The 252,665-nt window shown below is 42.2% G+C and overlaps 2 protein-coding genes and 1 pseudogene across 3 annotated transcripts; 1 reads left to right on the forward strand and 2 right to left on the reverse strand.

Moving 5' to 3' along the window:
* Window positions 1–4,177: 4,177 nt before the first annotated feature.
* Window positions 4,178–34,679, reverse strand: LOC135992289 (uncharacterized; annotated as a pseudogene).
* Window positions 34,680–38,139: 3,460 nt separating this feature from the next.
* Window positions 38,140–52,063, forward strand: PGPEP1L (pyroglutamyl-peptidase I like). Of its 2 annotated transcripts, XM_065641821.1 has the most exons (6): window positions 38,140–38,161; window positions 41,255–41,406; window positions 44,202–44,254; window positions 48,850–48,966; window positions 49,452–49,681; window positions 50,631–52,063. In XM_065641821.1, the coding sequence occupies exons 2-6, from the start codon at window positions 41,262–41,264 to the stop codon at window positions 50,797–50,799; spliced, it is 714 nt and encodes a 237-aa protein (XP_065497893.1). In that variant the 5' UTR covers window positions 38,140–38,161; window positions 41,255–41,261; the 3' UTR covers window positions 50,800–52,063. The 2 variants fall into 2 exon arrangements, with proteins under 2 accessions (XP_065497893.1, XP_065497892.1); XM_065641820.1 differs by lacking the exons at window positions 38,140–38,161; window positions 41,255–41,406 and adding an exon at window positions 41,516–41,615.
* Window positions 52,064–57,995: 5,932 nt separating this feature from the next.
* IGF1R (insulin like growth factor 1 receptor) lies at window positions 57,996–223,955 on the reverse strand. Its single transcript, XM_065641454.1, has 21 exons — window positions 223,435–223,955; window positions 195,074–195,619; window positions 98,457–98,769; window positions 95,750–95,895; window positions 93,924–94,068; window positions 88,330–88,544; window positions 86,487–86,613; window positions 85,456–85,694; window positions 84,825–84,992; window positions 84,424–84,628; window positions 80,125–80,411; window positions 78,744–78,880; window positions 78,250–78,409; window positions 77,078–77,183; window positions 75,776–75,846; window positions 74,256–74,485; window positions 73,851–73,961; window positions 72,919–73,078; window positions 70,508–70,637; window positions 65,899–66,033; window positions 57,996–60,006 (listed from the first exon to the last, which is right to left on the reverse strand). Exons 1-21 carry the CDS (start codon window positions 223,940–223,942, stop codon window positions 59,640–59,642), a joined length of 4,506 nt encoding a protein of 1,501 aa, XP_065497526.1. The 5' UTR covers window positions 223,943–223,955; the 3' UTR covers window positions 57,996–59,639.
* Between the last annotated feature and the right edge of the window lie 28,710 nt (window positions 223,956–252,665).

Consider the following 252,665-nt stretch of genomic DNA (forward strand, 5'->3'; position numbering starts at 1 on the left):
TTATACACAAACAACATAAACAGTGACTTGATCCTAATATAAAATGCCTCTGTCCACCAATAAACATGCAAGGCAAGAAATTCAGCTGCACCGTTTGCATGGAACAGCTTCCTTCCTGCTGTTCTGCCCGAGTCCCCAGAAATGTCAGCATAAAGAAAACTGGGAGAACACGGAGTCTTGATTTGGTCTTGATCTGGCTGGGTGGGCTCCGAAGCCGGGACCGCAGCACAGAACGCAAGAGCGTGCATGGCAGGGGCCGGTGCTGTCACAGCTCCCCCAGGAGACCCACGCCTGAAGAAAACAAACTGTTTTAATCGTTGTGTGGCAACCAAAATGTGCTGGGGAAACAACCCCTACAGCTCTTTGTTTTGCTTCTACTCATCTCTCTTTTTCCTTATTACTTGAAAAAAAAAATCTGATTTGTTTTCTCTGATGCATGTTCCCCTAACTAGGCTTAGGCTTCATTTAAGGCTCTCAGCCTGTTTTAGATGTCCATCCTGCAAAAAACTAAGCACAGTCAGATCAGCAGCTCAGGAGTGGGATAAAATAATTAGGACTGTAAAGACCTTGGCTTACTCATTCTAAAGGTGTCACACTCAAGCCCCTGTATAGGCGCAGGAAAAATCACAGTCCAGTTCAGAAAGCCCCTGTATATGCAAACCTTGGAATGCACTATATGCCAGCTTGGTTACATTTCCCTTTTCTCAGTAAGGATAAAACTAAACAGCAAAATCTGTCCTGTACTCTTTAGCCTCTCGAACTACTATAGGTATATAAATAAGCTGTATGAATCAATTATATGTGTGTGTATATATATAACTACGATTAGCTATATAAACCTATGGGTCAGCAGCAAAAAAAACACCTATAAGTTGTCTGTGATGGTCTCTCATATTTAAACCTCAGTACTTCACTAAAAAGAGAGAAGGCCACCAACAAAAAAGCAAGTCATAAAATTGCAAGTTAGTCACTACTTTACTTATCTGGTCCACATTTGACTGCCTGGCTTTACTGGTTTGAAAGTCTGCTTCAGGCACTGGAGAAACGGGGTGAATAGTTTGGCCCCAGAAAGAGATTAAAAAGAAAAAAAAAAAAAAAGCAGAGTTCCATGGCGATTTTAATTTAAACAACACATCAGAATAAGCCACCTGAATGCTACCTTCAACTCCTTTTGCCTTGTTTTTGCTAAGTAACCACACCAGGGCGCCCGATGACACTACCACAAAAGACTAAGGTGAACGACTGGAAAGGAAAGGTCTCTGGGTCTTTGTTAGCTTGGAAGTTCTGCTAAATAGCTAATCCATTCATCTCTTACGCCAGGAAAACCCATATCCCTTCCTTTCAGAAAATGCAGATACTTTGATCAATTCAGATAAAGAATTATAAGCAATCACTGGAAATTTATTTTAATTCTTGTCTAGTCTGCTTATTTTTTGCATTAGCTTTACATTTACATGCTGTGTGTGTATTACTGAACTACTTCAAAACAGCTCAATTCAGTGCCTGGTAGATTTAGCAACTAGTAGCAAATGATGTTAAATTATTTCTGTTCCTCCAGTCAGCCCCAGAAGAAAAATGTCTTTATGTTCCTGTTACTATTTGCTGTAAAAAAAATTCTCAATTTTTCGAACAATAAGAATTAATTCAGAATGAACGATTGCAGCTATGTGTGACATGCTAAAGAGTTTTATTTTTATAGATGTATGTATACATGCAGACAGAAATACATGTGTATATATATCTATGTGTCTTGGTGTCTGCGTATCTGTGCACATCCAAACTGAAGGATCAGTTGCAGTAAACGGCGTGCTGCAGTTTAGCTGTCCTGCCACTAGATGCAGCCACATAGCCTCGCAAAATTTAAAATTCTGACCTCAGGGTTATAGAAACCTTTTATGGAATATCTATGATTGCAGAATTCTTACAACATTAACAGTATTCAATCCTGAGTACTGGGGAAAAAATGTCATATGAGCAGAATTTTCAATATTTCTTCTCAGTTTTGTTCCAAAACATAGCATTGCAAATGTCAACGGGGATCTAAGAAATCACAGCTTGTCTTTTTGTCTTGTCTGTTTTCATGGTTGTTGCCGTAGATCCAGACTGGAGCTGATAATATTGAATTACGTTGTGTTTTGCTTTCTGCATAACTGAGCAAGCAGGAACAAAGCACTGTGTTCCCAAGATCTATGTTCCCTGAAGATCTAAATGACCGTGCGTGTTCAGAACAGGCAAGGATACAAGCCCAGTGCTTTCCATTCTATGCCACATCATTTTCCTCTGTCTCCCCACACCGCAACTCTGGAAACACAACTTTCGCTTTACGTGTATGGTAAGCAGCAGACGAGGTCTGGTGATAAAGGATTCCTGCACTCAGAAAATGTCTCTGCTTTATCTACTATTGACAGATAGCATGAAGCCCTGGACAATTCTCGTGTTATTTCCTCACCAAGTACCACACAGAGCTATGCAGGAGTAATGCTGCCTTTAGGACTAAGCAAAACCAGGGAAACTCCCCTAGTTTCAGCAGGTGTTATCTGTCCTGTGCTCTCCTTTGGTATTTCCCTGGGTGCTTAATATACACAGTACAGGGATAATACAAGGACGAGAACTACACAAGTAGATTTCATATTTAAAACAGATAAACATATTAGACACTGTCCTAAATACTCTTTTTACAGTGAGTTGATTTTGCACTGAAAAATGGATGAACTAAAGCCTGTTCAGCGCATTCAATGTAAAGTGATGCCCAGTGAGCTGTGCACCAGAGTGGAGAATGTAATTTAAAAAGCAGATTTTTATTATATATTTTAGTGCCAAATTCACTTCCTCTATCTCCCTTCCACTATAAAGACTACATCGCAATTCATAATCCATATGAATATATATAAACACACACATCCCATTTCTGGTTTATACTTTCCCTCTTTCTTTTTGTAGATATGTCTCATTTATGTGCAGAACTAGCCAAGGCACTTCCCAGGCCTCACATGTATTTTTTACTGACAGCCACTCTGGTGGAATTATATTTACCCATCTTTTGGGTCATTTCTCTTTGTTTGTTTGTTTTTGTAGAAGATTGCAAAAGAAGAAAGAAAAAAGTATACTCTCCTCCAGGATCTGCTTTCTGTTTGCTGATCTGATCACAGTTCTCTTCAATTGCCATTAATAAACTTGAACTTAGCAAGATGGATTAAAGGAAAGAGCAACACCAGTTTTTGTTGGTTTAAAGCAGGAGGAACATAAATATAACGGCTTCAGAGGAACCCAGCCTAGGGCTAAATTCTGACTTAACTCTCCTGTGGGGTGCTGCAGACAAGATGAAACACGATGTCTCAACTGAAGGTCCCCAAGCCAGTACAAAGCAGGACAGATGTGGGAAGGCATGGGAGCAATTTGCTCTGCAGCACTCCTCACTGCGCTTCCAGAACGAGACAATGTCTGTCCTTCTTTCGGAACCCCACGCTTATCACAGCTTGTGTGCACGCAGCTGAAGGGCCTGTCTGGATCGCCAAGCCGGCTGAACAGATTACATCAACGAGATCGCCACACCAATCGCCAAAAGGTATTCCTACTCTGTCGCTATCTTTTGTGAATTCGGTAGAAAATGCTCCCAGCGAGAAGGACTCACCCTGTAGGAGAGTACTCCGAATCTTCCAAAAGCCATAATGAAGATGCTTGTGTTTCCATCCAAGAATGGCATTGGCAGCAAATCGAAGCTAATTAAACACTCTGCCCATCGGCCATACAAATTTCTTCTTTGTAATGACTTCAGAGAAACAAACCCCTCTCTATAACCCAGATATTGTGTTGTGCAACGGGAATTTTTTGGGCTAATTTCTACCCTGCTGTAAGTGCACTGCAATGGGAGTTACAGACAGTTTATGCCAAGACTGTGCTTTGTTCACTACCTCTCAGATGGTCTGTAGTTCAATTTAATTACCTCATAATTTCTAAGAATTGTCCTGTTTACTGGGAAAAGACCAGTGAACTGGACTACACACTCAGTAGCTTCTCCATTTCCAAACAACAGAGAAACCACCTATATATTATCACTACCTAACCCTTGATTTTATTCCTTATCTTTATGTAACTAACATGGCCAAGTTCACACTGTTTATTTTAACTCATCCCCTGAAGGGGATGGCTCCATCTGAATTTTTAACCAGATATTCACTTACTGGCTCCAGTCTCCTGGTGCTTCTACCTCCCACAGTCACTTCTGCTCCTCGGGATAAGTCTGCAAGAACTCCTGGCAAACTGAGTAGGAGAAACCAAGGAGTAAAAGCATAAATGAGTGAAAAGTTCAGTGGAAGAGGGAGGGTATTTTAGCCCAGAAATTCTCTAAGACCTACTTTCATTAGTTCCTTTGGAAATCTTTTCTTCTCTCTTCTCATCTTCCTTTTTTTTTTTTTCCTCTCTTTTAGCTGGGGCTTATAGGAAAAGTCTACAGGGAATGACCTAAACAGGCATGAGTGAATGACTGTATACCATAAAGAGAGGAACTTTAGGAAAAAATATTGTCCTAAAGAAAACAGTTTTACAAATAATGTGAGCACAGATCTTTTCTGTAGATTTTACTAGCAAAACCAAAACTTCAACCTGAATGCAGAGAAGATATATAACTACTTAATGACCTTTTAAAAGTGCCAAATGTTCAAAGACAGTCAATATGAAACAAGTACTCATGTATGAGCAGAGCCCAGGTAGATGGCTTATTAAATCTAATTTTTTACAAATGCAGTATCTACAAGAGCATTATGTGGACAGCATAGGCTTGAGAACATCTTATGATTCTTTTCCCTCTGGTGTCAAGTAAAATTGGTAAGTCACTGTCTAGGGCAATGACACAGCTCTATTTCTAAGAGAGAGTAGGATAAGAATGCAAAAGACCAGGCAGGATGAGTTCATGCTTCTCATTGTCTTACTTAGGCATTGGCTTACCTTTCTACAGGAAATTCCAGATATCTCAAGAAAAGTAACCAACTGCACACAGACAACAGTTCAGTTCAGACAAGTGCACTGAACTCTTATACAGTTCAGAAAATCCTACCAAGACCACAATGAAACGTATACATTATACATAACCCTTGCCTAACATCTCCACATCAAGCGATTTACCTTGATACATGGCAGCAGAAATAGGGCAGCTGATCCCCAAGGCATCCTCAGCCATGAAAGACTGACAGAAATCATGCAGCATTTTCATCCCTAGGCCACCTCTTTCGTACTTTCTCCAGACAAATATAGTATCCAAAGTTGGCAGGAAGTAACATTGACTGGTTGTACCATCACATGGGCTCCCTGAAAGCAGACAGTAAAACATACATTCATTTGAAAACAGAACCGGTATTGCTGCACTAACTGCTGTGCGATTCCAGCCACAACTACTGCCTGACACCTTCCACAGGCTACGAGGACGACCCCAACAGAAGTGCATTTGCACAGTCAGTGTGACACTTGCAGGAGGAAAATTTGCACCACCAAACTCAGAGGAGCTGCTTAACATGCGGTTGACAGGTCTCACCATAATATTTTCCAGACTCTGATTCTTCATAATCAGACCATGTAGGTACCCAGGCAACATACACAAGAAAGTTCACTGAAAAGATATAACTAGGTTATAGCCAAGGAGGCCTAAATATTCTGAATGTGATCCCAGTGTATTCCTTTACCTTTGGCAGATCATCCCACAAACTCTTTTTATGAAATACACTGAACCACAAAACTCAGTTTGACCTAAATGCTCAGAAAGTTTAAGTTGCCTGATGCAGCTGGACAGTGGAGAAGGATTCCAGAGAAAACTCCCAATAATGTTTAAGCTAACAATTTCATAACAAGAACAGCGAGAGAAGAGAAGCTCTCTTAGCCCCTGCATACACTGCTGTTGTGCCTTCCCAAATGGTTTGATAACACTCTTAAGTATGAAACTTGACCGGCCCCATCATTTACACCTCCTTTCTGACTTCTACTGGTTAGAAAGTTAAACAACCCTTTTGCTGCATATTCAGTTTTTGATACCCTAGTTCAGTAAATTCCCTAGACAACTGTGCAAAAGACTATTTCTCTCTTTCAGGTGCTGTTATCTGTCAACACATAGCCAGGAGTCATCTTCAAACCTTCGTTGGTAGGGGGACCACACAAAGGTAAGTGCTGGGGTTGCTCCACCTGAAACTGGAACCAGATCCCTGAGTGCTCAGGCTTGCAGTGACTCCGGGCCAGAGGAAGGGAAGCCCATCGCTTGCCTCCTTCAGAAAACAGAGCTAGTCAGGCAGCCCCAACAATCCAGCACATAGCAGGGAGATGGATGACTTTCCAAAGAGGAAAAACCATGTCTGAGAAAGCACCGAGCAGAATCTAACCGACAGCTAAACTCACAGAGCAGTTTAGGTTCAACCTTACACCGCAGCACACAAAAGTCACACCTCTGTAGGAAGATGAGGCATTAATTAAGGCGTTTGGGTAAAAAGCCATAAATAACTGAGTTGTGCATTAAGAAAGTGCTGTAAGTGCTCCTTTGTAAGTCACTCGATTTCTACTGAGTGGTAATTTATCACGCATATACGTGCTTCTCGTTCATCGCTTGAACTACTATCGGTGTTAAACCACAGTTTTCACTCAGGGGTGGTCCTTGCTAATAAAAACAATTCAGTCACTTGATATCATGGGGACATGACATGATGCTCTACATGCAGACATAATACAGACTCATGTATAAGCCTCCAAACTATTAAAACTCAGTTCTCAGTGAAAATTGTAAAAAAAAATTTAGAACCAGGGGATTTATTTTGGAATAACCTATGGTAAACTCAAACGGGAGTCAAGCAAAAGTTGTTTAAGAACAGATATCCAGGGTGCAAAATTTTAATGTGCACCCTAAAAAACTTATGAGTCCTGTTAGCAATTCTCTGTACAACTTCCATACAGTGCAGAATACCACAAAACCAGAACTTCAAACTGTTTGACAGGATAAGCATTCAGCCCTGAAATGAATTAACCAACGTCAGTTCACCAAATACCTACATAGAGGATAAGGTCACCATAGAAACATCGCGCTGACTTCTTTTCATTTTTAGAAAATATTTATAAAAGTTTTATGCTGCTCCTCTCTGAGTACAAGGCAGTTTAAATAGAAATGGATGTACCAGCTTTTATAACAGAAAAAGATTACATTTTCTGACTTTGTTGCTTAAATTTCATTAAGACCTTCTTGGTTTTCTTTACCACACACTTGTGTGCCACCCAATCTAGTTTTCAGTGCCTTGAGATGGGAAACTTTCAGCACTTCACTAAAACCTATTTCACAGCTTCCCAAATCTCCTTATTGAAAGGCCATTCCTAAATTTCAGTATAAGGCTTTCACTTAATAGAGCCATTTTTTTCTTCATCACATCCCTATAGCTATCTCAAACTGAGAACTACCTCTGTTCCTTGAGCTGGTGTTTTGTACCTTTTGCTGATACTTGCCAGGCCTGACTTTGATTACTGTCTTTTCTATGATGCCAATTCAGTAGACCACGCATGACTATATTTAATTCTAGACCCTGATCTTTTAAGGCCATAGCTCTCCATATAGCAAGGATCCACATCACACATACTCAGCCATATAACAAGAGTACGTAGCTACAGAACTAATCCATTCACATCCAGGCTTGGTCTGTCCCTGCTTAATCGAAGTGCACTCTTAACTTCAAACACATGTTCAAGCACATTGTTGGAAGAGGATGCTTTGCGGTGCTGTTTATAACTTTTCAATATTTGTAACACATGATGGGTAGTTACTCTTTCTTCATGAGCCAAAAAACTGAGTATATCCCCAGTCCCATTGTTAGCTGCCAGCCCAACAGAGATGTTGGATCCCAGCTGTGTTGCACCATACATTCTAAAAAAGGGACAAACTCTTCCTCATGAAGTCAATAGCTTTAAGAATTCCTGCATGTTGCGAGTGTCCTTATAAGTTTATTATTATCTCATGTAGTCTGTCTCCTATAAATCCTGATGAGACTGCTGTGCAGCAATCCCAGGAGCTGAGTGATTTATGTCTGTGCTCCTAATTTTGTGTTGAGAAGACAACAAAAACTGGTAATGTCTAAAGGCACTGTAAATAAAGAAACCATGAAGCCATTCTTCACCTTGTCCCTGGGAAACATATTAGCAGAGTCATAGCCCACAGCCGCAGTGCAATAAAATAAACAAACAAACCAACCCTTGGAACAAAGGCCACTTTGTCTCTAGTTCCCATCCAACAGCAAAGAGGTTCCTATAAGCTGCTGGTGGCCCAGAGGTGACCACTGGGCTCTCCACATTTGGTTCGAAGCTTTGTTTCACTGCTGAAACGCACAAACAGGCTGAGTTTTGAGGTGAGGGAGGAGACAGGGAAAATCAGGGCGATGGAGATGGAAGTATTCATACAGTCTGCCCTTTGGAAGCCTTTGATCTGTTTGGTTAGGTCACGAGTGCCAAATGACCAACTTACGAGCCAGCAAAATGGTAAACAGATATTACAAGGGCAGGAAAGCAGACGGCCATTAGCATTCCCAAAGAGCCACAAACCAGAAAAGAAACAACAATCCAGTCCCCACATCCAACAGACCCGAACAAAACAAGGTTGTGCACACTGACTATTTCCCTGCAGAACAAGTTGGCTTTGGCACACGCGTGTTTGGACAGGCCTTCCGCAGGCTGAGCGCTTGTGCAAAGGGTGGGGAGTTATTTCTGCTGAACGGAGCCCAAGGTCAACCCATTGTGTGCGTTTGTATGTAAGAGGGGGAACAAAGGTTCTGGCTTCAATAAAATTAAATGAATTCATGTCTTGACTGGTATGTAGACATTTCATTTTTATTACAGCCAGAACTTTCAGTCTGCCTCAGAAACGCACATTAAAAATATTATTGCTAGAAAACAGGGAGAGAAAAGCAATTACCCAGCAAGATTCCACCTAATTGTCTGTCAGGTTAACTTCAATTCTGATTTTTTTTTTTTTAAGAAATATATGTAAGCAGTGAAAAATAAAAACCTATTTTCTTTTTAGGGATCTATTTCTAGGGAATACCACCCGGGCCACCAAAGTATTAAAAGAAATTTGCAAAGGCTTGTATGAAGAAAGGTGTGAAATGGATTTCAGCTGGGGTAGCCAGTTCCAACAACCATCCCTAAAGCTCTGCTTAGCCAGGGTTGCTTTTCTGCCTCCTTTATTTCAGCTTAGAGTTTTTGTTGTCAGGTGTTCCCAAAATGTGATTTGTGGAGAATCTCCAAAGAATGAATGAGAAGACAACCATGCATTCACTCCTGGTTCAACTGCATGTTTTACAGCCTTCTCAGAGGACTCGATTTTGTAAATGCTGGTTTGACTCAAGGCAGAGCGAACTCTGTCTTTCTCCACATTTTCACTCCTCAGGTTTGACAAAAGGTACACAGTGAGCTTGGGAAGGGACAAGATTGGGCAATCTGATTTCCTTCCTTTTTGTACCACAGACAGCTCGGTCCACAACTGGGCAGCTTCTATGTGTTAGAGAAACAGTAACACATATCAAGAAGAAAAAAAAAAAAAAAAAAGTCTTTTTTCTGTACATAAATAAGGAGGTTTGTTCTGATTTATTCTTAAAGGAACTAAGACACTCCTGGCTCACAGCATCCTCCAGCTTTCTTACTGATTTATTTGCATGATGAATCTTCTAAATTCTCCTGACATTTATGTGAATGTGGTAACAGTCCATTTTCAGTAATTACTAATCCTCAGTAAATAAAAAAGAAAAATTTTCAGGGAATTACATGGTCTCACAGCACAAAAAAAATAGTGTCGCTAACCATGGTCATTAAACTTCCATCACTTGACAAAACACATTATTTTTGAGGTTTTCACAAAGATTTGGAGCACACCAAGAAAAAAAATCCAAAAGAAATTCTTAAAAGAATATAAAACAGATCTCGAACCCAAAGCATCTCTATGAAGGCTTTCTTCAAAATATTTCAATTGCTGCAGGTTGCTTTCTGCATAGAAAGGCACATGGACAGGAAACTGTAATGTCCTGTTATACCTTTCAGTAGCTACATTCGGTGAGGTCTAACTCCTCAGCTGTCTAATATGGAAGTCACTGACATAGATAAAATGGGAGACATTCATCTTGGCACGTGACAAAGTGTCTTATCAGCCTCATTAGTGGCTTAGTACGTCTCATCAATCTTTAGTATACCCAGCGGTAAACGCTGCGTGCCTGTCATTGGACAGGAACAGGCACATACCAGAGAGGCTGGGGTGATGATCTGCGTAGTCATGAATAAATTTTGTTTCAATAAAGGTGTCTAATGCTCACGAAAAGTGATAGCCTTGAAGAACGAGTCTTCTGTTTATCTACACAACAGGTGCAGGATGGCCAGTGTCGATAGTTGCCAAACTGTCTCAATACCTTGACTTGCAGTTATGGCGTCTGTGAGCAAGGCAGGTGCTCAAGGCCACCTGTCCCTCTTCAGCTGACTATCAATAGAATCCGGTTAAGGATGTTCGTAAGATGAGTGGATGTGTGGAACTGGACCAAAATTACCAAGTTCACTTTGTACAGGCCATCTAGGAACCGGCAAATGGAAATGACTTCACAATATTGCCAAGACAGTTAATTGGAATCACTGAAAAATGGAAAAATTAGTTGGCATAATGACACACACCAAATCAGTAGCAAAGATAGAAGAGACACTCTCCTCCTTGGTGACCATTTCTAGGATTCACCCAAATGACTTATATCTGAAATAGCCGCACTCCATAGATCTGTTCTGGCTTATTTGGTTCCACTGAAGCATGTTTTTTACCGTACTGTAGATAATTCACAGATGAGAAATAGATTTGAATACAAGATCAGTGTGAAAGTCTCAATTACCTAGTGAAGAAAATAAAACTATAAAGAATGGCCAGGTAATTGCACAGTATGGAAATAAAGGGAACCAGAATCACATGGTGGGCATAGAGAAAAATAATTTCTTCCTATGATCGGAAGCTGTAACAGAGGTCCAGCACAATATAAAGTCATGTACTTAAAGCTGCTCCTACTAAAAGTTCTGACCAGGACAGTAAAGGAAAAAAAAACTTTCATTATTATTTAAAACAAAAAAGTTAAAAAAAAATGTAAAGCAACCATGTGAAGTACAACTTCTAAGAGAAGATATTTATCTTAGTCTTTTTCGGGCTTAATAAATCCATGGCTCTTCTAGAAAGCAGAGAGAAGAGGATCAGCTAGAGCACGGCTGGTATGAAATTGAAACCAAACAAGTTCAGAAACAGGAAGTATTTTCTAAATGCATACAGCAAATAGCAAAAAGTGACACAAACAACAAGTTTCAAGCTTCCCGAAAAGGCTTTGGCAAAAGACTGCAGTGATTTGTGACACAGGCCAAAAACTAACAAATAAAGCTGCCCAGAGAAAAAAAAAAATGCTGGCAACAAAAGACAGATGCTGACAAAGCTGGACTTGAAGAATTTGTGTTTTATGTGGACCTGGTTTAAAACCAAACTGTGACTCTCAACTTACTCAGAAACAGCTTCAACTTGGCTAATACTCCACCCATAACAGACTACTGTGCAAATTCATTTTACTGGAGCATGAATCATTACAGCCCATAGAAGTGTTTCTTTCCAAAAGCTTTGCTCAGAAATATTTATGGACTTAAAAGAAAACGTACTTTGGCAATTGAAGTGTTTGCCAATTACGAACAAGTTCATCAGCGTACTGACAGATATGTACAAGATCCCTCTACCACAGGCTGAGACACAATCCATCACTGATGGCACAGCAGCACCGGGATGTATGAGCTACAGCTCGGTGTGAGTAAGGATTTTGCACATCCCAAGGCAACAGAAGTGCAGAATGTATCTTTTTGCTGCTGGCCTTTGGGACTGTGTCAGACCTTCAGCCCATCCTCTGGACTCCACTGCAATCCACTGTGCGACTCCCACGCTGTTTCTTATTCTCCTCTTTTCGATAGATGGCTACTGATTGCTGACTTGAACTATACATTTACCTCCAAAGATACCAACTTCTCTATGTTTAAGCTGCTGGTATCAAGATGACACCCATGAATCTTAAACACAGACTGGTAACCAGCTCCTAAATGGGGCTATATGCTCAACTGCACACCTGGAGTTATTCTAATAAAGCCGTTTCCACTCTAGACTGGTTACTAGCAACCTATCTGCATTAATCCAAACTCTCTACTTAATAGAGGACCTTCACTAAAGCTCATATTGGTGCAAGTATCCCTTAAGAATAAAATATATTGTCTCTTTTCCATGCTAGTTAATCAATTAATGATGAAATCACTTAATCATCGTCCTTTAAACTGTATCACAACCGGACAAAGCATTCCAGGTCCCATATACACCTCCCTCTACACAACATGACCACTGCTCCGTGTGCACCCCAGGGTATTTATTGCCACTTCTTGCCACCCGCTGCTCCTGACATGCTGATTTTCCACTGTGAACTGTTCTCCTTTCCTCAGATCGCGTTCTCCCCAGGATGTCGTTCTCCATTCTGTGGGCAGGCCCCGCATTCTTTGTTCCTAGATGTACGACCTTCTACTTGGCTGCATTAAAGCGCCGTTTATTGGAATAAGCCTGTATCTCAGCTCATTCAGTGTAAGTGAAAATAGAGTTTGGAGCCCTCGTGTTTAAATGAAAGTAATACAGATGGCTTCCAAATTCTGGGGAGGTTTGCTCCCCAGATTAATTCTGCAAGAGATTTGATATAAAAATGTAAATGAGAGCCAGGATTATTTCCACTGAAAGATAAACAAAAGGATTACATTTCTAGCTATTAGGAACCAATGGATATCTCTCTCTAAAATGACCTTACCTTTCATCTTGATCAAGAAATAGGCAACGGCCTTGCCATTTCTCCACAGTATCTTGGCACACTCAGTGGCAGAGTGAGGTAGAAGGAATGCATCATCAGCTGAACTCCCTTCCAGCATTCCAAAAATAATGTAGTTCAGAACAAAGAGGACAACCTTTTCTTCAAATTCTGGACCTTAGAGAACAAACAAAAACAGACCAAAGAATAATGAAGCAGAGAATAGTATTTTGCATTTCATAAAAGGCTTCAAAATTAAAAGGGGCTGGGAAGGAGGAGGTCTGGGAACACGTACACCTAATTTGAGGAAAATAACTCATGAATTGGTTCAGATAGAATAACAAAAACAGTTTTTCCCAGTGTTCCACCCTCTATCCAGAAGGCATAGAATAATTTAGTTACAATTTGTAAAGCTTGACATTATCTCCTGTTGTCACAGGGAGGAATTCTAAAGCAGCTGGAAAAGAAGGATCTTGATTACAGTCCCAGCAAACAAGTCACAGAACTGGAAACAGGACCACGGCGTCCAATCCTACCCAAAAGCGAAATAAAGACGGGATTCCCTGTGTCATCCTGGTCACCCCTCCCCTACCGCAAAGAACTTTATTGGGCCAGGACCTTACTGAGGTGGACACTACACAAAACTGAGAACAAATACAGCCTTACAATGTAGGTGTAACACGAACAATTAGTTTTTATGCTGTGCTGCTCAGTAACCAATCAACCAGACATGAAGATGGAGGAATATAAAGGAACAAGATCATATTGGTCACCGATGCAGAAAGTGGTGCCAACAAGTTTTATATGAATGATGAAAAAGAAAATAAGAGTTTCCACAAATGATAGCAAATTACCTCTTAGCAATGAGCTAGAAGAGGCGAGATTTCTATTTTCAGATTTTTTTCATTCTCTGTTGATACAGCAAATGCTTGAAAGCCTGAAAGTCTGTGTTTCTGCCCCAAGTTCTATCTTGCAAGGATTTGTATCTCAAAATCTCTCCAGTTCGCTTACCCACAAAAAGCCTATTTAGTACTTTGAATAATTAAACTCTATGTATGGCAGATATTAGTGAAAGATGATAGAGGACCAGAACCATTAAGGACCAAAGCTGGACACAAAGGGTTGGGTAGGACACAGAACTGACTTAACAGCCTCATGGCAATACAAAGCTCATATGTAGTAGGTATCTGACTTCTTTGTTGAAAAAAGACCACACGCTACCCAAATCTCTCAAATTATGAAAAAGTAGTTGCATCCTACTCAGTTTATTTGAATTACAGATACAGAATCTATTAAGTAACAACAGTTTCATAAAAGGAACACAATATAAACATTATCAAAGGTAAAAAAAAAAAATCATAACTAGCTAGATAGGACATTGTTCCCAAGGGTAGCAATACCTCCCATCAGACAGTCGGTCAAGCAACACTAATGTGAAGAGTTATTGCTAATGCAGTAATTCAGTTTATCTGATTATTCCTTTAGTTGGCAGCCAGGGTAAAGTAGAAACAAACACTTAATAAATCCCATAGATGAATCATAAACTGCATGCAGAAAATTGTTTTGAGAGGGTTATGTGCATGTCACTCTGCAACGGGAGACATGTGAAGCACTTGGTGAGCCATGTAGCCCAGATCCCACAGGTTTAAAGCACAAGCTATAGGAGACCAGAGATAATTCCACAGGATTGTTCTGGCTGGGAACTTCCAGGGTAAAGGTGACTGTTGAAAATAGCATCCTTACTGAAATTAGCCCATCCTAGAAGGATCAGCCATCTTTACCACATCTTCAACAGGCCATCAACACTGGTTCACATAAACTGCCAAAACTACAAAAAGAAAATAACAGGGGAACACAATTCCTGCAAGTTAACACCAAGTTGGTTCTGAACCTTTCCACAAGCAGCCTCAGATCTGTTTCTCCCTCCAGCTGTCTCCAGTTTGATCTGCTCTGAGACAGCAGAACAACAATTGCATTTCAATTTCACCTCCATGTTCCTTGATATCCAATTTTCAGTACCGCATGAGGCATCAAGTGAAGGTAATTTTTCTCTGGAATTGATGTGACTTTGGTGTGACAAGCTGTGTGTCATATGAATAAAGCACTTCCCGCAAAATATCTGTTCAGTAAGTTTTAGTTTTAGTTGGGACAGAGAGAGCTACCTAGCTAAAGGTTATGTTTTTGAAGTTTCTTTCAGACTTTCCCCTGTCTACATACATATATATGCACATATTTGTACCCATGCAAGTCAAACACAAAAGTTTTCATATCAGTTTTATCAAACAGCTTTTCAGCTGCCTATGTGATTCGATTTCACTATATCTGTACCTTTGGAAAACAGACTCCTAAATCTCTGTATGGACAGGTATTCGCAGAAGTTCAAATGCACGCAGAGAGGTTTCTACCAACAAATGACAGATATAAGCACACAAAAGATACACTTTGCCTTGTGCAGTTGCTATGCAGAACTTACACCCCACTTCTTCCCATCCTTCCTGAACTTTTCACGTGTGCGGAAATAGGTATTTAAATCCTACTCGTACACGTTCATCTACAGAACCAATTGACTGCCGTTAGACTGACAAGAGAAAGACTGAAGCAGCAACAGGGACACTGGAATTGCTTCCAAGCAAGTTCAGAAGTAAAAGTTTTAACATGTGGTCATTTCAAAGGATACAGAATAGATTTGAAGGGCTTTGATTAGGTTTTAGAATAAAGCCAGAAATTTCATCATTTATGACGACCAATACATCAAGCAGCAAGCATTTCAGCAAAAAGAACTTTTATTATCCATATAGCGGTAACATCCACCTAAAGAAAGTACATGGCCACAACTTCAGGAGTGCTCAAGAACATCAATATCTTTACTATCTTTGAATAAGGTAGATAGCATACCCAGTTTTAGACAAAAAGATTATAATATAGGAAGTATGTTGCAGAGAACAGCATGGGGTTCCCAGCTCTTGACTCCTCAGAGAAGGCATTGCCCACTGGTTTTCTGTGCTACCCAGCCACGGACAAACAAGAAAGTTGAAAATCATCTACCAGCTACAGACAAATTTACACATAAGGAAGTCAAATGGCTCTACCAGGATTCATCATTTACCTGTTCTAGCCTCAGGTTACGCACGTCACTGATGCACTCAGGTTGGTTTCCCTTTTTGCTTCAGCCTCTACCAGCTCTCGCTGGCTTTAAGGCTGGAGATTCCACTTAGCTAACTTACATTTCAAATAAATTATTGAAGCATGTGCCAAAAAGCATTACACTTTCTGGGTTAACAATGAAGCAAGTATTGCACGCAAAGGCAGATGCCAGTTTATAGCACCAGATTCAATTCATTAACTATGATGCACTTACTTGCATAGGAGTTTCATACTCTTTCTGTGATGGATTCAATCTGTTCCCTCAATCCCTTCACTCTGCTTTCAAATGCAGCAGCCGCTGCTCCATTACACATCCACGGAACACGCGGCTGCAAAGGGCGCTGAGTCAGACAAAGGGGACGCAACGGGCCGAATTCTGACTTTAACAAGAGCTGCACAGAGGTCTGGCACCTAGTTCAGACACGTACAAGACACATAGTAAAGGTCAGAAAAGTTTTAAAAAGCTTTGAGGAAAATAAGATGCATAACCATGTTCTAAGGAGCTACTTTTATACAACATTTACTGTGCTGTTCAATAATTTAAATGTGTAGAAAGGAACACTAGTTGACATAGCAACTGTCGCTTCACATTACTTGAGCAACCTTATCTATATGGATGCTTTCCATGAAGGAAAAACATTTCTCCAGATTTCACATGAACATATGTATTTTGCTTTTTGTTATCATTTTTCAAGTCAACATCTGGTCTGCAGTTAAATCCATCCATGCTTCCCCATATTCTCATTTTCATTTTATAATCAACTTTGAGGAACACTATTTCAAATCCAAACATGTTTTGTGAGACCACATGTTCCTTCACTCTCCTTTCCCAGCCTTGTTCTTTCCAAGACATTCAGCTACATTCACCTGATCATAAGAGATCAAGTTTTTGCCAACAGTAAGTTGCACACATCGCCTGCACCCTGTGAATCATGATGCACATGATTACAACGATCTTGCAATTGCAAGACTTGATGTGCTTGATCTTGCAATTGCAAGACTAGATGAAGTGGATTAATTCCAATACATTTCAGTTCACAATTAAGGGAATACACACACACTCAGCTGGGTGGCTTGTCCTGTAAGCACTCGCTTGCTGAACCTCAGTACTTTTATCACTTGCAGTCAGGCAAACATATTCAGAGTGTTGCAAGGAGCTGAGAGCTTGTGAAGTACGCGATTCCATACTACTGTGGATATTCACAATACAGTACTGAAAAACACTGAAGCGAATTAGGCACTAAGCATAATGCAATTGTGATTATGAAATGTCTCCTTTTGCTAGGCAAAAATGGATTCCTTCCCAACCCAGGTCTGGATTATATTTTTACTTTCTAGGCTATACTGGCCAAATGTTCCCACACTGGTGTGCAACTATTCGAATGAAATGTGCACATCAGGAGTCTACACACAGAGTAGAGGAGAAAAATTAAAGCAACATCCGGCTTGGTACTTCTTTTTCCTAGGCCTTCATCTGAATTGCTGAAAAGCATCCCTCAGTCACAAATTAAATTAAAGGCAATATATGAGAGATGTCATTTGAGTTTGTTTAATGGAACAGGCTGCCCATGAAAGTGGTGGAGTCGCCATCCCTGGAGGTGTTTAAAAGGCATTTAGACATGGTTCTTAGGGACATGGGTTAGTGCTAGAGTTAGGTTACGGTTGGACTCGATGATCCCGAGGGTCTCTTCCAACTGAAATGATTCTATGGTTCTATTCTATGATTCTATAAGAATGTACCAGTTCTTCACCTTAGGCAAAATGCTCTTTACCTTTATTCTGGCAGTATTTCAGTTTTACAGCACACTTACAGAGGCTGCTTCTGCCAGGTTTCCACCTTGGAAGGAGAATGGTAAATTATCCCAACAAGTAGTCCCATCCAAATGAGCCTAGATCAGCTCTGCTAATGGAGCAAGCTCAGAGATCCTACATTAAACTGTGTTCTGCAATGCTGACGTACCCTGAATAGCTGTGTCCCCCAGTTCCCTATCTTTAGAATGGAATAAGAGCTTTTCCTTCTCTCTCCTAAGAGTCTTATCAAAATAAATACATCAAAGCTTGGGAGGCATGCAGATGCTGCAGCAGTGGCAGCCATTCAAATATCTAAGATACATATCTTTCCTGCAACCAATTACACTTTCTTCTACAATCTGAGTTTTACTCAATGATTTGTTGCAAATGTCTTGTGATAAATGTCCCATGGCATCTAACAGTTATTGTAAATTATTACATACAGCATACAGAAAATGCCACAATAGGGTATGTTTATTTAGTTTTATGAAGATGTTAATCACCCATGCTATGCTCGGTAAGCCCTTACAACACAATTTACATTCTCATAAAAATATCTGTACAGATATACTAACAGAACAGAACATTCGGTCCATCAAAAATAGATTAAAAATGCTCCCAACCAAGACCAAGTCCTTTGGAAAAGCTACCATATTCATTTTCTCTTAGAAATATGCAGGTCATTTCAGACCATGAGCTACACATCACTTCTGGACAACCCATCTGATCAAGATGATCAGACATAAATTTCACTGTTGGAATCAACCCCTCTTTAACCCATGTTCAAGAATTAAATGCCATCAAACTTTAAAGCTCTTCACGGGCAAACTTGTAGCTAGGCTGCTAAATTCAGTATTTTTCCAGAGCCTAAATTACTTGAATGTCAAACACAAATTATTACATTGACACAAATTGATTGATGATATTTTCCTTGCGAACTGTGGGAAAATAAGTCTATTACAGTGGATATTATTTCATAAGTATTATATACATCATTTTATCTATGCAATACTTAACCATTATAGCTGTAAACACACATGAAGCTGAAAGAGGAAATCCCATCACATATGAACATAAAATACACAAGGTATACAGCTTCCTCATTGAGATTAAGGTACTGCCCAGATGTGTGGTCCAAAGCACAGCACGTGAGGACAACCAGGAAATTTGCTTCTAAGTGCACTCCTGGTGTGAAGTAAAACTAAAATGCAGCACATGAGAAAGGGAAGAGATCAGCTACAGCAAGACCCTTTGCCTCTCCCATCTGGATGAAACTCAAATTCACAAGCAAAGTGTAAAGCTCGAGGGAGGAAAAAAAAAATCATGCAGTCTCTTTAATGTTTTAACTTTCTGCCCATGTCTTTAAGAAACAATGTCTGAGTTAACAAATACTGATTTTCTCTGAAGGAATTGGTTTTGAAACAATTTGATATGTTCACTGGTCAGAACAAAAGGTCATATAGGTAAGCAATCCGGATGGACTTGCCACATTAACACAGTCTGCTGACAATTCCAAATCTGCCGAACTGTGGGAAAAATATTTGGACAAAATACTTCAAATGTACATATCCATACGTATGCACACGTATATACACACACTTCAGCTGACTTTAGAGAATTAAAATTTATTAAAACTCATCTAAAGAAAAAAATCATATCAGTCAAATCTGATGTGTGTAGGAAGGCTGGCCACATGTTTATAGCATAAAAAATCCAGAAACAAAGAACCTCCAGTAAAATTCTTTAAATTACACTTTCAAAAGGAAATACTAAAAGCCAGATGATGTAGGCCTCACTTAAATAACTAGACATACTGATCTCTGTGAGACTATTTCTCTGACTATGGACTGGTGACTCAACCTGAAGATTTGCAAGGAGGTCACTGTAGTCAGTCTGTCTGCTGTTTATAATATATTAAGGTGTTTATTCTGCTAGGTTTAAGCTTTTAATGTAGATAGCTATCATATAATTTAGGCTCTAATATGTACTTGTTTGACTTGTTCCTGTGGGAAATCATTTTTCCTTGTGTATGTGTATCTCGTTAATACTTGTTTCTAATACTATTAGATCTTCTAACTGAAGATTTGTGCTAAATGCCCTGCTTTCACCTGCATTTATTTAATAATTCTCTATTTTTGCATTGTAGTTGTTATAGATCCCACTTGTGCAGCCTAAGCTATTGTAATGCTGTTTTCAACTACATTCCTTTGAACACGAGTCAGCAGGTACGCACAACTGTGTAGATGCTTCCCTCCTTTATTATCACACCAGTGCCTATCTCTCTTCAGAAAAATGTTAATGGAATATATAGTGTCAGGAAAGTAATTCTAGCCCAATAGTTTTAGAGGGACTGGAAAGTCTTGTAACTACACTTGTAACTTGGAAAGGTCTCTTGGAAAGGAGTCAAGTTCCCTGTTCATGACAGTGGTATCAAGACTCATTACTTATTTTATATTTGCAATTTTTCACATTCCATAGTCAAAACCACCTGCCTAAGAGAGTAACTAAGAAGAAATCAGGCTGTGTCTGAAGATACTGTGAGCCTGATAGCAGGAAGATAAAACGTAAATACAATTATTGATCAAATCTTAATAACCTTTTGACACTCCAAGCAGTGATTTATGAAATAGAAACACCAGTAAGCACATGCTAACTTCTACTGCCTGTAATGCAACTGGAGTGTAACCCTGTTGGGCTGTAACAGGACAACACCAGCACTACCAGCAGTGAGCAAGGCAAAGCTGGCGGAGGTTAAAGAATATCTCAGAAGCGCTGCCAAGTAAGCCAGATCTAACTCAATTCCTGAGCATGGGCTCACTCCAAATTTACCCCTCACACACCAGTAATGGAAATACGAGGCAAGTAAACTTAGGACAGAAGAAGACATCATAAAGCAAAAATAATATGAATAAGAACCAGTAAGATATAATACAATTTCGTATACGTATTTGCTCTTGTTTAAGGATTTCAGAATTCTATCCAATCCATAATGCATTTCACACCATCTTGAATTAGAAAAATACTACCCCATTGAACAAACTTAGAAAGAATAACAGATTTACCCAAGGTGATTTGTCAGCTACCAGCAGAGCTATGCACAGAACTTAAAAGCCCTGACCGTCAATCTTCCCTTCTGGTCAATAGCCCACCGACACAAATCCCTGTCAGGTAAACTGAACCCATTTCATACTCAAAACAAAACCCCAAATACTTAAATATATAAACCAGCAGACCATCTTAAAAGTAAAGAAAGTCCAGCTACTCAAATTTCAAGATATTTAGACCAATTCTAACCTGTCTCTTTATCCTTTAGACCAGTTAACAGCAACATTTTGCAAGTAGGATTATTTCAGTAGACAAGGACAAAACACACACGGGAACCTTCGGTTTAACCAAAAAACCAAACAAGCCCCGTAGCTGTTTGTACGGCAAAGCTCCCGAGAAGTACTTCTTGTATTAGATGCACCTATGTTTTAGTAACACACATTGTACAAGCTTAACACCCTCTCAATCCTGAACTGCAAGACACTGAAATATACATAATTTTCTAATATTATCCATACGTAATGTTAATTTAAAAGAAATCAAGCTACTTAAGTTAGTGAAGAACTTAATGCCGACTTACAATTAGTACATAACCTGACTTTAAACACTGCTACATGTAGACAAATGGTGTTATGAAAGACCAGACACATCAAATAAAAACAAATACAACTTCCACTTCTTACAGCATCGTCCAGCTGGGTACTTGTGGTGTTTTGCAAACAATGAATTAAGCCTTAGGGTACAGGGAGTATCAAAGCATTAGGGCAGCGCCTGGGCAGTTTATCTGTGAGGCACAGGGAGGGTAGATAATTGGCACAAGGTGGTTACGTTGCAGGCAAAGCTAAAACCAAAATGAAGCTCTCGAGCTCTCAGTCTTAGACTAAACTTCTAAATGACGCGACACATAAACAGAAAATTACTGTGCTCAAACAGCTCTATATGCATAGAGATGACGATTTCCATATGAATATTGCAAATGCTCTCATGTAAGTTTAGGTACAGGCAAAGAGCATGCATAATTTAGCACAGTATGTACTGTACTTTCAAAAATCTGGTCCATTGTGTATGTGTGGGTGTGCCTCTCCCTCTAATTGCACCCATTTGTCAGTTTGCTATGAAACTCAAATCAGTCATGTGACACATTTAATATTTCTTGGTGCATGAAAGGAGTAGTATGAATATGGATTATTCAAGATAACGACTTTAAGTTGAAACCAGTATTCACCAGTTTATGAGTGCCAGAATCCTGAGATCATCTCTGCAAAAACTGGACTCCTGGAAAAAACCTGAAAACTGCCTGAAATCTGTATTCAAGAGCTTCTCAAAATCTCAGTATGTTCTGGGCATTCAGTTGTTCTTTGCGTGCTTCAAATACAACAGCGTCGATCTCATTGTGGCACCTAGGAGCATTATTATACTGAAAAGGCCAGTATTATTTGCAATACTGCTACGATTGTCATTTTGTTCTATAAGGTAATGTGCACTTTCACAGGTGCTAACAACATCAGCGTGAGCCAAGCGTAGCTTTCTGCATACGAACACTGCCAGTGCGCTTCCACCCTGACCTGCAATAATCCTTGCTATTCGTGTACCAAATGCTTGACCAAAGACTATGCCATACCAAAAAGAACTCCTGTGACCCAAGCGAGTGGGCTGACAGCCACTTAACACTTGCTAAATAATTATTCATGGTTGCCAGTCCTGCCACTTGAAACCTGCTTTAAATCAAAGGCACAGAGAAAAAAAAAAAAAAAGGCCTGGTAACTGCAGCCATTATTCAAACACCAAAATCCTCATCCTTCAGGTTGTAGGTATATAATAGAGATTGTTCACTCAGATGTTCACTGGGGATGGGGGCTTTACATTTAATTTATTTTTAATTACAAAATGTCAACATTCTTTGAGCTATTTATTATAGAGTATAAGGAAAAAATACAGCAAGAACATTACCATTACTTATGACCTTGACTAGCTGTCTGACTGCAGATTAGACTAGATCCAAACTAAATGAATGCAAAGAGAAATGTGTTGCTATGAGACTCAAATCAGTCATGTGATATATTTAAGGTCTGATGAGAACCCACAATATCAAGACAGTTCTGAATCAAAAGCCAGAAGTCCACCTTCAACTGATCTCGCTCTGTTTAGCTATTGCAGGGATTATTGCAATTTACCCTCCCTTCTAATGGAACAGCAAATGAGCCTCTAAAAGTACAACCAGGCACGAAAGGCTGAGGTAACAACACGGAAGCCCTAAACTGGGGGATTTTTGCATTTTCAGGTTTGTTTGTACTTAACTTTACACGGTCCACTAGAGGGCATTGAAAGAGTATTTAAAGGTAGTCACATTTCACGGCTCAAAGATGAAGCTGCCCACCTGAAACGGCATTTTTCTAGAAACTACTGCATATTATTTTACTAAATGGCAGAAAAGCCACCATGTTCCAAACATTTATTTCAACTAATCCTCTTCCTGGTATGACAGTAGAAGAACGGTTAGCCCAGTACACCTTTTATGACCTAGATAATGCCCAGACTGAAAGGTTTAATAGGTTAACTCAAGTCACAATTTTTAATAGGACTGCTCAGGCATCTCCAGCACATTCCCCAGGTGGCTCAGGAATGGACCATAAAGCACTGGCACCTACACTATTTATGCCATCTATCAATCACATCTGATCAGAATTGCTTTGAGAGAGCCCATATTCAACATTACCCACAGAAGTATTGGAAAGGATGGAAACAAAAGACGATACCTCTGTAAACTGCACAGCAGAGGCAGAATTCAGAGCTGCACCACAGCATAAATGTCTCTCCAATTCACTTTTGATGTGGACCAGTAAGGAGGCAGGTCAAGATGCAAAGTTCAGATCAGTACTTTAAACCCTCACCCACACTCAGAGGGTTTTAGGCTTGTAGTTTAAGCTTATCTCTCATTTGCAGCATGCAAACTATTTGAAATGATGCAGAACCTGCTGATCTTAAGAGATTTCTAATCCAGACACACCAGTTTACCCCTATTCACAGACAGAGTATGAGCACAACCAACAAATTAGTTCACAAGTATCTAACTTGCAGTATGAAAAACATCAGCCTACTACCTCTTCTCCTCCAGGGATCGAAAAACCAGCAGGAGTGGACGATGATTTCTTCAGGAGTTTTCGTAGTGTGTTTCAGCACCTATTTGCAGAACCTCTGGATCTCCTGCTAATGTATCTACCAAGTCAAGGCAACCTGTAGTTAAAACACAAGATATTTTCATTTTTTCAAATTAACTAAGAAACATGAGTTTTAAAACCTCAGTTCCCCTAGCAGCTGCTTGGTATAGCTGGGCCCTTATTGTTCACATTAGAGCCTTTGGTATAATCCTAGTCTAAAATAGTGAGGCTGGTAAAAGCCGTACTATATGTTATTTACCTCTCAACATGCAATTTTACAAAGTACAACCATGACAGCATCAAATCACATTTGTCTCCTTTCAATTCAACAAGCACAGTCCCAAATTTCTCCAGGTGTAAGTAAATTGCTTTAAAGCTGGAACAGCAAAAAAACCGCTTCAAAACACAGACTGAGTTTTAGTACTTTCCAAAAATATAACAGGAAAATAATTCCAAAGCTTCCACTCTTTCTTGGAAGACTGCCCCTTTATGGGTCAGTCCATGATCTGTTGTGTATCATTAGTTTTCTCCTTCTCTTTTTTGGGTAACTTCAACTGGGCACTTTCACAACAATGACATAAAAGTAAAAAAGTATTAAAATATTTACCTACATAAGAGTTATGGCTACCAAAATAGTAACCGTCCTCTTTTATGCAACATAACTTGTAATCCACATGACTCAATGCTGAAGGGCATTCATGTAAGGTATTTGCTAATTGTATGCAACAAAAATTACATACATCTGCTGCCTGTTACCTAAATGCAAAGTCCAACTTGGTGCTCATGAGGAACCCAGCAACCTCTTCCTCATACAACAGACCAGACTGATCGGTGGCTCATCGCCAGCTCAAGATAAGGAACATCAGAAGAAATGGTTTAGCAGGCTGAATAGTAAGGTACCAGTCTCCTATCACAGGAAGCAATTATTTCAATTTAGGGGGCTTTCAATCAACAAGCTACACCTGCAGGTGTAGCTACACTCTTGGAAGCCCCAAACTCAGGACAAAACGTTCTACCACACTGCTACAGGTGGAATCTTAGGTTTGAATCCTCCATTTTTAATCATGGTTTGCTCTCACGTGGCAGCTCCCATGACACGAAATAACAGCACTGATAGTAAGTGCAAAGTAAACGGCTGAGACAATGAACAGTTTTAAGAGGGCCATTGCAAGAACTGTCTGTATTAAGACTGAGAAACTATGAATCATAAAAGTATCATATTGGAAATGATAGCTTTCCATGTAAAAAAAGGAGTATGGGATTTGCACTGCCAGGTCAGACTATTCACCCACGGAGCCACCACCCTCCTGGCAGCGATCAGTATCTGATTCCTCTGCAAAAGGGTAAGAAACTAAAACTGATAATTCACCACCACCCAGCACTGCTTAAAATGCTTTAAACATTATTTCCCTGCCCTTTGCCAGCAATCAGCATACATCCTGAGGCTTGCCAGCAAAGCTGCGTACTCAGAATGCTGAACAGAAGCTGCTCTGTAAATGGTTTTCATAGTATGATTATATGTAACAAAATGGGAGAGAAAACAGCATTGCAACACTGGCAAGTTGAGTCACTTTATAAAATCCCAGCCGGTACTCAGCAGCAGCAGTTTTCTTCAGCAGCAGCCTGGCCCAGCGTACTGTGTGACACCACCGAGCAAAGAAGCCATATAAGGGAAAGAAGAAATTAAAGATGGTTATTAAAAACTTCAGTAATTTACTGAATTAAATTTACCAGTAAATTAATTCTTTGCAAAAGAGCAGCATGTAAGGCTTAAGTTTAGCATAAAGAAAACTATTGGCCATGCTAATAAACACTATTCACGAGAGCTGCTGCTCATAAGGCTACATCCTGCCATTGTTAAACCAAAGCAACTTAATAACCACAATCTTGCTTTCTCCTCACTGAACAAAACAACTAGTACCTTCAAAGTTACACTAATGTTCTAGTATATAATATGCTCATTTTCTAAAGTAGCAGTGACCATTTGAAGGATGAAGTAATGGCACATATTAAATAAGGAGGCATTACAGAAAACTTCTGATCAACTTTCTACTAATACAGATTTCCATGGAAGTCATTTTTGTTCTCTAAAAAAACCACTTCTGGACTTCCAGTTAACTTGTCTTTCCTGTGTAATACTCTGAAAACCCCCAGATGAGTCAGGAACACTCGAAGGAGAAATACAAAATTTCTTCATGAAGAAAACAAATCTGTTCCGGCTTCTGTATGTAAGGCAGAGGACAGGGGTAGATCGAGAGTGAGGTTCCTCTAGTGACACTATGGAGCAGAAGTCTAACTTTAGATACCCTGGAGTGTCCTCCAGAAGTCAGTTTTGCTAAGCCTGGCTTTTGTGATCGTCCCCCCAAAACTTGGACACACATGCACATACTACTAACACTGCTCAGCTGCCATAGGCAGGAGAAAAATCAGTAGTTTGTTGGGTTTTTTTTTACAATAACTAATATGTTTCCCAGTTTTCCACAGTACAAAGTGAAGAAACTATATTCGCCCTCCTGTATTTGTCCCTTTTATGCTTTTTTGTATACAGAAAAAACAAAACAAAACAAACAACCTGCAAATTCTAACTGTAACTATTGTTATTAGGCACTTGACTACAACAATAATTATTGCTGGCTAACAGGATGTTATAAATGTTCCAAAATCAATTGCAAAACAATTTGTTAACTTTGCTTTAAAAGAAAAGCAGCGCAGTTCTCGTGTGAGTGCTTCAGTCTGAGGCCCCTATCAGCATCTTGAGATATAAAAACCAGCATGTTCCAAGGACAGTCTTTTAACTTAATCTGAATTACAGGATTTCATTCGAAGTTGATCTTACCTAGCAGCAACAAACAGCACGTTGTGGCAGCCAGTCTGCTCCAGGTCAGCGAGTTCTTTGGAACGGGCGATGTGCACAAAGGGTTACTGACCATCGGGGGAGGAGGGAGAGCAGGGGGGTGAGTCATAAAAAGGGGGCCCCTTGCTGCAGCCACAGAGGAGGGACCATAAACCATAAGGAGGGTGAATTCAGAACGGGAGGCCTCCTGCACCGGAGGGATTCCCGACATCCGCTGCCATCTCCAGTAGCCAAAGCTGGTAAACAAGGTCAAGACACCATCTGGGCGGATTCTACAGCAGCAGCGACAGGGAAGGGTTTACAGACAGGTACCGGACTTTGTCTTTTACAGGTCACCAGCATTCAGGGCCAAGGAGAAGGATGTGGATGCATTTCCACTGAAAAAAAATCTCATCTAGAGATAAATAAATGAGAAATCTGAATGGGCATATTTCCATTTTGAGCATAGAGATGGGATTTTAAAGCAAAAAACTAACATTGCTTCTGTTTCTCCTCTCTTTTGTTTCCATGGAGCAGTCTGGGCCACATTCTCAAGCAAGGATTTGTAAGCGCATCTCCTCTCACTCTAGTGATCTGTCATCGATTTGCACTAAGAATCTGATTTTTAAAGTGAAAAGCTACAGCTAAAACCAGCTATACAGACAAGCAGGCACTGCCCATATAACACAGTCATCTTTATGAGATACTACCCTCCAGCATCCATAGTACCTCAGCCTAAAAATCGCACAACTCTGACAATAAGGCATAAACCAAGGCCCCTGTTTCAGTCTTGATCTTGATCAGCTTTTTCTAAACCCACTGCTATTCCACCCCTGATTTCTCCAGGATATAGAGCTGTGGTTTTGTGAAGTGGACAAATATCTTTCTTGAGAGGTAGAAGTCAGACAAAGTTCACTTCAGTTATGATCCAAAAAGATCAATATGTGGGAATCCAGATAAAGCTGATAAACATGCTTATGTTCTGTGTCAGGTAGACAAATAACAAATGCAATCACAAAATTGAAGACAATATTCTACCTTGAACTAGAAATTAATTTCTGTAGACTAGAGATAGACCCCCATCATTACAGATTCAGCAAGAATTTCATTCTGTCAGCTAAAGTAAGCAGGAAATATTTTTCCAGGGGCAAAAGAATTTATTCTCAATACAACAGAAAACACATGGTGCACACACTTGTATGTGAAATTCCACAAGTGAAACTACAGACGGCTGTAATGCCCAAGGGTAAATTACATACTTCAGTATAATCAGATATTCTGAAAATTCTTTTTCATGATCCTTCTATATCCTCTGCAGCTAAACGCTGTGCCACAACAGAAATAATTTAACTGGAATATATATAACCACAGACTTGTCTCATTAATATAATGCTACAGCAATTCAAATCACTATTATATTCCTCAAGCTCTTTTTCACTAGACTAGTCACTTTAGTACCTACATATTAGTTTTAGTATTTTGTCATTATCTAACAAATCAGTTATAACTTGGGACAATCAACTCTGTTTCTGTAATTTGTTTTAAATAGTCATTTACGTTTCAAATTGGTATTAATTGCCAACATACTTAAGTCTTTTTTGAGCATGATCCCAATACATGATTTATTAAACAAGAGATTTGCTTTAATTTTGAAGAATTTTCTGTTCCTGCATTCACGTGTATCTTATTAATGCTGTTTCCTTAAGCCAACGAGCTGGTGATGCACGTATTTCAGACTAGATGCACCACTGGGTTGATTAAGATGCATTAAGATATTGCTGGTACTCCCAGGGAAGACTTACTTGTTGAAAAGCCCATTTCAGAAATCTGTAAGGGCATTTAGAATGCAGCCAGATCGTAAAGCAAAATACATCAACCTCACTGTAGATGAAGCATGAAAAGTGTTATGTCTGAAGGGAATTAATCATTTATCCTACAACTACTTTTTCGTGTTCTACAAACACAGAGAATGATACCACACGTATCCATTACGAATTGTATATTTGCAGAAGAGCCATCAGTCACCACAGGATTCGTATCTGGACTGTGCATCTTTGTATGTTTGTACAAACGTGTGTATACTTTTACACGTAAAAGTATAAAAAATACATGTGAGTTCTAGTGGTGCAGAAACAAGATAGATAAAAAGAACCTAACATTTCTAACTTTCAAGTGTCATTATTATTTATTTGGGTTTGCCATTTCTAATGCTTGCAATAGCAGCACTGGTTTCATTTACTGGCTTTACTGTTGGCTTTATTTTCATGCCAATATATTTCACAATAAAAAAAAAAAAACTTCAGCGGATTCTAAGTGTTTCTGACAATATTATGAGGGGGGCTTTTTTGTCCAAGAAGTATTTTCCTTTTTTTCTTTTAATTAGAAAACACTTTGCAATATGAGACAAACATATGTGCAGCAACACAAAAAGACTGTCTATCATGTCAATACTGAGGAGGGAATCTTCTTGTAATCAAACCAGGCAACTGAGAGCAGAACTCCTAAGATTTATTCTTAACATAGGTGTGTTTTGTGACCCCCAACAAATCACTTCATCTTCTGTCTCTTATCAGTTAAGTGCATGTCTTATCTACCGCTTCCGAAGTGTCTGACGTTTTCCTTATCAGTCCCTCTGAAGTCATAACATAAAAAGACAACGAATTCGTGTAACATATATTGTTCTTTCTTCTCCTGTAGACTGCCACTGCCCCAATATGCGTCTAGGATCTAAGGATAATTTTTTTGCCCTTCTAAATTGTGCACATAGAACAAAAGTGGTTTCCATTACCCTCTCGCAGGATTGGGAGCTCTGTGTTGAACAGCAGCGCTTAACATCAATTGTTCTCTATTCCATCCATTGAGCTTGAACAGCTCAATGCATGCGGTTATCATCAGACAACCATATTTGTTCAACCTTCTCGAGGAAGGAAGAGGTCTCTGGCACGTTCCCGGGAGTACATGCAGAACCTGACTCTCACGTCCTGAATTTCATCGAGCAAGTACACGTCAAAACCCCAAGTTTTAGCGTAAGCGAAACTTCGGTATCATGACAATGTGTGGTGGCAATGGAGCTCGTGGGTAAACGCCGTGGTGTGCTACCTGTCCAACGCGGCAAGGCAGCTCTTAACCACATGCTGTACAGCATAAAGGAAAACAAAGTTCTTCTCCACTGCATTGCATTTCACCATTACTAATAGAGCAATCAGTTTTGGAACATAAAAGGACAAAAGAAAAATGCACTGATGTTAACAGGTTTCTATGTTTCAGTCCAAAAATGCCATTTGTATATTACTTCTCTATCACAATTCAAATGGCAAGAAAGGCCTCAGAAGACAAGAAGTTTCTCTCTGTAAAAAACTTCCTGCCATGGAATCAATAAATGAAGGCAGAAGGGAAATAAATAATCCTAATCCCATTGCCAATTAAGAAACCAAACATTAAATAGATGAGTTCAGCTGTAGGTATACATGTCATTACTGCAAATTCTCTCACTCAGATGGAGGGCAGACCAAACGTTAGGCATCCCAAATGCAGGATGCTATCACATTACCCATCCCATTCCCACTATCACATTTTACTACTGATTTCAGAAAAGGGAAGAAAAAAGCTTTAAGTATACACATCTATTTAGCAGAACATAGATGAGCAAAGGCAGAGACTAGACAAGCCTAACTCTGAAAAATGTGAAACACCTTCAATTTCTACTCACTTTAATGAGCTCTAAAGGCCCTCAGAACCTTGTACGACCAGGTCTATACGGCCATGTGCTAGTTATTTTCCAAAACTTAAAAGTAATCTGCAATTTACGAAATAGAAAAAAAAATAAGCAAAGGAATTTAAAAATTCATTTAATTATTTAGCTCTTTTTGGAAAAATACTTAGATGAAACCACATTATTTAAAATGTTTTCAAATCTAGAAAAGCAAGTGCATATTGGAAGGATCCCATACTGGCATTTAGCACTTCTAATGTCACTACGACCAAACTGAAAGTTCCAGCAAACAGGTTCCAACTCTGTTTTTCCTAAAACGCATCTTTAGCAGTGTTACACTTACAAAAATAAAGCCACACCCAGCTCACAGATAAATAAAAATACATCTGTGTAAACACACTACCCCTGTCCTATTATACATAGAACACACATCTGGACTGGCATGTTTCACACAAAGTTCTAACCTAATGTAATTGAAAAAAGCTGAGGTATTATGGCTCAAACCCAGACTTTATCAATAACAACTGGAGCTTGCTGTTAAACCATGGAAGTGCTACCAGCTGTAACTATGACATATCAGGAACTCATACTTCTGCACATTTAACTCTCTTTTTCACAGAGCTTAGATGTAAAAAAGAAAGAGGGAGGTTACAGAATAACTCAGAGAAGATATAGTCCCCAAAAAAAGGGACATTCAGGATTGTAATTAATTGAGGCTTTAGGATTCGTGTTCGCATTGGGTTTTCCTTATGGAAATAATATTGTTTCAGTGGGACTACTGCTAATACCTCTGAACCTATGAACACCAGAACTGAGTTCCTAATATTTATTGTTTTCCATACAACCATGAAATGGGCAGAAACGTTCCTGGAAAAGAATAACTTCAACTACTAAAGGCAGTGGTACGGATTCTCTTGCATAAGTAAGGAAAAAAAAAAATCTAAATTTGTCAACTCAATCATTTGTCTACCTCCTAAACAAAATAAAACATAAAACCATACAAGTGTTCGAGAATTGCTATGTCCATCTCAGGGGCTTTTTCCAGCACAGTGATGTCAGTGGTACATCTCACTTCATCGTACCCATAGCCAAAATAGCTATGCCAGCAGAAGTTCACAGTCCAGGCCTGACCTCAAATTAGAGCCTGACTCTCAAAATCTAAGCAGAGAAGAAATGGGAGGCCCTAAATGACACCAAAGTGAAGTATTTTCATTATTCAAAAGGGTTGGTTTGAAAGGAAAATAACAGAAAAGATTCCGTGAACAACAGCAGAGCTTTTACGAATCACAAGTTCAAATGTAGATAGCTTTTATTCAATCCTTTACAACAATGGAAGACAGAAAGGGTGATGCATTGGGCAAAAGGCATCCCGTAACTTAAGGAAAAAGAGGAAGACAATGTCTCCCATTGCGATAAACAAGGAATAGTGAAATTGCAGGAAATGACAACTGAGTTTGGCAAATGGCATTGCATGAACATGATTTCATCCCGTGGGGAAAAGCCAGCCAGACTGCCAGTTAGGACAGCTTCAGAAAGCAGACATTTTAAGATCAATGAGCATTTGAAATTATTACTGTCGCAACCTGGCACCAGGGCTGGGGTTTAAGTACCACATCAAATACATTTTCCTGTTACTACCATCGCTCAAAGCGGGTGTGGGGAACATAAGGCCACATTACACACGGCCCTTATCTTCATGTCACACAAACTATGGCAGTACGTGCGGCATACCAAGAGTACCTGAAAGCTCTGGCTTGCTATCAGAAAGGACGATGTTCCTCAAACAAATGATGTGACGATGAAAATATAAGACACCTGTCTAGATTTTCAGGAATACTAGTTTCAGAGACCACATAATTCAAGTTGCAAATGCTTTACATCTGACAAGTCTACTGCTCCCACCAGTAGAGTGCATAAGTCTGCCTAAGAAAGCCCAGCAGCCTTTCCCCAAATTACCTGCAAGGAGCAATTTGTACAGCCAGACTAATCTCAAAATAAAGCAATTAATTTGAGAAAAAGAAGGAAAGAAACAAACAAAAAAATCCCTTCCCCCAGTAATTTCCACTACGCTAAATTCATTATGTGGCTGCAAATTAATACATCACCTGCACTAGCTATGACAAGCCTCTTAGCCTGTCTCAGAACTTGCTTTCATAAACAGCTGCAAGTAGTGGAAGAAATATGTAAACATCTCTCTTGTTTCTCTGTGCCATTGTGTCAGCTATTCTACATGCCTTTGAAGGTGCTCCAAAATCAGCATGGCTCTACTTTTCCCTTTTTCTCCTTTTGGGAGGAGGAAGAAGCAGAGAAGGAAGGACAGGCTGGCAACAGAGGGCTGACTGTGCTTGCTGTGCCCTTGACAGTAAGGCTGAGATTGTTTAAATTCAGTTTACACAGGCTCTTCTGTAAGGACAAAAGAAACCACTGCTGGTGGTTAAAAATGCAAAAGGTTTTGATTGTAATGGCTTGACAATCAGCCAAAGATATGACTGGGGGGAAAAACACAGCAAGGCAGCTATGACCAGAATGGAAGAAACAAGGAAAAACACATGGCTTGACTTCAGAGCAGAAAATTGACTTAGGCTTTGCATAAATGACAGCATACCTCCAAGCTTGCCTGATCCACAGTCTGCCTGGAATGAGAACATGTAGTCTAAAAGCAGAGCCTATTAAAAGGCATAATGTTTCTGAACGGCATCTGTTACGTACTAATAAGCATTACTTAAAGGACACAGGCCTTAAATTGCTACCAAACGTGCACTTATCTGAAACTGCTGCAAGGCAATCATTACAAAAATGTCACATGACACCATGGGAATTTGAATAATAGAAAATGTTTTTATTTAGTTTGGCTTGAAATCATTACGCAGAAAAAATATGGAGGCACTTTCTGAGGTTTTGAAACTGTGCAACTTCACAGGAACGAAACACTAGCAAGAATTACATCAGCGGAGCCATTTGCCATCTGTTGTCAGTAATACTATAAAGACCAGCCACCAGACAGCAGTTTCAAAGGTTACAAACACAACATTTTTAAGCGTCCCCAGACCTCTCAGTAACTGAGCAGGACACAGCACTTCAGACGTGTGCGACCTGAGGGTCTGCCAATCATTTTGCAAAGACAACACACCAGAACTGTGAATTGCCACAAGAAGTGTTTGGGAGCCTCGCAGTACGCAACCATTATACAATATGGAAAATACATAGCAGCTTGTTCTACGTAGGTTCTTGTAACATACTCACAACCATAATGCCTGCACACCTCCCACTTGCAAATTTAAACCAGCTAGACTTTCTCTTGTGTTGTTTGTTTTCTCATACTTTTCCCCCAAGGGAAGGAGCATATTCACTGCAATGCTATTATGGAAAGGGACTCAGGTTTGTTTGCTGGGTTTTGGATGATATTTTTTTCTTTGAGGGAAGTAGTTAGAATTTTGTTTCCTGTTTTCTCTCCCTCTCTTTCTAGACCATAACTACATATTCATGTTGAAGAAAGCAATGGTTCAGTAACCTGCCTTACCTGTGGCACGGAAAGTGAGGATAGGATCCACTCTTAGATACACACCCTCCTCAGCCTGAGTAAAATTCCACCTCTTCCATATGAGATTTTAGTTCTACTGAAGGAGTGTGGTGTTGATCAGGCTCAGAGCTCTGAGTACCTTTTCTAAAAGTGGCGGCCATGTTCATGATACCCTCTACACTACCTGAATTTTGTGGTTCCACCTTCCAGGCTGCTGACCTCCTGCCTGTAAACTGATTAACGTGGATTTCATGGAGGGCAGGGAGAGACAGATGGAAATTTAAGGCTTCATTAGTGCAACTGTTGAACTAGACCTACAAGTTTCTCAGTGGTAACTACTTCTCAGGCTCCAGAGTCATACATACACTGTTACTCATTGAATGTCCTTACTAATTTTGCTGTTAGACGGTTAACACCTACAAATTTGACTTCCAGTGTTCTAAAATGAAAAAGAACTTGCGACCAGTCTCAATTTAAAACAGGAACCTCGAGTTCTAGGTCAACAGCTGGCCTGCTTCTCAACAGTAAGGTTCGCCTAGGAACTATAAAAGGGCTTAGAAACCTGGAAGTGTAAACAACCTTGTCCTGTGAAAAAACAGTTACAGGAACAGAGCTCAAGAATATGTAGTTGTAGCATCTCAATTACAGCACCACATAAACTGAACAGCACCATTTGCAGAAGAAGAGCTAATGGCTGACTCCAATACACTCTTGAAGTGTGGGGTATACCCAGCCTCTTGCCAATTGTTCCTTAACTATTTTAAACATAGGTATTTGCAACTAAATAATGAAGCCAAAACTCAGACGATATCTAAAAAGAATAGCAGCTGTCCCAAAACAGGAAGGGGATGGAAGAACAACTATTTTAAACACTCAATTTGAGAGTAATGAACAAGTCAGGGAGAAAATGCAGACATTAACTGAAATGCCCAACAGTACAATGTTTGCTTGGACATGAAAACCCAAGTCCCACTCATCTATTTTATTTAAAAACATCAGCGGAACTGAACGTTTTCCAAAAAACCCAATAGCATTATTACAAATGTTTGACTTTCGTAAGTGACTGATAGGAGGGAGAAAATAGAGCGATCTGACTACGGCACATTTAGCGATGAGCAGCTAGAGGAACTAATGAACAACATCATTATTTTACTGAAGGGGATAAAGTAGGTGCTTTAGATAAATGGCAGCAACTTAAAATGCGTTTCAGAAGATAAATTCACTTTCTCTCCATTTACCTGCTAGCGTGACAAATTAAGAAAGAAGAGCATAAAAACGGAGCAGGAGGGAACACAGTGCAAAAGCTAACTGAGGTGAGGCAACGGGCCCTGCTCCAAACAAGTGCGTGAACAGAGATTCTTGGAAGTGCTCCTAGTCAAATACAAACCAGGAACACTACACACGCCAGACGCCCTTGGAAATCCATGGAGAGGCATGTGCAGAAGATCCACCTGTCCTGAAATCAGCTCCCTTACCAAGCACTAGGAGCGTTGCCATTTGGGAAATAACAAAACGTCTGTTCGTGTCGAAGTGGAGCGAGTCCATCTCATATTAAATGGCCGAAATCTCTCTGTTGGCCTCTGCCGAGCAAGGCAGCTCTTTGTCTACTGTCAGAAACACCAGTAAATTAACTTCTGCTGAAAGGAAATGAAAGGTGAGTGGCTTTTCTTCCCCAAAAATTCATCGTTAGAGACCACGTGTTTCTTGTTCTATAGTCATCTCAAACACAAAACAAAGTATTTACTGAACACTTTTTGTAGAAAAGGTAAATATTCTGCAGTATGGAAAGCCTTTTATATCTCATCTCCACACCAAAATAATCCAGCTAATTATTATTCTGTGGTCAAGAAGCAGTGTGTTTACTGTTCCATTTGTCCCTGTTAAACCATGCTTCTTTTGCTAAACCCATATTTTTGCTCAGTTTGGGTAAACACTTGCTGATGCTCCCTGAGACTCAGCCTTAAAGATCGCAGTATTTTTACACAGCATTCCTTCTGCTCTTCAGTAGTTCTGAAGCCATTAAAGTCCCGAAGTCACACACCTGTGCTCTGCGAGCTCTAAACACACACTGGAAACAGGCGTTTGGCAACGAGCCTTTACCAGCATCACCTGCCAAACCAAAAACTGAGAGAAATCATCGGGCCAGTTCCTCTCTGCTTCAGGACAGGTTTGTCCCAGCCTAAAAACCTGGAAAAGTTACCTGTGTGCTCGGGAAAAGCACGAAGAGCCCTGTTAACGGCCTGCTCTGGCTGACCCTGCCTTGCGCGGGGGGTTTCGGGCGGGACCGCGTCCCCCCGGGCGATCCCTGCGGGCAGGCCGCTGGGAGCACGGCAACGGCCACGACCGCAGGCCACTGAACAAAGTTTTCCTGGAAAAGCCCTTGTGTTTTGCGGCGTTTCGGCCGCTTCTGGAAAGCCTCGGCCGCGGTGCGGCGGGGAGCACCCGCCCCTTCACAGCGGCGGTGCCGGGGGAAAGGGGGAGCACCCGCCGCGGGCTCCTCACAGGAGGGGCGGGCTGGCGCCGGCGGCTCCCCCGGCCCGCCCGGGCGGGCGGTGCGTCAGCCAGGCACCGCGGCCAGGCCCTGCGGGCGGGCAGCCGGCCCGGCGGGCGGGCGACAGGGAGGGAGGCGCAGCCAGCGCGGGGAGAGACGGGCCAGGGGCCGGCGTCAGGAGGCCAGGCCGCCGGGGAGCTCCCGAGCGCTCTCCCTCTCCTCTTACCAGCGGCGGCTCTTCCTCCTCCCTCAGCCTCCATCACTTCCTCGGAGGCGGGATGCGAACGCCCCGCGTTGTGGGGCGGCCCCGTCCCGCGGGGGTGGGAGCTGGGGCTCGGCTGACAGAAAAAACGGCCGTCGGAAGGCGGGGATGGCGGCTGGGGAAACAAAAGGCCGGGGGAGGTGATGGTAAACAGTCTGGCGAAGTTTGTGTAGAGGCGGGGGAAGTCTGGCGGGGTGGCCGCCGGCTGAGGGGGAGCGCCTCGTCCTCCGCCATTACGGCAAGTGCCAGCCCAGGGCCGCGTCTCCACTTGTGCAACTCCAAACGCAAGTTCCAAATTCTTCGTTTATAAGGCCCAGAATGACAAGCCACAGAGCTAACGCCAGCTTCTTTAAACTCAAGTGGCTGAGGCAGAAGGTTTACGAGGGAAAGCAGGCACAAAAATGACATTTTTATAGCATTCTTCAGGCATGTACTGCAGCGATTCTTGCCAATGTGAAAGGCTTTTGGAAAAGCTGGGCGAGCAGCCTGCTGTTCGTTACTACAAACGGTAAAACTGAGGTACAGAGATTGAAATGAACACGCAGTTGTCAAAATTAGAAAGCAGAATCCAGGTGTTGACTCCTGGGAACCTTCCTACCCTGAGCATATGATCACTTAATTATTTCTCAAATAGCAGACCAAATATCAAAGGTGTGAAAAGTACATGGAAACAACAGTACATTTGCAAAGAAACAGACTCACCTTTGTGCGCAGACCATCCAGGGACACAGCTGTGACCTGAGGACAAGGTTTCAAAACAGCATCCTGAGCACTTCACATTATTAATACTTTATTGCCTCGCAGTACAGTGACCAGAAACTCCCTGCAGTTGCTCCTCCTTTCAAATGGTTTAAAACACATACTAAAGTAGCTTTGTATTTTCTTTCCTCAACAGGAGAAAGCGACTTCAGCCCATAAAAGCAGCTGTCACACAACCATGCTTCACAGAGCATCAGCAGATTTCAGCACATTCTCGTGATCGCTTGAAGCTCTTTTGTACCTTCCACCTCTCCTCGTGTCACACTCATCCCAGAGCTTTGCTTGTGCCATGGTCCACGGCCTAATTTGATGCAGCGCTGCCATGAGTTTTACTGAGAAAACTGTTAAGCTATGAGAAAGTACATGAGCTAAAGCCACGAAAGACAAAAGGGTAAAGTCACAGAAGCACTGCTGTTGGGATGACAGTAGTTAGCTGGTGAAAGATTCAAGAGAAAAGATGCGGAAGGAAAGAAAAAGCAGAAAATGTGACGATAACTCAGTAGTGCTGAGCATCAGCCCATACCTACAAATGGCAGAGACCAACTTTCCCCAGCACACTGGAAACTTCCTGGCCAGCTAAGACACATCGGTTTTCTTATCAGGAGTGGTAAGCGTATTACTGTTTAGCCTAGTAATCTGTAAGTCCTAGCTGCCTATTTTGCATATTAGCTGATAAAGAATTAATTAAATTATGTGGATCCTGCTACAGAGTCTCTTTGTGTGTGGTAAATGATGCCTGAGCAAAAACAACCCATTGATCGTGAGTTGCCTGCTCTCCTGCTGACGTACTTTCTCCCTGCATTAAGCTATTATAAACAATTAAAAATAAGTCTGTCCATACACAGCAGTTAATTTTTGCTAATACTGCAGGATGATCAGAACTGAAATTATAATAGCCACCCAATATCTTGGCTACATTTAAATTACATACAATTTCAATTTTTTCCATTCAATTTTTCCATTATTGCTCAGCACTGGATGTGCATGAATGGTATCAACTGCATTTTTCCATTTGCCATTTCTATGGAGTTCGTTACAGAAGAGGCACTCACCCACAGCGAACAGTGAGCTTTACATTGAAATGTTTGTGTCCTCTCTTTTTGTGACATTGGATTCCATCTACCTAAAGACCAGCTTCAGTCTTTCCTGAGGATCATTTGTTTTTATTAGAATGGAAAAGAAATACAGAGTGTTAGATCCTAAAATTTCTATTTAAAGTCCCATTATAGTTTAATGTTAAATAGCATAACAGCTTGACTTCTCCCTCCTCTCATTAAATGTTGGAACAGCTGAGATAAAAATTAGAATATATTAAACACTTCCACTTAACAGTTTAAAACATTGGTCAGAGCCTGCCAATAACAAGAAATAAAAAATCTGTATGTAAGTAATAATAGAAGAGATAAAAATTAAAGAGCTGTTGCTAAATGAATGGCCATATTCAGTTCTTGTTACCATCAGTACTAAAAAGCTATTCGAGCAGTTCTGCAATGTGGTCAGAATGCATTTGCAGAAAATTTATCTTTCTCTTACTCAGCAGCTCAAATACTTTTTAAATGTATCAGACAATTGTACAGAAAAATATTCAAGGTGATAACCAGGGCTTTCATAGTTCCGCTTCCATTTCTTCTTTACCTTAAGATGAGTGTCGTGCCAATCACATTTGTGTACAGCAAGAACAACAACCAGTGTTTAGCTGAGTCAGCTGTGTCTGTGACTTGCCTTCACATATCCAGGGCTTGGTTTCTTAACTATGGATGGGGAGATTAATTTGCACAGACCTAAAATATCCAGTAACTCGGGTATGTATTGTTATGGGCCCATATACCCATGAGTGCTGACATTAAAGTTACAAACATACTTTCACAAAAATTTCATGTGCATGCATTATTCCTCCAAGAACACTGCAATGCACGAAAGCTTGGGAACAGAAGAAATTGATTAAATCAGTGCAAAAATGGATTTCAGTGCACTTTTCAGATGCCTGGTTTGTTCAAAACAGCAGCATTCCTCCCACATTTGCACAAGCGTATAATAACACTGGAAAGGTCTCAGAATCTTTACTAGCAAATCAGCACAACTCTGCTTATAGAAGGGGACTAACTTAACTGATGGGTCATTAAAAAGTATCTTGGGGAGGTTTTCCCCCAAAATTTCTATCAGCTTCTTCATAAAGAATTAGTGAAATCATCTTCTTTGCTCTGTATTTTTTTCTACTCTCTTTTGCCAGTTGTGAAAACTTTGAAAACTAAGTACTACAGCCCAGATAGTATCAGTTGTTTCACAGGGCATGTGTCTAATAGACTTAATGCCTACGCTATGCAAGAATAGCTAATGAATACCTAGTATTTTACGGCACTCAAGCAATACCCTTCATATTTTTCCATAAAGCAGCTATAATGTCCCAAACAAAACACATAATTTCTCATGCAGGAAATTAATTAAGCAACTATAGGCCTTAAATCTTGCTTTATTCATTGCATATGCTTTGTTCATTAGACCACCCTGTACAAGATATACCTTTTTTTTCAAGCACAAATTAGAAATAACTATGAGAAGACTGGTATGTCACCATCCTGTTCACTATCATAGGAACAGTTTTACTAACTGGTCACAAAGGAAAATTCATTGATAAAAATCTTAATTGACATAGACTAGAATTTCAGATGTAATTCACTGATATCAGTGGCAGATTTTGCCTTGGTTAAAGCTGCAGGGAGTTCTGTGTTTACTATGTTAGCTGCTTCTTCAGTCTCAGTGGCTAGCAAAAGTTAGTTTTGCAAGTTATATTAGTCAGGGGAAAAAATGGATGGTGGAATTAGGGTATTTTTATTTAAAAGAGTTTTATTTTTTAAAAAAATTTCTTGTAAAATAATTTAAAAGAACAACTTTCTTTCTGTCTCAGCACAGGAGGATTTAAAGACACAGCTCATAGCTCCAAACCTCATTCAGTCACCATCCAATCCAAGAGATTTCTTCAGAGATTTTTTTTTCTTAATGTCTCACAATTACCAGCTCTCTTGAGATTATATAGTGGCTTTCTATTCTTAGCGTATTTCTCCCTCTCATGCATGCACACACATGCACTTCCTACTCAAAACAAGACCCAGCAAAACCCTCTGCCCACATCGTTATAATTCCCGAGAGAACTTTCATATGCTTTTGGTTTGGGCGGTGACAATGTGCATATGCTTTGATTTCAGGCTCCCCATTGGTTCTCATTCGTCAGTTTAATGAAGACACACCAGCTATTAAACTCGCCACTTTCGACAAGTTAGAACCCAGCTTCTAGAGTCCCTTTGACCTTGCAAGTTGGAGTGACATTTTTTTAACTTAACATGTTACCTGTTCAAGGATATTACCGAGTAAATGTTTTGGTTTAGCAAATGCACACATTTTCCTACTGGTGTTTTGTTTTAGAAGTGTAAGGTGCTTAGACTTTTTTATAAGGATAAGATAAAGTGTAAGATAAAGATCAAGATTAATAAACTAGGTAACTGCGATGAAGAGGAACAGCAGAGTTACCCCCGAGTTTTTTAAGTCAGTAAGAAAAAGTCTAAGAGCAGTGGAAATGGACAGATCCGTTTTTGTAGTTGCCATTCCTCATGATTGAAGTGAATTACAACAGTGCTAAAAATAGAATATCCACAGAGATATAAGATTGATTCCATTAATTTTCTGTTTGCTTGTACATAAACAGGTTTCTGATGAAAAATATTGCTGGATATTTTGAAAGAAGCTTCCTGAAGCCTTTCCCGTTGTTTCTAAATACCACTGCATGCCTGAAGGAAGGAAGACAGGCTTGGGGCAGTCCCAGTCAGCCAGTCAGACTTCTGTCTTTAATACAGAGAGGTAACAGTTTTTGCTTCGAAAGTTACATGAACCAGAAATCATCCCTGTCATGTGAATGCAGACACATGACAATTTGAAGAAAAAAAAGGTGAAGAATTTTGCCACAGATACGTGAATTATAATACTGTTTGGAACTGAAGGACAAGAAGATTTTATCTTCTGGAGCATAGATTTCATGGATTCAGATTCCAACACTGTGGTTGTAACTGGTAAGATTTTTATTTTATTCTTCCTTCGGCTAGAGATGGTATGCACACATGCATGATCTTTGTCGTAAACAGTTCCCTGGAGGGAAAAACAGTAGCAAGTGGTCATACTAACAATTCCAAATGGAAAATAACTTGCTGCTGTGCCTTCCTAGGAAAAATCAGATGCATGTCAGAGGAAACAGACTGCAGTCTGCCCTCTGTGCTGCCATCCAGTTTGGTTCGTTGTTCATTCTCTCCATGTTTTAATCTTTGTTGACATTCTCTCTGATCCAAACCACATCGCTCAAGGCAGTGCAGGCTAATATTAGATAAAGCTTACCCAAAAGGAGCTCTGAAGCAAGAAAACCAGGTTGCATCACAATGTCACATAGTCAGCGTCCAGAATTAGAGCAACACATGGCAAGTTTCAGGGTCTCAGTTTCATGGCAAGGTAAGGGAGATTTAAACAGGAGATGCTGCCTCATCACTGCTAAACTAGACCATTAAATTTTAAATATACCAAAGGAGCATGCCTGAACATGCAGCATGAGGGACCAAATTTGGAGTTTTCTCTTGCTGGCTATAACTGCTGCTGAATCACAGTAACAGAACCACCAGGTAGAGGCTTCTGAGCTTTAAAAGGTTAAAGCTGTTAAGGAACGCTGCCACTCGCTATTCCTCTTGTTGCCACCGGCTCATCAAAAGGCAGTCATTACGCATATCTTGACATGGGAGCCACTGGATAATTTTCCACTTCAGGTCATCTGAGGACATAGGAATGAGGCTGAAGCTTCATCAAAGAGATTCGCATCTCACTGTTTTCAATTAAACACTTTTTTAATAGCTGCAAGATGGGCAGAACTAGTTTGGCTTGCTCGAGACATAACTGCAGTTGAGCTGAATGGGAGTGCAGGAAAGAGCAAGAGGTATTTGCTAAGGTCTTAAAAGGCTGACAGTCTGGTTCTCTCCCATGATATTTATGGCCCATACCTGTGATGGGCATACTACTTAACACCTTATTAGTTTTTTCCTCCCCTTAGATAGCCATTTAGGTGCAGAAATCTACTTGTTCAAATAGTTTTAGACTAGCATGTCCTGTTAAAGACACAGGTGCATCTTTAAGCTATTACAGAGCTTATCACAGTATGCCTCTGTCGCATTTTCACCTGGCCATTATATAAATCTGCTGACAGTGAGCCCAGTTTATTATATAGTGCTTAATAATACTCAGCCAGTTAGCTCTCCAAGTTCTTGCAGGTATTTCAGTACGTTAAAACTCTTAGTAATTTCTTCTCATAGAACAATTTTATCCTAAGCAGTAGTTTCTTACAGCCACCACTGAGATGTATGTATTTCATTGTGAGCTGTTTAATAACTTTACTAAAACTCAACAGTTCTGCACACACAGGTACACAAACATTCACAACAACTACGGCTTCAAAATGGTGTTGGTGTCACCCTAATTTTGCTCTGAAAGCGGAGTGGAACTAGTGAGGTTTTATGTTCCCCGTTAATGTGAAATGGGTACTATTTCCCCTATTCCTTCCCCCAAGTGCAAACCCAAGCCTGGGAAAAAAAATTGTCAAAAACATTAACACCATCAGGCTTTTCATAATATTAAAAAGATTGAACAGTTATGAAATATGTATTAAAAAATTAAGAAATGCTTTAAGTTTAGCATTAATTAAGCTATCATAAGCCAGGATTTAGGCTTAATTGTCTCCAGATACAAGTACCTTTCACTGCAAAATAGCGATCATATGCTGTCAAGTTTTTATTTGTCCATTTAAGGATTTTTAAATATATAACAGTTATAGCATTAAAACCATTTCACAAACTTGTTTTCCTGCCACCCAGTATCTAAGATTTTGCAACAATCTGGATTGAGAAAAGTAATTGAGATTATTAAAGATAGTGGGAGTTTTCCATCAAACTTTTTCATGACAAAATGCCTGTCTATCTCAAAATTAGGTTTTGTCCTTTTTATTTTGAAGTCTTTCACGAAAGAGGATGCAGAAAATTAAATGTAGTACTTTGGATTCAAAGGGACCTTTTCCTGTTCCTCCTCTCTTTTCCTGCTGGGAAAAATGAAGGAAGAGATTTTTTCATTACTTGGGATTAAAAAAAAATACAAATTAAATAAAATTATACTCTTTCAAATATTTTCATTAAATATGCATATTTTCATATTCATGAGCTTTAACAATAAGAATGGTACATTGACTGTGACCTGGGAGTAGTTAACACCAGATCTTTAGTAGTGGTATTTCTATGGATGATGATCCTTGCCCCAAATCATCATTTACATGACATGTCCTGCTGGCTCCAGTACATTTACCAGCTGCAGTTAAGGCCATCTCAGAAGTAAACCTTGACTTGAGTGAAGACTGCAGGATTAGTTCTTATATCAGTGCATCTAAAAAATGAAAATACTGTTCCCTTAAGTGTTGTAAAGGCTCGGGTCCTATCTAAAAAACCTCAACCTCCATAACCAAAAACATGAAAAAAAAGAACAAATATATGTGTGTGTGTGTGTGTGCGCATGTCGGCACCTAATCTACAACTGCAGAGCAAGCACAGGTTAAAAGCACCTTTCTTTCTTTTCAGGTTTTGGTCCCTTTAGACAATATTTGGTTAACTCTAGCTGGGAAGCAGTGAAGGTAAGCATAAAAAAAAAAAAAAAGGGAGGGAGGTGTTTTATTTTATGGAGATGCCAATACAAACATTTTCAGGCTTTCGATTCCCTTCAAGAACGTTATTTCTCATGACTCGTTAAACAGAATTGTGCCTCATGGAGCAGACTCCCAACATGGAAGAAAGAGGATAATTAAGAAATGAAACAGTATTTTATTAGCAAGATTATTTTTTGTGCTATTTAAGCACTTTTTGAAATATTATTCCTGATTTTTAAAAAGGATATGTTTCATCCAGCATGCTTTCTCTGCAACTAATGCATATGCCACCAGTTATCTGAGAACCAAGCAAGCAAACACTCAAACTCATCTGCCAGAAAGTACTGAGCAGCCAGACCAGAGCTACTAAACAGGATTGCTCAGGCTTAATGCTTTGTAGCGTCATCCAGAACTGTCCTAATTACTACCTCAAAATTAACTGGGTTCTTATCGAAAGCCTGGATACCACAGCAGTGTCAGTGATGATGTAACGCTGGTACATGTCATCTTCAGAGTTCATATCCCCAAAGGGTCTTCACATCTAAAGCATCAGATATCCTGGAAAAATACATGTAACAGGAGTCCTGGGGTCTTAATTCTCCAAGCATAGCCTTGTCTTCCTCCCTTTTGAAATGGAGTCTTTGCCAAGAAGCAATGGCTTCACTTTTGTGAGCAATACTTGCTCTTACGCACAACTACTTCCTTAAGGTCCTCGTTACCAGCTTCGCTGTACGATGCTGTTGCACTCGGCCTTGTAGATGGGATTGGCTGTTTTCCTGAACCTCTTTGCTTGCTGTGGGAAGGGTCAGAGACTGAGCCAGTGAACACACAGCCCACTCCAGTAGTTGCATCCCTTTTATGCCCTCATTGGGCACTCAGGAAAATGGTTGCGTGATATTGTTTCTCTTACAAATTAATTATTTACTACTAACTTTTTGGTGAATAAGCCAATTCCATTTTCTGAAATCCTCAGGAACCAGATGATAAATGTTAATAAAACTCTCTAAATCTCTATTTCTGTTGGTTTAGAAAGAGTATTTATTCTGAATTCTTGGGTTAATTATTGATACTATGTAGCAGTGCCCTGTCCCGCATTGCCTGTTTTATAATATGAAAATACAATTTTCCAAGAAGGTGAGGAGTACCCTGTTGGTTTTGCATGAACTCAAGTTCTCACCAAGGCACCAGACGACTCACACCGAAGGCAGCCAGCAGCTTTGCACCCATGGAGTTCTCATCCCTCAGCAAGTCCTCCCCGAGCATTCAGGGAAAAGGATAGTAAAGGATAGTCAAATGGATCTGCAAGTACAGGTGAACCTGTCAATTCAGGGTCACTGAGACAAGCTTCAGAGCTTTTATAGACACTGTCACGTGGCCCAACATGGTCGTCTAGCAGTAGAAAGACAGCTTCTCTTTTAGAAACCTGTCTCACTAAGTTTTTCATGGTTCTCATAACTCCATTCACCTGAAACACCCTCCTAAAATATGCACGAAAGCTCCACCAGCAGCACTCTTAACTCTGGAAGAGCAGGACATTCTTTCTAAAGGAAAACACCACCAATGCTTACTCCGCATTTGCTGACGGATGACACTGAGTTACCATGATGTTACTTCAGCACCACACGGGACCCTCAGAATCCCAGATCCCCTGAATTATTTATTCCATATTACAGACTGATGGTCCCACTTAATAACCCTTGATTGGACCCTATTTCTGTGTCCTCTTCCAGAAACTCCCATCTGGCACTTCGCAGCTATATAACCTATCGGGGTGGGCTACCACCAGGGTCAAAGTCCCCAGTTAATAGGGCACGAATGTCAGTTGAGTGACAACATTCATAGTAATTAAACTGTTAGCGCAAAGAACAGGTCACATTTCCAACTGCTTCTGGGAAGTATGTTTGCTATCGGGAGATGAGGATCAGATCTCTGAGGGCAGTTTTTCATCCTGCCACTGACCACGCGGTCTTTGGAAATTTGTCATTTAATCTCTCTCTCTCTCTCTCTCTGCTTTAGTTTCATCATCTGTGAAACTAAAATGACATTGCCATTTAGTTCCTTCATTTCTGTTCTGGAACTTACTTACATCCTTAAGGCTTTAAAAAGGTTTCTGCAAGATTAAAAGCAAACAAACACCCACCGAACAACAAAAATTTGTTTGCAACATACTTGAAGACTGACTGGGTAAACTGATAACTTCTGGTTTTCCTTCTGCACCAACACAAGCCTTTTGAATGAGGTTCAAAAAATTAACACACATAGCCCCCTGCCCCTCTCCTCCCCTCCTGGCAACCCAAATCAGTGAAAGCTAAGGCAAACTCAGTGACAATTTCTAGAGTTTTCTAAAAGTTCAAGATGCTTCTAACAGCCAGTGTGACACTCGACCACCGCATCTGAGCTCAGCCGTTCTGTGCAAATCCCTTTAGGGCACGCTGTGTAACAACATGGGCCACAACTCCAGCAGACTGGGACTGTGACCACAACTCACCCACCACTCTAGGTCGTCAGCTGATAATGCTGGATTTCATTTTCCCAAGAGAGAATCTTCGTGCTTTCTTTTGAACCACTTTTCCCACAAAAAAAGTTCTCCAAAGCTTTTGTCCTCCTTTTAAGTTTCCTTTGCTGTTTCAACTACAAAAGACGGGCACTTGTTTACTGAATTAACTCACCAGTGTGAGCTCTAGTTTCCAGACACCGTCATGCTCCTCTAACCATCTTCAGTTGCTCACCTTAAATGCAAAAATGGTTTTGGTTAAAGCTTGGCTAAGACAAGGAACAACTTTTTTTGTTCCACGTTTGCACAACATCTGGTGCAATGGGGTATAAGCCCATAGTTAGGATTCTTAGACAACAAAGTAATACGCATTATTGACAACACGCTGAAATTGCTCAGGACATAGCGAACTATCTTCCTTTGACACAAATTCTCAGCCCTTTGCTGTTGGCCAGCATCTGGTTTTGTCCTGCACTAAAGAATTTCTGTGTTTCTTCCATCACAAATGGTGAGAACAGAACATCAATCCAGAGAGCACAAGAGAAGAACAGCCTGACAATTTACTTTGGGTGTCCACATTCTGTACCAAAGTTACGGGTAGTTGAGTCCTCTAAGCTTTACAGTTACAAAGGAAGAATCTCATTAAATCTTAAAATTAAAGATGCTTTAGAAAAGAAAATGCTAATTGCGAACCAGCTAGGGTTTTCTTTTTTGGAAGCTCAGACACAGTACAGCATTCTTAAGTAAGATGATGCAATGGTCTCTCAAAGAATGTCAGCGCCCAGAGGAAAAAAGGCTGGCAGTGTTCTCTAAATGTGTTTACTTCCCTGCAGGCATTGTTTCCTTGCTTGTGTCAAATAGTTTATTGAGCACAGCTAATCAATGTTTCCGCTGACAAGAAAATTGGAACAGTTTATATAGGAAGCCAGTGTTGAAGGGCAAATTTCCCAGTTAGCACAGCTTAGAGCTGTGGGCCTCATCTGCACAAGTATCCTTAGTGAGAAATGAAAGCTTGAGAAGACAATGACATTTCATAAAAAGTTGCAGGTTTCTTGGGTTAATCAGATACCTCTGCTGCTGACATTTTGCCTGTGTCCCCCTTAATAACTTCACCTGTACCCTCCTCTGGCAGTGGTCTGCTCAAATGCAACAGCATTTTCAACCACTATTTTACTTTTCTGGGACAAGGCTTCCTCCCTCAGATGTGTTCCTTTCACATGCTGCCATTGCAGCAGCTTGCCTTCTACCAAGATGCTTACACCTTGTTCATTAGCCTTATTACACTGACAAAACAATTTCAAGTCATTTCCATGTGACATTTATTCTCCAGACCATCTTCCAACCATCTGGCCAAGCCACTGCTTTGAAGGAGGCCTTTGTTTCTGTCACCTCCATCCTGGGCATAATTTTGGTTTCCTTTGGGAAAAGGTCCCATGTGGGACTTGAGCTCTACGTAAATTACAGAGAAATAGCATCTCAATAAGTGACATTTCCTTTCCTAGAACATAATATTCTAGACCAAAAAAGAAATTAAACCCATTCTAAACATGACCTTCTTCATGTTGACAGTCACCTCCAGGAGAGCTTACCTGAACCAGTGCAAACAAGCAGATCGCGTGGCACTTGAGTGGACAGCTAATGTGAATTCTCCCTCATTTGTGTCTCTTCAGAATCGCAGGTTTATCTACTAAATGTTCAGAGGAACTCTTATCCATATTAAAAGATGCTTTCCAGCGTGGACCTTTTCTGAGAGATCCTGTATTTGATGCTTCCCCATGGACCAGTCACTGAGCTATAACAACTCCCACCCACTGGAGACTGAGCATCCCTTCGGAAAAACAACCGTGGCTCCACATGGATGTGACATTAGGAAGTTGGTTAATACATTTTAGTCTTTTTCAAATAAAAAAGGGAGAGCTACCACAAGACAGCTGAATCTCATTGCAGATCAATATTTAGGAACCACAGGCTTAGACAGCGCTACATTCTCTTTCAGATGTTTCCTCAGTTGGATCAGCCCGATTTCTTTATCGCAGTCTGAGAAATGCAATGCTTTCCAAGTCCATGGTGGGGTTTTTTATATACACAGGAGCTGTCCAAGAGAGGCCTTGGTGAAAACATCAATCTCCGTATCATGCAGCTGCCGGCGGTTTACCAAAAAGCAAAGGAGCAAGTCTTCAAGATATGGACAACTCTTCAGCCACTGGTGAGTAATCAGAAAGTTACACAATTTTTCCCCGTTGTTTATGAATATTATTATTCTGAGTGGAGCTTTAAAAAGTTCTCCAAAAGAGTATTGCACAATAGTGCAACAGACAACTCTGGAAAATGACTATTAAAACTGTGATAAAGGTTTCAAAGTGAAATTTGGTGCACACAATAATTAGCGTACTGTTTTAACCCTCTGCCATTTAAACAGCATAACCGCATGTGAACAAGGAAAAACCAAATCCACCATAAATTGCAAAAAAGGTATCACAGTCCTGAGCTGACTAGACACAACAAACTAAATGACAATTTTGTTCTCATTTCTAATCTCTTATCAAAGTTTTCTTCAGGCATGAGCTACAGCAAGACTCCCTGCCTTGAAGCTAGTATTTCACATAATGCTTGGCACTATTGCATTACATGTTTTTAAAAACCAAGTCTCATTTTTAATTTCCTGTTATTCACACTGGTGGGAAAAAACAGCTTACTGTTCACGTTGGGCTGGCTTCATCTGCCAAAGCGCTCATCATCCTCGAGCAGTGTGGGAAGAACAAAGGCTACCAAGAGATGGATGGTTGTGGTTTTCACCCAGAAGGTGGCTGTTGCATGCTAGATGGCCCGGAAAAGATTGAATCTACAATTAATATGAAGACTCTCTGGAAAAACATTTCAGTGGAACGGATTGATATCATCTTTTCCAGAGATGCGGGCAGGTAAACATCTCGGGGTCTCACATTAAAAGCACAAGGGACTCAGTTGACTCATTTAACCTTTAAGAATCTTTGCAGTGATTTTTCCACCAACCAAAGTCAATTTGAAGCAAAGTTTTCAGAGGAGTGCACGTACAAAATTGGGAGAAATTTCAGTTTTATGTGAAGCAGCCTTCATGAAAAACTACAGCCAGTAGATATTTTTCCATAGATTTGTAAATTCCAGAAGAAACAAGTTTCAACATAGCACACTCTGTGATTAACAACCCCAGTACACCTGAGCTATTAAGAGTCTGAAAGCAATACTGACTAGTAGCAGATTTTAATCTATTTTTCCCAACTGGGAGGGATACAAAATGTAAATACACACACTGAAGAACAGAGCAATTACAGGTACCTTTAGAATGATGTCTGTGATCTCATGATGCGTTTCAGTAGTACTGAAGCGGTTGTTTGTTAGTCTGTCTTTAGAAGGAAAACAAAGAACACAGAAAATGATCTCACTTTTAAAAAATAAAAATCATCTCATCTTGGTCCTTCATTTCAGGATTTGCACCTGCAAGTTAAAAGGTTGGGTGATAAAGAAGAGAACTTCCAGACAGTGAGACTGTATGACTTGCACAAAAACCTGTATTACGTGCTTGTAGCTCCGGTGGGCTGTGTTACCTTTCCCATCTCACACAGCTTAGAGAAGTCTAGAAAATAATGCACATCATCTTATTTTTTTATTTAAAGTTCCTTCTGGGTGGGTGTCTGAGAAACCAAATCATCAGATAAGGAATATTTGTTTCTCAAACATGGTTTATTTCAGCTTTTTCTTTATTCACCAAGCAAATATATTTTTAATAATTTCATATAACAGATCTGGCTTGGCTACTTAATATTTACATTTAATCCAAGTTTACTGTTCGTTAATGCAGTTTCTGGTTTTGTTTCATCCTTAATCCTGCAGGTATATCTGTGATTACACCTACTACACTTCTCTGTATTACGGCAATGGAAGAGCAGCTTTCATCCATGTGCCTCCATTATCCAACTCGGTAACAGCAGAGCTTCTAGGAAAAGCATTACAGACAATTATCTTAGAGATGTTAAAACAGTGTGGGGAAGAGGGAGAGTAGGATGGATCATATAAGAAAATATAAGGATTTCTTAGAATGCAATTCCTTACTCCTAACTAAAGCAACTTTAAAGGTTATTAAAAACCCCTACAAAAAGGATTTTATATTCAAGGTTATTTTCAGTGAAGTTTCCTTACAAAAACAAAACACCTGTTTAGATCTTGCTTTAGTGTAAAAACCTTGAGAGAAATAAAAGTTTGCCAGTCTGCACTGCTAAGGTTGCTTCAAATTCAAGAAAGCGTGAAACCGGACTTTAAACATTTTAGGTGCTTAAATCTAGTTCTGATGGGTGGGAAGACATTAAAAAAGACTTGCCGAACCAAGGTGGATGCTTGGAGCTGTCAGTTCAGCATTGGCTGGATATGACAGAGGTTCCCCTCAGCCCCTGTCCGAGTCCAGAGAGAGAGTTCGGCCATAGAAAGTGCCCACATCAAAAAAATAAATATGAGGGAAAACAACACACATGTAGGGATCCTGTTATGTTTTACAATTGTTGCTTAGTAACCTGCTCTAAATGCTGGTTTCCACATCAGAAATGGACTAAGAACCTAGAGTGACTTTAAAGGAAAGTAAACGAGCTGGAATCCATCTGGAACCGTAACGCTATCAATAATTTGGGTTTCAACTGCCGCAAACCACCAGTGACCGTCGTTCTCAGTGCCTGCGCCTGGAAAACAGCGCAGTCCTGCCACAGAGCACAGACAACGGGCTGTCAGCACGACAGGGACGTACGCGTCCAAACCAAACAGCTGACTGGTACATGGCGTTACTTACGAACAGGAATCGAATAAGATCCCAAATTGTAAAACTCTGGGAGCAACAGATCAGTTCAGGGCTTCCCCCTGCCAGGCCAGGCTCCTCCTCGGACAGGACTGCGCCAGGAAGGCCAGACACGGCCGAGTTTACAGCATTTCTCTTCAGCACACGGCAATGCCAGTGCACACTCTCCTCAGTTACCTTGCTAGTACCACAACAGACAAGGATGAGATAAAATGAGCAGGTATTTTCCAAAAATAAGTCACTAGAACAGGACAGCAGCAGCTTAATGTGGACAGCCGGTATTTCTCCAGAACCCCAATCCTCAAGCATCACGTCAGTAAAAAGGACAACAGACAAACCGAAGAGCATAGATGGCTATGAAGCTTTCGGCCACAAATGTGCCGTATTTCAGTCAACGCTTTGATGACAAGAGTCAGAGGAACTGGAAATGCCAAGATAATTCTATTTTTCTTGCCACTGTATTTTCCAATAACCATTAGAGAAAACCGATGACCACGTGCTGGGTGGGTGAATGCCTCCTTTACGCATTGCTGTAAGGGTAAATAAACAGGTTTTCTGCAAATAAATAAACAACAAACCAACCTTACCTTATTAAAGGGATCTACCTACTGCAAAACAAAACTCAAAGTCCCCTTGAAAAAGGGTCCACAAGCTCGGTGTCACTGGATGAAAACGCTGTTAACACAACGGCAGTACTGCCCTCTACCAAGATTTATTCAGAGTATTGCAATTAAATGCAGCCAAAAAGGGCAGAAGAAAAACAAAGATGATTTACTCCCAATTTTCTAACCTGTACTTGCTTTGCATAAGGAGCGACAAATTCAGAAACAGGCAAATGCATACAGAATTCTTTTATTTAACTTAAATCATGTAGTACTGAAACTACTAGAAAAAAGCAGAGTAAGAGAAACTAAAGGAGCCTTAGCTTCAGCCATTCAAAATAGACAAAGTTTCTTCTTTTCATAATGTAAAGAATCCCGAGTATATCGCAATAACAGGAATAAATTCTTACAACAGAATATACAAAAACATTTTGAAATTTTTTTTTAATCTACCGATTCATTTTAATATAAACACAGGAATTTCTTTAGGAATAATTTATACACAGGAAGTCTTTTTATGTAATAAATTGGCCATGTTATTGTTTAATTTTCTCTTAAAAAAATTTAAACAAGAAAACTTGGAAAATGTTGTATTTGCAACTGCATCCATTCCTTAGCACTTTCTAGTGTCGTTTTTGTCCCAGAGGTAGACAAACTCTGGCCAGTCCTTTCATCTCAAACCTCACTGGTTCAGAAAACAGAAGAGCCTATTATTAAGCATTATGTAAGTCATCAGAACCCTCAACAACGCGGTCAATCAAATTTGGGGGGAGCGAGGGGAAAGGGATCGTCAATATTCTTAAATAAAAATAAATAGAGATCCTGCCTTGCTCATTTCAACAAAGCTTTAAACGGTGCTCAACATCTTGAGAGGCTGCACACAAACTTTTATAGTGATCAGAAATCTGCAAATAGTTCCTCAACAGTTAATTATGAAAAGTGTCTACCCTCTTTCTCTCATGCAGTCACATCCTTGGAACCACACGGTCACCACGAAGTGGGTCCCGAGCACCCGCGTGGGCCTGGGTAGCAGCAAACCCCGTTCTGTTTCCCCGACCAGTGAGGTTCTGGTAATCCCTTCGTTACCTGCCCTGGACAGCAAAGTGAAATGACCAGTTACGATGATCCCACCCCAACCAGAGGGCTCTGGAAGACCAGGATACTGAAGATACAGAACACTTCCCCAACTTCTTTCCTCATTCGCTGTGTACTGGGACACAAAGCTTGGGCGGGTAGGGGGGATTGGACACATCAGAGATCCTTTTTGGCATGTTGTAAAGCTAGCTAGTGAACTGGTACCGTCAAAAACCTGATCACATACGGACACACCCATACGCAGACACAGAAAAGTGTCCTTAAATTATAGTTTAGGCATTTATAGACTACAAACATTTTATAAAATTATTCTATGTACTTACAAAATGCAGTGAAACATTTAATTAGTTCTTGTAAACCAGATCTTCGTCAACTGACTACCCGTAATCTACTGGACTTAAAGCCCTATTGAAAATGCTAATGGTTACTAATCAACAAAACGCATACAAAAAAAAAAGCGCACACACGCATATGCATACACACAAACTAGTGATAGTCTCAAGGTACTTGCAAAACAGACCAACTGTTAAGTTGAGCGATTCATACAGACCAAGCACAACAACACTTCAACTCCTGCTAATGAATTTACCGCCCCAGCTGCAAGTCCAGAGGTTTATTTACAAGTACCAGCGATCAGAATTGTGATACCTGAGCTCTGATGCTGTCCCACGTACCAGGCTCAGGAAACTACCTCAAAACTTCAACCAAGCCCCGTGTCTTCAAAAATACCCATTTCCGCGGCCTTTGTTTTCATGTGTCTCTACACAAACGCTTCCCAATTCTGATTTTCCTGGCTGCGCTCAAGTTCGGAGGCCGTTCAGCGCTTCTGAGCAACCCGTTTCTGAACTGAGGCATCTTCTGAAGCCCTCCTGCCTATTTGTAGTTCTGTATCTTCAGCACCCCTGGCCACTAGTGTTGTTTCTACACATCATGCTTAAATTCTTGTCTGCACAACTACTCATGGGTTAAGTTGCAATACCTGGCGTTCATCACTGGTTAGTAAGGAGCGGATCCCTTGCACCTTCCTCCACTGTTGTTCAGCCCAGTGATTAAATACACAATTGACAAACAAAATAACAGGAAACAAGTGTTACTTGTACTAATGGAATGAAAAGGGTTTAACTATATATATATCTATATTATAGATATACATCTGCAGATATCTATATGCATATATAGATATATATGTATGGAGTTACACCAACAACAGGAGTGTTGTTCACTTCGACTCGGACTGTACCCAACACCCCTCTGCAGTTCCCAGAGGACCTGACAGCAGTTCCATCTGGTGACCAGTCGTCCTGGGCAAACTGGGCTTTTGTTTTTAAAGACCAACAGGAGCATCAGTGTGAACGCACCTAGAATCAGACATCACTTAGAACCAGCTTTAAAGAGCAGCTTAAAAGGCATCACGCTGAGAAAGACTTTGGTGCACACAGGTTAGCCTCACACTTTCCATCACGCTCGGTTTCTGCGCCTACTTTACTGCTCGCCCAAAAAAGTGACTTATTTAGAACCAAGCAGCTGACGCTTCTGTGTTTACATAGGAGCCACATTCCTGTGCCACCAAACCACGTTCTGTGCCACCGAGCAGCTTTTAAACGTGCGTCAGGTGAGAACAACAGCCGAGCACCAAAATCAGAGCCGCCTGCTCCCTGCAGTGATGCCGATTTGTTATCCAGCTGCATTAAAACATCTTGGTACCATTTGTCAAAATGCTGGTTTTCAGGGCTGGGTGGGCTTTTGTTTTTAATTTATAAACAAAGTGGATTACTTTAACTTTATTCAAACACAGCTGAAGTTCTAAATAAATGTTCCATACCAGACAAGCCAGTGGTCTCAGGGAAGAACAACATTACAAACCATATTATGACTCTATCAAGCCAACATTAATTCTCAGTTGTTCACATGCACAAACAACTTGATTTACTGTCCAAGGGAAGGCTGCATGAAAAACCCATGTGAATAAAGCTATTCGAAATGCACAAAACACAACAAAAAAAAAGCTATGGAAACAAACAGAACAAAAAAGGAATTAAGCTTGAATTGCAAACACAGAACGCAATGGTATCATGAAGGTGGTTTGGTCCAGGAGAGCTGACGGTCATCACGCGTGTGGACGCGATGCCACGTGACTGTCTTCTACCGAAGTGCTTTTTGAAATGTTTATCGTGATGGGTGCTACGTCATTAGTGTTTCTTCCTAATGCATTTTAAAACCACCTACATACAATTATAAAAACCAGTAACTTGGACAGTTTTTAACAAAACCCTCCTAGCCAGCTGAAAGATCTGAGGATCTCCAGTTGTGGTAATCAATATGTGCAAGAGAGGGGAACAGTCACTGCACCAAAAGGTCACCGGAACCTAATAAAAAATGGAAAACCAAAACAACTGAGTAAAAACCTTAAATTTTGCTGGTTTCTGAGGGCTAGAGAGAAACGCTCCCTCCAAAGACAAACTCTGGAGTACTTAACCACAGCATTGTATATTCAAGAAGCCACGTACAACACCAAGCGCCACGTTGTTCAGATACCACAACCAACACCTGCACAAACAGCTGCCGGAGCTGGAAAATAGAGAACCATTATACAGCAAGTTGATGGTAAGCTCGTGTTAGTCCTGTGTGCTTGTAAACCAGTTACACGCTGTCAGAGGGCCATTAAAATTTGATGGCTGGTCCATCAAAATCCACAGTTATGAAGCATATAAATGGAGGAAGAAAAAGGAACTGGATTTTTACTGGCACATTAAAAGAAATCAATGTTAGTTTTGGGAAAAAAAAAAAAAAAAAAAAAAAAAAAAAAAAAAAAAAATCAGTGCTCTCATCAAACAGAAGCAGCAAAGATCCAAAGCTGTAAACTCAATGTAGTAGTATCATCAGGCAGCCTGTGACAGGTTTTTTCACTGTTTTTATTTTTGGTCAAGAAAGCAACACTATTGCTGTAGGAGCCAATTTATTTTTAGGTGCTGATTCAGCCAAATGTCTTTTTGGTGCTTGTGGCATCTGAGGGAAAACTGGCAGGAATGACTCAGTCCGTTCTACAGGAGAAACAGAAAGACCATTCCCTTTACTCTAGCAATTTTTCTGGACCTTCAAACATGGCAAACAATTTCTGTAACAGATTTCATCAAATACTCATAATCTGAAGTCCTTGTGTCAGGCCAACTACATCTGCGCTCATCTAAACACGCAGCATTTGGTGCTGACCTGAGAACTGCTGTGACAGCATGTTAAAAAGCTTTCGTGTTGCCTCAAAGAATGGTCACCCTACAGCAAACTACTCTTGGGTTTCTCCTTGCAAGAAATTGGAACCAAAAAAACTGGAGAAACTCCTTGGAACTGAGGCAAATATTGAGAAGTGATTCTTTGTGGCAGACAGTGACTGTTCCTCTCCAGAACCTAGAGCATGTGGTATATGGAGTGAGAGGTTACCAGTATCAACGGCATTTATTGGCTGCTGAGAAATGTGAGATGTATTTTTTTTTTATATACACACATATAAAAAAATAAGAGTGAGGTAGATAAATGTTTGAAAAAAAAAAAAATCAAAAACTGTCCCCCGTCATACTCAAAAACCCTTATCTCAGTATTTAAATTTATTATGGGGCATCTCTACAGTGATTTAAACTGATATCACAAAAATAAATAAAAAATCCTACATAGAATACCTTCTTAATTAACTTTTTTGTCTTTTTCATTTTTAAAAGGGAAAAATAACTATAGGACAGAGGCAAGAGAAGATAATGGGACTAAACTACACAAGCAAAAAGCACTACAAACTTTTTAAAATCTCCAGTCAAAACTAGCAATCAGTATATTTTAATTCTTTGTTCTTACTCGAAAGATTTAAACATTTCCATCCCAGAACCACCTCTTCACTGCCATCATTTGGTTGGATCAGTGCTGAGCAAAGGCTTGGACGCTGTAACTATAGATGAGCAACGGGTACGACTCCTTGGTCGGAGACTTTCTGCCAGCCCCTCCTTCCCCTCTCACCGAGGCTTCTGCAACTGCACAAACAAGCTCGCTCGGTTTCTTTTGTTCTGAGGTTTGGTCTGTGATTTAAGCAACAAGCTCGTGCTTGTCCAGGTTTCCATAGCTGCCACCACTGAGCTGTGCCAGCCAAGCCACTGGCCCCAGGTCCACGCTTCCACCCCAGCCCAGGGATGTGGCGTGGGGGGGTTGGTTATTTTTTATCAAACCAGGCGTGCAAAGTGCAGCCCAGGGCACCCTCCGTGAGGAAGGTGAAAAGCTGGGGTTCGGTGAAGCCAGATGTTCAACGCCCGGCACAACCCGCTGCAACTGGGACAGCTCTTGTTGACGGGGCTGAAGGGTTAGAATAGTCTTTTTAAAAATCAGTGACTCAAAAGCCTGGTGTCTGCTGTTGCACCCAACAAATAAAACAGATATATGTGTGTGAGAGACTGTGTGTGGGGATGGGTGGGTGGATGTGTGCCACGACCAAAACAAGCGGGGAGGGAAGGAGGGGTAGGACCCTTGTAGAACAATGAATATAAACACTGAACAAGAATGTACTAAATATTTAACCTTTTTTTTTTTTTCTGACCTGAGTTTGTATCATGCCTTGCACTGTAAGAGACTCACATGCTGTCTGGGCAGAGGTTAGTGGGAAGGAAGGAAAACCGGGGTTTAAAAACACCCCAGCACTGCTCGAGTATTTCTGTGCGGGGTGTCCCTTCTTTCTCCATGTCCCCCTCAAAAGCCCTGTAGCCCACACAGCCAAGATGTTGTAAAACAACTAATGAAAAAGGAAAAAAAAAAACCAAACCCAAAAAAAAAAGAAAAAAGAAAAAAAAAAAGAAGGAGGAAATGTATTTATAAAAAGGCATTAAACAGTTCATGGCAAATCATATAAAAGGTATCAGTTACTGGGAAGGAGGAAGTAGAAGTTACACACTATAGTACAAAGCATAAGAAAATTTGTTGAAGTGGGAGGGAAGGGAAGGAGGGCAGACCTGAAGGTTTTCATAGATTAAATCCACAAAGATAAAGAACAAAAAAAATAGCAGCTTTTTTCTGTACAGACATATAGATGAGTATCTGAACCGTAAAAAAGTTATAAAAGTGACAAAAAAGACAATGTGTATGCAAATGATCCATGGTCTAACATAGAACTGCAAGACCCTTTGAGAAGTCTTAATAAAGATAAAAGGTCAACAAAGCATCATATACTTGAATCCGGTTACTGCTTTTTTTTGTCTTCTCCAATTTATGTTTCTAGGTGTTTTTTCCTTGCAAGCCTGTGAAGGAAGGCAGGCTGCAACGATGGAGATCTCTGCCGGTTATTTTCATATTTTTCAGGTTTCATTTTTGGCGTGCAGTTGACTTTTTTTTGTACAAAATGCACGTTTATTTAGCTCACCACTGCCAGTTTTGTCCAGAATTCATTGGGATGGGGATAGGGGTGAAGGGAGGGCTGTTTCTTTACCCCATCCCTTTTATCTTCTCCATCACAAGAAAAAAATATAATCACATTTTGTCCAGTTTTGAAAAAAAGATCTAGTCAATTTAATTTTAATTTTTTTTCTTTTTTTTTTTAATACCAGTGTATGATTGAATAGAATGTATTGGTCAGGATCTCTTTTAAACGGAGCAGTTGATTACTGTGCTCCTTCCATGCCTACAAAAAAAAAAAAAAAGAAAAACAAACCCCAAAGAGTTCAGTTTTTTGGCAAAATTTGGCAGCGCTGAAACTTGTAACAACGTTGGATGAACGATGGCCCTTTTTTATTCTTTTACATGTTCCTAAAAAGATTAAAGAGCAATATTAAAAATCCAGTCTTCTTAATTTTTTTTATATTTTGTTTGTTTGTTTTTTGTTTTTAGAAAGACCTACAGTGTTAGGCAGGTGCTTGCAAGGGTACCTGGGAGCCACCTGGTCTGCGGTGTCTTTGATCGGATAAAAGTGCTGTACGGTCGAACTTGCACGCAGATATGTTTCCCATTATGAAGCAAAGAGAGAGACAGAAAGAGAAAGAAGAGAGAGGAGGGAGAGAGAGAGAGAGAGAGAGAGAGATCAGACCTCAAGTTTTCGGTTTCTAGTAAGCGTTAACATTAGAGTTTTAAAAGGCCAACTGTGTGCCCCATGAATGGAGTCCTTTACTGAAACAAACATCTGCTTGCATATTGAAAAAAGAAAAATACGGTAACTTGTTTACTGAAAAAAGGGTTCTCCCAAGTGCAGCTATGGCAGTTCTGAAGATCCACTGAGGTACAGTAGGCTTTTGAATATATTGTAACTTTCTTCCTTTCTTCCCCCAATGCATGTGTTTGTTGGGTTTTTTTTGTTTGTTTTTTTTTCTTTTCTGTGTTATTTCGGTGAGATTCTGGGTCTAAGGATCAGCAGGCCGAAGACTGGGGCAGCGGTAAGGCCCTCTCGTTCTTGCGTCCCCCGTTCATGTGTGCGTAGGGCTGTCTCTCCTCGAAGCTGGCCCGCAGGACCACCACGCCCGGGCCGTTCTCGGCTTTGTGTCCTGAGTGCTTGTCAGTGGGTTGGAGGGTGGAGGAGGGATCTAAAGGAATGCTCTCCATGTTTTCAGTCTCCAGGTCAAGCTCCTCTGTGTCCGGAGGCTTGTTCTCTTCACTGTAGAAGAAGGAGACCTCTTTGAACGCTGGGTCCAGCTCGTCTTTGATGCTACCGATGATCTCCAGGAAAGAGGGTCTCATCTTGGGGTTGTACTGCCAGCACATGCGCATCAGTTCGAACCTGGACAGGAAACACAGCGAAACCATTTACCGAGGTGTTTTACAAGCCCCGGCTGGAGCCCAACCAACCCTGACTGGATCAGACCACACGTTTTAGAAAATCATTCCATTCTGAGGGAAGATCTCGTGACACAATTTTCACAGGCCGACATCCCTGTGTCACATTTTGACCTTCTTTCTCATCACTGATTTACTTCCATAGCTCCCACCTCAACCTTCTCCACACGCACACTTGCCCATAAAACAGTCTTGTGGACACCTGACATCCAGAAGCATTTCACGTTTTTATGCTGACTTGGTATTTCTCTCTTTTCCTCCAAAATATCCTTTGCTTAGTCATACAGCTCCACAATAGTGTCTCTCAGAGTATCTTCTTCATACAACCAATCCCTACGCTACCAATATTGTCTTGGAAAAAATTAAAATAGCAAATACACACAAGGTAAAGCACTGGGTTTTTTCCCCCCTGAAAGAAGAAAATTGCATTAAAATTAATTGTAATCCCCCAAAGACATCTGCCAATCTCAAAGACATTCTCTAATCTTTTATTTTAATATGATGGTGTTTTCATTTATGGCCAGGGATGCATTAATATTTTATGGAGTGTGAGATCACCTGTTTAAGCACATCCATGATTAGATCTGTACAATGTCCCATGCTGGCAAAACAAAACCAACAAAATGAAACCGTAACACATACATAATGAAAACAGCATTTTCATGACGCAGCAGAATTGGATATTCCTGAGAGATCGCCCTGAGCTTTAAACACAAGAAAGGATTTCACTGTCTGTGAAGGTGGAATAGGGATGTCTTCTGTTAACACAGCACAAGTAATAGGACAAATTTAAATAAGAAAAGGAAGATTAGCATTAATTCTTTGAGCCAATCCTCTGCATAGACAGTACTCGGAGAAACAGGCTGTGTGTAGGAAGCCACCACTGGCCAAAACTACTACTGTCTGTGCTAGAATAAGAACGGATTTAAAAAAGAAAAAAAAACTTTCAGTTAAGAAAACATACTGGAAAATCCTTTACATCTCTGACTTACCTCCCAGCACTGTGCCCCACAGGCCCAGTGAGACCCTTTCCCCTCCCGGCTTCGTTCCCCCACCTCTGCCAGCCTTCCCAGCTCAGGTTAGCCGTCCCACCTAAACTTTTAGTTTTGATTCTATAAAACAACAATACCATCTTCCTAACTTTTGTAGATTTTCACAAAGTAAGCAAGCAACTCTGTTTTATACTTTAATTAGCTCCTGCTGCCTTATGCCCCTGGCGGCAGTTTACTAGATCTCTGCAGCAGTGTGTGGAGCGATTTTTAAAAAAATGTCACTCCTTTTTCGAATAGCACCTAAGCCCATCACAGATTAATGTCTTAATGTCTCCAGAGTCCCTGCTCTAGAGCAAACCTTTCAAGAGGACTGACGCGGAGCTGGAAAACCCTGGAGCCTGTTGCTGAGCATCGCTACACACAGCGGGGTCCGGGGTCTGGGAACCCCAGCCTGAAACACAACCAGAGCAAAGAAATCCCCTCCCGCAGAAACACGCTCCTCGGGAGGCACCGTTACATCTCCTCAAAGGGTTCAATGTTCGCAGCTACGTGAACCAGCAAAGAGAGGGAAAGCTGCTGTGTTTGGGATGCAAACACTGCTGAGAGCTCTTCAACCAAAACAAAAGCAATTTGAAGTGCGCTTAAAGTCACAAACATTCCTGTTAGAGCTTGGCTGGCACAACTCGGCATGAACACAAGTCAGCCACCTCGGCATGGCCTTGTGACACCCAAAAAGAAGCTGGTAAAACCAGTCTGCGCTGGGAGAACTCCCTGGGCACTCAGCGCTGTACTGTAACAGGCACGTAGACATAGAAACACAGCTAAACTATTGCTTGCTTTTGAGCCTTTAAGCAGCCTGTCATAGCGAAAGCGAAGCCAAACTATAAAACTGCACTATACCCTCACCCACAAACAAGGAGGAAAGCTTGAGACATAAATATATAAAATCCATTTCTGTTACTTCATCGCTGTTTCCTTTCCAGCTGACTGCTGCGGCCCTGAATAGAAGCGTTGGCTGGAGCCAAGAACACTGGATATTCGCTGGCGCTTCGCCCTGGGGCCTAAGGGCAGCACTAAGGAGATACCACAAGCAGCAGAGTAATGCATGTGACATCAGCACAAACAAGGACATGTGATGTTTCTTTTAAGCCATTCCAGATTTAAAAACCTTACAGAGTTCCCATAAAAGGATTAATTTTTTTTTTCTTTTTAACTGTGTGGGTTCAAAGACCTTGTTTACATTATCTTAACAAAAAAAAAAAAATCCTTTCCAGCAGACAATGGAAGAACTTACAGGCTGTTAATAGAACCTGAGCAGTTTAATAAAGTGTGTTCCTGACTGGTGGCAAGTGAGCTCAAGGAAGTCGCAGGCATCGTCATGAGATACAGGAGCAGCCGGTGTCTCCCTCATGCATCTTTTGCTCAAAGCACTGAGCAGAAACTGAGCAACTTTTTGCACTGAGACATTAAAATTAAAAAAAAGAAAATGGAAAATCACTACAGAAGCTGCGTCCCATTCGAGTGGGCATTTGTGCTTTACACTAGACTTGGTTTGGTGGGGAGAAGCGAAAGGACCCGGACTAGATGATCTCCAGAGGTCCCTTCCAGCCCCGACCGTTCTGTGAGTCTGTGACCTCTGCTGCTGATTCACCTCTGCCCAGCAGAGCCCGAACAAAGGGGAAATCAGCAACGCGTAAATAGTCCAGTCATCTACAACACATGTGGGGGGAAGCAATTTTGCTTCAAAACCAGAGTGGAATTCCAGCCTCCACAACTTTTACAAGCCCCATGGGAACGCACTGTCTGAGAGCTTCAGCTGTAACGAAGCTCCTTGCCACGCAGCCACCACCTGATGAACGCTGCCCTGACAATGCTGGTACATAAAACCAGAACTCATTACAAAGGACGAGGAGAAAAACAGCAAAGCTTCTCCTGGCACCATCTTCTTGAACCATCTGTCTTGTTGCATGGTTCTGTCTGTAAAATCATGCAAACTATGCCAAGAGGGTGCAGCATAAACAGAGCAGAGTCTCGTTTCGCCCTGTGCAAGAGTAAAACGTCTCCAGAAATACCGTCCCCTTTGTGCTTGGCCCTTTCACAGGGATTTACCACCTCTCTGAACCACAAGACAACCCCGGTGTAAAACCCCGCTTTGCACAAGCGTCTGATAGAACCAAGGTGCGGACAGAACCTCTCCAGTTCAAGTGTCCTTGCTCTCCGCGCCATCTGAAAGCCGCTGCCTCGCAGCTCCCGGGGGTTTGCAGAGCACAGCCGCCACCAGCATTGCTGGCATTGCGGCCGTAGGAGAGGTGGAACGTCCAGGACCCGCTCGCACCACGTAGCATTCACGCAGCGGGGGCGACGCGAGGCCCGTACGAAAACTCCTGCGCTGTGGCTGGGGCACGCACGGCTGTGTCAACGCTCGCATCAGCCGCAAGCTTAAAAATAGCAGATTCGGTGACAGTCGGAGCAACATTCTTGTCTCTGTTCTCATCTACGCTTCCCCACAGCAGTTCACCTCCTTCAACTTTCTAGAGGTTTCTGTACGCCAGTATACTCCCTTCTTACACAGAAAGGTCAATTTGTGTTCTGCTCATAATTCTAGTCATTTCCAAGTCAAACTAACTTAAAAGAAAAAAGTAGCTCTGCATTTGTAGAGAGATAGACAAGTGCGGTTCCTGGCTCCTTGCTTGCTTTCACCCAGCACCAAGCACAAGGAGTATATTGACTTTCCTGCAGCAGGTGGACTTCGCTTTCTGGACATCTTGTATCACAGACCAGTCTCCAGCAGTGAGAATTTGTGCTGTTTAAAAAACACCTTCGACAGGTACAGACATGACAAGAAACTGGTGTTTAAACAGAATCTTTTAGCAACCTGCAAAAAATGAGGACCCCGTGTTTTACCAAGGACTTGTGAGAGTGCAAACGGGATGGAAGACAGGGAAAGAGCAAAACCATTCACACACACACAAAAAACGCAGAGTAACACAAAATTGGTTCTTTGAATGCCAAATGTATGTTCACAGGACAAAGGTGAAGATTATTCCTGGAGCTCCCTACTGTTAGTGCTACAACAGCCTATTTGAATTCCAGCAGACTTGGGTGTCTGTCCTCCTACAAAGACAACACAAGCCGAAAGGGAGCTAAAGCAAGTCACAATAAACTTCCAAGGTCAATACATTCAAATTATTATTATTTTTTTTTCCATTTTGGACAGAGTCAGGATGTTTTATACACAACTGCATCACCAAAAAAAAAAGACAGCATCAAACTGGATGTGCTCAAGTTCCAAGTTCATCCCTGTTGCTTGTTCTGATGGAGAGAAGTGGCTAAATCCAAAGGAAGATTCTTTATTCCGCACCTCTGCAATGTCAGACTAACGTCTCGGTGGCCACAACTAATGTGCAAACAACTTCTTCATTAAAATCAGCACAAAAAAGGCCTGTGCTGTTACACACTGGTAAAAAGATTTGTTCTGCCAGACATGAACCAAGTCACCCCAGCTCACAAGGCGGTTGTCCTGACAGCGGATTCCCCAGGAGCAACACCCAGCGGGCAGAGGAGGAGGACGGAGAAGGGCCCGGGTGGGCTGCAGTAACGTGGAGCTTCTCGCTGTGACTCCCCTCTTGTCGCCCTGTTCATACCACACATAGCCCAGGTCAACGGGAAATTTCTGACGCTGAATCTCTTGCCGAGTTTGTTCTCACCGTTAGAGGTGTTTTGTTCCTACAGACTCGGGGAGCTGAGCCCTCCGCACCCCCTGCTCTTCCCCCATTTCTGCCCGCTCCCCCCTCCATCACGCAGCTCTGACCGTGTTCAACAACCTCCAGTCAATCCGACTGCCAGAAATTCTCCACAGCATCGTGGAAGGGAAAGAATGTGAAACTGAGGAATCACATGGCAGCTACACCTCCCCCTGCACACACCACCCACCCCCCTCAAACAACAAAACCCACTGCCTGTCATCTGAAACCAAAGCCAGCACTCCAGCCAAAAAAGCTCTTTTCCTAAGAATCCCAAGCAGCTGAGGCCCTTAAGTGATTGTATCCCTTCTGTGGGCCTCCAACAAATTTCAATAACTGCAAGACGCAGTATTTCCCTCCCAAAAGCCAGTTTGGGAAGTATATCAAAGTAATAAAGGCTGAACAACTGAGAGTGCTGTACACAAAAGCCAGCAGAAGTCTTTCAACAATGTAAAGCTACAAACTGAAGCCTGCTGCATCGCACACCCTCCTCTGCTGCAAGGCTTTGTATCGATTCTAGGGGTAGGCAAAGGTTTTTCTGCGTACGTACTTCTGTGCTTGCAGGAAAGAAAACTGTTAGCGGGGGAGATTTGTTTATCTTGATGTACTGAGCACTGTGACTGAAAGAGCAGATCCAATGCTGCTTCGGACAAAGGAACAATACATTCATTTATCTGGATGCTGAACTAGAAAGTAGAATTCCACAGAGTTTTTGCACAACACATTTCAGCTTATCCTAAGCTCTTCTTTGTCTTTACACTCAAGAAAATTGCTTTAAACAGGAGAGACAAGGTTTTGGCGCAAAGTCTTCTGCTGTAGCAAATGTCACTTATGAGCTTTTATTAAATCTAAGTTTATTCAGGAACACAAAGATTAGGGTTTGTTTCCTCATTAAATAGCCCAAAGTGAGATTCTGGCCACAAGCGAAGTTGTTTTCTGGTATGTCTGATTACTATAAAATACTAGATTGACAGAGACCGTTCAAGCGGCACCTCACATTAATCACCCTTTTAAAAACCCCTCCTGTGGCAGCCAGCGCAGACACTGAAGGGAGCAGAAGAATAAACCGTGCACTGAGAACAGCGGCTACTCGACACTTACAGCATGTCAGGACAATTGTCTGGTTTTTCCAGCAAACCTCCTTCCATCACGAAGCGGAGCACTTGTTCATTGGTCATGCCTTGGTACGGCTGCTCCGCTAACGTGGCGATCTCCCAAAGTACAACACCGAAAGACCTGGAAAACAAATCAGAACTTTAGAAAGCTGTGCAGTCTTTACAGGAGTATTTTTCTTAGATGATGCTGAGCAGCTAGGTGTCTATGGGTACTTCCTTTTACCAAAAAATTCCAGTTGCTAAAAAGTATGCAGCTATGGTGACAGTCACATCCTTCAGTGTAAGAGCCTTCAAACACCTCTAGTCAATGGAGAGAAACAGGCTCCCAGTTCCGAATGGCTTTTCAGAATGGCCTAAGAAAAGGCTGGTAGTACTACATCTCAATTTTTCACGCCATAATCTACGTGACTATGATTATTCAGTGGTCCAACACTGCCTGGTTACACCGGTTCGGTACAGGTCAATCAGTGAAAAAGCCACGAGCTCACTGCATTGACCAGAAGCCGCCTCACTCAGAAGAGGTTTAAGCTGTGAGCTCGCCTGGAGAATCAGCTCCTATCTCAATGCCTTTTCCCATGGCTCTGAGTTCAGACTTTAGGTGCCCCGAGAAGTGGGAAGAAGAGTGAAGAGGGGAAAAGGAAAGATACAGGTAAGGAAAAGAAAAAAAAAAATTACGAAAATCTGTTCCTATCTCCGTGCTTCCTGTACAGAGCACCACAGGCTGGACAGACATCTGATCACAGGAGTCTACAAAAAGATCCGCGTGTGGCCGGGTGAGGGGAATCAAACCTGCTAAGCAGGTAGAGAAGTTGCAGAGACTGGTTATTTAAAGTGGGCTTAACAACTACTCTCAAAGCCAAACAGATAGCAAGAAAAAAATCTGTACATTTAAAAAAATAAACTCCAAATCTCCACGTACCATCTCTCAGGTACCCTTGATGACAGCTGAGAAGGCAGTAAAAACTGTGAGCTCTCATTCCAGGGCAAGCGGCTTTTCATCAAAAATACTTGCGACACACCAATCCGATTTGAAAGCTGCATTTTCGCCTCGCCACTCCAGCAAGCGAGAGCCAGACGGCAACCGCACAGCAGCACCCCGGGCATCGCGCCTGCCTGGCCGCTAACAGCACACCCGCCAACCTCTGCTCCCCAGCAACAAACACGCTTCTTGGCTCCTAGCTTCCATTTATCCCTCTGCTTTGGGTTCTCCCACGTTCCGAGTCAAAGGTGCAAAGGTAGGATCGAGGCATTTGACGTAGAGCGGCAAGCAAGAAAACCAATTTTTGAAAAAGACATGGAAGAAACGTGAATGTTCTCCAGCTTCTGGAACCAAGACCCTAATTTGCTGCTTCAATAGCAAAACATTCAAGCCCCCAGGAGAAAGCTGGTTACCCTCCTTTTGCAACATATATGTAACATATATGTTCTTGAAACAGAGCTGCCAGCTCCTTCCAACTAACTACAAAGGACAGAAGTGAAAAAAAGAAGTCTGTCTAATAATAGGAATTGATTACTGCTGAAAAAAGATAAGCATAGTTATGTAATTGGGTAGTTTGGACGCAAGTATTGACACTTTCTAAAAATATCTCCATTTAAAATTAGTTTATTGAGCAGACATGGCTCAAATTGTCTGCCCCGCACTGAAGAGCCATCTACTTTTAGAGCTGCTGTGCAAAAAACCAAGAAAATCTAGATGATGCCTTCTCTTCTGCAGCTAAAATGCTGAGTCAAGCTTAGAGAAAAAAAAAAAAGCATAGTTTCAATAGGGTATTGTTGTGAAAACAGGAGTCCGGTATTATTAGCTGGTTATGGCAGAGTGGTTTTATCTTCCAGTTCTCCACTGTATCTGAATTGGTTTGCATCTGGAGCCAGAAGCCACAAACAGACTTGCAATTGTTTGCCTTTCAGGGGAGGGAGGGACAGTGGGTCAGCCCAACGTTTTGGTGCCTTTGAAGCTACTTTGATCACTGCAGGAATAATGAGAACAAGTCTTGCGTACCTACTAGTCCTATTATCATAAGAAATAAACTTATGTTGCTCCTTGAAGGCAACTACCAGCTCTGGAAGAATGCAAGATGCTGAAGACGTATTTACAGAAATACGCCCTCACCCTGAACAGTATTACATGAATTTTAAAATGTTCTCCTTTCCTAACTACAACAAAACCAGTCTTGTCTAATTACCTCATTCTTCAGTCTGAGGAGCAATAAAAGAATGAATTGCTAAAATAAAGCTCCACCCTTCAGAATCTCCAGACGCTCTTCTGCAGTTTGCCATTTCACCTTGCAGCTTATAAATCTCGGGCTCTGACCACTCGCACCGTTTTGTCTTTTTGACATTTTGGCTTTTAAAACTGATCTCGAAGAACACGGAACCAGATGTGACAAAGGCAGGAAAACCATTCTCAAACATCTTTTACAGTTTGATGAAAATGAATGGCCCCCAACACAGCCAAGCTATGTGGTTTTCATGAAGCAGCTTCAAAATCTGAACCAATACAAGGAGTCAGGTAATTTTTCCTGCCATGAAGAGACCTTCAATGATAGTGTCTGGTCTAAAAGTTATTGAGAAGTAAACCAGAACAATCCTTTTAGCCATAAGCAGATCAAGTAAATAGGCGGTACCTCATGACATTGATAAATCGAGCCCCACTGCGTTTGGAACTCGGATTTCAATCTCTGAATCTATAGCTGTGGATACATGAGGCAAACACAAACGTACAAGCGTTTGAAACAAACACCACATTCCTCACGTTGAACCAGCACTTTTGTACCTCAAGACAGTATAGTTATGTCAACTAAATTTCAGAATAAGTCACTTCTAACAACTAAGACGACAAACCACTCCAAGGAGGAACTGTCTGAAGTACAGATGAGCTGGGGACCTGCTCTCCATTCCGCAATTTTTTCCCCTCTATGCTTTCAAGTGAAAACCTGACAGATTTTACTCCTGCCCCTCCAAGTTTTCCAACCATATCATCAATAAGCTCCTTTCCTTCATGCGACTTCTGGCTGGGGTATTTTGCTCAGCCTGTCCTGCTGATAAACTGCAATACTATTTGCTCAACCCCGCTTTAGAGGGAATGACTGAGGAACGCCAAATATTTTAATGCTGAAGGTAGAACTCACATACTTACTGCAACAACTAAAACACTAATTTACTTCTGATGCTTAACCCGGCATCACATCTCTGAGGTTTTTTGGTTTGGATTTAAGTTATGTTTAAACAATAATGTCACTTAACAGTTACAGGTTAAAAGCAACAAGTGCCGTACGTCACCGAGGCCGAACACCTGATCTCTGTGGTCTGGTTTGGACACAACAGCTGGACTTAAAAGTTCCTGTTGTGTGGTAGGAACGGGCAGGTCTGCCAGCTCTTCGCTCCAGGCTCGTTCAGTTCTACATCTGGGGATTTTCTAGTGTTACATTCCAAATTTCTGTCTGCTTTGTGATGCTCTTACAAATCCCAAAATTCTTTTACTGCAGGGGAGAGTGCCAAAAGCGTGCCTGCGCTGTTCTGTTAGATAAAAGGCTGATAACAGGGCTTCCCCTTCAACCCAAAGTGGTTATTTTCACCTATTTCCGAGTATGAGAGTTACTGAATTCATAAATAAGTTACTAGCCATATGCAAAAAAATTTAACATTCTGGTGCTTTGCTTTTTTCTTGCTACACAATTCCTCTTACAAACCTTTCACTGACTCCAAAATCCTCAAGCTGTTTAAAGAAATTGCAGTTTACTACTAAAATATCATTCCTACTGACTTCTAGACATTTGGAGGCAATCAGCTGCCAATTCTGCAACAGATCAGAAGTAAAAACACCTTGTTAGGAAGGCAGAGAAACCATAAAAGACGGAGTGAAGGTTTTGCCAGTGCACATTCATCTTCTGCCAAGTCCTCCCTACCTATTTGCAAAAGTTTTTTTGGGGGGGTATGGGGGGGAATAGTTACAGACTATTATTTCTGAGAAGTGTATTTTGAGACTTCCTGAATGCCTTTATTAACATCACAGATACAGCAACTAGGCAACGTGCTTTGAAAGAAAATCCTATTTCTGCATCTTGCGGTATATAAAACAAGCAAAGAGAGCTCCAAATGGAGAAGGATTTACACGAGGGAGAACTCCCAAGAAAAAACCTGCTAGTGTACACAAACCATCTGCAGGAAAGTGGAGTTATTTACACAGAAGGTTTTGATAGAAAAGCAGGTCAGCACTATGAACCTTTCTATATTCTTGGCAACTTTTAATGCTTTTCTTGAAGGAGGGCAATTTGAAAAATGACAACTTGCTCTTCCACATGAAGGTAACGTTTTGCACTGCACAACTGACTTTACAACCCACAGCAGGAAACATGCCGCCACCTCCAGCTTTGGAAATCCATTTAATCCTGCTCTGAGAGCAGGATTGAGCATCACAAGTTCTTGGTTTTGCAATGGAAATATGAACTAGAAAGCAGAATGCTTCACAGTGGAAAAAGAGAGTTACCTTTGAAGTGACAGGAGAAGCAATATGCTTAGTTAAGATACCGACAACAAGAAAAGAGGCTAGAAAGAAGAGGGGCTAAAACCGTTTTTTAGAGCCCCTTTTTGGTTACCAGACGTCAGAGTGCGTTGTGAAGACTCCATCTTTCAGTGATTCCGGGGACATCCAGCGCACAGGCAGCAAACCTTTCCCTCCTTTCCGATAATAATCTGTCTCGTAGATATCCCTTGTCATGCCAAAATCTAGAAGGTATAAACGTTTTTAGTTTGCATGGTTCTATGACTGACATCTCCCTTTATTACAAACCACTGTAGCCAGCAGAGATCCAAAGTTTTTGTAAAGAATCTGCAATCTGTTACCATGACACTTTACTTTGCAGGCACTTTACCTGCTGCCTCAGGGCTGGTTCGCTTCCCTCCCCCAAAAACCAGGACAACTATACCACTGACTTCAGTGGATGAGAAGTCTGAATAATTTAAATAATTAATATGAAAAGATCCAGGATTTATATTCAAGTCTTGCAGTAAGCTAAGTCTTCTGAAGGTCATATAATTCACTAATCTGTTCTAAAATTCAATTATTTTCTTTTCTTTTTAAAGAGCTCCTTTAGTACTTAATACTATTGTCTTTAACTAAAGAATCTCACATGTTGAGGCAAATGCTTTTCTCTCTTTTTTTTTTTCCCCCTCTTTCCAAAGGTAATTTCCAATGCTTGTATAATATTCCATCTCAAATGGATTAGGCTATTCATTTATGACAAACACAGACCAATGTTAAAGACGTACTTTGGGTTATATGCATCTCCTTGGCTGTAAATACGTAAGCATTTACAGGATTCAGACCTAGCGATGCTCATCTCCTGATTGTAACTTGGACTTACTCCAGAATTTTTTCTTCCGCACACCAAACTGCTGGGTCTTGGACTAGCCTATTTAAACCAGTAACTATGTTTGCAGACACTAGCCAAAAAATTAACAAATCAGGTGGCATCAAATCTCTTAACTAATATGAAATGCTGCCTGCTAACACAGTGGACCCAGGGCAAAATCCACTTTATCAATACAGACCTGTAGTTGCCCTGTTTTTTTTTTTCCTGGGAAAAGTGAAGTGAAAAGAGGACAGAATTCCTCCAGTTCTCACAGGTGTTGTTACCAAGTCTATGGATGTCATTATAACCAGGCTGGGATAAGGGACCGACCACTGATCCTTCTTGTTCCTTGTCTGCTGGGGACACCGATGCCCTCGGTGATTGACTAAAAAGCCCATCTATGCAGCTATTCCATCACTCCCACACACCAGGGTGACTTTACCCTGGCTGAACAGAAAATTCTTTAAAAACGTAATGCAAACAAGAAACAGATACGCAACAAGTACAGGACAGTGTAGCATAAAGCCTCTCCTCCGAGATCTAAACAGTCTGAGCTGGCATGTCACTGCCAAGATGCTCTGAAACTGTTTCTACATGAAGGGATTTTCATACTGGTACATAGATGAGAGCAGTGTGCGGCATATTCCACAAAATGCTTTCGGGGTAACCATGTACCACGTTAAAGGGAAGAAATGCACCATCTTCAGTTCAAAGAACTGTAAAAATATGCTGGTGGGAGGATGAAGAGTAAGGAAACTGGAATGGGAAGGATTCAGGCTGACTTCCCCCAAACCTGCAGAAAATGCACAAAATCCTCCAAAGATCTTATTTCCTAATTAACTCATTCAAAATGAAATAATTTTTTCTTTCTCCCAAATGACAGGATTACTTACACAAATCATCAAAATAGCTGAGTTAAGCTCAGAGAAAAAGAATTAGTTTCCTACAGCAGCAGGCTGTTACTATACATGTTATTTTAATGTGCACAACTCAAAAACAGCCAAAAGCTTAAAACCATCCTCTCTGGAGAGAAGTCTGAAAAAACCTCTGACACTATTTTGGAAGGATGCTGAAGGAAAAACCCCACAAAAACAAAACCCAAAAAACTTGTGTTCTAACAGCAGAGTAGAGGAAAAGCCATTCTGTTGTCTGGAAAGCCAAACTCCAGTTCAGATTGGAAAGCATCCAAATGAATTCAAGCCTTACACTCCTCTTCCAAATCAGATATGCTTTAAAATAATCCTAAAATTCTTATTCTTTAATCAATAAAACAGGAGGTGGAATGATTTTTGCACATTGACAGAAAAGTGAATGACACGCCAGGGGTAACTACGCCATCCGCCCAGACGTCTGCAGCATCTGCACCTCAAATCACGGCTTCACCGGCTCTTTTTAAACCCACCCGCTGTACTGTTTCCTCACTGGAACAGCAGCAAGTAGAGATATTCCAAGAGTTTTCAACTCAATGTTGACTGCTCACAGGTCTTAAATCACAGCAAGCCTTCACAAGGAACATATTTCACTCTGCAGAGATTTAAACTAGCGCTAAGTTTTAAAAGGTCTTTCAAACACCTTTCAAAAAATTAAAATGCCTTCTAAGATGCTGATTTTTCAGGATGACGTTTTTCATTTGTGTCCAAGTCAAGAAAGCGCACCTCCAATTTTCACTGTGAAGTCTTCTGCCACCATGCAGTTTCTCGCAGCAAGATCTCTGTGAACAAATTTGTTGGCGTTGAGGTATGCCATCCCATCAGCAATCTCTCCTGCCATCTGAATCATCTTCTTCAGAGTTGGAGGTGCCTGGCCAGGATTATTCTGAGCAAGATTAAGAAGATACAACAGGTAAGAGGGGGGGGGAGGAAAAAAAAGGTAACTACTTCTACACCAAGCTGTAACTTTTATTTAAATAACAATATTTAAATAAAAGCCACGTTATCACAATTCAGCCTGAAATGATCCAGGCTAAACAGAAACTCGTGATTATGTACACAACACCATCTACTTAGTGGGAAAAATGGCCATATCAAGCTGGGTTACAAGCAGAACTCCCACAAAGCCCTTTTAGGCCATTCTACTTTAGGGAATACAAGCCAGAAAGTCTTTTTGGTATAAGGACATTATCTTACACCTATGGAGTTTCATATGTGGCAATTTTTGCTGTTAGACTGATAGCCTACATAGTAGAGTATGCATATTGGCTACGATATGAGATTTTTCCTTTCCAACAGAGGCAACAGGCAGGATATACAACGTGAAACCTAACACGCATGCTTCAGCTAGACAATTTTTTTATTAACATCTTGACGAAAAATTAGATTAGACAAGAGATTTCATTTGGATCTGGAAAACAGGGCTCAATAACACAAGAAGGGACCTGACCTATTCCATGCAGTACACGGGAGTGTTTGCAATAGCTACCTCACGAAAAAAGGTGTTGCAGATCACAGAGCAGCTCGTGTTTTGCTCTTAGAGCTTAAGGAGAAGGGCAAGGAAGGTTAATTGCCTGCTGCTTCCAACGTGACGCTGTTTCGCTCAGGCTGATTCTAACTGAAGAAATAAGAAAACCACCCAGCAGCTCATGACTCACCTCTGTGTCTGGCCTCAGTGATCTCAGGTAACTTTTGAGGTCCCCACGTGTCATCAGCTCCATGATAACCAGCGTAGGCTGGCCCTGAGAAACAACACCAAGCAGCCGAACCTGGAAGAGGGAAAACAAACGTTCAATTACAAGTACAGCTAACTGAACTGTAGTAATCCTTCATTCATGTCAGTATACAGCCCCAAACACCCATGAACCTGTGCGAAATGTCTGAAAGCAGATTTGCTTCCACTCTCTGACTCCTGTTTAACAACAGTATCATAAAGCTGTACAGAGCTGAAGTTAATATTCCAAGTTCCCACCTCGGTCAGTGAAGACATGCCCTGACCACCCTCACGCCAGAAAGCACGGGGGCTGTACGAATCACGACCTGGTTACACTTTCGTGACTTACCACATGGTGACAATTGAACTCCTTCATCACCGAGGCCTCGTTCAAGAACTCTATCCTCTCGCGCATGCTCGCAGACTCGTTGACAGTCTTGATGGCCACCCTGGTCTCCGGCTCGTCCTTCACCACTCCCTTGGCTATTCCCTCGTACACCATGCCAAAGGAGCCTTGCCCAAGCTCCCGGCACATGGTGATCTTCTCGCGGGGCACCTCCCATTCGTCTGGAACATACACTAAGGACAGAAAGAATGATGTTCCGTGATGTTCCACTTCTACAAGCGGTACAATATCTCACTGCTTTACGATACCAACTGCCCGGTTTTACTGTAAGCAACAGACACAACGCTGAGACCTCCCATGATGAGAGCCAACAGCCCATGGTCTTTTTCGTACAGAGACGCTTGACATACAAATAAATCTTAAAGAAACGCGTAGATGGACTTGAAGAGGCCTCACTACGGTACTGACATAATGGGATAGAAATAAGGAACCTCCAAGTACAAAATCAGGGCGGGAAGATGCTTGAATCAATTCTTTAGGTTTGAGCTTTTCCAGACAGCATCAAACACATTTGATCATCTGTATCAGTTTAGCGTCTGTTGTATTCTCTATTAACAGATTGATTTTATGAGTAGAGGGAACGAGACTCTCTGATCTAGTAGGCTCTTTGCATGAAATTATTCTGATCACTTGCACACACACTGTTGCACCAGTAGGGAAAAGAACTTGCTGCTGCTGCAAGTCTTTGATCTGAGGTGGAAGAGAGGTCTCCAGGGGTGACTGCCAGGACCGCCCCGGGCAAGATGACATCTGAGCAGCCACTGATGCTGCCGTCTGTCAGTCACCAACGGAGGGGACAGTTGCGTCACATGCTCTGGACAGGCGAAATGACGGGATGCAAAAATAGAGGATTATAGCATGAACATTGACAGACAGGGCTTATCTACACTCCAGATACTGAAAGAAACAATTATGGATTACATTAAACATCCGTGCTCAGTTTAACACAAAATTTCTGCATGTGATACGCCTGGAAGCCCACAAGATGGCTTTTCTCTTTCTCCAACTGTGGAAAGTTGTTGGAGAGTTTTACTGGGATGGGAAGCGAGGAGACAATATTGTTTTTTGTAAATGTTACTATTTCCCACACGACAAGTACACAGAGACAAGCAGTGGGTTTGCTCCAATAGGTCAGAATAGGGCAAACATGAGAGACAATGAACTGATGAATTATTTCATTCCAGTGAAAACATCACGATGAGTGGACGATAATCTGAAAGCGAAACTCATGCATCCAAATTTGCCTCAGCTGAATAAACTACAGGAAAGATTTAGAAAACTCCTCAGTTTCAACAGACAGGTGACACTTATGTATTATCAATGATGGACTCCATACCTACACTAATAAACCAAAGAGAGAACATGGCTTTACAACATCCCTTTTAGAGTTTCATACCTTTCGAAATCAGACACAAACAGAATAAACTGAAGCAAAAGCAACAGAAGTGCAAGGCCACACTTACCGTCTGAGGCACTGAAGTACTCGGGGTTCACAGAAGCGTAAAGTACTCCATTGCCCAGTCTGTCACTGTTCCTGTCAAAATATTGTTTCTTTTTTTTAATCTTTAAAACTAGGTAAATTTCAGACCACCTCTTCTACAGCCTTCCCACCATTTGCTCAATGACAGAATATTATTTACGGTATGTGAAGAGCTCTTCAGACAAAGGGGACAAACCAAGTTCTTACTCTGCCTCACATAATCAATGGGAAAACAGCCCAGAGTGGCCTTCGCAGGAAACCTGCAGTCTTGTCTAGACCAGATCAGCACCAAAAAAAGTATAAACACAAGGTACTTTTAGCTGCTGGGTAAACTCCTGTGGCTGAGAAGATACCTGAACATCATCTGCTCTACTGTGGGGGAGAGAGATCTAGCAAAGAACAAGGTTGTTTTTAATGGGGAATTCCATTCAACTATTTCATAAAGCTTTCCTGTTGTTTAATTTTAAACACACACACACCACTTCCCCCCTGCCCAGTTTTACTGGGGTGATTTTTGGAGTAAGACATTTATCCAGCACTGAGGGAGCTCTCGCAGGAGACTGGCTGTACGAGTGAGATTATCAGTCAGACCCTCAGAAAACTAAAGACAGAACATTCTTGTGGGCTGGAACAATGCTTTGAAGAAGGATGAGTTATCAGGCGCTCCAGCAAAGAGAACTCAAGGGAAGGCCACACAGGTGGTGTCCTTCACTAGATGCAAAGCCCTCTCTGGAGTGCTTGAGGAGAACTGGTACTACAGCCTCCACACAAATGAATTTGAGCTGGGAATAATGAAATACTCAATGAGCATAATTTATATGAGTGTAATGAAAAACCTCCCCTAGACTGCTCCGTCCAGGATCTAATTTTTAAAGCGGATGTAAAGACCTCCAAAAAACCTCTAGAATTTGCAAGAAATCAAATTAAGCTAAACTGAACAAAGTTTTCAGTATTTGTATTGATGCATATTTCAGTCAAAGCTTCTGATTATACAGGTTCAGTGTCTGCCACCATTGTCCCAGTGGGTATGTTCCTGACAACCCTTCCTCTTCCCTCTCAAACATGACCCTGTAATAAAAAGCCTCTTCATATCTCAAGCAGCAGCCAGATTCTTGCTGGTAACTCTAAACCACCTCCTTTTACACACCAACAAGACAGAATCTACTTTAGCTTCAAGTCCTCTAAATGCCATTTCCCTTTTTAATTTCTAACTTGCTCCACAGGCACAGATTGGAAAATCAACATTCCTCTCCTGCAGTTTTAGCCACAAGCATATACAACTCACCTCTTTTTGTTGAAGACGTACAGCATTATCAGTAACCCCCCAATGATGAGCAGGAAAGCAATAGGGAGCACAATTATCAAGTGCAGGAAGTTTCCATAGTTTGCTGCTGCAACCAACAAGAAAACAACTCTATCAGGGTTTCTATAAAATCCCCATTAACAAAGAAACATTCAAAACCTACTCAGTATATTTCTGTACAGGGGACAAATCAAAGTTCTCATTTTCTTGTCTGATGTGGAAAAAATGTACTCAGAAATACTCCCTCACTGAAGTTGAGTGGAACAAGAATACAGACAGTGAAAATCATTAATTTTGTACAGAACAGTGTCTGTCTTGGGTTCGTTTTCACAAGTTATGCTTAAGGACTTACATTCCTCAGTCAACAACATGCAATTGTTCACTTGCATATTCACCTCCTTTTTTCCACCATCTGTTCACCTTCCAATTGCTTACACTTATATTCAAAATATATACACACTGCACTCTACTTCAAGTTCTTCAAAGTCCAGCGATTAGAAAACAAAAAAAGAATAAAAGATGGAATTCCAGATTTCTGTGGCTACATCTGCTCTACAACTAAATACAAAGTTCTTGAGAGGTTCTCTGTGGACACTGTGGTGGGGTTCTTCCAAAATATGAATTATTCCCACTGTCAGGACCAGCATCACCCTTCGATCAGGATGTTATCTGTATCAAATGTCACTTGGAAGAGGTCATATAAAAAAAAAATCCTGATAGTTTAATAAAACCTGTCAGCCAAAAATCTAAACCAACTGTTTGTTTCTTGTATTATTTTGCAATTTAAAGCGGGTTTGCCTTATTGCCACTGGGTTTGTACAATACAACACTCCGTGCTGTTACAGCTAGCATGACGTTCCCGACAGAGCTGTAGCTCACAGAAAGCCACAGAAGCGTGTTCTACACACCCATCACCTGGTTGCATCTCTCATATTCATACAATGCAAGAAAAGGACCGTGCCTCAGATACACCTCCTGGTTGTCAAAAAATGCCAAAAAATGGAACAGAGGAGTTCCCAAAGCGTCAGCAAATAAGAGGAGCGTTCAGAGTACAGGAGAGAGGCTCGTATGCCCAGTTACACGTGTAAACGTCAGGAATTATTTAAAAGACAATAGTCTTCCACTTTGACACAGCCAACAAACATTTGTCTTACATTTGGGTTGCACATAGAAAGAGACTGGCTCGGTCCAGGACCCGTTTCCAGCTAACGAAGTGGCCTGAACTCTCGCAGAGTAGTTTCCAGGGTTCAGATGAGTTAGTTTAGCTCCTCCAAGCTTCTTGTATTCCTGTCTGGAAACACATTCCCGCTTCTCCTAGAAGAAAAAAGCGATTTACAGTTTGTGTTAATATCTTCACATTCCTTCGTTCTTGAGCAAACCATATGGCTGCAGGACAAGCTATGTTTTAGAACTAAAAGTCTCATCTGATGGGTTTTTCTTCAAACATCTTAAGGAGATATGTGGAATTCAAAAATTGTCAAAATAAACAAAACAAAGGAATGGCACGCTGGTCATTTGTGAGTGTCTGAAATCACAATTTCTATTATGGCCTGCAGCACCGCACAGAAGCATGTTAAGAAAGATCCCACTTTGTATGCAATTGAAGTTACAAGCAGTAACTTTTAACAGAGAACTGTCAGATCCTCACCTCTCCATGCTGCCCGTATTTGATTTCATACATGAGTATCAGCCCATTTGGATTTGCGGGCTCCGACCACTTCAGGTAGACGGTATTTTCTTCTTTTGCTTCCCATGCTACCGTTCCTGGAATGTTATCTGCTCCCTCTGTAAAATATTTACAAGTGATGTGAGAAGAACACCTATTACTGAAACTTAGGCAAGAACTGAGGAAAATAAAAGGTTCACACTATTCTTTAGGTGTCGAAGCATCTGCAGTAAGTGCTGTTCAAAGACCCAGAGCAAAACGCATTGGCCTTTCGGGGAGATTAGCAAAGTCCAAGTTTCTGATGGCCAGAAAACCAGCGCAGTGTAAACAGCTTCACCAGGTACGAGCGCTGCGTTAGTCGCTGTTCTCTCTGTGCCAGAGAACCTGTTTATCAGCGTCTGGTTCTTCCTTCCAAACTTTCCACGACACCGAAACGGCACAGACAGCTGTTCCCACCAAAGGGCTGGGAACACGCAGGGTCTGTCCCACCGACAGCCCTTTCCTAAAACATCCCGTCTTAGGAAATCTGTCGCAGTTTAAACGAGTATTATCAGCAGTACTCTGAATACTCCCTGATCAATCTATGTGTTTTATTCAAAATTTAACAAGAATATGAAGATCATTTCAGTTAAAGAAAAAAGGTCACTTTTTTTTCAAAAATACAGTTGTTAGGTTTAGAAGAAAACAGAATTGTTTAGCCTTTAATTTTCAGAGCCATGTGTTAAATATCTGGTAACACTTATTTCCTTTTCCCCGATCTCACAGAGTTCCTTATTTCCTCGAAATAAGCAATACTTTTTGCTTTTTTACTGACACAGCTGAGTTTGGATTATGATAGTCTTTCCTTCCAGAAACAAAACGAAATTGCTACCATTATGCGTCAAATATTCCCAGACATCTGCTGGAGTCAGAAGGAAGCTCTTTGCTGGATGCGTACGAGCCTACACTAAAATCATCTCTGTTCTTCCCAGAAGAAGCACAATCTGTAAAAGTCTCAAACATGGGTACTGCATTCGACGCTTCCTATCTGAAGGGCTGTAATGCCAACCCAGCCTGCCTGTGGCCGTCACCTGTAGGGCTGGGAAAGGGACTCTCTCAATTATATTATCTCGGTAGTCAATGCAAACACTTCTGTCTGTCTTTGGATCACAGACAGACTCGATACACATCCCTCAGTACACACAACAGACCAGTCAAAGACACTAAACTACCGTAACAAGGTTTTATATAGTTCCAATTTATTTTCTTGCATGGAATTTATTACACGTCCATGTTCTTCCAGGGTTTTTTGGAGGGCTTGTCCTCCCTGAGACTGATTTCTCCCCAGTAAATAAAACAACGCTTTATACTTGTGAGAGCATACCTGAAGGCATCGTTCTTGCAAAGACAAAGTTGGAAGCGCTACAACCGAGTGTGTCGGCTTCGTGGTTGCAGCTGTGGATATCAATGCGGTAAAGAGTAAAAGGCTGGAGATGGGAGATCACGGTTCTCTCCTTGCCATCCACTTTGGTCTCAAAAAACGGGTATTCCACCTCGCTCTCCTCTGCGTCAGAAACGTTGGCGAAGTGATCTGTCCCAGTCGCGTTCCTGTTCCGAGTGGCCAAAGTGGCGTTTGCGATCCGGAACACGTCCCTTCGCTTCCGATCGGGCCTGTGGAGCAAACACACAATTAGAGAAAAGGTCTCTCCAGAGAAACGTCACTTTTCCTCCAGCTCTGTGCAAAAAAACCCCCAGTAAAATAGGTAACTCTGCTATTAAAAAAACCTAAATAAACCGCAAAACAAGACAAAACTTTCTCTTAATCTGAACCTGCACATCCTATTACCCTCTCTCTTAGTCAGAAACAAATCAAAACCCTGAAGCTTCAAGATACACCTGTAAACCTCTGACCTCACACAATAAACCAAAGAGCGAAAATGGTTTCACTGTTTTTCAATAAGCATCCTAGATTTCTATCTAGTGACAGTAACGTTGGCGCTTAAAATAAAAGTGAGATGTTAGAGATTGAAAAATTGGGGGGAAAAAGCTGTTCTGAAGTTCGCTGGATTAGCAACACTGACTCTCAGTAGGCTTGACTTTCTTTTCAGCGGCAATAAAATTACAGAACTTTGAACGTATTGCAGTGAGAAAAGAAACCTTGGAAAGTAGCTGCAAACCATGAATGTTAACAACCACTAATGTACGGTGCTTTGTGTATCTCTACTTGTCTCAGCCAAACAAAAGCTCTGCAAAGGAACGATATTCCAGTGTGAGAAAACACAGTATTAATATCATGTACAGCAAAGAGTTAACCAACCAACTTCGCTTTGCCTTACAGGCATCTGCATGGAATTTATGCAGAGTGAAAAACTTGAGGATTTACAGCAACACTACTACTTTCTCAAGTCTAAGGAACTGTTGTAGAGGATGAGCCTGAGTACCAGTACAAGCGTCAATATGAAAATATTCTTAGAATTTGGCTGGTATTGGCAAACCAACACAACTGCTACACATGAGACTTGTCACTTGGTCTTGTGTCAGTGCAGCGGTGACCAAGGACAAAGGTAAAGTCTGACACATTTCTATCAGAAAGTGAGTTACAAATGGGGCGAATAAGGCTTCCCTCAAACACACAACAGGAAGAGAGATGACTCAAGAGGAGAAATTAATTTGCTGTCAACTACACCGTTTTGGTACATTCAGCCCCAGAACAGCCTGCTGCAGAGAGCCAAGAACAGCCTGACTTGGTTTTGAAATCTCCTGGCAGAGGTTGGATGAAATTTTTTTAGGCGTTTACTACAACATTTTCCAAGCTCCTTTTACTATATCTCGAGTAGTTGTTAAATAAATGAAGACATGGGGAAAAAAAAAAAATCTTCCTAAGTTACCAAGAAATTGTTTAAAGCAACATGCAAGTGAATGTTGTAACTTGTCAGTGGGGTGCAGGGGAATTTCACAGATGTAAGCACCTGCACCTCCTCTACATCGGGATTTATGGAAGCTACTAAAGCTATTCACCTTGCTTAGGATAAGTATTTATTTAATGCTTTAATTCAGTGGAAAGAGCAAACTTTTGAAGAGCTAAAAGCACACAGGATGCCCAGTACTGAACTGATGATCACAGATTTCGTGATAAAAGCAGTGAAAACAAAAAGTTCATTTTCAATTCACCACAAAAACACATGCCAAGACAAGAACCCCAAAACTATGACTTTATCTATCGCTGCTTTTATGGGAGACATGAAGTTCCAGCTCTTTGGTGGTATCAGCGTGGGGCACGGTGTGTGCGAAAAGAAACCCTGCGGTCCTACCTTGGCTTTGGGGAAAACGATAGAGAAAGCAACACAAAATTTGTTGGTGAAAACTACAGCCATACGAGGAAGAGAAAAAGACCTGCAGGGTAATCACAAGGCAAACATGATTAAAACATCAAGAGATTTGACACCATCACTTTTCTATCAGGCAGCTTCCTGCTTTCGTGAAAGGTGCAGATAAAGACAAAAAACAAGCATCCGAGGAAATAAGTCTAGAGATAAAAAGATGAAAAATCGCCTATTCTGTTAAAGGACAGGAAGGAAGAGAAATGCGAGAGAAAAATCAGAAAATAACGCTGTAAGAAATTAAATCAAATTGAAAATAAAATGCAGGAAAAAAAAGTGGGTCATTTAGCTTAAAAGCTAACTGTTCTCCTACGTTACGGCAATTTTCACGTTACTTCTCAGATACCTTCTACTACACACAGAGCCCATCTCATCCTGCTCATCAGAGAATCAGAACACTTGAAGAGTAACTCATCCTCCTCCTGTATCTCTTAGAGACAAACCATCCTCCCGTAGGCTGCAATCTGCCTCACCACTGCACAAACACCGACGGGTCAGCCGGAACCTGCACACACCAGCAGGCTTTTTAAACAACCCTAAAACCACCCCGTGAAGTATTTTCACGCTGTATTACATGCTGTATCTCTTTCATAATATCCTAGAGACAGGTAGAACACTGGAAACAAATACTACTATTGAGGTTCGCATTAATACATGAATTAAATTTCTCCCTTGGGAAAGAGAGAGGGAAAAAAATAGATATCAGCAAGTAATGAGCTGCTTAGATCTGTCCTGTGGAGATGTCTCAATAGCTCATAATCTTTAATTTCCCTGACATACAGTCGCTTTAAAGTTGCTTTGCTATGCAGCTCTTTCTGAGCATGGTACCTTATCTGCCCTCGCTGTTACAAAACACACCCTTATGGCAGTAAGTTAAGAAAAAAGGGAAACTGTCAAAGCTTTCAGGAAACTCTTTGTGAACTGGTCAGTTGATTTGTTACTGAGTTCAAGGTTCTGCGAGTTTCCTTGGGGAGGGCAGGAATGCAAGAAAATTTGAGAGAAGATAAACAACACATTTAAAATGACAAAGCTTTGGTGAAACATAAAAATTCCTTTGTAACAGACTTTCAAGTAGTTTAGACCTGACGCATGCCTTTCAAAACTCCTTGCTGTGCTATTTCATGAAGTCCCAAATCAGAACACATTGACAAGATTTCACGTTGCTCAGGAATTTCACCCTGGCCAGCCGCGGTGGCTGTTCGTTCTCTGCACCTCATCCTTGCAGCTGGTTCTCATCGTCAGCAGGGAAACGCTGCACAAGTCCAACCACAAATGCTCAATGTGATAAACGCAGCTCAGATACAACACTCCGTGCTTCCAAAGAGAGGCAGTATTTAGTTCTTCATGTTTTGGACAAAGCTAAGAAACCCTGCGCTTATCTCAGTCCCAACCCCAGACAAGTCAGTCCAACACATCCTTGAATAAAGATCCAAAAATCACAATGGAGAGTGATATAAACCAGTTTTAATGAGCAGTAATGCCACGCTTTAGAGTTCTCAAATACAGGACTTCACCATGGACTTCACCTGCCAACAGAAACAACGAGATAACACGCATAATTGAAGCGTGGTCATTTACAGACGGTAACATAACAGCTATACGTTGTGTGCGAGGCCCCAGGTTCCAATAATCTAAAGTAACAACAAGCTTACACGAAGGATAAATTGGAAACTCAAGCTTCAAAATCAGCAATTAATTCAGTAGTACCTACTCTATGTTGCAGCATAAAATTGTTACTACTCCACTGAATGTGTAAGCAGTAGCGTTTATCATGGAAGAGCAGGCGTATTTAATACTTTCTGCAGCACAGACCCAGGAAACCAACATGCCCTTTGCAATTAGTGCCGTGAGAAAGGAAAACCAGCTTCAATTCTGCGAGGTGACTCTGCCCTCAATTTCAAAGGCAAATAAATCTTCAGATTGGGAACACAAGCACTTAAATGGCTATTTAGGGAAAGATCACATCTGAAACCCTTTGGCTGCCACATGTTGCTCATCTCTGAAACCCTTAGAGACAAAGAGCTCCTCAAGTGACTCTTGACTCTGAAAAGAAACCATCACTAAAATCCTTGAATGATGTTGGTAAGAACTCTTACTGTTAGCTAAAATTGAGAAAGAGATGAAAATTAGTGAATAAGAGAAACTGCAAAGTAAGGCTGCAGACTGTCTCACAAAAGGAAAGGCAATTTTTATGTGTTTCAGGTGTTATCTCTGTCTGGTCTCAAGTCCAGGAAGCCTGAGCTCTAGGAGATGTTAAAAAATGAAATTATTAGCTCACTTGCAAAGAGAAAGCGTCCCATTACCTGGGGACAAAGATGGAGTTGTGAAGGAAGTTCTCGAAGACTTTGCGGTACTCTGCTTCCTCCTTCTCAGCTTGCTTTTCTGCCTCTGTCTTAGGACAAGCACAACAAGGTCCCTTTTCTCCCCCACAGCCCTCTGGCTTGGTGGGTTCAGTAGCTTCTTCTGTATCGATGGTCCCATCAGCGTATCTTCGAATTGGGACTTTATCTTAAAAGAAAAGAACAGAGGTGACTTGTTTCCTTCCTCTCCACATTATCAATACAGCTACAATCCATTCCCTTCTACTTGCTATTACTCACAGAAGAGTTGTGAATCATGGCAAAGGTTTTAGCTCTAATAAATAAAGTGCACTGCCAGGTAAGAGTCACAGGCGTTTCAACACAACCACGTTTCGTGTTCCTACCTTTGGAGCAGTAATTGTGTCTGTAAAGGTAACTGTCCTGAGGTTGCTGCTGCCATCGTACGATGTAGTATGAGAGGTTGCCGTTGGGAAGAGAGGGAGGGTTCCACTTCACGATCAGCTGGGATGAGGAGTTGGATGCTGAAATAACATCCAAAGGAATGGATGGCACTGGAAGGGAAAAAATGAAAGGAAGGTATTTAAATCTAGAGCATTCTAAAATGCATTTTGAACCAAGCTTTTGAAGTGAATCCCAATCTATATCCATACTACAAGAAAAAAAATCTATTTCAAAGCAAAGAATTCCTACTTATACTCCACTAACAACGGTTATTAAGAGTTCAACTACTATCACCTCTAGTCCCAATCTGAAACCATACTTAAATTTATCTTCACCGATAGAACTAAGTCTGAAATCCTAAATCTAAAAAGCTGCCACAGTCCCCAATGAAAATTATGTCTAAACAACCACAGAGTTTTAATTCAAATCTTAATGCTGCTTTCATAGTTACTGAAACTTTCTGGCATTATGCACATCATCTGCATATAATATCTGTATTAACAACAGAACATGCACCAAAATAAGCATAGCTGCAGTGCTATCAACCTCTTACCCAACAGCCCAGGATCTCACCTGCAGCATTGGTTCGTATATATACAATTTCACTTTTTGCTCCATGAATATGATGGTTTTCCATCATTGTGAGGGTAACAGCCTTGACATAAATGGCATATTGAGTCCAAGGTTTCAATCCTTGCAGTAGGATTCCAGGATTGTTCTCTTTGTTCGGTGGCAGATCAACGTCAACCATGTTCCAGCTATTGGAGCCACACGCATCTTGCCCATCATACTCCGTCACATTTTTGAATGGTCTGAAATATTAAAAGAAAAAAAAACAGTACAAAATACTTATCTTCTCCTAAAAATTGTCATATACTTATGAGAGTGCCTCACTTCAGTGTTGCTCAGTGAAACAAATACAGCTTACTTGTCTTCCATAGCAAAATAAAACAATAAAAATCCTATTTCCAAGCATCACAAAATTTTTTTTGTCTATTTTAAATCTGAGACACTACGAGGATGTGCAAAGGCACAGACACCTCCCAAGAAATGAGGATCCTCCAGCAACTGCCCCACTCCTTCATTATCAAGAGATACTAATGCAGAAAACTTCCCAAGTTAGATAGTCTAAATAACCCCAAACCGTGAGCAGACAAGTCATCAAGGTGACCTGGCAAACTCCTGATCTGTGATGCTCTCCAGTCAGTACTATGACTAGACAAGGAAGAGGTCTCGGTAAACACAATGACACGACCTACGGAGAGCTCCAAATCAGACCCCTGAGAACGACTAAGCCATCCATCTCATTTGATTTTTTTTTTTTTAATTTGAAACTTCCTGATGGATTTAGAATCCATTTGTAGGCTTCAGTCAAAACAATCCTCTTTTTAAAAGGGGCTTGCGCTCCACCGAGAAAAGAATTTGAACAAAAGTGGGACTTGAGGATGAAATATGTAAACTGGATTAGATGTGTGAACTGTGTGAAACAGAACCACCTGAAGGACTTTGCTGACTAACTTTTCTTGCTAATAAACCAACAGTGAGAACAGAACTGTCTCCTATCCTTGGACTGTCCCGATTAGGCTCTGACGACATCTACTTACGCTTCTTTGTAGTAAACAGTGAAGCTAATGAGATCTCGATAATCTGGAGGGCGATACCGTTCCCATGTTAGTTTAATCCGATTCTTGAGCGTAGTGTTGGAAACAAAACGCAGAATGTGGCTTTCACCTGCAATACAAAATGAAAGGATGTGACAGAGCCTCTCGTCACCTGTTAGTTTTTGCTGTTTCTTAGGTACCAGTTTTAGCTAATTAGCCTTTCCAGTAGTGCCCGTGACACCGCATTACACCAACAGCCTGTGTCTCTGCAGAGCTTTGTATTTCATCCTACCACATTCGTGTGCTTAAGGGTAAGCAGTGACATTGGCAATGATTTCAGAATGTGTTGGAGCTACTCTTTTGTTTTTTTCCCTGAAGTGGATTTTCTTTTAAAGCATCATCAGAAAGCTCTTGAAAACTACCTCGGACTCTCCCGGAGAGAGGAATGGAAGTCCTGTTTATTCACAAGACTGGCTTAGAAGCACTAAATTCATCATCCAACTGCAACGCACATGCAGAGCAGTAACTGTTCTCTGCGTTCTCACCTTCCAGGACAACTTTTGATGACTACAACTTGTTGTTCTGGACAACATGGAAAGGACAAAGTAGTTTACATTCCTACTCATGAGAGGCTGGACCAAGAACTCCAAAACTCAATTCATATACGGCGCAACCATCTGATGGCAGCAGCTTCCAGCTCCTCCTGTGAACAGAGCTGGATGGAAGCTCCAGCTTTGAGATGAATGACTTCTCACTACCAGCTCACTGAGCTTCCAACCCAAAACAAAACAGCATTTTAAAAACTTCATTCTCGCATGAAGAAATTGTGTTCCACGTGTCAACTGTGAGTTAGTTTCTAATGCTCCACAGAAGCCTCTGAAAATAAAGGGGTTTTCACCCTCATCTACACTGGCACTATTGGTGCTATGTTTTCTAAGGCGGTTTAGCTGTTGTTGATTCTTTTCCCCTTCTCGGAGTCAGAAAGCTTTCTGTAATGGTTTTTCAAAAGCAGGCAGCGGCTGGCACTGGGCTCGGTGGCAGAAAGGCCGGGCTGTGCGTCTGTAACCCCTCCAGCACTGCAGCCTTTGCTCTGCGCTACAACAAGGATCTGCACCCTTCGCGTCTCTGCACCCTGCCGAAAGAGACACCCAGAGCACGTGTGCCAGTTGTGTACACACCATCCAGAACAAGGGCACTGGACTCACACACAAGATCCAGTTCAATTTCCTCAGCTCCAAGAACACCACAAATAGACCAAAAAAAAAAAGGCGCTGTCAGTTGTAAGAGTTTGAGTACGAGGTCAAATTTGTAAGCATTCTGTCACCTTAACTCCTGGGTGAGAGACTGCTTTTAAATGTGTTGGTTACACCTGGAGACCTGATGTGAAGACCACCAAAAGAAAACTTTCCAGCAACTTTGATCATTGCAGAACCCAAAATTAAATGCAGAGACATGGAAATTTAGGAATACTCTAGAATACTAAAAAGTATTCTCAATTTGAAAGCAAATAATTTGAAAATAAAGCACAGAAAACTGAGTTTACAATGAATGTTTCTAGCAACAAGGTATAATATTTGGCAGGAGCAGAAAAGAAGCTTGAAGGTAACAGAAACAGTTTGGTTTGGCGCCTATGGAATTGTTATTCAGCAGCCTTAGTTTCAAGAAAGAGCAGATATCTGAGAAAACACCCAATAATGATGTACATTGGTGAAGGAAACAAACTGCTCCTTGCTGGACATACCCGTATTTCTCACTCCCCAGGTATGTTCTTATTGTTATATGCTGCTGCTGTCACAAAAAACATTATTTGGAAAGCAGTTGTCTTCATCAAATGGCTTTTACTCACAAGAGGCTCTCTCCCCATTGTTCCTTGGATTTATATCTCCTTTGCTCTGTCGGCCCTTGGTTCCTGAAACTTCCTCCATCCGGTAAATCTCAGAAACACACAGTTTAGGATTAAATGCAAAGTACATTTTCCCCTCCTTGATCGTCAAGTTATGATGGTTCCAGTCCCACAGCTGCTGAAGATTGTGGTTATCAAGCACATAGAAGGAATAATTCCTAGAGATAAATTTTTGAAGGAAAAACATTAGTTTTAATTCATGGCCAATTCCAACCAAGAATACCTTACTACAAGCAAACTTTAACAGACTGTGTTTCCTCTTAATGCTTTAAATGGGTGTTCAGCAGAGTAAAGGATTTTCTTTTCCCCCACAGAGCAAGTTTTCCCTGAATGCTCCCTTTGGTCAGAGCGCAGGGAAATAACCACAATACAGGACTCCAAGCTGACAGCACACCAGGTAAAGGCCACTCCAACACGTGTTTTAATAATTGTGTGGAAGCTGTTATCAGGAATAGAAATCCATATTCTACGAACAGCAGGTCTCTACACTGGATTTTCCATTTTGTGGCAAATGGCAGCAATAACCCTGCATACCTTATGGGAAGAAAAGCATGGCGCGGTTCTGATGGTAAAATAAAACTGAGAACACAGCTGCCTTGCTTACATTTACAAAAGCAACTATAGGAGCTTGCACAGTGAGGTTTCCTTGCCTCTCTGTCTTAGTTTACCTCTTGGCCCAATGAAGATTTCCTACATTGTGCTAAGTAGACACTAAATGTAAAGTTGTGTGTGTAAATCCTATTATATATCAAGAAGAAATTCATGGTATCGCTTGACTGGAAAAAAAACCACAGGTGCAACAAAAGCAAGACTATAGACTCTGCATCAGCAGCAAGACAATACCTGCAAAGACACTTACATTTTGGGATAGTAGGAACAGGAAGAAACAATTGGAAAATGAGTTAAAGGCCTGTGGAGCTGATGAACCCAAATCAAACCAACCTATCATGGCAGGATTTATTAAACTCTCCTGTGGGAAGTCCCACCAATGTTAAATACATCAACATGAAATCCATTATTAACATAATGAGGCCTCGTAACTTCTGCAAGCCATCGCTAAGCCCACGTCAGCGTAGTTAAACTGGGCTTTTACAAATCCTTTTAACTACAGTCAGAGTTTCTACAGGGTAACATGGCAGACAAACCATGGGGCTCATAGAAAGCCGACATGCTACTTATTTATGGTTTTCCTTCAACTCCTTCATTTAAAATTTAGCATCAATTCCTCTCTTACCCAACCTGAAGTGACAACTCTATATTCTGGTTGGAATTTGTGCAGACCACAGTTGCAGTTTCTTGTAACATAGCAAAATGCTGAGTGTATTTTCAGAAAAATGTGAAACACAAGGGGTTTCTCCCACTTCCAACTGTCCCGTAATTATTCGGGACTTGATGGCTAATGAAGTCGAGATACCTGGTGCCACTTCAGATGGATGCTGAGAAGAAAGTGCTCAGTTGACAAAGGAGCACATCCATGTTTGCGCTTTAAATGCTTCTTGCCAGGAGAGGACAAGGATGCTAAACTGCATGTGGGATTTCACAGACATCATCAAAAACTGTGTTTATTTGAGACACCCATTGCTCTGTTACAGATGCTAAAATCCCTGCAGCTCCCTGTGTATTGCTGAAAAGATGACACTTCGCCATACTCAGCTGTGTGATTAAGTGATGGCAACTAAGCTTTTCAGGAGAAAAAAAGAAAAAAGAAAGCTGGACTCGGATTGAACACAATAAAGAGACGTGTGGCTCCACGACTACAGAAACCATCTTAAATGTTTAATAACGGACCAGTCTGTCTCCTGCTCACAACTGTGGCAATTATGCTTTAGACACCAGAGAGAATTCTTGTATTAAAGCAATGTGCCTAAGCTTTCAAGAGTGTGAATAAAGGAGGCAAATCAAGCACACACAGGTACTTTACACGGCAACTGGGCCAGAGCTGGGAGTCACCGTCGCTCAGACGTTTAAGCCATCTGAGGCAACGCAAACAGGTCCTAAGGGTTTACATATATACACTGAGAGTATAAATGAGTGGAAGCTATTCCAGCGCCATTCAAAGCACCAGGGAAAACACGCTTGGAGGGCTTTATCCAGTCCCAGTGCCAGGGGAGGTGCAGCGCTGCATGGCTTGAACGGTGGAGCAGAGGGCGAGCAGAGTGCACTTAGGGCTTAGGTTATAAATAAAGTTATAAATAAAGATTATATCAGACTTCGGCTCTAACAGCTGTGGAAAAAATCAGGATGCCAAGGAAGATAGCGTGGAAAGAATAAGAGATTCACTGTAGGAAAACAAAGCACTGCCAGTCAAACCCTGGAGACAGTAACTAAGGGAATGAGTGGAGATCACGGCCTGAAGGACGGGCTGAACCTCTGAACAGGAGTAGGAGGCACATCTGGTCCCAGGCTTGCCATAAAAAGCCTCAAGGCGATCTGCATAACCCAAGCACACCCACAGGAGAGAATTCCCACTACGTGATGCGTATCCCCAAGTGCAGAGCACCCACAGCCACTTAATTATTGACTGCGTGCATAAAAAATCTGCTTCACGCTGTATCCGCACGCAATGCCACATCTGTGCACAGTCACCCATCAAGCAGTGAGGCAGAACACGAGATCCAAACCAAAAGGAGACGGGGTGATAGAAACGTCTCAACAAGCCTTCCATCACCCTTTATCCTCCTGCATAGTGTACAGGGCCTAAAAAGCTCCTGAAAGGGGTAACAACCAGGTAAGTACAGTGGTGATAAGAGAGTAAAGCATGATCCGTAAAGGCAAGGGACTTGCGCCGAGAAGGGAATGAGAACGGGCAGAGGACTGTGGCTGGAGCGGTGGATGAGCTGGCTGCAGGAGACAACCAGGCAGCAGAGGTTTAGGACAGACAGACTACCCTGGGACAAGACAAGCGACCCTGTGGGACAGCCGGAAGAGAAGATGTGGTGATTGTGGTCAAGAATTCACCTCCACAGGCAAATACATGGATAGGAAACTAGGGGCTTTTATACTAACCTGTGGATTTGGAAATAATGCACCTTATGAATACCGAAGCTCGGCGCTTTCTTGTCCCGTTCGAAAAGGTAAACTGAGGAGCCTCCTAAACCCCCACACAAACCCAGTGTATAAGCTCCCTAACTCACTTCTTTTTTCCAACAAGCCTGAGAGCTACTGATGCCCCTGCTTCAAAACAACATAGAAAACAGGGGGAGTTGTTTTGCTTTTATACAGACTGCCCCCAATCTGCTGCAGAAGTTGAAACACAACGGCAGCAGCCGGTCGGTACCAGAGGAGCAGCTCTGCCCCAGCCACCATCCTCACTCGCCCCTCAAGGCCACAAACGGTTCATTTTCCAGGTACCCAACCTGGAGATGCTTTGAGAAGTGCTGCCCACACGCCATCCATCAACACGGCAGCTGCGGCCGACGACAGCGAGGAACACGCAGCACCCCAGAGGACAGAGGAGTCTGGCAAAGCGAACACCAGACCAGGAATCAAAATCCTGCAACAGACACCGAGGTACGTCCAGCACTTCTCCATTTCAGTTTCCCTATTTGCAAAGAGAATTTTTTTTTCCTGCCGTGAGAGCACGTTCACTATGGACACGGTGTTCAAAAGAGGCAATGAATACTCTCAAAATAAACAAAGTCAATTCCCTCTGAACTTTCCATTCTCTGCGATAACTGAGGCAGGCACCAGCAACTGAATAAGGAAGAAAGAAATACTGAAGTACGGTTTTGTTAGTCCAGTTCAACAACAAAAAAAAAAAAGGTGGTGATGGGGTCAGTTGTGTAATGAACAACTATGACAAGGGATGTGAAGTTAACCTCCCCCTCGCTCCCCACGGCGATGGGGCATAAACAGCTATTGTTCAGCAGCCCAGTACTTCCCAGGTTAAGACCCCACTCCCTGTTGTTCAGAACTCTGCCAAAGTGATAGTTCAAGCTCGGTTCTTCCTTGCCAGGTGCCTGCTTCCATCTGAGTATTTTTGGAAATGTTATCTGGACTCTGGCAATGCCTAAATTATGCTTGATGTTTTCCAAGCAAAAAGACTGCCCCTGACCCACAGTATGTAACTGCAGTAATTTCCTAGCACGGGTGAATTTTAGCACAAGTAGCTCTTTACTATGGATCTATTTTACCTCCCCCATTCGGCCCCGTTTTCTTCTTCAAAGCTGCACCATTTACTTCTCTATTTGGGAATCGATTTAAAAGCCTGCCATTTCCCTTCGTATCAGCTCTGCATGCTGACATACAAGGTACCATAAACATAATTACTACTCGAAACATAAAGCCAAACTCAAATTATAAGCGAGCAAGGGAGAGACGAGAAGACAAATCAATAATTGGAGTATCTGTGAGAGCACACACCACATCGTAAGTGGGCTGAATGAGCCTCGTGCTCGGCAAAGTGACAAGCCTCTAGGATTTGCAACTAGAAACAAGCTTTTCCATAGAGCCGGTGTTCTTACTGAAAAGGACAGCGTGCTTTTGCAAGTGCAGGATGAAGAGCTGCCCTTTAACTCGCTCTGTCACACGGTGGAATTTTAAGCATTTAAGGCTGACCAAAGCCTGGCCTGAGAGAAAGAGGGAGGTTGTGAAGAGTCCCTCGTGCTGTAACTTTATCCTGTTGGGGCACATAAATCAGACACAAGCAACCTTTCCCATGACCCTCCCACTACCTATACTTAAATGATTTCTGAAAATTCTTCATTTAATAGTTCTGTCATTACTGAGGGAGACTTGTTTCTCCCAGATAATACTGGTTTAAACTTGGGATAGCTACTTGACTCGGGAAGAGAAAGAGAAAGGCTGTTTGCTGAAGGGCCATCACCACATCTCAGCACTGCAAGTTCTGCAGAGATAAAAACTTTTGTCATGGCTATCTCTTACCATCATAGGAAAACTGGAATTATATACAGCAAAAAGTATCCCACACTGTGTAATTATATACTTTACAAAAGCAATATAACCCACAGAAAACATTTCAGGGGATCCACTTTACTTTCCATGACCAGTCTTTTTTCTGCTCAATAGACAATCGCCTAATGTTAGCATTTCACAGAGTTGCAAAAAAATGCAACTTGCAAACAATATCATACTAGTTGGGTCACTTCCAGTTGCAGTCCCTGGTTAGGAAAGGTTCGGGTTCCCTTTCAAATGAAATTCTCCATAACACTCTGCTAAAAGCCAACAGTAAAGAACTGCAAGGAAATCCAATTGTTTCTGAAGATGCTCTTTTCTCAATGAAAACAAGAACAAATGAGGACACTTCATCAATGTAAAGAATCTCCCCAGAAAAACCTAAAGTGAAAAGCAGCAGCAAAGTTACGATACAAATGCTTTTAATATACTCAATTTAGTATGCTGATTTGGCCAGTAATCCAAATGAGCGATGACTGTGCAATGGTGTTCATTAGGAGAAAAACACTATATACTAGTGGAAGAGAAGATTCTACTAAATGGTACATGAATGTTTATTAGGAGACAATCTCTGTGGCTTTCTATTAAAGTGAAATTGCATTTATAAATATCTGAACACTTACCCGTCCACCTGCTCCTCTCCCAGAATATACCGCAGGTTCTTCAAGAAAGACAGGGAGACTAATGCATGGGAATGGCGAATCTTCACATACCCTGTTACTGTCTCAATCAGACCCATAAAATTCTCCAGTTCTGAGGCGATGTTATCTACAATAAGAAAAAAGTAATTTGATTATTACAGAATTCATAGCTTTAACTGCTATTCTGCTAAATGCAGTATTAGATCATTTAAAGAAAACATCTCTATTTGTTGCTTTTGAAAATGAGAGATGCTGGTATTCCTCACCCAGTAACAGATGTGGACAGATGGTTGAAGGGCAAAATAAAGCCACAGAGCAACACTGCAAAACCAGTCTTGCTTTTCCATACTGGCAAACCTGCTTTTTCCATGGACACTGCACTTTGAAGCCAGCACCAAATGTTGAGCCAGCATTCGGGCAGGGATGAAAAGATCCTTGTGTAAATGTTCGCATCCAGGAAACAGGAATTGCTCTTCGGCTACAGAGCAAAGCTCAGGCAGAAAGCTCCACTGGAAAATGGAGAATGAGACTGATGAAGAGGAGGTGGAGGTATGCTATCAGTCCTCTCTGGGGCATGATGCATTGCTTTCAGTGATCTAAAAAGCTTTGGCTACCAAAAGGAGAACTTTTAATGAAACAGCAAAGATAAAACGATAAGGATGTCCTCATTCCATGGAACATGTTCCATGTCGCTTGCTCAAGGTGATTTTCTATGATCTCCAGCGATCCCTGGCCCATGCTCGTTGCCTGGTGTCATTATCCTGTGAAGTTATACTGCAATTGTGAAGTTTTAAAACACTCAGGATGGGAGAAGCTGCAGTGGGGTTTGTTTGCTGCCATAAACAAACCAAAGTCCTAAGAGATGGCTGGGAAGCCAAATTACCAAATACCAGTGGTTGGTTCCCATACCAAACAAGCTGGAAGGAAGCAGATGCTCTTCAGCACTCTACAATAATACTTAAAAAATAAAAAGCCCCACACTTGCCCTAAGTAACTGGAACATCTCCCCATCAGGGAAGATTGTACCTGTAGCAGTGGGGTCCATGAGTGAAATCATCCACATGCTGCTGCTTCTGAACCCTGAAGTTTTCATTCAGCAGGATGAAGAGAATAAAATATATCTCAATCTTTCAACCTTATTCATGAAACCTAAAGGGACCTTCCATAGGGAGTTACATTTCCAATAAAAACTAACAGTGATTTTTAGTCTCCTTTTAAGAGCTCATCAACTGTCGACACTTCCCTGGCTGATGAATCACTGCTCTGACAAATTGAATCCAGAGCTTGTTCAAGACATGCGACAAAGATGGCCAGCTCACTACTGACGGCCATCCAGAGGCACAGTGCTGGGCTTTGTAAGAGCTCCCAGCCCTCTGGATTCCATGTTTTAGCAAAACACCACACCTTGCCTTAAAAAGTGAGGAAATGCAGTCTTACAGTGCCATGCCTTACTTGCAGATGAGTTATTTACCTACCCAGATGCAAGGATTTTCAACTTTTCCACCTTCTCAGGCCTTTATTATTCCTTTGGGACTACTGCTCATCTCGCTGCCTAATCCTAGTTCCCTGTCCTGCCAAAAAAGCTAAGAAAAATACCAGCTTTCACTGCCTTGTAACTTGTAGCTGACCACCTATTCCATCTGCGTGCTGGAGAATGGCGCTACAGTGGGCCAAATCGAACAGGAGCACTGGAAAGCAAACAGTTTGCTGAGTTTTTGATGTTCTTATCATTATGCTGACAGATAAAAGGAAAAAAAATATTAAAAGCAGCCTTTTCAGAGGTTCCTAAAGAGAGGGCAATCACTTACTTCCACGACGGATGTTAATCAGCAGATTTCCCTTGAGAATTGTGCACCCCTGCAACATTTGCGCTGACGTGACAGAGTCGATGGTCTTCGTTTTCCCGTCCTCACAAATTTTGGGGCAAGGCCCCTCACAAGGACTGCAGAACATGCTGGTAAGAAAGAAAGGGAGACCCAAAAATAAGCAATGACACACAAGTCTCGAGTCTACGGACCGCTTTCAGTTACATTTCAAAAGACAGTTCCCTCTAGAGCTTCGAGAAATCCTTCAAAGTAGAATGAAAGTCCCCGCACTTTGCAGAGGGCTGCAGGTAACTTGGCTCACTTGCCCCTGGACTCCAGAGATGCTGGAGCGTGGCAGCTCCCGTTTACAGCAACCCAGGAGTGAACGTAAGGACCCCATACCCACTGCCTGTCAGCTTCTGGCAGGCTTTGTGGTCCTTCCAAAGTGCAAGGCACTTCGGGTAAAACCCAGCGCCTTTGTATTTGTGCATTTGCTCTGAATTATACCCCAAAAGATCACCCTTCTCATTTATGCAGACATCCTCAGAGTGCTGTGAAGCTTCAGGCTAATCCAGGCCCAACCTCCAAAAATAGGCTAACGAGGAACAGGAGATGGGAAAATATTGTTCAAGCTCTTATAAAGTTGCCTGTCTCCGTGCCCTTAAATCCATATTTGAAGCTCAACACTAGGGAATTCCATACTCCTGGCTGTTTTAACTTGGGAAAGACAACTGTGGGAGCACATAGTCATGAGTGATGCGGAAAAAGCCAGCAGTGAATTCGTCACTATTTCTTATAGTTTAAGACATATTAAAGCAGCAAGTTTAAACAAAGAGAAGGATGCATCTTGATACAAGGCAAAACTAACTGGGAACTGGGAGAAACCGGCCAGAAATCTCAGCAGGTTCAAAATGGCAAGAGAACGGGCCCACCAGCGACTATAAAACTCCAAGACAGACACGGCCCTGAACTTGAGAGAAACTGGATTGTCAGAAGCGGGGAGGAAAAACCGAAGTGCTCTTCTTCTCCTGCTTCTTATACTCACAAGCATTCATCAGCATTTTTTTAGTGGCCAAACGCAAGGACAAGAACTCGGGCCAGCTCAGCCTTTGGCTACAGCAGCTTTTTAAAGGCTCCATGTTACACTGACTGCATGTTCATCTCAAAATTGAACGCAACATGCACACAGAACGTGTCCTCTGATCACTCCTCCTGGTAAATGTCTTTCATGAATTCAAGGTCATTTTTATTTTTCCATTTATTATAGCACTTTCTTTCATATTTCATTATTACTTATTTTACCTTATTGCTTTAAAGGGGAAAAATGAAAAAAACCAAACACAGCTCCAAAGACAAAGGCTTCTGATGACAACACTGATGAACACAGATTATCTATTCCTTTTAAAATAGATTGATCCAAACCTTCCTCTGCGGCTCAAAGAAACATGTAAATTGATAATAACAGTTTTTCATCCATAAACAAGAAAAGAAATCAGCTTCCTTTTCTTAGTAGTAAGCTCCTGTTTCAAAATCTTGTACTGTAACATGCCACGAACCACTAAAAGCTGCGGACACAAGCATTCGACTGAGCGTACAAAGAATGCTGGAAACACTTTCTGTTTGCAACTATTTGTTAACACCACCTCTGGGGAACACAACATTCACTGGCCTTGAGTTCCAGCCCCTTTCCATCTTTGCAGCAGCGCACACACTGAGATAAGATGCCCAGGCACTGCGGTGTGAGCGGTTCAAACCGCTGGTACCACAAGCTCAAGTAGACGAGAACGGGAACATTTCTCAGGTGAGTATCTGGATTCCGGCAGTGTGAAGTTGCTTACATCCCAATGTCAACCACAGACCGCCCTACTATTCGACTGAAGGGATGGATGACACACATGCACAGACACACCACTGCTGCAGGGATCATTGCAACCAGCTTTCCAAAAGATTCAGAGAACAACCACCAAATGCATCTTTTTAATATAGTACTGAAGCACTGTGAATTTTAGCATGCTGACTATCCTTTACTCAAAGTCTCTAGCTTCCTAGAGTCAGTAGGCAACTAAGGCTGTTTGCTTAAACCACTGGCAAAATAACAAAATCATAAGCATACATCACTCCAACTGTTGGAATTAAATAAGAGTAGGTGAGTGACAGTCCTGCAGGAAATTATTCTGTATAATATTGGCGGCTGCTGCATTATTTTTGTCACCATCTTCATGAGCGCTCCCTTCTAAAACACCATTTTTATTTTCTGGAATGAGTGAAAAAAGGGAAATAACATTAAATACACTAAATAATACGTGTCTGAAATGCAAACACACAGAATGCAAATAATCTATGAAGCAAGATAACTGCTACGGTTTGTTCTGTGCGATAATGGTCATTGGTCAAGCCCCAACCTTGTGTTCTTGGGCTTCCGTTTCCATTTTGTTACTGTCTACTCGGAGACCTGGTTCTGTGTTGAACTGGCCTCCTCAAGTCCTTCAGAAGCATCAGTGGCAACTGACAACGCACGGGACCGCACGCAATCAGACCCTTCAATGGTGAATTCGCCTAAGCAGGTATCATGGATGTCATTTAATTCCCCGTTGTATTAACGCATTCACATTTCTACCTAATGCAATCCACATTACAAGGCTGCCACACAACAGGAGGTGGAAAAACCCAAACGTGACAACACGGACGGGCCTCCCAGCAGCCGCGTTACCTTTGGCTCCCGTTGCGTATGAATCCGGAGGGGCATTCCGCCATGCACTCGTCGTTGTGGATCACGAACCTCTCGTATTCACTCGTTTCGGTGGCGGGGACTTTGGAGCAAAACTCTTTCGTGACGCAGCGCCAGCCCTCGAACTTGTACGTGTTGGGAGGGCAGGTGGGCATGCAGACGCCCTCGTAGTAGTAATTGCGGCAGGCGACGCACGCCGTGTTGTTGTCAGGCGCCGTGCAGCTCCCCAAGCACTCGGGATGGCAACACTCGTTTTGGTCTGTGCAGGCTCGCTTGCCGCACGAGCTGGGGCACACTGCAAGAGAGAAAGCAAGGAGCCATGAACAAGGGGTATGAAAGAGAGAGAACGGTGTTACGGGGAGCACACCGATCCGTACAGCCCTGTGCTTTCATTCCCTAGGCTCTAGAGTATCTCTGCAAAAGAAGGAACTCCTGTAAAACTGACAAACTCAACTCCGGTTTTCTCAGTTTTAGTCGCGTGAAAATACCTTTTTCTCAGATCAAATTTATAACATGAGCCAATTAAATAACATGGAAAACTGCTGAAAGCAAGGTCAGCATAAGGATAATGGAAATGGCCAAGTACCAGAACCTATTCCATACATTCCAGTAGAACCTACTAGAACCTATTCTATACATATAGTTCTAGTATTATGGTTAATTTTTTTTTTTTAATGTTGACCGACTGTCTTTCTAAGCATTTCTTATATTTTCTATTTGTACTTCAAATGGGTCTTCTGTTTTGTTTTGTTCGTTTGGGGTTTTTTAGTGTTGACTGATTGTCTAAGTATCTCTTCTATTTTCTGTTTGTACTTCAAATAGGTCTTTTACTGGCAAGAAAACAAGCTTCCTTTAAGCAACTCAATTACACTTGCACAATAAAGCACTGCTGTACTGGAGCACATGGTTAGGTTGACCCCCATGTAGCATCCCAGTGTTGCTTATATATGCAAAATGAGGTTTAACGAAGTACAGATGGTACACACCAAATACTGTGGAATCACAGAGCTACTATTTTCCTGTTAAGAGAGTAACAGAATTCTGCCTCATCCCCAAATTCTGGGTTCAGAGAACAAAATATGAATGGGAGAAAAAAAAAAAATGGGGCACAAATTTATGGAGACATTCGTTTTACGTTCAAGCATTTCAGCTTAGAAACACAAAGAGCAGAACCACCAGCAGACAATCTCGCCACCGTTACATCAAAAGAAGTGGCAGCATTATATTTATGTAACAACAACATTTTGATTAGTGCTGTATGGCCTTTTAGCCACGCAAGCTGTGTGCCAGAGGCTCTGTAAACAAAAACAGATAGGAAATCTGGTTTGCATTAAGTAACTGTTTTTCACTTTCTAACTTAGCTAAAACACACTACCAATAATAACAGCATAAAATAAAATTTCAGTAGTACAACTACAGGGGAGCCAAGGAAAGTACCACAAGACATTTAAACTGAAAGATGTAAGCAAAACCGACAAAACCAGCAAAGAAGTTAATATCCCAAAATGAACACGGGAGCTGCTGAGCCCAGCCTGTAGAGAAAGACAATATTTTAAGAAATTGTAAGAGTTCCACAAAAGTTTTGCATTGCAATTTCTCTTTCAGTTTGCAACTAGAGTGTTGTTTTAATGCAGGACTAAACGCTAAAAACTTGTCCCCATCCTCTTCCCATAATGAGATCTATGCTTTCCAGTATGTTTTCATAACATTATTGAGCAGAGCACCACAATTACAATGCAGGACAATAATTTAAAAAAAAAAAAAAAAAATCTGCTCATAGCTCTGCATCAGGGTCTAGACATCCTACATCAAATTTTCACTCTAAGCAGTCATTTTCTGCCAGCTTTAAGGTAGTATCCACCTTGAAAAGGACTGGTAAAACTGCCATCTGAGAATTTTGCATTTCTTATCAAAATCGTTCTAACACTGACCTTGCTTAATTTTATTCACTTTTTATTTTAAGCCCTTTGCCAGTTTATGCATCTGGACACCAAGCTGCATTCTCCTTATATAATTAAAGCTAAGGAAGATTTCTGAGGAGGAAATTCAGCCTGCAGATACTCCCCAAGTAACCTGGCAGCCTTACCAGTATCTCCCCTGTATCAGCAGGTGGATATGGAGCACCACAATATCTGCATCCACGTAGCCGGGGTACTAACACAACAAGTCTGCATTAGAGGTAGCTTGGATACACTGAACTGAACGCAGCAGGTCTGCTGGGTGAGAAGGTACTACTGAAGTTGCCCAAGAGCTCACCTGTCTTTTCTAATGAGAAAATAGTCATTACTTAACCCTGCAGCCCTTCCCTTGCACATCCCGCTATTCCAACCCACCCACGGTGCTGTCACGCCACCGCTCCAGACCCCTATGCTCATTTTTCCAGAGTGAAACCAGGCAGAAAAGTAGGAGGAGGGGGAAGACTACGAAAGCAAGGAGGTGGGAGCGCGGGGATGGCCGATGCCTGCCGAGGTAGCACAAATACCACGTGCAGGCCAAATTAAGAATATTTTTGCACAGCCAGTTACTTGTGAGACTACCAAGAGCAGGAATACAGAAGAAATCACTGCTAAATAATGCGTTGTGTAGATGCTGGATTTTTTTTTTTTCCTTGAAAAGGAAAAAACCATACGCACCTAACCCTCATACAAAAGTAAGTATGCAGGTGTGTATTCTTTTTTTGACAGTAACCTGCACCAGTGTAAAAGGAGTTGTCTGCCCAGATGCCACCTCAGTAAGGGATCACGAATTGCCTCTCACCTTGAGGTATACAGTAATACTTGCATTTGCGACTACTAAGGGATTTAAAAAAGAAAAAAAAAAAGAAAAGAAAAAATCAGTGTGTCTTGCTAGCAGATGGACTGCTGTTCTGAGTGGGTGCCAGATTTTGTGTGGTAGCTACATTTCCCGTTCAAAGCCCTACTAAGAAAAACCCAAAACATAACACATACCCCCCCATGCCTCCACGAAGTTCACTACTAAATGTATTGATTAACTGTAATGGGGGTTTTTTTTGTTGTTTTCATCTAGCAAATCTGCTAAAAACCAAATGCTGCTACGTTAAGTATTCAGACAAATATAGTAGAAAAAGACCCAGTTTATTTCATTCTTGGGAAAGACTTTTACATTCTCTTAATGTCTCTGCCATTCATGAACAGTCTGCTACATAAATAGGATTCCCTGCATCTCCTGGTAAATCTGCTGACTCTCGTCTACAGAAATATAAATTGAAGCACAGAAGGATACACAAGTTCCCATGGAAAAGGCAATCAGTGAAACAGATTTTCAAAACCGTAGTAAGTAATATTTTAATCACAACCATTTTAAGAAGAACTCTTGAATATTTTTTGAAGATAATTTTTTAAAAGCTCAGCAACCTTGTGTTTCGCTCAGTCCTATTTTTTGCTTGTTCTTGCTAACATTGGCATAGTTTTCAGCCTGGGGACAATACGGGTATCCTGTTTCTTTGAAGAGGGAGAACAACTACTTCTGTGTGTTAAGATATATTATGAACAACAAGAAGTCTTATCTGCCTTAGATGCCGGTTCCCTCAGATATCCCCATTACAAAAATCTTACCAAACAACACCGGCTGGCCTAAAATCCCCCCTGCCCTCCCAAACAGTGCTACTTGTGCTGCTAGATGTGTACCAAAACATTTAAAATGCAGGTTCCAAAATACTTTTGCCAAAAAAAATCCCTGAAATATGCTCAGTAACTTGTTGACTTTAGTCCGCAAGAACATTAGTGAGACAAATACAAGCAAACAGCGGGTTGACATTGGGGGACAGAATTTACCAGCCAGGTACAACACGGATCACGACGGCTGATGACCGTACACAACAAAACCCCCCAAACCACCGAACAAATCCTTGCTGACAAGCACAAGGGCAAAAAATGCTTAACTGCCATCACGTGGAGCTCCCAAGATAATGGAAAATTTCAGAGGCCTTGGAGTGCAGCCATGGGAGAAGGAAGACAAAGCAAGACGTGGAGAAGGGCAGACCCTGCAGCAGCTTCGCGACTTCATTAACGAGATGGTGGAGGCTTGACTAGACCAGAGTGTCTATTTACATTAAGCGGTGAAGGTACTGAATAATCATCTGGTCTTCAGAGAAGGACATTACAAGATTATCGGTAGCCACGAATCAAATTTACTGGAGCAAACCCAACAGCAGTATTTTCTTTGACCATCCATGCTTCACCTCCTCTCTGATTCCTTCAAATGAGAAGTTTTCCTTTTCAACAAAATTCACCAGGTTTTCCAAATACTATTAAGATACTATGATCACTCGCCAAAAGGGCAAAATATTTCATTTTAAGACGCCCACTTACCAAGCAAATCAGATTCAGACCTGACATACAGGAAGGAGATACCGTAAAACTACACGCAAAAATCTTACAAACAAGAGGAGCTCCTAGAGAATCTGACTCAGAGACCCATTTTTCTCAATTAAAATCCCCAAGATGCTAAACCAACACTGCAAACACAACACAAGGTTTGGGAAAGCCTCAAACACGACTCTCCAAAAAAAAAAAACAAGAAACAAATAATCTCTCTTTGTATTTACAGCGGTTCCTTTTGGACAGCTTGAGTTTGCCTGACGCCTCATCCCTCCTGCTCTTTGAAGCGCACACAAAGCTAAAGCTCGCTGCAAACGCATCCCGGCTATTGTACAGTTCGGACAGACAAAGCGTTCTTATCATCTCCGAGACGCCGTGACTTCAGCAACGCCGAAACAGCAAAATCAGGTGAATAAACAATGGGTCACAGGGAGTGCAGAGGCGGCCAGGAGAGGAAGAGTCCTGGCAAGCGGAGGCACCGGCCTCTGCCAAGGGTGGCACCGCGCCAGGCACATGCGGGCGAGCAAAAAGGTTGCCAAGTGTGGGATAAATATTTTTTTAAAGATTCTTTCTCTCCTTGTAAAATGATATTCGATCTTTTTTTTTTTTTTTTTTTTTTTTTTTTTAAATATACTGTTGCCGCCTCCTTCACATAAAATGATGTTTCGGAAAGGGGGGGAAAAAGCCTAGTTTTGGAAAGCAGAGGAGGAAGGGAGAGTTTTCTCCAAGCCAACTACCGAAAAAAAATTAGCTGTGTAAATTTATCCGCAAAGACAGGAAAAAAAAAAAATGGTAATTTTTGGAACGTTAATCCCTCTACATGACAGAAATTCTAAAATATTGCATTTTAATAGCCTGAACTTTGGTATGGGCTTTCAAACAGCTGATTTCAAATACTCAGGCAGGCTGTACAAGACTTGATTTCTTCTGCCCAGTATAATGTGAGAATAGAGAGACTGGAGAGACATTACTCAGAAAATCCAGTTCCAGTGATTCATGGCCGGGGCTGTAATCAAATAACTGCAGAATAAAGGCTGCAATAAGGAAAAACACATATTAAATCCATGCATTAACGTGTTCCGATCACAGAAATACGGGTAACGAGTCATCTCCAAATTGATGAGGTCACTTAGAGCAGCTGTATAAAACCTTTATAATGCTACAGAAACATATTAACAGGGGTATATTTTTTTGCGTTTTCTGTTTTCCCCCGGCACTCTAAAAGATTCACGTTCAGTGAAAATCCTGAAATAAAAAAAAAAAAAAGATGCCGTAACAAACTACTTTCTAGTAGTTAAGCCATAAAGCTTGGCAGGTTTTGAAATGAAATCCAGGATCCCAAAGGTTCAGCTCAACCCAGCACTGAGAGCAGGACTCGAAAGTGATCATCTCCTTCCCCCTTAAACCTCTAGCATGTACACAACAGTGCCCACCAGTGCGGTATTTGGATAAGTTTCTACAAACTTACCCCAATAAGCAGAAAGAGGGCATTAAGTCTACAGCCTGCAAGCTACATCCGACCGGACATCACTTCTCTAGCCTTCTGTTTCCACGTTTACATCCTAGTCACTACCAGCCCATTTTTATCTGGCAGACCTTTCCAAGGATCCTGAAATCATTTCAAAGTTGTTCTGTGAATTATTTTCTTCTTCCCACTGTACAAATCGAGCTGAAGTTTAACTACATCTGGTCGGCTTGCACACAAAGCTTTTCGGTCTCCTGTTTCTTGGTCTTTCAGTCCGTCACAGATGCTGTATGCCACATCCCCTAGGGTAAGGACCCAGAACCAAAAAAAAAACACCCAAAACTCAAAGGATTTGTCTGACTCAGCATCAGCCCACTAGGCTCAATCTTTACTAATATGAAATATTGATATTGATAAAGGAATGCGCTCTCACAGCCCCTTCCTCAGGATGTTATGGTTGAAAACCAATACCATGCTAAATGCCTGTATAGCCGGTCATGCAGCAGTTGGATCCAACTGTTCAGCTGAAGCATCTGTAGACAATTCCAGAGCAAAGGAGCAGAAGGAAGGAGCAGAGGCAGGTGAGCACAAAGCCCAGCACCACTCAGCACCCAGAGACTCTCGGATGCCACCAGATCCAGTAAAGTCTATCAAACAGAGAAGAAACATTCATCATTCAATTAAACAAACGCTTTGCTAGAACATATTGTTGTGGTGAGGTACTCGACACCCTCTAGTTTTACTCTTTCTTTTTTTTTTTTTGGTCAACATCGATATTTCCCCTTCCCTCCAGAAGAGTTTTAGAACCTACAACGTTTCAGAGCAGCACAGGTATCAGAAAAGTACAGCCCAAGGAGCCAGAGGCCCAGGACACGGTTTGTAATCCCCAAACACACAAACGCCTCAACGCAATATCCCCGTAGCAATCCTTCCCAGCTGAAAATAACAGTGCAGCCTATTAAAAATGATGATGAAAACAACCCAAAGCATATTTCAGTTGGATACACTGGAGTTTGATGACACCCCCCTCCCTCTTTTGGCCATCTCTCATTCATTCTTGACCCTACAAGTTGCCTCAAAACAGCTTTCAGGCTTCCCAGCTGTGATACATAACAACACGTGTGCTAAATCCGTTTTATTGAGAGTGACTAGAGGACCCCGGGACACTATTTGGCACTGTAAAACCTCCCATCCCTTCAGGTTTTCTGCAAGTGAAGCAATCAACCCTGCTAAAAGCTCCAGCAGCGTTACAGCTCCTCACATCACTCCGAAATTAGAGTAAATGGAAACCCAAGTGAAGAAAAGAACCACCTTAGCCCACAGTCAACAGGAACTGACAGTACAGTTACTCCATTTGCTGCTAAGTGCATAATACTAATGACCAGGAAGGTGCAAATAAACACGACTTATTGACAAACCCGGGCAGCACAAATTGCATTCTCTTCCAAAACAGTTTACGTTGCCCAGCACAACCCAGACTGGCACCATTGCAGCTGGCACTCGAGAGAAAGAGGAAAAAAACAAGCTCATTTTGTCCCTTCCACGCCAGCACGAATTCAGTACATAAACAAACCCGACTGAGGCGTATACACAAGCATCGAGCAGGCGTTCGGGCCAGTTGTACTCCATCTCCAACACTAGGCAAACAAATAGGTCGGGAATGTTTTAGCATCAGTGCTGCCCTGTTCTAGAAGCGTTTCCTCTGTGAAAAGGGAAATTTCCCCCTGGAAGACGCAAATCGCAAGAGCGACGCTGATGCCGGTGGGGGTGACGGCAGGAAAACGAGGGTCACCCCGCGGTGGGGAAAGCTGCTCCCCGACCTCTGCAACCACCCACCCCTCACGGTCACACGTTTGGTCACGTTTCTCAAGGGAAAAGTGAAGCTCCTGAACTCTTCAGGAGAAGAGAAGAGCTGCTGCAGAACAGCTCTGAAGCAAATTATCTTTTCACTCCAGATTACGAGCAACATATTGGGGTTTTGCTTGTTGTTGCTTAAAGCAAGGTTTAATCTGCTTGTCTTCCAAATGCTGCAAGTGTAAGGCAATCAGCTTCACGGGATTTAATTAATATAGTGCAAGCAAGGAGTGCTGGTCAGTCATGTCCTGGCAAAACCCCAGCTGGAGGAAGAGAACTATTCACATTCCAGATTTATTCGAAAGGAAGAAGACAGTTTGATTACATTATCACACTGGACTAAATTATGTAGTTCTCCTAATGCTGAAAGATAATGGCAGTTTAATCTTGGGGGAAAAAAAAGTCACTGGTTTGGAGGGATTCAACTCCCACTTTGTTTCGGGAAAGCCCTTTGCGTTTATGCATTAAGCACATCAACGGGCTTAACCATTCTGGCATAAGCAATGAAACATCATGCTCGCCTTAGAGGCAGACACCAACACCGCTCCAGTCGAAGGCTAATTGCTCTAAAAATGAAAAAAAAAAAAAAAAGTTTCAGTAAAAGCAATGTTTTTGCTCATCTCCAACTAGGATACGTGTGTCAACAACAAATAAAACACGTGTTGAGTTTTACATCGCTGCAAAAAATGAAAACTCAAGGGAACTGCCAGAAAGAGCAAGGACATTCAAACTGGTTTACTACACAGCAATTTCTTTCAAGCTATTCATCTGCTAGATAGTCCACTAAAAACACGATTAACATCTAGGCATTTAGGAACCTGACGAAAGAGAAGAATCACAACAGAAGGGCAACACAAGATGCGAGAATACTGATGGTTTGTAAAGTTGAGACACCTGGGTGCATTTGTTTTCAACTACAGTAAGTCTGGAAGCACGTCATCACGATATTTGCACATTGCAAGTGAAGGAATCCTCTTAAGATCAACATTGCTTCAAACAATATTAAGGCAATTATGTTCAAAGCGATTAAACAAAGTATTTCCTTCATGACTTCCAGAAATACAAGTGAGCGTAAGCAAATCTGACAGCAACCGAAGGTTGTGCTCTTGAGACTCACAACAAACAAAAGGTGAGCTCCTTCCTCAGTTTTAATAATCATGGAATAATTTTTTATTCTAAATCTTTCCTCTATTGTAAGCGTAGAGGGAATACAGAAGGTGCCAGAGTTTGTGGGACCCAAAAGCAGACTGGAAGACAGCACAGTAATCCATCTCTTAACGCACTTCAACAAATTTACAGGTAACATAGTCAGCAAAAATGATACAACCGCCTTGAAATCTGTATTAAAATTTGCTCCTTCTCGTACACCAGAATTGTGGATGGAAGTTTTCAGAGGGAAAAGGGAAAATACTGAGTATCTTTTCAGATGTGATGCAAATTGCTTTTTTAGCCTGTAAAGCAACCTAAATTGTCCAGACGTGAACTTTTAACTCCATCCTACATGGTTTGACCTCCAAAGAACAAGAGACAGAACTAGTTCAGTTCTCCAACACACTGATAAAATAAACTGAAGGAGGAAAACTCCACGTTTTACTATGCCGTCCCCCAGAAACTGCAAACGCACGTAACATACTCACGGGACACGTGGCACACACGGCACCGCCGGCCGTGGGGTCGAATACACAGTTAATACTTGGATGCGCGAGTTGTCTCTGCTTGTACACACGCACGTGCTTTTGAGGAATTCCTGTTAGTACGACTGGAAAAAAATAATAACGGCGTCGCCCTGGACTTTCTAAATCCTATCCCGTAGTAAGGATTTGTGATCAGATTAGGGAGCAGCAGACAGTTTTATTTATTTCTAGGAAGGACGGTCAAGGTGAGCTGTACGCTGGACTGGCGGGGCTGCAGCACAGGCAGCTCAGCGATGCTGCCGCCTGCTCCGAACACAGAGACGGCATCAGACGGCACTTGTTACAGAAAAAGGGGGATCCACGTTTTTGATGCTGGCACAAGTGGGAAGCACGCTGCTTCCCACTCAGTTTCTGCTACAGTTTGGCACGTTTGAGCTACACTTTTCCACTCCAGTACCTTTTTTTGTCATCTCAAGTCACATTCACATGAATATATAAATATGCAGATCCTTACGCACTGTGTATAGCAGATACTTACACGGATGGTCTCAAAAAAGAATATTCTCTTCACACACTAAAAAAATTATACAGAGTTATTTTAAATTCAGAACTGTTTGTATATTCCTTATAAGTTTATAAAACTCTCACTGTCCTCCCATGACTAACGAAACTGGAATTGAGAGAGTACTCTATATTTATAACTTGTCTGGTTGCTCATGCCTATGGCCCTATTTCCACCCTCCGTTACTGTACACAGAGCTATGTGAGGTATTGTGGGTTCCCAAACTTCACCGATTTCCTAACAAGGCAGGCCTGTGTCCTGGAGGAACAAGCTGGGGGCTGTTTCGCTCCAGCATTGGCCCAACGCGGAGGGAGAGGCCTCGAGCGCTGTGGTTTTGGCAGCTCTTCTTGAAACTGGTATTAGAGGCCATTTCTGTGCAATTACACGCCCAGCTGGCACTGGGCTGCATATCGATGGCACCGATACATCATCTACAGCCCAGGCCCGTTTACAGCCCAAACCCTACGGCTGTTGCTACACACTTGGCTTTATTTATTTTAGCACTTCGATGCTCAGCTGAGCAGCTCCGTCAGTCACCTACGTTACAGACACAGAAGTGCCAGGTAAATCCAAGCTTTTACAACAAAGTCTGACAGACTGTTATTCATTGGTCGCTCGAAACGAGACAAAATACTCGAACTTCATCCAAAAACCCCCTCGAGGCCACAGCGTGTTCAGCGATGCTGCCGCTCCGCAGAGAAAGAGGCTGTATCGGTATCTAAATGGAGGAAAATAAGGAGGACGATGGATTTTATACAAACGAGGGCCGAGTGACACTCACAATCCATATGAATGTCCTAAGGTCTGCCCAACAACCACACAACCACATCTCATCTTTTAAACAAAAAATTCATAAATCCCAGAAGGCGTCTAAGTCTTTGTCTTGATAGAGGTGCCTCATAATGGACGGATTTTTCCCATGTGCTGGGCACCCACGGGGCACAGAAACTGTTTCTAACGTGCAGATCCTATATATGCTCAATATAAAGAAAAATTTATACAAAAAGCAGAGGAAGAAAAAGATACGCAGGTTTTTTCTAATTCAAAATATGTTGTAGTGGCTGGGATTGGGATCTAAGTCCCATGAAGATTTCTTATGGTACTTGAGCTGTAATAAACCACAAAAATCAAGAAACCCACAACTCTTCCTATGGGGCTTTGCAGAGTCCAGAGACAGAAAAGCACTGAATGGTGCTGTCACATTGGGAATTAGGAGAATGCAGAAAGAGTACTGCCCAGCACTGAAGGGCAAAGGAAAACATTTTTCTCTTTCCATATAATTGCCTTGTATTCTGGTCTCCATGTAATGACTTGGGTAATTTCCACAAACCCCCTCAGTGCTGAGGAGTGAGAACATATTCAAGTTCAGGAGAATTTTTCTGGCGATCTACATGCTCCACATAGAAAAATGATCTGGGCTATGCTTAAACATATTAACCCTCAACACCCACTAACCAAAAAACATGAGCAGGAAAGCAGCAGCCAATGTGGCCAGATTTGTTTATCTGAACTGAGAAAGTTTTCCTCTATCAAAATAAATTTGTCTGTATAATATAAACACCTCCAGCTCCTTCCCTTTGATCCCAGGGAAAAAAAAAATAATCTGTACTTCCCACCCTCTAAACAATAATGCTACTGGTGTAATTGTCTTCTGTCACCTTGCATACCCGTAACACAAGACAAACTTTTAAAAGTTATTAAAAACTCCTCCTACTTAGCAAGAAGAAATATGATCTAAATTTATCCCAGGAAGCTAAAGTTCACTTCGAGGGAAGGATTTAAATATAGAATATTTTTTCTTCAATCAAAATTAGGCAGGAAAATTATTTTTAAAGTCTTTGAAGAACTAAATATAGCGAAGCTTAGTATTACCTTTTGAAATCATAAAAAACACAGGTTCCACATATTTATGCCACTAAAAAAATAGTCTATGTCATAGTAATTAAAGTATATATATTCTTCCACAAAAACATTCTGACTGACCCTTTTCTTCAGTTTTTTTATGTTAAAATTGCACTAACGCTTTTAATGTTAAAATTCCACTAAACATTTAATTTATTCTGCAGAGGGTTAATATTAGGTATAGGAGAAGATGCAGGTTCCCAAAACAAACAAGCACTCTACAATTCAGTAATGAAAATATTTATAGCTTCTTCATGCAGACTGAAGACTTCTCACAACCTCGTTTACCCTAGAAATTATTAGGTTTATAGGACACCTACAAATGGAAAATTTAATGAATTCTAAGTTTTATTTCTCAATAATAGTGCAGTAAATAAGATTGCAATTACACTTTTTCTCCAGTTATAGGTCTCCTCGAGCCAGTAACTGCAGATATCTTTGGTTATAGAGGTCAAATGGGTGAAAGCATCATCACGCTTGCCATTTTCAAACCTCTCATGATGATACGCTGCCTTTTTACCATCCAGAGGTGCATCCTCCTCGTTTTACTGCTCTATTCTGAACGTGCCAGCCATGCCATTCAATAAGTTCTCTGGGTATATATTTACAATACACAAAGCAAACAAAGAGCAAAATGTTTCTGGTTATGCCAGAGTTATCAATATCATCCCCAAAACACGCAATGCTGATGTTGAGAAGTGTTGTGACCATGACTTATTTATCACCTCTGGTCCAGGTTCAGACAGAACCTTAGCTGAAAAACAGTAAAGAGGAACCACCAAATAACAGGAGATCCTCCTTGTTGATGGTTACAAAACATGAAACAGGGAGGGGAAAAAAATAATTAGTGTTCCAGAATGTCCCCCCACACACACACACCCCGAAAATAAAAGCACTGAACTGGATGGGAATAAATAGCTCATTTTGCCTGCAGTCAAATACAGAGAAGTATCATTTAAATTGCAAATTACAGAGCAACAGATTTTTGCACAAAGTTCAAGGGGTTTTTTATGGTTTGTTTTTATGAATTAGGAATGACATGGGGAAAAAGTAAGGGGGCTGGACTAGCTAATACCCTTCATATATATTTCAGCTTAAATATTTCTCAGATTCAATTGATGCACTTTATCTAGGCACTGCGGCTTGTTAAAGGGATGACAGAACGTAAAGCAGCTTCTCAGAGATCATCCCTGAGGATGCAGCATCCGCTGGCGGCCACGCCGCTGCTGGAGGATTAACTGCTACAGGAGGATCCACAAACTGACTAATTCCTTCCTCCTCCCCACATCGTGTCCTTCCCCACAAGGGAAACTTTTAATCCATTTATACCTTTCCTGGGAAGTGCTTTTCAACCAATCGTTCCTTTGACAAACCTTACGCTTCCCTTTTCCAGGTTTTAAAGGGCTTGTTCCTACAAACATCAGCTTCTTAGCCTTGGTTCCTGCAAGTTAAACTTCATGAATGCTTAGTAACAGAAAAATGTATACTTCACATTTGTACAGTGCTTTTTAATCGGCAGTTCTCAAAATGCTTCGCAAAGCGTGAAATCTACATGGTTGTTTTTGATGCCCATTTTAAAGCAGGAGGGGAACCGATGCAGTAAAAAAAGTGGCAGGTTACTCAAAGCTACAGCAGAAGATTTAGGAACAGAAAAAGTTGTTTATCTCGATAGGCAAAAGACTCTGACACTACATGACAGTAATAATTTTCTTTTAAAATGTAACAAGCCCTAAATTATAGACTTCAGTGCAGGATTACAGACTGCTATTCAGAGGAACTGGGGTCCGCAGCCTAGTCTGAAATGCAAAATATCTTTGTGCTCTTTGTGACAAACGCAATGATACACAAATTCTACGGACTTTCAAGGGTGACAACCAGTGTCATCATCTCCAGCATGGAAAGAAGTGACGTTTGTGTGATGCAACAGTAGGGAGACAATGGCTTTAGGTGATACCTGACGGATTCATACAAGTCAGCACCACATCACTGAGCTGTAAGATTTAGCTGGAAGGAGTATGATATACTGCTTTAGTGAAGATGATGTAAAACAGAGTCTTGGGATTCTTACAAGAAAACGTACGCATGGTGTCTTTTCCAAAAGTTTCTATCTTTGATATTTTGACTCAAGGGCTTTTTGGGCTTTGGGGTTTTTTTAAGTAGTAAGCCAAATAGCTTTACGAATTATTTTTTAAACCATGTTGTTTCTTCTGGTTTGTTCTCCTCTTTTTTTTAATCACAGATGCAGATGGTGCTACCTGGGCAAATTTATGTGTCCACATCAGCGTAATCTTCAGATTAACTTCATGTCAACAGTTGTTTTTAAGATATATCACTGCCAAATTTGGCATTTGAGAAAGGAACAGGTTAATCTAATTCTGGTTTTCATGCTCTCTGGAGGGGGACGGTAGCCTCTTCCAATTTCAGACACGCACGACTCCCATCAGCTCAGTCCCACCCTTTTACCTCTGGTCCCCTTGTAACTCCACTGTTCCATGTCTGATCCAACCTCTGCTACACAACCAGTGCCAACCATGGCTGGATCTTCTCGGCCACCAGCAGCCACTGCCCTGCAGTCACTGGCAGATTTTCCTGCCTTACTCGACACGCTCCTGGGAAAGCCACACGATTTCACCACCCACGGCACAAATAAAGGAACCTGGAGTCTCCATGACCTGCCCACAGCTTGGGACATGGTCCGCACCATCCACATGCGAACCAGGGAGATCTCTCCTAACTGCCTTTCTTGAGATTAGCACATCTATCCGGCTTAAAAACTGTCATTTAGAGAATGACAACACCAGGTCAGTGTGTTTCTGAGCATCAAGTACCTCTGAGAAAAGATTACTTTAAAAGCATTCTGTGATTCTTGGTGCAACGAGTAACAAAAAAAAAAAAAAAAAAAAGAACAGCCTCAGCACAAATAACTTAATAGCAATGTCTCTGGAAACCAAAATCTTTTAAAATGTAGTTTGAAATCTGTCAAGCTAAACTTAAAAGAAACTGTCCACATCCACCAGCCCCTCGGCCCAGATTCTCATTCCCTTGGGTTCCACCTCACTCGCGCAGCAGCGTTCAGCTCCACTCACATCTGTCCCACCTCTGGATAGACCAGGGCAGCATCCTGTTCACTTTATCACCTCCCGCTGTACATGAGCTTTTCCCAGCTCCCCTGTTGGCCTAAATTGTCCTTCAGGAGCTTGTACACTCTGCAGTCTCTTCCTTGGGCTCTTAAATCACTCCTCAAGCCTCCTCTTTACCCCAGACTCCTAAAAATGCAACCTCGTGAGTTATTCCTTACAAACCATTAATGAATTATCACTGTGTACTTCCCAAACGTCAATACAGCCCACTGGCATCCCTATCAATAACCAGAAGCTACAAAGTTCATTCAAGTGCGCGCCTAGTTGCTGCTGGTTTAGATCAGGGTTAGCTCAATAAATCAGCAATGCTGACACACGTCCAACCAACTAAAGGATTGCCGAGCTCCAGTATCTAAAGATGAAGATTACAACTAAGAAGCATTCAGCTGTAAGTCTGATCTCATGATCTAAGCTACATTCTTAGCAAAGTACTGCAGCATATATTATTTTACGGACAGTACCCTACTCATTTATAATGTGCACACTGTAAATCAAAAGACTCAGAGAAACTGAGCTGTAATCGCATTTAGAGCTAAATGCTTTTGAAGTCCAATCATTCAAAATCAAGCGTTTGGAGACCGGTCCAAAGAATCATCTCGCATCTAGAGCGCTGCAGCTTCCACCGGGTACACAGTGGGTCTAAGGAACTACATGCCAGCAAACAGAAAAGAACTTTTTTTAATAAAACCCCTATTGGTTAAATGGGGGGGGGTGGAAAAATGCATTGAATGAAACTGAGATCTCAAGTGTATTTGTTATTTTATCTGCACCTTTACATCCCCTCACGTGGCAGTAAGTGCACAGTGCTTGCTCATGCTAACATATTTTTGTAAAGAAAACAGGCTGCATTGGAAGCACCTGCATTTAGAGGGGCTCCCTACAGGTTCAGTGACTCTTTGTGCATCCTAAACCCTGCAGCTGGGAGGGGGAAAAAAAAAAAAAGGGAAAAAAAAAAAGACGGGTTGTTTCATTCACCACTCATTCCAAAACATTCAAATCAGCACCAGCTCGGAAGGGAAATCCAATAAGGATAATGCTCCGGCTTCGGGGCCACGTGACGGTTGTTTGTGAGTCCGGAGCAGCGTCCCCCGCTGCGCCCCACGGGGACCCGCTCCCCAAGGGACAGGGACGGCCCCGCGCCCCCTCAAACCCAGGTGGATCTTCGCAAAAAAACATCTTCTCAAAACACCGCACGTGTACCAGCTCTATTAAACAGGACAGCATGTTTTCATGCTGTTAACATTTCAGCACATTTCTTGACTTCAGACTTAAAGGGAAGCAAAAGCAGCCATTCAAGGCACAGAAAAAACAGGCTTTTCAAAGCACACGTGCACAAAACAAAGCAAAATTTCAAGGCAGCTCTTACCATAACCTCAGTTTGATTCTGCAGGTATAGATTTCTCTCCATAAAAATCAATAAAAGATTATTTGAAGTCATTTGATTTCATTACCCTGTATCAAATCTCTGCTCTGAATGGAACATCTGAATCAATTTGTAAAGCTCCTACAGGCTATGCTGTTGTAGGCTTTCAAGTGTCTTTTCACTGCCTCTCTTACCACAAAGACAGCAAGATAGAAATCCCACATTGGAGGTTATTTGATATTTCTAAACGAGTACCAGCAGATTTTTTTTTTTTCCTCCTTTAGCCCTGACTCCTCACACTGATGTTTCAGGAGGAAAAACCAGCCACGAAGTGCACCGAACAGAGAGGCGGTTCGAAACTGCAGAAATCCGCTTCCTCAGGGGCGATTTCTTCCAGACACACTGAGCTGCGAGAGCTGTTTGTAAAAAGCACACAGGTTTTGTGTGTCTGAAAGATCCAAAGCACGCTCCTGCCTTTCCTGCCCTTTCCGAAGCCCCACGTGCTCTCAGAAACACACCGCAGTGGTGACTGAAGAACGAAAATGTTCTATTTCCAGCACTGGAAGAGGAAAACATGTTGAATTAAACAAAGACACGTGTGCACTGTGCACTCTTCATGCTGAGGCAATGCGGTTTCGCCACAAAAGCAACACATTGTGGATCATTTAATGCAGTAAAAAAAGATGGCATGGTGGATTTCTACGAAATGTTCTGAATCATAATGAGAGGCTTATTAAAAACTGAGCAGACGCACACAAAAGCGTTACGGCAATAGGGTTATTTTTGACATCTGTTTTAATCAATTTATTACAATATAAAAAACATGGGGTTTCAATCTCTGGACTTGTGTGATTCCACCCTGCCCTAAATTACGCCCCTTAAGTTAAATTGCTGCGCTTCGTAATCCAGGCGATGCATCCCGAACTCCGCATTCAGAAGGTTCCGGTCCCGTTTGTTTCCCATTTGCAACATCGGCAGTGAGTGGCAGGACACGGCACGGCCTCCCCCAAAACACCCCGAACCCTCCGAGTCCCCCCAGCTCCGGGCCCCAGAGCTGCTCCGGTAGGAACCTCTAACAAGTCTCCAGTTCCCCTTTCTTGCATCGCTGTCAAAATCAGGAGTGAAAAATGTGAAAAGTTTGCCTCTTTTGTATACAGACTGTTCCTGATGTGATCAGTACGAACAATTCGCAATTTTGAGGAGAAAAAAATTCAAATAAAAAAAATAAAAACAGGAGTTGAGCATCAGACTTCTAATCTTGTTAAATACTTCTTATAAAACCTATTACTGGTTTTTGTTTGGTTTTGGTTTTTGGTTGGTTGGTGCTTGGTTTGGTTTTCTTTGGTTTGCTTGTTTGTTTTGGTTTCGTGGAATTTGTTTTGTTTTTCTTTAGTTTAATATGGCTATTCCAGATTACAGTAAAACTGCTTTGTTTTACAGAATGCGGACACTTGCATTACCGGCTTGGCAAACTGATGCACGTAACACACCACCGGTACTCTAAATTGTGTATCGGCACATGTATTTACATTTCGGGGGAGGCAGGACTCCGTGGAACCATAGCGGGGGTTATTTGGGGTTTTTTGTATTCAGAATGAGAAAGTGAAAATGAATGCAAATCCCTCCTTTCTTGGCAGCAGGCAGCGCATTGTTAGCATCTCAGCCTACCAGCCCGAGCACTGCAGCTGCTGAGGATGAAATAAATAAGTAAGAGCCCAACCCTCACAGCAAAGCATTTCAAAGGACAAAAGGATATAAAAAGAAGAGCTGCAAAATAGAGATTTCAGTACAGCCACAAGTGCGATATCCTAAATTCCTACAAGTTACAGCCACTCTCAGGTTACTCCTTTTTTTCAAGCTCTTTACTGTAAGTGCTACTTATCAGTCATACGCTATCCACCCTTCATTTCCCACCCTGTTTTGATCTGCTGCAAATGCCACCCACCATCCATCAGCTCTCAGCTGTTATTTCACTGAAAACACATCCAACAAATCCGGAGATCCAGGTAGTAAATCCAGTGGGCTTTAGATGTACTCTTACTTTAAATGCGCTGAATAGTAATTTACACCAACGCTTTTTAGAGCCGATATTGTGATGATGGACTTCGGGGGTTTGGTTAAACCACTGAGCAGCCCAGGCCCCTGCGCAAGCCAGGGCTCCTGCTCCGGGCTAGAAAACGTCTAGGAGACCCAGATGGAAGCTACTCCAGTACTTTCCAAGTCTGCATTTATTTCACTTGGGTCTCATCAACTAGAAATGTAAACATCAGCTGGAAGAACGACGCGACTTTATCCAGGCCTGACGCAGCGAGGAAGCGACAGCCTGGGAGAGACAGGTCACGGCCTGGGGCCTGCGCAGAAGGGACCCGTTTCCAAAGGGAATTTAAGAACTCCTGCTCACTAAAACCCAAGTCTGCTGAAGGCTGAGCCTAAGGGGAAGGGCTGAGCCTCAGGGGAAGGGCCGAGCCTAAGGAGAAACCACAATACAGCCTGGGACACACCAACAGGAGCAGGAAAGCAGTGCTGGGCACAGGCACACGGGACAAATCCAAATTCAAAGCAAGTAGTTTATTAAACTGGTAGAAATTCAACAGCATAAGGCAGAAAATATTTTTTAATGCCTTTTTTTTTTTAAGTGGTACTGAATTAATGACTTCTCAAAAGTTTAAAAAAAAAAGTTTGGTTTTGAAACCATGATGATTAGGGTGATCACCTGGGATAGAAATGGTCTGTCCATCCTTGAAGAACATTGCGGAACAGGAATGGAGTAGCAATTATTCTCTAAAGAATTTTTACTGATTATTTTGAAAGCCAGAAATACAATTACAGACAAACGCTATTTGTGTCTCTTCACCACCAACACAAAGATGTGACACTCTACATACAGGCGTACAGTACACAAAAGCAGTGTTTTTCTTGTAAAAGAAGAAATTATGTACCTGTAATTTGCACTCAGAAGAGAGCTTTGAAAAAACAAGGTCACTAGATTAACCTCAGTGATTTAATACTGCTTGCAAAATTCACTAAGAAATATTAATTGCTATCCTAGCCACAGAGATCTTAACTTTGTAGAAGTTGAGCCTGATTTCTTATAAGTGATTTTATCAGATCCATAATACTCTGTACATTTGAAGAGGACTGCTACAAAATATATTAGTGCACAAGACAAAGGGATAAACACTAACGCAATTCTTCAGCTTCTTTCTAAAGACCTGTCAAGATCACCCATTAATAAATACATGAAGTAACTCTTCATATTCCGATTGCCACTCAAGGCAGCACATTCCACTTCTCACAGGAAAACATATTTCAAAAGCCATTGAGCAACCGGCACCCTGCACTACCCGTGATTTGCATTTAACTTAAAAAAATTAGTTAGGTACATCTGTTCTACAAACAAGCGCTACCATAACAGAGCGAGATTTCTCGATCCATGTGTCGCCTCCAGAATCCGCTGCTTCCCTTGCAGCACGTGCATCATTTACGCAACACAATGAAATTAATTTCAAATAAATAATTCCAGCAGAAACTCCACAGAAGCTTCACAGAAGGCAAATAGTTTTTTGAAAAGCAAATATTAGTTACGAAGTTAATCTTCGCTACAGAAGACTACTAGAAGCGTAAAACAGAAAAAAACCCAAACAAAACACCTTATTTCAGCACATATAGACAGAAAGGTGGTTAGCTGTAGGGTTTTGTAACTTAGATGGTCTAACGATATAAGCAAGGGATTTTTACAGTACAAAAATCTTTTATCAGATGCTGCTGGAGAAGAGCAGGGGGGGTGGCGGTGGAGTAAACTTTGGCGCATACACGTCTTTTTTCAGGTCTGATGCATCTGTTCTATTAAGGGACTTCACTACTACTGGTTTTCAACACAGTTTTTCTCTGGCCAGAAGATAATGCTTGTCCCATTTGACCCTACAACGGAGCAGACAGTAAAATATTTAGAAGACTTGGCAAAGCTGGTAACAAGCAGAAAGCGTTCAAAATGAGAGAGTGGAACTGAAACACCGGTAAACTACGTCAAATTACTGGAGGGGAGAGTACCCTGAAATACAGCAAAAAGTGACTATAATAATTCTAGTTTCCATCTCAGATAATTTAAATGATTAACAGCAAGTGTTAGCAAAAATGAATTAAGTCCTGCAACTAATTCAATTTTGTTGTATTTCCTTAGGGCGTCTGGATTTTTAAGCGTAGTACTCAAAGTCCTTTATGCTTCTATTGCAATACCCCATGACTTGTATTTTTACGCTTTGGCCTAAATATCTTAATTTTTCTTGTTGATCAGCATCTTCTCTGAAACTTTACTTCTGTCAGGACCTCCGCAGAGGTGCCTAAAGGATCCCACCACGCTCCGTGTGCTGCTGCAAATCATCGGTTGCACCCGTGCAAGTGTCTCTGCCGGTCATTACACCAAAGCTGGACACGTATGGCAGCCCAGGTCACCGGGACACCGACAGCAGACAAAACCACCAGGCCCTTCAGCCTCCCGATGGACAGAGAAATGCTTAAATCCCGTCCACCGCCATCCCCATTCCCTGCCAAAAAAGGGAGCGGGTTATAAATATCCCTGGCACTGAAGGGAAGGTATCTAAGCAGGCGATGAGCCCAGCAAAAGCCAGTGCGGTGTAACGGAGCACAGCGGCTCAGCGAGGAGCCCACGGGCAAGAGCGCCTGTTCCCACGCACGGCTCCGCTCCACACGTTCCCAGCAGCCTCAACGTAAATAATTCCCTCCCTGCTCCTCCATCACACCCCCTGCATGCACACCGAAGGGAAAACCTGATTCAGGTCATGGCAAAAGGTAGAAAAAACTCTTGTTTTAACATGACACTGCCACGCTTCCTTCGCCACTCTCCCCCCGATGCGGGGACAACCACCCCCCTGCAGAAAACCTGACGGCCAGGGAAAGTGAGATGTAAACAAGAACGCACAGATCGCCCCCGTGAACACAGCCAACCTGCACATCTGGGCAGCCCTGCCCGCCCCAATGACGGTACCAGTGAGCAAAGGAGCTGCCCCTCTATTCCACTGCCTCCCTCATCAGCCTGACAAGAGGTGACGCAGAAAATGGGGCTTTTGGCACACAAAGGAGCTCAGAAGAGCAGACCCTCCCTCCTGCACTCCACCCCTTCCTGCACCTTCCCTCACCTCCAAAACAGACCTTGGCCTTTTATAAAAGGTGGAAAAAACCCCACCAGAATAACCCACCCTACAGCAACCCCATGTTTTTCCCTACAGGGCGACTGAAACAGCTCCTGTATTAATGAGGGGAAACCAAATTTAGAAGAGGCTCAGCATCCAAATATAGGCTTAAACACACCTTTACTCCTGAAAAGGGTCTCACTGTTTCAGAGGAGAAGCGGACTGAACTCGCAGCACTGGGGATTCTCCTTGTCCGGCTGCAGGGCAGCATCCCGCATCCCACCGGCCCACGGGTACCATATCCATGGCTGGCATCTCGCCACCCCCATCAACAGCATCCCGCTGCCGCCAGCCCTGCACTGAGGTGGTATTTTGGCAGAAGCCAATAATCCTGTTCCCTGGGGAGCATCCCTGGGACTGGCCTGTTATTCCAGGCACAAAGTAGTAAACAACCTCCCCGGGGCTGGAGACAGAGGTAAACCCCAAAGATGGCATGTCCTCGCTCAGGCAAGCGTTATTATGGGACAAAAACAACATGGAGCTTCTGAGGCTGCACTAAAAAACTGTAAGGGAAAAGTTAAGAATGCTGCTCCTATAATTGGGGAAGGGGGGCGGGGAGGCGGCACAAAATCAAGGTCATATGTTTCTCCAGAAAGACTTTATGAATTTGTTTACAACGAACTATGTTCACGAACGATCTCAATTTCAGAAAATAATTTCACTTATTTTCTATGCAGGTAGATTCTTATAAACATCTTTCTCCCCCTTCTCCCTCCTTTTACAAACAGCATTTGCTTTTTTTCCAAGACCAGAAACAAAGCAGGGAGGGAAATCACCGATGTACTGAAACCAGCAGTGCTTTTTTTCCTACACATAAACATTCTAGCAAAACCAAGACTTGGTATCTAGCTTGATAACATACAGATGAAGGAAGAACATTCCCAACACAGCCACCCCACAGGGCAGGATTCTAAAATCTGTTTAAAATGGTATTTGACCACATTACGTCGCTATATTCACGTGATGTCACGCCCTGTTGCAAGACAGAAAATGTGCTGCTCAGACTAAGGCAGCTCTAACCAGGATGGGAGGATTAGTTTGGCCTCTTTCAAGAGAATAAATTATTGCTGAAGATGTTTACACAATGCAGCTTCACGAGGCTGAAAGGTGGCTTTGAGCAGCGGCGCGGGCCCCCGGACGAGGAATGCGAGGGCAGCCCCTGTGGGGAGACAGACCCAAACCCGGAGGCTCCATTTCAGCCTCCGTGTTTCACTTCAGGGGACTATTTTGGGGAGGCACAAGAGTTCTGTGTGTTGGTGCTGTACCGAGCTAGTTTTGAAAAACATTCGGTGTATTTTAGACGTGATGGTTCTCCGTATCATGTTTTAAAAGCAATTTGCATTGTAGGAAATGCTGAAAGAGAGAAAAGGAAAAAGCCTGCCAGTGGCAGCCTGCAGCATTAAAAAATATGTATCTCTCTCTCTAAAAATCACATCACCAGTAAAAAAGTTGTCCTCCTTTAGATCACTGCACAACTACACAAAGAAAAAAGGCCTTTGCTGTTCTGAAGTCAACAGCATCACGCAGAGTATCATATGGGAGCACAAATTTGGCGCCTCTCTATTCCACAGCTCTAAAAGAACACAGCATTTCCTCGTTTTTACACAGCTGTACACTACCACCACTGCCTACATATCACACATCAAGAAACACTAAATTAAACACAAATTTAAATGAAAGATCATTGACATTTTGTTTCCATCTTCTCAAAACAGAGAATAGCCAGACTCAACTCTTTTGTAACACTAAAAAGTTGTGTATTTTAAAAAAAGGAAGGGGGGGCTGGCGGGGAGGGGGAAAAGGGTGCTCCCAGGTTTGTGCCCAGCTCCTCACTGCCAATTCTTTTGTTGAAATACACAGTAGAAAACAGGGAGATACAGGGATTGTCAGGGTGCTGAGATTCAGAACAGAAGGGCTTACAAGGAGGACCAAGAAAACCTGCTGTAAAGTATCTGCAAAGTAGGAACTGAGCTCAACCCAGTGCCCACTTTAAAGTCTTGCCCATTAAATTCCTGATACAGCAAAGAGAAGAAAAACGCTGATTGACTTTAAGGCTGTGAAGAACCGACACTAACTCTCACAGCATCACTTGTGCTTAAAATTAGGAAGTAACTCGCAGATCTTGCCAAACGGAGCCCAAGCCCCCAGGCTCATGCCTCGAAGAGCAGGGACTCTCCATCTGGGATGCACAGGCTCCGGGGGAAAATTAAGTCTTAAGCATTAATTGTCTGTAGGCTTAGTGGAGTTTGCACTTCCACTATTTTGTGGGGGTTGTGTTTTGATTTTTTTAAGGAGGACAGTGCCACAAAGAAGGCTGAAGCTATTCCACACGTGGTACACAGAAACAACCGCACTGGGAAAGAAAAATCAGATGTCAGCATACCTTTTTTCAACACCTAGTAATAAAATATTTATAAATCATTCTCCTTTCCTCCCTCTCCCAATTTCCTTTGCTCTCCTGGACATATGTAGTCTCTCAAAACTTATTTCTTTCAGCTACTTAAACCTGACTTCAGACATCACCCGCTTCCCAGAGCCCAATGCTATTGGAACCACTGCCCAAACAGGTTCTTCCACAGGGACGCTTGGGAAAGCAGTGTGATAATTTCTGGGGATCAGACAGTGTGAGACACGCAGGTCCCTCGGGAGGAACGACACTCTATCAAGTAACAAAATACCTGCAAAGCAGAATAGTGCGCATCCAACTAATTGCAAGAAGGGCAGCAACACACAGCACCTGACTTTCTGGTGTACGGTTCCATTACACATCTCACACCAAGCGCTGTGGTCCCCTCCCTCATCCCCGCACTTCCTTCTTCCTCCCCTTAAAAAGGACGCGGAGTGGGGGGACAGAGCATGATTACTTTCCTTTTGGAAGAGGAAATCTTATTTTTTTTAAAAAATAAAAGATTCATCCAGCAAGAGAATGTTCTGAAATTATGGCAAATCAGAGGCAAGACATCTCTGGTCAACTCTGCAGTCCTTACCTCCCGTAAACAAAGAAACACCTCCATCGAGCATATGGATGATACACGTGCTGCTTGGAAGGGACAAGAGAGATGAGGTATCACCAGTTACACAAGCTGCACTTTACAAATCCCGTGTCAATTAAAAGATGTTGTGTATTCTGAAACTCCCACGCTCCTCATGCCTACACAACTTGTGTAGGCTTTATTGGCAGCAAAAGTAGCGGCATTTGGCCCAATAACTGAGAGGATGCTAAAGCTTAATTCAATCCTCTTCCCTGCACTCTGGGTGCAAACAAAACTAACAAGCAGAACAAGTCAAAGCTGGCCAAAAAAAATTTTCCAACTACCGCTACATCATTCGTGCACAACAAATGGTCCAGCATATTTTTTAATCACATAACAGAAAGCCACAGTGCCCAAGCCCAGCACAGTATCTCCTTATTTACCATCGTTGCATCCTCCTTTTGGGACCCAGAGGGGCAACCTCTCCAAAAATCCACACTAGTGAGGACACTTTGCATTGCAGGTACTGCAAACCACTAAAAAACTTTGTTGAAATAGTGGGAAAAGAAACCCCACTATAACACTGTAAATGTGTGGGTTGCTCACATCTCAAATACAGACTGCAACTCTGATCTCTTCACCTCTAAAAAATGATGGCATGAAATGGGAAAAGGAACAGAGAAGCACGACACAGACCCAGAACTATTCACATATGCATGAAAACAAAGACTATTTTTCAGTATTTCAGCCTGAAGGGAAAAAAAAAAAAAAGGAGAGAGAATTAAAAATCATAATTACTGTCAGAATAATTTCAAGTAAAATGCTTAAACCCACATTTAATCCTTAGATGTAACTGGACTGTAGCTGCACATTCCTTCTACCACTCAGAAATATTACAAGTGTACAGAAATTAGTTTTTCTTTTTACAAGCCTTTCTAAAACTCATTATTTTCTAGACTTAAGGTAAAAAACAAAACCATACCAGACTTCAGTTCAGTTCTGGTTTGTGTGCTTTAGGTTTTTTTTCTATGCCAGCTGTGACTAAAAATAAGAGGACAACAGGTCTCCCGGTAAGTGTTATCTCCAAGTGGTGTAAATTCCCATTACCACACAACTCCAGCTCCCAAGAGCTGACAACAAAGCTGTGAGGCAACACGTATGGTATGGAAGGCCCTGGAACTGTCGCATGGCTCATTTCAAATAAAAAGAATATATTTACGTAAATCAATATTCTTACAAGTCAGCCGTCTTCCTTACACTGGGTTTGATTTATTTGGGGAGCAGCATTATCACACAACCAGCAGGTAACGCTGAAATCGGGACGGCAGAACTCGCTGCTCTCCACAACAGTGGGTTTTTAACCGTACGCATCATTAACGGCGCGTCATCTTTCCCACTGTAAAACTTATCAGCATCATCTTTACTGTCTAATGGACGCCTAGATCCAAATGGCAATGCAGCCATCTCGATCCCTTTCCCCCACAAAAGCAGAATTAAAAGAATCCAACCCCAGCAGGTATGTCATTATATCAAGTAGCTTTTAATAATCCTGCACAATACTCAACAGCAGCATTTTGTTTTCTGTTTCCCGATATCAGCTGGAGTTGGATACCTTAAATAACAGGATCATAAAACGATTTTTTTCTACTGAAAGGTCTCTCAAATCTTAGCTTCACACGCTTTTACAAAACACTTAGAAGTTTAGTTCCATTATGGCTTTTTATCCTGCTACAGTTAAACTAAATATTCTCATTAAATAAGAACACATTCAATTATGAAATCTGCAATTTTAATTACGGTCTTCACTGTCAATCTACTCTTAAACTCGAACCAAGCCAAGACTGTTGTTTGTTCACGTTTGAGCAATGTTTTCATTTACCATGGATGTAAGGAGAATTAACTAATACCGCTTACACAGAGTCATAAATTGGTTTTTGATTCATGTTTAATCAAAACCAAACAAATGCATCTGTGGGAACCAAAACAAAACAAAAAATAAGTAGGGAGCAGAAAGCCCTATTCATAGGAATTTCTTCCATGGCGACTCTCTTTAGTTCTGGGTATCGACAGCAGATCCTTCCTCCTCTGCCGGTACGAGGATGCAGCACTGTTGACAGAGCACTTCAGAACGGACAGATAGTTTCCTCTGGGAAACGCTAATTTAAAACAAGATTATTTTGCTTAAATACCAACACTTCACAGCTGCAAACAAGGAGTAAACATATTCAATCTCAAACGCTCATAAAAAAAAAAAGCATCAATGCCAACCTTCCTGATTTCCGGCAGGCAAGCAGCTGTCAAGTTGAAGGTCAAGAAGACTCAGGTCCCTCCAGCTCTGTCACCCAACAGGGCCGCATGTGAAAACAGCATGAAAATCCCATGTCCCACTGCGGACGAGGTCACAGTTTAAATTAAAACTGAATATTCAAGTCTTCACAGCAGTACATGCGACTTCTCCATCAAGAGGCTCAAAGTATCGGGGGGAAACAGCATTTAGAAGCAGTCAGCATTCGAGATCAGTGCTGTGTAACAAATAAATACACAAGAAAAACTAACACTTCTGACTGTAATTGAGACAATAAAAGGGGTTATTTAACCTCAAAAGGAGATTCTCTCTTTCAAATCAGAAATATTTATACCAGTTGGTGGTGCGAGCACCTTGTCCGTGTGCCCTGGGGAGGATCCTAAAGCAATCCTGGGGTGTTTGGGGTGATCCAGAAGCACCAGGTGGCCACAAAGTTGGTAAGCAGCTCACAGTGAAGCGGCTCCTTCCTCTTCTGGATGGAGCCTGAGCGACACCTGGGTTAATCCACAGGATCTTTTCACCCCTTTCTCTATAGCTCATATTCACATAAGAGCCCAGAAAAGCAAATGGCACTGTTTTAAAATGTTCGCTCTCCAAGCCTCTTTTTGCCAAATGTAAATACACAGTAATTTTTTTCAACAATTAAGACCCCCCCAAAGGAAGACGGTATATTAAAAAAAAAGTGACAAGAACAATCTGAATTATAGATCTGTTAACACGTTATGGTAATGAGTACTTATTCTTTATCGCACATTAAAAGAAAATTCTTATTGTTCTGAATTATACAAAGGCTGGTGTAAAGAACAAGGATCTTTTGTCTCTTGCTGCCAGAAGAAACAGCATTTCCTGAGACCTGTTTCTGCCTTCAACAGTTTTGATTTTGGCTTTAGACAAATAACTGCATGTCCCCAGCTGGAGGGAAAAAAGTTCCCTTCTTCCCCTTGCCCAGATGCTCGCAGGAGAGCAGCATCACCATTTGTAATAACAGTGGGTTTCACCAGGACTAAACCTCTGTTCAGGTAAACAACAGCAGATTATTATACAGTTAATACTTGGTTTTGTTCATATTCCTCTTCCTCTTTTCCACCTCCACTTGGAGGCTCCGACTAGAATTACAGCCCAACAATAGCCCAATTGTCGCCCCCGGCAGCGACTTCCATCCAAACAATAGATCTTCCCTTTTTCTCGCCGCTCAAAGTAAAATTAATAAGGAAAAAAATTCTCTTGATTACAGGGCAAAGAAAAACACTTTCAAGGGGGAAAACAGAGACACCCATGCATATACCATGGCATTCTGAGCTTCCTTTGTACAGAAGAATTTGCGCTCCCTCTCCCAGGCTCCTTTGTATCCTGCAGCCGCTCCTGGGCAGGGGAAGCGATGGGAGGAAGGGTACGTGCTCCGGCATGAATGGCATTTCCTAAGAAATTCATTTTAACCACTCCACTGGGGTCCCTTCTTTAAGAAGTCTCACCTATTCTTACAAACAGAGGTGGAGCTGTGAGCCCCCTTCCTTTTGGCACCACAATAACCTGAAAGCGCATGTGCCTGCTCTCCAAAACGGAGCTCACAGGAATTTATGCTGTGAGGAGAAAAATCAGACTGGATTTACAAAGCAAACTTTTTTTTTTTGGTGGGAAAAGGGTATTTACATATAGGAACAAATACATTATATTTCCCACTCTCAGGATGAAAGAATACATGTCACTGCACCGCAAATATTTTGGTAACATGTGCCAAAAGCCAAAAATGAAGAGAGAAGGCCCTCCTTTCAAAACAGGAAAAAACCCTCCATCTACTACAGTCAGGGCTGCAAGTCCAGCATTGGGCTCATCATTTGCTTCCGTCTGCTAAGGAGCCCAACATTTATTTCAGAAACAAAGCAATAACAAACAGTCAAAGTTGCTTTCCAAAGAAGTTCTCAAGTATTTCAAGAATTTTCTTGTGCTCTGCCAAATACCAGGGCTCTACCACTGCAACCAGGGCAACATCTGTTGGTTGTGGGGTTACAAGAAGAGGAAACTGGATATTTTGTGATTTTGCAGTAACTGCAGAAGCTGCCCAATGTGAAATTCACATTGGTATTAATTTCAGCTTCTGCCTGCACAGTATTTACTCATGCAACAGCTAGTTTAAAGCTCTTTCCAAGGGCCTTTAAGTATTTGAGATTTGTCTCCACTAATCAAGGTTTATTCTCCTTTAGGTTTAAGTGCTTAGTAAATCACTGCTCTCAGCAGTTCAACTTCTTCCCACTAAAACCATTAAAAAAGGTTCTGTCATTTGGCTATTGCAACTGGGAACATTTACAAAAGCAGGTTTGATTTCTTACTGATTTACAATAAGAAAATCTTGTTGATTTTCAGTAAGAAACAAGAACATGCCCACCTCCACATAAGGGAACCTCCAAGAGTCACCTGGGGATCAGGCCAGAATTTTTTGGCACTGCTCAGGACTCATCTGCAGCTGAGCAGCTCTCAGGCAGCATCACAAATCCTGTTCGGCATCCTGCGCAGAATCCGAATCCTTCACAAGCTCTCGGGTAAACAGTGTCCAATGCCATAAACTCAACCAGATCGTGGGTAATGATATTCTAAGGGAAAACACAGCTTCTTATTTATAACAGATAATGTGACTGTAAGATATTAAATAACTGAAGAGAAAAACCTACCGCTTGTTGTTCCAGTCTTTTTGACCACTTACAATGCCACAACAGTCAGAGAAGGAAATCTGGAGAGATGAGGGAAGGGAGAGGCTCTTGCTTTGGATCTCTCACCTTGACAGGTCCCTGTACCGAATCAACCATCAATAATTACAAGACAGTCCCCATTTTGCACAGAAAAAAGTAACAGGGCTACAACAGCCCCAGTTTGCAACAGAAGCTCTACTTGGTGTCCGGAAAGTTTCACAAAACTACCCGAGTCTCTCAGTGCGAGAAGGGTGCCCTTGTACCACTTTCCAAGCAAGCTTTACTTGCTCTCTTCGAGCAGTTTCTCCAGCACTATGTAGATCCTGAAACTGTGATTTGGGTCCTAAATTTGAGGAAAGGATCCATTTTAAAGATGCCAAAGCCACATTCTACCAGTGACCAGCAGGTATACTCACTGTATAGGAATTCCGCAGTGTTTGTGAAAACTCCGCATCCACCAGAAAAACATTTTAACAGGCAGCGATGATGTTTTTTTGGAAAGAATCAACACTGACATTGTTACTTACACTCCTTGAGGAGGATTACTAACATTTCCTTGCTTCATTTCCTCTGGGGTTTATGTTTAAATACAAATATTTTGTTTATAGCTAACTGAGCACACATCCAGCTGATCTGTCTCCGAGCACTTCTGCAAGTTCACTCGGCAAAAACCTCCGGGCTGCCAAGGGCTGTTACGGGGCCGATAACCAGGGGACGTGCGGCTGCGGGAGCTGGACCATTGGAAAAGAAAACACGCCAGCTATGCTCCTTTCTCCAACAAGGCATTTATGAGGTGAAGATGTCACGCAGCAGTCCAATATCTGCAACAGCTTATAAATAACGTGCAGTTTGACACTTCTCTCATAGTAAAAAAGAAGAAAAAAATCCTACCAGCCTTTGTTTATGCAGGTAAATTTAAAATTAGCTTCAAACTCCGTTTTGTTTTATGGTTGTGACTAATCTTCCCCTCTGCCTGTCCTTTCCATATCTGTGGCTATAAAAGAACACATGAGAAAACATCCTACAGCTTCCTACAGCTTAAGCCCCACTGCCAGCCTCTCTAGCCTGCCAAGAAAGGAGCGTGCAGGTAAAATAAGTGCTATGGCTACACAGCACCTCTCAAATTCAGAATATTTGTCCATGAGAAAGGGATCTGGCTTGTAAGTCAGCCCTCTACCTTCTGGAGTAGATTGGAACTATTTATCTCCCAAACAGAAGTGTACAAAAAGTAGATTAAACTCAATTGCTCAGGTGGTTAGCTACGGTATCTGTGAAGAAGTTGTTCAAGTCTTTCAGAAGGCTGAGGCCATTTTAAGACCACCCATTCTCACTAATATCTACCATTCTACAGTCAAACAAAACAGATGGACTTTTCCTGCATATCTTTATAAAGGTGGTTTAGAAAAGGAATTTGAAGCATGAACATGGAGGGACTTGCCCAAGGTGTCCACAGAGTTCAGAGTCTTCCCAGTCCCCTACGTCCATTCCACAAAATCTCTATATGGAAACCATTTCAGGTCACTGGTGGAAGTCCCCAAAACCTGACTGTAAACCGCAAGTGGGCTGTGCCTTCAGCAGACAGGGTATCTTTACAGTTTCACCCAATCTTTTAGCTACTCTAAGCTCATGGAACATGTGGAAACAGAAAAAAACATGGAAAGGTAGAGCAGAGGAATCTGATTTATGACAAGCCTTGAGAAGCCTCAGTCTGGTTCTCACAAAAGGGAGAAACAACAGGAATAGACCATATCCTATTCTGTACAATACCATTAATATTCTGGAAGGTGGTACGGAAGGATTGCTTTTGAAACCGCTGAAAATAATTCTGAATATATTCTGAATTTTAACACGGAGGAAGAGGCGACCAGGAAACCCCGCACACCACCCGAGTCCCCACTCCTGAGCTTTGACTCACACTTCGCTGCGCTCACAACTCGGAGCAGTCTGCTGGGGTAGCTGCGATTCCTCACTCCGGTTCATTTCAGGACCCTAATTGTTTGGTTTGGCTCCAACGAGCAACCATGCTTATGAAAAACAGGTTAAGCTTTTGGCACCAAATTGTTTTCAAAAAAACCTCAGTCTTTGAAATGGTCCCTTCTTTAAAAAAATTGTTTTTCTACCTTTAGACCCTGCATTTTCTTTTCAGAGACACATTTCACCTCCACTTCCCACTCTAGTGGTGTCGCTTTTTGTGTTCCCATTAATAACTCATTTTCCGCAACAGCTCATAACCTGGTCTAAAAGATCGTGTTTGAACTAAGATGTAACACATGACATTTTGGAGAAATCTGAAGTTATTATTTCTAAATAAAAACAGAAGACACGCCTTCCCCACATGACTATTTGTGGATTTCAAATTTTTGTGGTATATTTGTATAAACAAGGTGGACTTGCCCACTGTAAGTACCTCTAACTGGAGGCCAGCCTTTACAATTTATCCCTTTATCGAAGAACCCCTCCTCATGCCTCATTGCATCCAGTGTATATTGCTCCTAAACACTGTAAAAGAGAGTTCTGCGAAACAAAAACCTCACCAGTCCAGAACTGGCCACAAGAGTTTACGCTCACATTTATTAAAGCCGATTTCATTCCACACTCAACAGCCTCTAATTAAAAAAGAAAAGTCAATTTTTCCACCAAAGAAAAGGTGCAAACAGAGCTTCAACACTGTGCCACACTAAGATCATAAGTGGCCTGATGTCATTTCTTGTCCATTTGAAATGGTTTTGGTCTCCAGCCTGATCACATCCAGGAAGAAATTTCCAATAGACTTAATGCCAATACAGCCACCCACTTTTAGGGTTATTGCTACACGTTACAAGGTTTAAAAACCACAAAATGTTCCAAAACGGCCTGGAGTGACTGCAAAGATGCTCTCTTGGGACAAAAAAAAAAAAAACCCTCCAATATTCTTCAGAGTCTATTTACCAGAGAAATAAACTGAATTAAAGCCGTCATCGTCCCTCTGCAGGCAAACATCTCAAAGGGCAACATCAGAATGAAATGCGGGCTAAAAAGTAGTACAGGGGTTCAAAAGAAGCTGCCTGTTTGTCATCTACATTGACGGACATGCTTTAATTTTCTATTTGCACAGCATGAACAGAATTAGAAGTATTTGGGGGGACAGGAAAAGGGAGATAGGGTATCAACAATCAGCATCTCACAGAAAACCAGTAAAGAACCTCCCCCCATCACCCAGTGGTAACAGGGAGCGCTCGGGTGCTTTTAAATAAGCACCAACCACAGATGTGAACCCTGACTGCATAAGCAGCATGTGCCCTGTCCTGTCTTTCTCACCGCGCTTTCCATCTGCTGTGAAGCCATCGGAACAGAACCTGAGACCACCGGGCTCCCTGCAGAGCATTCACCGCCTGGGGAAAGTCAAAGTTTAGCGAGAGCAGCCCAGTTATCCCGTGGCACTGAGCTGAGACACCGAGCGCCTGGGGACCGCTCAGCTGTGCCACTCGTGGAAACATCTGCAGAGCTGTCACCGCGGCTGCCAACCACGGAGAACTGCGACGGAGAGAACAAAAAGTAGAAATATACCCAAGCCCTTTTGGTAACTCTGTCTATCAATTTAAATTTAATATCAGCTTACTCAAAAGTGAAGTCTGACCTCAGAATGCAGCTTTGGTCAAATTACTGACATACAAAATGAAAGCTCATGCAGACTATGGAGACTCATGGAGACTATGATGGAAAGAGAAGCTGTACGATTTCAACTCCTACACTAGCATCAGCCAACATTTTCTAACCAAACGCCCACAGTTAGTTCCCCAGCTCCTTTATCTGGCCTCTTAAACAACAGCGGTTTGTGTTTTAAAGGCGAAAAATATCACCACCACCCCATTCTTCTACTGAAGCATCCTTGCTGGCAAAGAAGGGACTGCTCAAGGTGCAGCACACACGCTGAAGTTGGAAGGATGTCCAAGCCATGTGATGTTTCCCGAGTCTCATGCTTAACTCTCCTTCCAAAAATAGTTACAGGCATCCCACATGGGATCACACGGCAATCCCTCAAGGTGATCAAACATCTCTTGTATGTTCCACACAAAATCCAATGTAAACTAAAACAGGAAAGAAATTCCAATACCTGGACTGGAGAATATCATCTACCCCTGAAAACCTAAAACCATCAGTGTTCTCTGACATGACTTCTCTTTGTCCCAAATGCAGACAAAAGCTACAGCCTTCCTTCCTCCTCCTCTTCACAGTTAATTTGTTTTTATTTTTCTGTAAAAACATAAAGTAGCACTAGAAAAAGTAATATATTAATAGGACCCTGTCTATCCTCTAAGAGTAAGTTTTTGTTCTAGATCTATTTGCTCACATCTTTCTTCTCTGGCTGGTGCCAATGATGTTCTCACGCGGTGTAATTTGTTTGGTTTTGGGGTGGGTGGGTTTTTTTTTTTTTTTTTTTTAGATCTACCTCAAACTGTACATACACTCATTTGTTTTAAGTATCAGTAAGGGTGCCTCAGCTCTCTGGTTTGAAAACCTATTAAATTTCACTCAGAAATAATAAACAGCTCTTACAGCCTCCAACAGTTTGAACCACCACGATGCTCAGTTCAGCATCTGCTAAGTGGATAGGAAGAACCAGAAATAATGTAATGTAGAGGTTATCTATGGGATGTGCTAATGAAAAACAAGACTCAAATGTATAGCATGGAATAAATAAGAATGGTGTACCATAGACATCAGAAGTAAAAAACACTTATCCGACCCAGCAGACACAGGGCAGAACAGCAAATGCTGTAAAAAGAAAAAAAAAAAAAGAAAAAAAAAAGAAAAATAATCAGTTTGCCTGCTCATCGTGTGTTTCATGAAAGGGCTGCAAGAGCTCCCACACAACTCCACAGTCTTGGGAAACTTCTGAATCTCATGAACTGCAGGAGTGATGAACCGTGCTTTATGTGCACTTAACTTTCAAATAACAAACTTCAAAAGGTTTGATCCCCAGCACCTCCTGGGGGTGACAAAGGGACAACTGTGGAGAAGGGGCTCCTGTGCTGTGGGCACGGGGGTGCCAGGCCTGTGACATCACCCTGCAGACTGGCTGCCAGTGACATCATTTTGTTATTCAGCTTCATGTTTGCACTTCGGCTTCCCCCTTCCAGGGACCCCCGGACCTCACACGGCTCCAAGGCCAGAGGAGCGAGCGGCACGCCGGGCCCGGACCTGCCGCCCCCACCTCTCGCCTCTCCGTGGAGGTCGGTTTTCTGCGCTGGGGCAAGCGGACAGTGCTACGAGACTAACCAGGGGGCACAGGCTTAGAGCGAGGCACGGGGAGGTGAAGCAAAACCCTAAGAAATTTGCTGCAGGAAAAGACCTGGAGACAGGAAAATGGAAACCATACGCAGCGCAACAACAGATGCAGCTCATCACACCCACGCACGCACATGTAATTATACACGGACACACTACATGGATGAAAAGAGTGCGCGAGCAGGACCAATTCCTCAGAAGACTGCTCAAGAGCATCCATACTTTTGTTAAGGGATCTAACACAAAGCAGCATCGTCCCATTTACCCTCCGCGATGGCGACGCTGCCTTTGTTCCAACCCTGCGCGCCCCTTCTGAACTCGGGTGCCTGTAACCTGATACGAAAGAATGTTAATTTCTCAAGTGATTTTATAAAAGCACAGAATGAAAGTAACTTGATACTCTCCTCATCCTTGAAAAATATTATTTTACAGCACATACAACCATAGGAAAATATATCTGGTCCACAGCAATGTTTCAGAAATATAAACTCAAAAATGGGCTTCTCTGCCTCTGCGTACCTACTAAATCTTGTATTTTTCTATTTAGCGTGCACACACACGGATGTGTATGCATGCCTGTATACAAACGCATATATGCATGAATTATTCCTGTGCACATGAACACGGATCAATCAGGCAGAAGATCAGTTTCAATTTAGTACAAAAAACCACTGGTCAAAGCTGAGCTGGAGTTCACAATGTGGCATGGAGAGTAACTCATCTCAGACACAACATACTGTACTTGCCTGTTAATGTATCAAAACATATCTACAGTGCCCGCAATTTAAAAATGGTTTATGAGCATTTTACACAAAAATCAATTAAATGAATACAATCACGCTCACAAAACTAGTTCCCTCAAAGGGCGGCTGTTCTACAAATCCTGAGTCTCTGACCCATTCCCATGCCCAAAACCAGGCCAGCATCACACCATACAGGACTGTAACTTTCAGACAGGCTGGACTGCAATCTTAACGCATCCTCTGAAGAAAAGCTTTCAGAGAAAAGCTTCTTACGCATTAAACGCAGTACCGTAAGTCACTTCATAGATTCAAGCCAATGTAACTTCAGTTCTATCTAAATTCACAGCATCACTAGCCTAATCATTTTTACATGTTATGATGCCAGTATTCTTCTACATTAAAAGAGCATAAGTATTTCAAGACACTAAATCAATGTGTTTAGTTTTGTAAGTATCCCCAAAATCACTTTTAAAACCGTGCCTTAATAGTTTTAATATATACTGCTTCCTACCTTGGTACATTTTACCAAGGCAGTAATTCAGCCCTCCTTAGACACAAGGAAACTGAATGCTTTTATGTGCAAATGAAATAAAAATGCTATAAAACTGTTCTAGCTTCAACTTCTACACAGTAACAAGGAGAGGGAAAAAGACACTGCTGAAATTAAGCAAATACAGGAGTGAGATTTTCTTTTGTTTACATTGTGTGGTTTGGCATTCGGTATTTCATAGGGGTATTTTCCACCAACCACGATCTCAGGGATCAAAGTTTCCTTGCTGCCACGTGAAAAATGACTTGAAAAATGCAGAATCTGTTGCCAGCAACGCATGTCGATTGGGGTTAACAGGGGAAATCCCACATCCATCAGGAACACCACAGGTACAGTTTAGTCTGTCTGATCTGTAGCAGACACGGGACAGCTGCTGGAAGACAGATCTGTTCTTTGCTCCTATCACAAGGGAATAGGTCGTGCTTAGAGTGAGCCTTCTGGCTTGGCAAGCTTCTCCTGACGCCAGCAAAACAGGCTGCAATCGTTAAGCAGGACCTGAAACATAACAATCTCTTCATTTATCACACACCTTCCAGAATGCTCTGAAAATCCAAGCGATCCATTCTGCACAAAGCAAAGCAATTTCAGCACTCATGAGAGGGCACATTCGTCTCCCACGTGTCTCACCAAGAACATCCACCAGCATCCAACACTGCACCTGAGCATACCTTGCAGCAGGAAAATCGCCCTACAGTTTTCAGTGAGATGGCACTTCTTTAGCTCCTTTGGCAGAAGGAAAATTCGTACTCCCTAATCTGATAAAAAATTTCCAAAGAATTCCAAAGTTGAGTTGCCCTCACTCTGATTCCAAACCTTTCCTACCACCCACCACAGTTCACCATGAGCCTTCATAACACTCCCTCAACCAACAAATTAGAACTATCAGCCTAAAAATGATTCAAAGAGGAAGACCGGAGGAGTCACTGCTGCAAGAGGTCTCTTCCCTCTCGTGCCAGAAGCGAGAACACGCAAGACAAACCGTCATGAGACAGGTCCTATAGACACATCAAAGACAAGCAGCACAGAAGTTCCAAAATCCACCAGCTAAAACAAAGTGTATCTCCCCAAAGTACTCATAAAGGAAGCTCCCACAGTTTATGTAACGAAATACTACTGATGAGCATCAGTCTCAGGCAGATTTCTTTTGGAAATCATGTTAGAGAAGCCTATCAGTCATCTATAACAGAGTTTCTCAAGTTCAATTCAAACAAACCTAGAAGGATCACTTGGCCTTGAAGAAAGGTTCTGAGGTTTTGCACAGTACTGCCACAAAGCGAAAGGTGTTATAAGCATTCAGTATTTACTCATCACTTTTACTATTTTCTAGTTTAGTTTTCTTTCGCAAGCGTGTAAAGACTTTTAATTATTAGCATTACTTATAATCTGCACTCCTGATGCCTTCTGTCACCTGCAAAGAGGACCCTAGGCTGAGAAAAAGTGCTTCAAGTTACATCATGTATTTTGCACCTTGCCATCAAGATCATCTTCTTCGGGATGCTCCCCAGCTCCTTGCTTCTCTCGCTATGCCTACACTTCCAGGGGAAATGGAGGAAGATCTAACGTTTCCAAATGCTACTACTATAAAACATACTAGACCAAAGCGCAAAGGACAAGAACCAAATCCCTAGAAGGAGCTTGTGGGTATCTTTATTTACAACGCCGAATGAAGTTTTGTAGAATTGGGGAGTGTGTGTTTATTTTAATAGCAGGACTTTCGCTGCAGCACAGCGGGCACTCTCTGCTGTCCAGAAACATTCTGCAACGACTGGAGAGGAAGAACAAAAGGAAGAAATATTACTTCTAAACCAGAGGAGAGGTAAATTCAGCTTCCCCCACCCACCTTCCACAAAAACATCAAATATTTTCTTTCATAAATAATTGCAATAGGATGCCGCAGCCTTTTCCAAGCAAACAATAGCGGGATTGTGCTGTGTTTTGCCCCCGGCAGGGCCCAGGGAAGGGGGACACAAAGGCTGGCTTTCAGGGCTCGGGGCCGCATTGCTCCCTTCCTACTCCCAGCCTTCCATGGACTTTGAATCCATCCTGCCACCACCAACAAAAAAACACCAAAACAAACAAACAAAAGCTCATTATACAGCCCCGCAGGCCCTGCCGCAGGCCTCACACAGAGCAATGTTTCTCATTTCCCCAGAGGGGAGCCCTGTGTGACCATTCGGGAGACTGATTTGGGGCGCTGGTGACCCAGCCCAGCTGCCGGCCTGCACCCACTTCTGCACGTCGGCCCCATCTCGTTGCTCTCCCGGCTGAACAATGAGCCTGTTTTGAAGATAAAAGCTAAGGGCAGGCACTACAGGCCAGGCAGGGCTGTTCCGTGAATATTAAAACAATGAAAAGACCTTTTCTGCCTATAAGGTGTTTTTGAGTCACCTGTTTGAGTTGGGAAACCTGACAGCTGTAATTCTTGTACTGATTCACCTTCCTCCTTCACGTCAGGAATCAGAAAACAACCCACCCAAGCAGCATTACAGGAGCAGCAGCTCCCTCGTACCCAGCGCTCCTGCCCAAACTTCACATCCCAGGTACGCACATAGTGATGAACCCCAACCCCAGATATGGGTCCAGCTGTCCTGGGGCTCCATGCAAAATGCTTCTTCCAACAGATTATTTAGCTAGTTACCCCACCTCGTAGTTAGGCACATTCAAAAATTCTATCTATCTATCTCTGTCAGCTGCATCAGGAAGTATTCAGGCTGGGAAAAGACTAAGCCAGAGTAAGAGGAGTGTCCAACCCTGCCTGCCTGAAACATCCATTAATTCTACTTATTACCAGCAGCTGTACTAGTACCATCTCAGCACTGTAATTTCCCCAAAGCCAGATGTTTACCATAGTATAATATTTATATGTAACATAGTATATTATTCTGTATAAACTGAATACAATAACATTAAGTCAGCTATGGGACCAAATAGTCTGTTCTTTACAATAGGAGAAAGCAGAGAACACATGGCCAGCTGCAGGAGCAGATAGCTTCACGGTTTGCAATAAAACAGGTTATTTTGGTTTTTTGAAGTGCATCAAAAAGACTGCAATAATGCATCAGTGCAGAGAAATTGATCTGAACTACACTGCAAAACACCCACCATGCTAGGCATAAAGAAAACAACAGGTGCTAGCCACAGCAATGAACCCACATTTATGACAAATTTATGCAAAAGGCCTGCTTCAAAACTGGGGGGGGGGAAGAGTATAGAATAAAAATATATGACCAAAAAACTTTCCAATACACATCTACAGATGTGCTGGAAGTTTGGATGCCCATACCAAGTAAACCAACAGAGACTCAACCAAACTTCACTAAGGCATTAAAAAATAAAATAATGAAGTTCTCTATGAAAGCACATTTAGTTTCTAATATAAAATTTCATATCTCCTAAAAAATTTTTATCCAGAGACCCTAACTGTAATATTTAGATGCAAGGCACACCTTACAGCACCTCTATTCAGTACAGGGTTTCAAAATCCTTTAAATGAAAAGTTAAGTGTGTGCTATTCTTGACTAGTGGGAGTCTGCACTTTACAAGGCACCTTATCATGAGAACAGGCGCTCCCGAGATTCCCAAAGCCAATTTCTAAACCAAAAAGATTCAGATAAGTATCTGAGCATTTGCAATGCTTATCTACTAGCTGCTCTTCTGTTCCCTTCTGCCTTCATGTTTTGTAGACCTCAAAAAACAAATGTTTGCCTAAACTCTAAAGATAATTTAATGGTTATGCAAGTTAAAATTCCTCTACACTAGTCATTTAGAGGGAAACCTCCAGTGTTTCTTCTGGAGAAACTACGTCTCCCTGCTTTACATGTGGTGCAGCCATTTGACAATATCGACAAGCACCTCCTGCATATCTGTATGCCCAGTGTTCTCTCTATGCTTGCAGGCACAAATAGACACACACACACAAAAAAGTTATTTGCCTTTGTAACTTCACTTTTAGTTCAACTGTTTAAGAGTTAATTTCCTGGCATGCTTGATTTTTGTGATCTTGCAGGATGAGCTGCTCACCATAGCAAGGAGCTTCTCACCATCCTCAATCGAGCGCAGCCCCTTACGTGCCATTACCTGATACATTTATATTTCTCTCACGGTCCCTATACTTTTCCTGCCCATCACATTTCGCTTTACTAAACAACTCCCAATTTCCAATAGCAAGTATTTAGCCTAGGTTAGGACCATGTGCTTAGGCTTATCTGAATGTGGAAATCCCGTTCTGCAATGCAAGATAGCATTTTGTAATTACATAGCGAGATGCTCTCCTTCAGAGGCAGACACCTTGCTAATAAAAATACTCGGGGTGCAAAAGCAGAAAGACGGTGCAGCAGCTCCTGACCAACCCGCACTACAAGCTACTCGCTGTGCGAGCCTGGCAACCCAAGGTTGTTAAAATCATTTCAGACCCACAAATCCGGTGCCAGCTGGGAGAGGGCAGATCGCATGTTTAAGCTTTAGAACCAAGTGAGAAGGTAAGATACAGCAGCTTCTGCAAAACACCTCCTAATGACAGCCCACACAGCCACTGCAGAGGCCAAACATATCAGCTTCCCACTCAGCAAAGCTGCCAGAGCTCAACTCAAAGCACAATTTATATAAACAGAACAAACAGTATCATATTCAGCTATCGCTTCTGACTGCCTTCATTTGGAGAGCAAGTCAACTGAAGGATTTTGAATTACCTCAACAAAGGGGGGATGTCCTTTCCCACCCTCACAAACAGAACGATCTCTTACTCAGTTTTGAAACTTCAGTACTCAAAAGCAGCTCTGCAAACGTACGGACTTGCAGCATTTTGTGATAGTAGTTTCTTACCCTAAAAACAGAGCAAAGCAGATTAACTGAATGCTCTTCACATGGATTCTCCTTGCTTCCACACCCCAAATGTCACCTAACTTCATAAGTATCTCATTGCCTGTATTCCTCTTATTCATCCCTTATTCATTAGATCAGAAGACTTTACTAGAAGAATATTAAAACACTAATTGAGAAGCATTAGTATCATAAATTGAGAGCATCCTGCAAACTCCTGCTGCCCTTCTGAGTTCAAACTAAAGCCCTACAATAACTATATGGTATTATCTCACCAACTGGCACATTAAACAGAATAACGTGGTGACCACCACCTGGATGTTCTCAAGCATTGCATGTAGCAAGCACGCACTCTCAGGTTTTCTAAAATTTGAGATTGGGAAAGAAAAGTTTCTATGAGTATGAAAATAGGTTGCTTATACATTAGATGTTAGTCAGATGGAAAAGGTTGGTGCACCTAATCTTATTTATTTTTTACACTGAGGAAGGGACAAGCTTATGAAACTTCTCATTTCCAGTATTCACTCTTAAACTACATGGTATTACTGGAGTCGGCAAGTTAGATCACACTAGTCTTGCACCCAAAATACACAGAAAGATACCAGGACAAAATAAAGAAGGTGGTGCAAATAAAAACAAATGCTCCATGAATAAAGCATTACTTAAGAGCCAGCTTCCCCCCTCAGTACTTTCAAGAAATTTCTAAGAGGATTTGCAGAGTTAAAGATAAGGACCAGAAGAGAGATAACAGATGGCAACGGAAGGAAAACAGCATGTAATAGCTTGATACAGTACATTCAGTACTTCAGTACATTAGGAGAAATCCAGAGACAACATCCACACGCATGTTGCTTGGTTCCTTATTTACGAACAGTAGCATCATCAAGGGTTCGTCACATAATATTTAGTTTTTTATCTACCAGTCTCTGTTTTAGCATCAAGAAGCACATTATTCAGATCTCATCAACACAACCTCTATTCCTGGGCCCACACGGTTGTTAGTTCTAGAGGTGGAGGCGCCTTAGTAACTACTCTGAAAAACACAGTGCACAAAGGCAAAAAATAACAGCGTATCTTGATCCAGGCATCAGTATTACAGGACTACGGGGAAAAAAAAAAAAAAGAGGAAAAAAAAAAAAAGAACCGGTCTGAAACTTTATCTGGAGAGCTGAAACACGAAGATATTTTGCATCCACATGTCACGCATACCAACACACACACAAGTAAAGCTCCTGGTCGTGAACTGCGTGTGTCTGGATTGTGAAGGAAGGAGACATACAATGGAGAGAAAACTGCCATAAACTTGCTGAAAAATTAAATTCATTTCTTTCTAAACAAGCCTCCTTCAAGACCATGTTACAGGAGCAAATACCTAAACAGTACTGATAGACCACGTAAACTGTACAACCCAAGGCTGCCAAGGCATCTTGTACTGCCCTTCCCATGAGCCGCCTTCATAAAGTTTAGTCTGTCAGTGAAGTCAGGATGCTCAAATTATGATAAAAGACTCTCATCCCTGGCCATGAGATGTCAAGTCCCCAGTACACAGTTATGATGATTTGAGGAGGACAAACTGCAAGGTTATCATAGAGGGGGCCGGTTTTAACCAAGGCAAGTCACCCCAATGGTAAGTGATTACAGTTCTGACCCACGTCCAAACTTATCCTTTTGTTTGTGGAGAACACAGGGGCATGGAGACAAGTTACAGTAGGCTAAAAAACCAAAGTGAACAAGCAAACCAACCCAAACACCATCACCACACCAAAACAACAATTAAAAAACCCTCCAAACAAACACACACACACACATGTAAAAAAACCCTCAACCCCCCCCACAAGAAAATAAGACGCACTCCTACCAGCGACTACAACGTGATCTATGTCTGTATGATCAGAGCATACAGAAGCACCTACCATGAGAAGCCAAGCCAACACCTCCCTAACTGCACTTGTCCTTTCCAAGGTCATTTCAAAAAGCTCTCTAGGTTATCGGGTATAACCAGCTGCTCTACAAGATTTGCTCTTAAAAATATATGCATACATTTAAGGATCTGTGAGTACAATAGCAGTCATTTCTAGTGTTTATTATGTTTCTGTTCAACCAGCTGCACCCACACATGCAGCGCTTGGTAAAAAACACAGTTGTGTAGAAATCCCATTAAGAACAGCAGCTACATTTTTAATTAATTCCAAGGCAAAGATTCCGAAATACAAAAACAGAGAAGGGCTGTGTTTTGCTTTGGTGGTGGGTTTTGTCGGGTTTATGTTTGTCTGGTTGGTTTGGGTTTTGGTTTGGTTTTTTGTTTGTTTTAAAAAGTGCTCAAGGCAATTAAATTCCTGCAGTATCTTAGAATCAACTAAAATCCAGAACAATCCACAATAATATCACACGGTATCACCGTATTTATCAGCCCACTGCTGCTGAACCACAGATAAAACTTTCTGCCCCAGACATAAGTAAGTGAGGGCAAATTTACGTCACCCAGAAAAAAGCTCTGCAGCGAAAGAAATGGGAGAGACAAGCAAAGATGCAGATAACATGTTCTTTATGATCAAAACACCAAGCCGGTCTGGAAGCATTGCAGGGAGCGTATGCGCTGCAGGAAACAATTCACATGGAGATCACAGGGATGTTTCAAAACCACATGCAGCCAAGATGCAGGAGGACAGAGTTTGTTCTGAAATGTGTGAATTGAGAGCGGTATCCAAGGCACAATTTTAACCTGCAGCACGGTCACAGCTCCACGTACCTGTGCAGAACCCGCAGGCCGCCAGCCCTGGCCCTCTCCCTCTGGCTTCTCTCTGAAGAATAGGAATAGTCCATCAGTTTACCCCACGGACTCCTTCTCCATCTTTAGTTTTGTTATGTGCAAGCTGCTCAAATGGAAATCACCTAACAAGCACAGAATAGAGGCTTAGCTCATACTAGATATAAAGATTAGAAAATCCGGGATTTCCCCTATCTCCTTTCAGTCTTCATTTAGTCTACCATTGGCAAATTAATATAATTTCAAGAAAAGATAACCACAAAATAATATATACTTTCCACGTAACAAAAAATAACTAACAATTGTTATGGGTTTGTTTGTTTAATAATATATTAATGTGAGGAAACGACGAGGTATTTTCCTTCTTTGTTTCAGCTCAGTTTCACTAAATAGCTTATAAAACACCCCTAAAGAACATGTCTGAAGCTGCAAAGCCACAAACACATCCCTCCCCACTTCCCTTCCCAAAACCAGGTCCCTAATGGGCAAGTAGGTAAAATCTCGGAGAAGGAGAAAGGAGTTTTATTAGCAGAGGGCTCCGAATTGGAGGGCAACCACTGAACATGGCCTGGAGCTAAACCTGGCTGGGTAAGCGTGCCTGCCTTTGATCGGTGGAGCTCAGAGTCCGCTTATTTAACCTCCACAGGAAAAGCTCACTTATGTGGTGCAAGATGAGCTCTTTCCTACACTTTCTTCAACAGTTTTATAAAACTGGCAGGCTGACAGGCTCTGCACATTTCCAAATATTAAAAATAGCTAGGCAAGAATTTACAAGTAGCAGTATCGCTGACGACAACTCACAAACCATCTACCTCCCAAACGATTTTTTTTTTTCTCCCCCTGAGCCAGGTCTGCAAGAGATCACAAGTTCCAGCATCAAGGATATCTCCCGAACTAAACCAGATAAGCCAACAATCTCACAAAATATTTAAGAAGCACATACTCGGCTGAGCATCCTACCAACATAAATGATACAGAACTGCAGAGACAGACTGAGAAGGCCCTTCCAGAAAAGAAACCCAAAACATTCCAGTATCTTCCTTGTTTATGGAAAACTTCTGTAAAAACTGGCCCAAACAAACTCCCTGAAACATCTCAAACAGGATTTTCAGATGTCTGCATCACTTCGCCAAGGTCATATTAAACATATCTGCAGACTACACTGACATGGAAACAAAATGTTGATTTGGTTGGCTCTCAGGGAAAAAAAAATGCAAATAAGATTATATGCAGGCTGGGGTGGAAGAACATCCAAGTCTGCCTGGTTCTGCTGCTCAAAAGCTTTCTCTCTGCTGGGTCTTGAAGGTGTAACTCCTATGCCCACACTGTGCCCCAAGTACTTAATTCTTTACATGAAAACCGATTTCTGCACTATATTCCATTATCTGTGTATTGCTCTTCATCAAAAAACTAACATAATCTGCAGACATCTTTTGTAGCAACTTGAGGTCTCATTCCAGTTGCTGTTAGCCAGCCTTTGACAGCCCACAAGCCTCTCAAGTCATCTCGGCTTACTCATCCCTTAAGGCTTTTCTTCAGACAGAGACTTGTGTCTACATTAATGGATATGAATCACAAAGAGGCCCTTAACTCCAACACTAAAAAGGATACAGATCTTAGGGAACCAGATCACTTTTATATCACTGGAAGTTTATCACTGCTTACATTGGTACCACCAGAATGAAAAGTGGTCTGGCCAGATTTTGCTCTGGGGAGCTGAGCTCTGCTCAACTCCATCTGCCCAAACAAATGCTGGTGTTCCATCTTCCCCTCACTTCACAACAACAGCCATCAGCAATCAGAGCTTCAACCAACAGTTCGGCATGTGTCTCCAAAATGCCTACGCAGCTTAATTACTCCAGAATCATCATATTAACAGGAAAAAAACAAAACAAAACAAAAGAAACCCACAAGATGACCTTTCCCACCCACCCCAGGACAATTCATTCCCACTAGATGCAATTCCCAAAGGATCACACTAAAAAAAACAGGAAATTAGTTACTTCCCAACCTCTCCCATATCCTGGTCAAATAAGCCTTTTTGAGAGTCTGAGGTCACAGGCCAGCTTGGAGATCCCTACACTTCACTGAGATTTTCCTTATTGGAAGACCTGCCTGCCCTACGTCTGTTACGCACACCGGAATAAGGGCACTTTATCTCTTAGGAAATTACCATTTACTTAGCACAAGGTTAAGTGGATTAAATCCTAGCACATCCTCAGATGATCAAAATACCAACTTATTTGGAAATAGCAATCTATTTTTTTTTTAATTATTTTAATCTACTGTGCACTACTCTACTTAAGGATGATTAGAAAAGAGACCGGGCTGTTAGTGAGGAGGACAATGAGCAGCATCATCAACTTACCACTAACCAGCACGAAACATTTTCACTCTCCCAGCGCCGGCAAACAACCACTGCAGTGGAAGTGACCTGTAAAGCTCATCTAGGCTAGGAAAATGAACTCACAAATGGGGTATTTTCAGCCAATTATGGCAACTCTTATGAGGCTGGTTACAGAAAAATGCTGTGCTTTATATAGTAGAAGTGGAAAACGACTGATGATGTTTTGAGACTTCAAAAGACAGGAAGAACAACTGTTAACACCACAGCTTTACTGAGGCAAATTAAAACTGCAAGACAATACAAACTCGACCAAGCACATGCTGTTTAAATATTTTATGAAACTGCTGGCGTAGCTGTCTAAGCTGAGGAGATATTCTTGATGCTGGAACTTGCGATCTCTTGTGGAGCTGGCCTGGGTTTAAAAAAAAAATTAAAATCAAATTTGAGAAATAGGTGGTTTGTGAGGTGTCATCAGCAATATCACTGCTTGTAAACAACATTAAATATCTCAATTTTTAACTTGCATGCCTTAAACTAAAAAGGGATGCTGCACTGGCTTTAAAAAGCTTAATGTTTGTAATTAGGTTTCTAGTCCTAAACAGCCTCCACAGCTGTAACAACAGCTCAAACAAGCAGCTTTAACTGAGTTGCCCATCTCTTTGTGTTTTTGTTTCAATAGAGGCTCAATTATGCCCAGGACAATGGCCTGTCTCTTCATTTTGCTGTGAATAGGAAGCAAGGGTGCCATTGTCACCCGGCCTCAATTCAGTCACAACAAAGGGGTCTGAAGTGCCGAAAATAATGGGCTACCTAAATTAGCTGGAAGGAGGGAGGGAGGGAGCTCTGCCCTGGCCACAGTCCCCCTTCAACCAGCCGGCCCTGTGACCCAAACCAGGCTGATGCTTGCGGTGACAAGGGGCTGGTGACACAGGCCAGACGCAGAGCGCCGGGCGCTGAGGGGCTCAGGGATGAGGTGCCCAGTTCTACCCATGCTTCCTAACTGGGGTACCAGAGAAATGGAGTAGCTGTGCGGTTTGTTTCAAAGAAAAAGCAAAACTATGAGTCGTGACATTTAGCACACGGGTGGGCTACGGGGGGAAAGGGGAAGAGATGCAGGAAGGCAACAGCATGGAGGGAATGTAAATCACACAACAGATCCCATCAGAAAAAGGAGGAATGTATTTAAAAAAAAAAAAAAGAATATAGTATTATTAAAATACAGCGTCAATTACAGTGAGATTGCAAGGAGTGAATGAAACCCAGCAGCCTGCTGTTGGAGCTGGAATCCCCTCCTCCCCTTCTGCGGCCTCATTCACAAATGGCCGCCGGGAGCTCCAGCTGCAGCGCCGGCCTGCGCGCCTGCCCCGCGCCACGGCCACAGAACTCGCTTTAAGAAGGACTTCATTACTTTTCCATAGTCATCCACTCTTTCTCCCCGCTCTCAAACCTCCTCCTCAACCTGCAACGTGCAGGGTTGTTTACCAAGGGTGGCTTTCGGGCTGCCGCCCTGCGATGGAGGCGCAAGGGAAGGCGGGCAGGCCCTGCACCTCTCCTGCCCCTTCGTCCTCCCTCCATGCAGGGGCTTGCTAAGAAAATCATCTGTACGTGTGTGTGTATGGAGTAACAAGATTTCAAGAAGAAATTATCACCTCAAATTCCGCTAGCTTATTAAAAGCAATGAAAAAACCTTCCTGTGCATCCCCAGCTTACACACATGTATAGGTAACTCTGTCACTCCTTACATTAGTCTTAGTGTTATTTAGAGCTCAGAATTCCTTCAGAACATTTCAATTAGGCAGAACAACACTTGGAAGCGCCATAACAATATCAGTACTAATAAATCACGGGCAATACAGTATACTGTTCGTAGTTACAAAGGGGAATTTCCAAAATGTTAAAAAAAGAATAAATATGAAATTGAAATGTGCATAGGAGTAGGGAAGATGCAGGAGGGTGGGTAAAGAACCCACCTGTTACGCTCAGGACTTGCACAGATGTAGGAATGCTAAGCAAAATATTTATAAGCATTGCCCCAAAACTGAGTAAATACTGACAGATGGTAAAGGGGGCCAAGGCCTGACCAAAGACCTTATTTCATTATCAGGAAATAAATTAACTTATTGAAACTGTCACCATCAGAATGAGTTACTCATTTCTGATTCTCCTGCTAAACAAACCTAAATTCCTGCTGAACAATGAACAATTCTCCTGCTACACAATAAATCAGGAAGTTTTAATTCACTTCTTACAAAGCCATTTAATAACAGACTTATGTTTACAGCCAACTTTCCAAGAAGATAAGTAATTCCCTAAAGAAAGCAGCTCTTTATTCCAAAATTAGAATAATTTGACAATGTAAAAGATGACAAATAACATCTCTCTTCCGTTTTCCAAACCTCTAGAGAGGCCCCCTGCCCAACAGTACGCAAGTGAGAACAGGCTCATGACCAGCTCATGAGCAGGAAAATACAGCCTGCCCTGCTAACTTGCTCATTTTACACAGTGTAGGAAGAAAGGAAGGATCACATTTATACTAGTGGAAAAATCACCCAGATGTATTGCAGAACTAACCCAAGATTCCAGCTACATCTTTATCACTGAAACAATTTTCTCTCGAGACCAGGAAGGTGGGGCGGGAGGGGGAGAAGGAAGAAACAAAACCAAAAATGGCCTTGAACTTAGACAAGTTCAAACTCGAATCAAAGGGAATGAAGGTACAGATATTTCAGTGACAATGTTACAGAAAAATGCCCACAAAACATTATGAGATGGTGCAAGATCCTCAGCAGCAATCCGTCATCTTGCAGACATTTCAAAAGAAAACAGGGATTCCAAACTCCCAACCCGGCAACCATTACCACATCCTACCCATCTGCATGTCTCCCATTACCAAAAAGAGGCAGCAAAACTCCTCAGAGATCACTGTTTATTCCATATGTGTATCAATCAGCTCAGATTCACAAAAAAAGCCACTCAAAAAAATACAGGTCTTCCCTCACTCCCACCCCACCTCACCCCCCAGGTTCCATTCCCTCTTGTCACTTGTCTGCAAAAGCTTGTAGACAGTTTTTTACCCATAGCCATGTCCTCTGAAAAGTTATCAGATCCAAAGACAAACCACAGCTGGCATCTCTCCCCAAAGAAGTATTTGTAAAATATTTTGAGAGCTGCCTATGTAGGTCTGGAGCATACTTCCGGGGAGAGGTTCCCACTGGCGCTTGATGAAAACCATTTGCAACTCTTGTTCCCTGCAGGTCTGATCACCAAAGATTTTATACTCCCAAAGAAATGGTTGAACCCATAAGATCTGCAGGAGAATATTGCTTCATGAATAACTCCACCACCAATTTTCTGTGGGCGTGACTTCCATTTGCATTTGTGGAATTGTTTTAATTAAAACAGCACTAGCAAGGACAGAAAATTCTTCAAGCAGAACTGTAATGCTGAACTCTTGCATCCATCATCTGTGCCTCCTGCAGCACTTCAATAGCAAGAGATTAAAAAACCCAAGCACAATTTTCTAAGCAGAACACGATCCTATATCATTACTTTAAACAGAATAAAAGATAAATCAAGGGGTAGCTCCTGTTCAGCTGCTTTTTTGGCCTGATCTATCTGGACTAAAATTTGGCCAAGACACCAGTTAGACTTTCCCAATGCACAAGGCCACATGCCTTGAGCTAAGCTGTTGTGCACTGACCACATTTTAGTACCAACTGGAGTTAGTACTAATGTTTTTATTTATATAGATGTATGTATATACACACACAATATATGTACACTCTATACGTGTATATGTATGTACCTCAGCCCTGATTCAACGAACAAAGCAATGTCGCAATTTACAGAGCACCGCTTGTATGAGAAAAATTACAACACAATGATCAACCTTTTTCACAGCACTGGCTTGAAGCTTCTTTGTATACAAACCTCTGATCATTGCTGCGTAGCACAACTTCTTAGGAAGCAACCTAATAAGAAGGAAGTTGTTTGACTTTCCTTAAATTTTGTGCATCTGCCCTCAAGGTAAGTCCTTTGGCAGAGGTATTGTGAAAGTCTCTGGACAGCCTCAGAGCTAAGTAAAACAGCTCGTTCAGGTTAAAACAAACAAAAACAACCCCCCCAGACTTGGGAGCATCGTATCCTTTAAAGCTCTGCAATACTCCGCTCTTTAGTATCAAAAGCAGATCAAACTTTTCAGATAAACAACACGTTTGGTTGTTTTTGCAGCCTATAAATCACAGCTCTTCCTCTAGCTCATGAATCAGATCTTTTCAGTATGGAAAATATGACAATCTGAAAGAGTCATTCTCTATCTTAACCTCAATCCTCCACAACCTCAAGCAGCACAGAGATATGCTTTTAGTTCTAGAGGGTCTGAAGAATATCCATGTCACATGCACCCAAACATCATGAGCCACAAAATACTCCCCAACACCCTATAGCTAACTTAAAGCTTCTAGTACAAAAACCAGAAGCCACAAACTGCAAGTGCCAGTGATCATATCTCACAAGAGGAAACTTGGTCTCGAATCTCAGCAATCGACCAAGACCCAAGACAACATTTAGTGATGGAAGTAACTTGTTCACTTTCAACCAGAAACTCTAGAGGAGACAGCTTACTATTTAGTAGTCATCAAACATATTAATTTTGCATCCAGACAGAAAGCCCACATATTTTTCTATTTTTTTTTTCCTAGGGGTGTCAGCTCAAAGTCTCTTACACAGGCTGAGCACTGGCTTATAACCAGTGAAACAGCTTTTATACATTTCTCTTCCCCTTGAACATCATTATGTTCTTGCAATTTCATAATGATCGAAGTCCTCACAAAACAGCAAAACAAAATGACAAACAGGATATACATTTAGAACTCCAGTTGTGCTCACAAAACACAAAGTACCACTTACCTTTCATTTCAGATCAGTTTGTTCAAAAAGTAACCCCCACAGATCACATCACGTTCATTTCAGCAGGAAAAAAGATAAGATATACAAAAAATGCAGAGCAAATGAGTTTCCATCTCTGTCACAAAATAAGAGCAGGCTATTTCTGTTAGCAAAGATATAGCAACTAAAGACAAAGTAAAGAATCAACATTTCCTGTCACACTGGCGACAAACATTAGCATCGGCGGGTGTCCGGTTAGGAGCCAGGCTTCCCTGCAAAACACTAGAGAGTTCACATGCAAAAATCAAGCCACTGCCAGCTGCTGCTTCTGTCCTAACGCTGAACCCCTGAGCACAGTCCTCGAGTCGCAGCTGGAACAGGAATTTCACTCACCTCCATTTTATCTCAGCAACAGGTCACCCATTTTCTTGCTGCTGTGATATTCCTGTACTTCCAACCTTTTCACTTACCTGTCAGTTGACTCCGCATCACCTCTAGCTAATATTTCAACACTGTTCTGGTAATTGAGACTGCAGGTGTCACCAGTTACCTAAAGGCATCTGTGTGTGCCTCAGTTAAAAATTCACTGAAGTAGCCCAGTGCTTTCCACAGATGATACTGGAAAAGAGAAGCAGAACACCTTGCAGAGCACACATTTGTTTTCAAATGGAAAGAACTCAGGCCAACCGATGCTAGTTTCGACTTTCCTGGAGTCCTCAACGGGTATCAACAAGACTATTCACAAATTTAAGTGTAGTAGGTTATTAAAGCATTTGCTGAAGACAAACGTTTGCATATCAGTTTCTTTGGTTTTTAATCGAAGTTCTCAACTGAATGGTTTTGCTTTGTATGATGATGACAGGCCAAAACCAGCAGGGGAATTGGGTTCCTCTCTGTGTGTCACTTTTATAATAATGCTGGAGAGCTGCTTCATAATATAAGTACATTTACTTATCAACTTTCAGATGGTTTTTTGTGCTGTAAGATTCCTACAGGAACTCCCTAGTCATCCTTTTTTATTCTATTCCACCAGGCAGAAGATGCTCACTGCTGCCTCCCCAGTTATCCTCTGATTTTACCAAGTCCTCTTGCAGACTCTTTTTTTCACATTGAGCACAAGTCACCCAACACACCCCGCTCAGTTCGCAGACAGCTCACCCTGGCTGTACCTCCAGGAGGGAGATCCTACTACTGGGGTAATAATTAATTCTGCTGCGGCTCAGTACCTCAACTCGCTGCGGTAACAACACCTATCAAAACAGAAAACTCACCAGGGCACAGAACCTGTTCTCCTCCTCAGCTCAAGAATTACCCAATGCATACAATAGATTTTAGTAATTATCATAAACCAGTTTTACCCCAAACTGTCAGCTCTAGCAAGAGTACGTCCAAGGTGGAGGAACTTCCCCAAACTTATTTGGGCACGGTACTTGGCTGACTTGATTTGAAGCTGCTTTTCCCTTCAAAACATGCACGCCTACTCAGCAAACCGTAACCACAGCTGACTCAGAGGAGGAGGACAGGCTCCTCAGCTTTTTTTCTTCCTGTACAAGAGAAAAACAAGAGGGCACAACATTCACTGCCTCCCTCCTCCCTCCCAATCACAGCCAGCTCACACAGCGCTGGCTCATAAACAGAGCCCGGAGAAACCTCTTTCTGGGATACAAGCAACAACAAAACCTCTCATCTGATGGCAAACAAGCATCCTCAGTTCAAGCTTGGGGAGACTACAGGTTTAAAAAGCCGTGTGGAAAGCCGAATTCCATGTCGTTCCTCTCCCCCGATACACACAAAGGGCAGAAACTGGCCACCCTCTCCTTTCCCCCTTTCGAGGTGCCTCATGCCGACACGCTCCCGAGATGAGGTTGCAGCGCCTGGAGCAGCGTAAAACAGACACAGGGCCTCCAAAGGCAGGAGAAAGAGGCACCGAGTTACCCTCCCGAATCACTGCTTTTAAAAGCACACACTCCCTGTCTCCTCAGTGCTTCATCTGCTTCACCCCTTTTGTTGTTGCCGTTTGTTTTCACGACTGTGAGTATATAAAGAGCCAGCCTGCTATAACCACACCCTGAAATAAAAAAAATTCATAAGCACATACTGATTTGCTTGCATGCATGCATTTATGTGAAAAACACATCCTTGGCACATAAACATCCTCTGGTATGGGACAACACCACCTCTGCTCCAAGCAGACTTCTCAGTCGGCCCTTCCAGCTTCCCAGAAACACGGAACAAGAATCCGTCAAAGTGGCAGCTCCAGGGAGACATCACAAGCCTTTCAGAGGCAACACTCGCCCATCTTCATGCAAAAGAAACTCTGATGTCTCATAGAAGTGCAAGAAAGGAAAAAAAAAAATCATACCAGGAATACAATCACAGAAACCTGTTCTCCAAAACATTAAACAGACTTTCAGTCAACAACATAATTAACTTCCTTTCTAAGGAAACGAGACTGCAAACGAAGCACAGAACACAGCTTTTTCTGAGGATATGGAAGCGTTTCTGTGTACAAGATTTCCAAACACTCCTAAGATGACCACTTTTCATTTCAGAAAGGGGAAAGTGGAAACACAGACAGGACCTGCTACCGCATGACTTGAAGCCATCAAAACAAGCAGGAGCAAGGAACAGTTCCGCAGACTTGTCACTCACTCACTCCAATCCCAGGCATTAAACCAAACCGAAGTGCAAGAACAAGAATTCCAGGTGTTTCTTGAAATATTGATTTGACTCAGGGAAAGCACCTTGTGAAGTTCTGATGCTCCCATCACACCGGATTTGTTCCTCGGTGGAGCAGATCATTCTCTGCAATGCTGTACACCGGACACACAAGCTTTTGAACTGACCACCTCATGACAGGACCAATTTACAAAACGGAGTGGTGAAAACTTATTCACATGCAGTCTATAACTTTATACTTCTGCAGAGTCATGAGAAACTGACTTTTCCGAGCACTTCTGACTTTGCAGTGCTTTAAAATCCACACGGCAAGTACAGTAGAAGCGCGCTATTCCTGTATGGAGTGCAAAGCCAATTCAACTCCACTTGGCCACTCTTCTAAAGGATTCTTGGATTTTAATAACCACTGAAAAATGTACTGCTACTACTTACAGCTACACTTAGATCACTGTATAGAGAAGGGTGAGCAGCTCAGCTCCTCTGCTCAGGGACTACACAAGGATTTGCATCGAGGAACTTGTCTTTTTGCCCTTGCAACTCAATGAGACGCTGTCAGGCTGCGATAAAGCATCCATCTGGTCAGATACTAAGCTCCCAAGCCACAATAAATAACTTAATTCAGCAGCACAAGGTTGCATGTTATCACCAATGCACTATCTGAAGGATTTTCTTCCAAATTCTTAAATATGGTTAAGTTCTTTCAGCCAAAGCACAGTATCAGGGAAACTAGCTGATTTAAAAAGAAAAAAAAAATCCAACTTAATCAATTTGCCAATTACCAGTAAACATGTTCTCTGAAAGTATATTTCAGTTGAACAACCACCGCCAATGCTGCTATGGTTAAAAACTTGCATTATGAAACCTTTTTTAAGAAGTTCATTGCTTAGTCTCCCAGGAAAATTTTCAACCAAAAAATCCTTGTTTTAAAGATCTGTCATATAACTTACACCAAGTACAAGATAAGCTTTTGGAACAGCTTAAAGTTACGATGATACCATTTTACAGCTCATAAACTCAATGCAGAAGAGTAACCATATCTGACATTTGGAGAAGTAGATTAAAAGACAACAGCTCCTCCGAAGATGTCGCACCAGATAGAACAAGTCTTCTGAATTGAAAATGAAACAAATGAGCATCTCTACAGTACGCCTATGCCATATGCAGCTTTACTTCAAGCACTTATTTCTGCGTTCCTTGAGCACCTCCCTGATTTTGAGCAGAGCATCATTTTCCTTTGAATGAGACAGTCAACGTCGTCAGCATTTACTCAGCATTTACTGCCCTCCTGCACAATGGATTTCCCAGATGTTTAAGGCAGGAAGAGCTGTTGGGAGTTAATAGGACCTTCATGATACTCCTGAGCTGCTCATCATTATCAGCTCTGTTTCTGGCAGCAGCAGGTCCCCTCCAAGCAGACACTTGCAGCTGTTGGGTTTGCTGCTACTCAGTGATGCTGAGATTACGAACACAGCTCCAGTTCCCTCCCCTTCTCCCTCTCCAATTAATACAATACTACTAGGAAAAAAAAAAAAAAATTAACTGACAAACTGCCATCTACTGCCCTCCTCTTCCCCTCCTCTCCTGACACAAACTCTTACCTGTAAGGACTTCATGGAGTACTGAGAAAATGGTGTCATCACCAGATAATATATCAGACCACCTGCTAATTTCAGCTACAGAAAGAACTTGTTCATGGAAAAGGGAACAAACACAGAGCAACACAAGCTTTGAAAAACTCGTGTCTCCAAGACACGTGTTCAAGCTCAAGATTTTCAAAAGCCAAAGATGTGCACAGCTCGGGTCTCAGCCTTTCAAAGGCGCCTCTGTGTACAACAACAGACAGGAATCAGTAACTTGCCCAATAGGTAGGAAAAGCACATTGATCCTGTACCCAAAACACCAGCGCTGCTATCTGATTGCACATGAAACCACACACAGCCAATGTCTATGTAGCAAAATACAGGTTGCTTCTGTACTTTCAGTGATCCCTAAACTAAATTAAAAAGATAAATTAGACTGCTGATCGCTCTGGAAGGATGGCATTCCTAACCGAGGCTCATGTAAGGCTGGGCATGTGAAACGAAACTGCTGAAAACAAAGCAGCTTAGCGATGAAAGCCTTCCAGTCCTGCACTGCAAGTCAAGCCCTCACATTTCCCCCATATTTAGATGCATAAACGAGGCCAAACTGAAGTCAGTTTATCTTCACAAAGTCATAAAGGTTCTGTCTGCAGATGCATAAAAATGCGAAACTTAGGCCTGTGCTTCCTCTACAGCAGGGGAGAAAAACAGACACAACCGAAACCCACAAGTCTCCATTTCATCAGTTTTCTAACCCCAAACTCTCACTTCCACACAGCTGAATAGTTGCAGCAGATACACCCTACACATTACATACATACACCCTACACATTACATACTCCTCGTGTAGGAATGGCACCATTCAACGTGCCACACCGTTACCTGTTGCTGCCAAAACCGAGGACAGACTGTTTAAGTCATGAAGTTCAGGTCTTTGGAGTGGCAATAATAAATTATCTTTAAAAAATGGAAATCTTTACGATGTATTTTGTTACCTCTCATTGCACACTGAAAACAAAACCCTCCATAAAACAATTGTTTTGAATACAAGAACCATCAAGACTTCTCAGTAAGAAGTGAATGCTAATATTAAATAGCTTCCTTGGGGACTTTTCACTCTTATTCAAAATAAAAAGTTAAAATTTTAAGATGATTTCCTGCAGTCAGTTAGGCCAAAGATGCAGTTAACTGTCTGCGTTTCCCAAAGTAAGAGGTGTGGGAACTTGCGAGTTCGGTAATTCTTGAACTACTATCTAGATTCTTGTCAGTTGTGACAATACTTAAAAAAAAATTTATTCACAAGTAACAGACTGACTGTCCTGAAAATTTTTTCCACCTGCTACATTTTATTGCCCTTCACTTCAAAGCTCTGGAAATTCAGAGGCCTGAAATACACCGCAGTTAATAGCCTGCAATTAGATCTAAGAAGCTGGAAGTGCTGAGCCACCACTGCAAGTTAACTTCTACTCAGTTTTGGCTCTTCCGCCATCTGAAACAAAGTTCACATTTGTATTCTTAATTCACTGACTACATTTCCCTATTTTAAAGTAACAGAATTTATTTTTATTGTTAAAAATAACTACCATAAATCAGTTGGGAGTTGCAATTAAAACACCACTTAATTGTATGATAACTAGACAATAAGAAAAGCAGATGATACAGACTGCAATTAGCCACAGCAGAAAGAACATCTCTTGACTTTTTTTTCTCTTTTCTGAAGTAAGGATCCAGAAACAAACTACTTACAGAGCAACAAATGCATTATTATTTTATTCATAACACTGCATACACAGATCGTATACTTTGTAGTGGTCAGCAACACACAAATGGCAGCAATGAAACCAAAGATGAGGTTATTTTCAGTCTGCTGAGGGGAAAGCGCCGATCAAAAATCATCAGTGAATCTGCTAAATGCAACAGAGAATTCCAAAGTCTCAACAACTGGAAAAGCACTGGGGTTAAAGGCTGAAGAGCACAAATGCCAACTGCTCTTATAGCAGTGAGAGGGATCCCAAAGAGAGAAGTTTGCCTGGGACAGGAGGGAAAACCTTTCCCTGGACAGCAGAAGCTGAAATGGTTTCTACAAAACAGCTTATTAGGTAAATGCAAGGTCAGCTAGAAGTTACCACCTGCAGCACTGCTTTGCAATGGAAGGAAAGGATTTACCAATTCTGTGCTTGACCCCACTTGGAAGCATGTGCAAACAGCCTTATGGCCAGAGGTCTGGCAAAATTTACACCCTTCAATTTAACCTGTCTGCATGAGGAAAAAGACAACAAAACAAGAAAGGTAAAATGGAGCTACAGCAAAATGATGGATGAACCAACACCCCGTAACTGTGACTGGCCAGTCAAGTGGGTGGAGAAGAAAAAACTTCCCCCCCTCTTAGGAACAGGAAAAGCTGTTGTGCAGAGCAGTCATCAGGAAAGCGGGGAGGAAACGAGCAGGTTTATCTCGGCGAGCCCCCGAAGACCGTTCAGGAAGCACTCCAGGAAGCAATGAAAGGCTCCCCAGGCTGCCGGGCAGCCCCCGCGGCCAAGCCAGGCCTGGCAGGGACGGGCAGGGCCCAGGTGGGAGATCCGAAAACCCCTGCGCCCAGGGAGCAAGGAAGGGCTTGACCATGCGGGACGTGCCCTGTCCCCTCCCCAACAGACTGTAGTAGTAACGTGAGATGGTGCTTATTCCAACAGCAAGCAAAAGCTTTCGAAAGAGCGCACGGAACAATAATATTTTCTGTTGTATGCGTTTCAGAAGACTGCTATTGCCTTAAGGGAAACTCAATCCCACTGTTCAGGTAGCGCAGGGCTGGTGAGCCACCCAAACCCTCTGCTGGCCCCTCCAGCACCACTGACAAAAATGCACCGTTCGGATGACTAAAGCCATCAGGTATGTGTCCAGGCATTACCAACTGCTGCTCCAATGGCATCTGACACATTCAGAGACATTTACCGGGCTCTGGAAATGAAACAAACCAACCTTCTACTCGAAATGCAGAGCGCTGGGTTTTACACAGCCGTGTTTCAAGCGGAATCGAGACACCACTGAACGAGGCACAAAAGGCGAGGGGACGGTCTCAGCAGCTTTTTGTAGACAAAAGGGAGAACCTGCAACGCAGCTCTTTAAACCCAAGAAACACTAAGTAATTGCATAACGCCTGTATTTTTGAAACACTGAAGCCTATTTTCAGTATTATCTGTTAGTGATGTATACATACGCATCAATAATAAAGTAAAAGTTTATTAATAAATTTAGGAAGCCCAGAATGCAAAGCTACATACTAAAAGCAAGTCACCTACTCTTCGCAGATTTGTACAAAGCAAAAATCCTAGATACAAAAACCCAGTACCCTCTGACCAGCAAATTTGCTTCAGGCAAAACAGATGCTGTGCCCCTTCTCCAAGACCATCTCACAGAGGGGCTGCCGGACACTGGAGGGACTCCATTCCAAGGTTTAAGTTTACCTAACATAAGTGTCTTGGAGAGATGTGAAGACTTCTTGATTCACACCTTGTCGGGTGTTCCAAGAGGCTCTTCAAAACATACAGTGCTTCTAGAAGTCCAGAAACTGAAGAAATGGGGGTATGGATGTTTGCACAGCTTAGGACATGCTGCTTTCACTGGTCCCTTCAAGAGTTTCAAGTGAAATCATCATAGGAACAAAACCCTCCCAAGGCAAGAGCATGTTTAAGAGACAGGTGATTATTCATAATAAAATAAAATGCCTATGCCAGATAACAGCCACATAAAACTCATGCCACACACGCCAAGCAAGACTTTTGCAATAAATTTGTGAATAGATAAATGACATAACATTTTTAAAAATCACCCATTTTTGGTCTACCCTGGCAGTAAAGTAGTATCACAATATTGCTGCTTGTTCTGCCAGGATTTGAAGAAATTTACATTTAAAGGACAGCATATCACAATTAGTACAGATCAGCAACACCTGGAAGGCAAGTCCTGAGGTTCTTAGATAGCTGAATAAATGCACTACAGGCTCTGCTTCTAATACAGTCACAACACAAAGTACAATTTTGGGGGAAAACTCCAGATGTAAAAGCCTGTCGGGATTCTGTGCCGTCCACACAACCCAGCCCCTGAACGCTGGCACTTTACATCACTGCGTTACCAAACTGCCCAAAGCGCAAGTATTACTGTGAACCTCTCAAACCGCAGCTGAATCCCTCCTACTCCTTTCCTCTCTCTCCATCCTTCTCCAGAACGAGCTGAAAACGTTCTGTATGCCCAGGGAGGGTGCGGGAAGGTTTATATTCATCTCATGCATTAGCTTTTCACAAGCCCTGTTACAGGCTGTCCATATAGCAACGAAAATTCAGCCTTTAACCCAAACTCCTAGCAACATATTAAAATTCTGGTAGCAGCATCTTTGCTGCTTTAAAGACTACACAGGCTTTAAGAGTCAGTGGAAAAACGTATCTATGCATTGCAACCCAATACTTTTCTTCTATTCATACTCTCCAAATGTTTCCTGTAGTGGAAGATTTTAGTTTTGGCCAAGCAAAGAGGGGGAAAAGGTTTGCAAGACCTCAGCGAGAAAAACCAGCAGGCAGACCCGCAGACCACCAGATACCAAAATAAACCCTTGATAAACTCTACGTTTGTTCAACTGATTCATCAAGAGCAGAAGGAATTTGAGGAATACTTGCTTGACAGATCAAAATTCAAGTAAAATGATAACAGAAACATTTAACTGTTTACATTCACTTTGTTTTAAGCCCTTTTTAAAAAAACTGCTGTACATTAAGCAAATTGACTCATTTTGAGAAAACTCTGATTCCTCACCTTAACTCTTTTAATGGGGACCACGTTCTCCACCCATCCTGTAATTCCAACACCTTCACCTGACCGTCTCCTGCCTTTTCGCACTCAAAACACACTCTGTGTGTGCAGAAACTAAAACTGCGGCCGGTGAAACCTCCGTGGTTACTTCTCCACGCAGCTTCCTCCTGTTCTCAAGTTAGGAGGAGTCATCACAGCTCCAGAATGCACTTGGGGCAGCACGTCTGGTGGTTGTGTCAGAGGACAGCAAGTCTGGCATCCAGCTCCTATTTCCAGCGATGCCAAAGACTGTGACCTTGAACAAGTCGCTTCACTAGATGTTAAGGTACAGACTTCAATGTGGAAGGAGGATTTGTGATGCTTCCAAGTTTTAGATTCTCCTTTCAAAAGCAAGGGGTTATTCTGAAGAAAAGAAGTGCTTTCAAGTACTGGATTAATTGTACTGTAGATATTTTTTTTCTTAGCTCTGATTGATACATTATCCTAGGAAAATGAAAATACACAAGGTTCATTATTATAAAACACTGAATTCTTGTATGCCGGTGTTAAGAACAGTTGTTTGTAATTATTCACCTATTTTTAATGAATCATCACAACTGAACAGTTTCAAAACGCATTTTCTGTCTTTTCTTCATCACTTACTTTTTTCTGCTGCTTTTCAGCAAAGTTCAGTGTTCCTCTCCCCACTCCATAAAGTCACACTTCCCAGTTTCACTTTCCAGCTGCAAACGCGTTCCAGACCAGCGCTGCTGGGCTGGCCCCAGCCCTCCACCGAGGAGGACAGAAACCAACTATTTTTGATTAAAACAGAAAACATTCTTATTCATACCAGGCAATTCCACTGCCTTGTTTCTTTTCTTATTTTTTAAGTAAACACGACCTAAATTTGGGGCTAAAACTACATTGACAATGACCCTGTTGTAACAACAGCCTTTCAAGCGCTTTACAGTCCAGTGCCAGTTTAAAGTTTAGATTCTGGCCAACTCACCACTGGAGAAATAAATTAATGTTTCATTACGAAAATAAATTTAAATAAACTAATCTGGTTTGAACTCCACATCTTTATCAGGAACATGAAGCCAAACAAACATACTTTTTCCAGAAAAAGAACATCCATAAATCCAAAAGCAAACAGTAGGTTTCAATGAGGGAAAATTATTATTCAGCACCCCAGTTAACCACAAACCATCCCTGCTGTTCTGCTCTCAGCACAGCAGCCCAGAGGTGCTGCAGGGATCTGCTTCAGCCCCTTCACACTGCAGAGATTGGAGCTGTCAAAATTATTAGAAACAAGTTTAAAGATAGCTTATCCAACAGGCAATTTTATTATTATTCACAATTTCAATGTCTTTTTAACCACAAAAGTGCAGAAAACACTAGTCCTAAACACAGGGCTGTGATTACAAAGCCTCTGACAACATACAGAAGGAAAAGGCTGCCCTGTACTCGTGCGGATTCATCTGTCATTCCAGACAAGGTTACTTTATTCACAAAATTCACGTGGTGGGATGCAGCTTCACTCCAGGATTATTTTCTATTTCCAGGTAGCAAAGCTGTCCCCGAACAAACTGCACTATTTCACAGCTATCTATAGCACATACCAGGCAGCAAGTAATTTTAATCCCAAATCCTCTTCCCCCTTCAATATCCCCAAACTGACACCAACAGCGTTCAGAAAAAGCATCTCTGGCTGAGAAACTTTGATGAAACAGAGTCCTTGGACTAAAAAAAAAAAGGCACTAGATTATTCCCTGCACTAGAACATTAAACATATAGGCTTTGTCACAGTCTCTACTTTTGCTCCTGCTGTCAGCTAGGGCACACCTCCAAAAGCAATGCCCTTTGTTTGCATCTGGAAAACTTGAATCACTGAGCCCCGGAACCCAAACAGCTCTACATAAATATACAGTATTGCTGGTAACAAGTGGCAGCAGCAGCTCAATCGCAGGAAGCTGTTTTGGGGTGTTACCTTCCAAAACCTGTGACATCCCCGCAAGTGCCACATCTTCCTTTCTGACTTTTGTAGCACCTCACTCCCAGCAAATCTCCCAAAAGCAAAATAAGGTGTGGACAGATTTATTTGCCAAACTAAGTATCCGTAACTTGTTCCACATTCCCGAGCCCTGCTCAGAAAACATAACCTTCCTAACTGAGAAAATATATGCAAGAACATAAACCAACACAAAAAGCAGCCTCTAATTTTGGATACTCAGCTCATACTAAACTAATCAAGCCTATCAATCTATAAAAATTATTTCAGTCACTTCATCTTAACCAGAACTTACTACAAAAAAAACCTTTTTAAGTCATAAGTTTTCCCCAACTTAGTTGAAGCTTAATAGAGAGTATTGTTATTTTTTTAATTTAATAAGAGCATTTACAGAGCTGAGAGGTGCCCCAAGAACAAGACTGCCAGAATTAACTGCCAGAATTAAAGTGATGCCACTTATAGATTTTTTTTTTTTTTTTTTTAAGAGTTCTTCAACTACATTTTATTGACCAGCCAGTGAGTGCCAGTCTTCGTGCAGTTCAGCAATGGTCTATTTTCTGTATCAATGACTAAGAAATTTGAAAGTGAGAACTGAGCTTCACATCACAGGTTCTCACACTCCCACTGAGCAGCTACTACGAGTGAAAAACTGCAGAATCTCAGTATTACAGCACAAACTGGGGGGGGAGAGGAGAGGAGAAAACGTGAGGACAGACCACACACTACAAGCTCCTCTGTCCACAGCGTGGCAGAAGCTACACTGAAATCAATGCCACCAGCCTTAACCTGTGCTACCGGAATTATAGCTGAGTGGGCAGGACGATTTCTTTGGAGAGGGAAAGAGTATTAAAAATTTAAATTCTTCTCTAGTTTTCTCCTGGGACTCAAAAAAACCTCCAGTATTCTGAGAGGTTTCTAATAGCACTACCTTTAAGCCCAGTCTCATCCAAGCAGAATCTATTCTATTTCATGACTAACACAGACCAATAGAGAGATGCTCTAAGGGTGGCTGCATTTCAGTAACAAGAGCACAAATTTGGATCACTTTCTCCATTTTAAGCCATCTCCAGGCTCCCAGGTTACAATCAGAAAAAGTCTATTCCATGCACCTCGAATACCCATGGCGTTTTGTTTTGTTTGTTTAGCTGAAACAAAAAAGCACACTGACAGTCAATTTTTGTAGCTAAAATACTTAATGCATGGGCACTCATAAAAGTTTGAGTAGCAAGAATCCATTTACCTAAAGTTTACCTCTATATATACGCTGTCAAAAGTACATTCCTCACCTGGATTTCGGAAGGAAATTGCTAAAGGAAAATCTTAACAATGGGAAGTTTTTCCTTTTAATTCACAGCCCCTTTGCCTAGCCAGCACTAACTGAATGCAGACTTGGAGGCTTCACTCCAGGCAAAAAGGTCACATACAAACAGCTTAAGACCTCCAAACATTCAGAGCCACGGACCAGGTTTCAGCCCTTCCTCTCAATTCCTTGTGTTTCAAAGCAAATCATAACATTATCCCCTAAGTACTTTGAGTTTCCCAGGCTGTGTTTGTTAAAAAACAGAACACTGGAAAGAACTTTCTAGGGATTTTATCCCTGTACTCTGACTACCTCTGAATTAATAAAAACATTCTGTCTTCAGAAAGACTCCACTAGGAAGATTTTTACTGAATCAGAGGGACAAAATAACTGGAAAAGAAAAAATGGCTTTTCGTTCGATGACAAATAATTTGTGGGAAATGGAGATAATCTTTTTCCTTGTTCTTTGAAAAGTAAATCTGTATACATTGTGCAGTATACCAATCCTATAGGATTGAGTTGAATATAGAAGTCACCACTGAGATTATAGACTGATCTCTACAAAGCTCAAATCCTCCTCCTCTAAAGATATGATGGGGCAGAGAACCCTAACCTGGCTGCTACGGCCAGCATGCTGAAAAGTACAGAAACCTCAACTAATCTTGCCTGTTTGCTGGAAATTTGCACCCCCTGGGACAAACAGCAGTTTAATCTCCTACTCTTTCACTAAGGACAAGTCTTCCTACGACTACATGCAAAGGCCCTATTTCACATAGATTTAAACATTACCGCGACATTCTTGTGCCTTCCTGCCTCCAGGAAATCTGAGCAATTTGTAGAAAACATTCCTACTGTTTCCCTCCTCCTCCGTTACAACAAGTTGCTACAGCACTTGAACCAGTGCATTTAAGCGTATAGAAAAGATAGATGTTCCCAAGGATATCGAAATCATTTCTTCAAATGCAGTTAATGGCAGCGACGGAAGCCACAGCATCTTCCTCCTGCTGAGGTGACCTCCCCAGCTGCAAAGATGAGGGAGGATCTGCAAGGAGCCCCCCCAACCACTGCAGGAGCCTGAGCCAGCCCCGCTCTTCCAGCCCCTTCCGAGCTTTAACAAACCTGACTTTGCCTGGAGGAAGTCAGCACTCAAATTATTCCAGCAGCTCTTGAGAGGAGGTGGAGCAACTGCTGGCACAGGAGCAATAGAAAACAGCTGGGAACCAGCAAAGTCTCAACAAGCACAGGATGTAGATGGACAACAGCTAAATTCATTTACTGAAATGACTTAAGCTCTTTTGCAAGCTTTAGCGCTGGCCTCAGATATGCCAGACGATACTCCGGTCACTCAACCTCAAGCGTTCCAGGCAAGGGAGAAGCAAAACATTGAACATCCTCCTCTTTGGCATCCCCTTCCACCCGACCCCCAAAAACCCCTTCTCACAGACTCAAGGCAGGTTTAAGGTTTCTCCAAGGAAAAACAAAGAGTTGGCAATTCCCTCCATTCTACTTCCTAACAAGGACTTATTTAAAACCGTTAAAAAAAAAAAACATAAGGGAGAGGTAACTCATTATCTTGCTTAGCAAAGTCAGAAGTAGCCGATTTAGGCAGCTGAAATTTCCACTGATAGTTAACCCTGACTCCCACAGTGTTTGCAGAGAAACAATATCTGTGCCAGACAGCAGGAGCTGCAGAGGTAACCCAAGCCGGGTGTACAACCTGCCTTACCAAGAACTCCCTGCAGAAGCTGAGACAAATTTCCCCCAGCTCAGCTGCAACCTGTCATCCTGCTCACCAACACACCTACCTGACCCCCCTATTTTAACATCTGCAGGAAGCCTTAAAATGGCAGCTTCATTTTATAGATGTAACTGATTTGCAAACAAGCTGTGTACTGATTATAAAAGAGGCAACATGACACTAATAATCATACCTCCGTACGATTTAAAAGCTTCCAGTGTTAGAGTACTTGTTCTACGCTGCACAGTTCAAACTTTGAAATTCCCTCTCTAAAGCAGACTTGTGCTTGGGAAGCGTTATCCAGAAGATTACTCCTAGCTGGTATTTCAGTAACAGCAGCATTTTCACTACACTTATCTCCTACTTCTGCCTGACATGTCTTAACTAAATTTAACCCACTAATCCTAACACACCTGAGAGAGACAGCAGCAGCTAACACTATCGCTCCTACCTTAAACAGGAAAGCAACCGCCAAGTAAGATTACTCAGATTAAGCGATTGACTTGAGGTCACAGGAGGTACGTTGCCTACTCCAAATTTGAGCTCTGGACGTGCCGACTTCCAGCCCTGAGCTTGATCCAACAGACCGCTCTGGCTTTTTACAAGCTGCTGCAGCAACCGGCCGTCTCCTCTCCCGTCTCCTGTCTCGGCACCACCCCTGCTCACACAGACTTGCCTCTGCATTTCAGCACAGCAGATTTCGGGGCTGTGGCCTCCTCTGTTCCTATCCCTTGGGCCGACGCACGCTCTGATGAAGAGCCACACGGCTGCGCAGTCCCCTCGACACACACCACAGAAAGAACGCTGCGTAGACCCGCGCTAACGGGCTTTCCACAGCCACCGGGATTTCGTTTCTCCTTCTCAAAGAGGATTTTTTTCACGATGGACCCGCGACCCCTCGCTGGCGGCCTCCCTGTTCCACCAGCAGCCAAAGGACAGAAACCAGGAACCATCAGGGAGCCCAGTGAACGCCGCTTGAAGGAACGCACTGGAGCTTCCCCCAAGCAAGTTTTTTAAACCATTAGGAAAGAGAAGTATTGCCAACATCTTACAAGCACACCAGCTTGCAGCAGGAGGCCAGAATGGTGAAGTGAAACTACTTCTAGTATGCAAGGAGGAGGAAAGAGCTCGCAGTCCAGAGCAGCGCTCAGCATAACACGATCAAATCCATCAGCGTTCCCAGTCACCTTGGGAAAGACAAGAGGCCTTCATATCCACCATAGTATTTCAGCATACTGACCACTGCAACTAAAGGGCATCTGGGCATTGTGGGTTGACCAGAGAAGTCTCTGGTTAAGACCAGAAATGAAGTATAAGCAACAATTAAAACAGAGTAACATCAGATGTGATCAATGACTACAAGTCTGGAATTACTCAGCCCTGCAAACTGGGGTCTTCGAGGTGACAGAGGACAATTAAAATACAAAAGATTCACTAGATTAATCACCTTTCAGATGACATAAAAATATTTAAATTCATGTGCATATGACGTGTATATTTCTTTTCAAATACGCAAAACGAAGGTGCCTGCATATATAACACAAACCTCCCCTACACAGAGTATGGTACATCTGAAAACATGAACGTAAGAGTCTGTGGTGAAATCTGTAAGGTATGTCCAAGATTCTTCATACTTAGAAGGCTGCATCGGGCCTACAAATAGAAAATGCCGTGCGTTATAAGAGATGTGGGCTTTGCCTCTTGCCTGACAACGTTGTTGTTGCCTGTAGGGCTGTGGGGTGAGGGCTGTTCCTCAGCCACAGGTGCAGTTGGAGGGACACCCCGTTGTTCCAAGGGGGGACTGACCAGCACAACCACAGCACCTGATGACGCACCGATGTGCTGGAAGGGTCCCGTTGGACAAGACTCATAATGAAACCAGATTTTTAAAAGACCCTTCTTATTTCTGCTTGAACTCACAGGACTTTAAAACATCTCCTCAAGAGACAGACCATGTATGTTGTATTCCTAAACGAAAAGGCTATATATTTTACTCACTTTTCACCCTTTTCTCTCATCTCTCTTTCAATCTCTACCCTGCCAAAGCATCAAAATCACAGGAAAAGTAAGTCCTTAATACTGTGTTTCATCAAATAGTCATCTGCATAACAGCATCAAGCCAGATGCTTTTGAGATACTACGCTCTTTGCAAGTAATAATCCAAATTATTGAGATCGGTCATAATAATAAATCATGGCTCCAAAGTCACCAGAGAGATAAACGTTTCTCTCATCTTCCTTGTTCCCCTTTTACTTTTCACAGAACACTACAAGTATGGCATAAGAAAGATTTTTTTTTTCAAATCACTGATTTCAGCATTGTCTCATTTGTAGTTGCTATGGACGCAGTACTTTGTTCTACTCAGATGCTAATCGTTTGACTGTTAACTCTTACTTGACCCATGTATCCTAAGAACATGGAGCTGCTGGAAACCCTTACCTTTACACATAACGGAAGGCAGGACCACACAGGATTCAGCACTGATTCTGAAAATTCATGGTTCATCTTCAACAAGTTATGGTGGTGCAGACGCTCTTGGCGTAGCATTTTAAACATTAGAAAGGAGTACACTTCCAATATTAAAAATTCAAGGGCTTAACATTTTTCCACATAGCTTCAATTCAAATCTGCCAGAAGAAGCAAAGGGGAAAAAAAAATACAAACCGCTTTTCTCTTGCCTGATGCATCTTGGTCCAGCAGCTTCCTGCTGATTTCTGTAGTTAAATGTTTGACCCTTGCCAGGAATGGGACCCAAAGTGAAAAGAGTCATAGTTTGCCAAGTGAAGCAGAATCCACAAACAAGCATGTCACACTAGCTTCAGATTGTTTCCTTTGAGAGATTTAAGAGGGAGAAGGGAAGGAAGCCATATTGTGGTAAATCTGTGTATTCCTGTGAAACGTATTATTTACAAAACAGAAATTAATGCACAAAAAAATGTATCGGTGAAGAGAGGAAGGCGCCAAACTTACTCGCCAAAGCCCAGGATGTTTTTCATCTCACCTCCTTCCACTTCCACAAATGCACATTTGCTCCCCAACAAGCCTTGCGCTAGCTGTTCTTGTAGCGCATTTCCACCGCTGAATGCTGTCTAGCTAGAAAAATTTGCCACAGAAAAAATTCAGTTTCTCAAGGCATGAAAGAGGACATCTCTTCTGCGTGCACACACTGCTGAGTTGTACACGTCCACGTGCATTATTTATTATACATAACACTAGGAAATCTGTAACACTTACAAAGACCATTATGATGCCATTAAAGAGATTTCATGTTCAGCTTTCTAGGCATCTTGGGCACACAGCCATCGCTACAATAATTATTATATTTATCACTATGTAAACTAACTTTAATGCTTCATTAAGATAGAGAAAAATTATATCACTGAGGTCCCTGCAAGAGCCAGTAACATTCTCCTCAGTTACATGTACGTTGCCTATGTGCAACTACTTACTGCATCTACTGGACTGCTCAAGGAGATTTTTTGTTCTGATAAGACAACACAGCAACACATGCTAAAGAGTCCTGAGCTACCATGTATGGCCCGCAAAGGCATTTATAGGATAACTGTACACCACGGTATATAGTTTTAAGCTTAGGTGGTGCACTGTATAAAGGCCCCAACCTACAGGCACAGGTATTTTACTAACAAAAATCCTCGACAGGCATCTTTCAGGGTCATCCAAGAAGAACTGTCAGTGCTCTGAACACGTGCTGTGCACCCAGGGGAACAGAGGGCACCAGTTCTGGCCCCAATGGGTTAAAAATTAGCCCAATGGGCATAGAAAGCCACAGCTCGATGCTGCCTGTTTGACCCAACAGCCTGGCAGGCACAGGCAGCTATTGTGAACTGAACTGTCCCACGTTTGGGTCAGAAGGATCACTTCCAACACGGAAAACTACTGACGTGGGCTCCAACGTAAGCTATAAGCCTTGGAGAGATTTCAAACGTGTCTGGCACTGACGTGGTACTAATTGTTCAAAACTCTTAAGATCCACAGGAACAAAGAGCTGCCAGCAAAGCCTCACTCTCCCTTTTGAGTTTGTACCACTGGAGCCTTCAACACAGCGACATTTTCCAACAGAAAAACCAACCGGTGCGTTCTCTGTTCTCCCTCTCCCTCCCCTGCATATTCTGACGTACCTCGGAGAGCAGACTGAGCTCTTTGCTGGTGGATTTTCAAAACCACTTAACATGGGGTCTTTTTCATTCCTCACTGAGTGACAGGGACCGTCGCCAAACCCAGCGACAGGACACTGAGGCCATTCTCCACATGGGTTGTACCTCTTTTAATAAATTAATCAATTAAGGAAAAATAAAACCAAAGAAACAAACAAAAACGAAAAACCAAACAAACACATAGCTTCTGAAAAAATTATAAATGTGCTGCCTTTGGAATTTTATACGCTAAAAGGGGAGGTGATGAACAAAGCTATCAGAGGCAACCATCTGAATCACACCAACATCAGTTAACTGTTCTCTGCACTGACTAATACAATATATGTCAGCACAACCACCACAAGATACTGGATCTGCTTTAATTTACGTTAATGGTAGCAGCAGAAATGTTTAATGCGCTCATATACGACCACCAGAAAGGCATGTAGTCCAAAAGGCTCAACTCCTTTTTTTTTTTTTTTCCCCCAAGGGTTCTTACCTAAAAACTGTTATCCAGCTTCTAAAGGAGGATTCCAACAGCTACAGGGTCACTAAGAACTGCAGTAATTTCTATTTATGACCAGCAGTATTTGCTCTCAAAATAAAGTCCATGTGGCAAGATAAGAGAGAGTGGCCATCCAGATCAACTGGTCACTGAAGCCCTGTCAGTAGAGATACAGGTCATTTAGGAAACACGAGCACACAAGAGAAATGGGGATTTGCAGCGTGAGGAATTCCTGAGGAGTGACAGTTTTAAGCTTCTGAAGACAGGAAAAACAGGAGGGGCGATAAGTGCTGCAGCTCTTCCCTACTCGCACACAGTAAACACTTCTAACCAAGCCACGGTGATTAAGCTTTTCCAAGCTGACTACATTATCAGAGAGGGATGGGAAGATGCTTCCTGCCTCAAGTCAGCTGCCCTCATTACTGTCAGAGAGAAGAAAGGATCAACTTCAGCACATTTTGTAGCAGAGAGCATTATGCCACAGCACACCGAGCATCTACCCCAGTTGATAAAAATCCCAGATTTACTTCATTTCATTCTGCATGAAAAGACAACGGAGGGGTGTTTCTTTTCCAGAGGGAGGACAACGTAAATTTCAAGCACTTGATAAGCAAAGAGCTAAAGGACAACCTCACAAACTGACTTCACAGCCTGTTCTCCCGGCACAGAACACAGACCCAACTGCCGCGCAGGCCGCAGAACAAAAGCATCCCGGATTTGTGCATTTGGGCCTCTCGTGCATTTCCTTATCCAAACCCCAAATGGTATTTTACAGTCAAATACTGTTATTTACTGAGGAATGCAAGACCTAAAGAATAAGACCAAGATTTCATAAACATTCTTGCTTTCAAGGGCAGGATTAGAGGAGCGGCAGCATTATGGGTATTTCTACATCCTCCCCATCAGGAGAGGCACTCGGGGATCTGCACAGTAACTGAAATGCAGCCATCACAGCAGCATGCCACATGCACGAGCAGTGCATTTTTGTAAAAGGGAGAACATTGCCATGGAAAGAACCACTGCAATGTCGGCTACAGGCATGGGAGTCATGCAAGAAAGCAGTGTTTGGTTCTTATAAACAAGAAGAAAAATACATGCACTCAGGTCACAGGTAAAATAGTTACGTTTGGGGCTGAGAGCAGCACACAGAACAAGCTCATCATCTGCCCCGGGACAGAAAATTCCATGTGTCTCTGCTCTAAATCCAGCCATCTAGGTAAACTGCACCACTCTGTTTTCTAAGCAAAGTACATAATGCCAATACCATATGATTTTTTTCCATCCCTTACAGGAGAAACACTGGTAGCTTTAGAAAACTTTTCTTATTGGAATCTAAGCGTCTTCTAGCCTGACACCACAGGGATGGGGACATCAGGACGCACACATGCTACACAGCTCTCCAACTGCACAGCCTTCTTCAAGGTAAAAAAAAGTCACAGTGACCTGGAGTTACTGTGTATCTGCTGCTAACCACATAAGCATTTAAAAAGAAGATTTTAAAAGGTGATTATCAATGCTAAACTATCACTACACCCAACAGGGCTCCTGCTGGCTGCACTGTTAGTTCACTGTCACACTGAACTTTGATAGAGTGTCCCCCCTCGCCACCACACCGGTCTGTGATGCCGCAGAGCGGGGACATCCCTGACTTGGCATTTAATGACAGCTGCAGGATCCGAGACAGAAAGGAAGCCCAGAGTAATCAATAATTCATGGAATTATGTGAAAAAACTACTCTCGATCCGTAAATGCATGAGTGGGAAAGCAATTTGGTTCAATTCTTCATAAAAACACATCAGTAGATTAATTTAATTGGCGCACGGTCTAAGTCTATAAATCCAGGCTGGGGAAGGAAAGGTAGGACTTATAAGCAAGGCTTATTTCGTGGCTCACGTGGTGGCAGGAGCAGCAGCGCTGCGGCGTGGCAGCCGAAGCTTGGCCGATGCTCTCCACCTTCCCTCCTGGCCACGCGGCTCTGCCTGACACAGGAGACGCCTTCAACGTCCCCTGCGCCTGCAAGATGAAGTAAAGGTGCGACAGATCAGCTCTCGGCCCTGCGCAGCGGTTGTCTGCCTTGGCAATGTTCAGAGGAGCTTCTCAGTCCTGGGTGACTCCAGGAGATTACAAGGTTCACGTACAACAAGGCAAAGATCAGCAGTTGAGGCTGATCAAGCAGAAGAAACTCTGCTGCACAAAACACCACACGTTTCTGACCAAGCTGCACCCTTAAAACGTCCCAGAAGGTCACACATTCTGGCTTTATTAGTCTCATAAGTAAAAATAAACACTTTTCAGAGTGCTGCGCCTTTCATCTGCAGTGCCGGTAATGCTCAGTTCCTGAGCTTCTCCTAATGTACGACACCCGTGTCACAGTTCAGAAAGTCTGCAACTAGTTCTGTTTCACTGACAAGGCAAGTTGATCCTGATCTCAGAGATGCAGGACAAAGAAGAAAACAGAGCTCGTAACTGGAGTCTGTATTTATTGCCCTCTTTTTAATATGAAAATTAACCCAAAAAAGCCCCCAAAATGCAGTGTCTCCATGACAATCAAGTCAAAGTCAGTCCTATAAATGGCAGCCTGTTACCCTAACCCAGCCCACAGGCTGGACACTACTCTGAGCAGAAGGCAGCACACTACCCCCACATCCTACAATTACAGCCAGAACTCAAATTTATTTCTGGAACAAACTGAGACCACATTCCCCAAACAAATGGGGCACAACAGCTTCCAGTACTTCTACTTCTCTAGTTGCTATAATAATTTCTCAGAGTCAATAATTAACATGAGAGAAACCCCATATGAACTGAAGAAGTACAGAAACTCATTCCAGCAAGAACGTGGAGTCTCACACCAGTTGCCTCCCAGAAGTCAGGACTGCTTGTCGTTCAAAACCTTCACAGAAAACTTGGCAAACAAGTTTTATAAGCTTCACGAACTTCACCTAAGCAAAGAAAAAACAGCAAGGCTAGCGTGACTCGCTGGCTTCTCCCACCTGGCACAGCACTCAGAGAAATCAGCAATTGCAAGTCTGCCCGGAGCATTCCCTAGCTCTCAAATGACAAAGTACCGTAGGCAGAGCGCTGGCCTTTGGGAGAGCGAGTGGGAGGCACGCTCTTCATTTCAAATTTCATCACAGCTACTTGCAGAGCTTGCTTGTCCCATTTGCAAGCTGCCCAAACTGTGAAGCCACCCCCAAACTGCTGTGCCCACCTTGTGCTGGAGATGCCCCGAGGCGCTCCAAGACCTGTGAGTAATACCACGCGTGTTTCAGTTTGGGCTGTACAACACCGGGAAACCCACCCATCCTGAAGGCTGCAGAAGAACAACTACAGAAAGGCACAAGGAAAGCCTGAGTGAACCCCAACCAAACAGATTTTCCTTGCAAGTGGGGACTCGCTCTGTCTTTCAGCTCTGGCCGGCAGTAAATGTGACTGTACAGAGACGGACCAGGCGCAATCCATAGAGAAATACCTAAATCTGGAAAGGAGACAGAGTTAACTCTGCAAAGACTATTCCTGGGCAAGACGAGAGAGAAAGAAGCCAGAGCAGCTACAGTCAAGAGTTTAGATAGCAAACGATGGCCATGGCTGCACAACTGTTCTTGCAGCTTTCACTCTGGAGCCATGGCCCAAACTCAATGGCTTCTCCTGAACTGCCACCATGACCTACTTTCGTGCATCCCAGTAAAACTTGCATTCTATGATGCCACCAAAACCATCCTCATCCTTGTTACTACTTCCCCATCTATTTTACAACCAAACTAAGACATTAAGTGTTAGATGCTTAACAACCCACCACGTCCATGTCAGCACACAAAGTTTCTCACTTGGAGCAGTGACACCAAGTCTGCTACAGTTAAGTAAGAAATATGGGCAAGGAACTGGTACAGGACAGATTTCAGGAGGAAAAACAAAAAAACAAACCAAAAAAAAAAGTTTGCAAACGAAACACTAAATCCCAGATAATTCCCCCACAGCAGCAACTGAATGATTAAGAATGAATTCTCTCCTTTGTCACTGGTAACCAAAGTGCTGCATACATCAGTTGTAAAGAAAGCAAAAGAAACTTGCTTAGAATAAAGTAAAAAATTTCTTGTGCACTCTTTTTATAAACCCATCTGGGTCAATCTCCAGCAGAAACCAGCCCCCAAGGAACCATGCTAATTAGAAAGACACAAACAAAACTACACCAAAGAAGGACTTTATTTACTCTGATACTATGATAATAAATTTCATCTCCAGGGTGCACTGATCCTCAAACAAACATTATTTTCCTCACCTCCTCCACTGCTGCCACTCTGAAGTTTTTTTGTCAAACATTTTAGTGTCTTATATTCAACACACACTTTCTTTCAGCAGCAGACATCCACACATAGTTTGCATTTTTACACACGAGAATTTTCAGGAATCGGAATCAATTTATTCTTAGGCAAAAAGTAGAAGGCACTGTGAAATTGAGGTATCTCTGAAAATCACACACATCTACCAAGCTAGAAGATAGTCTGTCCTTCTTAAAAGTGATTACTTATGCTTATGACAGAGCCAAGAAAGCAGATTTTTTTTACTACAGTAAAATAGGAGAGAGATATTTCTTAACAAGATGAACAAAATCAGACATAGAAAAACATGGTGATTGTGTAAAAAAATTAAAGCCCTGGAGAATCCAATTATATTCAGGTATTGGTGTAGAGAAACTTTCTGTAGAAAGTCCTCTTTCTTGGAGCATTCTACTAGCTAGCATCACAGATGATTCTTCTGTAAAACCAACCTTCTCATGTTCTACCCTAAAAACAGTAAAATCCAGGCTCATCTCACACAAAACAGAGTTCCAGGCCAGGTGCCGCCAAGAAATCTCCTCATCACCCCCAGACAGTATCACCCTGTCCCCTTGGAGTCCCCGATCACTGCGTTATTCCAGACCACAGACTGAAACAGCCTCTAAAATAGCCAGGGTTGGTTCCACAAGAGCTTTGCAGATTACAACGCAGACCTAAAGCCACGTCTGACAACGTACAGGAAGCAGATGTAGTATCTGCCGTATCGGGAGACACGGCATCCCGCTGCTACATCCCTGACGGAACTGAAAGTAGGTTTAGCATGCTATGAGAGTTTCGCGAAGTGGAAAATGGTTTCACTTCACTTTTCATATCTAAACACTTTTAAGTCACGTTTCTTTAAAAAAAAGAAAAACAAATGTTGTTTCTATAACACTGTTGGGGCTAGAAGATGGCGCAATGCATTTTTTTTAGGGAGTGGAAGACACAAAAAAGAGGCCACTTCGGGTGGGTGCCAGGAGACAACAGACACCTCATGGACGGGCACATCCCATCAAGGGGATGACACTCACACCGAAGGTCTCCACTGAGTGACACACAGATCACCGGCAGCCCTTTGACATCTCTAAAAGTTACGGTTTTCCGACCCTGCTAGACAGGCCTTGAAAACCAACCTGCCTTTCCAGCACACCCACCAAGTACTGTAGGAGAACACGACGTGTGAAACTACACATCGTGAGCCTCCGGGTTCTGCCATTTCTCTGTCCCATCACATGTCAGACACTGCCCAAATCATTCCGCTAAAATACTTCAGTATTAAAAGAGATTTTTTTTTTTTTAACAATTATTATTGCTGAAAAATATGCCTTATTGGTTAAATGACAATGTAAAACATACTACTTCACTAACAAAATAATTAGCACTCAAAAAGGTCCCAAACACCCACAAAGCACGTCCCTCCGCTGCAGGCCTGAGAAACAGCAGAAATTGGTTTCTGTATCTGATTGTCAAGCATGTAGCAGTCAGGCTTTATCATAAAACCTGGCTTAAACCACCTCTGCTGTGCCCAGGGACCCCTGCGGCACCTTCACATGTGTCACTACAGCGTCTGCAGGGCAGCGCAGTGCTCTGCATCAGGAAACTTGATCCGGGTTAAAAATACAGTTTATTTTTTGAGACCAAGTTATTTTTAACGCCAACGGAGCTCTCTGCTCCCAGACACTGCTTGAGCCCATAAACAATTGTACCAGCACAGAGGTTGGTACAGGGCAAGGATGTATTTAAGCCAGCCATGCTACTGAGTGGGAATTAAAAAAAAAAAAAAAAAAAAAAAAGAGAGAGAGAGAAAAAAAGAAAAAAAAAGCCAAAACTGTTTCTGTATAGCTGTGCTTGGGATTGATGATTGGCATCTTCAAGGTATCTTCCTTTAATATCTATGAAATATCAATTTCATTGCCACTGCAGTAACCCTCATACAATTCTTGTATTCCCAGGCCCTACCAAGAGTCATCAGATGTTTTACCAGCCCCACACCCCTCTGAATATTCACTCTTCTTCCATGATCACTAACAACTGCAGCTCCATTCAAGACAAGATCCAGAGAATTCAAATTGGGACCCAAGCAGAAGAAAAAAAAAAAAAAAAAAGAAAGAAAAAACCACAAACAACACAAACACCCACACATCAAGACTTATTTCCAGCTCAGTACCTTTTAGTTTCCCTGCTGCCTCTTTCCCATTCGAAGGTTTTCTTCACAGTGGTCACAGCCAGAGGATTTTCTGTGGCTTTTTTCCTGAGTCTGCACCATGGATGAGAAACCCACCCCAGCCCCGCACCGGGAACCCTCAGCTCTTGTCCTCCCACCCAGCTATGGAGGAACAGCAGCTTCAGTGAAGAGGTAATGATGCAAGTATGGTCTTCAACTTGATACCTAATTTTAGTAGTCACAGGCGTCAAATATTTTCATTATTGTTTCAAACTTATACCAGTAGAGATATATGTCAGTAAGACCCCAAATCAACACTGAGTGCCACCCAGCAGCCTTTCTGGTAGAGATTGATTTGGCTTAAAGAAGCAAGTGTCGTCCTTTTGCAGGTGCTGATGTGGTACACACAAGGAAAGCACATTCCTTTTGTACTTACAAATAAGATTAGGTCACGATTCTTCAAATAGAGATGTAACACTACATGTCTTTACTTCTACAAACTCAACGTGCTTTGCCTTTTTTAATATTTCTGATCTTGTATGTCACTGCACAGGTGCTTATAAAGTAGATTTGCATGTAGCAAGAGAGGTTTGCATCTTCTTCTATTTCAGCATTTATTATAAATAAAGACAATGCCCAGATGAAGTTTTGTTACTTCCAACACAATCCCCAAAATTCCCGTCCAACACTGAGCAGTTGTGATCACAAACAGTGGCTGAATGCACACAGCCCTGCAATTGCACTGCAACCCAGCACAGAATTCGGGAATTTATCTTGTGGTGGGTGTGGCAAAGTTGAAAAAACAATGTCTTTAAAAAAAAAAAAAAGAAAAGAAAAGAAAAGAAACTGCTCCCAACTATAAGGATGAAACTTATTTGTGCACTTCAAGAAATTTTAAAGGCAGCCATGGGTAGATGAATCAGAAAAACTAACGTGGATTAGACTGGAAGCAACAAAAGACTCTTTTAGCTCAATAAATGCTTTTATGGTTACTTCAAAAAATTAGCAGGTTAAGTACAACTAATTTGTAAAATATTTAATTGTTTGAAAGAATGTATTGTTTTTGTGCAAACCCAAAATCCAACTACTTCACACATCTTCTACTTAAATGCATATAAGCATGGCTTTTTTTTCTTTTTACTTGCTTGACTTGAAATTACTTTTGAAAAAATAAAACAAACTTCACAGATACAATTTCAAGCGTTTCAGATTAGTCAATATGCAAAGGTAATCTCTGGCAGAACTTTAACAAGATCCTCACATAAAAGCACTCTCCAACATTAAATTGTCAGGTTTTATGCGATGTGGATAGTATTTTTTCCTGCGAAACTATCATTCTAATCCTAAATTCTTGTCTCAGAACATCACCCTGTAGTGCAGGGTTCAAATATTTAATAAAAAGATCATCTGATCTAAAAAAATGTTTATTAAGTGCTTTTCATTTCCAAACGCCCCAACAAGCTTTGCAAACAGCATCAGTGTTTTCACTCCCTTCTTGGGAGCAGCACAGCAGCTGCTCCAAAAGTGATTAATAGTACATCACGGTTAAGTCTACAAAGCCACAATGAACAGCACTGAATTGAAAAATCAAACATTAAATAGTTGCATACTCTGAACTACTTATACTTAAGCTTCTGTAATTCTAGGGAAAATGTACCTTTGCTAAGCGCTGATTCAAGCAGGGACGATCTCCACTGAACACTCTGTCAAAAAGATACCGTTTGGAATACGACAGTTCCTCCAGTACTAAGCTGCGGCATCAGTAATTAAAAATACAATACCAATTTCTATCAGTCGAGTTCTTCCAAAATTTAAGCTTTCTTTGAAGTTCTCTCCCAGCACTTACAGGCCTGACCCTCCTTTGCTTACAAGCTCTGACAAGGCGGCAGCCCAAGGCAGCGAGAACAGGAACACCAACGTGCCCACGGTGCTGTCGGATGCAAAACCGACACTCTCGGAATGCAAAAACGCTCAGCACACCGGTACTCACAAGCTTGGGAAACACTTTGCGTATTTTTAAAGGTTTACTGTTTTTGGCAGGAAGATGAGGGGAATTCGGTAGTCTTGCACACAGTTCTGCAAGCGTTGCCTAAATAATTTTGCGACCTTCATATCACTGGTGCGTGGAAATGGTAACATCACCCCACACAATTTAGAGGAAGGAGGAGCAACTAAAATAGTAAAATAGTTTCTTCCTTGCTATGCGGAGTTTTCCTTTCATCTAAGTCTCACCCAAAAAGCAAAACGAGCCAAATGAAATGAATAATTCACAGAACTGTGCCAGTAAGCCTCAAGTTGGCCCAGTTTTACTAAAACTTAACGGCTTTCAACCACCAGTCACCTCCAACCCCTTTTTTTTCCCTTCGGCATTTCCAGGAGAGCCTCCCACGTAAACAGGGACACGGAGGACTGCTAAATAAACTTTTGCAGGTCACAGCTCAATACTGCCCAGCCCCTGACTTCGGCAGAGCAGCCACGCCAAACCAAAGGGTTTAGTCCATGTGTGCCAGACAAGAAGAAAACACCAAGCTACAAGCAATCCTGATGCCTCATTTGCAAGCCACAGCAAAACAGGGAACTGTTGGCCACCTCTGAGCTGCAGAAAAATTAAAAAAGCCCATTGTTTCTTCACTTGTTTGGATTCACTTTCATCGCATTGATAAAAATTTTGGCGGCTGAACTGACGTGCTGCATGGCTAACGCAGGGTTTCTTTGTGAGTAAACTAAAGGATGGTGCTCAGACAGCGGATTATGAGCCACACAAAAGCCATGTGCTCTCCAGCCGTACAAACCCCAAACAGAGCAAAGACACCTCAGAGCGCTCCGGCCAACTCGCAGGGAAAAGAGCCTCTATAAACCAGGCATTATGAGTCTTGGAAAACACATTTGTTTCTACAAACGTAACCTGACCACATTTATCTTTCTCAGCCAATGCAATACAGAGATAACTCCCCGGAGGATTGATCTGAAAGACTCGAGCTTCTTCAGGATTAAAGTTCACTGTGTCTTTCTTCTGGTTTCAACAAATAAAATGCTCACTATCCACCCTCTTCTTCGTAAATCCTCAAATGTAGCAGGTGACCGAAGGAGCTAGAAAAACAAACTCATGCCACCTTCTCACATTAGGCCGCAGACTGTAGTTACACCTAAAACTGATGCACAAAGTTGTTTCAGTTTAAAAATCCACAGGTATAGCCAATTCAGGCAGGGAACGCACAGAAGGCCATGTCCTTGTTATTGCTGCTAAGCTGGCAAGGCACAACCTTCGAGCTGGATTACCCGACAAGCAGCATGTGATTCTCCTTCCGCGATTACTGTCTTAGGCACGTGAATCTGATCAAGTCACCTAAGTATTCTGTATTTCATTTTCCCCATACACGAGCACAAATTTCCTCCTGTCCCTCCAACAGCATTATCCCACAGCCGAATCACCATTTTTTCCCCGATGCATAGATGTAAGCCTCACTCATTCCAGTTGACTTTACCTTTTAAAGCCACACCGTATTTTCTGAGAAGGGATCCTACAGAAAGAACTCTGGTCACATTCACTCTCAGAAATGTCCATATTCCTGTGTCTTTCCAACATTCTCCCACCACAACATTCAAATTTCTGTATTTGCTATCCACAAACCAGTTATTCCCAAGGGAAGCTGTTCCATTTAAAACAAACAAAATCAAAATCCCCTCTCAATAAAACTTTTTGCTAGCTAAAGGCTTATTTTATTACAAGAAAAACTTTCCCAATTCTTCTACACCCCAAAGAATAGTCATGCTCCTAGAAGGCTACAAAAGGATGCCAGGTGACAGAAGCTGACTATAAAAATAATAATAATATCAGCGACACTTCCTTCTTGGAAGTAAAAATTGATATGCACCAAAACCTTATTCATAATATATTCCTGAGTGATACCTGGACCAAATGAATCTGCCCAAATTTGTCATTTCCTGTCAAATGGTGCTTTTTCTGCCCTGTCAACTGATGGCAGGTCAGACAGCAAGTCAGACACTGCAGAACTGTGGCATGGTTGGCATTTTTGTGAAATGACAAGAATCATTTGGCTCTTCCCCTCTGCAGGCTGCTCACTAACTACCACTTAAATAAACACTTTAGCTATAGAATTGACCTATTTTTCTGGGGGAAATATACGTTATTCCTTAACAACAGGACTCGGTCGGATAAAGATACTAAAAGGACGAACAGCTTTTACACCACTGTTAATCAAACTCAAGAGCCTGAGACATTTCAACTACAAATTCAAGAAACAAAGAAGAGGGTTCATTGGCGGGGGTGTGGTGTGTCTTTTTTGGCACTCATGGTGGGTGGCACTTTTTAAGCATCAACTCCCCCTCAAAATAAGGGGAAAAAGCAGTGTCAGGATGTGTACACATTGCAGGCTTCTTGGCAAATATCAGAGCAGCAGTTCATGTTCCCAAAGATATACCTGCACCAGCACTTTAGCAGATAATTGATTTCACCTTCGCATTCACCTTCACCATTCAGTTCTAGAGTCATATCGCTCACACACTTTTTATGCCTAACTGGATTGGGCCTGGAGATGAGAAAAGGGTCTGAAATTTGTCTCACTTTTAATGCAGACAGCATTAAGTAAAACAGATCATTTCCTAATAGAGAGGGATCATGAATGAATTATAAAATAAGATGCTTCACTTATTTCCAACCTTTTAGAAGAGCTAAGAATTTGATTCATACCCTCTTCATTCGAGCCGGTAACATTGGCCTCTCTTGCTGAGACTCATTTAAGAAAAAAAATTTTAAAATTTTTAAGTTATCCGGCCTTCCGGAGCAAATGTAGTTAGTTCACATAAGCCGCTTCCCCACCACTAGTGACAGAGCAATATGAATTAATATGATAAAGATTATGGTAATCAGAATATTATCTAAAAAGACTACTTTTGTTCCCTTACTTCAAAAAGCTTCATGTATTCTGTTCTTGCCTTAGGTATACGAGTAGATACATGAAAGAAAACAAGGAGTTAAAAAAATAACAGAGAAGCAGATATTCCTTCTTGTGGCTGTTTCCTTCCTCTGCAATACCTCAGCTCTTTAAAAGGTATACTGGAAAAAACATCAGTAAACTGTCCTGTTGGATCTTTATATTCGAGTGATGAATCTAAGTCTCTTTTGCTTAACGTGCTTTACATGTGCTTCCAAAAAAACTCCAGCACACCCAAACACATTTATCTTTCGGAAACAGCAAGCTGCACGGCAGTAATATAGTCCTGCATGTCACTGCTCCAGTGCAACATAAGAAAATAGAGTTAAATACTAACAAAAATTTATCAACAAGATTTCCAAGCGAGATGCTCATCAGTTCTTGGTGTTGTATTCAAAAGGCACCTGCAACCACTCACAAACATTACCTGGTGCACCACACCACTCACATTAAATAAGATTATCCTCCTTATTGGACAGATGGGACACTACAACTTTAGTGACTTTCCCATAAAGCAAGCATAGGACAGCGATATAAACTGAGCTCAATCTACCATCTTAAACTGCAAGACCATTTTAAATAACTACCCACACACAGAGCAGACTCAAATACATCATCCAGCATACAGGTAAAGACCTTCACAATTCAGACGCACAAGAACAAGTTCAGATTAACCTAAATACTCTGATATAATTCAACCTTTTTAACGACTGAAAAAGGGAACCAAAAAAAAAAATCAGTTTGCAGAGTAATTTTTATGTAGAGAACAATAGTAACAAATTACCTGGCTTCTCTTACTGGAGTAGTCACAACCATTTTAAACACTTAACTATGTAAATTTCTGTACACAGAAAACATAAAATATCAAACAAGCTGACATGTTTCAAAGCATTATCAACAGTGTTTAGCATATAAATTAACACAGACACAAAGTGTCTACAAACATTTATTTTTAAACTGTTAGGAACACAGTAAATTATCAGATATTAGGAAAAAATTCTTCACAGAAAGGGTTGTCGGGCACTGGAACAGGCTGCCCAGGGCAGTGGTGCAGTCACCATCCCTGGAGGGGTTTAAAAGGCGTTTAGATGAGGTTCTTAGGGACATATTCTATAAAATATTTTTCCTCTTTACTCACAGGAAAAATGCAAGAATATAGAGCATAAGGAGCATTACTCAGCATCTTCCTAAAACTAATTTAATACACATCAAGCGTGCTGGGACAAAGGGCTTCGATTTACAGAAAGGTATCTTTAACAAAAATAAAAGATGGCAAGGCAAGACTAGAAATTCATCATTTATGTCTATTCATGTCTTAATACCAGTGAGCTTCTGAAAGATGTAATGAGATAAAACTAAGTTATCCTTTGAAGAAAAATATACATTTTTTTTTCACAAGGTTCAAAATCAGTCACTCCAGCTCTCTGTGCTTTTGTTTTGGACACTTAAAAGCAGGGAGCATTATTTTCCTCCTTCCCAAAACAAAGCTTTCCCAATGAGGCAGGACCAAACAAGCTGGAGTCCCGAGTTCACTTCCATGGCACCCACAGGCACGCAGGGGAATCTGTTGTGCCAGTGCAGTTCTCAACAACATCGTTATCAGAGAAAGCACTGACATCCAACAATTAATAATCTACATCAAAACTGAAGTCTACATTCTCTCTCACCAGCACCTCCAAAACTCATTTGCAGTACGGACTGGTCCATGCTTTAACGAGACATATTAGAAAGTAATTAAATTTATTTTCTGGTTGATTTTTGGACTCAAAACGTGTCCCTAGGCTATAACCAGCAAGAGATTCTTCACTTAGAATTAAATTACTGGTTACTTTTCTGCACTCCTTGTTGGGGTTAAAGAAAAAGAAGTGCCTGGGGTTCCACAAGGCCTTTCTCCTGCCATAAAACAATCAGAGCTCCGTGGCCATTTTCCCACCCAAACAATAAAAGCAATAAACACTATTCAGACATTCCCAAACCTCATGGATTAACAAAAGAGGATGAAGGGCATTGGGGGGGAAAATGAGGTCTGACAACAACAAACCCTGGGGAATGCAGAGAGCTGGGGAGATTCCATCAACCCAATTACAGCCACGAGACCCCGCGCTCGGGGTGAAACTGCTCCCAGGGCCACAAAATTAGACGTGAGTTTACACAGAGGAGGAGCCTGCAACAATTCTCTGGTTTCACTCCTGATGGGATCGCTCCGCGCTGCTTCCAGCGCAGACCATCCACATCCAGACGCTGGTTTTGGAGCTTTCACCATGAACTGCAGTGAAATCACAGTGTACACCCACCGGTCGGCTCCAGCGGGAGTTGAATGGGACCCAATTCCATAGTTAAATTGGTTTTTATCCCCCAGCCATCTGCAGAAGTAGTTGCAGTAACAGAAGGCTCTACGCCTTCCGGACTTACGAAAAAGAAAAAAAGCAATGGAAAGGACCAACAAAACTCCTGCTGAAGTCAACCGGAAGATTAGCTTTAAGGTGCCTGTTTAAATAAATAAATCCAGTGTAATTGGACCATCTAGGAATTACTACTATAGATTAAGTAAGGCACTTTTTGTTGGCCTGCTCTAAACCAACCAATTTAAAAATCAATCAGATAAACGAATTGCATAAAAGTCTGGATATAAACAACCATGTCAAGTACATTGTCTGTCTTCAAGTAAATTATATTAATGAACTAAAATTGTTTGGTTGTTTTTCACACCATGAGACTGTTTACACTTGGCAGAATCCTCTGGCCTAGATTTTCAAATAGGACTACTGGTTTCAGGCACCTTACATTTGAGCTGTCGCATCACCCATTGGAGAGCTGTGGACCAGAACACTTCTGAAGATTAATAAAGTCAATCACTACATCTCACTGAAAAACTCAAATGTCACCACTTTTTTTTTTAATTTCCATATCCGGAAAGAGCTGAGCATCTCTCCCATGAAGTGTTCATAACACACAAGAGATAGTTAAAATGGGAATCCAAAACTATGTTACTGTATGACCGCAACGCTTCATAGAAAGAAAAAAAAAAAAAAAGGGGGGGGGGGCGGAAATCACACTGATGACACAAGGAATAGGAAATAAGAAATCAGTGGTAAGGCTGCAGCACAGTTCTGTCAATAACGAAGTTGATATATAGAAAAATCTTTCCCACAGATTGAAGAATGCCTTTAATTTTATCAATATTGTCCTAGGATGGAGCAAGACACAACATGATTCACACGGAAAAACTCAGCATTAATGGTTTGCAAATTGGCTTTGGCAGAACACCCAGAGAGTAAGAACATGACGGGAACAAGAGATGTTTCTGAAATGGAAGTTCAGTTGATGAGGACAGACCTCTGCAAACTCATCTCGGTCTGTGCTTTACCTGAAGCCACTGGTACAGGCACCACGGTGACACAAGCCACCAAATCATTTGTCCACCAAAGGCGCAGCCCAAACCAGCAGGCAAACAGAGGCGACCTTCCCAAAGATCGCTTGCACTCTTTGCGTTTTAGTAACATCTGCAAAGGCCTTTCACATCAGCTAACTGGACATCAAAATTTCCTTTGTTTTGACACAAAACAATAAGTTTGCCGGAGTGATATATCATTTTAAAGTTACCTGGCACTACAAAACACAACGGCTTGGAACCACTACTCTACAGGAGGCTTTCTAGAGCTCCAATTCACAAGCCACCGTGCTGAAGACAAATCAAACAGCCCCCTATAACGCATGCTACGAAGACCATCTGGCCCAGAACATTCTTCTCTACAATTACTATTCTCTTGCCTAGTCCAATACAATAGGTAGTGAGAAAACAGACTAAAACATGTCAATAGAGGTCTTCCAAAGGAAACACATAGAGAACAGACCCTCCGGAATACTCTCCTCACCTGGAGACAGGACTGCTACAGATGTAAGAGTCATTCAAGTACAGATAATGATTTATCTGGAAGTCATTTGGAGAAGCAATTCCCTCATATAATTAAGGCAGCTTGGCTCAGGAAGCACTGAGGCAAAAATCAAACAAACAAGTTTGCAACCACTGTCTAATTTCTATCCGTCGCTAGCGTTCAAAATAGAATGGCTTGCTAAACCAGAGTGCCTGGTCCCTGTTTAACTGGTTCATCATTTGCCTCTGGGTGTCCCATTAGCTCTCACATCTGCAGCAGCACAAACACCGTGTTTTTGTTATTTCTGCTAATCTTAATTTCCACATATTACACACAACAGTCTAAGTGTTCATTACTGCACCATACAGGTAGGTTAAACCACATCGGCTTCACAAGAATGGAAAAAAAATACCAGCACAAGAAAATACTTAACAACAAAATAAAGGAAGAGCTCAATACCTGCTTCACCTAATTTTAATCAAGAACACATTACTACAATTGCGTCTGTAGACTCCTCTATTGGTTACTGCAATCACTACACTTCTTCGCTTATTGTATCCTAGAAAGCTATTGCTTGCAGACTGTCTTGCCAGCAGTCTGATGATGAGATCTACCTTCTGTACGTGCTCCTGAGGTAATGCACTTGAAGGTCTCTCTCCAGATACTCCAAATGCTTCATGGCAGTGGCCCAAGCTACCCGAGAGACACCTCTGCTGTGACTGCAGCCTCCCACAGCAGCTGCACTTCACTAGACACTCACTGGGAACCAAGAAAAAAATAAATGTATCTTAAAAGCACAGAAAGCAGAACCGTCACATGAACTGACCAAAGACCTCATGGCTTCCAAACTAATACAGAAACATATTCCTTTGACTCTAGCTCTCCTGCAATTCCTTTTTCATCCCCACGACACACCCGCTCACCCACACAAACCAAAACAAGCCCAACACAAACCCTATAAATTTAATCAAGGAAGGAAGAGTAAGCATGAGATGTTTATTTCTATTTTTAAATACTTGGGAGGTGCTCCAATGCTCCCTGCCTAGATAGGTAACTATGTAGGTGCTCCAGAACAGTGAGATCCAGTGCACAATCTGGCACCAGCAGGCACATCCAAACAGCAAAACATCAGAGCAGCTCAAAAGACTATTAAGAAAGCTATTAAGAAAGGCTTTTGAAATAATTGTTTCCTCTAAGCCACGACAGACAGTAACTTGGGGTGTTGTTGCAGAAAAAGTACATATATATGCATGTACTCAAGCACACCAAAATAATGCTCTAAGCAGCACTATGGTTTACAGAGAACAAGACAGTCTCCTCCTTGTTCCCACAGTTCGTTTCTGCCTCCAGCAAAGTTGGTTGCCACTCTGGTTGCTCTCTCCCTCACCCAAATGGTTTGCGTAGCAGATTTGCTGAAACGTCAAGTTCTAACCAGGCCCTAATCCTGCTGACTTTTCTCGCAAAACTGCTGGAAAGGAATTCCTCCTGGCAGCTGCAGTGCCTCTGCTCATCAGCTTCCCAAGCAACAGCAGAACGAAATGGACGGGCACATCATCTCTGTGCTGCTGGAGAGAACAGCGGTAAGGACCAAGCAGGCAAAGGGAAGGTTCCTAGTTTCTCAAATGTGTTTTGGAAGGGGAGGACACAAAAGGCCAAGGTCTTAGAAGGAAGACAGGAACACGGCTTACGAGAACTCAGGCAAGTTACTGCCGCGCTTGCTGGTGTTGCTGGAACACAGGCGAGGAAGAAACTCCCCCTTTCCATCAGCCTTTACTAGCAAGATTTGGGGGTTGGGATGTTGTCATTTTAGGGTTTAGGGGTTTTTTTTTTTAACTCCTTCTTTAAGGCATTTTGTTTAACGAGGCATGGCACAGAGTTATTTGCACCAATTCCAGTGTCTCCTGGATACTAGAAGAATGAGTAGGATAACATTGCAAAATAGCTGTCCCCTTGCTCATGACATTCTTTGTCCAGACAGCACCCTCACATACAGGTCAGATCACGCAGCCCACTCAACACATACAGAAAAGCAAATGTTTTTACTTCTTGCTAAGCAATTTCCTTGAAGTAACTCTATTACAGATATTGTTTATTAATCATGCCTAATGTAAACAAAGTACATCTCTTGGAGGATCTGCACAGAGCTTTGCACCGTTTATGATGACTGGTAAGCCCTGTGCTGTTCAACAGTCATTTCCTCCTCCTCCCTCGTCCCAGGCCAGATACCATTTTAATAAATATTTAGTAAGTAGACAAGAAAAGCAAGAAAGCTTCACGGCTTGAAGTTTCCAGGTAGTACACGCATGCTGTAGAATCCATCTAACCGGGAAGCATGTGGACACTGCATCCAGAGCCCTAACAGCACACCACAGGTACAGCCCACAGATCTGAGCGTGATAACAACAGCGCCACGCTACAGCAATGCCAGCTCAGAGCAAAATGTCTCTTCTAGACCAGGCAGCCCTGTTCTCAAGTCACAAGAAGACAGAGAGGCTGGGACCTGCAACCACCACAAATTCCAGGGACCTCCCACTTCCACCAGGCACTGCCCTACCAAAAGATTTCCACTGCATTCCTCATCCCAAAAATGCCCTCTCTCTTACCTCCATTTCACCTAAAAAGATCATCTGCCATGTGCAAACAATTCTAACCATACCAAGACACTTCTATAGTGTAGAAAAGAATAAAATCTTTGCCTAGGAAGAATATTATTTTTTCCATCTGTAAGACATATTCCAATTACTTATATTCTCCTTTAAACAACTTGACCCTAAACCAGCCCTTGAATTTAACAAACTCTCTACAGCTGTTTTGCTGGAAGTGTTATTTGTTTTCCCTGCCATCACTCTCTTCATTTTCTGGAGCAAGGTATTACTGATTATTTGAATTCCTCTTCTACAGAAGAGAAATGGATGCACACAGACAAACAACTGCAACAAGTACATGAGGAAGAACGCTTCATCTCTGAATTAAGGATTTGCATACTGGATTTTATCTGTAACACCCACTGCAGTATTTTATCCCAGACTTTCAGATCACAAAAGACAGAGCAGACAGTGACTCACAGCAATTTCAGCTCTGCACACCGTGTTTCACGTGGACCAGTCAATTCTGATTCTGCCAAACAGCCCTCATCAGGCACTTAAAAAGTAAAGCATCTTCTCTAAGAGAGTTCCTATTCATGTGCTGCCTTCCTGAGGAAAGCTCCAGAGATGGAACTGAATTTAGTCAATGTTTCCCCTTTGTGTTATAATGATTTAAGGCACTAATTCTGAAACACCAGCCTTAGCGATAACCAGATTAAGACCTCCAAACTTGCTCCACTCCCAAACAGCAACAGCCTACCAAACGATAGCAGATGTCAATATCGACCAACTGGAGGCTGGGTTTTCCGTTAAATCCTAGACCACTCCTGAAAGAGGATTCCCTACAAAACAGCAGGAAAAAAATTTTTAAAAATAGCACTTGACAGCTCTGAATTTGTTTAGCAAGAAGTCACATCTCCTCCTCTGCAGGCTTTGGAGGCTGGAGACTGGCAACGCTCCTATCAGATCCTTTCGAATCCCTTAAACGGAAGACATAAGCCAAATAAAGGGTAATGCCACCCACAGAGACAGAGCTACGACTCTCACTGATCAACATAATGTGCCCACCAGAGAGAACGGCTGCAAGAGAGATTTTGGGGTGAAAGTCTGGGCAGGGTCACAGAAAAAGAGCTGAGCAGCTGGTTTCATTGTGAGAAGGGCCAATAGGTTTGGGGTTTGGTTTGGTGTTTTTCATGTCTTCCTCCCCGCCAACAGGGCTTTCTTTGAATTTGTTTGAGTAGCACGAAGCCTCCCAGACAAAGTGCCTCAGAATTAAGGCCATGCTTGTTCGAAATCTAGAGAGAAATCTTTAGACCGGTGCGCCAGACCAGTAATTAACAAAGCAAAAGACTTTCCCGCCTTTCTAACGCCACAAAAACTATTTCAACCACAGAACAAGGCCCTGTTTTTGTTGGGTTTGTTTCGTTTAGATTTTTTGTATTGTTTTGGGGTTTTTTTTACCTTTACACCCCTTCATCACACCCACCTATCGTGACCTATTCGAACCGCACTTAAAAGCTCGATTGGAGCGCTCAGTGATACATAACTTCCATTTTAGTGAAACAATCCATCTGCTCCATGTGACTCAGAGCCTGCTTTAAGAATGCAATACTGTTTAGGCCAACGGTTGCGCTGCACAAAGTGTTTTGTTCACATGCATTCCTTTGGGATGACAGAGCCTATCCACGGCCTGTAACGGTTGGGGCCTGTGGTTTTTTTTCCCCTCATCCGCTGAATGCTGCAGTGACTAAGCTGACAAAAATTCCTAGCCAATTATAAACCCACTTAAAGAGACAGGCAACCCCCCTGCAACCTTCTTTTGCCATCCTATACGGAAGTTTCTATACATAGAAAAACATCTCCTCCTCCCAAGGCCTGCACTGATATAAAAGACTTGCTCTGCGCGCTCAACACTTCAAACATGCTTCTTAAATGGCATCATTTCCCAAAACTATAACCTTTAATCATCCGTATATATCCCTCGCACATCAACCGGGGTGCGGGGAGAGAAACAGACCCCTCAAGTGAGTTAGGCCAGTAAAAAGTTAGAGAAGCCATTAGGGAAGGACGATGAGTATGCCGGGAAGAGATGAGTCTCAACAGCTATACAGCACTGTTTACTAAGAAGGGAACAGTTAAGCGCCTATAAACCCAATATGATGTTGCAACAAGGAAAAAACACATCAGGAAGGTCACACTGGTGTACAAACCAGAAGTTTGATCCACCTAAGAGCATAAGCTGAACTGTAACTAGCAACAAGGAGAACTTTGCGTTGCCTCTCAAATCGCTCTAAACGTGCAAATCAACAACCAAACTCCAGAAGACACCAGCCTTTCCAAGAGGGACCTTCAAGTCATGTGCTGAGTTCATTCTCGCCTACAATGTCAAGCACTACACAAATGCATTTAGTAATTAGCCAGGGCATCCAGTACTACGCTTTGGGCAGGTAACTACAAGTTCACTTTGCCCAGCAAGAAACAGTAAACAACAACAACAAAAATTGAGAGAATGGCATACAGTTTCTAGCTTTAAAAATCCAGGTTATGGGCACCTCAGACCCTCACCATTTTATGGCGGGCAAACTACTTGCTAAATCATTTTTAGCACTCGGCTGATAGCACATGCACATTCCATTCCAAACGCTGAAAATTTTGCTGGGGAGGGGGAGGAAGAGACAGTCATCAACTGAATCAGGCTGAGTTGAGCTCAGAAGAAAAAGGCTATTCAACCATCTGTATTAACACACTATTATCCGAGCATCTTTCTATTACAACTTAATTCTCAGAGCAATAAACAGACTTGAGAAGGAAATCACACTATTAGTGGGAAGGAAGGCTAAACAAAGGTTGTTTCATTAGTGTTTAACACTAAAAAAACTTGTTTGCCATATGAAAACAGTTTATGCAAATACTTAAGAATGATTCATTCCTACATCCATGTGTGTTTGGGGAAGGAAAAAAGGAAAATTCAGTGCTCACTTCCAAACCTCCTTCAGCCAATTTTGGCCAAATTCAACAGCAGATCAGTTATCACAAAAATATTTATTTCTATACATTCCATGAAAATGGACAGCTGGGTGGGGGACAGATCTTTTTAGAGCCTCTGCCAAGATAAAAGGACTCTGGCTCAAGTTCCCCCCTCATTAGACATCCACACACAAGCATGAGCAGAAATCCCCAGGAAAGCAAGTAACCCACTGCAAGCCAGACTCTTCATGAGGATGAGAGACACCGAGAGAGAACTGTGAAAAATGCTAGGTCAGGTTGAGTTTGCCTTGTCTCTGCAAAGTTTGCAAGAACACAACAAAAACAGCTTTCTTATGGTTTTGCACTTGACATCTCCCTGACATTTTCCCCCTCTAACACTGCTAGCTATTCCCCGCTTCCAGTTGTTCTGCAAACTCATCAGAAAATTAAAGTCATACATTATATGCAATTCACTATGCAATACAACTGTCTATTTTATAAACAAACGTGTCTGATATTTATCAATGGAGCCTGGAAGTCCAGGTTAAGTAGGTTAATCAAAGATTTGGTTCAAGCTTAGACGCATCTTTAATTTCATAGATTTAACATGGTACTGCTGCACAAGAAGGTGAAAGAAAAGGTAATTCTCTAAACAGCTGGTAACATCTACTGTATCATTCTGCAACACATGGATTTCCCCTCCTCATTATCCAAAACACCACCAAAAGAACTACATTTCTCCAATAGCATGGATGGTCACCAGAATATGGCTACACATCACCTGGTGAACATAAACACAGCTCTGGACCGACCAAGATAAAAACACGACCAAGCAAATGCAAAATACAATGATTTGTAAGGAGGAAAGTGTGTGTGTGTGTGCAAATGCAAGTAGAAAAGACAAAGTCTTTCTAAAAACCATAGGAACACTTCTAACTTTTTTATTCTTTATTCCAAAAAGTGGGGAAGAGGTCTGAATTTTTAAAAGGATTTTTAAAGGTGTTTTGGTTTTGGTTTGGTTTGTTTTTTTTAAATCTGTGGCAAAGTGTCATTGATGGACCTAGTTAATTGCTTCAAGTCTTTTAATACTGGAAAACGAAACTCCAGATTTCAAGTCCTCTCATAAACACTACACATCTCTGTGCCAAAAGAAACTAGGAAGCCAAGATGAGTATTTAACATTAGCACTTAGTTTTTGGTGGCTAGTGCAAGCTGCAGGATTCTTCCCAGGTTATGGCATTTTGCAACAGAACAAAGAAAAATGGTAAGCATATATTTGTTTAATTTTAGCCCTTTTCTCAGAATATAAACACTGGTACAGTAATTAACTGCAGATTGGCCTAAACTGCTCTGCGGCCATTCCAGCTTCCTAATTAAATATGCTCTCACAGCCATAATAAAAATTCTGGGAAACCTTTGGCTGAAGAACAGGCTTCTCAGGAGGAGAGCACAAGTCAGGAAAAAACTTCATTCAGAATGAAAACACTAACAGCATTTTTTTCACGTGTTCCAGATTTTTTTTAAACACAGTGACACCAACTGTGCCTTTTACAATTTTTTTTTTTTTTTTTTGGTCTACCCTTCTGCTTATTCCTTTCAGATGATGTTTATTTGCTGGAGAGTTTGTATACCAACCAAAGGCACAAACAACTTGCCCATTTCAAAATATCTTCAGGTTTATATGACACTTTTGGATTTAAAAACAAACAAAAAAGTAGGATTGACATTACATAGACTGGCTCACCTAACATTATACTACAACAAATTTGCCTGCTAGAAGAATAAAAATTTTAAAACATGTTGTCCTCTGCTGATATACACAATTTCTACTATGTTTCAGATTTAAGAAAAACACACCAAAAAAACCCCAAACAAAAACAAACAAAAAACTTAAAAGGAGGAAACCAAAAAAAAAAAAAGTATGCAGATGTAATTTAAAGCAAAATAAGCACAATCTGGTTCAGCACCTCTGGCTCCCAACTTCTTCCTCTCTCTCCATGTCTACACAGCTCACGTATGTTCGATATTTCAAAAGGACAGGCGAATATAATGAAGACTCCTCAGGAAGGAGGAAAAAAAAGGAGAGAAGGGAAACAGAAAAAAAAATCATCTCAGGACACTGTTTCCAGCACTACTCTGCTGAATCAACAGGGAGCAGATTCCCAGATGGCACCCGCTGTAAGCACGGCACAAGTCAATGAAGTTATGTCACACAATACCACTCAACTGCATTATCTTCTGAGCTCCGTGTAAACAAACAGGAGCAGACTCTGAATATTTGTGAGAATACATCATGTTACTGTCTCCATATGTTTAAACATTTTAGTAGAAGGTACATATGGACCGCTCTTCCCACCCACTGTCATTCTCTCCCTCCCGTTCCCCATTCCCATACACTGCATCTTCTCAGGCCACTGTCAAACCAATTCAGAAAGGAATAAGGATACATTTTCATTAAAAACATTTTGTGCTTAGCTGCCATCTGCTTCCTAATCAGCCTCCAAATCCTCACATGCCTTTTCTGTGCTCTTCAGTATCACACATTTGGAAGCTGAAAGGTTTCTTCTGTTGTATTGTGAAGCACAGCCTATGTGAGCTATTGTTTTTCATGTCAAATTCGCCTCTTTTGAAGCACCTGTACACCACAGATCTCATAGATGGATCACTGCTAGTTCTGCTATTACTTTCCCACATAAACAGTTTGCCTAGTTCACTTCTTATGGCCCCACCAAACACAGAATTGTCTTAGGAAGCTTTAGGTGGACCTTACAAAAAATTTTAAAAATTAAAATTAAAAAAAAAAAAAAAAAAAAAAAATCACAGAGGTTATGGCAGATGAGGGATCCTGAACTTCCAAGCAGGCTTTCAAGATTGTAATTTAAATTTGGTTTCTGCAGGCTCACAGCTGCCTAGTGACTAAGGCAGCAGACCTCAAAACTTAGTCACCAGCAGAAGGAATATAAAAATCAAGAAGTTTTCTTTACAGTACACCAACAGACAGGCAAAGCAAGTGTGTCTCTTTCAAGGTGTACAACAGGAACAGCTTTTCTGGTTCTCACATCAGCCACTGAGTAAGGCGCAGACAGCTTCCATAAATGTTTCTAGCAGTCAAAACTGCTAGGAAAAAAAAAAAAAGGCCATAATCTTACTTGTATGTCTGGACGCTCAGTTTTTATCTTTTCCATCTCTACCTGCGCCCCAAAGCACAACCACTGATGCAAACAACTTCAGTACTCTCCTTTTATCTTGACGGGCCTGCAAGCCAAGTGAAGTACAGCTGGCATTTGATGTGCCAGAAGAAAAGTAGGTGCAAGTCAGAGGGATGATGGATGGAGTGCCAGACCCAACACAGCCACAGCTCCAAAGGGAGCGAACTAGGGAGGCTGCTGCCTTGGGGCATTCGAAGGTAAAGGAATGTGCACTACACAGAAACCAGGGCAGCAAAACTGGCAGAGAAGCCACTGAAGCTTCACACCGAACCTTAAAAAAAAATAAATAAAATGAAAAAATTAAACTAACAGGTTCTTTGTGGTTTGTTCTGCTACAGAAATGTCAATGGATTATCCTCAGTCAAACACAGCATATCCTTCCCTCTCTCCTCTCTATGCTGTTCCTGCAGAAGTTATATCAAAGGAAGCAGGGGGTTCTTCCTTTGTTTGTGAGCAAGAAGGAAAAAAAACAACTTCCACTCAACGGCAAAACTAAACAGAAGCCAGGCTACTTAAAGTACTCACTGTTCCCACACAACATTTACCCACCAACTTGGTATCTTTCAGCACAAAACCTAAACAAGGACAAAAGAGATTTACTCAACACTCCTTCACAGATGCAGACCAAAGAAATTAAAAAGCATAAAAAAACCCTGAGTGATACGACATTTTCAGTTTAACATTACTGTGACGCAAAAGGAGAATGTCAGGGTTAAATTAGATACTACACTAGAAAAATATTCCCTGGAAAATAACATAGGTCTCCTATGTCTACTGGTAGGAAAATGAAGATTTAAACACTCCGAAGTCCTTGCTTCTATTCTTTTTCATGTCCTGTGTAATTCTGTATTGCAAGAGTCCTCTCCAGATCAGGAGTTCATTGCCGAAGTGTCCAAGCAATCTAGCAGGATACGCAGAACGCTTTCAAACAACTGCACTTGTTTTCCTTCAGAACAGGAGTACTTTTGAGGGGTTTTGTTGTTGGGCTTGTTTGTTTTTATGAATGGCTGGCAAATTTAAAGTCTTATTCCTTGAAGTCAGTGGCTTATCACAACAGATTAAGTAGGCCCAACTTTCGCACTTTATATTGCTTAGAACTTGATCATTTCTTTATACTCTCTGCATCCTAAGATACTCTAAACATACATTCTTCTTCTACAGCGTAACGCTCTTAACAAGCCTTTCAAGGCTCTTTTCCAATACTTGCTTTCTTCTTCACAACCTCCCATGAAAGAAAGATGAAAGCACATAGGAAAATAAAAACATTACCTACACCCTTGCCTTAAAAGCACTGCCACCACAGTATAACTATGACCTCATCTTATTTAAAGAGATCTCGTCTCATGTGCATTTGGGATCCAAATTATTTTAACATTCCCCTAGAAGTCAACAAGCTTTTCTTGCTTTTTTTGCCTACTCCAAATAGAGCACAAAACGGAAAGCACGTCAGTTGTTATATCTCATTAAGTAACACTCTAGTTACATCCATTCAAAGCACTGAAGGCAATAAGTTTGCAGAGGAATCACCTGGGTCATCCTCTGTGGAAAACAGAGTTATACTCTTTAACGAAGACATAAATTGGGCCTACAGAAACCTGACGACTCACAGCAACACATGGCGACAGAGCAGCACAGCCCACTCCCCTCACCTTGGACAAAAATCACAATGGCTCCCTGTGATCCTCACAATGGCTGAGGGATTTTGGACCAGATGACCTTCGGAGGTCCATTCAAATCCAAACTATTTTATGATTTTCCTCTCTTTAAGAACAAACTTTATTTCCTGTAAGAATTATTGATAAAAGCATAGCCCTACAAATGCCTTTTTTCAGAGATATTTTTGGCACGTGTCGACTGAAATTGCCCTACAAGGTACTTTAATTTCAGTTCTAATTGAACGTGCAGGCTTCACAAGCAACTGACGAGTCACTTGAGGAAAAAAAAAACAACGTTCCGAAATGAAGGTAACCTGAACACAGCCCTGTTCCCATGTTTTCTCACACTCTGGTGTTTCCTATAGTTAGAGCAGCTCTGGTCAAGACTGCAAATGGAATTTAGGAACTGTTCCTCCCAGTGACGAATGCTTGTAATTAAGCTCTGCTGATACCACGGGGTTCAGCTTTCGTAAAGTTACAGGATGAACTCAAAAAGCCTGCCATGTAATCATGTTATTTGAGTAAACTATGTATTTGTTTACTCTATTTTTAAAAAGTGAGAAGAGATCAGGTTTTGTTTTTGCGAATACTTGCTATCAGAAAGACATAAACCCTGTCATACCAGAGAAGAACAAAACCAGCAAGGGTAATTTCACAGAGAGTCAAGATACCTATTGACTCTTTGACACTATAGACTGGGGAAAAAAAACCAAAAAACAAAACACACACAACACCAAAAACCCCACGATTTCAGGAAAGAAGTTCTTAGGTACGGAATTTACCATTACAGGAATTTCTGAAGGTGCAAGCGAAGGGAAGCAAAGAACAAAGTCAAAGCAAGTCTAGTTCACAGTTCTAGTTCGGCAATGACTCCGGCACATGTAACATCACTCCGGCAAGGAGGAGGAGATGGCATCTGACAGCCGCCTCCTGCCAAACTCCTCCAGGGAGGTAAAGCTGCTTCCAGCTTTGCTACAATGGCTTTACTTCGACACTTACTTTGCATCTTTTCCATGGGGAAGTAACCCAGAATGTTTGTGGGGGTTTTGTTTTGGGGTTTGTTTAGTTGTTTGGTTTGTGTCTTGGTGCTTGTTTTTTTAATACTTTAATACTCTTTTTTTTTTTTAAATCAAGTGAGATGATCCTTTACTAGTTAGGGAGAAATCTATTTGTGTGGTACCTGGGTAACTCCTTATGTGGACTATGCACGACTAAAATAAAAGTTTAAGTTGCTAAACAGCTTAAAATAAACTCAAGGAATTGAACCTTTACTTTAGAAAGAAGTAACAAAACCACACAATCTCCTCAAATCTTACTTTTCTGGCAGTGGTTGGTGGTCCAGCAGCGGTAGTTGTACTCATTGTTAATAGAAGTCTTCTCACACAATGGCTTCTCTTCCATTGTTCCTGGACACAGGTCTCCACACTCCTTTGGAGGTTTATTCCCAACGATGTAGTTATTGGACACGGCATCTAGGATGAGAGACCAGTCCACCGTGGAGAGGTAACACAGGTCAGAGTTCTTCTCAATCCGTATGGCCCCGCGGGTTATGTTCCTCAGGTTGTGAAGCCCGATCTCTTTAAGATTTGTCATTTCAAAGATAACCAAGGCATAGTTGTAGAAGAGGTTCCTCCCACGAATGACTGTGAGGTTGGGGAAGAGATCGCTGAGGCTTTCCAAGCCGGCCACACGGAACAGCAGCAAATAGTCAGTGATGACAGTCAGCTTTGGGAAGCGAAAATTGCGGTAATCCTCTGCTTTAGAGATGAGCAGAATTTGAAGGAAACCCTCGATTACCGTACAGTTCTCCAGACGTTTCAGCTCATGGATATCATTGCGAATGTCAACGTTTGGCCCGCAAACTGAAAATGGTAAAAGGAGAAAGGGAAGTTAGTAAATAAGGCATTTTTAAGCCTTTCGAAATCGGAATGCAAGTAGGAGATTCTGCTGGCCATAACATTTTTAACTTCTTAATTAGGTCACAATTTTAAAATAGGAAATGAGTACTTGACGTACACTTACATTGGACATTCATCTCATTTAGCCTATCACTATAAACACTACCAGGACCAGCACAGAGACGCAAGCTATCTATATTATGCAGCAGACAGATAAATGTGGGGTTTTTATTATTGCTACCGAAAAGAGCTACATTAGACTGAGGAATACAAAGATAAACCGAATGCATTCGCACACTCTGCTTCAAATTACACCATGGCATGTGTGACCAGACCAGGGTTTCAGCCATATGACTTCAAATAAGTCAGGTAATATAGAGAGTGATCCACTGGTCCTTACGTCACTGACTTACCCCCGAAGCTCCTTAAAATACATGCACATAAAGCGGAACACTTCCCAGAAAATTACAACTTATTTCTCAAATCTCTTTCTTCCCAGGGTCACAAGCCAAACTAGCCCCAGTTCTTAAATGCTCATCTTGCAATACATCAGCAACAGAACCAAATCCTCGGAAAACTGCTCAGCTCTTCCCGCACTGAGAGTGGGATGAAAAGTGCTTGGACTAGTAGCTAATGCACTGAATTCCTGTTTGGATGTTCCAGTGAAACAAGTTTCCCTGACTTTTGGCACCAAGATACAAAAGTTTCTTGAGTTCTAAGAAACACAGGATAAACTTATTTACAAAAACACACAGCACCATAGCGAGGAATTTCCCTTGAAAACAGTGGACTGAACTCAATGTGCTCTCAAGAAAACAATGACCAAAAGGATTATTCCTTAATAAATCTATATATTAGGTCTTTCCATATTAGACACATACCACAATAAAAATTGTAAAGGGGCTGGAAGAAAAGTCTACTAATAATGTAATAACTAGACACATAAAACACACTTTGATGTAAAACAAAGAACTACGAGTGTTGGGAGTTGTTCTTGGAAACCCTCAGAGCTGGTCTTCTGTGGAAAACATGGAAAAAACATTCCCTGGGATAGCAAGTGACTTGTAAGCAACCAAAGTAAAATGTCAATTTATTTAAGCAACCCAAAACTTAAATAAACCCCGAGCAATTCAATTTTGTGGAAAGGTTCTCTTTTTATGCATGCAAGGCTTAATTATTTTAACAACATCTTTTCCTCAGACAATATAAAGGTCTAAACAAACACTGGAGCCAAAAAACTTGAATTCTAACCCAGACAAATTGTCCAGAGATTCAGAAATTGTGCTGACAATAGAAAGCAGTCATTCCATCCCACAACACTTATCTACGGCTAATAACTTAAGCTAACAAAGGATCCCGAACATGAGCATGCTAAAACCACAGCAACTCTAATACCCAACAAGGACTTAGAGATTTTTAAGTCTTTAAAAGACTAACGGACTTTCTTGTTACAGAGACAATATTAAAAAAAAACAAACACAAAACACACACACCACAACAGGGTGAGATCTTTGTTAAAAAAAAAAAAAAAAACAACAACACACACACCCACAAAAACACCCACAACACACACACACACAGATGTTTTCTACAAAAACTATTACCTAATCTTCCTTCTGTAAAGAGCCAAGCTGAAAACAGAGGCTGTTAAAATGTGACTTGTTGCACTAGAAGCAGTCATGGACAAGAAAGTTAATTCCCTATATTCTTAAAAACAAAACAAAAGAAAACCAACACCAAAACTAGTGTACCAACTGCAACAGTTGGCCATCATGGCCAGTGAGACACGAAATGCCTGTTTGAGTATATACTGACTACAGAACAAGGGCATATATATGTGTGTGTATATATGTGTGCGTGTGTGTATATATATATATATATATATGTTTTTTCATGTAATCCTTTTCAGGGCAGTGAGAAAACCGTGAGAAAAAGATGATGCATTGTGGTATAATTCATTTTTGTGAACAATGTGAACTTAAACAGAAATCTCTTTGAAAAAAATATTCCATCGGCTTTGATTGGAACAGTTTTTTCCAAATGTCAGTGTGGACCAAGGTGCTCGTCCTGTTTCATGTTTGGGTCTCTGCAGTTCTCATTATACGCTGAGTCAGTACATACTGACTACAGAACAAGACTGCCTGGAACACGGGTCAAGGCTTTAACTTCAGGAAAACACTAAAACAGGTGAATGTGTTGGTACCACCCAGCTTCAGAAGCCAGATGGGAGAGAGGGGATGTTAAAGAACGCCAAGATGGTAGGTTCTGATAAGAGATGTACTGGTCACATGCACAGAAGTGTGGGCTTCCCTCCTGAATCTGGAGGAAAGACAACTTCAACCCAGACTAAATTCCTTTAACAAGCTGGTAGCCAAGTCTTGCTCTCAACTTCTGAAGGTTTCTCCTGAAGGCCCCATCCCTCCGCCCGCCCTCAGGGGACAGTGCCCTCTGCCCAAATCACAGCCCGACAAGAACGTATTTACACATCAACTTTGGGCTTTTTTTTTTTTTAAAAAAAGGCAAGTTAGAACATACAGTGTTTTTCCAATTAAACTATTTTGGTTTCTGCCTCTACCTGCCGGCAGGACAAGGTGAACAGTATGGTTCCTGTTATGGCAAAGCAAAACCAGCAAAATTTATTTTACTGCCATAAAATTTTAGAAAGCCTAACTGCTCCAAGCCCTTTATTTTGTTAAAGAAATAAAACTTGCACTTGCACTGACATTTTGTAGGCACGGTTCCAGAGTGATGGGTTTAAAAACAGCTGAGTTACAATACCCTAAAGAACAATTTGTAAGAAAAATGGCAGCAACTGTTAACTAAAGCGTTATATATCTGTTCGTGCGTCTATTCTGAGGCTGGGCTTTAAAAAGTCGTATGGCTTTTAGCTTTATGTTTGTTTCAGCTTGAAAGTTACTTAATTTTAGGTACTTAATGCTTTTATAAATCAATGAGATTTCTAGAACTATACGGCAAAAGTACGTACTCACTTGCCGCAATTATGAAACATCACCCCCTTAATACAGAAAAGGAGAAACTCCAGTGGTCTCTAATGCTAGAAATGGATTACACATGAGCGTGCTGTTGACGTTTTTAAGAACTTATTAGTTCATGGAGTTATTTTTTTGCAGAATTCCATGCATATAATGAGAACTGCAGAGACCCAAACATGAAACAGGACGAGCACCTTGGTCCACACTGACATTTGGAAAAAACTGTTCCAATCAAAGCCGATGGAATATTTTTTTCAGAGAGATTTCTGTTTAAGTTCACATTGTTCACAAAAATGAATTATACCACAACGCATCATCTTTTTCTCACGTTTTTCTCACTGCCCTGAAAAGGATTACATGAAAAAACAAATTAATCAGAGCTCAAAGGCAACTACAATTTCCATTTGGCTGTGCTGTGTTTTCTTGGGATCCCATTTTAGAGAAAGCTTATATGGACTCGCAGTATAAACTGGTCTGTCAGACAGAATGAAGTGCACACAAAATGCTCTTTAGAGCATTTAACAGTTTTTGATATTTGATATCATGTGTTTATTGTGCTCACTAACAGAAACAGAAATGCAACATTTGTTTATTACCCTGCCTCAACAGTTTTGGGTCCTGGGTAGATTATAAACACCCAGGATAATTATCAGTCGGATTCATGCTGCTTTCATTCAGTCGCTTACAAATTTCCAAGCATTTTCTTAAACTGCCTATCATTTCTCAGGCTTATTCTAAACTAAGCACCTTATTCTAAGTGAGAAATTGAGTTCTTTAAAGAACCACTGGGCACACACAGATCGGGCAGGATAAAGCAGCTGTGTGTGACACAGGGCGCAGTGATCCAGTAGCTGCTTCTTGACCTTAACTGTGATTTGCTAGTGCTCATTTTGATCATAAAAAGCATTTTGATATGGAGAAGAGCCTTGACACCTCGAGAAACACCTGCTACTTAATCATCATCTATCATCAAATAATCATTGACTGCATGCAGCAGGTCTTTATTCTTTTTATATATCCACTAGCTATTTCAGGTCACTAGCTGCTCCTAAAAGGACTTGGCTGCTGCCCTTCAGTGTTTCGAAGGAACTGTTCTCTTTGAAAACTGGCATGCTACGAAACATAAATCAGCAGAAAGCCTGCTGGTCAACATCCAGGCTATAATACAACAACTGCTTGCTACAGCATGTCCTAGCTGTACGTATATGCATAGCAGTTAACTCATTATCAATACTACAGCGTTAGAGGGCAGGATTGACAGTTCACACAGTCACTGTTTTTAATAAGAATTCGTTTCCTGCAAGGAGCCGTTTCACTGTGGTGTAGCTCTTGCTTCCACATTTCGTATTCTTCGCATTTATTCCATTTAGAAGTTCTAAAGAAACACAACTGTTTATGCTCTTCTTTAAAAGTCCCACACATTTTAAGCCTTGCCTTTGGCCCTTGACATTTTTGGGTAACATTAAAAGGTTGTGCTACACTGAATGGTCTCAGTACCCTCTCAACCAGACAGAAGTCAAAGACAGATAAACCACCTGGCTCTCTCAAGACCAAAAAGTCTTAGACAAGGCAGCTCAAGTCACAAGTCAATCCAGCACAACCCTTTCTCAAGTCTAGGTAAGGCCTTTTCAACCAGACTTTCCCCAGCAACAGACACTTGCTCAGCCTGTGCACTCATCTGCATTTCTGCAGTGAGGATCAGGACAGACCGCTTGTCATTAACATCTAACCAGCGATCTCGAAATCAACTCCCGTTCACCTTTCTCCTGGTTTGGACACTCATGGCACCTTCCCAAAGCCAGTTACAATTTCCCTTTGTTTCTCCTCTCTCAACTTCAGTGAAAATTATTTCCTTTACTCCAGAGTAGAGACGCAAAGCTTTATCCTAGATGAAGAGTCTGGATACCTTCAGCTTCTCCATTTAAAATAAAAAATATCCCCTTACACTGGTTGCCGAAAGAAAACACTTGAAGGTGCAGAAATTGATGTAATTCCTTATTGTCTCCCTGCCCAGGGGTTAAAACGCCCATTCTGAGGACAAAGCCTGTGATCGACAAGGTTCAGAAGGTTTCTATTAACGAAGGGCATGAGGTTACTCAACTTCTCACCTACCCTGAAATTCTGTACAGTAGTAACAAGTACAGTACGTTACCATCAGCGTTGCACGATTTCCTAACACAAAGAAGGAACTACGAGGCTTAATACAAAAAACAATTGTGGCTAGTTCTACTTTTAGAGAGTAGGTCGCTCACATCACTGCAAGAAAACTACCTCACTTTGCCAATAATGGCTTTTTCTGAGCACGCCCCACTCCGATGAGAGGTCTGCTTTCCAGACAGGTCCTGCTGCTCTCCGGGCAGCTCAGAGCCCATTTCACTGACCACGGTCACGCTGCTCCCTCCAAAACTCTAACGAAACAGCCAGGACCGCGTCACCCCCTGTAACACCGGCTCAGAGCCCTGGGTCTTCTGGGAGATCAGCACGTCTTCCGAACAGTGTTGTTATTTATTCCCAACAGAGCCGCTTCCTTTTCATCATGTGTCCTTTCGTTTTAATCTGTGTCAGGTCCTTACTAAAAAAAAAATAAATAAATTAAAAGGGTCCAAAGCAGCTACTGAATGTGGCTGCAGTCCAGCAGCCCTCATCCAGATCCATCACGTGTGCCGTGCTTTTTAAGGCATCTCCAGAGTCACCATCCCTCTCATAACAACAAAGAACACGTTTATTGCATTGGGTGGATTTAGATCTGCATAATGTATAATGGCCTGCATACTGAAATGTTTGCTATATGTTGGAACAACTCGGAGGGGTTGTCTGGCACATTGGAAAAAAAAAAAAAGGCTCAAAAAAAATGCCTTGCAGACACCTGAAGGTTGAAGAACTTTGGCTTATGACAGCAACCTGATCTCCATGTTATCTGAAAAATGTGTTTGAATCAGGTTAAGAAAAAGGAACTAAATATATGATAAAGCCCATCAGCAGAATTCAAAGGACCCTCTTTTCTACATGAATACAATTGCTCAGAAGAGAAGCAGAAGGATACGTGGAAACAGACAGGTAATAGTCTGAAAGCGTTACGCCCATACAGATTATAAACAGCGAAAAGTAAAACTCGACCTGAACCTCTCTTCATTCTTACTGCTAAGTATTATGCTTGTTTTAAAACCATCAGGACTGTCACACAGCCCTGAAGAAGAAAAATCTAAGTGTTCTCATTCCATCATCGTTGAACGGAGAGGTACTGCAGCCCATGGTCTGGTCACAAGCCGAGTTTGTTCCTGTAGTTTCACTCCAAGTCTTGGAAGGCAAAGGTAGAAAGACTGAGAAGGAACAGATTAGCAACCACAATTTCCCTTTGAGCCCATGAAAAGTTTCAGTACAGTTGCAGCTTCAGTAGATGCAGAGAATAAAAAAATTACTACAGAATTCTAAGGATTCTTTAATTGCATACTATGCAAAGAAGAAATTAAATGTGGAGTTCACAGAAATCAGTGGTTGGAGAGATTGCTTATGACACTTTACATTAACACAGGATTCCACCACCCACTGAGCTCTTGGTTTTGCCTTCGTAGTGACACTATGAATGGAATATATATTTTAGTGTCTTTAATGTACTTACACAACCTCCCACAAAATTTCTGTAGTCTCTAAGCTCACCTATCCTGCATGTGTCACATCAATCACTAGATCTCTTTCCAGGGAAGCCAGCTTCTGTATTACCTCTTGGGATTCCAGAACCAGTAACAAGCAGGGAACTACATCTACACTACTTGATTCAAGCTGACTCCCTAACCACTGAACTATTCCTCTTCATCAAATATGCTACATAAACTGCTTTGCATCTACCAAGATTTTCTGAAGTTACATCTCTCTGCATGGAGGGGTGGAGAGAATAGATAAAAGCCACCCCACAATCCACAAAATATCAGCCATTTTAGCTTTTGTTAAGCAAGTCCATAATTGAATTTCAACTTCTGTAGTTCTAGCACTAGCACAACGCTGCCATCGTTGGTTTGCAGAACATGAAAGGGAATAGTCAAACCCAAACAAAAAACAACTGTTTCTATTTGAATCCAAGTCTGAAGAACATTCTTGTTTACACATCTAAGGCCTGGGAAGAGGGCTTGGGGTTTTTCTTCATTTAATTAGAAGTTTAGCTTTGGAGGACAAAGCTAGACCACTGTGATCTTCTAAACACTCAAGGGACTGGAGATTACATTGCAATGTAGCTTGACATTTCTGAGAAATATAGTCTATTACCATTAATTTACCTTGTGTCACTCATCACTCCTAACAACTTCTTACAGAACTCTTCCAGATCTGGAAGGAAAAAGTGGTGTCACAAGAGGCCAATCAAATTTCGCCCAAACACGTGAAAAAGGGACTGGATTTCCCTTATCCACACACATTCTCTTTGCCTCCCATAGCCCTTCGAAAAATACGCATATCCTACTTTAATTTTCTCTTTTACCACTCCACTAACTATATATTGCCAATCCAAGGGCCAGTATTACCAAGCTGACCAGAACAAAACATTCACAAAAATAACACACAGAAGGGCTACAACCCACATCACAAACTCAAACTGGCTCTGCCTTTTTGCTCTTGCAATTTCAGCTGTCATTGGCTAAAGATATCTCTGGCATTGCTGCTTTCCATGAACTTCCTCCAACTTCCCCATAAGTTTACACAAAAAAATTTTCAGAATAAATCACATTTCCGTCCTTCATCTCACTTGCTTTCTCTCTGCCAACATTCTACTTTGAATGTCAACAGGAACAGCAGCTTAGCAAAAAGGGAGCCAACAAAATGAACTGGATCCCTTTAATAATATTGATTGATGCCTTCTCTACACAGCTCACCACAGTGAGTGGGTCCAGATTTAGCCCAGCTCACGTGAAAGCATCCTCATGACAAAGTCATCCCCAAATTAATCCTCTCTCACCAACACTGCACTGACCCACATCTGTTACCTCCTTCCCCACTGCTGAAATAGCACAACGCGAGCCAGCGGCTCAGCTGGCGTGGACTTCTGCTCATCCTCGTGGGTACACAGGGCAAAAACAAAGGAAGGTATTGTAGAACCAGCAACATCCAAGTGGCCAAGCTTGCGTGATCACCCCAGAGCCCCTGGCTATCAAACCAAGTAAAAATAGCACTAAACTTTTCCCTCTGACCTGCAGTGCCCAGGTTATGGACAACCAAAGAGTAAGAAAAAAAGACAAAAAGCTAACAGAAAGATCAAACCTACAGTAAATTCTTCACCCATTAACGCCCAGTATGTGTCAAACCTTGAAAAAATCATTGTTTGAGCTTATGGTTAGAGCTGAAGGCTTGGACCTCTGGCCAGATGTTCCTGTGTATTTACAAGGAAGGGAAAGGCTATCTGAAGCACCAGCTGAATGCATCCCCAGAACAGAACCATAAACGACGCTGCAACACTTCAGAGTTACAGTACCGTCAAGTTTACCAGCTTAGGAGAAAATTGTCGACATCAAACAAAGAAAAAATGCAGAAGAAAGCAAGTAATGCCGAAATCACTAAAGATGAGCTCCATCTTCACAGGAAGAAAGACAGACTTCAAATCTCTGCACTCTTTCCTACCCTGCAGAATCACTTTCCTGACAGCACCATGAAATAGGAGCAATGCCATTCTATACAAAATATCTAACGCAGAAGTAAGTAGGTGGCGTGTTATGATCAATAACTATGAGAGTAAAGCATTTTTTAACTGCGATAATAAAGTTCTATGCCAGTAGCTTCAGTCTAATGTCTGCTGAAGCAAAAATGGAAAGCTGAAATTACAAGCTGTTTATAACACTGAATTTATGGTTCAGAATCTGTGATGACAATAGAGCTTAACAGAAATTGTCCCTCCTGGGGACTGTTCTTCTCCACCTTTAAAAAAAAATAGTTGTGTGCATTATTTTATTTATTTATTTTTAAAACAGTTGTCTACACATCCAAGTGACTCAGCAACTGGCTGACAGAAACCTATGGGATATACGCTTAAGGTAGCCGGGATAAGCAGCCAATTCTTCCAGAATGAAAATTCATCATGTGGCTGGGCCTGGCAATTCACATCCAGGGAGACTTTGCTGTGCTTTTAGCCGCCTGCTGAGCTGCCATCCTGCAGTAATCTAGGAAACCTGCCTATCTTTAGAATTTTGGGTGAATTTTTATTATTATTTTTAAAAATCGGCTGGCCGGCCAGGCCAGATCATTTAGGCTTTGTTAGAAGTAAATTGACGAAACAGTATCATAAAATCTGACTGCATCCACAATAGTCAGCAAAAGGATTTAATAGAGAGTCATTGGGAAGTTATACTTAGACACAGAGAAATGACAAATCTGATGCAATTACTCTTAACAATATGCAACACACAGCCCTACTATCCTGTGCTAACCATCTCTTATGTGATGAAATACAGAGATCTTACATTCTTTGGCCTTCCATAATAATGTTTCTGTGTTAACGAACTGAACTGAGACTTCCATTAACCCCATATTTGCACCTCAACAGAGATTTAAGATCATGTAAAAAATAATAATAATCATCATCATCATCTAATTGCACAGAAGAAAAAGATAGTTCTCTCAAACCTCATTTAACAGAACAGGGAGCCCTCCCACCCCTCCCTTCACAGGCAGCTACGCAGCTTAAAAAAATCACACAGGTCGTGCTGTAACCTGCTTTCTCAAGGCAGTTAAAACGTGACCAACTTGCAATCCCCAAAAAGAGCTCTAAAGGTATTAAATTACATATATGCCGGTGCTGTGGGGCTTTCCAGTCATGAGCTAACTACATTGAAAAAAAGAACCCTCCTCTTCAAGTACAAGGTAAAACACGTGAGTTGGCACCAGAGACAAGGTGACAAGTAGTTCAGGTCTTATCAACCAAAAACAGATGCACCAGAACACAATTTACCGCAAATATAAGCCAAAGTACCTACACCAGTAGGAGTTCTTACATGAACTCGCTTTTCTGGCCAATTGGATGGTTTTGATTTGCTTTTAGTATCACAAACATGGCCCAACCAAGGAAAGTGGCCTTTATACCAGAACAGCAGCATTCACATGGGGTATTTATTGTCTCAGAGGTATCACAGCACAAAAACCAAAAAGGAAAAAAATACATACGTAAAAACACATGCACCACACAACACCTCTGTGATACCAGTCACAGTGAAATGCACATACATGAGAAGCGACCAGATAAAGAGGGTTAAGTGTGGAAAACTAGAGCCCTTTTAGGCACAGTCAACTACCAGAACTCCAAGGCTTTCACTTCTCTGAAGACAAAGCAAAGCTTCCAATGCTCAGTATAGGATTTTCAACATTATCTACGCAGATCTGTTCAGCAATTAATTGATTTTTTTTTTTTTTGCTGTTCTACAGTGAAACATATGAGAACTGTAAGGCAAAGGAAGAATCTAATCTCCACTGCAAAAGATGTGCCACTACGGCCACCCCAAAAGAGCTCTTCTGCCTGTAGTTATGATTTACCTGCCCAAACGACATTAAGTCACAGCAACCAAACAGCTCCTGCCAACATAAACTGCACCTACGGGGCAGGTGTTCGATGGCATAGCTACGTTGGGTAACAGTGACACATATGCACTTCAACACAGCTATACTGCAAAGCTTTCAACTAAGTCTAATGTGAGAAAGAAATACATAAATTAACAGAACAGAGATGGGGGGGGTAAAAAAAGCGCATAGGTTAAAAGGATCTGAACAAGGAGGCACAAAACTCATCTTTTCCAACTGCTAGATTAAAGGCAAAATCCTCTGGGGAGCAGAGCTGATACAGGCCTTGGCCCGGCCTTCCTTGTCTGACAGCTGCACTGGCCTCCCGTTGCTGTTGTGAAAGAAAACCACGGTATTTGTGCAAGGCTAGCTGGTTCCACGTTAAGAAAACATATCTGAGCGGACTGTGCTTTGCCTTACCGCATGCCAGCTTCACAGAACCTCAGATTCAGAAACCAGGACTTCGTCTCCTTATTTCCTCCACAGTTAACCAGCAATTTAGGACACAAAGTCCTGAACTCATGAACTGCTCCCAGATCTGTGAAAGGTCACACAGTCTTTAATAGAGAATTTTCTAGTTCAGTTTGGAAGAGGCAGCCACCCAAAAAAGACAATTTGTGCAGGACAAGGAAGAAGAGAAAAAAAAAAAAAAAAAAAAAGTCCAAAGTAACACACAGGTCAGTGTTCCTCCTTAAAATGCAGCGCATGGAAGAGACTTTACTTAAAGTTTATGATGGAACAAACAAAGAATTAAAAAAAAAAAAAAAAGAGATACTCAGAAGTACTCAGAGGTAATCTTTGTTTCGGTGTGAAAATATAAACAGCCACGGTGGAGGAGGTGAGGTGAGCAAGAGACAAGAATGGGTCTTTGTGGAGACTATTAACTTATTAAAATGTCGTAACGAGAAGAGAGTAGCTAGTGAACTCGCAGAACAAGTGAGCTCCAGTCCTTAACCAGTCCAAAGGATGACACTTTATCTGAAAGGAAAGGCTGGTCAAAGGAAGTAATGAAGGAGATATCCATCAAAGAACAAAGAGCAGGTCTGAGCACAGACCCAGCAGCGAGATCGCACCAAAACTTCAAAAATGAAGCGGAAGACATCAGACTTGGTAATCCTGCTGCCAAGGTGCTATTTACCACATGACGATCAATGTTACAATACACACAGAGATATGTGTTTTTATCTCAACCTCTATTTGACCCAGTGGGAGCTACAGACACTTTCTCACACTAATTCGCATTCTTCAAAGAGAGTCAAGATGGAAAAAAAAAAAATGTTGGAAGCATTTCAGGTTCTGTGTCCTTTCAGCCCATTTCCATTTAATGGTACCAAAACTATCTTAAGAAGATAGTTCAGAACTGATTTTTGCTACTTGAACACCTGGTCACTGAAGCAAAATACTTGAGGATCACAAGAGGTTTTGTTCACGCAATAAACCAAACCCTGGTTGTGCTGTCAGTCCTTTCAAGTCATTGCCCTTCCTTCATTGCATCAAAAGCAAAGCATCTTTTAAAAATTCCTCTGAAAGGCCTGAACAAATGCCTAAACTTGCAAGATCTATTCTCTATAGCCTTGAGCAAGAGTGACAGGAAATAAAATTTTCTCCTCAATGGCTGCTTTTATGTCTAAAAAAAAAAAAAGAAAGAAAAAAAGAAAAGAAAAAAAGGCAATCAGTACTAGACCTATTACAAATTTGGAAGCTGCAGATCAGGAAACAAGGAAGGAGGGGAAGGCAACGGAGAGAGGAAGAACAGGTTTGATTTTCAGACAATCAACTTGAAGAATCCTTACTTCAGTGAACTGGTAAATAAGCAATTTCAGACGTATTAGACATCTTGTGTTACCTTCTGAAACATAACCAAGCTCAAGGGAAAAGGGTTAATTATATCCCTTGTGCTCCACAGTATTTCAGCAGGCTACACATTATGTTCTTCTGAAGGGCAACTTGTTCTTTTATTTATCGTTTAAAATACAATCATAAACACAAAGTGTCCAACACTAATGTAGCCATTACCAGTTTCACTAAAACAGAGAAATATGGGGCTGCAGGCTTTCTGCTGCTATAAAGAATTTTAACCTACTCTGTTTCTCTGACTTTTTTTCCCCCCCTCACTCTTTTCCGATACAGATCACAAAAACAACTCGGATATCTGACATACAGGAGAACATCCTGCTGATTAAGAAAAAACAAGAGCACATTACTCGAGAGGATACAAAGCACCACTTCCTAATGCATTCTACTTCATCAGCACAACGGGCTTCTTGTCTTTTCAAAGGGGAACTGGTCACATTGATTTTTCCAAAACACAAGTATTACAAAAATATTATGCATTTAATTGGTTTAACAAAGTGCTTTTGTACTGGGGCATATCAACATAGATGCTACAGACAAGGTGTAAGGTATCAAGGTGTGGCTTTAAGTATTCGAAGATTCTCTGCAAGCAACAGCTTTGAGAACTGCCCTGAGCACCCCTAATAAAGCTCTTTTACAGCCCCTGTAACCTTAGGACCCTAATGTGTCTTTTAAGTGTGGCAGCCCTTACTTCTGGATTCACAGCACCCTGAAGAAACACCACGCTGCTTTGAAAACTGGTGTCCTGTCCACGCTCCACCAAATTTCAACCATGCAACTCAGTGCTCCGTGTTTGCTCAACTTCTTCTAGAGGAAAATAAAGTTATTTACACCCTCACAGAGCAACTTATTTCTCTAGTTGTTTCCCTTGCAAAAGCCAGACTAACTGAATCAGCTTTTCTGAACATAAAACCCACACACCTAGCCTGTCAAGAAACCTCGAAGACTTTTTTTCCTGTTTTGTTTATAAATATGAAAACCAAGCTGTTCTCAGGCAGAAAGATCAAACCATTTCTTTTCCCCCTTCTCAGTTTTCTACAGTCCTAAATATGGCAACATTGGGAAAATCTTGCACACACTTTCCAAGGAAAAAGTGTATTTCTCCTTCTAGTTCTTTACTTCTTTTAGCACAGCGTATCAGAGCATATATGCACAACCAGTTTCAACAGTTCAAAGACCATCTGAATAATCGTAAAACAGAACACAGATTGTTATTTTGCCTTCCAAATTACCACTTCAAAAAAAACAAACCCTTTAAAATCAGAATTTTGTGACAGATGCAACAAACGGAGGAGAACAGACAGCCTTACCTCACACCTCCTCTTATTCCTCCAGGGAACTAAACTAAGTCGTCTCTTCCTAAAGTGATACTTCAAGCCTTCTTTATAGCTTGTTTCCAAATATAACTCAGAACAGTATATACCCTCCTTTTAATTTCTTCCAACAAATCCCCTTTTAGCACAATTTACTCTCACATATGCAATGTAGGCAGAGTCTAGTAATGTAACTTAATAGTTCCAAACAAAAAAAGCCTCTGAAGTTTTGCTAACAGGGCGGGGGGGGGGGGGGCGGTCAGGAGAAACATTTTTAAATCTTACCTGCACATCACCACAATGTTCACAATTACTGTCAAAAAGTTTAATCTTAAACTTCCGTCAGTAGCCACTTCAGAAACCTCTCCCCTCCACCTTGCTGAAGAGCATGTTTTCGTGCCCAGATTATCATTATTTCCAGGTAATTCAGCTGGCCAGACCATCCACTCTCTTCCAAGCCCCCCAGCTCAGACACACACCTGTTCTCACTGCAGACATTTCTATAGAACACCCAAGGCAACACTGAATTACTTTAGACAGAGTCACTTCCACATTCCACCCTCAAACTCCCCTCCAAGAAGTCATCAGTCACTCTTGGCTTTCACACTCCAGTAATTTTGGAATCAACAGGAAACAGAGATCAATTGTGATTTTACTAACTCAATAATGACTCATCACTCAACTCCCCTTAGCCTTCAAATTCAGCTGCGAAGAGACACGATAGCGAGGCCAAATTAAAAATAGCAAATCTGGCTTGCACACCATTAACACTCACTCGTCCATCAGATTTGCCGTGGATTGCAATATATTCAGGCGTTTCAAGAAATCATCACATTATGACCATCTTTCTTATCTCCCTGTCAGATTCTAAACACAGTTACAATTTGGCTTTCTTTGCTTAACCAGAAGAACAATCAAGAAATAAAACTTATTATATAAACCCGCTGTACCACATTCTATAACATCCATCACTCATTTTGAACATGCCTAAATAAGTTAACTCTGCTTACCAGTGCCCCCAGCTAGTGCCAACAAATCTTCTATTCTTTATATTATGAGAATACTCTCAAACCATCAGATTTCTTTCTGCTCACATAATCTCCAAGCCAAAAAAAAAAAAAAATTTTTAAAAAATCACATTTGCATGAAATTAGAAGTCAATAAAAACAATTATTTCATTTACAAAAATAGAAAATCATTTTATATAAACCACTTGAATGCATTCTTCTAAAAATAAACTTAATTACAAATCTCACATGAAATTGTAACAGCATATATTAGGGCAAATGCCTACTGCAATTTAAATAGAATAAAAATAGTAAGTATATAATTTACACAAAAAAAGTTTGGACTGGTGAATTTAGTCTTCAGTGCTCTCTTGGAGCCACCCTTCGTTGAAATGCTAGGACAACTTTTACACTCAACAGCTCCTTCAGTTCACTCAAATGGTACAGTTCAACGAGCAATTAATTCCAAATTAAAAGGGCTCCTGCACAGAAACCTGTGAAAGCAGTCAGTGGGCAAGATCTATTAGCTCTAAACTTCTGAGAAACAACGATAAACTATTTTTTCCTGTTGATGTTTATTTTTAAATCATGCCTGTTCATCATACTTGAAGTTTTAATTGTCTCAAAATTCAGAACTTCTGCATTTCAATTAAAATTCCATTTTCCATCCAAATAAAGAGATGACATAAATGAGAAGTAATATACCAGAAAATACATCATATATAAATTAAGGATCTGAGAAAATGTATCTAAGGCATCTAATTATCTACACAAACGAGTAGAAACGGCAAATGCTGTTCATTGGCAAAAAATCCTGCATTTTCCAGAAAGGTTGTATTTGTGAATGTGTTGTAACAGCTGTCAGCCAATAAAAAAATCCGGCTAAAAATATGCAAAATGAGATTAAAACTGCGTATTTAAAGCAAGTTCTTCCTGCATGCTGTTTTAAGTCACAAAAACCACTCACACCTCATCTCAATAAAAGAAAAAAAAATTATAATATGCTAGTAGCACTCTGAGGCCTTCATACTAAGGGAGAAATAAGCTTTGACGGACAAATCGGACCAAAATTCATGACACTTCCACCGGAAGGTTACAAAGCTATTAATACATAGAGCTGGAGTGCCCAGTGGAAGCATCAGAACGGGGAACAGCTGCATATTTCTGTCAGTGCGGTCGCTCCCAAAGAACGAGGAGAAGTCCTGCGGACCAAGCAGGCCGCATCACAGCCCGTCCTCGCAGGGAGGCCAAACCACAGAATCACACAATGGCTGGGGTTGGAAGGGACCTCTGGAGATCATCCAGTCCAACCCACCTGCTACAGCAGGGTCACCAGAGCAGATCTCACAGCAATGTGTCCAGGAGGGTTTGAATGTCTCAGAGAAGGAGGCTCCACACCTGCTCTGGGCAGCCTGGTCCAGGCTCTGGCACCCCCAAAATAAAGGAGTTTCTCCTCATGTTCAGATGGAACCTCCTGTGCTTCAATCTGTGCCCGCTGCCCCTCATCCTGTCGTTGGGCACCACTGAAAGGAGTCTGGTCCATCCTCTTGACACCCACCCTTCAGATATTTATAAACACTGATAAGATCCCTCTCAGCTTCTCTTCTCCAGGCTGAACAGACCCAGCTCTCTCAGTCTCTCCTCATAAGAAAGATGCTCTAGACCCCTAATCATCTTCGTAGCCCACCACTGGACTCCCTCCAGTAATTCCTCGTCCTTCTTAAACTGGGGAGCCCAGAACTGGACACAGAACTCCAGATGTGGCCTCACCGGGGCAGAGTAGAGGGGGAGGACAACCTTCCTCAACCTGCTGGTCACACTTTTCCTAACGCACCCCAGGTACCGTTGGCCTTCTTGGCCACAAGGGCATATCGTTGACTCATGGTCAACTGGCTGTCGACCAGAACTGCCAAGTCCTTCTCTGTAGTGCTGCTTTCCACCAGGTCAACCTCGACCTGTACTGGTGCCTGGGGTTATTCCTCCCCAGGTGCAGGACCCTACACTTGCCCCTGTTAAACCTCCTCAGGTTCTTCTCTGCCCAGACCTCCAGCGAACCATGCTCAAACAACCTCAGTTTTTGTTTCATTCTAACTGCATGTGACACCAGGTAATCTTAACAGTCACGTGCGGAGATATGGGGTTTATTTTTCGTGTAACACACCGCCTCCTTATCGGCCCGCTGATTCCAACACCCTGGTACTTCTGCTAAGAATACGGCCTTGGAATGCCTGACACCGCACAGCTTCCCAGTGAAAGTGCCTTCACCTGGACGACACAGCCCCACGAGCATCTGATGTCAACATTCTGAAAACTAAGTCTTTTAACCACCCCCAAGGACAGCATTTCTCTGTGTGTTACAAGTGAGGAGGGAAATACAAATACGCGGAGGAGGAACGCAACTTCTTCCCAGCCCTTGCACACTGTCAGCTTCTGAAGCACGATACGTGATCACTCCCTGTTTTAGCATACATGACTACAAATGTTGTTGCTCACAAAAATTATCCAGTCCCTTTTTAAAAATCCAGTCACAGTATTTAACTTCAGGCTTTTCTACCCAACTAGTGGACGGATAGAGGTGAATGGACTGATAACAACATCTTGCTATGCTTTATTTGCTGTTCATAAAAAGAAAAAAAAAAAAAAAAGAAAGAGACCCTTGCTCTTAATTTATACTTGTCAAATCAATATTTAAACAAAACCAAATCTGGAAAGAAAAACAAATGTGAACACAACACAACTGTGAAGCATTACGATACATCATCTGATTCCCACATTCCGATTCTCTTGCCCTCAAAGACTGCAATGTATTGCGGACAAATTTAGAACCACTGATATCAACTAGAAAAACACCAAGAAAATCCTCAGACAATGTTGGCTTAGGCAGTGGCATGTGTAATTCTTTTCTTCACACTATCACTTTCTTTCATGAAAAATACTGGAAGTATCTCTTTGCCAGGTTAACCAACTCTGACTTCAATCTCGCTGACATTTCTCAAGTATAGCTGAATAATTCCATTCATATGCAAATTGTACAATAAGCAGCACTTGCAGAGACTCCCTCAGAGATGAGCATTTACTCTGTCCAAGTCTGATGTGCAGTGGCGTATCTGCAATGAAACGAGGCCTGAAAGGTACAGCCCCAACAACTTACAAAAGGCATATTTTCGGCCTTGATGTTGTTTTTACTTTGTGGGGTATTTTTAAATATTAAAGAGATGAAAGAGTGGAGAAGTGAGATTGCATCTGTTGCCATCACAATTTAACCACAGTCCATGTATTTATACAGTGGAATTTCCAAAATAACACTACATCTGTTAAGATGACAGTATTTTTCCATGGGCCGTGCTGTGTTATAGCGGAGTTACTCCAAAGCCATTGTTTTTGAAGTGCTGATGGTGATCCACCCCAAATTCTTTTTGTAATCTCCATCTAATGTGTTGAATTGTAAAGCTCTTGTTCCTCAGTTATGGCTTGGGAACAACAAAACCCTAACACATCTCATCAGTGGGCATTTGGCATTAAAGCCTTACAGCTAATGCAACATGTTTATTTAAACAATGAACTACCAGAAGAGATACACAAAACACAGACCACATAAAAACAGATGTCCTTTTCACATGTGTTTCTGCTGAAGTCCAGAACCACAGCCACATACACACACACTCAAATGCATTTCTCTGTCTGTGCCTTATTTCTGTAGGATAACAACTGAACCAACTTGAAAGGACCTTTGTTCATTCACTGGTAACGCTGGTCACATTACAGAACCACAAGCTCGAATTTTTAAAAGGGACTCTCATAACCTAAGTATTAAATGCACACTACATGCCTCTTGATGAGACACAATATAAATGAAAATAATTGTCCATGTAGTCAGCCTACTCGAATGTGACAAAGATACACATTTTTATTAGCATACGCACACAAAAAGGAAACAGATGAACAAACCATCAGAACCTTCAGTCATTCCTAGACAGGACCCAGGCAGGCTCAAGTGACAGTCTCAAACCAAACCAAGTCTCAAGTTTGGAACAAGAAATGCGCTTTTCCTGAACCCCGTTCTTGCTCTTTTGTACAGTGACAACAGCACAGGCTCAATCTCCATCGCTGGTGTAGCTACTGGAAGACCTGCAAGGGACTACCAACCTAACTTAGTGAAACAAAATCTCTCCATCCAAGGTAAATAAGCAACAGGACTACCAGACCCTTCGACTTTCGGAATTCTCCTCCACGCACAAATGACCACACGTCCGACTGGTTTGCAACTTTTCCTCCCCTAGTCTTGGCACCTCTCAGGTCCGAGGAAGAGAAGTAAAGCACAAAAAATAACTTATATGCATCTCTTAACACAGTCGGATGTTCGTTCCTCCTGTACTTCCCAGGAGGTGTGCCATTTGCAAGGGACCAAGAAAATGTACATCCATCTCACAAGAAGAAAAAAAAAAAGCTTCAGTCACAACAAACTGAAAGAAGATGTTAACTGCGATCAAACTGCAATCGATACAGAACCACAAGCTGCTTCCACCTGCTGGGGATACAGAACAACCAGAGAGAAGCAGCAGCTAAAAATCCCGTTTTGACAGCCAGACATCACTGCAATTCCAGTGGGATCCCCTCCATCCCAGTGGGCCTGTGAACTCTTACCACAGTTTGTGCCACCATCATGTTACGTGTCTCCCTTAGCACTGATTCTCAGCTAAAAGAAGGGTAGAGCCACCTGAAAGCTTAACAAGACCAATCCACTCTATTTAAGTCCATCAGTATTTTGGAGAACAAATGAAACCCCCAGTGGGATACATGAAATTTGACTAGAAAAGACAACAGTAACAATTTAACTACACATCAGAACCCTCAGGAGAAAGCAACAAAAACACCGCAATAGAAGTTATTTCTGCACTGGCAAAGAGCGCGGGGAATAGGACAAACAAGGTATTTCCATTGCAATTTCAACTCTAACACTAGAGCCAAATGTTACTCTAAGATCAGCTGGGCAGTGCAAATACACGTTTGCTCTTCGGGGCACTGCCAGTGCCTTCGCCCCTCCCGCGGGGTGTCCCCCATGTGCTTTTAGGCTTTTTCAAGGTACATACTACTCTCACACAGAAGGATCCAAGGGGAGGCGACCTGAGCGGCAGGGAAGCCAAACGTCCTATTTGTAGAAGGACAAAATGCAGAGATGACTCTAAATTGAAGCCAACGCAAATAATGAGGAAACCACCCCGGCGAGATCCAGGGATAAAGCCCTTCTGAAATCCCAGCCAACTCTCTTTTAAAAGTTTGGTTACAGACCGCTTCCAGGAGCAGTTGTCACCAGACCTCGCTCCAAAATGTTGTGCCCATTTGATTAAGACTTAAGATTTGAACTATCCATCTCTACAAGATGACCTTACACTTACAGAAAAACTTCCGAATATTTTTGAGGGCTGCTCTAGCATGCATAATTTTGTTATTTTTTCTACACAATAAAACTACTTGGGGAGCTTTCTTCTCAAATATAATGAGCTGCCTGTTTACAAAGCCAGGAAAACCAGCACTGTGTAAATTTATGTTTGGGGAAGTTGTTTTTGCATCCAAGAGATCTGGAATTCGCTTCCCCACTAATAACCTCTTCCAAATCCAACAGTTCAGCTCTTGCAAAATTTACCTGTGCATACATATCAGGAAGACTTCTCAAGCCAGTACCATGATACATAAGCAAACCAGATACAGTGTCCCCTTAAGTATAAGGGAAGCCTCCTACCCACTTGCAAAAACTCCTCTTACAAACCCACAGCAACACTAACGAGAGTAAATGGAACAATGTGATGCTCTCCTAACCTTACCAACACACACCTACCAGCAAGGCCCAGTCAACTGTTGTGCTTAGAGAAGTTTCAGCCCATAAATACTCTCCACGTTTCAGCAGAGATGCATATGTAACTTAATACAACCTGGGCACCTTAGTCCTCCCTGCCACTGCATCTCATCTGTCTTAAATAAACTGCCACTGTAACACAATTTGAAGATAAAGATGTATTCCATTCTTGAGAATCACACGTTCGGCTGCAGCTACCTACTGTACTCCAGTAGTAACAAATGGAAGAGGTACTTCAAAGAGCACATTATCCCAGCTCTAATTTATGCATGCTCCCTCTTACCATCAAGCCATTTATTTTAAACCTGTCAGATATACTTGTAATGTAGCATCATGAATAATTTAAAAAGTAATCTGTATAAACCAAGTTTATAAACTTAACAGCAGGTACAGTACCCTTCATTCAAGCAGTCTGCACTCTGATAAAGTACAAGGGATCTTTGACTACTTCAGCATAGATTCATTTCGTGCAATCTGAACTTCACAAAATTATTTTTTGCCTGCCTCCAATCAAACCCTCCACTATTTGAACAGTATTGTATAAGTAGCCGACAAAAATGAGCAGCGTACTCATTTGTGAACTGTTCATACTGAAGGAAAAAACACAAAGCTCCTGGAAACAATCAGTAAAAATGACCCACCACCCATTCAACGGCAGGAAAAAGGAAAAAAAACCCACCCACACGTAAAGTTTGACTCCATCATTAAGAACTCAAATATTCTCTGTGTTTCCCTGATGTTGTCACATTCTGACACTGCTCCCCTCCATGGGGAGAAGGGATGCTCAGCAAAGAGCCCCCAAAAAACCCCACCTGTTAAGAGAAAGTGTTGTGATCAGGGTTGATGCTCACACTTCCAAGTAAACAGCGCTATCTTTACAGCGCGTAATGGCACCAATAAGAGGTTTGCAGATAACACTCGGACTGGTCACAGAGCTATTTCAATAACACGTCCCTCGCTGGCAACACAGAGCAAACAACTCATTAGGTCATTGGACTTGCCCGAAACACACTTCTACACAAACTAAGCACTCGCAAAAGCAGGACATATACCTATTACATATACTGTTACAGTAAAGCCCATACATGTGCAGTTCACCTATTTCCTGCTTTAAAAGTTTCTTATTTGTATAACATACACTTTAAATCAACAGCATAGCATAAAGTTCTTAAAGCACAACCTACCTGGCACTCCAGTGACAATCTTGACAATAAATATTGCACCAAGTTATTATTAAAATGACTTGGTGTTGCTACAAAAGCAGACATTCGCTATTCTACAAAAATATTTACTAAGTGGAGCTGTTCCTCTAGAGGAATTATCTTAGTATTTTATTGGGGTGTGAGGTCCCTTCTCACTGGTAGGTCAAAGGCAACGGTCTCCTTGAAAAACTACCTGAGGAGTCACTGAAACATATAGATGGTTATTTCTCCTCATACTATCAAGTCTACCAAGAAAGCAACAGATTAATAGGAATTGTACACATCTGGATGTATAAAAAATAATAAATAAAATTATATGACATTGAATCTTATAAGCCATATGCAAATCAATCTGTAAATAAATAATAATTTTGCTTTTCAGCACATTTTAAATAATCTTGTGCCACAACAGCATCTTCTTGAGGATATCAACACTGAAGAAGTTAATTGGTGCCTTGAAAGCCATCTTAAGGGAACTGCTCATATTTAGCATTTGCAGAGGTTAAAAAGAAAAACTTTCAGTGATAAACGCAGGTTAAACCTTCACAATACACCACCATGCTACAACAGCAGTTCTGCCAGACTGCATCTCCTTCAATAAGGAATAAGCCAAACTATTATCAAACTTATTTAACAAAAACAAGTCCTTCCTAAAGGACTTTTTTGAGTTTGGGGACTCAGTACATCTCTGTTTGCAGAGCACAGGAATGCATGAATGAACACTGTGAGCTGCTAATCTGCCGGTCTTCAAAGTTTGTCTCAGTTCTGAACACAAAAAGAGACAAATATAGTACTGCAGAAATCAGTCCAGATTGTACCTGTCATGACTTGGCCAAGAGGGGAAAAAAAAAAAACCAAAAAACCACATAGAAGACAGACTGGCTAACAACCGCAAATGTGTCTTCATCAACTACTGTTTGCTAAGCTCTGCTTTTGTACAACAACAAAAAATTTAAACTATTCTTTTTAAAGTGGCTTTCATAAATCATAAAAACTAATCCAACTAACCTACACAAAGAGGCTGTCTATACAATTTACAGTGATAGAAAAATTATACATGTCAAATATATCAAAATACTAAAACAGTGTTTCTACCTTTCAAACACATCATTGCATTCCTCAAGTCTTCCTGAACACAGAACTCCTAGAAGCAGCATGTTCCATCACCACCTCAGCCCAGAAACCCTAAAAGCTCAACTCAGTCAGAAAGGTCTGAGATAAACTGAAACTACAAATCTGCAACAACTTTAATTATGAGACTCTTGAGACAATTACTCCAACTGCAGCTTTTTAAAAAAAATTTACTAACATACACAAGTTTTCTTCAGCAAGCTGCAGTTTACCCATTCTTAGGTTCCTATGTACGCGCTCACACATACAAATCAAAACCAGCTGCTACTTGATAACATCACAAAGTATTTCCAAATGGGAAAGCTATACTAAAATCCAAATAGGAATGTATTTAATTTCATAAACCAAAGTTTAAAGAAGTTTTTCAGAAAGTTGCCATTGCTTCTCAGCTTCTCCTTACTTTTTCAAGTAAAATACTGCTCATTAAGTTTATTAATTTAAGTACAGATAATCTAGAGAAATACTCTAAATTTTTTTAAATAATTATTCAGTACATTTTGTAAGTTATGAGCTTTAGGGTCATTACAGATGATGAGCTAGATAAGTTGTTTTCTGTGTGGGATCATAAAGTTAACATCCAGTGTGAGAAAAACAGGTTTCCTGCATATATTATTTCCTCTCTCACACAAAGTTCAGGACCATAAACAAACTTCTCTACAATGAGAATGCGGTAGCTCACAATTCACACAGATGGAATATACACACAATATAACTAATCACTTAACAAAACTGCCTCTTCTGGTCTCAGTTCATAGTTCCAGTGATCACTGGTAAAATCTACCTCAGAGCAAAAAGAAAAAAAAAAAAGGAGAAAAAAGCTTCAGTTAAACATGAATTGAAATTGTCCTTTAAATCTCATAGTTAACAGCCCCAAAATGTATTTTAATTTTAAATGTTGGATGCTCAGAAAATAATTCTCCTCATCGAAGACATCATCCTCCAAGATTTTCTTAGTAAATGCTAGTTTAGCAGAAAGTTAAACAGGATTTGAAACAACTTTTCCCAAGGTGACATATACTGATAGAAATTAATTATGTACCAAGGAAGAAAGATTTTTAAAGCATCAAATGGTTATTTCTCAACACTAGATTTCATGTGTATATTTCCAGAGGAAAACAACTTCGGTGTCACTGGAGTTGTGCTTTAACTGCACTCTAGAATAAGGTTGAAGAAACAACTGGTCAGGGAAAAGCTGACATAAAAATGAGCACAATACTTTATCAAATCTGAATTTCCCTATAAAAGCCAATAAATCATGCCTTCTGTTGTACTGAAGTTAAACTAATTGACCTGTCTCCTCACTCTCTGCAGCCCCTTCCTTTCCTCGCAACATCCTTGAGAACCAAGTTAAATTTCCTTCACTTTAAGAGTATTTCTCAGTCGGTTCAGCACTGAAACTTCCAACACACATCCTTCCACACCCACCCCTCTGCCTTCTCGCGTTTGCAACGCATTTTGCCTGATATTAGCCAAGTCTCTACCGTTCCCCAACCCCTCCAATTTCTGAGTCACACAAGGTCTTTGCTCCAGCGCTGGTACGGAAAACGCTTTCAAAGTACAATCTAACACTATCAAAAAAGTCAAAGTACTGCCTGGCTCACCATCACTCCCTGAACATTCCCGGTGAACCCAACTGACACCAATTCCTTAAACACTCTGGCATTTTCTACTCACAACCTCAATTAGAGAAGGATTTATCCAGCTCCCGTTTAACAACATTCAATAACCACTGGGCGCAATATGAAAACGCTGATGTGAAAACAAGGTGTGTGTAATGCTGACAGCTCAGGAGGTCATGAGGGTTTTTACTAAGCAACCTGGGAGAGAGATTAAACATGCAGCATGAGCTACTGTTTGTTAACACCAGAAACACAAAATATAGCCCGAACAGACAAACAAAAGCTCAGAGCTAACATGAGCAGATCCATCAAGCTATCAGTCTGAAGTACCATCAGACCTAAAACCATGGTTTGTATTATGAATGTTTAACCTGTTCCCTTCTAGACATTCCCTTTGTCAATGTACACGGGGGTGAAAAATCAAACCCCCATCGTGCTCAAGGTAGAAAAGGAAGAAAACACAGCGTTCACGCTTCATCTGAAATGCACCCCTAGGATGAAACAGTCTCCAACAGTTGTAGCTTGATACATCAAATGCCCTGTTACGCCAGCATACTTTATCTTAATGAAGAGACTTTTTATTTTTGTGCCATTCTAACAAAATCTCAGGAAACTCTCAACATTTTTAATGACTGTTTTTGAATCAGAAGAAGTTTCCAATAAAGCTACCTGCATTTTAAAGAGATTTCTGTCACCTAACCATGAACAGATTTCATATAATTTAGCATTAAAGGGATGGGTCTCTCCCCTCCTGTTGTAACTCCTTTGTATTCCTATTTAGGAATGCCTTGCTTGTTTGACCGAAAATGGAAGTGCCTTTTAGCTATGACACAGTATATATGAAAAACAAATAAAAATTAAGATTAATCTTCCTTCCACTATTGTGGGGAGAGAGAAGAATATGAAGAGATGCAAAACATCTGCTCTGGAGATCATTTTTCCCCCTAACAGCAAAATTCTTTCAGCAATAACTCGTGAAAACAAAGGCTATTAAACTGTAAACTACAAAGACGATCGATTAGAGGCAGTATTCAGCTAAGACAAGTTTTTCAGCATTATCTTCCCGTATTTAAACGCCTAGATCTTCTTCAGAAGACATTTCACTTGGGAGGCTCTTAATTGGGTCATTTTCACTAAGTGGCAACCACAAACACTTCAGAGGACTGGAACCTAAAATCCTAACATAATGCTCCTGCCTTGTTTTATTGCCAGAGCTGGACAAGCATTTTTATTTGAAGGTGTTCTGTATCAGGTTGGACAAGAAAAAAAACCAAAAAAACAAACAAACAAAAAGAACCCCAAAACCAAAACAAACACAAAACAAACCCATCAAACACAATTGTAAGCATGTAACCTAGCAGTTTAAGGATACTCCAGACCTCCTCCTCCTCTCCTGTTTTTCCACGCTACTCGATCCTTTGCAAGCCCTTCCCTGAACAAGGGCACTGGGGTTTTGTTTTTAAACTCAAGAGATTAATCTTCCCTCTCGAAAACAGCTCTAGCCAAAAAGTTCAACTCGTAGAAGACAGACTGTGGCTCTCCAGCCCTAGCTGGCCCTGCCACTGCAACGCAAAAGCCTAAGCAGGGCCTTAATTTGCAAGGAGTTAATTGGCATTCACTGGCTAATGAAACACAGTATTACTCAACGTGCATTACAGACTCCATCTATGCATTTCTTGCTCACTTTTGGTTTTTGTAGTTAGTCTCATTGTCAGTGCATCCAAAAAAACTTCCTTTTCTTTTCAACCTGAAACTACTACTTCTAGAAAAGGCTTTCTAGCTTCTAAATTCTTACTCTTTCACATTTAAAATGAAGAAAATTCATCTCTCCCTTCCTTCTCTCCAACGACAAGTATCTTTTGGAAAATGAGAGGCACACAACAACAGCTCAAGGAGTATCTTGAAAAACATACACAGCAGAAGACATGAAAGCATCAAGATGCAGTAAAGAAACATCCCTGTTTCTGCAGACGCAGGAGGAGCAGATTTTAAAACGCTTGGGCTCCAAGGCACATTTACCATCTCCCCAACACTCCAGAAATCAAGGGAAGGCTAATTTCATGCAAGAGATCCTCAACCCAACATGAGCCCGACATACGAGAGAAAAAAAGAAAGAAAAAAAAAAGTCAGCACCGGGGATTAATATGGTGATGATTGCAGCCTAATCAATCGCAGCGCCAGCCATCCCTACCCCCTTTATTCCCCCCTTGCGCCCGAAGTGGGCGGGCGCTGCAAGATAATCACAGGTTGGAAACGCACAAAAACAAAAGTCGAGGGTTTTGCAACTCGCGAGCAAAGGCAGAGAAGAGCGATGGGCAGACGAGGGCGATGGGCAGGGGACGAGCGGGACGAGGGACCCGCACCCCGCGGTGCTGCCAGCGCGCACAATGAACCACGTTTCTCTGGGCGCAGCGCTCGCACACGCGGAGGAAACAGCCCGCACGCTGCCACCCGCACAAACCTTAATGCTGCATGCAACACAGCTGCTCAAATTAAAAAAAAAAACCAAAAAAACACCTCTGAGAATATAGCCCGTCCCGCCATCAAGCGTTTTTATTTATGCACAAGTAACGACATGGAAATTCATTTAAAAAAAAAAAAAATCGTAACAGCAGACTTTGACCTTTAGATTGCGGGATGCCACCGTAATTCTGCACCCCGAGCAAAAGCGAGTGAAAACCCTTCCTCGGTAGTAAAGCGGCAATAAAAGGCACGGCGCTTGTTTCCAGGAATTCTTGCATACAGCCTCTAAATATTGACAAAGATCAAGCTCCTTCCATGCGGGGAAAGCAAGCACGGCTCTTCCCAGCCTGCAAGTGTTTACTACGCAGCTCGCAGCGCTGGCTGCAGAGGTCTAAACACTGCACCGGGCTCTGGAGGGGAATGAGGAGTAGTAGGCGGCTCAGGTGGGGGAAACACAAAGGAGCGAACGGATGGGCACCGCGACCCCCCCTCCTCCGGGCTGCGGCTCTGCCGAGCCCGTGTGTAAAAAAACAGCCACCCCCCCCAACCTCCTCCCCATCCCCGGGGGAAGGAAGGGAGACGTGCAGCCCCGGGTTGTTAAACGTGCTGGAGGAGCAGCCGCGTAACAGGAGGGAAAACACGCACATCCCCGCGGGCAGGGGCGAGCCCCGCTCAGCGCGGCGGGAAACGGGGGCGCCCCTCACACCCCCCCCCCCAAACAGCCGACGCCCTCACACCTCCTCACCCCCACACCGGGACCCCCCCCGGGGGCCCCTCGCCGACCCCCCCCCGGCCGACACGCACCGTACTCACTTTCCCCATTTGTTGGCCACAGACAAAGTGCGGCGGAGACGAGCAGGAACCCCCAGACGACGGCGAGGGACCCTCCTCCAGCGCCAGACTTCATTCCTCTTTTTTTAATTGGACAAAATCCTCCTTTCCCGAAAAAAAAAAAAGAGTCCAAAATTATTCGCTTTTCTTTTCTCTCCCCGTCCTCTAACAATAACGAAGGAGGCAAAAGGCAGACGAGAAGCGGGGCTGGATAAATAAATCCACGTTGCCTCAAAAAAAAAAAAAAACACGTAAAAAAACAAGACCCTTCGGGTTGGCAAACCGGAGGGTTTCTGAGGTCCCTGGGTGTTGATCTTCCGGAGCAACCACACCAAAAATACACAGAATCTTCAAGATGTATTAAGGGCAACAACAAGAAGGCATGAAAGCCCCGGGGCGACGCTGTGTCCGGGGCGGCGGGGCGGGGGGCGCCGCCGTCTCCCCTCAGCGCCGGCTGCAGTGGTACATGGTGCACGGGAGCCGCAAACATGAGGCACGTCGGGGCTGGCAGTCTGCATCTTCAACCTCCATTTTCAAACACCGCACACGGAGGCAGCCGAGCACACACAGACACAAAAACCGGGGCGGGTGGGAAGGGGGGGGTGCGACCCAGACAATCTTGTTACAAAACAACAGCAGCTCCGCCGTCCCTCCGCGCGGGGACGGGGCTGCCCTGGCGGGATCCCCCCGCTTGCTCTCCCCGCTCAGCGAGGGGAGGCGGGGGGGAAACACCCCACGCACAACCGCCACCCACAACAACAGCACCACAAGTCCGGCTGGCTGCAGATGCGCTCGAAATGCGGGATTTGGAGCGAAAATGAATTAAAAAGGCTTCCCCCCTACTCCTCCTCTTCCTCTCCTCGGCGCCGCTGCCACAGGCTCCTTCTCCAAAAAAAAAAAAAAAAAAAAAAAAAAAAGAAATCCAGGACACACACACAAAGCAGCAGCAGGGCGAGCGGAGCAGCTCAGCACCCCGCCTCCTCCCCCCGCAGCTCTCCTCCTCGCATCCCTCCGAGCCGCCTTGCCATCGCGCCGGGGGCGGGGGGGGGAGAGGACGACGACGACAACAACAACAACAAAAACCACCCAGCGAATTTGTAAATCCTTTTTTTTTTTTTTTTTTTTTGGTGCCTCCTCCTCCTCTGGGTGTGCGCGCGCTGCCCAGCCCAGGGGAGGGGGAGGGGGAGCCGGGACGAGGTGTGCGTGTGTGAGCCGGGGGGGGCGGCGGGGGGGCACGACGAAGGCGATCCGGTTTGCTGAAGGTCAAAGCCCAGGAGCTTGTTGCGAAGGGTCTGTAAATTCCTTCGGGAGGGAAGCGGGTGGCGGGGAGAAGGGTCTTGCTGCCGCTCCTCCCGATTAATTCGCCGCTCGCAGCAGGGTTCGCAGCGCTCTGCCGCCGCGTCTTCCCCCTCCTCCTCCGCGCTGGCTGCCTCCGCACGACGCAGAGCGAGCGCTGGTAAACAAGAGCCCCGGCGCCGCTCCGCCGCGCCCGCCGCCGCTTCTCCGCTCTGCGGCCGCGCGGGGACGGGGCTCGCGCCCGCCCGCCCGCTCGCTCGCTCGCTCCCGCGCGCGCGCACGCACGCGCCCTCTTCTCGCGCGGGGGCGCGCGCGCTCAAACACGCTCCCCCCCCCCAACCCCACGGGCTCCCCTCGCGCAGGCGGCGGCGGCGCGCGCGGAGGCGGTGGCGGGGCGCGAGCGGGCGCGAGGGAAAAGCCGGAGCGGCGCCGCGCGGAGCGGAGCGGGGCGGCTGCACCCCGGGCCGTGCCGTACTGTGCCGGGCCGTGCCGTACTGTGCTATGCTGCTGCACCCCGGGCCGTGCTGTGCTGTGCCGTGCTGTGCTGCTGCACCCCGGGCCGGGCCGTGCTGCTGCACTCCGGGCTGTGCTGTGCCGTGCCGGGCCGTGCTGTGCCACGCTGCTGCACCCCGGGCCGTGCCGTGCTGCTGCACCCCGGGCAGGGCCGTGCTGCTGCACCCCGGGCAGGGCCGTGCCTGGCCGTGCTGCTGCACCCCGGGCCGTGCTGTGCTGTGCTGCTGCACCCCGGGCCGTGCCGGGCCGTGCTGCTGCACCCCGGGCAGCTCCCGCCGCTGCTCCGGCGGACGAGCCGGCGGGATGAAGGGGAAAAAGCAGGCGGCGACCGAGCCCTGATGGCCGCAGCGAGCATCCTGCGGGGGGGAGCGGGCAGGGAAAGCACGGCGGGAGAGCCAGCGAGCGGCCCGCCGCTAGTGCGGACGCCGCTGTGTTCTGCAGGAATGCGAAATTAAAGCGGAAGGGACCGAGTTAGGGGGAATGAGAAACGCGTCGTTTTGATTTTCACGTGTTGTGTTTGTTTATTTGCTGCGTTTAATTTGCTCTTGCTCCTCTGGGTCGGCTGTGCGGCGCGGCTCTTGGGACGCGGTTTAGGCGGGAGCGAGGGCCGGGACTCCCAAGGCTCGGCTTAGCGGGGGGAGCCAACACGTGTCCCCCACCATAGCCAGGATTTCCAGTGAATACTCCCAATATTGCCAGTTTTATGCACATTTCTCCACTGTTCGCTAGTCTCCTACAGTGACATTGCGCACCCAGGCCCCAAATGTGGGGAGATGAGATTAGTTGCAGCAGAAGAGGTTTGGGCTTTTCGGGATCGGAATCCGTGGGCCGCGTTCCCGCTGTGTCGCCGAAGCTCGTAGTAGCCATGCTGCACAGCATATGGGTGTCCTGAGTAATCACAGATTTGTTGTAATACTTTGGCATGGGGAGATATCAAAATGATGCTGAAGTAGAAGAAAGCAGACATCTGTGAGCATTATCTGCACTCTAGTTCAAAAAAAAAAAAAAGCTACCTTAAGAAATATGCAAATGTCACATTTTTAATGCAAATGTCAAAATTAAGTTTTTACATTTAAACCTGAATTCTTCTTGGACATCTTGTATTACATGAGCCTTCCATTATGTTACTACATCATTTTATGCAACCTTACACCTGGTTTTGTAGCTTCTCTGTCCATTTTTATACCATTTCCCTTGTCAGAATGGTCTGGTATTGTTGTCTTAGTTACACATTCACTCTCATGCCCCTTGGGAAAGATGAAAAGGCTTTATTCTGCACCACAGAAGTCAGGGTGAAAATCATCACCGAGTACAAAAGGGGCAGAATTGCCGGACATGCATGCATATCCAGGACTGTGTCAATAATTCAATAATAAGTCAAAACATGGGTGCGTGCCATTTTGGGTGGTGACACAACTCTCTCAAGGTTCAGTGCAGGAGAACAAGGCATTTCCATATGAAACTCTCCTGGGCTGCCATGCATGTGTCTACCATCAATTTTATCAACTGCACACTGGCTTTCAAGGCTGCAGTTAAATTGGACCAGAAAGATCTTTGTGCCCAGTAAATTTTTGCTATTGCTCTGTACAGCTGTGCCTGCTGCTAGTGCTGGATACCGAGCAGAACAAGTGTCCTTTCTATGCGTGTTATGGCATTGATGCGGCATAAATTGTAATGTGTTATTTACAAATTAATGTATTGTTGTGTAAAGACAGAGCTGAAGTGGGAACTGGGTGTCTTATCATTTATCATTCTGCTGTCATAAAGAACTTTTTTAATCATAAAATAGTCTTTCTTTCATTACTTTGACGAATAGGGCACGTCATGGACAAGCACGTTGTACTGGATGCCACACAAGCAGAGAACAAAAAGATGCGCTGTGCCCCCAAAGAGCTTACAGTCTCATATAAACAGTCCTATAGGTGTCATAACAGTTGTTTCTGGAATCTGTCAGATTCTTTTAAAAGGAAAAGTACATATATATTATAGTAACAGCCCAGTGTTGAACTGGAGGCATTCACAGTGCTTTCCATCCTCCCGATCTGCTGGTGTGAAATTCATAATTTGGAATTATTTGGCTGGATTCTGCCAGGAGATCTTTTCCTTTTATGCTGTGGAGGCACATGGGAAGAAGCCCTTTTCCTGTGAATGCTGAGGTGCCCAGAGCTCGGTGCTCTTAAGAAGAGAGCCGAGCCCGGTGTTGTGCTTTCCTTACCCTTCCGCGTGTTCAGCAGCTTTCAGTGCCAGCCATGCACATATACATGCTCAGCTTCAGCGCACACTTCTAACCAGATTCAGCTCTCGTGTGTTGGCATCTTTCTCCAAGAGCGGTCCTGTTATTTTCAGCGGAAATGTTTAAGTCAGGATTTTTTCAGTGTGTACAACCACAGCACGGTCATATCTTTGACTATGAAAACCCCAAGCAGGCTGTACTACATGCGCTATGTGCAAAATTAGAGAGTTACAATTTGGACAAATTAAAGCTAGTTTTCATGGTAATGCGCAAAGGTGCTTCACGATGAAATCTATTTCCTTGTCAACACTGTGTGCTCTGTTTTTATCTATAGACCTGCACAAAGGAGGTTGATACGTGTGGTGAGAAGTTTTCATTTACTGAGAACCTAGATCTGGCACCTTATGGTTGATGACCGCTCAGATCCTAAAAGCAGCTTGAATACCTTAAGCCTTTCTTTGCGTTGAGATGTGATGATGATTATTAGGTGATGTTTTGTTAGAACTTCATCAGAAGAAAGTCAAACTGACTGTATATAAAAATACCCAGCCCCAAAGGGAAACATTTCAGCCAATACATTAAATCAGGTGGTCAAAATGCAAAATTCCTGTAGGTTGTAGTCTTCCCAGGTCCATCTGAATACATCACAGATGTGTTGAGAAAAGGCTTCCCAAATGGTGGCCATTTGCAATTTTTGCTGAGATTTGGGGAAACCATCCCTCCATTTTTTTCTAACTTGTTTATTTTGTCAGGTCATTCTCCCACCAACTCAGACTTCATTTCCACTTTTTCTGCCTGCCGCCTCTTGCCCAACAGGTCAGCTATAAACTGTAGCAGTCACTGTTCCTTTGTTATTGCTTAGTAATTCACAGGGTTCCCGATCCTTGGCGATGTCTCCTACATAGGGCCACTAATAATGGATAAAACATTTTTAAAATAAGGTATGCACTGTTCAATGTATATTGTGTGCCTAGATTTGCGCAATCTTTTCCCCTCCTTTCTTTTTGCACATAAAGTCTAAACTAGAATTTTCATTAGTGTAAGAAATCATTTTATCACGACTCCATCTTCCCCGACGGTACAAAATAACTTTCTTCTCTGTTGCCTTGGTTCTGCAATCGTTCCTCCTCTCCATTTGCACTGGGTTTCATGCCTTCCCTTTTTTCACTGCTGGTTTATGGTCCTTGAGATAGACAGATGGACAGAAAGAAACACATGAATGCAGACACACACACACATTTTACCCTCCAGAGTGCGATGCCGAATGCCACCAGCATACCTGCGTCCTGTTTAAAATGCCGCTTAAGTGGAAAATTCAGGAAGTGTGGCAGTGGGGATGAAACAACGCGGTTAAAACAGCCACTGACCCCGGTCTCTCAAAACATATATCTGCCCAAGGCAAATATCCTAATACTCAGCCATATTTTAATTTTAACAGCAGCCTTACCGCTGCTTTCTGGGGCCACCACTGGGGAGAAAGAAGCCTCGCTATTTTCCCTGCCTCAGTGCTCGTACTCCTCATAGGCTTGACTAGACTTTATTTTGGCTTCTGCAACGCTTTCAGGGCAGACTGACCTCTTTACCAGACGCTAGCTTGTCATAACCTTTAAGCATCTGAACGCTTTGCATTACCGATGTAAGGGCGTCGTTGAGATTTATTCTCCTGCCTTCTCCAACCGTGGCAGCTCCCTGGGACGAAGATCACCGCCGCGGAGCAGCGCCTGCGTCTGCTCGAGGTGCTGCTTCTTCAGGGTGTCTGCAGCTCCGTGCGTGGCCTTTGCCACGTTCCCAGTGCCAGAGAGCACCCACGGCGGCCACCTCTTCATCTCCAGGGGCTCCTCAAGTTCCCAGCTCACCTCCTGCAGGCTCCGTCCCGGGCTGGACGTTTTTGTCGTAGGTACACGTGGGTAGGTAAGTGAGCTGGATAGGAATTATTATAGTGTCATAGAATGGTTTGTGTTGGAAGGGACCCTAACCATCACCCAGTTCCAGCCCCCTGCCATGGGCAGGGACACCTTCCACTAGACCATGTTGCTCAAAGCCCCGTCCACCCCAGCCTTGAACACCTCCAGGGATGGGGCATCCACAGCTTCTCCGGGCAGCCCGTGCCATGGTCTCACCACCCTCACAGTAAAGAATTTCTTCTTAATATCTAATCTAAGTCTGCCCTCTTTCAGTTTGAAACCACTGCTCCTCGTCCTATCACTACACTCCCCGATAAAAAGTCTGACTTATCTTTTAAGCAACCTGGGTGAGTATGAGTTGTACACCCGAAGCACACTTACCAATCCTTGGACGTCGCTCCTTTTCCCCCAAAGTCTCCACTTTAAAACTGCATTTTGTAGCCTCATAAAAAGCCCTTCGAATGTTAGGCAAAGTGTGGGTTGCCCATTTTTACCACGTTTTCCACTTTTTGCTCTGCTGGGAATTGCATCACGTTCCAATGACCTCCACAGACTCCTAACGACAGGAAAACGCTCGGTCTCCTCTCAGCAAGCGGATGGGAGCACAGTGCACACTCGAGTGGATGCTGTTAACTCCTCTGCAGTGGACAAGGTGTCTGTAGAGCTTCTCCAACCACCGGAACTCTTTTCTTTCCCATATCTGTAGCGTTGGGCAGGATTTGGGTAGAAGAAACCATCTCACCGTAACAGCGAGAGGGCTGAGCAGAATCCCTGCAGCTGCAGGAGATGTTGTAAGACAAATGGAAGGGGGGAAAAAAAAGGATTGGACACATTTGATGTATGCAAGACTTAAATACCAGAGTACTAATCAGATAGACCCAAATGAAGTACACTTCTTTGGCTCCGAGTGATTTCGAATTTTCCTGGCCCTAATGCTACCGCAAACGGGCTCAAAATTGGTCCCTTCTGGAGCAAATAAAAAGCAGAAGAGAAGAAAGGGTATTGTTTATTACTTCTTTCCCATAGATGTCCCTCCTTCAAACAAAGAAGTATGCAGTTACATGGACGATTTAGGAGCAGCAGCTGAGAAGGAATAACTATAAAATTCATGTTTTAATAACAACAACAATAATAAGCACACAACAACATTTATAACCCTAGTTACAGGCCTGAGATATCATATCCATAGCAACTGCAGCATGTGGCGAGTGCTGTATATTTAGAGTTCCCGTGCACCTGCCTAAAATAGCCACCGATAAATTATGCTGATGTTTGTGCCTTTTTGACAGCGTTTTAAGGGGCTGCCGGTGCACTCTGCAATCGCGCCGAGCCTGCGCGGCGCGGCACAGCAGCCGCAATTTCACTTCCCTACCAAACCTCCGTGTTCGCAAGTTTGTCTCCCCTTTCATGTTTCCAAATGTGATAAATTAGTCAAAAAAGACACCTCGAAGGCGAGCGATAGGTGCAGGGGAACAGCTGCCGCTTGCTTCCAGCATCTGTCGGCTTCCCCGCTCCGGCACGGCGGCTGTCAAAACGTGCCTCCCGTTAATGTGTTGAATTAATAAACTGTTGCAAGTAATTAGGGCTCCATCCTGCTCCTGTTGCAGACGGCGGCAATGTGATCGCGCTGTGTATTAATGGCTTGCGCGTGAACAGTTTACAAAGAGTTAATGAGTGACGGAGGGGTGTTTGAATACATGGCCAGTCAGTTATGGAGGTTGTTACAGAGTCCAACAAGTCAATCGCGTGCTTGTAACCGTGGCTTATAAGCATCTACCAGACCATCTGTTGATGTGCTTATTACATTTTATAACACAAACTCCTGATGTCTCCAAGTGCTTATAACAGCTATTAATCTTGCATTATTAACTCTTCCGAAGCAACATATATTTAACTTGAAGATGTAGTATTACCATCAAGAATTCCACCAACCTAACTGGGAAAGGGGTTACCCCATGTAATGGGCAGAAGGGATCTGTCCCTACTATGTTATACGATTTTTGCATTGAGCACTTTGGGTTTTCACCTTTTAAACTTTGGATGTACACAAACCCTATTGAACAGAAGCGGTGCCCACCTGGGTGCCCTCTGGAGCGACGTGATGCCGACCCACAGCAGCGAGAGAGACGTGCTGTAATCATATCGATACCTGGAAGAAACTCACTGCATTTTCCAATTGAATAGTAACATCCATCCGCCGATCTTAAAATGTGTTTATAGGCAATTAAATGTCACACTTCATTCGTAAGGAGGATAATTATCGCTACTGGGAAAAAGAAACACAGGTGCAGATAGGCTCTAGTGACTTTAAGCTCACCCTTTTTACCTGCAGGAGAATTAAAAGGACCATGAAAGCTTCTAGGTTTTTTTGTTTTGTTTTTAAAACCTCAGGTATACAATGATTTATTTAAAACAGATTTCAAAACAAACTTCTGGTTTCTGTGTGTATTTGCAGTTGAGTCCAGATGGAGCTGGACATATGAAAATAAAGATTATTTGTTCTAGTTCAGCAGAACATATAAATGGAACCCAAAATAAAGTCAATAGCGGGTTCACTTATGGACTGTAACTATTCATTTCTACCAAATCTTTGATAGAGTTCTCTACAGACTAAAAAGACCTAAACCTTACATGTACACAATACAAACCAAACACCTGACTCCCTCGTGGTTGGAATAGAGTTTTTGACTTCTTATAAAGGCAGGATTGGGCCAGGCGCCTTTTCAAAGAAATCAAATTATCATTAGATGCTAGGGTAAATCTGTGTACAACTGTGAATGGCTGCGTATACATTTAAATAACATCGAAAATGCTTTAAAGCAGTTGGAACGTATTTCCAGGTGGTTTGGGAATGTGTAAATATTAGCACATTCTGAAGGCTGGTTTTAAAAGGCCCTTCATACTCGATAGGTCTTGACATCGATTTTCCCATAATTTACTCTGTGTGTGCATGTTAGTGTATGGTATGACCACTACATATTTTGAAATGGATGACTCATATTGGTTCAGTGGCAGCAGGAAGAATGTTGGTCTAAAGATGGAGGACGTGGAAAGAAGGTTGTTAAATCATAAGCAGCTTGGAGAAAAATTTCTAAACAGTCTTTGCCAGGACATGCCAAATACAAGAAATTACAATATTCCTTGAAAGATGGCTTTCCATTAGCACCTGTGTACTCACTGCCTTCCTCTCGTTCCTCTGCTCTTATTTTTTATACCACATATGAGTGTTCAGAGCGGGCGCAATGCCCATGCTATGAAGGGAAAACATCCTTCTTGGTACATTGTTTAGAAAACTACTGCATTTAAACAACTGAGCCGATAATATAGAAGGCTCTTGTTTTGTCTATTAATGAAGTGAGCTTGAACCAGAAATACTAACTTCAAATATTTTCAAACTTTAGATCAAATCAGAATACAGGATATACACCTAATGCTGATTTTGTTTAGAATTTAAAAATAGACTTTTTTATGTAGGGGCTCCAATATTATTTCTTTTACTGAAGTCTTAGTTTTGTCTTTCTGTACTTCCACTACCTACCAACAACTTGCCAAGAATACATGCGCTGTGTGACTAGACTGGTTCCATAACAGAGAAAATACCCAGAAAATGGACTTTGAATCTCAGTTGTTTAAATCCCAGTTACCAGCCAATTATAACCCCAACAGAGACAAACTGTCTCCTTCACATAATGCTTTTCTTAACTCCTCTGTATTCAGCGCCACGTGGATACATTCAAGCTACTGCTTTTTTCTGGATGGGCTCCTCCAGCCCTGTCTGTACTTTTATTCTGCCCCTGGAGACAGTCACAGTTAAAATTCAGCCCAAATTGGGAAAATGTAACATAGCAGCTCTTGAGACCAGTCATCAAATCCCTTGTCTACGTATAGTATACCTTCCTTAGGGACTACGGACCGCTATTCCTGCAAGTTAACAAATATCTGGGATAAGTTAAATACTTATCCAAATAATTTGGACAAACCAATCAAAGCATTTCCAGTGGTATCTCTCCCAGTCACACACTCCCTATTTTCTTCTCTCAGAACATTTCTGAAACTGGTGTTCATGCAAATGAACTGAGGGAACACTGAGAATTTGTCCTGCAGCATCGTGTGAGCTTCTGGATTTGTTTTGTGCGAGAGAGTTGTCATTTGCCTGGAAGTTCCCATAGCGAATTTATCGGTCTTTTGACGTCCTGGCGCCAGGTCTGCATTCCCATAAAACAAGCCAGAGGAAACTTTGGAAACAGGACCTTTGTAGTATCCCCATATTGGGCCATATTCAACTCTAAAGTCAGCAGGTGCAACTCCCATTGATTTCAGTGGGAATTCTGTCTGCTTATGCTGGAGCTGAACTTAGTCCATAGTGTCTGGGCATCTTTCCCAAAAACTCTCTTCACTGAATGCAGGGAATGAACCAAAGCTTGATGCACTTCTCTGCTGTCCCTAGGAAAGGAATCAGTCTTTTCAAGAGATTGTAGGAAAAAAAATACCTGCTAGTCTTGCAAACTGCTTTCGCTGTTGTACCCCAGTGCGTATATCTGAAATGTTCTCATAAACTCACACTTCTACTTGTTTAAAGATTGCCTATCCAAGATCACCTTTTTTTTTTTTGAGACTTAAAAGGAAGAATTCATTTAGTCTTTTTTTTTTTTTAATGGCACAGTATTTGTTATGCAATGATTTTTAAACATCACTGAAAAAAACCTTCTGATGCAAATAATTCAAGAAAGAATATCTCCTGAAAAGGAATGTGATTATTTTTCTGGAGAAATGCTTTTTCTGCTAAGTCATCTTACAGAGAAAAATGCCCAGTTGCATTAGATAATATTTTACTTAAATCCCTCAGAGGGGAAGGAAAAATCTCAGGTGCATTTTTAAGACCCTCACTCTTCAGGATGTGTTGTTGCAACTGAACATATGCTTAAGTGCATTCTTAAATAAGATGCTTTTGAATTAGGTCTTACATAACTGTATCTTCATACCAGAGGATTTGCATTTTGTAGTATTTCCTACACAGTAACTGTAGATAAATTAAAATAGTATTATAATCTCCAGGCAAAATTACATGTGGGCTAAGGCATGAGATTCCCATTTGTCAGCAAAATCTGGTGAGCGCAGGTTTGGAAGGGGGGTATATCCATCATCATAGGGGCAGGATCTTATCAGAGAAGGCTGTTCTCACACGAGTTTGGCATAGATTAGTTTACTTAAATTCAAGATGAACTGCTGAGTGAGATAGGAGGATATCTGGCTACTTTCTCCACCTTCTTGATCCAGACAAAAATAACTGAGATGAGGCCACGTTGTTACCTGCTCAAGTCAAGTTCTCAAAAATGCTCCTGCGGTCATTTAGTTGCACCGTATTGACTGTCAAACATGCCTTTGAAAAATCCTCCCGTAGGCTTCTAGTTGGCATAAATCTGCCCATGTATGTTTTTGAAATGTTATTTTCACTTTCCAACACAAAAAATCTGCAGGAATTTTCCTGAGGAGGCAGCAGGGGTGGTTCCATCCAAGAGAGACATCCTGGTGAGAAAGCAAGCTGTATGCAGGGTGCCAGAGAGATTCAGGCTTGCTTCTTCCACTGCATTGTGCACCTTAGATATACCATTTAAGTGATAAAACATATTAAAGAGCCACCACCTTCTCAGACAAAGCCAGAAGAACCACGAACACAATGCGCAGGAAATAAAGTCGTAAATTTTCTGAGTCAAAAGATGGAATAGGCAGCGCGGGAACACGTGTTCCATAAAGCAGCCTTTTTCTTTTCAAGCTCCTTATGCTGGTCACCCTAAACACCATTCTGCATCAGTCCAAGCCAAATATTTTCCTCACGAGAAATATTTGTGCAGACTCTGGCATGGGGAGAGAAATATTTTATAAGTCACTAAGTATTTTATAAGTCACTGTGAGAGGCATCATCTGATTGTACCAGGTCTGAAGTACATCAAGAAGAGGCTTTGAAGAATATTAACTTTCTGGAGCGTGTCATTGCTCTTGAATAACAAGAAGAGTGGACCTGTGTAGTCACTTTTTCTCCCTGGATCTCATGCATTAATCCTGGAATTTAAGCCCTGAAGCCTCCTGGCTTCCCCACGTGCCTGTGTCCCCATGGAGCGCAGTACGAGCCACTCTGGCTGGAGTGACAATACAGTAGTTTTATCACATGTACTGTAATATCGTCCCTTGTAAAGCATAACACTCTTGAGTAGGCATAGTAAACTGAAGACAATCAACATCTTAAAGGGTAATACGGTTTTATGTGTTTAGTAGCTTATGGTGCTATATAACTCCAGAGCCCAAATACAGCAGTGGCCTCTCCAAATCACACTATTAATATCATATAATGAGCAGTGCTGCTGCTCTTGAATTCCGGCACACCAGAGGGTGATTTCCAGCACTTCTAGTCCCCAGTGAAAACGTTATCCTCTCTACTGTGCATGTGCTAGCCTTATGCTGAGCAATGCTGTTCAAACGGCAGTGGAGTCATTGCGATTGAGGGAGAGTTTTCCACACTGATGCTGGGGTAACCAAAGATGGGGATTTGGCTTTTTGCTCCCTAGGGATTACCTAAATTGCAGCAAAAGAGATGTTTTCAACTGCAGAATAAGTTTTGCTTGCCCAATGGGAACCCCTCAAGCATTTTTCCTCTAAGAACCAGCTCTCCTCCCCACTTTAGCCCCAAGTCAGGACACGAAGCAGTGTTGCACAGTGTGACCTGACACATTCCTGCGGTGTGAGCGAGGCTTTGAGCATTGTGCCCAACCCCCAGACAGAATCAGCATTTTTGACAATTTCTTTCCCTTCTACCCCAATGAGAGAGCTCCTGGAAGTCAGTTTTTTCATGCTCATACATGGGGAATAATCAAGATTTGAGCTACTTTGCAGCATAGCCAGCTGCTATGCTTTCCTTTCCACTCTGAACGTAGATGTGGATGATGCTCCTCTTGGCTCTGGCGCTTGGCATTCTGGATTTTTGTGAGGATCCAGAGAGCAGAATAGGTCTCCATCTTCCCATCTGCTCTCTGAGAATAGCTGGGAATTAAGGTTAAAAATTGCCTTGCCTTTGCTTTCCTCTGTCTTTCCGTAGGAGTCGCAGAACCCTCGTGCCTTGAGCAGCCCCCTGGGGCCACACAAGCCTTAGGAGCTGATCACGGGTTTTGTGTGCCCTGAAATCTTTTCTGAGATTTCATGTGAAGATGCCTGTAGAAGGACCCCCCCACACACACAAAACAAACCAACCAGCCAACCATCCAGCACTCAAAACCACCCCCCCCCCCAAAAAAAAATATATAAAAAGCTGTAGAACGTTTCCGAGATCATTATTGGAGGACAGGGCCAAGCTCAGCTTAGATTACTCATGCAGTTTTATAGGGCACTACTGCAATGCATCACTTATTTGCCATCAGTAAGAGGTATGTGAACAGCAATGGGAAACAACAGCAGCAGTGTTTGTACAACGCATCACCACTTCAGAAGATTTGGGTTCTGGTAACAGACTGTCACGTATCCAAGGCTAACACGAATTAAGACTGCGATACAACAAGTGTCATCATGTTTTCAAATCGAGAGCATCTTGCTCGAAAAAAGTCACTTTCATTTTGGGTTTCCAGTGCTTTAAAACAACTCGACTGCAGGAAACCTTGCCCAGCACCTGGGCAATGGGCACAAGACAGAACAGAATAGTAAGGAACAGCTTTTTTTTTCCCCTATTAATGGTATTTTGCTCCTTCCCACAGTAACTAGAATTTGGAGAAATGTTAACGTTCCCATTCTTATGTTAAAATTAATAGTAGACTGCTGGTATTTCGGCAAGACATTAATTGTATAATATTCATATGACAAATGCTGTTAGTTTTAGAAATCTTCCAGATAAACTTATATAAATTTGTCACCACAAACCCATGAAAAAACTTCCATGCATATTGATTAAGGCTTTTCTATAGTAATGCCAGAATCCTGAATAGTCCAATGGTAGCTGCCTGCTTCTAGATAAAAAGGAGAATATCCAACTGTATCGCTCTTTTCTTTCAGTCTTTTTTCTTTTCGTTTTAAGCCTGCCATTTCTCACCACTACGTAACGCTGAAGAAATCACCTTCACACCAAAACTTACTTGCAGAATGCATTTTGCGTAACAGGTTAATATTTTACAGCAATTATCTGGATATTATTTGAACTTGAGTGATAGAAAAGAAGAAAACACATACAGGTCTTCTGTAGAGATTTGGTGAGCAGCTGGCATACACTTTCCAGAACCAAGAATCTGTAACAAGAGTTTTCAAGGGCTTTTCAGCCACAGGCAGCTATTATATATACACACTCTCACGTCCCTCTGCTCATTCCTCTGGCTGGATTTTCTGTGCGTTGTCCACACCTGCATATTATCTTCGTAAACCCCCTCCTGTGTTGCAAATAAGAGGAGATCCCCAGCTGGCGTAAACTATCAGAGATCCCTTGAAGTCACCTGTCTGATGACCTTCCTGGATGCTCCATAGTAAAAACTTAACAGCATGTTTTATCATTCTGCTATTTGCATTAGGGTTACAAGTCAGATGTTAGGATCATTATTCTGTTGTTCTTGAAGACCGTACCAACTATTCTTGTCTTCCAGTCCCCCACTGTCTCCCCAGCTCCTCCATGACTTACTCAAACAAGCATTTGAAGGCTCAACTTATTTTCAAGAGGAGCATGCAGTTTTAATTCAACCCTCTTCTCCTGTAAAAGGATGCACCAGCCTCACTATGAAGTGCAAACTGTTTCAGTGGAAAACACATTTAAGAAAGCTTTTTTTCCTTCTTTCTTAAAAAAAAAAATTAACAAGTGAAACTACTTATGTTATTAACTGAGATGTTGGATACTAAGGCAAATAAGTACTTAGCAGCATACAAAATCCCAGAAACTCATACAGCTTGACTCTTTACTCATGACTGTTAGAAAATTACTTTCACAAATGCTCTGCAGTGCTTTGTGTAACCTGAGTTTCCCCGTTTCCCTTCATTGTATTCCTTTGTGCAATCCAGATTTGTAAATCATTCCAGGAAACTTTTTATTAACTCACAAGAGCCCTCCAAGACAATATCCTGTAATTTCCACTGGTCTGAGTCAGACCCAGTCATATCAGCTGAGAAATATCCGTGACCTTTTTGTGTCATTTTTCATCTGGTGATTGCAGAAAACCAAAGTAACTTCTGGGTAAAGTTCTTCTTCACTGTTTTGAAGGACAAGGTTTTACCTATTCTTCCAGCCCAGCTGAATTTGCACTGAATAATTTCATTATGCCTCTGTAAATTCCCCTCACAGCTCAAAAAGCACCAAGTATTTTTCTTTCATTGATTACAGCTGAGTAGTCTAAGGCAGCTGCATTTCAATGCAAGTGAAGTGATTCCTTTATGTTGTAGCTATTTTGCCAAGAGCGTATGGTGTGAGGTGGATAAAAAGGACAATATTGCAGATGGCCGCAGCAGAACCTCATCTATCATAACTCTGAACCTTCTGCAGCACAATTTTTATGTCTCTCCATCCCTGGCCAACTGCTCCTTGCCAGGGTGCACAGGGACAGGAGCACTCGCAGTGTCCCCCAGCAGCTCAGCCCTCAGATCTGCTGCTTTGTGAGGATGCTGAGCGGTCTGGAGCATCTTTCGTATGAGGAGAGACTGAGAGAGCTGGGTCTGTTCAGCCTGGAGAAGAGAAGCTGAGAGGGGTCTCGTCAATGTTTATAAATATCTCAATGATGGGTGTCAAGAGGATGGACCAGACCCCTTTCAGTGGTGCCCAACGACAGGATGAGGGGCAGCGGGCACAGACTGAAACACAGGAGGTTCCATCTGAACATGAGGAGAAACTCCTTTACTTCGAGGTGCCAGAGCCTGGACCAGGCTGCCCAGAGCAGGTGTGGAGTCTCCTTCTCTGAGACATTCAAACCCTCCTGGACACATTGCTGTGAGATCTGCTCTGGTGACCCTGCTGTAGCAGGTGGGTTGGACTGGATGATCTCCAGAGGTCCCTTCCAACCCCAGCCACTCTGTGATTGATTTCAACCCCCGCTCAGCAGAACCCATTTCCTTTTCAAGAGTAGGAAACGCCGCGACGTTATGTTACGGCTGCAGGGGAAACATCAGTGAGGGTGGTTGTGTTTTCCCATCCTCTGCGTATGTTACAACCAAGCAGGCAAGGTACCCCATGGGGAGCTGCTATTGGTTTCGGAAGGCACTAGTGGCACAGGGATGCGGGGATTTCTGTCCCATCAGAGCCACAGGCTCTATCATCAGAGGAACTTTCACTGTGAATATGACCTGGGCGATGATCTACAGGCTCCAGGGCAGCCCTTTGCACAGCGGGCTCATGTTTTATTTCTGGCAAGCCCGACTGGTGAACAGTCACTGAGGCTTCCAAAATCTTCTCCTGACAAACACACTGCTTCCCAAGAAAGACAGAAACTCATCCTCTTTTGTTTTCATCCATTTTCGCAGTGTACTTCTGTTGAGCTGACTGATATTTGAATAAGCCCCAGGAGAATTATACCTAGGATATTTCTACTAAATATTGCCATTGTAGTAGGAGGGTGCAAACACAAGGGAGGCATTTGGAAGAGACTTGTAAACAGTTGCCTTGGTACTGCCTAATTAAAGTGTTACCTTGTCTGGTGGGATCCGCTCCCAGGAATGTGCGTAGCCTGGGTTAGCTTTTCCAGAGCTGGGGTGGCAGACTGCAAGCAGACAAGATCGGGAAATAATTTGTAAAAGGAGTTGGGATGTTTTGAATCTCTTTTCCTGGGGGCTTTTTTGTTTGTTTAGCCTGATACTGCAGCAGCCGTGCCTGCATAATTGAGGGGTCTAGGTTCTTTCATAAGAAAAATTGTTGTTTATCCTCTGTCTGTGGGATTGCTTATACGGAATCAGCATGGTCCAAGGAACCATCTCCAGAGAAGGATTTCGAAGTCCTGGGCTTTACTTCTGAGCTTGCTTTTGACAAGTTGGGCAAGCTTGGCCAAGACACTTGTTCTGCCCCTGTTCATACTCTCTAAATTTTATTTTCCTGGTCCTAGGGCTCTACAGGTTACTTGTCTGTACAGGTGAGGCTCTGCCGCAGCTCCAGGTGATACAACGGTAACACGTTGAAGGAGATTTCAGGACTGCATCACTTGGGTACCATTTGTAGCATCCTTTTCTCAACACGGCCGTAAATTGTTCCGTAGACCTTATTTATGGTCAAAATAACCTTGTGCTTTTGGGGTCTTTCTTTTTTTTCCTGTTGTTTTATTCACCTGATCTATCACACTTGCTTATGTCAGCACCTGTTGTCACTCCATATTCTCCTACATGCGGCTATGGAAGAGCCATCAGGTGCCTATTTTCTGGGCTGCTTCTTTCTTCAGTACTAGTCAATGGCTTGGGACTTGAATGCAGAAATCACCTGCCCATCAGCTGTACCTTCAGGGAACATGGCAGTGCTTCATCTCTGAATACTCTAAGGAAAAAAGGATCCTGATTTCCTCCTCAGTCAGAATTCTGGGGAACTTTCTGGAGGCCTTTACTAGGTGGAGGACTGCTGAGAATGGGAATGTTGGTGCTCGGGGCTGGATAGAAGATGTTGTACATGTAGGAGATATCCTGGGAAAGGAATAGAAGTGTTCTCATCCTCTCATTAACACAGTCTAGCCATTTATTGCACATACTAATTACTTAGTTAATAGTATTGCAATTTGATTATTTAACGGCTCTAGTATCCCTTTTGATTATTCTTTTGTACATGCTTAAGCGTAACGATTTCCAATTAACTAAATGGCTTTAGATTTCATATTACTATTTAAATAAAGAGAGGTTAAAGATAGCCATTTGACTAATTCTGGGATTGCTGTTTTAAGTCTGTTCGCTTGGTTCCAGAGCAGAATTATTTCCAGTTTCTGAATTCTGAATGTACGGAGGGAGAAGTTCTGAGAACCCAACTCAGCCCAGAGAACCACAGCTGCTAAAATCATCTTTGTGAAAAATTCCAGTTGATGTAATTTCAGCAGTTTTCCCTACTATGATGTTTTTTAATCTATAGTGGCAGCTGAATTGTTGCTGCATGTATTTAAAACAATTTAAAAAATTAAAAACTACCAAAAAATCAGAATGCAAACTAAATATCACACAAACTCGACACCACAGATCTGAGTGTGAGCTCATCTGACATAATGTCCATTGGAAATTTAATCAATTCCACAGTAAATACTTCTTTTATCAATGAGTAGCTGATTGGATTTGGTTTCTATGAGTTGACACATGTGAGTCCACCTGCCAGTTTTTGTGCCTTTAACCATCATATTTCAAAAGGTTTTTTCCTCTCATTCTCTTTACATTATTATGAAAAAAAAAACCAAAAAAACCCCACAAACAACAAAAAACCCACATGGAGAACAAAAGGAAACTACCTAAATGACCGCACAGTGGAAACACTGAAACCAAATACCCTGTCCGCAAAGTGATATCGAATGAACCGAGTAAACAACCTGGAAAGAAAGAGATAAAACCATTCTTCTTATCCCTTTCCACTTTAGTAATCTTAGACGTTATTTTTGACCGCAGCAAAAATCAGACAGAAAGGCACTTTGAAGAAGCTTTTAAAAACGTGGCAGGACTTTGGCGGAGTCGCTCCCGAACCACCCCGCGGAGCCGGGTCGGGCTCGGCCGGGTCGCGCCGTGTCCCTGCGGCCGTGGAGCCTGAGACGGCAAAACGCGGCTTGTTTGCTTGCTCGCTCTGAAACAATTTCTTTATATTGGTGTTGGGTGAGTCACTAGCCAGGAACATATCATGCAGACCATATGCAAGGAGCTGCAAAGATCTGACTCAGAGATGTAAATCTGTGTCGTGGTGAGGCACCGGGGGGTTTACCGACACTTTATTCTTTCCGCCTTTTTGGCTATTGTGGGGGTGGCAAAAAAAAAAAAAAACCACGCCCTTTTGTCATTTTAGGGACGTTTACTTTGGGATAAATCAACTTCTTCTTTGTGGCTGTGATGAGAGGTGTCTGGAAAACGCGCCGGAGCTCGGATGCTCGCCGGGTCAATCGCCTACAGAGCAAACCCCCAGAGGTCTCCGGCGCTGAGCGGCTGCGAGATGATACGTGAATCCGATCGCTCGCATTCCTCTCGCCGGGACCACCCACATCCGATGGGAGCCGCGGAGGCATGGAAAACATCTTGCTTGAGTGTGTGTGTGTCTGAGCGTGTAAACTCAGAGCTACGAGAGCCGCGCTCGGTTTTGGGGCACTAGAAGCTCAGGCCAAGCCACCCACCCCGCGGCTGCTCGGGATGTTTTGGGGGATGCCGAGAGGTCCCCGCTTGCTCCCCGGCTCTCCTGGGGTGCCAGGGGCTCGGCTGTGGGAACCACCTGGGTGTTTTCCCCAAGTCCTTGCCCTGGGGCTGCCCTTGGTGCCCAGCACCCATGGGTCTCCCTCCGGGTCCTGATCCTACTTGGGCGAGACTCCGCGCCGGTTTTTAGGGCGCCGCATATTTTGCTCATGACATATGGACTGTCTGGAGGTTCGCGCCAAGAGGTGGGGTGGATTTTGCTTCGGGAAACCTGGATCCTCATTGAAAAACCCTCATTCATCCAGAGCAAAGAGAGAAAAAAAAAAAAAACACAACCAAACAAACACAACAACAACAAAACAGCTGCAATGCCTGCAGGCAGGCTCCACTCCGCTATAAATAGATGCTGTTTATTTTACGCCGGTTTACTGCACCGTACCACCGAATTGCAAAGCAGATTTCTCCGCATGCAGGCTGCCCCTGTCTTTGCTACCTATGCTGATGCCAGCAGGCTTTGCCTTCATTCCTTTGTTTTGCTTTGATATGTGGAATTATTGTCTGATAAAATCTTCCAAGCTGGGGTGCTGAGTGAGGAGGAAATGAAAAGTGTACGCTGGTAACGACAGCGTGTTAATGGGGATCATTCAGAAAGACCGGCTTGTTATTTGGAGCTGTATAGGATTGAGACAAGACCACAGGTGGGCATCCTGTTGACAAAGTCTTGCTTAGCATGAGCAAAATTTTGTTCTCATGCAAAACTGCCTGTGCGATCAGCTGGAGAAGCTGCCGCAGGCTTCGGCTGGACGTAAGAAACCTAAACTGAAGAATTAGTTGGCCTTTTAAGTTTAAACCATTAAAAACGGACCTAGGGAGCAAAGGCATTCTAAAAGAAAACAGCATTTCTAATGCCTTTTGTCTCATTTCTGAGGGTGACAGGGCTGTCGAGGCCACCTCACGTTGCTTGAGGTTGTGTCCTTGCTATTGCAACCACTACGAAAACCTGTGCAAGAGCTGCTTGAGGCTGGACCATTGCATCACGCCCATAAACTGCAGGTGAATTTTGCATAACTCTCTGGTTTTAATTCAGTTGTTACGGCACGCTCTGGGTGTCTGCAATGGCTCCTCTGAGGAGTTCAGAAGCCTTGCAGAGGCTGGGGCAGGCGGAAGATCTTCATCTCAGCCACGCTATTCCTGCTGGAACAGCGGGAACTGTGCTCTGGGGCTGTGCAGAAGCTCGCTCGGGGTCTGCTGTAAGCTCAGAGACCTTCAGGACTGCCCTAATTGTTTTTCTGCTTCTCCCTATCCCTCCAAAGCTGGGCAAACCCCGATGGGGTGAATGCAGGCTGCACGTCTGTCTTCTCTGCCAGGGGAGCCCATTAGCGGGGAATACACTCAAGTGGCCACATCTTTCCAGAAATCTGCGCAAGGCAGAAAATCGGATGGTGGCTGCCGTGTCCAGAGGGGTGCACAACGAGCGGGTAGAGCAGCCGCACCATGCACAGGGCAAGAGGAGGTTGTGGTGTCCCTGTGCCACCTTCTTCCCATCTTCTGCTGCTGGTCCTGCTCGGGAAACTCAGATTTCTTTTTGCCACTTTTGAGAAAAGCAGCTGGGGGCTGGGGGTGCTTCCTGGCAGACAGGGCGCAGCGCGGGTTGGGTAAGGCAGGAACGATGTGCAATGGCAGAAAGAAGGAAAGAAAGAAACAGGACGGGGGGAAGAGCAGGAGCTACAGGTCTGGGCACAGTCATGCCTTGGGTAGGAATTTTGCAAGTCCCTGTCTGCATAGTGTTGTTGTTGATTTTGCCATCTTTGATCAAGGTAAACAGGACTTGTGTGCACAATGAAAACAAACAAGCCAGGCTGGAAAAGATCATGAGTCAATATGGCTCTTTCGGTGCCTCCACCTTTCTTAACCCTGAGTCAGCAAGTGCTGAAGCGCTTGGCAAAGCCAGAGAAGAGCCCAGGGCTCCAAGCCCGGGGCAGCCCAACCTCCACTCCGGCTCCAGCCACCTCCTCCTGCTTAATTAAAAGACCATCAACGAAATGTTTAAGTCCTGGGCAATCAGCATTGTATTATAAATAATTGTTGTGACACTACTGGCAAGCAGGTTCCCTCTGCATCTGAGACTTACATTGAATCTGCAAAGGATCCTCCCACATTAAATTAGTGGATCAGCAATAAACTATTTTTCACTTGCTCACTCCCTGCACTCCTCCTCACCTCTTTCACATAGATACCATCAGCCAGAACTTACCCTTTGTTATAGCACGGATCTTTTCTTTCATCTGGAGCCATTTCTCAGGATGATGCAAAGTTTGGTTGTTCCTTAAAGTTTTCTGCGTTGTGCTGATGGGGAAAAAAAAAAAAAAAAAGGAGAAAATTTTAAAACAATTTATTTTTTAAATTTTACTTTGCCTGGATCACTTTCCACACTATTTTTATGACGAAGCACTCACACTTTTTGACATCAAGACAAATCCTGGCAACTTCTCAGGAGCCCGGGAAGTGCAGCGCATGTTAACAGCAGCTCTGGCTGACTTCTGGTGTGAATGGAAATTAGTTGGGGTGGAAAGAGTTTTTCCTGAGCATCAGCTCTGTGCCCTCTAACATGCTCTCTCAGTTCTGCCTCTCAAAACATCACTCACCTCTGCAGCCTGGGATACTCAGAAAATTAAATGTATAACATTAACCCAATGCAGAGCAGCTGCAACATCATTTGGGTGCTTTAAAGTTAGTTTTCCAAGTCTTTATTTCCTTCTCAAAATGTGCTCACCTTCTCTCTGACCTTCACTTCACCTTCACTCTCACCTTCTCCAGAAGGGCCTGGCATCTCTGAGCAGCATTAAATTGATCTTAAAACCCCTCTTTTTAACCTTTTTTTTTTTTTTTTGGTAGCTCTGAGGACAGTGAGAGTCAAACACACGCTTCTCATCATTAACCCTTTTCTGGTTTATTTACACCATCTGCCCCCATTGTGGCTTATCAACCTTATCCCTAAATAGGCGCTTTTTTTAATGCCCCGATACCACAACGGTGGTCTCTCTAAAGACAGGGCAAAACTTGCACCTCCCACGTGACAACATGGGACTATTGCGGTGAAGATTTAAGATGCCAGGAAGAAAAAACCATTGGAGATCACCCCAAGAAATGGGGCTGGGTGTCACCCAACAGGCTGCTCCCCTCCCCGGGCTGCCCCACAGACACATCATTTCACTCGTAGGGAGGTGCTGGCAACTAAATGGCTTAATGACACTTTAAAAAAAAAAATTACTTCAAAGCAATCCTGATTATTGGATATTTGGGAACCTAGAAGGTTAATCCAGCCTCTGTATATATTTTAAATTATATGCTCTGTTAAATGAATGAACACAAAGCACTGGACGATTTCTCATTTCTAGGTGGTTCTAAATAGACAATAAAACCCCCCAAGATGTTAAATAACATTTTATTGCAGAATATAAATTAATCTCTATTTAGCTAAGCAGAGAATATAGAACTCAAAAATTAAATACTGGACTCCTAAAAAATAATAAAGTAACATAAGTAACAATAAGAACGTCCCACAGAATTATCTCTGTTTTAATCATAGCTCTTAGAAGCACTTTCAATTATTCATTTATTTTATTTTCCTGTTTGGAAAAAAAAACCCAAACAAACCAGAATTTTATTTAGTTATTTCCATATTAAGAAAACCTTGCCCACATGTGAAATTAAACTTATTTTATTGCCTTGCTGAAATTAAGTAATATTTATTTACTCCAAAAGTATCGTATGTAAAAGTAGGAAAACTCTAATGGAAAGAGAGTGGTAGAACTGGTCTTCTGTTTGGAATATTTGATTTATTCTTCAGAATAATGTTGCCATTTTCAGTAGAAACACCTTTCTGTCCATTTCATGAAGTGCCATTAATTGCAACTAGCTCCTCAGCAAGTATTTTTTTTTTCTAAATTAAATTATTTTAAAGCATGGATTTAATGTAAAACTTATCTAGACCACTATGGGTTGCTATAGTTAAACCACTTTACGAATGATACACTAGTCAATTGATCAGAGGACTGTACAGATAATTCTTTTCTTTCAGACTAATAGAATATTTTGGTATTTTCTTTGTTTCCTCTAGGAAAAGAGCAGGCATTTCCAGTTTAGGATTTTTAAGGAAATAGCCATTAAGTGGAATTAAGCATATTACATTTTCCAATAGAATTCTGCAGAGGATTTGTAAAAAAACGGTCCTGTACCTGAACTGTTCACAAATTACATTTTCCATTGAGTGTAACAGGAATTTATCTGGAAATGGGCATCAGGTTTTGAGATAGATCTGATTTCCACCCCAGTACTACAGGAGTAAATCAGATGTAACTCTGCTGCAGCCAGGGGAGTTGTAATTGTGTGAAATCTCTGAGAAGAAAGCCAGTATAGTTTTATTAACATACTTCTTATTTAATTGCATAAATTGTGTTGTAAGTGTAAACAAGGAGACTTAAAAACTTCCTTTCTGATACCTGTGTACAGTCCTTACGCAACATTAACAGCCATCATTAGGATTATTAGAATAATATTTGAAAAATCTCGCTATGAAATGTGATGCCAGTGTCCCAGAAGATGTACAGACTCAGAGCCAAAAAGATAATCCCTGAATTACCCAACCTAAAAAAATCACAGTGGTTTTCAGGAACTGGTCGCAGGATTGGTAAGATTTGCTTAAGCTTTTGTTTCGATTTTAAATTTGTGATGGCAAAACTATTAGCTCAAATGAAATTAAAACAAAATTATACCTTTCTGTAGAATTAGTCAAAATGTTCCCATCAGTGTTACTATATATATTATATATTTAATATATCAAATTTATATTTGTTATATAATTAAATATATTCTTTAGACTTGCAGCAAAATGGGAAAAATTAACACTAACATTCTGCATTACTGACACTTTTAATCATCTGAAAAAACCAACCAACCAACCGAACAACAAATAAAAATGGAAAACTAATGTTTTAAATTTTTTTGTTTAGTTAAATTAGAAACTTTTCAATCTGATACGCATTTTTGCCATTGACTCTTGTGTTTCCAGATTGCAGCCATGACCAGGGTCAGAAACAATAAAGCTCAATGAGAAAGGACAATTCCCAGAGCTTTCTGAGCCAGCACAATCCGCCTCAGAGGTCGGGATCATTCAAATAAAGATCAGCACCAAATCAGAAGTTTGGTCTCTTTATCCAAGCAGCTGAGTCTTTTCCAGCTGGCCCATCACATCTCAATAATCATATGGAGTTATATCAGTGATGCTCATTCATATTTCACAGGCTATAATAAATACAGCAAAAATTAGATGAGGTTCCATTTGAGGTTAAATGTTTCCATGAGATAATAATTTCTGTTTATAACGAGGAGGAAAAAAAAAAGAACACTGGTCTATTTTTAAAACCTAATTTAGACCCGGTATCCATAATATCAGTTCACAACGGACCATGAGTGAGACAGGATTCCGCTCTCTTCTTCACAGTTTTAGATGTAAATGAGGGCGCTGGGAGTCCTGCTGAGCAGAGGCTGAGCCAGCGGGAGCCACAAGCCTTTGTCTTGCCCACATTGCAGGTGGTTTTCATTGTTTCATCCCCAACCATTCTCACGATGACACATTTTCCTGCCCTGTCCAGGTCAGAGCACTGACATCCTTGTGCCACATTCCGGTTTCTTCCTAAAACATGAAGTAATCCCAAGGAAAAGGCACCGCATCCCTTTCCCCGCCCTTGCAGCCGCTTTGGGGTTTTGTGGTCCAGCACCACGGGGAGGGTGCGATGTCACCGGCTGGGATGTCACCATTGCACATGAGCATGAAAATTAAAACAGGGGGAAGTGATAACACAAAGTTCACGTTGGGAGAGATGCAGCCGCCGCTGCCACGGAGCTCGCTGGGGCGGCGGGCACATGGGAATGGGCAACGTCTGTGGAGAAGTGGAAGGTCAAAGCCCAGGACCGGTTAGTGCAAGAGTAAATTTTGCTATTTGTTATTTGGAAACCTTTGAACAAGCACTTAGAACATACCCCCATCGACTGCACCAAAACATGTGGCTGTTTGGAGCTGTAGGTAAGCAGGAACCTAAAAGGGAGAGCAACGCTGCTGTCTAGCTGCGGGAAAGCAGGAGCAGAGTTACCATTAGTTGTAGTTTACCGGTGTGTTCAAGGCTCAGCTCAAGTTCGCGCTGTGATGCGCTGGGTGACGAGCAAATGCACCAGCAAAATGTGACCCCTTGCTGCAAAGAGCTTCCCTGTCAGATCAAAGGGTGAGAGGTAGATGCATTAGTCTTGTTTTGCAGCTTGGAAGCAGCAGTAGCAGAACATTTGCAGGTGATTTTCCCCAAGGTCCTACTAAAAGTCCAAGGTAAAGGTTGAGTAGACCTGTGAGGCTCCGCTCAGCACCGTCATCCCCCGGCTCTTCTCCCTACGCGAAGCTTGCGGCTGCATGTCCTGCCCTCTCCTTGACTTGGATAGATTCTTAGGGCATGCAGAGAGTAAAACTTCCATAATTACAGGCACTGATGCGTTAAAGAGCACTCCAAATGCTTTTCTCTGGTTTTGCATTAAAGCAAGAAGGGATAGTTTATTTTTCCCTAAATCAAGTGGCTATTTGGAGTTTAGGTATTCCTGCCTACGGAGCTGTGTGTTTTTACACCATGTTGTTTGTGAGCCATAGGCTGCAGTCTCTTTTCAATGACAAAACAATAAAACAACTTGCTTTTGTTTCTTCTCAGGCACAGAACATTATACTAGCTAAAAAGTGCCTTTTAGAAACATAGCTTTACTCATGGAAGAGGGCCATTAACGTGTTACCCCCTTCTCCAGCAACTATAATTCATTGTGCCATTAAGACAGTGCCACGAGCTGATAGCTAAATAAATAGCTATGAGAAAGTGTTCGGTGAATTATTTTGCAAGTTGAGTTTATTAAAAGTGTGTCCTTTAGCCTGTCTGCCTTAGAAAATTTCGGCAAGGCAACAGGGGCTGATCCTAGTCCTCCTGGGGCGGACAAAAAGATGTCCTGGACGAGGGAGTTCGGCTGCTGCCAACCTACCTGCGGGATGGAGCCGGGGCCACGGCACAGAATCCCTCGCTGCTCTGCAGGCAGCTCGGACAAGAGGCTTAAATTCACGTTCTACAGGAAAAACCTAAATTAGTGCAGTGGAAACCACCTTTCCATCACAGGAGTGAAGAAATCCCATATAATTCCAGCAACATAACCCTGCGAAAAACTTCAGTGATGGGTCCCGGAGGGGAAGGTGGGGAGGAGGCTCCATCCCTCACCCTGTTGCTCTCGGACACGTGTTTTTGCCGATTGCCATTCAGAAAATCACAGAGTCGGTTATTGAGTGTCCACGTGAAAATCTCCAATTGCGGAAGTTTTATTGTCGCAGAACCACATAAGCTCAGAAACGTGAAGCCGAGGTTTCAAAATCAGACAGCCAGTAAGTGATTTTTGAGAACTTGCAGCCTCGAAGCTCTGTCTCTAGAGACAAAGGACGAAGCTCCTTTCCACTGAGGAGGATCAGAAGCAACAGGCTCGTTCTTAGCTAAGGGTGGGCAGTGCATGAGCTGAGGGGCAACTCGGGATTTTTCAGCCTGTACGTAGCACTACCAACAAAATTAATAAAATTAATATCCCCTGCAGTGTGTTTTCATTCCTCCTTCCAGTGAGATGTAGCTAAAAGAGACCATATTCTGTCAAAATCTGGAAAAAAAAAAAAAAAATCAGGAATGGCGGGAGTTAAGACTTTCTTCCAGAAAAATAAAGCCCATTTGGCAGAGGGAAGGTTTCCAGGCAGGACGTAGCTGCCCGTTCAAACAGGTAGCGAGCTGAGGGAGGCAGGGAGGGATTCTGGACGTCTAAGCAGCGTTTAAATCTCAGGAGATGCGGCTTTGTTTCCAAGCAGACAGGTAACTGGGAAAGCGACACACAGCCCAGTTTGGGACTGGAGATACCGCGCATGTTTTGCATAGTACCCTCATGCTAACTGTGCTTGCTGAGGGATAGATCAGCCCCTCCAAAGTCCCTGCGCTCCAAAACCCCCCGTATGCAAGCCCTTTCCCACAGCTGGCCCATCTCACCTCCCCAGCACACACCAGTGCATACTGGGGGCCAGATCCCGGGCTCCGGGGTTCCCACCGGGCCTGGCAGAATGGAAATGTCCCGTGGGCAGATTTTGCACTTCCAGGTGAAAAGGCTCGACGAGGCGGGGAGTGGAAAAATCCTTGGCAATTTCCTCAACTTAACGACTTTTTAAATTGGATGGCATTGATTATTTTAGTGATGAAGCGTATTTGGAATATGGAAACAACACAAAAGCATGAATGAAGATTAACTCTTTTTTCCAACCCTAGAAAATGTTAAAAAAGAGTTGCCAGAGTATTTGGAAATATTTTTAATAGTTTGGAACAACTAAATTTAGCTAAGCTGCAGATAGGCCTCTCTTTATTACAGCTAGAGTTGCTATGGCAACATGCTACAATTATTTATCGCCATGACGATCCACTGTAGATTTTTTAAATGCATTATCTATTTTTGTTTGCATTGTCATTCCTGCCAGGGGAGGGAAGACACCGATTTGGTGCGCTGTGAAATGGTCAGCATTTCATCCAGGCAATCGCAGGGTGGAGGCTGGGGAGATTTTTAAATGAGCAGCAGTAAAAACCAAGGAGCAACCACTCTCAGGATTATTATTATTTTTTCTTTTTCAATCTAAAACAGGTTACTCTTTCTAACTGACAAGTGAATAGGAGCTTGTTCTTTGCTGGTCTTCCTCCTGACTGCTGTTTGATAATCTGAGATACCAGAAACAAATGTGAATGAATGAAGTTCTGTGACACTCGTGAACTGTTATTATCTCTGCCATGGAGAAAGGGAAATGCGAACAAGCTATATTAGGAAACTTCTCTAAGGTCACATCACCAGGCAGCGATAAGGACGTGATTAGGACCTGCTTCCTTGGCCACATTATCTGGTGTGGTGGCAACGTCATGATTACAGTGCTGCTGTCACAAGTGCTCTGTGTCTTTATTAAATATACCAGGTCAGGGGAAATTGGACGAGCCTGGCCATCTCTGGTTTGCAGGAGAAAAAGAAGGATATCTGCTACGTGCTGCAGCTTCAGCTGTTCAGCTGTCACAGCACAGGTGCTCCACCAGCTCCCTGATGCTTGTGGGACATTTTTGGGGTGCAGGGTGGGTTTCCACTGGCCTCGCTGAGCTCACGTCAGCGTTTTGGGGTGGATGCTCCAACCCGGAGATGTCTTGTCCCAGCAGATCTCCCTCCATCCCAGGGCACGGTGCGTGGGCAGCTCTGTCTTGTGCAGGAACACGCCATCCATCCCCCCGTACCTGCTGTGGGGAGATGCTGGGCTGGAGCAGATGTGTTTGGGGAAAGGATGCTGTGTTCTGGCACATCCAAGTAATGCTTTGCTGGTCTTGTCCAGAGTGATGGTTAAGTAATCCTAAGGAGAACTTGGAAAGAGCTCCCTTTGTGGCTCTGTGACTAATGAAAAGCCCTTTATATAATCCTGCAATCAACTGCATGGGGCTGCTGGGACGGGTAATTGGGCTACAAACGGGCTCCATTTACCGGAGATTATGTAATTTACCGTTCTGGCGTTGTCTGCTCCCAAGACTGTGATTCTTTCTCCAAGGCTTACATTCCCGGAGATACAAGTAATGACCAAGACTTGGCTCTTCACATCTTAGATCATGAACAGAATCTTTGCGGATGTAGCTGGTCTGGATTAAATCCGACTCCCCAGTGTGCTAATATGGGGAATCTCTTGGTGGGAGATTCCAGATTTTTGCTCTTGTACGGCACATGTAGATATGGAAGTGATGGGCACCTGAGAAATTAGTAGACAGGCAAGACAGATGCATTCAAGCTTCTTTCTTCTCAGTGGTTGTCCACTGAGGGCTTTGTACAGCAGGTAAAATAAGAAAGATATTTTA

The sequence above is a fragment of the Caloenas nicobarica genome, chromosome 10 (assembly GCF_036013445.1).
Source record: "Caloenas nicobarica isolate bCalNic1 chromosome 10, bCalNic1.hap1, whole genome shotgun sequence".
In the NCBI taxonomy this organism is placed as follows: Eukaryota; Metazoa; Chordata; class Aves; order Columbiformes; family Columbidae; genus Caloenas; species Caloenas nicobarica.

Coding starts and splice junctions, on each gene's coding strand:
- PGPEP1L (XM_065641821.1), top strand. CDS start 41,262: ATGAAAAATATTGCTGGATATTTTGAAAGAAGCTTCCTGAAGCCTTTC. Junction 44,255..48,849: donor CTAGCTGGGAAGCAGTGAAG/GTAAGCATAAAA, acceptor TTATATACACAG/GAGCTGTCCAAGAGAGGCCT. Junction 48,967..49,451: donor GGACAACTCTTCAGCCACTG/GTGAGTAATCAG, acceptor GGGAAAAAACAG/CTTACTGTTCACGTTGGGCT.
- IGF1R (XM_065641454.1), bottom strand. CDS start 223,942: ATGTTTGCGGCTCCCGTGCACCATGTACCACTGCAGCCGGCGCTGAGG. Junction 88,545..93,923: donor GGAGAGGAGCAGGTGGACGG/GTAAGTGTTCAG, acceptor ATTTATCTCTAG/GAATTATTCCTTCTATGTGC. Junction 77,184..78,249: donor TTTCTATGTGCAACCCAAAT/GTAAGACAAATG, acceptor TGTTGGTTGCAG/CAGCAAACTATGGAAACTTC.